The sequence below is a fragment of the Somniosus microcephalus genome, chromosome 7 (assembly GCF_052327205.1).
Source record: "Somniosus microcephalus isolate GS21.2 chromosome 7, FLI_Smic_1.0, whole genome shotgun sequence".
In the NCBI taxonomy this organism is placed as follows: domain Eukaryota; kingdom Metazoa; phylum Chordata; class Chondrichthyes; order Squaliformes; family Somniosidae; genus Somniosus; species Somniosus microcephalus.
Genome location: NC_140993.1, coordinates 263,884,167 through 264,136,451, shown reverse-complemented (window position 1 = coordinate 264,136,451; position 252,285 = coordinate 263,884,167). Strand labels below are relative to the sequence as shown.

At 47.0% G+C, this 252,285-nt stretch overlaps 3 protein-coding genes across 6 annotated transcripts; 1 reads left to right on the top strand and 2 right to left on the bottom strand.

The window, feature by feature from the left end:
• Positions 1 to 24,393: 24,393 nt before the first annotated feature.
• LOC147115289 (interleukin-17C-like) lies at positions 24,394 to 30,630 on the bottom strand. Its single transcript, XM_085993705.1, has 3 exons — positions 30,567 to 30,630; positions 30,110 to 30,354; positions 24,394 to 27,482 (listed from the first exon to the last, which is right to left on the bottom strand). The coding sequence occupies exons 1-3, from the start codon at positions 30,582 to 30,584 to the stop codon at positions 27,248 to 27,250; spliced, it is 498 nt and encodes a 165-aa protein (XP_085849831.1). The 5' UTR covers positions 30,585 to 30,630; the 3' UTR covers positions 24,394 to 27,247.
• A 56,277-nt stretch (positions 30,631 to 86,907) lies between these two features.
• ano10a (anoctamin 10a) lies at positions 86,908 to 214,903 on the top strand. Of its 4 annotated transcripts, none has more exons than XM_085993701.1 (13): positions 86,911 to 87,146; positions 95,478 to 95,630; positions 97,372 to 97,554; positions 101,232 to 101,363; positions 108,357 to 108,476; positions 116,730 to 117,299; positions 123,390 to 123,445; positions 126,511 to 126,585; positions 132,183 to 132,365; positions 151,602 to 151,793; positions 167,983 to 168,111; positions 190,730 to 190,846; positions 214,305 to 214,903. In XM_085993701.1, the coding sequence occupies exons 2-13, from the start codon at positions 95,492 to 95,494 to the stop codon at positions 214,380 to 214,382; spliced, it is 1,974 nt and encodes a 657-aa protein (XP_085849827.1). In that variant the 5' UTR covers positions 86,911 to 87,146; positions 95,478 to 95,491; the 3' UTR covers positions 214,383 to 214,903. The 4 variants fall into 4 exon arrangements, with proteins under 4 accessions (XP_085849828.1, XP_085849830.1, XP_085849827.1 ...); XM_085993700.1 differs by having other exon boundaries at positions 95,299 to 95,630; XM_085993702.1 differs by lacking the exon at positions 108,357 to 108,476 and having other exon boundaries at positions 86,908 to 87,146; positions 95,299 to 95,630.
• Positions 214,904 to 223,817: 8,914 nt separating this feature from the next.
• Positions 223,818 to 251,185, bottom strand: snrka (SNF related kinase a). Its single transcript, XM_085993699.1, has 5 exons — positions 250,443 to 251,185; positions 237,847 to 237,988; positions 236,200 to 236,412; positions 233,940 to 234,074; positions 223,818 to 226,912 (listed from the first exon to the last, which is right to left on the bottom strand). The coding sequence occupies exons 1-5, from the start codon at positions 251,029 to 251,031 to the stop codon at positions 225,715 to 225,717; spliced, it is 2,277 nt and encodes a 758-aa protein (XP_085849825.1). The 5' UTR covers positions 251,032 to 251,185; the 3' UTR covers positions 223,818 to 225,714.
• Positions 251,186 to 252,285: the final 1,100 nt, after the last annotated feature.

Here is a 252,285-nt window from a genome sequence, read left to right as displayed (position 1 = left end):
AAATAGATCGAAAGGCAGGGCTGCGAGAGAACAAAAGAAGTGAAGAGACATTAAGAGGTATTGTTGAATGTTTGGCTTTGTTCTCTTTTCTTCTGTACTTTCTCCAGAACTTTCCTTTTGAATAAAGAACAAAGTGGCGACGAGGATGGGATGAATCTGCGTTGTGGGAACTTTCTTGTTTTCGACTACAAAACACTCGGAACAGAGATTGCAGCATTAAATTAACGTTTCGGGTGCAGTGAGTAAACAAATTAAAATTTGAAACGTGAGATGGATATGATGTTCGGAAACATCGGTGAGTTTGATGAAAATGTTGAGCCATGGAGCGCTTATACGGAACGTTTTGACTGTTTTGTTTTGGCGAATGCGGTGGCAAACGATAAGATCGTGCCTATCTTTTTGAGTATAATGGGAGCAAAGACCTTCAATTTACTGCGCAGCCTTGTACAGCCAGTTAAGGCAGGAACTAAAACATATGAAGAACTAGTGGAAATTCTTGGAGCACATTTTTCACCGAAACCTCTGGTTATTGTTGCGAGATTTAGATTTCACAAACGGAATCAAGAGGAGGGGGAAACAGTGACTATGTTTATTGCTGCTTTGAGAAGGTTGTCAGAACACTGCGAGTTCAAGGAGCTGCTGAATGACGCCATTCGAGACAGACTTGTGTGTGGTCTGCGAAGTGCAGCCACACAGAAGCGCCTTCTTACTGAGGACAACCCTACTCTTGAAAAGGCCATTGAAGTTAGTGTCTCCATGGAAAAGGAGGCTCACCAGTTTAGTTCAACAGGGAGAGTTCACAAGGTGTCATCTGAGCCTAAAGGTGCGTGGAACGGCACATGTTACCGTTGTGGAAAAACGGGCCATCACGCTAATGACTGCTGGTGTACAGAGCTGAAATGCCGAAACTGTGGCAAAAAGGGACACATTGAACGGGCCTGTAGAGGTAAAAAAAGAACAGACAGAGCTGGGAAGCATGAAAACAAAATGTCTGTATTTGGACAAGAGAAGAAAAAGAGTGTTCATTCAGTGCAGCATGATGGAACAAGCAAAACAGAGGGGAGCGACACCTCTGAGGAGGAAGAGGTGCACTTATTGACGGTTGCAGGTGATCTAAATGGCTACTGGGTGTCACCACTGGTGGAGGGACAATCAGTGCGGATGGAGGTGGACACAGGCGCGGCTGTGTCCCTTGTTTCAGACACTGTCTACAACAAAATGCTAAAGCACCTTACCCTTCAGCCAACAAACATTGTGCTAAAGACGTATACCGGCGAACCTGTGGCCATGAGAGGCGCCATTGAGGTGACAGTTAAATTGAACGGACAGACTGCGAAACTGCCACTATATGTGGTAAAGGGAAACTACCCATCTCTACTGGGACGTGCGTGGCTAGAGAAAATCATGTTGGACTGGCCTGCAGTCTGCATGATGTCAAAAGGGGAGTCAGGTCTGACTGCAGTGTTAAACAAACATGCAGAACTCTTCAATGGTGAACTTGGGAGCATGAAAAAGATCAGCGTGAGACTGGACATTAAACCTGACAGCAAGCCGAAGTTTCACAAAGCCCGACCTGTACCCTATGCAATTAGGCCAAAAGTTGAGGCTAACTTGGAGGCCTTACTCGAGAATGGAGTCCTGGAGCCTGTAAGCGTGAGCAAATGGGCCACACCCATTGTTCCTGTGCTGAAAAAGGATGGATCTATTCAAATCTGCGGGGATTTTAAAGTGACTATTAACCTGGTGCTGTCTGTGGAACAGTACCCTCTTCCCCTCATTGGTGATCTCTTTACGGGCCTGGGCGGAGGGCAAAAGTTCAGCAAAATCGACTTATGCCAGGCTTATCTACAAATGCATGTCGATGACAAATCAAAGGAGCTGCTGACAATTGTGACACACAAGGGGCTATACGGGTACTGCCGCCTTCCGTTTGGAATTACGTCGGCCCCTGCTCTATTCCAAAGGGCAATGGATCAGATTTTGAGTGGACTGCCAGGAGTCCAGTGCTACCTGGACGACATCCTTGTCACTGGGACAAATGAGGAGGATCATCTTCTGAACTTGGATGCGACACTACAGCGACTGAAAATGTACGGACTCAGAGTTCGTAAGGACAAATGTGAATTCTTTCAGTCTTCAGTTGAGTACCTGGGGCATGTGATTGACGCTACCGGCCTGCACAAGGCGCCGTCAAAGGTCAAGGCGATCATGGAGGCCCCAGCACCCCAGAATGTGAGCCAGTTACGTTCATTTCTGGGGCTACTAAACTACTGTGGAACGTTTATTCCAGAATTAGCAACATTGCTGAAGCCGCTACATCAGTTGCTATGTCAAGGCAAAACATGGAAATGGACTGAACTGTGCAACGAAGCTTTTGCCCAAGCAAAGAAAGCATTGCTGAAGTCGGAGGTCCTGACACACTTTGACCCAAAGCTACCCATGCAGCTAGCATGTGATGCATCACCATATGGTGTGGGAGCAGTCATATCCCACATCATGCCTTCTGGTGAAGAGAAACCTATCGCCTTCGCATCACGCACCTTGAACAAGGCCGAGAGTAACTATGCACAGATTGAGCACGAGGCCTTGGGAATCGTTTTTGGAATTCGAAAATTTCATCAGTACCTGTTTGGGAGACGGTTCACACTCCTGACAGACCATCGTCCATTGACTTCAATCTTCGGGCCCCACACCGGAATTCCGTCTCTTGCTGCAAGCAGGATGCAAAGGTGGGCTTTACTGTTGTCGGGACACGCATACGACATCAAATATCGCAAATCAGACTTGCACAGCAACACCGCGAGGCTGCCCTTGCCTGTTCCTCCCCCGGAGCCTCGTCAGATAGACATCTTCTACTTCAGACAAGTGGAGGGAGCACCTGTCACTGCAGCTCAGGTGCGAAGGCACACCCGCAACGATCCAGTCCTGTCTGAGGTAATGGACGATGTCATTCGAAGGAGAACTACAGGAGATTCTCCTAGTTTGAAACCTTACGTTTCAAAAAGAAATGAGCTCTCCGTCCAGGCAGGTTATTTTCTCTGGGGACGCCGTGTCATCATTCCGCCACCTCTGAGGGAACCTGTACTGCAACAACTTCATACAGGCCACAGTGGGATGGTTCGGATGAAGGAAATGGCAAGAAGCTATTTCTGGTGGCCAAGTCTCGATGGAAATATTGAGGAGAAAGCCAAAACATGTTCCCCGTGTCAAAGGGTCCGTAATGTTCCACAGCTGGCAACCCTACACCCCTGGGATTGGCCTGCAGAAGTGTGGCAGCGAGTACATGTGGACTTCGCCGGTCCTTTCGAAGAGAAGATGTTTATGGTGGTTGTAGACGCTCGTAGCAAGTGGCCGGAGGTCGCTGTGATGAGGTCTACCACGGCAGAGAAAACAATTGAGAAACTTGGTGAGATGTTCAGCCGTTATGGCTCACCGGAACAACTCGTAAGTGACAACGGTCCACAATTTGTGTCACAGGAGTTTGCAACCTTCCTGCAAGTGAATGGTGTCCAACACATCAGGTCTGCGCCCTACCATCCCTCTACTAACGGCCTGGCAGAAAGGTTCGTGCAAACTTTGAAGCACGCCTTGAAGGCATCGCAAGGTCATGGCTCAATCCACCAACGTCTGAACAGCTTCCTGTTGTCCTACAGGAACGCGCCACATGCCACAACCAAAACTTCCCCCGCTTCACTCATGATGAAGAGGCAGTTGCGGACAAGTTTTGACTTACTCAAACCTCCAAGGGCAGAGCAGGTTGTCCAACGTCAACAACAAGCTCAAATTGAAAGAAGAGAGAAAAGAGCCAAGGAGAGACAGTTTCATCCTGGAGAGCACGTCCTAGCTCGAAACTACAACACTGGACTGAAATGGGTTCCTGCTACGGTGATCGCGCAGACGGGCCCTGTGTCTTACACGGTTGAGACTGCTGAGGACACCGTCTGGAGAAGACACACTGATCAACTGTTGCTAGGAGCAGAGACAGCCACAGAGGCTCCAACGGCTGGTTGGCCTGTACTGTTTCCGGATGGTACCGCAAACCAGCATCCTTTGCCACAGTGCTCTTCTCCAACACAGGAAGTCAAAGAGACTGTTCCACCTGTGCAAACTCCTGACTTTCGACTGATACAGGCACCTTCTCCATCCAGGCTGTCAATGCCTACTGCTGTGGAAGCCAGCGATGACCGCCGGTATCCTGTCAGAGAGCGGCGGCCTCCAAGACGCTTGGATCTGTAGGCTTAGCGACTTACCCACAAGACTGGGGCAGAATAAACCCCAGGGTAAAGTCAGGGTTTGAGGCAGTCTACCTCTACCCTAGGTTAGTTGAGTGCATTGAAAGTAACTTACCTGTTGAGGAATAATGTGGACATTTCATTTAAGAAGGGAGGAATATGTTATGTATTATGTGTTCTCCTCCCACCTGCGGTAGCGCTGTCACAGCAGATGAATGGTTGGGTTTGTTCTCTTTTCTCCTGTACTTTCTCCGGAACTTTCCTTTTGAATAAAGAAGCAGCATGTTTGCAATCTCGGGGTTCTGAGCACTAATTGTGTTTAGGTATAACGGCACAGGTACAGACACAACAGTACCATCGTTCCCCCCCCCCCCCCCCCCCTTCAGTGTTTATTCCGAGTACCTTTCAAACTTTTTGATTCATTGGACAATGCCGGTTTGTGACCTCGGGTGGAGGAAATGGTGCGAATATAAAGACGGCAATAGGCACCGTGACGTCATCGATCACTTGGCTCGCCGCGTTGTCGATAGTTTGTGATGTCATTGATCACTTGGCTCGCCAAAGACTTGAGCACAAATATCTAGGCTGTCACTCCAGTGCAGAACTGAGGGAGTGCTGCACTGTCGGAGGTGCCGTTAAACCAAGACCCCTTCTGCCCTCTCAGCTGGATAGAACAGAGAAAAATAGGAGCAGGAATAGGCCATTCGGCCCTTCGAGCCTGTTCCACCATTCAATATAATCATGACCGATTCTCTATCTCAATACCATATTCCCGCTCTCTCCCCATACCCCTTGTGCCTAGAAATCTATCTACTTCTTAAATATATTCAGTGAATTGGCCTCAACTGCCTTCTGTGGTAGAGAATTCCACAGGTTCACCACCCTCTGAGTGAAGAAATTTCTCCTCATCTCAGTCCTAAATATCCTACCCCGTATCCTGAGACTGTGACCCCTCGTTCTAGAGCCCTCCCCAGCCAGGGGAAACATCCTCCCTGCATCCAGTTTGTCTAGCCCTGTCAGAATATTATACGTTTCCCCAAGATCCCCTCTCATTCTTCTAAACTCTAGTGAATACAGGTCTAGTCGACCCAATCTCTCCTCATACGACAGTCCTGCCATCCCAGGAATCTGGATGTAAAAGACCCCACGGCACTATTTCAAAGAAGTGCAGAGGACTTCTCCCTGGCGTCCTGGCCAATATTTATCCCTCAATCAACATCACTAAAACTGGTCAATATCTCATTGCTGTTTGTGGGAGCTTGCTGTGTGCAAATTGGCTGCCACGTTTCCCACCTTACAACAGTGACTACACTTCAAAAGTACTTCATTGGCTGTAAAGTGCTTTGGGACGTCCTGAGGCTGTGAAAGGCGCTATATAGATGCAAGTTCTTTCTTTCCTCTGATGAAGGTTCCACACCTGAAACACAAACTCGTCTGATCTCTCCACAGATACTGACTGGCCTGCTGAGTATTTTCCAGCAATTTATATTTGTTTCATATTTACAGCATCTGCATATTTACTTTTAAATGAGAATGTATGTCTCTTTCATCTTGCTGGCAGGTTGCCACGGTGAAATTATTGGATGCCTGGCTAGTTTCCACAAGGAAATGAATGCAATCTCTGGCCTGGCCAAACACTACATCTGTCAGCTGTGAGATGCAGATGGGCATTGCGGGTTGGGAGATTTGACAGATATGTCCTGCTGTTCATAGAATCATACAGCACAGAAGGAGGCCATTTGGCCCATCGTGCCTGTGCCAGCTCTTTGAAAGAGCGATCCAATTAGTCCCACTCCCCCTGCTCTTTCCCCAAAACGCTGCAAATTTTCTCCCTTCAAGTATTTATCCAAATCCCTTTTGAAAGTTACTATTGAATCTGCTTCCACCAATTCAATTTTATTTGTCATATATGCAGCAGACGTGTGTACTGCACAATGAAATGTTGATTTTTACGAGTCCTCCCAACATTGGAATAAATATGGCATAACAATGATAAAAATACTAATAGAAATACAGTAATAATAAATAAAACAACAGTAATAAATAATAATAAATTATACGTTCATGAGTCTTATAGCCTGGGGGTAGAAGCTGTTTCGAAACCTGCTGGTACGAGACCGTATGCTTCGGTATCTCTTACCGGACGGGAGCAGGGCGAAGAAGTTGTGGCTGGGGTGGCTCGCGTCTTTACTGATTCTCAGGGCCTTCCCCCGGCACCTCTCGGGGTAGATATCCTGCACAGCAGGTAGTTTAATTCCTATAGTATGTTGTGCAGCTTTCACCACCATCTGTAGAGCCTTGCGGTCTGTGGCGGTGCAGTTGCCATACCAGGTGGTGATGCAGCCGGACAGGATACTCTCGATGGTGCACCGGTAGAAGTTGGTGAGAATCTGGGGGGCCATTCCAAATTTCTTCAGTCTCCTGAGGAAGAACAGGCATTGGCATGCTTTCTTCGTTACGACGTCGATGTGATGTGACCACGTTAAGTCCTCCGTAATGAATACACCCAGGAATTTGAAGCTGCTGACCCTCTCCACCTCAGCCCCTTCGATGTAGATTGGGGTGTGTCCCTTTCAGGCAGCGCGTTCCAGGTCATAACAACTCGCTGAGTAAAAAAAAAGTTTCCTCATTTCGCCTCTGGTTGTTTTGCCAATCACCTTAAATCTGTGTCCTCTGGTTACCGACCCTTCTGCCAGTTTCTCCTTTTACTCTATTGAAACCCTTTGACGTAAGAAAACTACTAAGCACTTGGTTTGCGTATAAAACAAGGCTTTAATCAACTGTTTCACAACCATGCGTTTCAAGTTACATCACTAGTTCCTGGTTACAAAAACGTCCTGAGCAAGCTGGGCCCACGCCCGAGTATTTATACTCCTTGGCCGGCGCCACCAGCTGGCCACCCAGTGTTATCACATGAGTCATTTCTACATGAGTGGTAAGATTCATGACACCCTTCATGATTTTGAACACCTCTGTCAAATATCCTCTTAACCTCTGCTCTAAGGAGAACAATCCAAGCTTCTTCAGTCTCCCCACATAACTGAAGTCCTCATCTCTGGTACCATTCAAGTAAATCTCCTCTGCACACTCTCCAAGGCCTTGACATCATAGAAACATAGAAGATAGGAGCAGAAGTAGGCCATTCGGACCCTCGAGCCCGCTCTGCCATTCAATGCGATCATGGCTGATCATCCAAATTCAGTTCCTGTCCCTGCTTTCTCCCCATACCCCTTGATCCCTTTAGCCTTAAGAAATATATCCAACTCCTTCTTGAATATATTTAATTAATTGGCCTCTACTGCCTTCTGTGCTAGAGAATTCTACAGGTTCACCACTCTCTGGGTGAAGAAATTCCTCCTCATCTCAGTCCTAAATGGCTTACCCCTTATCCTTAGACTGTGACCCCTGGTTCTGGACTCCCCGACCATCGGGAACATCCTTCCTGCATCTAGTCTGTCTAGTCCTGTTAGAATTTTATAAGTTTCAATGAGATCCCCTCTCATTCTTCTAAACTCCAGTGAGTATAAGCCCAATCGACCCAAAATCTCCTCATACGTCATTCTTGCCATCCCAGGTATCAGCCTGGTGAATCTTCGCTGCACTCCTTCCATGGCAAGAACATCCTTCCTCAGATAAGGTGACCAAAACTGCACACAATACTCATCCTTCCTATTATGCACAGAACTGAACACTACTCCAACTGAGGCCTAACCAGTGTTTTATAAAGATTTACCCATTTGTTGTTTCCAAAGAAAAAGTGGTAAAAATTTCAAGGCAGCAATCACCTTGATTGATATCCCTGTCTTCAAAGTTCTTTCAAGGTCTGGCTCCAGGAGACTTCAAAGTCCCGTTGTGGCTTCCCTGGTGATTTGTAGTCTCTGTCAACTGTGGCTCAGTTGGTAGCACACTCGCCTCAGAGTCAGAAGGTTGTGGGTACTTGTCCCCCACTCGAGAGACTTGAGCACAAAAATCTAGGCTGACGCTCCAGTGCAGTGCTGAGGGAGTGCTGCGCTGTCGGAGGTGCCGTCTTTTGGATGAGGCGTTAAACCGAGGCCCCGTCTGCTCTCTCAGGTGGACATAAAAGATCCCATGGAACTATTTCGAAGAAGAGCAGGGGAGTTCTAGAAACATAGAAGATAGGAGCAGGAGTAGGCCATTCGGCCCCTCGAGCCTGTTCTGCCATTTAATGAGATCATGGCTGATCATCCAAATTCAGTACCCTGTCCCTGCCTTCTCCCCATATCCTTTGATCCCTTTAGCCTTAAGAAATATATCTAACTCCTTCTTGAATATATTTGATAAGTTGGCCTCAACTGCCTTGTGTGGTAGAGAATTCCACAGGTTCACCTCTCTCTGGGTGAAGAAATTCCTCCTCATCTCTGTCCTAAATGGCTTACCCCTTATCCTTAGGCTGTGACCCCTGGTTCTGGACTCCCCCGCCATCGGGAACGTCCTTCCTGCATCTAGTCTGTGTCCTGGGCCAATATTTATCCCTCAATCAACATCACTAAAGCAGATTATCTGGTCATTATCACATTGCTGTTTGTGGGATCTTGCTGTGTGTAATTGGCGACTGCCACGTTTCCTACATTACAACAGTGACTCCACTTCAAAATGTCCTGTCTTAGTTACCAAGATAGGCTCAAAGACCTGGGACTCTACATTTTAGAGAAGTGTAGACTTTGGCGGGGTGATCTAATCGAAGTTTATAAGATGATGAAGGGAATAGATTGTGTTCCAGTTGACGGTCTGTTCCAATTAAATAAATTAGGGAGGACCAGGGGTCACAGTTTTAAGTTGTATGAGATCAGATCGAGGTTAGATGTCAGGAGGTGGTTCTTTTCCCAGAGAACAGCGGACCTCTGGAACAGGCTGCCGTCTCGCGCGGTGGACGCCGATTCACGGAATTCCTTCAAGCGAGAGCTGGACCTGCTTCTGGCTGGGGCGGAGATCACCTCTTACAGAAGGTAGGTACAGCAAGGAATTCAGGGCCAGTGATCGCCTGGACTAGTTTCGATCGCCAAGATGGGTTGAAGAGGAATTTCCCAGATTTCTTCCCCCTACCCCCCCACTACAAATTGAGCTGGGTTTTTTAAAATCTTTTTTCGCCTCTCCCAGGAGATCGCACAGTTTTTGGGTGGGGTGGAGTGTATATATTGTGATGCACAAGGTATGACAATTGTGTGGGAAAAGAGAGGGACCAGAGGGTCTATTCCTGTCCATCATTGTTCGCGTGTCTTCAGCACTGAGGTTGCAAATAGGACCCAGTCTTGCACGTATTCTCAGCATCCTGCAGACCTGCAGAGAGAGCTCGCAGTGTGACATGGACGGATGGTATTAGTGAGGCTCTGGTACCATTACCATGCCCTTAAATTAGGAGATTTGGTGCAGCTTTAACAAGATATGAATTACTTCAGTAGTGAAACCAAAGAAAGCAGCACAAAATATCAACATTTGCGTACAATTCACTGGAATTCATGTTATACAGAGAAAGCACACACCATGGTGATGCACTAGGTGCCAGATGGTGGCGCTGTCGAGTTATTTTCATTACAGTAACGTGTATGTGTGTGTAACGGGCCCTGCATTTTCTCTCTATATAATGGCCCGGATTTTGCTGTAATAATAATGGTAAGGTTATCTGCACTCACCGTTATTACAGGGTAAATCTGACAGCAACTTCCGGCGTCTGCGCAGGCACAGTTAAATGCGGAAATCCAGAAGTTGCTGCCAGCGATACCCCGCTCCTCCACAGGGTGCGCTGTTGCAGTCCTCGCAGATAGACTCGGCATTGAAATCACTAACGGTGTGAACTTGGGGTACTGGCCCGCTAGGCTCGCGCTAAAAATGGCTGGAAAAGGTAGGGCTGTTGCAATTTTTAAAATTTGTTTCTGGGATGTGGGCATTACTGGCGAAGCCAGCATTTATTGCCCATCCCTAATTGCCCCTTGAGAAGGTGGTGGTAAGCCGCCGCCTTGAACCGCTGCAGTCCGTGTGGTGAAGGTACTCCCACAGTGCTGTTAGGGAGGGAGTTCCAGCATTTTGACACCGCGACGATGAAGGATCAGCGATATACTTCCAAGTCAGGATGGTGTGTGACTTGGAGGGGAACTTGGAGGCGGTGGTGTTCCCATGTGCCTGCTGCCTTTGTCCTTCTAGGTGGAAGAGGTCGTGGGTTTGGGAGGTGCTGTTGAAGAAGCCTTGACGAGTTGCTGCAGTGCATCTTGTAGATGGTACACACTGTACGCTGGTGGTGGAGGGAGTGAATGTTTAAGGTGGTGGATGGGGTGCCAATCAAGCGGGCTGCTTTGTCCTGGATGGTGTCGAGCCTCTTGAGAGTTGTTGGAGCTGCACTCATCCAGGCAAGTGGAGAGTATTCCATCACACTCCTGACTGCCTTGTAGATGGTGGAAAGGCTTCGGGGAGTCGGGAGGTGAACTGTCAGTGAGGTGAATGACGAGAGCTGCTCCTTCACCGCTGAGAGCAAAATCCGGGCTAATATCAATGCTTGTGAACTGTACAGGAGCATATCGAAAGAAATAATCGCTCCAGTAAACCTTCCCACACTAGGCATGCTGTGTCTTTTGCACAAATTGAGTGCTCTTCTGATAAGACAACAGATTCATGTGCCTGAATGCCTGTACTGAAGAGATTGTGATCTATATTTGTGATATAGTGTGTTCTTGCCTCTGAGTGGTAAAAGTTCAGTTATGGGGAGAGGGACAGATATAAATTATTAGCATATCTCACCACCTTTCTAACTATGCAAAAATCTCGTCTGCCAAAATTGCTCACTATTCCAGAATCATTCTGAAAGTCAAAGATAAACCCCGGCTTCTATTCTCTACTGCTAACCGTCTTCTTAAACCACTCTCCCGTCACCTCCGACAACAAGTATGAGGAGCTCATGGACTTCTTTCAGCTACCTCTGCCACTTCCCTTCCTTCCCCTAGCCCACTGGGCCAAACTTCCTCTCAGGTTCCCCCCTGCCCTAGCCCTGAAATCATATCTTTCTCCAGTTTTTTTCCGATCTCCCCTCATGACCTCTCCGCGCTCATCTTGTCCATTAGACCCACCTCCTGCTCCCTCGACCCTATTCCCAACAAACTGCTGACCACCCAACTTCCTTTTCTGTCTCCCATGTTAGCTGATATTGTTAACGGTTCTCTCTCCTCAGGTACTGTCCCCCTGTCCCTCAAATCTGTCGTCATCACACCTCTCCTCAAAAAACCAACCCTTGACCCCTCCGTCCTTGCAAACTACGGCCCCATCTCCAACCTCCCTTTCCTCTCCAAAGTCCTTGAGCGTGTTGTCGCCTCCCAAATCCGTGCCCATCTTTCCCGCAATTCCGTGTTTGAATCCCTCCAATCAGGTTTCCACCCCTGCCACAGTCCCGAAACAGCTCTCATCATAGTCACAAATGACATCCTTTGTGACTGTGACAAAGGTAAACTATCCCTCCTCGTCCTTCTTGACATGTCTGCAGCCTTTGACACGGTTGACCACTCCATCCTTCTCTAACGCCTCTCCACCATCGTCCAGCTGGGTGGTACTGCACTCGCCTGGTTCCATTCTTTTCTATCTAATCGTAGCCAGAGAATCATCTGCAACGGCTTCTCTTCCCGCTCCCGCATCGTTACCTCTGGTGTCCCCCAAGGATCTATCCCTGGCCCCCTCCTATTTCTCATCTACATGTTACCCCTTGGCGACATCATCCGAAAACACAACGTCAGTTTCCACATGTACACTGACGACACCCAGCTCCACCTCACCACCTCTTCTCTCGACCCCTCCACGGTGTCTAAATTGTCAGACTGCTTGTCCAACATCCAGTTCTGGATGAGCAAAAATGTTCTCCAATTAAATATTGGGAAGACCGAAGCCATTGTTTTCGGTCCCTGCCACAAACTCCGTTCCCTAACCACTGACTCCATCCCTCTCCCTAACATCTGTCTGAGGCTGAACCACACTGTTCGCAACCTTGGTGTCATATTTGACCCTGAAATGAGCTTCCGACCACATATCAGCAGCATAACAAAGACCGCCTATTTCCACCTTCGTAACATCGCCCGTCTCCGCCCTTACCTCAGCTCATCCGCTGCTGAAACCCTCATCCATGCCTTTGTTACCTCTAGACTTGACTATTCCAACGCACTCCTGGCTGGTCTCCCACATTCCACCCTACGTAAACTTGTGGTCATCCAAAACTCGGCTGCCCGTGTCCTAACTCGCACCAAGTCTCGTTTGCCCATCACCCCCTGTGCTCGCTGATCTACATTGGCTCCCGGTTAAGCAACGCCTCGATTTCAAAATTCTCATCCTTGTTTTCAAATCCCTCCATGGCCTCGCCCCTTCCTATCTCTGTAACCTCCTCCAGCCCTACAACCCTCCGAGGTATCTGCGCTCCTCTAATTCTGCCCTCTTGAGCATCCCTGATTATAATCACTCAATCTTTGGTGGCCGTGCCTTCTGTTGCCGAGGCCCTAAGCTCTGGAATTCCCTGCCTAAACCTCCTTTAAGACGCTCCTTAAAACCTACCTCTTTGACCAAGCTTTTGGTCACCTGCCCTAATTTATCCTTATGTGGATCGGTGTCAAATTTGTCGTCTTAAAATACTCCGGTGCAGCGCCTTGGGACGTTTTACTACGTTAAAGGTGCTATATAAATACAAGTTGTTGTTATGCAGGGAGTCAGTGAACAGATACTAGCTTTCACTGACTGCCTGCTGCTGCATAGTGGAAGCCATGACATCTGTACTGTCCGATTTATATTTGCCAGGTTGTGTAAAACTACAGTGGGCTGAATGAAATTGGGAAGTGTACCAGACCTACAGATAGTGTCCTGTTTGTGTCTCTGGACTAGTAATCCAGAGAAGGTGAGCTCATGTCCTACTATGGCAGTTTTGGAGATCATAGAATCCATAGAATAGAAATTTACAGCACAGAAGGAGGTCATTCGGCCCATCTTGTCCGTGCCAGCCAACAAAGAGCGATCCACCCTATTCCCACTTTCCGACACTAGGCTACAGCACTTCCAAGCGCATATCTAAGGACTTTTTAAATGTGATGAGGGTTTCTGCCTCTACCACCCTTTCAGGCAGTGAGTTCCAGACCCTCACCAGGTGAGGGGCGATGGTTCCTCTGGGGAGTGCAGCTAGAGCCAAGGCCATGGCACCATTGGTGGCTCAGCTGCACAGGACGGGAGGAGAAAGAGTGGCAGAGCAATAGTCATAGGGGATTCGATAGGGGAGCAGACAGGTGTTTCTGCGGCCGCAGACGTGACTCCAGGGTGGTATGTTGCCTCCCTGGTGCCGGGGTCAAGGATGTCACTGAGCGGCTGCAGGATATTCTCACAGATCTCACAGAAACCCCACAGTGCAGATAGAGGCCATTTCGGCCCATCGAGCCTGCACCGACACATATCCCACCCAATCCCCGTAACGCCTACACCAACACATATCCCACCCTATCCCCGTAACCCCACGTATTTAATCCCCCTAACACTAAGGGTCAATTTATCATAGCCAATCAACCTAACCTGCACATCTTTGGACATCTGAGGGGGGAGGGTGAACAGCCAAAGGTTGTGGTCCATATCGGTACAAACAACATAGGTAGAAAGAGGGATGGGATCCTGCAGGCAGGTTTTAGGGAGCTAGGAAAGAGATTAAAAAGCAGGACCTCAAAGGTAGTAATCTCTGGATTACTCCTGGTGCCACATGCTACTGAGTACAGAAATAGGAGGATAGAGCAGATGAATGCATGGCTGGAGAGATGGTGCAGGAGGGAGGGCTTTAGATTCCTGACGCATTGGGACTGTTTCTGGGGGAGGTGGGACCTGTACAAGCCGGACGGGTTGCACCTCAACAGGACCGGGACCAATATCCTCGCGGGGGGTGAGGGGTTGCTAGTGCTGTTGGCGGGGGGGGGGTTAAACTAGCTTGGCAGGGGGATGGGAACCTGAGCATAGATTCAGAAGGGAGAGAAGCAAAGCTGGAAATGGAAGGCAGAAAATTAGTAAGTGAGTTTGGAAGGCAGAGGAAACAAAGGCTAGAAAATAGACAAGGGAGTTTGGCAGTGCTTAATAATGGTATATACTTCAATGCAAGGAGCCTAGGGAATAAAGCAGATAAGCTGAGGGCACAGATAGACATGTGGGAGTACGATATTATAGTTGTTACTGAGACATGGCTGAAAGAAGGGCAGGAACAGCAGCTCAACATTCCTGGTTACAGGGTTTACAGACGAGATAGAGGGGGATAAAAAAGGAGGGGGGGTCGCAATACTGATTAAAGAATCAATTACAGCTGTGAGGAGGGATGATATCTTCGAAGGATCATCAAATGGGGCCATATAGGTTGAACTGAAAAACAAAAAAGGGGCAATGACACTGTTTGGGCGTCTATAGTACACTCCTAGCAGTCAGAGGGAGATAGAAGAGCAAATATGTAGGCAAATTTCTGAGAAGTGCAAAAATAGGGCAGTAATCGTAGGGGATTTCAACTTCCCTAATATTAACTGGGATAAAATTAGTGTGAAAGGTATAGAGGGAGCAGAATTCTTAAAATGCATTCAGGATAATTTTTTTAGCCAGTATGTAGCAAGCCCAACAAGAGAGGGGGCGGTTCTGGGCCTAGTTTTAGGGAATGAAGCTGGGCAGGTGGAAAGAGGATCAGTGGGAGAGCATTTTGGTGGTAGTGATCATAATTCAGTTAGATTTAGGGTAGTTATGGAAAAGGACAAGGATAGACCAGGAATAAAAGTTCTTAATTGGGGAAAAGCTAATTTTACTAAGCTGAGATGTAATTTAGCCAAAGTAGACTGGAAACAGAAACTTGAAGGTAAATCAGTGTCAGGGCAGTGGGAGGCATTCAAGGAGGAGATAGTGAGGGTTCAGAGCAAGTATGTTCCCTTAAAGAAAAAGGGTGGGACTAACAAATCTAGAGCTCGCTGGATGTCAAGGGGCATACAGGGTAGGATAAAGAAAAAAAAGGGAAGCTTATGACAGATACCGAGAGCTAAATACTGCAGAAACCCTAGAGGAGTATAGAAAGTGCAGGGGTGAAATTAAAAAGGAAATTAGAAAAGCAAAGAGAGGACATGAAAAAATATTGGCAAGTAAAATCAAGGAAATCCCAAAGATGTTTCATAAATACATTAAGAGCAAGAGGATAACTAAAGTAAGAGTAGGGCCGATTCGGGACCATAAAGGTAACCTGTGTGTGGAGGCGGAAGACATGGATATGGTTCTTAATGAATACTTTGCGTCTGTTTTCACAAAAGAGAGGGACGATGCAGACATTGCATTCAGGAGAAGTGTGAAATATTAGATGAAATAAACATAGTGAAAGAGGAAGTATTAAGGGATTTAGCAGCTTTGAAAGTGGATAAATCCCCAGGCCCGGATGAAATGTATCCCAGACTGTTAAGAGAAGCAAAAGAGGAAATAGCAGAGGCTCTGACCATCATTTTCCAATCCTCTCTGGCTACAGGTGTGGTGCTGGAGGACTGCTAACGTGGTACCGTTGTTTAAAAATGGGAGAAAGGGATAGACCGAGTAATTACAGGCCAGTCAGCCTAACCTTGGTGGTGGGAAAATTATTGGGAAAAATTCTGAGGGACAGGATAAATCTTCATTTAGAAAGACACGGATTAATCACGGACAGTCAGCATGGATTTGTTAAGAGAAGGTCGTGTCTAACTAATTTGATTACATTTTTTGAGGAGGTAACAAGGTGGGTCGATGAGGGTAGTGCGTTTGATGTAGTCTATATGGATTTTAGCAAGGCTTTTGATAAGGTCCCACATGGCAGACTGGTCATGAAAGTAAAAGCCCATGGGATCCAAGGCAAAGTGTCAAGTTGGATCCACAATTGGCTCAGAGGCAGGAAACAAAGGGTAATGGTCGAAGGGTGTTTTTGTGACTGGAAGGCTGTTTCCAGTGGGGTTCCGCAGGGCTCAGAACTGGGTCCTTTGCTTTTTGTGGTATATATCAATGATTTGGACTTGAATGTAGAAAGTATGATTAAGAAGTTTGCAGATGATACAAAAATTGGCCGTGTGGTTGATAATGAAGAAGAAAGCCGTAAACTGCAGGAAGATATCAGTGGACTGGTCAGGTGGGCAGAACAGTGGCAAATGGAATTCAATCCGGAGAAGTGTGAGGTAATACATTTGGAGAGGGCTAACAAGGCAAGGGAATACACAATAAATGGTAGGACACTGAGAAGTGCAGAGGATCAGAGGGACCTTGGAGTGCATGTCCACAGATCCCTGAAGGTAGCAGGACAGGTAGATAAGGTGGTTAAGAAGACATACGAGATACTTGCCTTTATTAGCCGAGGCATAGAATATAAGAGCAGGGAGTTTATGCTTGAACTGTATAAAACACTAGTTAGGCCACAGCTAGAATACTGCGTGCAATTCTGGTCACCACATTACAGGAAGGATGTGATTGCACTCGAGAGGGTGCAGAGGAGATTTACGAGGATGTTGCCTGGGCTGGGGAATTTTAGCTATGAGGAAAGATTGGGGTTGTTTTCTTTGGAACAGAGGAGGCTGAGGGGAGACCTAACTGAGGTGTATAAAATAATGAGGGGCCTAGATAGAGTGGATAGGAAGCACCTATTTCCCTTAGCAGAGGGGTCGATAACCAGGGGGCATAGATTTAAAGTAATTGGTAGGAAGGTTTAGAGGGGATTTGAGGAGAAATGTTTTCACCCAGAGGGTGGTGGGGGTCTGGAACTCACTGCCTGAAAGGGTGGTGGAGGCAGGAACCCTCGTCACATTTAAAAAGTACTTGGATATGCACTTGAAGTGCCGGAACCTACAGGGCTACGGACCAAGAGCTGGAAAGTGGGATTAGGGTGGAGAGCTCTTTCTCGGCCGGCACGGACAAGATGGGCCGAATGGCCGCCTCCTGTGCTGTAAATTTCTATGATTCTATACCATCAGAAGAGCAGAAACCTACTTGTGATGAATCAGAAATCTCAGTGATGGTGAGACAATATCCAATATCCAAAATCCAAATTTGCTTACTGTATCACCGAATTAAATTAGGTTTCAGCCAGATGAATTACTCAGCACTTATAGTGGATATCCGGGCAGCAGTCATCCATTATTTACCCCCTAAGGGATATCTGAAAGATGAACCGGAAGCCAACACTGCCAGTTACTAACTCCTAATCACTGTCTCGACGCTAACGGGATATCGGGATAGCTATTTTAAAATATCTGTCGTACCAAGTGTCCATTCTGATTCCGCTACTGGGAATAATCTCAGGATCACAATTCTATTTTATAATGTATCGGCACTGCAAGTCGGACTGACAGTCGGAAGAACGTACGACAATATGGGACGGATATTAATCCATCAGGGTCACTTCCACTCAACATACAAGAGCTGAATTCTACCTAATTTATTCAATCTCATGAGGAAATTCATCAATCATATGTAAAACTCCACAAAAATAAAGTTCTATGAAATTTCTCCTGAAGGTACTGTAAAATAGTCTATCAAACCTCACCTCTCCATCCCCAAGTGTCTAAAATCAACATTTTCTGGCGAGGTGGGAGGGGTTGGGGCGGAGGCATGGCCCCCAGTCCCCCCAGAAAATAAATGTTGTGTCTTCAACACACTTGTATCCCCATTCTCCTTCAAGCTTCCCTGTGCTTGTGTCTTTTCCTTCAATGAAAGTGAAGGAATTTTGGATATACCTAGTGACGTAAGAAAATTACTAAGCACTTGATTTGAGTATAAAACAAGGCTTTAATCAACTGTTTCACAACCATGAGATTCTAGTTACATCACTAGTTCCTGGTTACAAAAACGTCCTGGGCAAGCCAGGCCCACGCCCGAGTATTTATACTCCTTGGACGGCGCCACCAGCTGGCTGCCCAGTGTTATTTCATGAGTCATTTCTTCATGAATGATAAGATTCATGACACCGAGAGCTAAAGTTTCAAGCTCGTGTCCCACTGCACTTTCAGGCTCATTATTTGTTTTCACAAGTCGCAGGCTTCTATTCAGGGCTGGTTTCGAGTTGCCATTAGCTTTTACAGCCGTGTCAGCTTTAATGAAGGTGTTGGTCAGCTTTTGCCTCTGAGTCAGGAGGTTGTGGGTTCAAGTCCCCACTCCAGAGACTTGAGCACAAAAAATCTAGGCTGACACTGAAGTGCAGTGCTGAGGGAGTGCTGCACTGTCGGAGGTGCCGTCTTTCGGATGAGACATTAAGCCGAGGCCTCGTCTGCTCTCTCAGGTGGATGTAAAAGATCCCATGGCACTATTTCGAAGAAGAGCAGGGGGAGTTATCCCTGGTGTTCTAGCCAATATTTATCCCTCAATCAACATAGCAAAAAAAAACAGATTATCTGGTCATTATTACATTGCTGTTTGTGGGATCTTGCTGTGTGCAATTGGCTGCCACGTTTTCTACATTACAACAGTGACTACATTTCAAAAGTACTTTATTGTTTGTAAAGTGCCGGCACTTTGAAAGAGCTATCAATTAGTCCCACTCCACTGCTTTTTCCCCTGAAAGTTATTGAATCTGCTTCCACCACCCTTTCGGGCTGTGCATTGCAGATCATAACAAAAAAAAAAAATTTCCCCACTGGCTCTTTTGCCAATTATCTTAAATCTGTGTCCTCTGGTTACCGAGCCTCCTGCCAGTGGCAACAGTTTCTCCCCATCTACTCTATCAAAACCCCTCAATCATTTTGAACACCTCCATTACAATCTCACGCATCAACTAGTGTACCACTGAGCCAGGCACACAGCAGGAAGGTTCCCAGCTCACGATGAGCCAGTTACTTTCAGCTGGGACACTAATTATTGGCTTCAAGGGCTAGGAAGAGGGAAAAAAATCAGCCTACCAATTCTCAGAGAAGGCCACGAGTGGGGAAGCGTCAGGGTGACTGGCACTGGTGGAACTGTACTCTAGCATGAGTCAGCACCTTCACAGATTTAAAATCACTGGCAAAAGATGTAGATGGGAGATGAGAATTTTATTGACTCAGAGCGTTGTCGGGATCTGGGACACTCTACCTGAAAAGGTGATGGAAGCGGATTCCATCAATAATTTTAAAAAGGAGTTGGACAGATACTTGAGGAGGAGGAACTTACAGGGTTACGGACAAAAACTAGGGGTGTGAGACTAAGCACGACTGCTCTTTCAAAAAGCTGGCACAGGCACGACAGGCCGAATGGCCTCCTTCTGTGCTGTAAGTTTCTATGGTTCTATGATTCATGGAACTGTGTCTCGCACGAGTCAGCATCTTCAGGGCTGCCGAGTGGAACTATATTTCTGGCACGAGTGGGCACCTTCATGAGAGGAAGGGAGAATATTGGGGAAAAATTCACAAATGGATCCAGTCCAATGCTCCTTCTCTGACCGAATGAACTCTTCAGGTAAGAGCGCGCATCCTCTCATTCACTCCCCAGTATCGCTACACCTAGGGAGGGGAGGAGTGTTGAGAGTGTGGGTGGGTGAGTGGCTTGCATCCGAAGCTACATAATATTGCTGTTCCCTGCCTATTAACACAGTTATCTGGTGCTGACACCTACTTCTGAATTTCCAGAGAAAGGCCCACAGTCTCCATCTGGCACCAACCCACCCAGCACTGGTCACAGGGATTGCTCCTGTATCCTCTCATTCCACAGCCTCCACAAACCCCATTCTTTAAGAACATTTCTTTACAGCAATGCTTGAAATATACTATGAAATATCAAAAAGAAATTCTACCTATTTCTACCCGACACACAGGTGTCAGCTGTGGCTCAGTGGGTAGCACTCTCTCGCCTCTGAATCAGAAGATTGTGGGTTCAAGTCCCACTCCAGATACTTGAGCCCAGAATCTAGGCTGACACACCAGTGCTGAGGGAGCACTGCACTGTCAGAGGTGCCGTCTCTTGGGTGAGACATTAATAAGAACATAAGAAGTAGGAGCAGGAGTAGGCCATACGGCCCCTCAGGCCTGCTCCGCCATTCAATAGGATCATGGCTGATCCGAACCTAGACTCACGTCCACTTCCCTGCCCGCTCCCTGTAACTCCTAATTCCCTTATCAGCTAGGAAACTGTCTATCTCCGTTTTAAATTTATTTAATGTCGCAGCTTCCACAGCTCTCTGAGGTAGCAAATTCCATAGATTTACTACCCTCTGAGTGAAGAAGTTTCTCCTCATCTCAGTTTTGAAACGGCAGCCCCTTATTCTAAGATTATGCCCCCTAGTTCTAGTCTCACCCATCAGTGGAAACATCCTCCCCGCATCCAGCCGATCAAGCCCCCTCACACTCTTTTGTATGTTTCGATAAGATCGCCTCTCATTCTTCTGAATTCCAATGAGTAGAGGCCCAACCTACTCAACCTTTCCTCATAAGTCAACCCCCTCATCTCCAGAATCAACCGAGTGAACCTTCTCTGAACTGCCTCGAGAGCAAGTATATCTTTTCTTAAATATGGAAACCAAAACTGTACGCAATATTCCAGGTGTGGCCTCACCAGTACTCTGTATAACTGAAGCAAGACTTCCCTGCTTTTATACTCCATCCCCCTTGCAATAAAAGCCAAGATTCCATTGGCCTTCCTGATCACCTGCTGTACCTGCATACTAACCACCTGTGTTTCATGTACCAGGACCCCCAGATCCCTTTGTACTGTAGCACTTTGCAGTTTCTCTCTGCAGTTAATCTGGGACCCTGTCTGCTCTCTCAGGTGGATGTAAAAGATCCCATGGCACTATTCGAAGAAGAGCAGGGGGAGTTATCCCCAGTGTCCTGGCCAATATTCATCCCTCAAACCAATACCTAAAAACAAGATTACCTGGACATTATCACATTGCTGTTTATGGGCTCTTGCTGTACGCAAATTGGCTGCCGCGTTGCCTACATTACAACAGTGACTACACTTCAAAAGTGGCTGTAAAGCGCTTTGGGATGTCCTGAGGTCATGAAAGGCGCTATAGAAATGCGACTTCTTTCTTTCTATTTGTGTTTTCAGAATTATTTCATTCTGCTCATTTTAAAATTCTGTAGGTAATTAACGTGGTGGGAAAAGCAGGCTTTTTTTTGGCCACATTGTCAGCATCAGTTGTTTGACTCATTTATCTTAGGTCACTGCTAGGGTTTTTCCATAAATGCTGTGGCGTACCTTTGATGCAATGTTTCTGGTAATGGGTAGCAAGATACTGAAGACAGCAAACACTAGGTACAGGTAATCCAAGGTTTTTTATAGTAACGACAATACATTTAGTTTTATTACACAGATTTATTAAAGTCCTTTAACATTATTGTGCAAATTCACTAAAAAAGTCTAATTTATAGTAATCCCTTGCAAGAGAACATTCAGATTCAGGAAAAGCACATTTCAGAGGTCCAGGAACATTCATCAGTGCAATGCTATTTTATCACAGATCCTTTTTTTACACGATATACCATAATCTTTACAGAACATTTATTAACTCCTTCTGTTATCAGATAAACAGAACAAGTTATCTGGAAGGTGGATCACAGCAATATCTTATTCCTCCACTGAAAACCGGGTGACAATTTGTACACGAGAGACTCAGGCTGCCAACTGCAGGATACATTTTAGTACATAGATAACTATATAAGAGACCGCTCTATAACTAGCCCCTTTCTGTAACACTCTTCGTGGGAGTGGCGGGGGGGGGTGGGTGGGGTTGGTAACTTTGGGCGATATGGGATTGGTCACCCGATATACATCTCTCCCGACTGAAGTCAATGGGAATGGAAATCGGGAGAGAAGTATAATAAGCTGCCGAATCAATATCGCCCAATTTACATTTCACCCAAAATCAAAATTACCCCCCAGTCTGTGTTTCCCAGAAGCAGGTTCCAGATCTGTACGTTCTAGTGTCCCACAAGCAACAAATTTTATATTCTTCGAAAAAGATTCTTACTTATTGTGAATACTTGGAATTTTCTTGAAGTATCGAATTTCATAGACTCTTACAGCACAGAGGGAGGCCATTCAGCCCATCGTGCCTGTGCCGGCTCTTTGAAAGAGCTCTCCAATTAAACATATTGCTGACCAATATTTCTAAAACATCTTTTAAGTCTGGCATTTCAAGCAACTGCCTCGATGTCTTTTCCGTGAACGTGATAAGTTGGTGACACATTTTTGACACCTACATAGGTCAGAAGTACAGCGTTTGGAAAAAAATCAAATGCTTTTAGCCTTTTTACGCAGCACATAGAAACATAGAAGATAGGAGCAGGAGTAGGCCATTCGGCCCCTCGAGCCCACTCCGCCATTCAATGCGATCATGGCTGATCATCCAAATTCAGTACCCGGTCCCTGCTTTCTCCCCATATCCCTTGATCCCTTTAGCCTCAAGAAATATAGCCAACTCCTTCTTGAAATTATTGAAGAATTGACTATTTCAAAAATATCAGTAATGATTGTGACGACAAACCCACGTAGCACTTTGCAGTATTGTGGTTAGTTCCTTAAAAGGGCCTGGCTTTTCCACTCCGGTCTGCTGTTTTTTTGGCGCAATTCCCCCGATATCGGCGTAACCGGCGCAAAAGATTGCGGAATTTTAAGCGCAAATTGCGTTCTGCGCAGCTCGAGTTGCTGCGATCTTTTGCGCTAGTTTTAAATACATTGCACTAGAAGCGGGCCCCACCCATAAACCATGGCGAGTTTCCATTAATTGCAGTCGTTTGCAGGCCTTTGAGGAGGCTCCAAAAATTAAGCTGGATCTTTTTGGGCACAAACATTTTGAATGAAATTTAAAAAATGTTTCCAAGGAACTGACTACTGTACCCCAACCTAACTAAAAATAGTTTTGTATATTTAAAGAAAATCATTTTCAGTCATTTAAAATCGGATTACTCTCAGGTGGTGGATTGACACTATGATTTATAATGCTTATTTTTTGTGATAAACCCATTTTCAGTTGTATTAATTCAAACTTTACCAAGTAACCACTCCTAAATATATCAAGGAATATTTTTTAAAGCAGAATTTAATTTTAAAAACTACAACGCTGCTCAATTGGGCTGGTTCAGGGCAGATTTTGCGTTCGGTGATATGCAAATGTCGAACAAGGTGATGTGTAGTTTGACGGTGCTGTTAATCTTGGGTGAGGCAATACATTTGAGATCTGTTTTTTGTGTCTTCGGGTGTCAGCCTTTTCCCACAGACATAACATTTTTGTGGATGCTTTGCCTTAGCCTCTAGTGCAAGTGCGAACACCACTAAAGTATTTAAAAACAAAATTAATCCAAGGTGTGCACGGGCAAGAAACTTGGGATGGGGGGGGGAGAAAAAAATCACTTTTCAAAACAGGCGCAATTTGCAGAATTGCCAATTGTGCCCAAAGCGGAAACTCTACCCCAATGTGTTTATTTTTGGACATATTTTTATATTTGCCAATTTTGCGTCCACAGGGCAGCCACAGTGCACTGACCAATGCCTTACCTTGTCAGAATAGGGCAGGTGGGACAAAGCAAGAGGCAGCCCTGGGACTTCAGCTTATAAACATTGAGTTGGGAAACAAGGGGGTCGATTTTCATTGACCCGTGAAATCGGGATTGGAGGCGTGCGGGGGGTTAAAGTCCCGAATTCGGGGGTCCCGACACCATCCCGCCCCCAACCCACCTCCATGTAAGTTTCAAAGGAGGCGGGTACCCGCGCCGCACTGGGACCCGCCTACCCGAGGTGGGAAGGGATTAGTGCCAATTAACTGCCTGTTAACAGGTAGTTAACAGGCAGTTTTTAACCTAATCCCTATTGATGTTGAAGTGTGGGATTCCCGATGGCTCCAAACCACGCCAAGTTAGAGGAGTCGGGCCGTCGGGTTGAAGGGCTTGGAGGGGCCGCGATGTCGGTGTTCAGGTGAGTGATGTGTGCATGAGTGCAAAGGTAAGTGTGTTTGGTGTGTCTAAAGTGTGTAAAGAAGTTTAAATTACCTGTACTTACCTTTACAGCCTTCCTTCCTCTAGGTTTCGGGAGTCCATCATCTAACCAGCACAGAAAGCAGAATGGCTGCGATCTGTCAAAAGTGACAGCCTGCAGCTTTCTGTGCTGGTGAGATTTCTAACTGAGTCTGTGTAGAAGGACTCAGGTTAGAAGTAAGACTGTCAGTGTTTGACAGCTTCAAACAGCTGTGAAACACTGATATTTCATCTGTCAAAACGTCTTGACAGATGAAATTTCAGTCTGTGACGTCACCTGTTGCTGGGTGGCCCTTAATTGGCCTGCTGAGCCCGCTGGGCGAGCTCAACAACGTCAATCAAGTTAAAATCGCGCGGCTTGGCCGCATCTCGATGGAGGCAGGACTACAACCCTGAAAGTTGTAGTCCCGCCTCCAACCCGACTTCTGAATGAAAATCACCCCCAAGAACTCCATTGTTTTTTGACACTGGGGTCCAACACCCCCCCTCCCCCTATTCTAATATTTTGATGCATCTGCCTATTTATAGACTAGAAATGTTTTAATTGGTTTATACAGCAAAATGCATTTAGTATTAAACCTTCACAGAAGGCAACTGTCCGTAACAATTCAATAAAACCGACGAACCAAAAAAAAATAAAGAAGACCTTGCTCGGTTGTCGAGCATTTCACTAAATCTAAACAAAGTACTCCAACACAACAGCAACAACTTGTATTTATATAGCATCCTTAACCTAGTAAAACATCCCAAGGTGCTTCACAGGAGCGTTATCAAAACAAAAAATTGACACATGTACTTTGTTTGTGGTACATTGCACTTACACAAAGTCCCTTCACAACCATAACAATTGTTATCACGGTTGAATGTGAAGGTTACGCTCACACTCCTCGTACACCTGGTCTTCAAAGGATACAAAACAGGAGTGAGTAATGCTGCAGCAGCTCAGCTCTTTTTGTTAAGAAAAAAAAATCAACTGTTTAAAGCCTTGCCAGGAAATGCACAAAAGAGCCAACAGTGCTGCCCAGGAAAGCACTATTTACATTAAACTTCTTTACCTTGAGAGTGGTGAGAATGTGGAACTCACTACCACAGGGAGTGGTTGAGGCAGATAGCAGTGATGTTTTTTAAGGAGAAGCTAGATAAACACATAGAAACATAGAAGATAGGAGCAGGAGTAGGCCATTCGGCCCTTCGAGCCTGCTCCACCATTCAATGAGATCATGGCTGATCATCCAAATTCAGTACCCTGTCCCTGCCTTCTCCCCATATCCCTTGATCCCTTTAGCCTCAAGAAATATATCTAACTCTTTCTTGAATATATTTAATGAACTGGCCTCAAGGGAGAAAGGAATAGAAGGTTATGCAAATCAGGTAAGGTAGGGTGGGAGGAGGCTCGTGTGGAGCATAAACACCGGCATGGATCAATTGGGCCGAATGGCCTGTTTCTGTGCTGTAAATTCTATGTAACACTCCACAAGGATGATAGTTACCCAAATTACAAATGGGAAAGACAAACAAGGTGATGTGTAGTCTGACGGTGCTGTTAATCTCGGGTGAAGCAATACATTTGAGATTTGTTTTTTTTGTGTCTCCAGGTATCTGCCTCTGTAATGGTGCAGGGCGCGATCAGCCTTCTCCCACAGACAAATCATTTTTTGTAGATGCTTTACCTCTGGCGCAAGTGCGAACACCGCTAAAGTATGGAAAGTGTTTAAAAACAAAATTGATCCAAGGTATGCACAGGCAGGAAAGTTGCCAAGGAAAAAGTGCCTCAATCTACAGAAAAAAAAATCAGATCTGTGCGTTCAAGGTAATTGACAAAAGAAGCAGAGGCTACATGAGGGGGAACAAAAACTTACACAAGTTGTTGTGATCTGGAATGCACTGCCTGAAAGGGCAGTGAAAGCAGATTCAATAGTAACTTTCAAAAGGGAATTGGATATATACATGAAAAGGAAAAAAAAATTGCAAGGCTATGGGGAAAGAGCAGGGGGAGTGGGACTAATTGGAGAGCTCTTTCAACGAGCCGGCACAGGCACAATGGGCCGAATGTGTTGTACAATTCTATGATTCTATGAAAAGTAACTTGGCTTTTCTTCGCGCTTGTTTTCCACTTTAAAAGCAGGCAGAGAAAACAAAGAAAAAGACGAAATTTTCTAGGTTTCCCACTTCCCTGCTACCCACTAAATATGTTGAAATTTTATCTCTTACTTTGTTTTACTGGTTTATTCAGCCGTGGCTCAGTGGGCAGCACTCTCGCCGCTGAGTCAGGAGGTCGTGGGTTCAAGTCCCACGCCAGAGACTTGAGCACAAAAATCTAGGCCGACACTCCCGGTGCAGTACTGAGGGAGTGCCGCTCTGTCGGAGGTGCCGCCTTTCAGATGAGACGTTAAACCGAGGCCCCCCATCTGCTCTCTCAGGTGGACGTAAAAGATCCCACGGCACTATTTCAAAGAAGAGCAGGGGAGTTCTCCCCGGTGTCCTGGCCAATATTTATCCCTCAGTCAACATCACTGCAAAAAAAATTATCTGGTCATTATCACATTGCTGTTTGTGGGAGCTTGCTGTGCGCAAATTGGCTGCCGCATTTCCTGTATTACAATAGTGACTACACGTGGGACGTCCTGAGGTTATGAAAGGCTCTATATAAATGCAAGTCTTTCATTTTTTTTCTTCTTTGCTTCCGTTCGGCCCATCGTGCCTGTGCCGGCTCTTTGAAAGAGCTCTCCAATTAGTCCCATTCCGCCTGCTCTTTCCCCATAGCCCTGCAAAGTTTTCCCTTCAAATGTTTATCCAGTTCCCTTTTTGAATGTTACTATTCCCTTGAAGATATTTCGCAAAATCACTTGTAGTACTTTCCTTTTGTATTAAAACAAAAATAGGAAAAGTGCACTGGTTGTCCAAAAACATACATCTTTGTGAAACTACAGCTACTGAACACGAGCTTTGTACGTCCTTCCCCATTCCCCCAGGGGAACCCAACTCAATAGCAGAAAATAATAATACAGTTCAGGATATCTTGCTACAATACAATTATTCTGGCAAATACAGATACAATCACAGTAAGACACATCTCCTGTGCACATTGATTAGTTAATCCAACTTTGGGGCGATGCATGTACAAGCAATAGCAATTTCAATCCATTTAGTTTCGTACTGAAACTTATGTTCTCCACAGGATGTGCGATAATACACCTGCATGGTTGTTGTCACAGGTACTGAAGTGTAATCCAACGAGTGCTTCATCTTACTAAAATTGATGCATCCACGACACAGACAGACAGCTTCTGGAATTGATTCAGGGATGCGTTTATGGTCCTTATTAATGCTAAAACATTGGAAAATAGAATTTGTTAAACTTGTAATTGATTTGAATTTGTGCTCACGAGTCACACCACATGACTACAATGTTCAAGAAGGCAGCTCACCACCACCTTCTCGGGCATTAAGGGATGGGCAATAAAATGCTGGCCTTGTGAGCGACACCCAGATCTTGTGAATGTATAATTTAAAAAAAATCATACACATCTATAACCTCCTCCACAGACACACCTGTGCAATACGTCCCACACGTAAAGTAGTTAAATCTAAATAAGGCTTGGTAGGGTCAGTCGTGGCTCAGTTGGCAGCACACTCGCCTCTGAGTCAGGAGGTTGTGCTCAAGTCCCACTCCAGGGACTTGAGCACAAAAATTCTTGTCTGACACTCCAGTGCAGTACTGAGGGAGTGCTGCACTGTCAGAGGTGCTCTCAGCTGGACATAAAAGATCCCGTGGCACTATCTTGTAGAAAAGCAGAGGAGTTCTCCCTGGTGTCCTGGCTAATATTTACCCCTCAACCAACACCTATTATCTGGTCATTATCACATTGCTGCTTTTTGTAGGAGCTTGCTGTGCGAAAAATTGGCTGCCATGTTTCCTACATTACAATAGTGACTACACTTCAAAAGTACTTAATTGGCTGTAAAGCGCTTTGGGACGTCCGATGGTCATGAAAGGTGCTACAGAAATGCAAATCTTTCTTTTCTTTGGTCAGGCCCCATCTGTAGTACTGCATTCAGTTCTGGGCACCGAACCTCCGGAAGGATATATTGGCCTTGGAGTGGGTACAGCGCAGATTCACCAGAATGATACCGGGGCTTAAAGGGTTAAATTATGTGGACAGGTTGCACAGACTGTTTGTATTGCTAGAGTTTAGGAGAAGTGATTTAATTGAGGTGTTTTTAAACGGTGAACTTATTCGATACAGAGAAACTATCTCCTCTGGTGGGGGTGACCAGAAAAAGAGGCATAAACTTAAAATTAGAGCTCGGCCATTAAGGGGTGATGTCAGGTAGGTAAGGGTATTAAGGGTTATGGAACCAAGCGGGTAGAGGGAGTTGAGGTATAGATCAGCCATGAGCTAATTGAATGGCAGCACAGGCTCAAGGGGCTAAATGGTCTACTCCTGTTCCTATATTTTATGAATTAAAGCGCACTGTCTATTAATTTAAATGCACTGGAAATCATTCAGGCTGCAAATTGATCACACTGACTTCCATGTCTAAATTTCTGATACGTGCTTCCATCGTGTGAGGCTTCATGGCTGGAGTGCTAATATACAAAAAAAGCCCGAAGGCGGGTTACAGCGGCGCCATCAGAAAAAAAATGACGCAAAGCCAAAGCTTGATCAAAGAGGTGGGTTGAAGCTCTAGAATCCCCCCACCCCCTGACCCAACCCCTCTACCTCTCTCTCCTCCTTTATAATGCTCCATAAAACCTACCTCTTTGCCCAAGCGTTTAGGCACCTGTCCAAGTATCTCCTTATGTGGTGCGGTGTCAAATTTTGTCAGATAATTGCTCCTGTGAAGCACCTTGGGACGTTTTACTATGTTAAAGGCGCTATGTAAATGCAAGTTGTTGTTTAAGGAGTAGAGGGTGGTGCAAAAGCAGCTGGGTTTAGGAAGGGAATTCCAGAGTATGAAGCCTAGGTTGCCAATAGTGGGGCAAAGTGTGGAGGGGTTGGGGGGTGGGTGGTGGCACAAGGTCAGAGTCCGAGATTTCAAAGGGTGATTTAGAGCTGGAGGAGGTTACAGAATTAGGGAGAGGAGAGACAATGAAGGGATTTAAACATGAGGAAGCGAAATAAAAATTTTGAGGCCTTGGTTGTCTAGGAGCTGATGTATGTCAGAAAGGGCAGGGGTGATGGATGAGTGGGATTTGGTGCAGGATAGGATACAGGCAGCAGAGTTTTGAAGAAGCTGAATTTTACGGAGGGTGCTGGATGGGAAACCGGCCAGGACATATTTGCGAATGGAGGTGACAAAGGCCTGGATGAGGCGTTTCAGCAGAATGGCTTACTCCTGCTCCTATCTTCTATGTTTCTATGTAAAAGGGCAGAGGCGGAGACACGTGATATTATGGAGGTGGAAGTAGGTGGTCTGTGTGATGGAGAGGATATGAGGTCGGAAGCTCAGCTCAGGGTTCAATGGTGGGGAACGGAATCAACGGCAAGGGTACGGAGTCTGAGGCGGGGTCTGCCACTGATGGCTTTGATCTTCACAATGTTTAACTGGAGGAAATTGCGGCTCATCCAAGGCTAGATGACTGACAACACAGAGGCAGTGGAGGGGTCGAGTGAGATGGTGGAGAGTAGAGCTGGGTGTCATCAGCGTACCTGTGGAAGCTGACCACATATCGACAGATGATGAAACTCACCCCGTATATGTACTTAACGCGCCTGAACCAGATGCCAGCCCACGCATTACCGTATTTTTGTGAATTCAATTTCACAACATGTCATGCACAGATATTAATTCATGACCTCTGGTCTAGTCTAATACACTGCACACACATTATCTGCTTATGTTAAGATCTGGGGACTTCTTGTTACAGTAGCTTTTGGGGAGGTGCATGGGAATACCACATGGAAAAACGACAACACTGGATTGCCGTGTAGCCAGCAGATTTCATCTTACCTGTATGTCCAAGGTGAGATTGACCTGTCCTCAATGTGTGAACTTGCCAGCAGTTTAGGAGACCATGCTGGACATCTGTGATGTCTGTATTGGTCGTGTCTCCCCAACTCTTTTAAAACACTCGAAGGGTATGTAATTCTGATCCTTTTCTTTAGCATCTGAAGTGGAATTTCATCTCTACAATCGGAAGGTAATTCGGCATATTCATTTGCATTAACAGTTGCAAGGAAAGCAGTTAACGCAATCTGGAAAAGAGATCAACTTTATGCGTATTAATATTGTATAATGTTTTTCCTACATTAGAACAGTGACTACAATTCAAAAAGTACTTCATTGGCTGTGAACCGCTTTGGGACATCCTGAGATCGTGAAAGGTGCTATAGAAATTCTTCTTTCCTTCTTCTTTCTTCTCATCAGATGAGCTGACAAGAGTTAAAGGTAATTGAAATGTACTTACCAATGCTTGTGAGCACATTTTCCTATTCCTTCCAGACGCTGCTATGTTTCCAGCCTGCTTTCTATCAATCTCCTTCTATTTCTTTCCTGCCAGTTTGCTCTTCTATTTATTTTGTCAATCCTGAAGGAGGAGTTATTAAGAACAAAATACTTCCTATACACAAATGACTGAGTCTCTTAGGCAAATTTTTATCAGAACCTGCAAAAACATGTCTTTGAATAAATCTCAAAGATAGGCAGGCATTCCTGTCCATTCAAGCATTACACCTACTCAGGACTGCACTGCTGCCTAGTAATATATCCTACCTAGAGCAGATGCAACCAACTGCATGAACATAACAGGGAAATAACCCAATCCCACGGGTTTAATAAGGATTCAACTCAAACCCATGGATATAACACGGAGACACCCCATCCAAGATACAACAGGGAGACACCCCATCCAAGATACAACAGGGAGACACCCCGATCCCAGATGCAACAGGGAGACACCCCGATCGCAGCTACAACAGGGAGACTCCCCGATCCCAAATACAACAGGGAGACACCCCGATCCCAGGTACAACAGGGAGACACCCCGATCCCAGGTACAACAGGGAGACACCCCGATCCCAGGTACAACAGGGAGACACCCCGATCCCAGATCCAACAGGGAGACGCCCCGATCCCAGATCCAACAGGGAGACGCCCCGATCCCAGATCCAACAGAGAGACGCCCCGATCCCAGATCCAACAGGGAGACGCCCCGATCCCAGATCCAACAGGGAGACGCCCCGATCCCAGATCCAACAGGGAGACGCCCCGATCCCAGATCCAACAGGGAGACGCCCCGATCCCAGATCCAACAGGGAGACGCCCCGATCCCAGATCCAACAGGGAGACGCCCCGATCCCAGGTACAACAGGGAGACACCCCGATCCCAGGTACAACAGGGAGACACCCCGATCCCAGGTACAACAGGGAGACACCCCGATCCCAGATCCAACAGGGAGACGCCCCGATCCCAGATCCAACAGGGAGACGCCCCGATCCCAGATCCAACAGGGAGACGCCCCGATCCCAGATCCAACAGGGAGACGCCCCGATCCCAGATCCAACAGGGAGACGCCCCGATCCCAGATCCAACAGGGAGACGCCCCGATCCCAGATCCAACAGGGAGACGCCCCGATCCCAGGTACAACAGGGAGACACCCCGATCCCAGGTACAACAGGGAGACACCCCGATCCCAGGTACAACAGGGAGACACCCCGATCCCAGGTACAACAGGGAGACACCCCGATCCCAGGTACAACAGGGAGACGCCCCGATCCCAGGTACAACAGGGAGACGCCCCGATCCCAGGTACAACAGGGAGACGCCCCGATCCCAGGTACAACAGGGAGACGCCCCGATCCCAGGTACAACAGGGAGACGCCCCGATCCCAGATCCAACAGGGAGACGCCCCGATCCCAGATCCAACAGGGAGACGCCCCGATCCCAGATCCAACAGGGAGACGCCCCGATCCCAGATCCAACAGGGAGACGCCCCGATCCCAGATCCAACAGGGAGACGCCCCGATCCCAGATCCAACAGGGAGACGCCCCGATCCCAGATCCAACAGGGAGACGCCCCGATCCCAGATCCAACAGGGAGACGCCCCGATCCCAGATCCAACAGGGAGACGCCCCGATCCCAGATCCAACAGGGAGACGCCCCGATCCCAGGTACAACAGGGAGACGCCCCGATCCCAGGTACAACAGGGAGACGCCCCGATCCCAGGTACAACAGGGAGACGCCCCGATCCCAGGTACAACAGGGAGACACCCCGATCCCAGGTACAACAGGGAGACACTATGATCCCAGATACAACAGGGAGACACCCCGATCGCAGATACAACAGGGAGACACCCCAATCCCAGATCCAACAGGGAGACACCCCGATCCTAGGTACAACAGGGAGACACCCCGATCCCAGGTACAACAGGGAGACATCCCGATCCCAGATACAACAGGGAGACACCCCGATCCCAGATACAACAGGGAGACACCCCGATCCCAGATACAACAGGGAGACACCCCGATCCCAGATACAACAGGGAGACACCCCGATCCCAGATACAACAGGGAGACACCCCGATCCCAGATACAACAGGGAGACACCCCGATCCCAGATACAACAGGAAACACCCCAATCCCAGATCCAACAGGGAGACACCCCAATCCCAGATCCAACAGGGAGACACCCCAATCCCAGATCCAACAGGGAAATACCCCGATCCTCGGTACAACAGAGAGACACCCCGATCCCAGGTACAACAGGGAGACACCCCGATCCCAGATACAACAGGGAGACACCCCGATCCCAGATCCAACAGGGAGACGCCCCGATCCCAGATCCAACAGGGAGACGCCCCGATCCCAGATCCAACAGGGAGACGCCCCGATCCCAGATCCAACAGGGAGACGCCCCGATCCCAGGTACAACAGGGAGACACCCCGATCCCAGGTACAACAGGGAGACACCCCGATCCCAGATACAACAGGGAGACACCCAGATACAACAGGGAGACACCCCAATCCCAGATACAACAGGGAGACACCCCGATCCCAGATACAACAGGGAGACACCCCGATCCCAGATACAACAGGGAGACACCCCAATCCCAGATACAACAGGGAGATACCCCGATCCCAGATACAACAGGGAGACACTCTGATCCCAGATACAACAGGGAGACACCCCGATCCCAGATACAACAGGGAGACACCCCGATCCCAGATACAACAGGGAGACACCCCGATCCCAGATACAACAGGGAGACACCCCGATCCCAGATACAACAGGAAACACCCCAATCCCAGATCCAACAGGGAGACACCCCAATCCCAGATCCAACAGGGAGACACCCCAATCCCAGATCCAACAGGGAAACACCCCGATCCTCGGTACAACAGGGAGACACCCCGATCCCAGGTACAACAGGGAGACACCCCAATCCCAGATACAACAGGGAGACACCCCGATCCCAGATCCAACAGGGAGACACCCCGATCCCAGATCCAACAGGGAGACGCCCCGATCCCAGATCCAACAGGGAGACGCCCCGATCCCAGATCCAACAGGGAGACGCCCCGATCCCAGATCCCAGGTACAACAGGGAGACACCCCGATCCCAGGTACAACAGGGAGACACCCCGATCCCAGATACAACAGGGAGACACCCAGATACAACAGGGAGACACCCCAATCCCAGATACAACAGGGAGACACCCCGATCCCAGATACAACAGGGAGACACCCCGATCCCAGATACAACAGGGAGACACCCCAATCCCAGATACAACAGGGAGATACCCCGATCCCAGATACAACAGGGAGACACTCTGATCCCAGATACAACAGGGAGACACCCCGATCCCAGATACAACAGGGAGACACCCCGATCCCAGATACAACAGGGAGACACCCCGATCCCAGATACAACAGGGAGACACCCCGATCCCAGATACAACAGGAAACACCCCAATCCCAGATCCAACAGGGAGACACCCCAATCCCAGATCCAACAGGGAGACACCCCAATCCCAGATCCAACAGGGAAACACCCCGATCCTCGGTACAACAGGGAGACACCCCGATCCCAGGTACAACAGGGAGACACCCCAATCCCAGATACAACAGGGAGACACCCCGATCCCAGATCCAACAGGGAGACACCCCGATCCCAGATCCAACAGGGAGACGCCCCGATCCCAGATCCAACAGGGAGACGCCCCGATCCCAGATCCAACAGGGAGACGCCCCGATCCCAGATCCAACAGGGAGACACCCCGATCCCAGGTACAACAGGGAGACACCCCGATCCCAGGTACAACAGGGAGACACCCCGATCCCAGATACAACAGGGAGACACCCAGATACAACAGGGAGACACCCCAATCCCAGATACAACAGGGAGACACCCCGATCCCAGATACAACAGGGAGACACCCCGATCCCAGATACAACAGGGAGACACCCCAATCCCAGATACAACAGGGAGATACCCCGATCCCAGATACAACAGGGAGACACTCTGATCCCAGATACAACAGGGAGACACCCCGATCGCAGATACAACAGGGAGACACCCCAATCCCAGATACAACAGGGAGACACCCCGATCCCAGATACAACAGGGAGACACCCCGATCCTCGGTACAACAGGGAGACACCCCGATCCCAGGTACAACAGGGAGACACCCCGATCCCAGGTACAACAGGGAGACACCCCGATCCCAGATACAACCGGGAGACACCCCGATCCCAGATCCAACAGGGAGACACCCCGATCCCAGATACAACAGGGAGACACCCCGATCCCAGATACAACAGGAAACACCCCAATCCCAGATCCAACAGGGAGACACCCCAATCCCAGATCCAACAGGGAAACACCCCGATCCTCGGTACAACAGGGAGACACCCCGATCCCAGGTACAACAGGGAGACATCCCAATCCCAGATACAACAGGGAGACACCCCAATCCCAGATCCAACAGGGAGACGCCCCGATCCCAGATCCAACAGGGAGACGCCCCGATCCCAGATCCAACAGGGAGACGCCCCGATCCCAGATCCAACAGGGAGACGCCCCGATCCCAGATCCAACAGGGAGACGCCCCGATCCCAGATCCAACAGGGAGACGCCCCGATCCCAGATCCAACAGGGAGACGCCCCGATCCCAGATCCAACAGGGAGACGCCCCGATCCCAGATCCAACAGGGAGACGCCCCGATCCCAGGTACAACAGGGAGACGCCCCGATCCCAGGTACAACAGGGAGACACCCCGATCCCAGATACAACAGGGAGACACCCCGATCCCAGATACAACACGGAGACACCCCGATCGCAGATACAACAGGAAACACCCCAATCCCAGATCCAACAGGGAGACACCCCAATCCCAGATCCAACAGGGAGACACCCCAATCCCAGATCCAACAGGGAGACACCCCAATCCCAGATCCAACAGGGAAACACCCCGATCCTCGGTACAACAGGGAGACACCCCGATCCCAGGTACAACAGGGAGACATCCCAATCCCAGATACAACAGGGAGACACCCCAATCCCAGATCCAACAGGGAGACACCCCAATCCCAGATCCAACAGGGAGACACCCCGATCCCAGATCCAACAGGGAGACGCCCCGATCCCAGATCCAACAGGGAGACGCCCCGATCCCAGATCCAACAGGGAGACGCCCCGATCCCAGGTACAACAGGGAGACACCCCGATCCCAGGTACAACAGGGAGACACCCCGATCCCAGATACAACAGGGAGACACCCAGATACAACAGGGAGACACCCAGATACAACAGGGAGACACCCCAATCCCAGATACAACAGGGAGACACCCCGATCCCAGATACAACAGGGAGACACCCCGATCCCAGATACAACAGGGAGACACCCAGATACAACAGGGAGACACCCCGATTCCAGATACAACAGGGAGACACCCCAATCCCAGATACAACAGGGAGATACCCCGATCCCAGATACAACAGGGAGACACTCTGATCCCAGATACAACAGGGAGACACCCCGATCCCAGATACAACAGGGAGACACCCCGATCCCAGGTACAACAGGGAGACACCCCGATCCCAGGTACAACAGGGAGACACCCCGATCCCAGATCCAACAGGGAGACACCCCGATCCCAGATCCAACAGGGAGACACCCCGATCCCAGATCCAACAGGGAGACGCCCCGATCCCAGATCCAACAGGGAGACGCCCCGATCCCAGATCCAACAGGGAGACGCCCCGATCCCAGATCCAACAGGGAGACGCCCCGATCCCAGATCCAACAGCGAGATGCCCCGATCCCAGGTACAACAGGGAGACACCCCGATCCCAGGTACAACAGGGAGACACCCCGATCCCAGGTACAACAGGGAGACACCCCGATCCCAGGTACAACAGGGAGACGCCCCGATCCCAGGTACAACAGGGAGACACCCCGATCCCAGATACAACAGGGAGACACCCAGATACAACAGGGAGACACCCCGATTCCAGATACAACAGGGAGACACCCCAATCGCAGATACAACAGGGAGATACCCCGATCCCAGATACAACAAGGAGACACTCTGATCCCAGATACAACAGGGAGACACTCTGATCCCAGATACAACAGGGAGACACCCCGATCGCAGATACAACAGGGAGACACCCCAATCCCAGATCCAACAGGGAGACACCCCGATCCTAGGTACAACAGGGAGACACCCCGATCCTAGGTACAACAGGGAGACACCCCAATCCCAGGTACAACAGGGAGACATCCCAATCCCAGATACAACAGGGAGACACCCCGATCCCAGATACAACAGGGAGACACCCCGATCCCAGATACAACAGGGAGACACCCCGATCCCAGATACAACAGGGAGACACCCCGATCCCAGATAGAACAGGGAGACACCCCGATCCCAGATAGAACAGAGAGACACCCCGATCCCAGATACAACAGGAAGACACCCCGATCCCAGATACAACAGGGAGACACCCCGATCCCAGATACAACAGGAAACACCCCAATCCCAGATCCAACAGGGAGACACCCCAATCCCAGATCCAACAGGGAGACACCCCAATCCCAGATCCAACAGGGAAACACCCCGATCCTCGGTACAACAGGGAGACACCCCGATCCCAGGTACAACAGGGAGACATCCCAATCCCAGATACAACAGGGAGACACCCCAATCCCAGATACAACAGGGAGACACCCCAATCCCAGATCCAACAGGGAGACACCCCGATCCCAGATCCAACAGGGAGATGCCCCGATCCCAGATCCAACAGGGAGACGCCCCGATCCCAGATCCAACAGGGAGACGCCCCGATCCCAGGTACAACAGGGAGACACCCGGATCCCAGGTACAACAGGGAGACACCCCGATCCCAGATACAACAGGGAGACACCCAGATACAACAGGGAGACACCCCAATCCCAGATACAACAGGGAGACACCCCGATCCCAGATACAACAGGGAGACACCCCGATCCCAGATACAACAGGGAGACACCCAGATACAACAGGGAGACACCCCGATTCCAGATACAACAGGGAGACACCCCAATCCCAGATACAACAGGGAGATACCCCGATCCCAGATACAACAGGGAGACACTCTGATCCCAGATACAACAGGGAGACACCCCGATCGCAGATACAACAGGGAGACACCCCTATCCCAGATACAACAGGGAGACACCCCGATCCCAGATACAACAGGGAGACACCCCGATCCTCGGTACAACAGGGAGACACCCCGATCCCAGGTACAACAGGGAGACACCCCGATCCCAGGTACAACAGGGAGACACCCCGATCCCAGATACAACCGGGAGACACCCCGATCCCAGATACAACAGGGAGACACCCCGATCCCAGATACAACAGGGAGACACCCCGATCCCAGATACAACAGGGAGACACCCCGATCCCAGATACAACAGGGAGACACCCCGATCCCAGATACAACAGGAAACACCCCAATCCCAGATCCAACAGGGAGACACCCCAATCCCAGATCCAACAGGGAAACACCCCGATCCCAGATCCAACAGGGAGACACCCCAATCCCAGATCCAACAGGGAGACACCCCAATCCCAGATCCAACAGGGAAACACCCCGATCCTCGGTACAACAGGGAGACACCCGGATCCCAGGTACAACAGGGAGACACCCCGATCCCAGATACAACAGGGAGACACCCAGATACAACAGGGAGACACCCCAATCCCAGATACAACAGGGAGACACCCCGATCCCAGATACAACAGGGAGACACCCCGATCCCAGATACAACAGGGAGACACCCAGATACAACAGGGAGACACCCCGATTCCAGATACAACAGGGAGACACCCCAATCCCAGATACAACAGGGAGATACCCCGATCCCAGATACAACAGGGAGACACTCTGATCCCAGATACAACAGGGAGACACCCCGATCGCAGATACAACAGGGAGACACCCCAATCCCAGATACAACAGGGAGACACCCCGATCCCAGATACAACAGGGAGACACCCCGATCCTCGGTACAACAGGGAGACACCCCGATCCCAGGTACAACAGGGAGACACCCCGATCCCAGGTACAACAGGGAGACACCCCGATCCCAGATACAACCGGGAGACACCCCGATCCCAGATACAACAGGGAGACACCCCGATCCCAGATACAACAGGGAGACACCCCGATCCCAGATACAACAGGGAGACACCCCGATCCCAGATACAACAGGGAGACACCCCGATCCCAGATACAACAGGAAACACCCCAATCCCAGATCCAACAGGGAGACACCCCAATCCCAGATCCAACAGGGAAACACCCCGATCCCAGATCCAACAGGGAGACACCCCAATCCCAGATCCAACAGGGAGACACCCCAATCCCAGATCCAACAGGGAAACACCCCGATCCTCGGTACAACAGGGAGACACCCCGATCCCAGATACAACAGGAAACACCCCAATCCCAGATCCAACAGGGAGACACCCCAATCCCAGATCCAACAGGGAGACACCCCGATCCCAGATCCAACAGGGAGACGCCCCGATCCCAGATCCAACAGGGAGACGCCCCGATCCCAGATCCAACAGGGAGACGCCCCGATCCCAGGTACAACAGGGAGACACCCCGATCCCAGGTACAACAGGGAGACACCCCGATCCCAGATACAACAGGGAGACACCCAGATACAACAGGGAGACACCCAGATACAACAGGGAGACACCCCAATCCCAGATACAACAGGGAGACACCCCGATCCCAGATACAACAGGGAGACACCCCGATCCCAGATACAACAGGGAGACACCCAGATACAACAGGGAGACACCCCGATTCCAGATACAACAGGGAGACACCCCAATCCCAGATACAACAGGGAGATACCCCGATCCCAGATACAACAGGGAGACACTCTGATCCCAGATACAACAGGGAGACACCCCGATCCCAGATACAACAGGGAGACACCCCGATCCCAGGTACAACAGGGAGACACCCCGATCCCAGGTACAACAGGGAGACACCCCGATCCCAGATCCAACAGGGAGACACCCCGATCCCAGATCCAACAGGGAGACACCCCGATCCCAGATCCAACAGGGAGACGCCCCGATCCCAGATCCAACAGGGAGACGCCCCGATCCCAGATCCAACAGGGAGACGCCCCGATCCCAGATCCAACAGGGAGACGCCCCGATCCCAGATCCAACAGCGAGATGCCCCGATCCCAGGTACAACAGGGAGACACCCCGATCCCAGGTACAACAGGGAGACACCCCGATCCCAGGTACAACAGGGAGACACCCCGATCCCAGGTACAACAGGGAGACGCCCCGATCCCAGGTACAACAGGGAGACACCCCGATCCCAGATACAACAGGGAGACACCCAGATACAACAGGGAGACACCCCGATTCCAGATACAACAGGGAGACACCCCAATCGCAGATACAACAGGGAGATACCCCGATCCCAGATACAACAAGGAGACACTCTGATCCCAGATACAACAGGGAGACACTCTGATCCCAGATACAACAGGGAGACACCCCGATCGCAGATACAACAGGGAGACACCCCAATCCCAGATCCAACAGGGAGACACCCCGATCCTAGGTACAACAGGGAGACACCCCGATCCTAGGTACAACAGGGAGACACCCCAATCCCAGGTACAACAGGGAGACATCCCAATCCCAGATACAACAGGGAGACACCCCGATCCCAGATACAACAGGGAGACACCCCGATCACAGATACAACAGGGAGACACCCCGATCCCAGATACAACAGGGAGACACCCCGATCCCAGATAGAACAGGGAGACACCCCGATCCCAGATAGAACAGAGAGACACCCCGATCCCAGATACAACAGGAAGACACCCCGATCCCAGATACAACAGGGAGACACCCCGATCCCAGATACAACAGGAAACACCCCAATCCCAGATCCAACAGGGAGACACCCCAATCCCAGATCCAACAGGGAGACACCCCAATCCCAGATCCAACAGGGAAACACCCCGATCCTCGGTACAACAGGGAGACACCCCGATCCCAGGTACAACAGGGAGACATCCCAATCCCAGATACAACAGGGAGACACCCCAATCCCAGATACAACAGGGAGACACCCCAATCCCAGATCCAACAGGGAGACACCCCGATCCCAGATCCAACAGGGAGATGCCCCGATCCCAGATCCAACAGGGAGACGCCCCGATCCCAGATCCAACAGGGAGACGCCCCGATCCCAGGTACAACAGGGAGACACCCGGATCCCAGGTACAACAGGGAGACACCCCGATCCCAGATACAACAGGGAGACACCCAGATACAACAGGGAGACACCCCAATCCCAGATACAACAGGGAGACACCCCGATCCCAGATACAACAGGGAGACACCCCGATCCCAGATACAACAGGGAGACACCCAGATACAACAGGGAGACACCCCGATTCCAGATACAACAGGGAGACACCCCAATCCCAGATACAACAGGGAGATACCCCGATCCCAGATACAACAGGGAGACACTCTGATCCCAGATACAACAGGGAGACACCCCGATCGCAGATACAACAGGGAGACACCCCAATCCCAGATACAACAGGGAGACACCCCGATCCCAGATACAACAGGGAGACACCCCGATCCTCGGTACAACAGGGAGACACCCCGATCCCAGGTACAACAGGGAGACACCCCGATCCCAGGTACAACAGGGAGACACCCCGATCCCAGATACAACCGGGAGACACCCCGATCCCAGATACAACAGGGAGACACCCCGATCCCAGATACAACAGGGAGACACCCCGATCCCAGATACAACAGGGAGACACCCCGATCCCAGATACAACAGGGAGACACCCCGATCCCAGATACAACAGGAAACACCCCAATCCCAGATCCAACAGGGAGACACCCCAATCCCAGATCCAACAGGGAAACACCCCGATCCTCGGTACAACAGGGAGACACCCCGATCCCAGGTACAACAGGGAGACATCCCAATCGCAGATACAACAGGGAGACACCCCAATCCCAGATCCAACAGGGAGACGCCCCGATCCCAGATCCAACAGGGAGACGCCCCGATCCCAGATCCAACAGGGAGACGCCCCGATCCCAGATCCAACAGAGAGACGCCCCGATCCCAGATCCAACAGGGAGACGCCCCGATCCCAGATCCAACAGGGAGACGCCCCGATCCCAGATCCAACAGGGAGACGCCCCGATCCCAGGTACAACAGGGAGACGCCCCGATCCCAGGTACAACAGGGAGACGCCCCGATCCCAGGTACAACAGGGAGACGCCCCGATCCCAGGTACAACAGGGAGACGCCCCGATCCCAGGGACAACAGGGAGACGCCCCGATCCCAGATACAACAGGGAGACACCCCGATCCCAGATACAACAGGGAGACACCCCGATTCCAGATACAACAGGGAGACACCCCAATCCCAGATACAACAGGGAGCTACCCCGATCCCAGATACAACAGGGAGACACTCTGATCCCAGATACAACAGGGAGACACCCCGATCGCAGATACAACAGGAAACACCCCAATCCCAGATCCAACAGGGAGACACCCCAATCCCAGATCCAACAGGGAGACACCCCAATCCCAGATCCAACAGGGAGACACCCCAATCCCAGATCCAACAGGGAAACACCCCGATCCTCGGTACAACAGGGAGACACCCCGATCCCAGGTACAACAGGGAGACATCCCAATCCCAGATACAACAGGGAGACACCCCAATCCCAGATACAACAGGGAGACACCCCAATCCCAGATCCAACAGGAAGACGCCCCGATCCCAGATCCAACAGGGAGACGCCCCGATCCCAGATCCAACAGGGAGACGCCCCGATCCCAGATCCAACAGGGAGACGCCCCGATCCCAGGTACAACAGGGAGACACCCCGATCCCAGATACAACAGGGAGACACCCAGATACAACAGGGAGACACCCAGATACAACAGGGAGACACCCCAATCCCAGATACAACAGGGAGACACCCCGATCCCAGATACAACAGGGAGACACCCCAATCCCAGATCCAACAGGGAAACACCCCGATCCTCGGTACAACAGGGAGACACCCCGATCCCAGGTACAACAGGGAGACATCCCAATCCCAGATACAACAGGGAGACACCCCAATCCCAGATACAACAGGGAGACACCCCAATCCCAGATCCAACAGGAAGACGCCCCGATCCCAGATCCAACAGGGAGACGCCCCGATCCCAGATCCAACAGGGAGACGCCCCGATCCCAGATCCAACAGGGAGACGCCCCGATCCCAGATCCAACAGGGAGACGCCCCGATCCCAGGTACAACAGGGAGACACCCCGATCCCAGGTACAACAGGGAGACACCCCGATCCCAGATACAACAGGGAGACACCCAGATACAACAGGGAGACACCCCGATTCCAGATACAACAGGGAGACACCCCGATCCCAGATACAACAGGGAGACACCCCAATCCCAGATACAACAGGGAGATACCCCGATCCCAGATACAACAGGGAGACACTCTGATTCCAGATACAACAGGGAGACTCCCCGATCGCAGATACAACAGGGAGACACCCCAATCCCAGATCCAACAGGGAGACACCCCGATCCTAGGTACAACAGGGAGACACCCCGATCCTAGGTACAACAGGGAGACACCCCGATCCCAGGTACAACAGGGAGACATCCCGATCCCAGATACAACAGGGAGACACCCCGATCCCAGATACATCAGGGAGACACCCCGATCCCAGATACAACAGGGAGACACCCCGATCCCAGATACAACAGGGAGACACCCCGATCCCAGATACAACAGGGAGACACCCCGATCCCAGATACAACAGGAAACACCCCAATCCCAGATCCAACAGGGAGACACCCCAATCCCAGATCCAACAGGGAGACACCCCGATCCCAGATCCAACAGGGAGACGCCCCGATCCCAGATCCAACAGGGAGACGCCCCGATCCCAGATCCAACAGGGAGACGCCCCGATCCCAGATCCAACAGGGAGACGCCCCGATCCCAGATCCAACAGGGAGACACCCCGATCCCAGGTACAACAGGGAGACGCCCCGATCCCAGGTACAACAGGGAGACGCCCCGATCCCAGATCCAACAGGGAGACGCCCCGATCCCAGATCCAACAGGGAGACGCCCCGATCCCAGATCCAACAGGGAGACGCCCCGATCCCAGATCCAACAGGGAGACGCCCCGATCCCAGATCCAACAGGGAGACGCCCCGATCCCAGATCCAACAGGGAGACGCCCCGATCCCAGGTACAACAGGGAGACGCCCCGATCCCAGGTACAACAGGGAGACACCCCGATCCCAGATACAACAGGGAGACACCCCAATCCCAGATACAACAGGGAGATACCCCGATCCCAGATACAACAGGGAGACACTCTGATTCCAGATACAACAGGGAGACTCCCCGATCGCAGATACAACAGGGAGACACCCCAATCCCAGATCCAACAGGGAGACACCCCGATCCTAGGTACAACAGGGAGACACCCCGATCCTAGGTACAACAGGGAGACACCCCGATCCCAGGTACAACAGGGAGACATCCCGATCCCAGATACAACAGGGAGACACCCCGATCCCAGATACATCAGGGAGACACCCCGATCCCAGATACAACAGGGAGACACCCCGATCCCAGATACAACAGGGAGACACCCCGATCCCAGATACAACAGGGAGACACCCCGATCCCAGATACAACAGGAAACACCCCAATCCCAGATCCAACAGGGAGACACCCCAATCCCAGATCCAACAGGGAGACACCCCGATCCCAGATCCAACAGGGAGACGCCCCGATCCCAGATCCAACAGGGAGACGCCCCGATCCCAGATCCAACAGGGAGACGCCCCGATCCCAGATCCAACAGGGAGACGCCCCGATCCCAGATCCAACAGGGAGATGCCCCGATCCCAGGTACAACAGGGAGACACCCCGATCCCAGGTACAACAGGGAGACACCCCGATCCCAGATCCAACAGGGAGACACCCCGATCCCAGATCCAACAGGGAGACGCCCCGATCCCAGATCCAACAGGGAGACGCCCCGATCCCAGATCCTACAGGGAGACGCCCCGATCCCAGATCCAACAGGGAGACGCCCCGATCCCAGGTACAACAGGGAGACACCCCGATCCCAGATACAACAGGGAGACACCCCGATCCCAGATACAACAGGGAGACACCCAGATACAACAGGGAGACACCCCAATCCCAGATACAACAGGGAGACACCCCGATCCCAGATACAACAGGGAGACACCCCGATCCCAGATACAACAGGGAGACACCCCAATCCCAGATACAACAGGGAGATACCCCGATCCCAGATACAACAGGGAGACACTCTGATCCCAGATACAACAGGGAGACACCCCGATCGCAGATACAACAGGGAGACACCCCAATCCCAGATACAACAGGGAGACACCCCGATCCCAGATACAACAGGGAGACACCCCGATCCTCGGTACAACAGGGAGACACCCCGATCCCAGGTACAACAGGGAGACACCCCGATCCCAGGTACAACAGGGAGACACCCCGATCCCAGATACAACCGGGAGACACCCCGATCCCAGATCCAACAGGGAGACACCCCGATCCCAGATACAACAGGGAGACACCCCGATCCCAGATACAACAGGGAGACACCCCGATCCCAGATACAACAGGGAGACACCCCGATCCCAGATACAACAGGGAGACACCCCGATCCCAGATACAACAGGAAACACCCCAATCCCAGATCCAACAGGGAGACACCCCAATCCCAGATCCAACAGGGAAACACCCCGATCCTCGGTACAACAGGGAGACACCCCGATCCCAGGTACAACAGGGAGACATCCCAATCCCAGATACAACAGGGAGACACCCCAATCCCAGATCCAACAGGGAGACGCCCCGATCCCAGATCCAACAGGGAGACGCCCCGATCCCAGATCCAACAGGGAGACGCCCCGATCCCAGATCCAACAGGGAGACGCCCCGATCCCAGATCCAACAGGGAGACGCCCCGATCCCAGATCCAACAGGGAGACGCCCCGATCCCAGATCCAACAGGGAGACGCCCCGATCCCAGATCCAACAGGGAGACGCCCCGATCCCAGATCCAACAGGGAGACGCCCCGATCCCAGGTACAACAGGGAGACGCCCCGATCCCAGGTACAACAGGGAGACACCCCGATCCCAGATACAACAGGGAGACACCCCTATCCCAGATACAACACGGAGACACCCCGATCGCAGATACAACAGGAAACACCCCAATCCCAGATCCAACAGGGAGACACCCCAATCCCAGATCCAACAGGGAGACACCCCAATCCCAGATCCAACAGGGAGACACCCCAATCCCAGATCCAACAGGGAAACACCCCGATCCTCGGTACAACAGGGAGACACCCCGATCCCAGGTACAACAGGGAGACATCCCGATCCCAGATACAACAGGGAGACACCCCAATCCCAGATCCAACAGGGAGACACCCCAATCCCAGATCCAACAGGGAGACACCCCGATCCCAGATCCAACAGGGAGACGCCCCGATCCCAGATCCAACAGGGAGACGCCCCGATCCCAGATCCAACAGGGAGACGCCCCGATCCCAGGTACAACAGGGAGACACCCCGATCCCAGGTACAACAGGGAGACACCCCGATCCCAGATACAACAGGGAGACACCCAGATACAACAGGGAGACACCCAGATACAACAGGGAGACACCCAGATACAACAGGGAGACACCCCGATCCCAGATACAACAGGGAGACACCCCGATCCCAGATACAACAGGGAGACACCCCGATCCCAGATACAACAGGGAGACACCCAGATACAACAGGGAGACACCCCGATTCCAGATACAACAGGGAGACACCCCAATCCCAGATACAACAGGGAGATACCCCGATCCCAGATACAACAGGGAGACACTCTGATCCCAGATACAACAGGGAGACACCCCGATCCCAGATACAACAGGGAGACACCCCGATCCCAGGTACAACAGGGAGACACCCCGATCCCAGGTACAACAGGGAGACACCCCGATCCCAGATCCAACAGGGAGACACCCCGATCCCAGATCCAACAGGGAGACGCCCCGATCCCAGATCCAACAGGGAGATGCCCCGATCCCAGATCCAACAGGGAGACACCCCGATCCCAGGTACAACAGGGAGACACCCCGATCCCAGGTACAACAGGGAGACACCCCGATCCCAGATCCAACAGGGAGACGCCCCGATCCCAGATCCAACAGGGAGACGCCCCGATCCCAGATCCAACAGCGAGATGCCCCGATCCCAGGTACAACAGGGAGACACCCCGATCCCAGGTACAACAGGGAGACACCCCGATCCCAGGTACAACAGGGAGACACCCCGATCCCAGGTACAACAGGGAGACGCCCCGATCCCAGGTACAACAGGGAGACACCCCGATCCCAGATACAACAGGGAGACACCCAGATACAACAGGGAGACACCCCGATTCCAGATACAACAGGGAGACACCCCAATCGCAGATACAACAGGGAGATACCCCGATCCCAGATACAACAAGGAGACACTCTGATCCCAGATACAACAGGGAGACACTCTGATCCCAGATACAACAGGGAGACACCCCGATCGCAGATACAACAGGGAGACACCCCAATCCCAGATCCAACAGGGAGACACCCCGATCCTAGGTACAACAGGGAGACACCCCGATCCTAGGTACAACAGGGAGACACCCCAATCCCAGGTACAACAGGGAGACATCCCAATCCCAGATACAACAGGGAGACACCCCGATCCCAGATACAACAGGGAGACACCCCGATCCCAGATACAACAGGGAGACACCCCGATCCCAGATACAACAGGGAGACACCCCGATCCCAGATAGAACAGGGAGACACCCCGATCCCAGATAGAACAGAGAGACACCCCGATCCCAGATACAACAGGAAGACACCCCGATCCCAGATACAACAGGGAGACACCCCGATCCCAGATACAACAGGAAACACCCCAATCCCAGATCCAACAGGGAGACACCCCAATCCCAGATCCAACAGGGAGACACCCCAATCCCAGATCCAACAGGGAAACACCCCGATCCTCGGTACAACAGGGAGACACCCCGATCCCAGGTACAACAGGGAGACATCCCAATCCCAGATACAACAGGGAGACACCCCAATCCCAGATACAACAGGGAGACACCCCAATCCCAGATCCAACAGGGAGACACCCCGATCCCAGATCCAACAGGGAGATGCCCCGATCCCAGATCCAACAGGGAGACGCCCCGATCCCAGATCCAACAGGGAGACGCCCCGATCCCAGGTACAACAGGGAGACACCCGGATCCCAGGTACAACAGGGAGACACCCCGATCCCAGATACAACAGGGAGACACCCAGATACAACAGGGAGACACCCCAATCCCAGATACAACAGGGAGACACCCCGATCCCAGATACAACAGGGAGACACCCCGATCCCAGATACAACAGGGAGACACCCAGATACAACAGGGAGACACCCCGATTCCAGATACAACAGGGAGACACCCCAATCCCAGATACAACAGGGAGATACCCCGATCCCAGATACAACAGGGAGACACTCTGATCCCAGATACAACAGGGAGACACCCCGATCGCAGATACAACAGGGAGACACCCCAATCCCAGATACAACAGGGAGACACCCCGATCCCAGATACAACAGGGAGACACCCCGATCCTCGGTACAACAGGGAGACACCCCGATCCCAGGTACAACAGGGAGACACCCCGATCCCAGGTACAACAGGGAGACACCCCGATCCCAGATACAACCGGGAGACACCCCGATCCCAGATACAACAGGGAGACACCCCGATCCCAGATACAACAGGGAGACACCCCGATCCCAGATACAACAGGGAGACACCCCGATCCCAGATACAACAGGGAGACACCCCGATCCCAGATACAACAGGAAACACCCCAATCCCAGATCCAACAGGGAGACACCCCAATCCCAGATCCAACAGGGAAACACCCCGATCCTCGGTACAACAGGGAGACACCCCGATCCCAGGTACAACAGGGAGACATCCCAATCGCAGATACAACAGGGAGACACCCCAATCCCAGATCCAACAGGGAGACGCCCCGATCCCAGATCCAACAGGGAGACGCCCCGATCCCAGATCCAACAGGGAGACGCCCCGATCCCAGATCCAACAGAGAGACGCCCCGATCCCAGATCCAACAGGGAGACGCCCCGATCCCAGATCCAACAGGGAGACGCCCCGATCCCAGATCCAACAGGGAGACGCCCCGATCCCAGGTACAACAGGGAGACGCCCCGATCCCAGGTACAACAGGGAGACGCCCCGATCCCAGGTACAACAGGGAGACGCCCCGATCCCAGGTACAACAGGGAGACGCCCCGATCCCAGGGACAACAGGGAGACGCCCCGATCCCAGATACAACAGGGAGACACCCCGATCCCAGATACAACAGGGAGACACCCCAATCCCAGATCCAACAGGGAGACACCCCAATCCCAGATCCAACAGGGAGACACCCCAATCCCAGATCCAACAGGGAGACACCCCAATCCCAGATCCAACAGGGAAACACCCCGATCCTCGGTACAACAGGGAGACACCCCGATCCCAGGTACAACAGGGAGACATCCCAATCCCAGATACAACAGGGAGACACCCCAATCCCAGATACAACAGGGAGACACCCCAATCCCAGATCCAACAGGAAGACGCCCCGATCCCAGATCCAACAGGGAGACGCCCCGATCCCAGATCCAACAGGGAGACGCCCCGATCCCAGATCCAACAGGGAGACGCCCCGATCCCAGGTACAACAGGGAGACACCCCGATCCCAGATACAACAGGGAGACACCCAGATACAACAGGGAGACACCCAGATACAACAGGGAGACACCCCAATCCCAGATACAACAGGGAGACACCCCGATCCCAGATACAACAGGGAGACACCCCAATCCCAGATCCAACAGGGAAACACCCCGATCCTCGGTACAACAGGGAGACACCCCGATCCCAGGTACAACAGGGAGACATCCCAATCCCAGATACAACAGGGAGACACCCCAATCCCAGATACAACAGGGAGACACCCCAATCCCAGATCCAACAGGAAGACGCCCCGATCCCAGATCCAACAGGGAGACGCCCCGATCCCAGATCCAACAGGGAGACGCCCCGATCCCAGATCCAACAGGGAGACGCCCCGATCCCAGATCCAACAGGGAGACGCCCCGATCCCAGGTACAACAGGGAGACACCCCGATCCCAGGTACAACAGGGAGACACCCCGATCCCAGATACAACAGGGAGACACCCAGATACAACAGGGAGACACCCCGATTCCAGATACAACAGGGAGACACCCCAATCCCAGATACAACAGGGAGATACCCCGATCCCAGATACAACAGGGAGACACTCTGATCCCAGATACAACAGGGAGACACCCCGATCCCAGATACAACAGGGAGACACCCCGATCCCAGGTACAACAGGGAGACACCCCGATCCCAGGTACAACAGGGAGACACCCCGATCCCAGATCCAACAGGGAGACACCCCGATCCCAGATCCAACAGGGAGACGCCCCGATCCCAGATCCAACAGGGAGACGCCCCGATCCCAGATCCAACAGGGAGACGCCCCGATCCCAGATCCAACAGGGAGACGCCCCGATCCCGGATCCAACAGGGAGACGCCCCGATCCCAGGTACAACAGGGAGACGCCCCGATCCCAGGTACAACAGGGAGACACCCCGATCCCAGGTACAACAGGGAGACACCCCGATCCCAGGTACAACAGGGAGACACCCCGATCCCAGGTACAACAGGGAGACGCCCCGATCCCAGGTACAACAGGGAGACGCCCCGATCCCAGATCCAACAGGGAGACGCCCCGATCCCAGATCCAACAGGGAGACGCCCCGATCCCAGATCCAACAGGGAGACGCCCCGATCCCAGATCCAACAGGGAGACGCCCCGATCGCAGATCCAACAGGGAGACGCCCCGATCCCAGATCCAACAGGGAGACGCCCCGATCCCAGGTACAACAGGGAGACGCCCCGATCCCAGGTACAACAGGGAGACACCCCGATCCCAGATACAACAGGGAGACACCCCAATCCCAGATACAACAGGGAGATACCCCGATCCCAGATACAACAGGGAGACACTCTGATTCCAGATACAACAGGGAGACTCCCCGATCGCAGATACAACAGGGAGACACCCCAATCCCAGATCCAACAGGGAGACACCCCGATCCTAGGTACAACAGGGAGACACCCCGATCCTAGGTACAACAGGGAGACACCCCGATCCCAGGTACAACAGGGAGACATCCCGATCCCAGATACAACAGGGAGACACCCCGATCCCAGATACATCAGGGAGACACCCCGATCCCAGATACAACAGGGAGACACCCCGATCCCAGATACAACAGGGAGACACCCCGATCCCAGATACAACAGGGAGACACCCCGATCCCAGATACAACAGGAAACACCCCAATCCCAGATCCAACAGGGAGACACCCCAATCCCAGATCCAACAGGGAGACACCCCGATCCCAGATCCAACAGGGAGACGCCCCGATCCCAGATCCAACAGGGAGACGCCCCGATCCCAGATCCAACAGGGAGACGCCCCGATCCCAGATCCAACAGGGAGACGCCCCGATCCCAGATCCAACAGGGAGAAGCCCCGATCCCAGGTACAACAGGGAGACACCCCGATCCCAGGTACAACAGGGAGACACCCCGATCCCAGATCCAACAGGGAGACACCCCGATCCCAGATCCAACAGGGAGACGCCCCGATCCCAGATCCAACAGGGAGACGCCCCGATCCCAGATCCTACAGGGAGACGCCCCGATCCCAGATCCAACAGGGAGACGCCCCGATCCCAGGTACAACAGGGAGACACCCCGATCCCAGATACAACAGGGAGACACCCAGATACAACAGGGAGACACCCAGATACAACAGGGAGACACCCCAATCCCAGATACAACAGGGAGACACCCCGATCCCAGATACAACAGGGAGACACCCCGATCCCAGATACAACAGGGAGACACCCAGATACAACAGGGAGACACCCCGATTCCAGATACAACAGGGAGACACCCCAATCCCAGATACAACAGGGAGATACCCCGATCCCAGATACAACAGGGAGACACTCTGATCCCAGATACAACAGGGAGACACCCCGATCGCAGATACAACAGGGAGACACCCCAATCCCAGATACAACAGGGAGACACCCCGATCCCAGATACAACAGGGAGACACCCCGATCCTCTTTACAACAGGGAGACACCCCGATCCCAGGTAAAGCAGGGAGACACCCCGATCCCAGATACAACCGGGAGACACCCCGATCCCAGATACAACAGGGAGACACCCCGATCCCAGATACAACAGGGAGACACCCCGATCCCAGATACAACAGGGAGACACCCCGATCCCAGATACAACAGGGAGACACCCCGATCCCAGATACAACAGGAAACACCCCGATCCCAGATACAACAGGGAGACACCCCGATCCCAGATACAACAGGGAGACACCCCAATCCCAGATCCAACAGGGAGACACCCCAATCCCAGATCCAACAGGGAAACACCCCGATCCTCGGTACAACAGGGAGACACCCCGATCCCAGGTACAACAGGGAGACATCCCAATCCCAGATACAACAGGGAGACACCCCAATCCCAGATACAACAGGGAGACGCCCCGATCCCAGATCCAACAGGGAGACGCCCCGATCCCAGATCCAACAGGGAGATGCCCCGATCCCAGATCCAACAGGGAGACGCCCCGATCCCTGATCCAACAGGGAGACGCCCCGATCCCAGATCCAACAGGGAGACGCCCCGATCCCAGATCCAACAGGGAGACGCCCCGATCCCAGATCCAACAGGGAGACGCCCCGATCCCAGATCCAACAGGGAGACGCCCCGATCCCAGATCCAACAGGGAGACGCCCCGATCCCAGATCCAACAGGGAGACGCCCCGATCCCAGATCCAACAGGGAGACGCCCCGATCCCAGGTACAACAGGGAGACGCCCCGATCCCAGGTACAACAGGGAGACACCCCGATCCCAGATACAACAGGGAGAGACCCCGATCCCAGATACAACAGGGAGACACCCCGATCCCAGATACAACAGGAAACACCCCAATCCCAGATCCAACAGGGAGACACCCCAATCCCAGATCCAACAGGGAGACACCCCAATCCCAGATCCAACAGGGAAACACCCCGATCCTCGGTACAACAGGGAGACACCCCGATCCCAGGCACAACAGGGAGACATCCCAATCCCAGATCCAACAGGGAGACACCCCAATCCCAGATCCAACAGGGAGACACCCCGATCCCAGATCCAACAGGGAGAGACCCCGATCCCAGATCCAACAGGGAGACGCCCCGATCCCAGATCCAACAGGGAGACGCCCCGATCCCAGATCCAACAGGGAGACGCCCCGATCCCAGATCCAACAGGGAGACGCCCCGATCCCAGGTACAACAGGGAGACACCCCGATCCCAGCTACAACAGGGAGACACCCCGATCCCAGATACAACAGGGAGACACCCAGATACAACAGGGAGACACCCCGATTCCAGATACAACAGGGAGACACCCCAATCCCAGATACAACAGGGAGATACCCCGATCCCAGATACAACAGGGAGACACTCTGATCCCAGATACAACAGGGAGACACCCCGATCGCAGATACAACAGGGAGACACCCCAATCCCAGATACAACAGGGAGACACCCCGATCCTCGGTACAACAGGGAGACACCCCGATCCCAGGTACAACAGGGAGACACCCCGATCCCAGATACAACAGGGAGACACCCCGATCCCAGATACAACAGGGAGACACCCCGATCCCAGATACAACAGGGAGACACCCCGATCCCAGATACAACAGGGAGACACCCCGATCCCAGATACAACAGGGAGACACCCCGATCCCAGATACAACAGGGAGACACCCCGATCCCAGATACAACAGGAAACACCCCAATCCCAGATCCAACAGGGAGACACCCCAATCCCAGATCCAACAGGGAGACACCCCAATCCCAGATCCAACAGGGAAACACCCCGATCCTCGGTACAACAGGGAGACACCCCGATCCCAGGTACAACAGGGAGACATCCCAATCCCAGATACAACATGGAGACACCCCAATCCCAGATACAACAGGGAGACACCCCGATCGCAGATCCAACAGGGAGACACCCCAATCCCAGATACAACAGGGAGACACCCCAATCCCAGATACAACAGGGAGACATCCCAATCCCAGATACAACAGGGAGACACCCCAATCCCAGATACAACAGGGAGACGCTCTGATCCTAGGTACAACAGGGAGACACCCCAATCCCAGATACAACAGGGAGACACCCCGATCCCAGATACAACAGGGAGACACCCCGATCGCAGATACAACAGGGAGACACCCCGATCCCAGGTACAACAGGGAGACACCCCGATCCCAGACACAACAGGGAGACACCCCGATCCCAGACACAACAGGGAGACACCCCGATCCCAGATACAACAGGGAGACACCCCGATCCCAGATACAACTGGGAGACACCCCGATCCTAGGTACAACAGGGAGACACCCAGATACAACAGGGAGACACCCCAATCCCAGATCCAACAGGGAGACACCCCGATCCTAGGTACAATATGGAGACACCCCGATCCCAGGTACAACAGGGAGACATCCCAATCCCAAATACAACAGGGAGACACCCCAATCCCAGATATAACAGGAAGATACCCCAATCCCAGACACAACAGGGAGACACCCCGATCCCAGACACAACAGGGAGACACCCCGATCCCAGATACAACAGGGAGACACCCCGATCCCAGATACAACTCGGAGACACCCCGATCCTAGGTACAACAGGGAGACACCCAGATACAACAGGGAGACACCCCAATCCCAGATCCAACAGGGAGACACCCCGATCCTAGGTACAATATGGAGACACCCCGATCCCAGGTACAACAGGGAGACATCCCAATCCCAAATACAACAGGGAGACACCCCAATCCCAGATATAACAGGAAGATACCCCAATCCCATAGGAACAGGAGTAGGCTATTCAGCCCCTCGAGCCTGTTCCATCATTCAACGAGATCATGGCTGATCTGTATCTTAACTCCATCCACCTGCCTTGGCTCCATATCGTATTATTCCATTGGCTCGCAAAAATCTATCAATCTCAGATTTAACATTATTAATTGAGCTAGCTTTTCATGGGAGAGTTCCACACTTGTACCACCCTTTGCATGAGAAAGTGTTTCCTAACTTCTCCACCGAATGGCCTGGCTCTGATTTTAAGGTTATGTCCCCTTGTCCTGGACTCCCCCACCAGCGGAAAAAGTTTCTATCTACCCTATCAAACCCTTTCAAAATCCTAAAAACCTCAATCAAATCACTCCTTAACCTACTATATTCCAGGAAATACAAGTCTAGTTTATGTAATCTCTCCTCATAATCTAATCCTTGGAGCCCTGGCAGCATTCTGGTGAATCTGCACTGAACTCCTTCCAAGGCCAATATATCATTTCTAAGGTACGGTTCCCAGAACTGTACACAGTACTCCAGATGCAGTCTAACCAGGGATTTGTATAGCTGTAGCAAAACTTTCTCCCCTTTATTTTCTAGCCCTCTAGTTATAAAGGCTATCATTCCGTTAGATTTTTTGATTATTTTTTGTATCTGACCACTACATATTCGTACGATAGCAAAATACTGCAGATGCTGGAAATCCGAAATAACAACAGAAAATGCTGGAAAAACTCAGCAGGTCAGGCAACATCCGTGGAGAGAAATTTGAGTTGACGTTTCGGGTCGAAACCCTTCTTCAAAACTGGAAAGAAAAGAAAATAGATCGAAGGCAAGACTGCGATCGAACAAAAGATTTTCCTCTGCAACTGTCTCCGGTTCCGACTTATTCCACGTGGATTCCAACTCAACTTCCACCCTTCGTGTTTCGGATCCACCCAGGATTACAAATATCTCCAAGATATTCATCGTTCCTCGAACTACTGCTCTCGCCGCATCCTGAGATCCACGCTCAACGCCATGCGTCGCCACATGAACACTCTCGACCTCGTTCTTCAGCAACACCGGCGCACTCTATCTCAAAGCTGTCTGGGTCCACAGTTCCATTTCATCCTTCGACTCATCCGACACTTCAACAAAAAACTTTTTCTCTTCCTTTCCGATGTCAAGGATCGCAAGCTTCATCAACTCTTGGACACCAACGCCCCTCCGGAACCTTCTTCCCCTTCACTTTCCTCTGACCCCCCTTCTCCCAATCTCACCTCCTGCCGTGTTTTCACCATCCCCTCTGACCTTCCACTCTCTGACCCCGAACGATCAGTCCTCAGCAAAGGCCTGAGCTTCATCCCCTTACGCCCCCACCTCAATGAATTTCGAGCTCGGCATGATGCTGAACTCTTTTTCTGCCGCCTTCGGCTCCGTGCCCACTTCTCTGGCCAGGAGTCTTCCCCCCGCACGACTGACCCTTTCTCCCGCTTGCAGAATTCCCGTTCTACCTGGACCCCTCCCCCTGGCCTCTTACCCTCTCTAGATCTTTTCATCGCTAACTGCCGCCGTGACATCGGCCGTCTCCATTTCTCTGCTCCCCTCACTCACTCCAACCTACCTCCCTCTGAACTTGCAGCACTCCATTCTCTTAGATCCAACCCTGACACTGTCATTAAACCCGCTGACAAGGGTGGTGCTGTTGTTGTTTGGCGTACAGACCTCTACCTAGCGGAAGCTGAACGCCAACTCTCCGACACCTCCTCCTACCTCCACCTGGACTATGACCCCACTACTGAACATCAAACCACCATTTCCAAGACTGTCACTGACCTCATCTTCTCTGGAGATCTTCCCCCCCCCCCGCTGCCACCAACTTCATAGTTCCCCAACCCCGCACAGCCCACTTCTACCTCCTTCCCAAGATCCACAAACAGGATTGCCATGGTAGACCCATCGTTTCAGCCTGTTCTTGCCCCATGGAACTTATTTCTTCCTATCTCAACTCTATCTTTTCTCCCCTTGTCCAGTCTCTTCCCACCTACATCCGCGACTCTTCAGACGCCCTCCGCCACTTTAACAGTTTCCAGTTTCCTGGCCCCAACCACTTCCTTTTCACCATGGACGTACAATCCCTCTACACCTCCATCCCCCACCAGGATGGCCTGAGGGCGCTCCACTTCTTCCTTGAACAGAGGCCCGTCCAGTCCCCATCCACCACCACCCTCCTCCGCCTGGCTGAACTTGTTCTCACGTTGAACAACTTCTCCTTTAACTCCACTCATTTCCTCCAAATCAAAGGTGTTGCTATGGGTACCCGCATGGGTCGTAGCTATGCCTGCCTTTTCGTGGGCTATGTGGAACAATCTTTGTTCCAGTCCTACTCAGGTCCCCTCCCTCACCTCTTTTTCCGATACATTGATGACTGTATCGGTGCCGTTTCCTGCTCTCGCCCCGAACTAGACAATTTCGTTCACTTTGCCTCCAATTTCCACCCTTCCCTCACCTTCACATGGTCCATCTCTGACTCTTCCCTTCCCTTCCTCGACTTCTCCGTCTCCATCTCTGGGGATAGGTTATTGACCAATATTCACTACAAGCCCACTGACTCCCACAGCTACCTGGACTACACTTCCTCCCACCCCGCCTCCTGTGAGGACTCTATTCCATTCTCCCAGTTTCTCCGTCTCCGCCGTATCGGCTCCGACGATGCCACCTTCCACACCAGTGCTTCCGACATGTCTTCCTTTTTCCGCAACCGAGGATTCCCCTCTACCGTGGTCGACACGGCCCTCGACCGTGTCTGTTCTATCTCCCGCACTTCTGCCCTCACCCCTGCCCCTCCCTCCCGGAACCACGATAGGGTTCCCCTTGTCCTCACCTTTCACCCCACCAGCCTCCACATTCAACGGATCATCCTCTGCCATTTCCACTACCTCCAAAGTGATCCCACCACCAAACACATCTTCCCCTCCCCTCCCCTCCCCTTTTAGCATTCCGTAGGGACCGCTCCCTCCGAGACACCCTAGTCCACTCCTCTATCACCCCAAACAGCCCTTCCCCGTCGCCTGGCACCTTCCCGTGCAAGCGCAGGAGATGTAACACCTGCCCCTATACCTCCCCCCTTCCCACTGTCCAGGGGCCCAAACACCCCTTCCTGGTGAAACAGCGATTTACTTGTACTTCTTGCAATCTAGTATACTGTATTCGCTGCTCACGATGCGGTCTCCTCTACATTGGGGAGACCAAACGCAGATTGGGTGACCGCTTTCCGGAACACCTCCGTTCAGTCCGTAAGGGTGACCCCGAAGCTTCCGGTCGCCTGTCATTTTAATTCACCGCTCCATTCCCACTCGGACCTCACCGTCCTTGGCCTCTTGTATTGTTCCACGGAAGCTCAACGTAAACTTGAGGAACAGCAACTCATCTTCTGATTAGGCACTTTGCATCCTTCCGGACTCAATATCGAGTTCAACAATTTCAGATCATAACCTCGGCCCCTATTTTTTACTTATAATTTTTCCACCCCTTTGTTTTGGGTCCTCCTTTCCCCCCCCCCCCCCCTCTCCTTTCCTTTTGTTTCTCTCTCACCTGGCAGCTGTCTCTTACCTGCCAGTACACTTCACACCTAATCTCAGCTGCCTTTTGTCTCCACGGGCCTATTACCATCTCGTCTGGCTTCGAATACCTTTTATTGTCTCTATTTCTTCTTTTGTTCGATCGCAGTCTTGCCTTCGATCTATTTTGTTTTCTTTCCAGTTTTGAAGAAGGGTTTCGACCCGAAACGTCAACTCAAATTTCTCTCCACGGATGTTGCCTGACCTGCTGAGTTTTTCTAGCATTTTCTGTCACTACATATTCGTGATGTGTGTACATGGACCCCTAAATCTCTTTCGACCTCCACTGTCCCTAGCTTTTCACCATTTAAATAGTACTCGGATTTATCCTTTTTTGGTCCAAAATGGATGACCTCACCCTTATTTGCGTTGAAATCCATCTGCCACAGTTTTGCCCACTCACTTTATCAATGTCTTTGTAATTTTATGCTCCCGTCTACACTGCTTACTATACCGCCAATCTTTGTGTCATCGACAAACTTGGATATATGGCTCTCTATTGTGTTATCAAAGTCATTAATAAATATAGTGAATAGTTGAGGCCCCAGCACAGCTCCTTGTGGGACACCAGTAATCACTTCCTTCCAATTCGAGTACATATCCATTATCCCTACTCTCTGTCTTCTACCACCTAACCAATCGCCTAACCAGGTCAATAATTTGCCTTCAATTCCATGAGCTTTAACTTAGCTAACAGTCTCTTATGTTGAACCTTATCGAATGCCTTCTGGAAGTCCATATAAACTACATCCATAGACATTCCCCTATCTGCTACTTTAGTTACTTCCTCAAAAAATTCAGTTCGGTTCGTTAGACATGAGCTACCCTTTACAAATCCATATTGGTTCTCGCTAATCAGCTCAAATTTCGCTAAGTGATCAGCCACTCTGTCCTTAATTATAGATTCCAATAACTTCCCCACAACAGGTGTTAGACTAACAGGTCTATAATTTCATGGTTTCTTTCTCTCACCTTTCTTAAATAATTTGCAATTTTCCAATTTAAAGGTAACATTCCTGAATTGAGAACGTTTTGGAAGATTATGGTGAAAGCATCTGCAATTTCTTCACCTACTTCCTTTAAAACCCAGAGGTGGAAACCAGCAGGTTCCTGGGATTTGTCAGTCTTTAGTGCCATTATTTTTTCTAATACTATTTCTGGCTTACATTAACTATCGTGAATTCCAGTCCTTGATTCATTATTAGTTTCCCTGGAATGTCAGATATATTATCCTCTTCCTCTACTGTCAAGAGTTGTTGGATCCGTGATTCAGAGGATATGCTGTTATTAAATAATCACACGGATGCTGTACATCAACAATAAACAGGTCTTTCCTGGAGGAGGGTAGTCTCAAGACTGGGGGTACAGAGGCATGCGCAAAGCTTATATACCAGTGTGGTCATTGCCGGTGTTGTATCCGTGTGTTAATGAAGACCCGGAAAGCAGGAGTTGATTTAACAAGTGTTTACTGAACAAAGTCTGGAGGTGAACTAAACTATACAAGACGCTATACAGGCTTATATACCCGAGTGGTCACTACCAGTACTACAGTACACAGGGGCCTCAAAAAAACATAGTTCCTCTTAAAGGTACGTGCACCACAATTCCTCCCCTTTTAGATAAATAGTACATAATATTTTAAGTAATCATTAATTAACATTTTTACAAGAACAATAATCTACACATTTGCTGAAGTTAATCAATTACAAATTCAGTCTCTCTGGAGGCGTCCTGACTCAGTCCAGATAACGCCTCGGTGGTGTAGTAGGTTTCGGTGGTGTAGTAGGTTCTTTTGGCAAGGTCGATTCGGCTTGAACGCCAGTGTCGGGTTCATCTGGTTCCAGTATCACCGGATCGGAGGTAGATACTATGGGTATCTCTGCTTCATCATTAGGCGTATAGAGTTGTGGTGTAGGTTGTCCCTTTTCGGATGACTCTATGATCTGGTCAGCATGGCGCCTTATTATGCTTTCTCCAATGTCCACGGTATACATCAGCGGTCCTAGTCGTGTGCAAATAGTTCCAGGCTGCCATTTCTCGGTACAGTAGTCCCGGGCCAAAACTTGTTGACCTATCTGGAAGGTTCTAGTTGGCCTTTCATTCATGCCTTGAAATTGTCGGTTCTCTACGTCCCTTCTGATGTTTGGCTTGATCAAATCCAGCCGGCATCTTAGTCTTCTATTGAAAAACATCATGGCGGGGGTTTGGTTTGTAACCACATGTGTTGCATTCCTGTACGCAAACAATAAGTTATCTACCTTATGTTGTAGATTTATGTCTTCATTACCCATGGCCTTTATGGCCTTCTTGAAGGTCTGGACAAACCTTTCAGCTAATCCATTGGTGGCGGGATGGTATGGGGCGGACGTGTCGTGCTTAACTCCATTGTTTTTTTAAGAACTTCCTGAATTCTTCGGATACAAATTGCGGTCCATTATCAGAACAAATCTGTTCAGGCAGCCCATTCCTGGCGAATATGGTCCTTAATACTGTGATGGTTTTTTCCGCGGTGGTGGAGGACATCTTTATTACCTCTGGCCACTTTGAATGTGCATCAACCGCGATTAAGAACATTGAGTCCATAAATGGACCAGCAATGTCGATATGTACCCTTTGCCAGGGAGATGAGGGCCACTCCCATGGATGTAGAGGGGCTTGTGGTGGGGCGTTTTGGACCTTCTGGCATCCTAGACAGCTCTTGGTCATTTCTTCGATGTCTCCATCGATACCTGGCCACCACACAAATGCTCTGGCTAAGTTCTTCATTTTCACTCCACCCAGATGCCCCTCGTGAAGCTCCTTTAGCACTTTATCCTGGAGTTTGGGTGGAATCACCACTCTGGATCCACACATCAAGGTTCCTCGGCACACTGACAGCTGTTCTCTTCTTTGCGAGAATGCTGGTAACAATGGTTCGCCATGTGCTGGCCATCCCTTCACCGTTAAATCGTAGACTCGTGAGAGAGTTGGGTCATTTCTCGTTTCATTTTCAATGGTAGAATTTGTCACTGGTAGACATTCAACTATGGTCGAGTGGAACATCTCCACTGGGTCCACTGTAGGTGCCTCTTCTACCGTTGGCAACGGTAGGCGCGATAAACCATCAGCATTCCCATGCTGTTTTGTTCCTTTGTATTCTATGTCATATTGGTGTGCCCCTAGGAAAAGGGACCACCTCTGTAGCCTTTGCGCTGTCATAATGGGAACGCCCTTTTTAGGGTTGAATATGGAGACGAGGGTTGATGGTCAGTCAACAAGGTAAATTTTTGTCCGTGTAGGTAATGGTTGAATTCCTTCACCCCCCACACCAGGCTGAGTGCCTCCCTGTCGATCTGGGCATAGTTACGCTCAGCTGAGTTCAATGAGCGTGACGCAAAAGTTATTGGCCGCTCCGAGCCATCAGGGAATTTATGCGATAATACCGCTCCCACGCCGTAAGGGGATGCATCGCACGCCAGTCTGATTGGCAGTGATGGGTTGTAATGAGCCAACACTTCTTTGGACATGATCAAGCCTTTGCATTTATGGAAGGCACGTTTACAGTCTTCGCTCCATTTCCAAATTACTCCTGTTTGTAGCAGTGCGTTAAGAGGGTGCAGAACCGTTGACAAGTTCGGCAAAAATTTATGATAGTAATTTATTAATCCCAGGAACGACCTTAATTGTGAGACATTTTCAGGCGCTGGGGCTTTTACGACCGCTTCAATTTTTTCAGGTGATTTATGCAACCCTTCTTCGTTAATGACATGGCCACAATATGATATTTGTTTCTGGAAAAATTCGCACTTGGGGCGATTTGCTCGTAGGCCCCGTTCTCTCAGCCTCGTGAGCACCTACTCCAAATTGGCAAGGTGCTCGTTGTCATTTTCTCCTGTTACAAGGATGTCATCTAGGTAACATTGAGTCCCTGGAATCCCTTGCAGTACTTGCTCCATAGCTCTTTGCCAGATAGCTGGAGCTGATGCTACTCCGAAAACTAGCCGATTGTACTGGTATAGGCCTTTGTGTGTGTTTATCGTGAGATACTTTTTAGAGGTCTCCTCAACCTCCATCTGTAGATATGCCTGTGCCAAGTCAATTTTGGTGAAACGTTTCCCTCCGGATAGTGAGGCGAAAATATCTTCTATCCTCGGAAGAGGACACTGTACCGTATGAAGAACCGGGTTTACAGTCACCTTGAAGTCCCCACAGATGCGAATTTTTCTCTGTTCTTCAGATTTATCATTATTCAACGTTTTCTTCATGACCGGGACGATGGGTGTTGCCCACTCGCTCCAATCTACCTTGGATAACACGCCTGCTTTTTCCAAATTCTCCAGCTCTGCCTCGACTGCTGGACGAATTGCGTACGGCACCGGCCTTGCCTTAAAAAACTTGGGAATTGCCGCATCTTCTACTTTTATTGAGGCGGTGGCACCTTTCAGGGTTCCTAGTTCCTGTTGAAACACTTCTTTGGCGTTAGCCAAGATTTCTTTTAATCGTCCAGGGATGATGTCATCATTTTTTTTCTTACTGGTCACCGTCAGTGCCTGAATGGAGTGCCAGTCCAAACGTATCTTTCTGATCCATTCACGTCCCAACAATGGTGGACCACCATCTTGCAGAACGTATAAATACAACTTCTGTATTTCCTTGCCGTTGTATACAACAGGCACCCTTATTTTCCCTCTGGGGTATACTTTCTGCCCCGTATATGTCTTCAAGATAATGGATGTGTCTTTCAAAGGTATATGCGGAAATAGCCGCTCGTAATCCCGTCGACTTATGACAGTCACAGCTGATCCTGTATCTAGCTCCATTTTAACTGGGGACCCCGCTATTGTGAGGGTAACCCAAATGGTCTGGCAATCTTCTTTGGCAATTACATTATGTAAATTGAGACGGCTTAGTCTCTTGTTTCCGGAGTCGTTATCGCTCTTCTGGTCTTTGGAGCTACTGTCCGTCATCATTTGTACCTTCCTGTACTTTTCCTTATTGACCTTTTTACTGTCAGCGGATTTTTTTCCGGATCGGCATACACGTGCAACGTGTCCCATCTTTCCGCATTGCCTGCATGCTTTGTCCTTGAACCAGCAGTCCCTCTGGTCATGGGTGGATCTGCCGCAGCGATAACATCTCTCGAAATCCCGTGTCATTTCATGGGTGCCGAAGTCCTGTGGCTTTTGCTGTATCTCTGCAGCTCCTCTTGCTGCTGCTTCGTATGATACAGCCACACTGAAAGCCTTGTCCAGTGTCAAATCTTTCTCAGAAAGTAGTCTTTTCTGTGTTCCTTCGCTTAGGAGACCACAGACGAATTTGTCTCATAGAGAATCTGCCAGTCCTGCCCCGAATTGGCAGTGCTTAGACAGCTTCCGTAATTCGGTGAGGTAATCAGCGTTACTTTCATTCTTGTGCTGATTCCTCCTGAAGAATTTGAATCATTCCGCTATCAGCAGCGGTGTTGGGTTTAAGTGCTCCTGCAGGGTATCAACAATCTCCTTAAAATTCTTGTCCATCGGTTTGGCTGGAGTGATCAAGTTTCATAACAGCCCGTATGTCCTTGCGCCCATCAGATTTAGAAGTACCGATGCCTTTTTATCATCCGCTACTTCATTCGCCTTGCAATATACCTCCACTCTTTCCACATATGTGGTCCAATCCTCTATATCACTATCGAAAGCAGTAATATTGCCAGTCTTAGGCATCCTGAAAATCAAAAATGGCGCCTCCCGCGCTTTCTCTTCTTCCCTGTCGAGTCAAGATGGCGCCTCCCGCGCTTGCTGCCGCTGCTGCCAATGCTGTTCTCCGCGGTTTTTAATTACATATATATTTTTAAACAGTTTCTCCGTCACTCCGTCAGACTCTCTGGGACTTTCCCCTCCCTTTGCTTGGTCCGAACGCCGACCTGCTTTGCAGCGCCGGCCGTGTCCTGAGTGCTCCACCCTCTGTCTCTGTTTGCTTCTGCCTTACGACTCGCTGACCGGCCCCGCTGCAGAGCTACCTGATCGAGCCGCAGCCCGCCGCCCAGGAAGGATTAGTGCAGTACCTGCCACCAGCCCGTTTAGCTGGTGAAACCACAGTTTTGTTATTTTTTTGTTTTTTTTTCTTCGACCTTAGTCTGAGGAATCGATCTCCTTGAGGTGCTGCCGAATTGCAGGTAAGTTCGTTTCTAACTCGTCGCCACTGTTGTATCCGTGTGTTAATGAAGACCCGGAAAGCAGGAGTTGATTTAACAAGTGTTTACTGAACAAAGTCTGGAGGTGAACTAAACTATACAAGACGCTATACAGGCTTATATACCCGAGTGGTCACTACGGGTACTACAGTACACAGGGGCCTCAAAAAAACATAGTTCCTCTTAAAGGTACATACACCACAGCCGGTACTACAGTATACAGGAGCTGTAAAAGTAGTTCTGACTTAAAGGCACATACACTACAATTCCTCCCCTTTTAGATTAGTAGTACCCCTAATATTCAAATAACAATTAACATTTCAACATGTACATTAAACAACAAAAGTCCATTTATAGATTCAGTCTTTGGGGCGGCTTCCTGACCCTTTCGGGATAGCGCCTTTCCGGAGGTTCTTGTTCTTGGTGCAGAGGCGATTCTGACCCCTTTTCATCGGGTACTTCATCGGGTTCCACTGCTACTGGGTCTGAAGTAGATGCTACCGGTATGTCGGGTTCATCCCCAGGTACTCGAGACATGGGGTTGACACGTTCCTGTGACGCTAAGATCTGATCGACGTGGCGTCTCTCAATGTTCTCCCCGACATCCACTGTGTACATTAATGGCCCCTGCCTTGTACATATCATTCCGGGTTGCCATTTCTCTGTTCAATAGTCACGGGCCAAGACTGGTTGCCCTACATTGAAGCTCCTTGTCGGCTTCTCATTGATGTGCTGGAATTGTTTGTCCTCAACATTTCTTCGCACATTTGGTCTGAGCAAGTCCAGACGAGATCTCAACCTTCGGTTAAAGAACATCATGGCCGGGGTCTGGTTGGTAACTGCATGTGTCGCGTTTCGGTAGGCTAATAAGAAATTGTCCATCTTATGCTGTAGTGGAATTTCATCGTCGCACATGGCCTTTATCGCCTTCTTAAAGGTTTGTACGAACCTCTCAGCCAATCCATTTGTGGCTGGATGATACGGGGCGGATGTGTAATACCTTACCCCATTCCTTCTCATAAATTTTTGGAACTCGTCGGACACAAACTGTGGTCCATTATCAGAGCAAATCTGCTCTGGCAACCCGTTTCTGGCAAATATGGTCCATAGGACTGCAATCGTTTTCTCTGTAGTGGTTGAAGACATTTTTATCACCTCAGGCCACTTTGAATGAGCATCCACTGCTATTAAGAACATTGAGTCCATGAATGGACCAGCGAAATCAATATGCACCCGTTGCCATGGAGAGGAGGGCCACTCCCATGGGTGTAGAGGGGCATGTGGTGGTGCATTTTGGACCTTCTGGCATCCTAAGCAGCTCTTAGTTACGTCTTCGATTTGTTGATCGATTCCCGGCCACCACACATAAGCCCTAACAAGGCTTTTCATTTTCACTCCCCTCAGATGACCTTCATGTAGCTCATTTAACACTCTCTCCCTTAACTTGGGTGGAATCACCACTCTGGATCCACACATCACTGTCCCCTGGCATAGTGACAGCTGTTCTCTTCTGGATGAGAATGCTGGCAACAGTGAGTCGCCATGTGTTGGCCATCCCCTCACCGTCAATTCATATACCCGCGACAGCGTCGGATCATTGCGGGTCTCCTTCTCTATATCCGCGTTTGTTACTGGCAATCGTTCAATTATTGACGAATAAAATATCTCAATAGGGTCCACTGCTGGTGCTTCCTCCACAGTAGGCAGTGGCAGGCGCGATAGCCCATCAGCGTTCCCATGCTGTTTCGTGCCTTTATATTCTATTTCATATTGATTCGCCCCTAGAAGCAGGGACCATCTTTGTAACCGCTGTGCAGTCATCACTGGAACGCCCTTCTTAGGATTAAAGATGGAGACAAGTGGTTGGTGGTCAGTCAGCAAGGTGAACTTCTGCCCATGCAGATAGTGGTTGAATTTTTTTACTCCCCATACTAGGCTGAGGGCCTCCCTGTCAATCTGGGCGTAGTTGCGCTTGGCTGAGGTTAGTGACTGAGACGCAAAGGCTACTGGCCTCTCCAACCCGTCTGGGAATTTGTGCGACAGCACCGCTCCAATACCATAGGGTGATGCATCACATGCCAAACGAATTGGTAGTGCTGGGTTGAAATGGGCCAACACCTCTTTTGATGTGATCAATTCTTTACACTTCTGGAAAGCTCGTCTACGTTCGTCATCCCACTTCCATGGTGCCCCTGTTTGCAGTAGGGTGTTCAGTGGGTGTAATACCGTAGACAAATTTGGTAAGAACTTGTGGTAGTAGTTTACCAGCCCGAGGAACAACCTCAGTTGTGACACATTTTCCGGTGCTGGAGCCTTGACTACTGCCTCAATCTTGTCAGGGGACTTATGTAACCCCTCTTCATCGATGACGTGGCCACAATACGAGATCTGTTTCTGGAAAAACTCGCACTTGTGGCGATTAGCTCGTAGCCCATACTCCTTTAATCTGGTGAGCACCTTCTCCAAGTTGGCGAGGTGATCACCGTCATTTTCGCCCGTGACCAAGATGTCGTCCAAATAGCACTGGGTCCCTGGAATCCCTTGCAGGACTTGATCCATTGCCCTTTGCCAAATAGCCGGAGCTGATGCTACTCCAAACACCAGCCGGTTGTATTGATAGAGACCTTTATGAGTGTTGATCGTAAGGTATTGTTTCGAAGCTTCTTCTACCTCCATTTGCAAGTACGCCTGGGCTAGATCAATTTTGGTGAAGCGTTTACCTCCAGATAGCGAGGCGAAAATATCCTCAATTCGTGGAAGCGGATATTGTACCGTGTGAAGGACTGGGTTCACTGTCACCTTAAAATCCCCACAGATGCGGACCTTCTTTGGTTCCCCAGGCGTATTACTCAACGGCCTCTTCATTACAGGAATGATGGGTGTAGCCCACTCGCTCCAGTCCACTTTGGACAGTACTCCTGAACGTTCCAACCCTTCCAGCTCTGCTTCAACAGCTGGTCTGATCGCATAAGGCACTGGTCTGTCCTTCAGAAACTTTGGGCAAGCATTTTCCTCTATTTTAATCGTTGCTGTTATTCCTTTTAGTGTTCCTAGTCCCTCCTGGAACACTTCTTTTGCGTCAGTTAGCATTTTTGACAGTCGTCCAGGTGTGACGTCGTCATCCTTTTTGGCCTCAACCTTCAGTGCCTGTATGGAATGCCAATCTAATTGTATCTTCCGGATCCATTCACGTCCTAGCAGTGGTGGTCCTCCATCTGGCAATACATATATATCCATTTTAGGTATTTCCTGGCCTTTATATGTCACTTTCACCCTTATTTTTCCTTTGGGGTAGACTTTTTGCCCCGTATACGTCTTCAAGACAATCTCTGTAGCTTTCAAGGGTATGTGTGAAAATAGCCGCTTGTAGTCTCTTTGATTTATGACTGTTAGAGCTGACCCTGTGTCCAATTCCATTTTCACTTGGACTCTGTCTATCTTGAGTGTAACCCAGATAGTCTGGTGATCCTCCATTTCAGTTACCTTATGTAGTTTCAGACAACCCAGCTCCTTGCTTCCGGAGTCTGTGTCACTTTTCTGTTCGTCTGAACCACTGTCCATCACCTGGTGTACCTTTTTGTACTTCTCCTGTGGAGATTTCTTACTGTTGGTTTTCTTCCCAGACCTGCAGACTCTTGCTATGTGTCCTGCTTTCCCACACTGTCTGCACACTTGGTCCTTGAACCAACAATCTTTCTGGTCATGTGTTGTTCTGCCGCAGCGATAGCACTTCCCTGTTCCATAGGACATTTCATTGGTGCCATATTCTTGCGGTCTCCGTTGTATTCACACAAAAGATTATCATGCAAAATTAAGGCTCATGGGATTGGGGGCAAAGTATTAACGTGGATAGAGAACTGGCTGGCGGATAGAAAACAGAGAGTTGGAATAAACGGCTCGTTTTCGGAGTGGCAGGCAGTGACCAGCGGGGTGCCGCAAGGATCTGTCCTGGGACCCCAGCTGTTCACAATATATATAAATGATCTGGATCAGGGAATTGGATGCAATATTTCCAAATTCGCTGACGACACTAAACTAGGAGGAGGGGTGGGCTCTGATGAGGATGTCAGGAGGCTACAGTGTGATTTGGACAGGTTGGGGGAATGGGCGGATACGTGGCAGATGCACTATAATGTGGATAAATGCGAGGTTATCCACTTTGGGGGTAAAAACAAGAGGGTAGATTATTATCTAAATGGCAATAGATTGGGAGATGGGGAAGTGCAGAGGGACCTGGGTGTTCTTGTGCACCAGTCACTGAAGGAGAGCATGCAGGTGCAACAGGCGATTAAGAAGGCAAATGGTATGTTGGCCTTCATATCAAGGGGGTTCGAGTATAGGAATAGGGATACCTTACTACAGCTGTACAAGGTGCTGGTGAGACCGCATCTGGAGTATTGTGTACAGTTTTGGTCGCCCCATCTGCGGAAGGATGTTCTTGCCATGGAAAGAGTGCAACGGCGATTCACCAGGCTGATACCTGGAATGGCGGGAATGACCTACGAAGAGAGATTAAATAGTTTGGGCTTGTACTCACTGGAGTTTAGAAGATTGAGAGGGGATCTCATCGAAACATATAAAATTATGGCAGGCCTGGACAGGCTGAATTCAGAGAGAATGTTTCCAATGGCCGGGGAGCACAGAACCAGGGGCCACAGTCTAAAAATAGCGGGCAAATCATTTAAAACAGAGATGAGGAAGAATTTCTTCACTCAAAGAGTGGTGAGCCTGTGGAATTCCCTGCCACAGAGGGCTGTGAAGGCTAATTCAATAAATATTTTCAAGAGAGAATTGGATATATTTCTGAAGGCTAAGGGGATTAAGGGTTACGGAGAAAAGGCGGGGACGGGGTACTGAACTGGTAAGATCAGCTATGATCTCAGACGAAGATCAGCCATGATCTCATTGAATGGCGGAGCAGGCTCGAAGGGCCGAATGGCCTACTCCTGTTCCTATCTCTATGTTTCTATGTTTCTATGTATCTCTGCAGTGCCCCTCGCAGCTGCTTCGTGTGATACTGCCATACTGAAAGCTTTGTCCAGCGTAAGATCCTTTTCCGACAGAAGCCGTTTCTGGGTTCCTTCACTCTGTAGCCCACACACAAACTTGTCCCTTAACGTATCTGCTAGTCCCGCTCCAAACTGGCAGTGTTTCGATAGCTTGCGCAGTTCCGTTAGGTACTCAGCATTGCTTTCGTCTTTGTGTTGGTTCCTTTTATGGAACTTAAATCGTTCTGCTATCAGCAGCGGTGTGGGGTTTAAGTGGTCCTGTAGGATTTCTACTATGCTTTCAAAATTCTTGTTTACCGGCTTCTCTGGGGTTATTAGATTTCGCAGTAACCCATAAGTTTTTGCACCCATGGAATTTAACAGAACCAGTGCTTTATTAGCATCTGGCACTTCATTCGCCCTGCAGTACACCTCAATACGTTCCACATATGTCGCCCAATCTTCGACTTCATTGTCGAACGTAGAGATACTGCCACTCTTTGGCATCCTTGGGTGTGAGTTAACTGTCAAAAATGGCGCCTCCCGCGCTTCCCCTTCTTCTCCGCTGGCACAAAATGGCGTCTCCCGCGCTTTCCTTCCTTCCCGCGCTCGCCCTTCTTCTCCGCTGCGGCTTCTAAAAATGGCGTCTCCCGCGCTCTTCCTTCTCTGCGGCTCAATGGCGTCTCCCGCGCTCCCCTTTCTTCGCCCCGCGGACCCTGTTCAGCCCGTGAGCCCTGGCTGTGCTCTGCGCGTTCTTTTTATATTTTTCGACGCCGCTCAGTCTGGAACCCGGCTGTTTCTTTACCCTCTCTCCGGTTTGTTTTTTTCTCGACGCCGCTCGGTGTTCAACCCCCGGCTGCGCCCTGCGCTCTTCACCCTCTGTCTTACCCCGTCGACGCTGCTCGGCTTTCTCTCCGCAGTCGGTCGGCTCCAGCCGCCGCTGCTCGGGAAGGGTCTGCGCTGGACCTGTCGTCGGTCTCTTGCTGCTCGTCGTGGCTGGGGAACCAAGCCCGGCTCTCCACAGCCTCCCCTGCAAAGTTCAATCTCTGCCTGATGGCTGGGCGGTTGCTCGTGGTCGACGCCCGTGTTCCTGGCCTCGACTTTTTTTTTGTGTTGCAGGTAGATTCGAATCAACACTCGTCGCCACTGTTGGATCCATGATTCAGAGGATATGCTGTTATTAAATAATCACACGGATGCTGTACATCAACAATAAACAGGTCTTTACTGGAGGAAGGTTGTCTCAAGACTTGGGGTACAGAGGCATGCGCAAAGCTTATATACCGGTGTGGTCACTGCCGGTACTACAGTATACAGGAGCTGTAAAAGTAGTTCTGACTTAAAGGCACATACACTACAAGACTGACAAAAAGTAATTATTCAGCAAGTCTGCCATTTCCTTATTTTCATTTGCAATATTACCCCCAGCTGTTTTTAAAGGGATCACATTACCCTTGACTACCCTTTTTCTTCTAATATAATTGTAAAAACGTTTTCTGTTAACCTTAACTCCTCGCAAGATTTTTTTCATATTCCCTTGTTACAGTTTTTACTATCTTTTTTGTCTTCCTTTGCTTTTCTTTACATCTCTCCCAGTCCCATGGATTTACACTAATCTTTGCACTTTTATATGCTCTTTCCTTTAGTTTTATTTTATCTCTCACCTCTTTTTGTCGACCATGTCTGTTTTATTTGGTAATTAGAGCTCTTTCCCCCTTAGAACATAAGAACATAAGAAATAAGAGCAGGAGTAGACCATTTGGCCCTTCGAGCCTGCTCCGCCATTCAACAAGATCATGGCTGATCTTCGACCTCAACTCCACCTTCCCGCACTATCCCCACATCCCTTAATTCCCTTCGTTCCCAAAAATTTATCGACCTCTGCACAAGGATGTGTGCTGAGCCCCCTCCTCTATTCCCTCTTCACCCACGACTGTGTGGCTGTTCATGGTTCCAACACCATCATCAAGTTTGCGGATGATACCACGGTAGTAGGCCAGATCACCAACAACGATGAGTCAGCCTACAGGGAGGAGGTCCAGCATCTCGTGAAGTGGTGCGCCAATAACAACCTGGCCCTTAACATCAAGAAAACCAAAGAAATCATTGTGGACTTCAGGAAGTCTAAAGGCGGAAGTCACACCCCCATCCACATCAATGGGGCTATGGTGGAAAGGGTGGACAGCTTTAAGTTCCTCGGAGTCCACATCACAGAAGACCTCTCCTGGTCCCTCAATACCTCCTCTCTGGTGAAGAAGGCCCAGCAGCGCCTATATTTCCTAAGGAGGCTGAAGGGATGTAACCTGTCACCCCTGATCCTCTCTAACTTTTACCGCTGCACAATAGAGAGCATCCTGACAAACTGTATCACAGTATGGTATGGCAGCTGTAGCTACTATGACCGGAAAGCCCTGCAGCGGGTAGTCAAAACTGCCCAACGCATTACCGGCACCCGGCTACCGACCATAGAGCACATATACCAGAAACGCTGTTTACGGAGGTCACGGTCCATCATCAAAGACCCTACCCACCCCAGCCACAGTCTGTTCGCCCTCCTGCCATCTGGGAGACGCTACAGATGCATTCACACCCATACGACCAGATTTAGGAACAGCTTCTTTCCCAGGGCCGTCATCCTACTGAACTCCACAAATAAACTCTAAAGCCTGCACATCTGCCAATGCACTTTATTATGGTTATGTTTATTATTATGTCCGTGTATAATTGAGACACGGACTGCAGGAGTTGATTATAACAAGTCTTTACTGAATGGAGACAACCTGGAAACTGAAACTACAGAAGCCTGCTGTATGTGCTCTATGGTCGGTAGCCGGGTGCCGGTAATACAGGGGTGGTCACTGCCGGTACTGCAGTCTGAGACCAGTTATTCCCTTAAAGGTACATACACAACAATTCCTCCCCTTTTAGATAAACAGTACATAACATTCATTTAACAACTAAATAATAACTAATTACAATTACAATTACGGTTGCTAGATACATTGGTTGAAGTTAAGCAATTATAAGTTCAGTCTTTGAGGAGGCTTCCTGATTCTGTCTGGATAACGCCTCTTTGGGATATCAGGTTCTTCTGGCAAGGTTGAGTCGGGATCAATGTCGTTGTTTGGTTCGTCTGCTTCCAATATCACCGATTCTGCGGTAGATGCAATTGGTACTTCGGTTTCATCGTCAGGTGTATCAGATCATGGTGTGGAGTTGACGTTTTCCAGTGACTCTAGAATCTGGTCAGCATGGCGTCTTACAATGCTCTCCCCAATGTCCACGGTATACATTAGAGGTCCTTGCCGTGTACAGATCGTTCCTGGCTGCCATTTCTCTGTGCGGTAGTCCCGGGCCAAAACTGGTTGACCTATCTTAAAACTCCTGGTCGGCCTTTCATTCATATTCTGAAACTGCCTGTTCTCCACATCTCTTCTGACGTTTGGCGTAACCAAATCCAAGCAGCATCGTAGTCTTCGATTGAAGAACATCATGGCTGGAGTTTGGTTGGTAACCGCATGTGTCTCATTCCGGTAGGCAAACAAGAAGTTATCCACCTTGTGTTGTAGGGATACATCTTCATTACACATTGCCTTGATAACCTTCTTGAATGTTTGAACAAACCTCTCGGCCAATCCATTAGTGGCTGGATGATATGGGGCGGATGTGTAATGCTTAACACCATTGTTCTTTAAGAACCTCCGGAACTCTTCAGACACAAACTGTGGTCCATTGTCAGAGCAAATCTGTTCAGGCAGCCCATTCCTGGCGAATATGGTTCGTAAGACTGTGATAGTTTTTTCTGTGGTGGTTGAGGACATTTTTATTACCTCTGGCCACTTTGAATGTGCATCCACCGCAATTAAAAACATCGAGTCCATAAAGGGACCAGCAAAATCAATGTGCACCCTTTGCCATGGAGATGAGGGCCACTCCCATGGATGTAGAGGGGCTTGTGGTGGGGCGTTTTGGACCTTCTGGCATCCTGTACAGCTCTTGGTCATCTCTTCGATTTCTCTATCGATTCCCGGCCACCACACAAATGCTCTGGCTAAGTTCTTCATTTTTACCCCTCCCAGATGACCCCCATGAAGCTCATTGAGCACTCTATCCTTCAATTTGGGTGGAATTACTACTCTGGATCCACACATCAAGGTTCCTCTGCACACTGACAGCTGTTCTCTTCTCGGCGAGAATGCTGGCAGCAGTGGTTCGCCATGTGCTGGCCATCCCTTCACCGTTAAATCATAGACCCAGGAGAGTGTCGGGTCATTTCGTGTTTCCTTTTCTATGTTTGCCTTCGTCACAGGGAGACATTCGACTATAGTCGAGTGGAATAACTCCACTGGATCCACTGCCAGTTCTTCTTCCACCGTCGGCAATGGTAGGCGCGACAATCCATCAGCATTCCCATGCTGTTTAGTTCCTTTGTACTCGATGTCATATTGGTGAGCCCCTAGGAAAAGGGACCACCTCTGTAGCCGTTGTGCCGTCATTATCGGTATGCCCTTCTGAGGGTTGAAAATGGAGACGAGAGGTTGATGATCAGTTAGTAGAGTAAATTTCTGACCGTGCAGGTAGTGATTGAACTTCTTCACCCCCCACACTAGGCTGAGGGCCTCTGTCAATCTGGGCGTAGTTACGCTCAGCTGAAGTTAACGAGCGTGACGCAAAAGCTATCGGCCTCTCTGAACCATCAAGGAATTTATGTGACAGTACCGCCCCAATGCCGTAGGGAGACGCATCACACGCCAATCTTATCGGTAGTGATGGGTTGTAGTGAGCCAATACTTCTCTTGAAGTGATTAGGTCCTTACTCTTCTGAAGGCCCGCTTGCATTCATCGCTCCATTTCCATGCTACTCCCGTTCGTAGTAGGGCGTTCAGTGGATGCAGAATTGTGGACAAATTCGGCAAAAACTTATGGTAGTAATTCACCAATCCGAGGAATGACCTCAGTTGCGACACATTTTCAGGCGCTGGAGCCTTAACTACCGCTTCAATTTTGTCAGGGGACTTATGCAACCCCTCTTCATCAATCACGTGGCCACAATATGATATCTGTTTCTTAAAAAACTTGCACTTGGGGCGATTGGCTCGTAGCCCATGTTCACGTAGTCTAGTAAGCACCTGCTCTAGGTTGGCAAGGTGTTCACTGTCATCTTCACCTGTCACTAGGATGTCGTCCAAGTAACACTGAGTCCCCGGAATCCCTTGCAGGACTTGTTCCATCGCTCTTTGCCATATCGCCGGAGCTGATGCTACTCCAAATACCAGTCGATTATACTGGTAAAGACCTTTGTGAGTGTTTATCGTGAGATACTTCCTAGAGGATTCTTCAACCTCCATCTGCAAATATGCTTGTGCTAGGTCAATTTTTGTAAAACGCTTCCCTCCAGATAGTGAGGCGAAGATATCTTCTATCCTTGGAAGAGGATATTGTACTGTGTGAAGGACTGGTTTCACCGTCACCTTGAAGTCCCCACAGATGCGAACCTTCCTTGGCTCCTCAGACTTATTGTTTAACGTTTTTTTCATGACAGGAACGATGGGTGTTGCCCACTCGCTCCAGTCTACCTTAGATAACACGCCTGCATTCTCCAGATTCTCCAGCTCTGCCTCGACGGCTGGGCGAATTGCATATGGTACCGGTCTTGCTTTGAAAAACTTGGGAATTGCATTCTCCTCTATTTTTATCGAGGCGGTTACGTCTTTAAGAGTGCCCAGTTCTTGTTGAAATACCTCTTTGGCGTCAGCTAAGATTGTTGACAATCGTCCAGGAGTGACGTCGTCATCCTTTTTACCAGCCACCGTCAGTGCCTGAATGGAGTGCCAGTCTAAACTTATCTTTCTGATCCATTCACGTCCCAATAACGGTGGTCTACCATCTTGCAGAATGTAGAGATACAATTTCCGTATTTTCTTGCCATTGTATTCGACAGGCACCCTTATTTTTCCTCTGGGGTATACTTTTTGCCCCGTATACGTCCTCAAGACAATGGATGTCTCTCTCAAGGGTATGTGTGAGAATAGCCGCTCGTAGTCTCGTCGATTCATGACGGTTAGAGCTGATCCTGTATCCCATTCCATTTTGACTTGGGACCCTGCTATCGTGAGGGTGACCCAAATGGTTCGGTGATCCTCTTTTGCGATTACGTTGTGAAGTTTGAGACAGCTTAGTCTCTTGTTCCCGGATTCACTATCGCTCATCTGGTCTTCGGAACTACTGTCCGTCATCTTTTGTACTTTCCTGTAATGTTCCTTAGTAGCCTTTTTGTTGTCGTTGGTCTTCTTCCCAGACCTGCAAACTCGTGCAATGTGTCCCATCTTTCCGCATTGCCTGCATATTTTGTCCTTGGACCAGCAGTCCTTCTGGTCATGGTTTGTTCTGCTGCAGCGATAACATTTTGCAAATCCCCGTGTCATTTCGTGGGTGCCGTATTCCTGTGGCTTTTGTTGTATTTCCGCAGCTCCCCTTGCTGCTGCTTCGTACGACACTGCCACGCTGAAAGCCTTATCTAGCGTCAGCTCTTTCTCTGAGAGTAACCTCTTCTGTGTTCCTTCACTCAGGAGTCCACAGACAAATTTGTCCCGTAAGGTATCTGCCAGTCCTGCTCCGAACTGGCAGTGCTTTGATAGCTTGCGTAGTTCCGTAAGGTAATCAGCATTGCTCTCATTTTTATGCTGATTTCTCCTGTGGAATTTAAATCTTTCTGCTACCAGCAGCGGTGTAGGATTTAGGTGTTCCTGTAGGATAGCAACAATTTCGTTAAAACTCTTCGCCTTCGGTTTGGCTGGAGTAATCAAGTCCCACAATAGGCCGTATGTTCTTGCGCCCATTAAATTTAGCAATACCGATGCCTTTTTCTCATCGGCTATTTCGTTTGCCTCGCAATATACCTCGACTCTTTCCACATGCGTGGTCCAGTCTTCTATTGCATTATCGAAGGCAGTGATATCGCCAGTCTTTGGCATCTTGAAAATCTAAGATGGCGCCTCCCGTGCTTTTCCTTCTTCCCCGCCGAGTTAAGATGGCGCCTCCCGCGCTTTCCCGCTGCTGCCGCTGCTGCCAACGCTGTTGCTGGCGATTATATTTATTTTACTATGCTGTAATGGCGACGCCCTATGGTCTTCGCGCCTCCCCGATTGCTGCTGCCAACGCCGCTCTCCGCGGTATTTTTATTTTTCTATCGCGCTTCAATATTTGCTCCGCTAATTGAAGAACCGTTCCCGTCGTGGAGCGGACCCTCTGGGACACTTCCCTCCCTCTTCTTAGGTCCGAACGCTGCCCGGCTTCGAAACACCGGCCGCGCCCTGTGTGCTCCACCCTCTCTCTCTTTGCTTCTCGACTCGCTGCCCGGCCCCGTTGCAGAGCCACCCGATCGAGCTCTAGCCCGCCGCAGCCCAGGAAGGATCAGTGCACTACCTGCCACCAGCCCGATTAGCTGGGAAACCACAGACTGGAGAACCAAGCCTGGCTCTCGACAGTCTCTCCTGCAATTTTTCAATTCGATGATTTGGAGGGCGGTTGCCCACGGTCGACGCCCGTTTCTCGAGTTTCTTTGGATTATTCTTTTTTTCTTTCTTCTGGCTCCGACCTTCAATAACGTCGTCTGAGGTGCTGCCGAGTTGCAGGTAAGTTTGTTTCTTACTCGTCGCCAGTATTATGTCCGTGTATAATTGAGACACGGACTGCAGGAGTTGATTATAACAAGTCTTTACTGAATGGAGACAACCTGGAAACTGAAACTACAGAAGCCTGCTAGGGCCTTTTATACAGGGGTGGTCACTGCCGGTACTGCAGTCTGAGACCAGTTATTCCCTTAAAGCTACATACACAACATTTATGTTAATGTATTACAAGCCAAATGTATGTTGAATGTTTAAATGTCTTAATCTAAATGTACACTCTCGGGAGCCGCAAGCCTACATTTCGTTGTACTGCACTTGTGCACTAACAATGACAATAAAGTTGATTATGATTATGATTATGAATATGCTCAATGACTGAGCATCCACAGCTCTCTGGGGTAGAGAATTCCAAAGATTCACAAGGGTCCTGTATTAAGCTAAATTCTTTTTTGAACACCTCCCACTATTCATCTGTAGTTTTACCCGATAACAGTTTTGACCAGTTTGCTGTCTTCATCCCATTAAAGTTAACCTTACCAAAATCTAGAATCTTAATAACTGTGTTAAGTTTTTCCTTTTCAAACCTAACATTGAATTCAATCATATTATGATCACTGTTTGATAAATGTCCCCTTACTGTTAGATTCTTAACTAAGTCTGGCTCATTACTCATTACTAAATCTAATATGGCCTGCCCTCTTGTTGGTTCTAGAACATACTGCTCCAGAAAACTATCTTGAATGCACTCAAGAAATTCACTACCTTTCTGACTTGAGCTACTCTGCTCTTTACAATCTATATGAAAATTAACATCTCACATTAAAACAACTTTGCTTTTGCTACAAGCCTCTCTAATCCTTGAATTAATACACGCTGGCACTTCATTGCTGTTATCAGGAGGTCTGTAGACAACTCCCATTACAGTTGCAAGTCCTCTGTTTTCCTCAGTTCTAACCATAGAGTCTCTGCTGATTATTTTCCCTCACCTGTATCTTCCCCTACTAATGTTTTAATCAATAAGGCTACCCCACCTCCTCTCCACAGATATAAGAAGATATCCCAGCCCATCAGAGATACCAGCGAGACACCCTGAATCCGCAGAGATGCTCCAGCTCTGCAGATATACCGGAGGGGGGGCCATTCATTTTACACAAAAGATTGATATTTTAAAATATTGCCAATCCGTTTCCCCTAAAAGCCCATTGAGACCATCACTTCTAATTGCATGGGGAAGCTGTGTGATTTGTATTTCGCCTTGAACAATATTCTAGATTTTCAATATTCACACACTGATGGGCTTCACCTTTCTCCTGCCACTGAACTTTTTCATCTCTCAAGGATTTCCATTCATCTGGTCCAATTTTTATAGCTAGATTCTTTGCTTGGATCCTCCAGCCAGGCATGTAACCCAGGCACCAAGCTAGGTTGTGTCCATCACTTGGAAGCAGAGTAACTTCAAGCAAGTAGGGCAGACCTATAATTTGCCTCTAATAAAAAGAGAAAATGCTGGAGAAACTCAGCAGGTCAGGCAGCACCTGTGAAGAGAGAAACAGAGTTAACATTTCAGGTCGATGACCTTTCGTCAGAACTTGCCTCTGACTTAGGGGGAAGAATATGGAAATTAAGACTGCAACATGAAAATGTAAAAGATTATAATTTTTTTTTGTCAGCCAATGCTGAGAGCTGGATTTCTGGAAGCAGTTTCATGATATAAAGATATGGGCCCAGTAATTCCTCTCCCAACGCGTGAGTACGGACGCGTGTGCTCGGAGGAATTGCCGGTTTTCAGCATGCACAGCGCATGCGGGGAAAACCGACATTTCCTCTCCTCTCCTCTGACCCAAGGGGTTAAGAGGCTGAACGCGTGCGGGCAGGAGTCTGCGCGTTCGACTTGGATTTCCTTTGTGGGGAAGTTATTGGAATCTATAATTAAGGACAGAGTGGCTGATCACTTAGTGATTTCCTTTATTTTTAGAGAGTTGCGCATGTGTAAAGGCCTCCGGTTTTTACGCATTGAAAAACCACACGTAAGTACTTAGTTTTACAGGTAAGTGGTCTATTAATACAATTTATAAAAAAAATTTCCACAGGTTTATTATTTTTAAAGAATTTACAGTAAGGTAAGTTTAGTTTTAGCCCTGATTTTTTATATAATTTTTTTCAAATTTTAAAATTATTGTTTAAAATAGTTTTTTACAGTTATTTATGGTTCATTTAAGTAGTGCAATGTTTTTTTTAAATTTTCTTTCAAGTTTAAGTAGTGTTTTGGGGCCAGGAGTTTTCATGAGTTTGACAGCCCTTACTATCAAACTCATGAATGAACTTTTGCAACCTCCCATTGGTTGCCCTGTGCTCACGTGATCCCAGCCAGCTCATCGCACTAAGTATGCCGCTGGGTCACGCACGCACAGCGCGACAGGACCTCAGGCGGGCCAGTGAGAGGAAATGCAATGCGGGCCAGGATTGAAATGTCAGCGCGCTGGGTAAGTGCACATCAGGGGCTTGCACGCGCGGCAAGCTCCTGATCCTAATTTCAGGGCCATGGTTGTTTGACCAGAAAGAACCTGAAGCTGTTGGGCGAATGAGCAGACAATTATACAGCTTTGTAAGCATCAGAGTCCCAATGACTGAAGGGGTGATCAGATTATTCATATCAGTCAGCTGGGGGCTGGTTGGGGTGAGGGGCGGAGAAAGACTCAACACAGCAAACATCCACAGTCCTGAGTACCAGGAGGTACAGCAGAGTGTAATAGTCCATGGGATGGCACTAGAGTTCTCAGGAAACTTCTTCACATCAAACATCAATGTTAAACTATGCAAGAGAGCCCCAGGTGGGCAGAGGAAACGCTTCAAGGACACCCTGAAAGCCTCCTTGAAAAAGTGCAACATCCCCACCGACACCTGGGAATCCCTGGCCCAAGACCGTACAAAGTGGAGGAGAAGCATCCGGGAAGGCGCCAAACACCTCGAGTCTCTTCGCCGGGAGCAAGCGGAAGCCAAGCGCAAGGAGCGCACGTCAACCCAAGCACCCCACCCACCTGCCCCTTCAACCACCGTCTGCCCCACCTGTGACAGAGACTGTAGGTCCCGCATTGGACTCATCAGTCTCCTGAGAACTCGTTTTTAATGGGGAAGCAAGTCATCTTCGGTTCCGAGGGACTGCCTAAGAAGAAGCAGAAGAAGATTAGTAGGAATAGACTGGATGTTGGGCGGGTTTTCTTTTTCATGAGAGTAGCGAGCCTCTGGAATGTGTTGCCAGCTGGTGTGATGGGTGCTGACTCTCTGCCTACAAGAAGGAGCTGGACCGGTTCCTGACTGGGGAACAGATCGCATCATGTAGGTCAGTGTCTTCATAGATAACACTTGGTCCCTGTGATCTCTTTCGATCGCCTGATTTCCAGAGTATTTTTTCCCCTTTTTGGCCCTGGGTTTTTTCCTCTGTTTTTCTGCCTCTCCCAGGAGATTACATGGCTGCGGGGGTGCGGGGAGGGGAGAAGTGTTTAGTCATGATGGTCTGACCATCATGGTGTGGGGCAGGCTTGATGGTCCTGCTGATCTTTACCTGCCCGACAATTTCATGTGTTCGTACGTGTCAAGACTATCTACAAAGCCGCTTCTTCTCCTCCTTGCTCCCTGCCCTGAACCTCTCCTGCGCACTCCATTCCTACATATTGGCCCATATTTTCCGATGCCTACAGGCGTGTACGCGCTGTGTACACATCCGTAGGGACATCAGACATGCCGGTTTCAGGCATGCGAAGCGAATCCTCTTGACAGATCGGACGCCTACCCTGGAGAAGGGACTCTGCGGATGGAGAGTTCCGCTTTCTGCAGAACCTCCACCCACTGAAAACACTTAAAAATCCTACGCCTGGTAAAAGCAGGCGTAAGGCAGTAACTTAAAAATACTTTTAAAAAAGGTAAGTTTATTTTTAGTCCCGTAAAAAACTTTAATTGTTTTTTCAAAAAATTATATTTTTGTTTAAAATATTTAATTTAATGTAATTTTAACTCATTTTAAAAACGTGATTTAAAAAAATGTGTTTAATGTTTTGTTGTGTTTTTGGGGTGATCTCCATTCATATATTTGACAGGTCTATCTGTCAAAAGTATGAAGGGGGATTCCCTTCTCCTACTTGCGAACCCCATGCGCCCCTGGGAATCCTGGGCCCTGCGGATTTCGACTGTGGAGAGTATTGCATCTTGACCGAACAGTAATGAATAAATGGGTGGACATTACAGCACATTGTCTGCAAGGCAGAACCCGAAAGTGAAAGACAAAGTAAAACCGAGCCCCCCAGCACCCCCTTCAGGTAACACCCGGGAACTGGGACAAACTTCATTGAAGCAAAACTCAAAACACAACACTCCTTTCCCCCAGATAAAACCCCTTAGTCCTCCAGGCGTCTGGGATGGAATCTAACCCGACTTGAGCGCCGCTGGACAGGCATAGTCGGGGTGCCACTGCTAGCCGCAGGAAAACCTTCCTTCGTGGCTGATGACTCCGTGACACCTTCTGTCGATGTGGCTTCCGTCATTGTTGCAGGAAGCAGGCCGTTACTGCCTGGCAGAGGTGGCGGAGACAATGACCTAGCGTGTGACGTCTCTGTTACTCTCACCGGAGTACGGCCCCGTAGCTGGTCTACATGGCGTCTGTGCAGCTGGCCATCAGGTGTACGGACGCTGTACGACAGGGGACCCGTGGCCTGCTCCACCACGGCAGGCATCCATTTGTCTCCTCCTGCATAGCAATGGGCAAACACAGTCTCTGATGGCTCGAACTGCCTGGCGGTGCCCTGGTGCTTCTTAGCCAGCTCTTCTTGCTTTGTGTGCATCTCATCCCTGTAGTCCGGGTGTAGCCGGTCCAGTGCAGTTGCCAGCCGGCGACCCATCAGCATCTCGGCAGGACTCTTCCCCGTTGCTGAGTTTGGTGTGGTATGCTGTGATAACAGGAACCTGGCCAATCTGGTTTGCCAGTCCCCCACCGATATCCTCACCAGTGCCTCTTTTGTGGTTTGCACCATCCTCTCTGCCTGCCCGTTAGAGGAGGGGTGATAGGGCGCTGTGGTCACGTGGCGGATCCAATTTCTGCCTGCAAAAGCCTTGAACTCCGCTGACGTGAAGGCTGCTCCATTGTCCAAAACCAGCACGTCGGGGACTCCATGTGTGGCAAACAGCAAACGCAACGCATTGATCACTGCACTGGATATCATGGAGCTCATGATAGCCACCTCCAGCCATTTCGAATGAGAATCCACCACTATCAAAAAGACCTTCCCCTGAAATGGCCCTGCAAAGTCAATGTGGAGTCTTGACCATTTACGAGTGGTCCACTCCCAGGGGTGAAGGGGAGCCTTGGATGGGCTATGGCGAGTCAGCTGACATGTCTCACAGCTCTTTACCACCTCCTCCACATCTCAGTCCAACCCCGGCCACCAGACGTAGCTTCTCAATCAAATCAGCATAATCCACCTCACTAGGTTTACGAGGAGCCACCAATGAACGCAGGACGGAGTAAGTAGCAGCTCCACATACACTTAGCAACACTGAGCGCTTCTTCTCTTCTTTGTCAATATTATTGGCCTCAAAGAAACACCCCAGTCTTTCTGCGTATTCCTCCCATGAACTGTCCTTATCCCCAGAGAACTCTTCAATACGTCCCAAGGTCGTCATAGTTTTAATGTGCACTGTCCCTTTAAGATCCACGGACTTTTTTCTTTTTTTTTAAAATTATTTTTCTCCTCCGGCCAGAGTTATGGTAGCTACACTCACGGTAGTTGCCTGGCCCGCACAATACTCTGTCCACCGTCTACGTCGCAGCTAGCCAACTATCAAAATGCCGTTGATGTTGCTAGCTGAGTGGCCCGCTCGTCGCAATTTCCAATATCACGGCTGTAGGTTCGCATGTCTATCTCCGTCCTTCTAGAGAGTTCAACAGCCGCCTCGTCGCCAGTATTGCAATTTGACCGAACAGTAATGAATAGAGGAGACGGAATGTACCTTTTACTATTTACTGAGTAAATGGGTGGACATTACAGCACATTGTCTGCATGGCAGAACCCTAAACTGAAAGTGAAAGACAAAGTAAAACCGAGCCCCCCAGCACCCCCTTCAGGTAACACCCGGGAACTGGGACAAACTTAATTGAAGCAAAACTCAAAACACAACAGAGAGGCCCAGGAGCAGAAGTGTCCGGACCTCGGGAGCCCTCGGGTAAGGGCGTAAATTTTTTTCCGGAAGCATCTGCACGCAGGAAGCCTCCTATCGGAAATTACGGGCCATCGCCTTTTTTGTCAGTTTCTCCATCCTCGCTTTCTCCAACCTCATTTCAACCTTGAGCTCCACCATGTTCTCTCTTGATTCCCCTTCCACTCAACTCCTGCTCATTCAACGTCCTTTCCTGGTCCCCGTGCGAGCTGACATCATCAGTCGTTTCCTTCCCTCATGCTTCACCCTCTTCAAAATCACCATCATCGTCCCCTCCTTTAAAAAAAAAACACTCTGACCCATCTGTTCTCTCTAATTATTGCCCCACATCCAACTTTCCTTTCCTCTCCAAGGCCTTTGACTGCACTGTTGTCTCCCAGCCCCCCATCTCAATAGAAACTCTGCATGAACCTGTCCAATCAGGCTTCCACCCCTCTCACAGCACCAAATCAGTCTTTGCAAATGTCTCTTGTGCAACTGTAATCGTGTTGCTTTGAAGAAATGGCACAATATTTTAATCAGAAGACCATGGTTTTAATAACATAGTTTAGAAATATATTTTTATGCCCCCTTTGCTTTCCTGGACCTATCTACCTAACATCACTAAAACAGATTATCACATTGCTGTTTTGTGGGAGCTTGCTGTGTGCAAATTGGCCGCCTCATTTCCTACATTTACAACAGCGACTACACTTCAAAAGTACTTCATTGGCTGTAAAGAACTTTGAGATGTCCTGAGGTCGCGAAAGGCGCTATATAAATGCAAGTCTTTAAATCTACCAGAAAGTATCAGATTCTTGAGTACTGAAAACAGGAATGATGGCAGAAAAACCTATTGCTGGGATGTGTGGAATAATGCCCCTAAGAATTAGCCCTCACTTTGGTTGTTACTGTGACTTCCCATAATTGTTTATGAGTCTCAGCGGTTTGGACTATATTGAATTGGCAAACCTCATGCATGGAACTTTGATGAGCCAATGCTCCAGATGCAGATATAAATGGAGATGCTGTGATGTGGTGCTAACAGAAATGTTGATGCAGACCCATGCATTAGCACCGGCAGAGCCAATGTATTCGCAGCAGGGTGAGCTGATGCATTAGCACAAGTGTAGCCTATGCATTAGCACCGGCGAAGTCCCTGCATTAGCACCAGCGGGAGCCCGTTCATTAGGACCAGCGGGAGCCCGTTCATTAGGACCAGCGGGAGCCCGTTCATTAGGACCAGCGGGAGCCCGTTCATTAGGACCAGCGGGAGCCCATTCATTAGGACCAGCGGGAGCCCATTCATTAGCACCAGTGGGAGCCCGTTCATTAGGACCAGCGGGAGCCCATTCATTAGCACCAGCGGGAGCCCATTCATTAGCACCAGCGGGAGCCCATTCATTAGCACCAGTGGGAGCCCATTCATTAGCACCAGTGGAGCCCATTCATTAGCACCAGTGGGAGCCCATTCATTAGCACCAGTGGGAGCCCATTCATTAGCACCAGTGGGAGTCCATTCATTAGCACCAGTGGGAGCCCATTCATTAGCACCAGTGGGAGCCCATTCATTAGCACCAGTGGAGCCCATTCATTAGCACCAGTGGGGCCCATTCATTAGCATCAGTGGGAGCCCATTCATTAGCACCAGTGGAGTCCATTCATTAGCACCAGTGGGAGCCCATTCATTAGCACCAGTGGGAGCCCATTCATTAGCATCAGTGGGAGCCCATTCATTAGGACCAGTGGAGCCCATTCATTAGCACCAGTGGGGCCCATTCATTAGCACCAGTGGGAGCCCATTCATTAGCACCAGTGGAGTCCATTCATTAGCACCAGTGGGAGCCCATTCATTAGCACCAGTGGAGCCCATTCATTAGTACCAGTGGAGCCCATTCATTCGCACCAGTGGGAGCCCATTCATTAGCACCAGTGGAGCCCATTCATTAGGACCAGTGGAGCCCATTCAATAGCACCAGCGGGAGCCCATTCATTAGCACCAGTGGAGCCCATTCATTAGCACCAGTGGGAGCCCATTCATTAGCACCAGTGGAGCCCATTCATTAGCAACAGTGGAGCCCATTCATTAGGACCAGTGGAGCCCATTCAATAGCACCAGCGGGAGCCCATTCATTAACACCAGTGGAGCCCATTCATTAACACCAGTGGAGCCCATTCATTAGCACCAGTGGGAGCCCATTCATTAGCACCAGTGGAGCCCATTCATTAGCACCAGTGGAGCCCATTCATTAGGACCAGTGGAGTCCATTCAATAGCACCAGCGGGAGCCCATTCATTAACACCAGTGGAGCCCATTCATTAACACCAGTGGAGCCCATTCATTAGCACCAGTGGGAGCCCATTCATTAGCACCAGTGGGAGCCCATTCATTAGCACCAGTGGGAGCCCATTCATTAGCACCAGTGGGAGCCCATTCATTAGCACCAGTGGACCCCATTCATTAGCACCAGTGGAGCCCATTCATTCGCACCAGTGGAGCCCATTCATTAGCACCAGTGGGAGCCCATTCATTAGCACCAGTGGAGCCCATTCATTAGCACCAGTGGAGCCCATTCATTCGCACCAGTGGAGCCCATTCATTAGCACCAGCGGGAGCCCATTCATTAGCACCAGCGGGAGCCCATTCATTAGCACCAGTGGAGCCCATTCATTAGCACCAGCGGGAGCCCATTCATTAGCACCAGTGGGAGTCCATTCATTAGCACCAGCGGGAGCCCATTCATTAGCACCAGTGGGAGCCCATTCATTAGGACCAGTGGGAGCCCATTCATTAGGACCAGTGGGAGCCCATTCATTAGCACCAGTGGGAGCCCATTCATTAGCACCAGTGGAGCCCATTCATTCGCACCAGTGGAGCCCATTCATTCGCACCAGTGGAGCCCATTCATTAGCACCAGTGGGAGCCCATTCATTAGCACCAGTGGAGCTCATTCATTAGCACCAGTGGAGCCCATTCATTCGCACCAGTGGAGCCCATTCATTAGCACCAGTGGAGCCCATTCATTAGCACCAGTGGAGCCCATTCATTCGCACCAGTGGGAGCCCATTCATTCGCACCAGTGGGAGCCCATTCATTAGCACCAGTGGGAGCCCATTCATTAGCACCAGTGGAGCCCATTCATTAGCACCAGTGGGAGCCCATTCATTAGCACCAGTGGAGCCCATTCATTAGCACCAGTGGGAGCCCATTCATTAGCACCAGTGGGAGCCCATTCATTAGCACCAGTGGAGCTCATTCATTAGCACCAGTGGAGCCCATTCATTAGCACCAGTGGAGCCCATTCATTAGCACCAGTGGAGCCCATTCATTCGCACCAGTGGGAGCCCATTCATTCGCACCAGTGGGAGCCCATTCATTCGCACCAGTGGGAGCCCATTCATTAGCACCAGTGGAGCCCATTCATTAGCACCAGTGGGAGCCCATTCATTAGCGCCAGTGTTGAGGCAGAAGGTGACACGTGGTTCTCAGTCTGTTGCCTGGGGGGAGGAGGCGCGCGCTGCGGGGCTAGTGACGTACGAAGGGGCGTGGCGGGCGATGAGTGACGGGCGGCCGGCTGGGCGGGCCCGGATCGGAAGGTCCCGCCTATCTCCACCCTTTGCCCGGTCTGAGTGCTGGAGCTGAGCTCAGGACTGAGCCTGTGGTGATCCGGTGAGTAAAGAGCAGCCTAGCTGGAGTCCGCCCTCCCAGCGGTGGAGAGTGTGGCCTAGGAGGCCGCTCAGCACCGGCCTGCCCTGGGGCTGGGGAGCTGACCGGCCTGAGCCTGCACCTTCCACTGGGATGGCCACAAGGGATGTGGGCAAATGCAGCGGGCAGTCTGGCCAAGGCCCGCAAACAGCAAGGGGATGCAGGGCCCGATCCTATGAGGTTGATTGAAGAATGAAATGTTGGCCAAAGGCACTGGTGGGCAACACCCTGTTCTCTTTCAGAAAATGCTGTGGGATCTTGCTGTTCACTTTAACAGGCAGGGGGGTGGGCCGGTGGGCCTCTGTCCAAGTGAAAGGTGGCATCTCCAAGGAATGTAGAGCTCCCTCACTGCTTGAATGTTGCTGCGTCCCCAGTCCGAGCCCATCTTTCCCGCAACACCCTGATCAGGTTTCTGCTCCCGCCACATCACTGAAACAGACCAAATCAAAGTCACAAATGACAGACATCCTCTGACTGCTCTAACCCTAAACCCACGCATTTCTCTTCCATCTCCTCTCCAACCTCGCCTTGTTCACAAGAGCCACTGCCTGCTCTGTTGACTCCATTCCCACTAAATTGTTGACCATTCAACTTCTCTTCCTGGCCCCCATCATAGTTGACATTGTAAATGGTTCCCTCCCTCCCCTCAGAAACGAAGAACATAAGAAGTAGAAGCAGGAGTAGGCCATTTGGCCCTTTGAGCCTGCTCTGCCATTCTGTAAGATCATGGCTAATCTTCTACCTCATCTCCACTTTCCTGCACTATCCCCATATCCCTTGATTCCCTTAATATTCAAAAATCTATCGATCTCTGACTTGAATATACTCAACGACTGAACCTCCACAGCCCTCTGGGGTAGAGAATTACAAAGATTCAACAACCTCTGAGTGAAAAATGTTCTTATCTCAGTTCTAAATGGCTGACCCCTTATTCTGAGACTGTGATCCCTGGTTCTAGACTCCCCAGCCAGGGGAAACATCCTCCCTGTATCTACCCTGTCAAGACTTGTAAGAATTTTGTATGTGTCAATGAGATCACCTCTCATTCTTCTAAACTCGAGAGAATATAGGCCTAGTCTACTCAATCTCTCCTCATAGGACAATCCCCCCCCCCTCCCAGGAACCAGTCTGGTGAACCTTTGTTGCACTCCCTCTATGGAACGTATATCCTTCCTTGGGTAAGGAGACCAAAACTGTACACAATACTCCAGGTGTGGTCTCACCAGGACCCTATATAATTGCAGTAAGATGTCTTTACTCTTATACGCAAATCCTCTTGTAATAAAGGCCAAGATACCATTTGCTTTCCTAATTGCTTGCTGTACCTGCATGTTAACTTTGTGATTTGTGTACAAGGACACCCAGGTTCTTTTTAACACCAACATTTCCCAATCTCTCACCATTTAAAAATACTCTGCTTTTCTATTTTTCCTACCAAAGTGGATAACTTCACATTTCTCCATATTGTCCATTTGCTGTGCTCTTGCCCACTCATTTAGCCTGTTTATATCCCCTTGAAGCTTCCTTGCATCCTCCTCGCAACTTCCATTCCCACCCAGCTTTGTATCATCAGCAGACTTGGATATATTACATTTGGTCCCCTCATCCAAATCATTGATGTGGATTGTGAATAGCTGAGGCCCAAGCACTGATCCTTGCGGAAACCACTAGTTACAGCCTGCCAACCCGGAAATGACCTGTTTATTCCTACTATCTGTTTTCTGTCCGTTAACCAATCCTCAATCCATGCTAGTATATTACCCCCAATCTCATGAGCCCTAATTTTGTTTAATGACCTTGTGTGGCACCTTATCAAATGCCTTCTGAAAATCCAAATACACCACATCCACTGGTTTCCCCCTTATCTATTCTGCTAGATACAACCTCAAAAAACTTTGTCAAACACGATTTCCCTTTCATAAATCCGTGTTGACTCTGCCCAATCCTATTATTATTTTCTAAGTGCCCGGTTATGACGTCCTTAATAATAGATTCTAGCATTTTCCCTACTACTGATGTCAGGCTAACTGGTCTGTAGTTCCCCTTTTTTTCTCTCTCCCTCCTTTATTAAATCGGGGTTACATTTGCAACTTCAAATGCGCGGGAACCATTCTAGAATCTATGGAATTTTGGGAAATGGCAACCAGTGTATCCACTATCTCTATAGCCACCTTTTTCAAAACTCTAGGATGTAGGCCATCAGGTCCAGGGGATTTATCGGCTTTCAGTCCCATTCATTTCTCCAGTACTTTTTTTTTTTTACTAATACTAATTTCTTTTAGTTCCTCATTCTCGCTAGAGCCTTGGCTCTCCACTATTTCCAGGAAGATTTTAGTGTCTTCTTCCCTAATAGTATTTGTTTAATTTCTCTGCCATTTCCATATTCCCCATTATAACTTCTCCTGTCTCAGACTGTAAGGGATCCATATTTACTTTTGCTGATCTTTTCTGTTTTAAATACCTATAGAAGCTTTTACAGTCTATTTTTATGTCTCTCGCTATGACTGTCCCCCTCTCTTTCAAGCTGGCATCATCGCCCGCCTTCACGCCTGCCTCATCCATGTGTTGCTGAAACCCTCACCTGTGCCTTTTTCACCTCCAGACTCTACTGTCCCACTACCCTACAGGGCTGGCCTCTCATCGTCCACCCTCTGTAAACTTAAGCTTAATCAAAACTCTACTGCCTGTATCCTATCCTGTACCAAGTCCTAGTCGCCCAACACCCCGTCCTCCATGATGTACATTGATTCCCAGTCCCCCACGCCTCCAATTTAAAATTCTTATCCTTGTGCTTAAATCTGTTTGTGCCTTTGCCTCTCACTGTATCTGAAATCTCCTCCAGCTCTACAAACTCTCCATTCCTCTGACTCTGGCTTCTTGTGCAGACCCCCTCCCTTTGCCCCACCATTGGCAGCCGTGCCTTCAGCTGCCTAGGCCCCAAGCTCTTGAATTCCCTCCCTGAACCCCTATTGTTTCTCCACCTCCCTCTTCTTTTGACCCTCCTTAAAACCCACCTCTTCAAGCTTTTGGTCAGCCCCCCCACACACACTTTCTTTGGCTCAGCATCCATTTTTTCCTTGTGCCTCTATGAAGTGCATTGGAAGACTGTTTCTATGCTGTACAAATGCAAGTTGTTATTGTTGCTCACTTGCCTGGGGAACTTGTGTGCTTGCCATCTTAAGCTATGGGTTAATTGGTGTACGTGGCAGTGGGTGCCCTGAATGGCCATAGAAACATAGAAGATAGGAGCAGGAGTAGGCCATTCGGCCCCTCGAGCCTGCTCCGCCATTCAATGCGATCATGGCTGATCATCCAAATTCAGTACCCTGTCCCTGCTTTCTCCCCATATCCCTTGATCCCTTTAGCCTTAAGAAATATATCCAACTCCTTCTTGAATATATTTAATGAATTGGCCTCTACTGCCTTCTGTGGTAGAGAATTCCACAGGTTCACCACTCTCTGGGTGAAGAAATTCCTCCTCATCTCTGTCCTAAATGGCTTACCCCTTATCCTTAGACTGTGACCCCTGGTTCTGGACTCCCCCGCCATTGGGAACATCCTTCCTGCATCTAGTCTGTCTAGTCCTTTTAGAATTTTATAAGTTTCAATGAAACCCCCTCTCATTCTTCTAAACTCCAGCGAGTACAAGCCCAATCGACCCAATCTCTCCTCATACGTCATTCCTGCCATCCCAGGTATCAGCCTGGTGAATCTTCGCTGCACTCCCTCCATGGCAAGAACATCCTTCCTCAGATAAGGCGACCAAAACTGCACACAATACTCAAGGTGTGGTCTCACCAAAGCTCAAGAAGGAACCTCAAAAGGTATCAAATAGGAAGATACAAGGAGCATCAGTCCTGATTTTGATTCATATTAACCTAGAGGTTCGAGTAATTCCAACTTTTGTTTGGACATGGTGTTTCAGAAGGAACAAAGCATGCTGAGGGAAAATAATTTACATATTTATTTAGTGATTTGGTTCACGCTGAAACATCCAATATAAAACTGTTTCCACTGGTCAGTAACCAGAGGACACAGATTTAAGGTGATTGGCAAAAGAACCAGAGGCGTCAGGAGGAAACTTCTTTTACACAGCGAATTGTTATGATCTGGAATGCAGTGCCTGAAAGGAAGCCGATTCAATAGTACCATTCAAAAGGGAATTGGATAATTACTTGAAGGGAAAAATATTGCAGAGCTATGGGGAAGAGCAGGGGAGTGAGATTAATTGGATAGCTCTACCAAAGAGTCAGCACAGACACAATGGGCCGAATGGCCTCCTTCTGTGCTGTATCATTCTATGAAACCTGCCTCTTACTAAAATTAAAAGACCAAACCCTGTTTAACTACCAACAGGAATGTATTAGTAGTTGTTAGTTACTGAGAACTCTTCGTACAATACTGCTTTAAAATTAATTACATTTTAAGATTATATCACTGTTGATTGCAACAATTTAGTGCAAGATAGTGCAATTTGGTGTCAAAAACAGGAAGGCAGATTATTATCTGAATGGCAATAGATTGGGAGAAGGGGAAGTGCAACGAGACCTGGGTGTCCTTGTGCACCAGTCGCTGAAGGTAAGCATGCAGGTGCAGCAGGCGGTTAAGAAGGCAAGTGGTATGTTGGCCTTCGTAGCGAGAGGGTTCGAGTACAAGAACAAGGATGTCTTGCTGCAGTTGTACAGGGCCTTGGTGAGACCGCGCCTTGAGTATTGTGTGCAGTTTTGGTCGCCTTCTCTGAGGAAGGATGTTCTTGCCATGGAGGGAGTGCAGCGAAGATTCACCAGACTGATACCTGGGATGGCAGGAATGACGTATGAGGAGAGATTAGGTCGATTGGGCTTATACTCGCTGGAGTTTAGAAGAATGAGAGGGGATCTCATTGAAACTTATAAAATTCTAACAGGACTAGACAGACTAGATGCAGGAAGGATGTTCCCGATGGCGGGGGAGTCCAGAACCAGGGGTCACAGTCTAAAGATAAGGGGTAAGCCATTTAGGACAGAGATGAGGAGGAATTTCTTCACCCAGAGAGTGGTGAACCTGTGGAATTCTCTACCACAGAAGGCAGTTGAGGCCAATTCATTAAATATATTCAAAAAGGAGTTAGATATATTTCTTAAGGCTAAAGGGCTATGGGGAGAAAGCAGGGACAGGCTTCTGAATTTGGATGATCAGCCATGATCTCATTGAATGGCGGAGCAGGCTCGAGGGGCCGAATGGCCGACTCCTGCTCCTATCTTCTATGTTTCTATAACCACACTCTTACACTAGCTGGGGTCAATTTGACAAAACAAATTCATTTCATAATGAAAGTACCAAACTACGCGCTGTAGAAGAGTTTTGGAAATAGTATAAGTGGAGATCACATTTCAAGACTTTTACCTGTTTGGTTGGGAAGTGATTTTGGGGTTAATTTATATTTTGATGCTTCTGTGAATTTAAGTGAAGAGTTAACTCAGATTTAGGTCCATTAGCTGGCGTACCAGATTAAATGGAAACCATACTTCACAGAATTCTGTTTCTTGCATACCAGATTAGTTTGAGGTAATGATAATCATCCGCCACCTCCTTGAGATAGTTGACCTGTCCGTTGTGTGGGTCCAGCATTTTCTGGTTCAGTTTGATTTTCAGAATTATAATTTTCAAGTCACTTTTTTCAATTAATGTTTTATTGATGTGCAGGTAATAACAGCTATTGACACACACGTTAATTTCAAAGTTCTGGAAACAAATGATCTAATTGAAATTATTATTTTTTGTTCGGCTTTTTAAAGGCTACTGAACCATGGTGGGTAGCTAGAGTTAAGGTACAGATCAGCCATGATCTGATTGAATGGCGGAACAGGTTGAACGGGCTACTCCTTGTTTCTGTGATCCACCTGTAATGTTAAAATGTTTGCCATTCCTTGAGCACAGCAGGAGGCCTGGCTAAATTGTGGGGATTCCTTGTTTAAATTGGTGATTTTGATTGGCAATTCGATAAGCCAGTCCTTGTCACAGAGGGCCGAGGTTAACTTTTTGTCTCTCTGTCTCCCTGTGTGGGGGAAAAATAGCAAACCAGCAGCCGGTTTGAGTTTGCAACAGTCAGAGAGAGAGTTAAAGAGGCCTCACTTTCTAACTTAGCACCAACCAGTTCAGTGATATTAACTGGTAAGGTGAGGTAGGCCTGCGTTGAAAGGATAGTTTGCTGGTTTAAAGTTAGCCTCATCTCACTAGTGTTCTCATCAGTCTTTCTTCTGAAAGATAGGAAAACTATTTGTGGGGCACATGTGAGATCGCAGAATCCAGTACGCACAATGAGGAGTCCTAATGTTACTGCCCCAGGCACACTAGATATTGGGCAGTAAAAGCATATTCCTGATTTTAGGGATGACAGAAGTGACTGGTGATGCTGAACCTGAGAGACTATATCTAGGACAGGTCTGAAATCTGTAGCAGAGGGTAATAATTAACCTATTAATTAATGTGTCTCAGTAAATAACGTGGCTCAGTGGGTAGCACTCTCACTTCTGAGTCAGAAGGTCGTGGGTCCAAGTCCCACATCAGAGACAAAATCTAGGCTAACACTCAGAGTGCAGTACTGAGGGAGTGCTACACTGTCAGAGGTGCCATCTTTCGGATGAGACATTAAACTGAGGCCCCTGTCTGGCCCCTCAGGTGGACGTAAAAGATCCCATGGGAAGAAGAGCCAGGGAGCTGTATTGTAGCATCGCTCAGTGGCTTTAGAAGATTGGTTTTGACAGCTGGTGTTATGGTTCATGGACAGGAGCCCTCCTTATGTTGTACTGTTTTGGTATGCTTCTACAGTGTGTGCAGGATATAGATAAGAAAGATAGCTGGTAGAGTTATCTTTCTTTGTATGAAAGATACGCATACTCCATACACTACAGTCCCATGAATCCATCTCGCAGGCCCTGAGAAGGGAAGAGGTTAATGTGAAGTAGCTAGCTATTTTCAATTTAGCTTTAAACCAGATTAAAATACTTTCCTTTTTGAACTCTGGTTTTTATGATTTTTAAGTTACTGGTTGCCTTGGTTTTGGCTCAGAGTTGGTAACATCCTCTGTGCATTCACTCTGTCCGGGGGGCCTTAATCTTGGGGAGCCTCCATTGTTGCTTTGTACTTTTGGGTTCAGAGCTAAACAGGCAGGAAAAAGGCAGCAGGCACATGGGAACACCATTACCTTCACGTTCTCCTCCAGGTCACACACCATCCTGACTTGGAAATATATCGGCTGTTTCTTTATGGTCACTGGGTCAAAATCCTGGAACTCCCTCCCTAACAGCACTGTGGGAGTACCCTCACCACACGGACTGCAGCGGTTCAAGAAGGCAGCTCACCACCACCTTCTCAAGGGCAATTAGGGATGGGCAATAAATGCTGGCCTTGCCAGCGACGCCCACATCCCATGAATGAATTTAAAAAAGATAGAATCAAAACTAGAGAATTGTGTTCACTTCGGAGCACCACACTTTAGGAAGGATGTCAAGGCCTTAGAGAGGGTGCGGAGGAGATTTACCAGAATGGTACCATGGATGAGGACTTCAGTTGTGTGGAGAGACTGGAGAAGCTGGGGTTGTTCTCCTTTAGAGCAGAGAAGGTTAAGAGGAGATTTGATAGAGGTGTTCAAAATCATGAAGGGTTTTGATCGAGTAAATAAGGAGAAACTGTTTCCAGTGGTGGAAGGGTCGGTAACCAGAGGACACGGATGATGGTGATTGGTAAAAGAACCAGAGACGACACGAGGAAACATTTTTTTATGCAGCGAGTTGATATGTTTTGGAACGCACTGCCTGAAAGGGTGGTGGAAGCAAATTCAATACTAACAGTCAAAAGAGAATTGAATAAATACTTGAAAAGGAAAACAAATTACCAGGCTATGGGGAAAGAGCAGCGCAGTGGGATTAATTGGATAGCTGTACCAAAGAGCCGGCACAGGGACAATGGGCTGAATGGCCTCCTTCTGTGCTGTATCATTCTATGATTCTAAACTGCCTTAAGGGTGTCTCCCCACCTGCAGTGCAGTGAATAATGGAGGATGATTTGAATGCAAAAAATGATGACCATTCCATGCCGACTTACTTTTTCTCTCCCCCTTTCCCTCTCTCATCAGCCACTTTGAGGTGTTTCGTCTGGTTGCCACCCAAAAAAAATGTCCGAGTGGAGAGCAGCTAAATTAAGATAACAATCCGAGCTGGAGTTCAAACCTCTACCTCTGGGGAATCGGCTGCTGTTAGAACAGCTGTAACTGCTGTTTTTAACCATTCTACGGCCATTATTTACCTGTTGCAGAAAGTGCTACGAGGATGAAAAGAATCGGCTCTGTTTCTGAGGACACTGAAATTACTTTCACGCCACTAGTGATACTCGAGCTGGCCAAAGATACCAGCGGAGATGCAATAGAATGGCTCGTTCAAAGAATCAAAGACAGGAAGCACTTGGGCGGTGAGTATGATGCACATGCATATCCATTATACTGTCTGAATTAATGAATTAATTTACTTAGTTATTACTGAGTGTATATACATTTTGATGGTACATAACTGAAGGGAATTTTAGGTCTGGAATGTGCTCAGTTTGTTTCATAGATTTTTTTAAACAAAATCCAGGAGCTCAACTAAAATTTGAGACGATTGCAAAAATCCCGAGTTCACCAGTCACGATTTGAAGAGTGAAAATGCTGGAAACACTCAGCAGATCAGTTAGTATCTGTGGAGAGAAGAGAGTTGTCAAATTTTGTTTGGTACTCGCTCCTGTGAAGTGCCCTGGGACGTTTTACTACGTTAAAGGCGCTATATAAATGCATGTTGTTACGATTTTGGATGTGTCTGTGGGCCCTTATTTAGAATTTGAAGAAACTAAAGATGAACAGCATTTTAAAAAAAAAAACCCAAGAACAGAACAAAGGGAAGGTGGAGGGAAATCCACACACACCACATTTTAAAGTGGGAATGGAAGGACAGGCAGTGGCTGACGATGGGGTAAATGATGGTGGTCTGGGGTTATCTGAGGGGGAGGCAAAAAGGGCTGTGGACAGGTTGGGGGAGGAGACTGATTAATGGAAACGGTGTGGGGGGCAGTGCATTACAGTCTGAAAGGGGCCTGTGGCAGTTCTGGTCCTGTTCTTCTGCCAGCCCTTCCCCACAAGGCTGCGGAGCCCAGCTCGGCTCCCCCCAATACTGCCAAACTACAGGAAACTCTCGTTTAAACGGCACCCAAATATCCAGAATTCTCTAATAACCGGCAAAATTCTCACTCCGAAAACTACAGTATGCAGTCATTTAATAAGTTTTGTTTTACTGTTAAGTAATTAAAGAGTTATGGATTACCCTCAACTGGCAGTACTGTACTTAATCAAGCATCTTCCACCATCCATTTAACACACCATTCTGTAGGTGAGTACCCAATTATACTGCACATTACTTGATTTTTTTATTTTTGTTTGTTAAAAATAGCCTCGGTAGAGACACCTCTCCGTTATCCAGAATTTTTAATCAACCGGCACCATCCCGGTCCCATCAGTGCCGGATACCAAAGAGTTTCCTGTATTCTCCATTTCCCCCCCCCCCCCCCCCCAGTGCTCTGAAACCCAGTGCTGGAGCTGCAGATCCCTCCTGGGAGCCCCTTCTCCGTGCTCACAACTGCCCAGACCATATTTCCAGTGCTTCTCGATACCAGGACATTACCCAATGCTCCCAGACCCGGAGATCATACTTCCCAGATCCCAGGACCTGCCCCAGTGTTCCCTGAACCTCCCCCTCCAGTGTTCCCGGAACTCTGGGACCTCTCAATAATTCTACACTCTTGCGAGCCCCGCCCCAGTTTTGCCAGATCCCAGGGCCACCCCCATTGTTGATGAGCAAGAGTCCTCCTTCTTGCAAAAATCTCAGACTAACCACGAGTACCACTACGGGAGATCTGGAAGTATTATATAATTCATTGTGTGTTTCCTGGTGTCATGCGCCAGTCTCTATAATTAATATGCTGTAATGAGCTATGAGCAATGCCAGTATTGCGTTTGTGTATGTTCTGTACCTGCTCTTCTACATTAAAATCAAATACAATATAATTAGTATGTTGTAGTTCTCATAACCCCCAATAAAGTGGCACTGGTGTAATCAAAGATGGTTGGCTGCCCATCTTACAGCCTCTAATATATTAACGGATTCACCCATTTATTTTAAAGGAGCCCACTTGAGTATTCGACCTTTGGAAGGCCAGGTTGAAAACTCCCAAGTATATCTTGTCGGAGCATCTTGGAGAAGGTTACTGCTGGGAGCGGAATCCTTGGGTTTCGTTAAGGAGTATCAGGATGGATCAATGAGAGCATTTACTTACCAGAACAAGGAAGACTACAAAGATTTTTCAGGTAAGTTTATCATGAACTATTTCATTAGCAGCAAATTATTTGGAATGTTGCAGAGCACTCCGTCCACAGCATGTTCTGCAGCAAGACAGTTAATATCCAGCCAGTGTCGATGGCCTCTAGCAGTTACTGAATTCTAGTGGCTACACTCTGTTTTAGTGAATTGATGACATAGCAAGCGGTTAAATTCATTTTAAATTCAGATGTTAATTATTGGTACAGGTTAATAAAATGTAATGCTTATAGTTGTGTTTCAGGGAGAAATTTCTGCCACAGTTTGGGAGTTAATGTAGAATAGTTGTCTTGCACGTGAGCATAAAGTGGTGGACTGGGAGATTGGTACTGAAGAGAGCGAGCACTGACCATGGCTGCTCTTACGATGCTATGGCAGCTTTCCAGCTGTTTAAAGTGGTCTGGGCATCAGCCACAGCATGGCAAGTACAGTCAGCAAGTATAGGAGTCAGCTCCACTTTATCCAAAGCTAGACTTCCATTCAACATTTTGTTTTGCGGCTGAAAAGTAGAAGCATCATTTCATACATGGTCACTGTGTAGAGTGCATATTGTCGTCCAATTGGACTCCATTTGTAACCGCAGGACTAGAAGAGAACATCTGAGACCCTAGTATAAGTCTAGATAGTAGTACCTTCCTTCATGTCTATATCTTTACAATGGGTTTTGCTGTTCTAAACTCATCACTGATTGCACAGTCTGCCTATTGGATTCCCACAAATCTCTGAATACTTTCTGGAAAGAAAATTCCTTTGCCAATTATTTTTTTTCCTCAGTAACTGAATTTTCAAATGTCCAAAATAAGGGATTGAGCAAACAAAAATGTCAAAAAATTAGATATTTCAAAATAGACAATTAAAGTTATCCATTAAATTGCCTTTTGTGTCTTTTAATGCCTTCATTAAAGTTTAACTTAAAGGCCTCAACCTCGCCTCGCCCAAAAGCCAAAAACCTGAGTCCTTCTCCACAGACTCAGTTAGAAATCTCACCGGCACAGAAAGCTGAAGGCTGTCACTTTTGACAGTTCGCAGCCATTCTGCTTTCTGTGCCGGTGAGATGAGGGATTCCCGGGACCTGAAGGAAGGAAGGCTGAAAAGGTAAGAAAACTTCTTTAATCACTTTAGACACACCAAACACACTTACCTTTGCACTCATGCACACACACCACTCACCTGAATACCGACATTTCGACCCCCTCCAAGTCCTTCAACCCGACGGCCTGCCTCCTCTAACTTGGTGTGGTTTGGAGCCGCCGGGAATCCCACACTTCAGCCTTCAAAATAGGGATTAGGCTAAAAACTGCCTGTTAACTACCTGTTAACAGGCAGTTAATTGGCACTAATCCCTTCCCACCTCGGGTAGGCAGGTCCCAGTGCGGGGCGGGTACCCGCCTCCTTTAAAACTGGCATGGAGGCGGGTTTGGGTGCGGGATGGGGTCGGGACCCCTGATTTCGGGATTTTAACCCCCCACACGCCTCCAATTCCGACTCCACGGCCCAATGAAAATCCTGCCCGCTGTATCTCTCCGCTAAATGCATTATATACATATATTTTAAGATGATCAAATTTGCAATCTAGCTCCAAATAATTTTGAAAAAATGAGGAGAAACATTTAGAAGCTAAAGAAAAATATTGCATTGTTATATCAGTATTGCTGACTGGACAGTATTGATGTATCCTGAGGCATGAGGCACTGTGCACGTACGTAGACTGCGCAATCGAGATTCATCTCAAAGTCACTGCTCAGGGCAAAAACATCAAGTCAAATCCTCTTGACAGATGAAATTTCAGTCTGTGACATCACCTGTTGCTGGGTGGCCCTTAATTGGCCTGCTGAGCCCGCTGGGCGGGCTCAACAAGGTCAATCAAGTTAAAATCGAGTGGATTGGCCGCATCTCGATGGAGGCGGGACTACAACCCCGAAAGTTGTTGTCCCGCCTCCAACCCAACTCCTGAATGAAAATCCAGCCCAGTGTCTTTCCTCATTGTAACTGAGTTCATTTATTTTTTTCAAGTTGAATTTCGAAGCACACGCTCTGATTATTTCACCTGGGTATCAATCACCTGGACGGTTAGAACAGTCGGATTATTGCTTGTTTCATGTTGATGGTTAGAAAATGTTGATAGTAATTGAATGATTATGCTATCTTATAGCTGTCAGAGACAGTTATATACACAGGCGTATACATATTCGGTGCTTGCAGTGATCCCTCAGAAAGTTGCAAATCAGTGCAGCATATGTGGAATTTCTTCCCCCTCCCCCCCCCCCCCCCCCCCCCACCCAGCCTCCCCAGTGCTGCCGGGTTCATACCCTACCCCACCCCTAACTGCCGACAGGCATTCGGAATTCCACTAGTGAGCCAAACTTTACATTCAGCCCCCAGTTGTGCCAAACCCCAGGTTTCTCCTTCACAGTGACTCTCTGTATCAGCCAATTCTCCATCCTGCCCCCCCCCCCCCCCCCCCATGCTGCTAAACACCAGTAGCCCCACTGTAATATTGTCAAACTTCAGGACCCCCAAGCCAGTTCTGCCTATCCCCAGGAACATCCCCAGGGCTATTGAAGCCAGGGACCATTTCCCAAGAGCGACTAAACTTAATTTCACCCTAGTATTTCTAAATACCAGCTACGTGCTTCCAATTGGTACATCTTTTATACCATCTTGATTTGCAATCTCAGCTTTAAAAATAGTCAGAGATATAAATGAATTATTCAAGCAGAAGAAGCTATGTAAAATATATAAAGGCCACTCATTTACAGTTTTCTCCGAATGAAGGAGTGAGTTGAAAATTCAATCCCCAAAACACCAGTAAAAATCCTAGAATACCATTTAATAAAAGTCTATTTCCTGTTTGGATACTGCTTCACGCCCACAGCTACCTCACTCAGATGACCACAGTTCACGAGTGAACCTTAACCGTAACCACATTTGTTATCACAGGCAAACCCAATCCTGTCTTCATCCGATGCCCACACATGCACTTCCAGAAGATTGTTGGAACGGTATATGAACCTGGGTCCATGATCCCATCCCTAACCTGGGGTGCTGAAGATATTTGTAGTGCCCCAGCTGAGATTGGCTAACTCGATACAGACTGGGGTCTATATGTTCACTTATGAACTATCTTGCTTTGGCTCAACTATTCCAAAGCTGTCCTGGCTGGCCTACCATCTTGCACCCTCCGTAAACTTGAGCTCATCCAAAACTCTGCTGCCCCGTGTCCTAACCAGTCCCGTTCACCCATCACCCCTGTGCTCGCTGATCTACATTGGCTCCCGGTCCAGCAATGCCTCGATTTTTAAAATTCGCATCCTTGTTTTCAGATCCCTCCATGACCTCTCCCCCATCCTATCTCTGTAGCCTCCTCCAGCCCTTTGCGATCTCTGCGTTCCTCCAATTCTGGCCTCTTGTGCATCCCTGGTTTTCATCGCCCCGCCATTAGCAGCCGTGCCTTCAGCTGCCCAGGCGCTGGAATTCCCTCCCTAAACTGCTCTGACTCCACTTCTTCATCTTCCTTTTCAGATGCTTCTTAAAACCTACCTCCACCTGTCCTAATATCTCCTAGAGTGGCTCGGTATCAAATGTTGTTTGTTATCGCTCCTGCGAAGCGCCTTGGGACGTTTGACTGCGTTAAAGGTGCTGTATAAATGAGAGTTGTTGTTTTCAGATGACGACGATTTTCTGACCATGGCAGAACGGCAGTACGTTATCAAGCGTGAATTAGAAAATCTGAGGGCGATAAATGAGACCTCGGTCCCTGGTCATCCGCAAGTGAAGCTGTATCCTGGGAAATCGATCAGTAAGTTCCTCAAATTTACGAAGCTTCTGATTACTCTTGATCAGGAAAATGGAAAAGTAATAGTAAGGTGACAAAACGACGTGCTGCTGTAAGGCATGATCGTTTTGGGGGGGGGTCACACGAAAATGGCTGAATCCTGGAATGCAGTCTCCAAGACACTGGTGAGAATCTCCTGAAACCCATATAACAATGACACTTATTCAGTCATTCTAAACCAGTGACTCTGATCAGAATGTTGTTTTCAGGTAGAATAAAGCGAATACGCAATAAAAACAGAAAATGCTGAAAACACTCAGCAGGTAAGGCAGCAGCTGTTGAGAGAGAAACAGAGTTAACGTTTCCGGTCAATGACCTTTCGTCAGAACTGGAAAAAGTTAGAGAGGTCACAGGTTTTTAAGCAAGTGCAGGGGCGGGGAATGGGAGGAGGGGAGGAAAGAACAAAAGGGAAGGTCTGTGATAGGGTGGAAGGCAGGAGAGATTAAAAGACAAAAGGGATGATGGTGCAAGGCAATAGGAGATGGTAATGGGACAACTTAAGAAACAAAAGATGACTCGAGATGAGATGTAAATGGCAATGGCAGAATCATCAACGGCTGCCATGTGAGAGGGAAAAAAGAAAAAAATATATAGGGGCTGAGGTTCTGGTCTGAAATTGTTGAACTCGATGTTGAGTCCAGAAGGCTGTAAAGTGCCTAATCGAAAGATGAGGTGCTGTTCATAAGAACATAAGAAATAGGAGCAGGAGTAGGCCATTTGGCCCTTCGAGCCTGCTCCACCATTCATAGCTGATCTTCTACCTCATCTCCACTTTCCTGCACTATCCCCACGCCCCTTGATTCCCTTAATATTCAAAAATCTATCGATCTCTGTCTTGAATATACTCAAGATAATAAAAAGATATGCTGAAAAGCTGAGATGAGGCAGATGGAATGGGAGGAGACTCGTGTGTAAACCCCAGCACAAACTAGTTGGGCTGAATGGCCTGTTTCTGCGCTGCATATTTTATATAATTCTATGTAATTGAATGGTGGAACAGGTTTGAGGGGCTGAATGGCCTACGAGTGTTCCTATGTTTTTTAATTTGCTAGGTGTTACTGACTGCCCATTTTTTGGGAACTTTGCTGTTGATTCCTGCTTGCTATTAGCTAATTGATATATGTTCCCTACCGGTTCAGTTCTGATTTGTGGTCGTATTCTAAATCTAAAATTTGAAACTGTTAGGTGGAGCGTTGCACAAAAATTTGCTTGTCAAAAACGTAATGCCCGAGGTGTTACAGACACAGGCATGCACAATATGCAAGACTATTATTTATTTAGCTCTGGTTTAAGATCGCTATGCTTGGAGAAGCAGCGTAGATACCGCAATACGGGGTTGCTGGATCTAGGCAACTACAAAGTGTGGCACTAGGTTTAGCTGAATTGTTTTGGCTTTTGCAACTTGGAGGACTGCTGTGCATCTTCATGGTGGAGTCTGCTCATGGTTTGATGCATGCAGTAGTGCTTTGCATTTTGGAGGAAGCCAGAATGTCATGTTATGTCTGGCCAAATAATTTGGTTGCTGTGACTGAGGCTCAGTCCATCTTGTTCACACAAACTGGTTATTTATCCCACTCGCTGGAATTCCCTCCCTAAATTCTGCTGCGCCTCCACTTATTATCCTCTTCTAAGACCCTCTTTAAAAATCCACATCTTTTACCAAGCTTTTGGTCACCCTTCCTAATCTCTCCTCCTTTGGCTCAACATCCATTTACTTCATGCCCCCGTGAAACGCCTTGTGACTTTTCTATATTAATATGCTATATAACTGCTCGTCGCAGTGCAGTGCAAGCCTGTCGTTGTGTAGTATTGAAATATGTAGTAGTTGTAGACGAACCTGTAGTAATATAACAACAGTGCTAGTTTTTTACCGTTTAGCCAAAGAGTGTGTTATTTAAGAATGACTTGTCTGAATGGCTGATCTTCTACCTCATCTCCACTTTCCTACACAATCCCCATATCCCTTGATCCCTTAATATTCAAAAATCTATCGATCTTTGTCTTGAATATACTCAACAACTGAGCCTCCACAGCCCTCTGGGGTAGAGAATTCCAAAGATTCACCACCCTGTGAGTGAAGAAATTTCTCCTCATCTCAGTCCTAAATGGCCGACCCCTTATTCTGAGACTGTGGCCCCTGGTTCTAGACTCCCCAGCCAGGGGAAACATCCTCCCTGCATCTACCCTGTCGAGCCTTTTGTATGTTTCAGTAAGATCACCTCTCATTCTTCTAAACTCTAGAGAATATAGGCCTAGTCTACTCAGTCTCTCCTCATAGGACAATCCCCCCATCCCAGGAATCAGTCTGGTGAACCTTTGTTGCTCTCCCTCTATGGCAAGTATATCCTTCCTTGGGTAAGGTTTCTCGAGCTTGCGCTGAGCTCATTGGAACAGTGTAAGAGGCTGAGGACAGAGAGATCAGAGTGGGAGTGGAGCGGAGAGTTAAAGTGACAGGTGACCGGAAGCTCGGGGTCGTGCTTATGGACTGAACGGAGGTGTTCCGCAAAGCGGTCACCCAATCTGCGTTTGGTCTCCCCAATGTAGAGGAGACCGCATCGTGAGCAGCGAATACAGTATACTAGATTGTGAGAAGTACAAGTAAATCGCTGTTTCACCTGGAAGGAGTGTTTGGGGCCCTGGACAGTGGGAAGGGAGGAGGTAAAAGGTGTTGCATCTCCTGCGCATGCACGGTAAGGTGATGTGGGAAAGGGAAGGGATGTTGGGGATGATAGAGGAGTGGATCAGGGTGTCACGGAGGGAGCGATCCCTTCGGAATGCTGAAAGGGGGGGGAGGGGGGAGGGGAAGATGTGTTTGGTGATGGGATCATGCTGGAAGTGGCAGAAATGGCGGAGGTTGATTCGTTGAATGTGGAAGCTGGTGGGGTGAAAGATGTGGACAAGGGGAACCCTATCGTGGTTCTGGGAGGGAGAAGGGGTGAGAGCAGAAGTGCGGGAAATGGAACGGACATGGTCGCGGGAAATCCTCGGTTGAGGAAAATGGAAGATCTATCGGAAGCACTAGTATGGAAGGTGGCATTGTCAGAACAGATGCGGCGGAGATGGAGAAACTGGGAGAATGGAATAGAGTCCTTACAGGAAGCTAGGTGGGAGGAAGTGTAGTCCAGGTAGCTGTGGGAGTCAGTGGGCTTACAGTGTCAACTTTGTCAATAGCCTAACCCCAGAAATGGAGATGGAGAAGTTGAGGAAGGGAAGGGAAGAGTCGGGAATGGACCATGTGAAGGTGAGGGAAGGGTGGAAATTGGAAGCAAAGTGAATGAAGTTTTCTAGTTCAGGGCAAGAGCAGAAAATGGCACCAATACAGTCATCAAAAGAGGTGAGGGAGGGGACCTGAGTAGGACTGCAAAGAATGTTCCACATACTCCACAAAAAGGCAGGCATAGCTAGGGCCCATGCGGGTTCCCACTGCAACACCTTGTTAAGGTGCTGTAAAATTCTAACATTCTAGGATTAGTAACTTAACAACAGAGTTTTGCTTGGTTTGGATAATAAGAAGTTGGTCTTCTGTTCAACGGGTACAAGTTCATTTTTCCAATTGAAAAGGTCTTTGAAATAGTGCCATGGGATCTTTTACGTCCAGGGAGAGAGGGAGACGCAGTTTGTCTCATCCGAAAGACGGCACCTCCGACAGTGCATCACTCCCTCAGCACTGCACTGGAGTGTCAGCCTAGATTTTTGTGCTTCTGCTTGGGGGGGGTGGGTGGCAATTGAACAAGTTATTGACAGTAAATTCAAAGGGGAATCCTATTCAGTCATGGAGGCATTTGATAAGGTGCCACATAAAAGGTTATTACACAAGATTAGGGCTCATGGGGTTGAGGGTAATATTGAAGCATGGATAGAGGATTGGTTAACGGCCAGAAAACAGAGTAGGGAGAAACGGATTTTTTCAGGTTGGCAGGCTGTAACGAGTGGGGTGCCGCAAGGATCAGTGTTGGGGCCTCAGCTATTTACAATCTATATTAATGATCTAGATGAAGGGACTGAGTGTAATGTATCCAAGTTTGCTGATGAAACAAAGCTAGGTGGGACAGTAAGCTATGAGAACACAGAGCCTGCAAAGGGATATAGAGAGACTAAGTGAGTGGGCAGTAAGGTGGCAGATGGAGTATAATGTGGGGAAATGTGAGGTTATTCACTTTGGTAGGAAGAATAGAAAAACAATATTTTTAAAATGGTGAGAAACTTTCAAATGTTGGTGTTCAGAGAGACTTGGGTGTCCTCGTGCAAGAAACACAGAAAGCTAGCATGCAGGTACAGCAAGCAATAAGGAAGGCAAATGGCATGTTGGTCTTTATTGTGAGGGGGTTGGAGTACAAGAGTAAGGAAGTCTTGCTACAATTGTACAGGGCCTTGGTGAGACCACACCTGGAGTACTGTGCACAGTTTTGGTCTCCTTATCTAAGGAAGGATATACTTGCCTTGGAGGCGGTGCAACGAAGGTTCACTGGATTGATTCCTGGGATGAGAGGGCTGTCCTATGATGAGAGATTGTGTAGAATGGGCCTATACTCTCTGGAGTTTAGAAGAATGAGAGGTGATCTCATTGAAACATACAAGATTCTGAAGGGGATTGACAGGGTAGATGCTGAGAGGTTGTTTCCCCTGGCTGGAGTGTCTAGAACTAGGGGGCACAGTCTCAGGATAAAGGGACGGCCATTTAAGACTGAGATGAGGAGGAATTTCTTCACTCAGGGAGTTGTGAATCTTTGGAATTCTCTGCCCCAGAGGGCTGTGAATACTGAGTCACTGAGTATATTCAAGGCTGAGATCGATAGATTTTTGGACTCTAGGGGAATCAAGGGATATGGAGATCGGGCGGGAAAGTGGAGTTGAGGTCGACGATCTTATTGAATGGCGGAGCAGACTCGAGTGGCCGTATGGTCAACTTCTGCTCTTATTTGTTATGTTCTTAGTGTTTCTATGGCCCAGCGCTCAAAGGTAAAAGCTCTGAGACACTCGGATAGCAAAGGTTTCATCTCTTAGCCATGCTGCCCAGAGAGGTTCCAGGTTTGATCCCCAAGTCTGCAACGTTAGGTGATCTCAGCTGGAGCAGTGGGGCAAGGTTTCCCCATTGGGTTACTGGAGAATAAGTGCTGGAGGATGTATCTGGTCTAGGCCCACTTGCACATGAGATAATGCCAGCAACAGACAGGTGGAATTAACCTGGTGGATGTTTCCTGACCTTTTCAATTGGAAAAATGAACTTGTACCCATTGAACAGAAGACCAACTTCTTCTTATCCAAACCGAGCAAAACTCTGTTGCTAAGTTACTAATCCTAGAGCGTTAGAATTTTACAGCACCATTCGGTCCATCGTTCTAGTTCTCTGAAAGTGCTATGATTTTGATGGTAAGAATGTGACACAGCACTGAAAGTGTGTTCTGATCAGAGCATCAGACAAGTTTGATCTTGGCTTCCTTTGATGTACTCTGCTGTTCTGGCTGTATAGTTCAGGGTTTCTATTGACCTTGCTGTTTTCTGCCCTGCTCTCCAAAAGAGCCAGTGCAGACTCGATGGGCTGAATGGCCTCCTCCTGTGCTCTATGATTCTATGAATATGTCCTAACAAGCTTTTGCATTAAAAAGAAGTCAGATCAGCCATGATCTCATTGAATGGCGGAGCAGGCTCGAGGGGCTGAATGGCCGACTCCTGTTCCTAAGCTAACCTCTCCCTTTGCTCTTTGTGTTCTTAAATTTATGTCCTCTAGTTACTAACTCACCAACCAATGGAAATGGTTTTTCCCCAATTTTACCTTTATTAAAATACCTTGTAATTTTGGACCCCTCTATCAAATCGCCTCCGTTCTAGTGAAAAGAATCCCAGTTTGTGTAATCTCCCTTCTTGGCTTAAGAACGTAAGAATTCAGAGCAGGAGTATGTCATATGGCCTCTCGAGTCTGCTCCGCCATTCAATCAGATCATGGTTGATCTTTTACCTCAACACCACCTTCCCGCACGATCCCCATATCCCTTGATTCCCTTTAATGTCCAAAGATCTATCGCTCTCTCTCTCTCACTCTTGAATATACTCAATGACTGAGCATCCATAGCCCTCTGGGTTAGAGAATTCCAAAGATTCATAAACTTCTGAGTGAAGAAATTTGTCTTAAAGAGGGTACTCTGAGGATTTACCAGTGAGTGATGGCTCCTAAGGTGGTTGAAGGTACCAGGTAGCGTTGGTTCCTGCACAGCTGCAGGATGGCACCCCAACAAAGCGTTACATCGTGCAACTAGACCCAGTATTTTGTGTCAAAGGCTTTTGCTGCTTGTTGTTAGACTTGTGAACAACTCCGTGCAAAATTGGTGATTTTGTTCCAGGTCCTGTATGACCTCTAATTTTAGCAAGTCCTTCAACCGCAAGGTTTTACAGGAAACTTTGTGATCTCCGGCACCGACGGGACCGAGCTGTTGCTGTCCCATCAAAACTGCCGGACAAACCAGCGCTAATGTTAAAACATACGGAAGCTTTTGAGCTCCGTATCTAGCAACAAACCCTGTTGCTTACAGCTTCTAAACAGTGGGCCGTACCTTGCAAGCGTCTCCAGCTAAGCAACAGCTTTAGCTAGACCTTGCAGAGCCTGACTAGTGGAAAAAAAAGCAACGAAAAGAAAAAAAACTTACTGAACCGACTCCTGAATTTTGCCGGTAGCTCGAGCATTCCGGACAGTTAACCTCCGGATAAACCAAAGTTTCCTGTATACACTCCCTTGTATGTAGAACTGCACGGAGCAGGGATCTTTTGTAAGTAACTTCATTTGTTCCCCTTGGGGTTATGACTATGGTAAGACAGAACTGTTAGTTTTTCGCTGCAGTCAACCTTGAACGTTCCTTATCAATGTTTTGTGTATTTGCCCCATTTTTCACACGTTGAGGCTTTTGGGTGACAACCTGTGAAAGAAATAATCACATATTAAGAACAATGTGTGTTTTCATCTAGTTCGCCGTTTGCAAACCAGTGGACTTCTAATTCAGCTCTATCCACTACATGACACGGCAGAACTGAAAGAGCTCAGCTTCCTCTGGTATAGGCGGATAAAGTTTGCCTTTCAGCCTCTCGGTAAGTCAATAAATGAGGTAAGCCGTCAAACCCTTATTTGCATCTGTCATAACGCCATCCAGTACAATCAGCGTTGCAGCCAGATGCATGTTAAGTGTGTGCGTGGTATTTGTTCCCTGGGGCAGTGAATCAGCCATCACACCTTTGTGCTGGAGCAGCTGATTTTCTGCCCTTGGGCATCTGGCCAGGAATTACTGTGCCTCTGTTCACTGATGTTCTTTTTCACTGCTGGGATTGATTTTATACAAATCACTTGTATGTGACTTTGCTCCACTCACTGCAGTTTCTGGAGAATTCCCCCTTTTTTATCAGGAGATGTTGCTGTACTTTCGGTCATGAGTTATGTTTGCTGTAGTTAGAATAATAGAATGATGGAGCACAGAAGGAGGACATTCGGCCCATCGTGTCTGTGCCGGCTCTTTGAAAGAGCTGTGCAATTAATCCCACTTCCCCCCTGCTCTTTCCCCATCGCCCTGCAAATTTTTCCCCATCAAGTATTTATCCAATTCCCCTTTGGAAAGTTACTATTGAATCTGCTTCCACCGCCCTTTCAGGCAGCGCGTTCCAGATCACAACAGCTCGCTGCGTTCCTCTTCCCAGTACCTGGAATGATTGCCCAGAGCCCATTTCCCAGCTGCTGAGCATAAACTGAGGGGCCTCCTCACTGGCCATTCTAAAACAAAAGGAATAATTTTGCAGCGACTCTGTTTTAAATAGACTCTGTTTGCAGTTTGCTGAGTAAATGGACTTTGTTTGCTGTAAAATAGACTGTTTGCTGTGAGTCCTGCCACAAGTCCCGTCCGTCTACAACTCATTTACTGACGCAGTGATGTCAGTACTGACCTCCCCCTTCATTTGGGACTGGGCTGCAACTGGAGTGTCTTGGGGGGGTCGATTTTCCTAAAGCTGTCGGGAAGGAGGCGGGACTACAACTTTCGGGGTTTTAGTCCCGCCTACGTCGACGTTCGGCCAATCCACGCGATTTTCCCTTGATTGACCTTGTTAAGCCCGACCAGCGGGCTCAGCAGGCCAATTAAGGGCCACCCGGCAACAGGTGACGTCACAGACTGAAATTTCATCTGTCAAGAGGTCTTGGCAGATGAAATATCAGTGTTTCACAGCTGTTTGAAGCTGTCAAACACTGACAGTCTGACTTCTAACCTGAGTCCTTCTCCACAGACTCAGTTAGAACTGTCACCGGCAATGAAAGCTGAAGGCTGTCACTTTTGACAGCTCGCAGCCATTTTGCTTTCAGTGCCGGCTGAGTGATGCGCTCCCGACGCCTACAGGAAGAAAGGCTGTTAAGGTAAGTACAGGTAATTTAAACTTCTTTATACACTTTAGACACACCAAACACACTTACCTTTGCACTCATGCACCCATCACTCACCTGAACACCAACATCGCGACCCCTCCAAGTCCATCAACCCGACGGCCCGATGACTCTAACCTGGCGTGGTTTGGAGCCATCGGGAATCCCACACGACACCCCTCAAAATAGGGATTAGGCTAAAAACTGCCTGTTAACTACCTGAAACTTACGTGGAGGCGGGTTTTGGGCGGGATGGTGTCAGGACCCCCGAATTCGGGATTTCCCCCCCCCCCCCCCCCCCACCCTACACGCCTGAAACCCCGCCTGACGGCTCCAGGAAAATCTACCCCTTGGTCTCGTCATCAGAAATTCCCGCTTGCAGCACAGAGTACATCGTCCGAACAAAGCAGCACTGTCCAGTAGGAGATGCAGCCGGCACCGCATTAGGGCGGTAGTGTTTAAATGAAGTGGGGGATTGGAGGGGAAGAGTTTCTCTGGACTAGAGGGGGTTGAATGGGAAGAGTACACAGTGAAGTGGAAGGGGAGAGGGAAAGTGCCTCTGTGGAGTGGAGGGCTTGGAGGGGGAGATTGCCTCTGAAGGGGGGAGGGGGGGTTACACCCTCTGAAAGGTTTGCTCAGATAGCTTTTGGGGAGGTGATTTCCATTTGATCTGTTCTCAGTTACCGCGACCATGGCATTTTATTCCTCCTCATCGACCACTGCAGTGTACAAAACCAGTCAATCACCCCATTCTCCTTCATAGTTCATCTCCGAGAGACTGCCCGTGCATGTTTCCTTTCCTGCCTGTTCGCTTACAATCGGCTCAACTCCATTAATGGCTTCTCCTCCCTCAGAATTACCTCTGGTCATTTATCGCATTCACAGCCTCGGGACGTCCCAAAGCGCTTTACAGCCAATGAAGTACTTTTTGAAGTGTAGTCACTGTTGTAATGTAGGAAAAGAAATAGTTTGCCCTTCAAATCTGAAATAATGAGTATTTTAAATACTAGTTATGTGTCTATACAAATTATTGCTAGATTGACAGTAAATATCATTAAAGGTATTTTGCTTTTTAAAGGTGAACAGTAATGGAGAATATTACAGTATATCAAGTTCGGGTGATGCATCGAAACATAGAAACATAGAAGATAGGAGTAGGCCATTCAGCCCCTCGAGCCTGCTCCGCCATTCAATGAGATCATGGCTGATCATCCAATTTCAGTACCCTGTCCCTGCCTTCTCCCCATATCCCTTGATCCTTTGAGCCTTAAGAAATATATCCAACTCCTTGAAATATATTTAATGAATTGGCCTCCACTGCCTTCTGTAGTAGAGAATTCCACAGGTTCACCACTCTCTGGATGAAGAAATTCCTCCTCATCTCTGTCCTAAATGGCTTACTCCTTATCCTTAGACTGTGACCCCTGGTTCTGGACTCCCTGGCCATCGGGAACATCCTTCCTGCATCTAGTCTGTCCAGTCCTGTTAGAATTTTATAAGTTTCAATGAGATCCCCTCTCATTCTTCTAAACTCCAGCGACCCAATCTCTCCTCATACGTCATTCCTGCCATCCCAGGTATCAGTCTGGTGAATCTTTGCTGCACTCCCTCCATGGCAAGAACATCCTTCCTCAGATAAGGCGACCAAAACTGCACACAATACTCAAGGTGTGGTCTCACCAAGGCCCTGTACAACTGCAGCAAGACATCCTTGTTCTTGTACTCAAACCCTCTCGCTATGAAGGCCAACATACCATTTGCCTTCTTAACCACCTGCTGCACCTGCATACTTCCCTTCAGTGACTGGTGCACAAGGATACCCAGGTCTCGTTGCACTTCCCCTTCTCCCAATCTATTGCCGTTCAGATAATAATCTGCCTTCCTGTTTTTGACACCAAAGTGGATAACCTCGCATTTATCCACAATATACTGCATCTGCCATGCTTCTGCCCAATCACCCAACCTGTCCAAATCATACTGGAGTTTCTCAGCATCCTCCTCACAGCACACACGCCCACCCAGCTTTGTGTCGTCTGCAAACTTGGAGATATTACATCTAGTTCCCTCGTCTAGATCATTTATATATATATATTGTGATGTAATCCAAATATCTGTTCTAACCATATCCATTCTATGTGTTTTTCTATGTGTAATAGCCTTCCTGTGCAGCTTTTACCCCCTGTGTAATCAAGTTTAAACAAAACACAATCACATTGCTGATATTTAAAGTTTTAAGACACTGGACAAAATACGGTGGCATCTGACGTGCATTAAAATGATTTACAGAAGTAATTATTTTTGAGGGAGAGATTCCCTCCTTGATGGAATTTAGGAAGAGAATGGGAATGCAATCCACCTTTAAAATGTTCTATTTGTGCTGTCAGTCTGTAAAAGCGAAACGTATATCCTGGAAATTGTTTTCACAGAATTTTCACGTGCATAAAGTTGGCCATGAACGGACTCCTCTACGCGTGCAATAGCAAACCAACTCTCTTTGCAACTTTTACAATGAGGACTGATTATTTATGTTCACAAGTGACTGCTTGTATAAAGGGGGGGGGGATCGGGCCTGCCAGGCATGAGTTTGTTGAGACACGAGTGTGTCCTGGCCCCTGTTGCTTCAACAAACAAGCTGCTTCATGTCTTTTTTACAAAACTCAGCCAAAGTCTTGGTCTACTGAGTTGTATACTCCTAATATGGGTTGACAAGTGCCAATGGAATATTTGCCGTCGGCCGTGACTCAGTGTCTGAAGGTTGTGGGTTGTGTCTGCGTCAGAAGGTTGTGGGTTCAAGTCCCACTGCAGAGACTCGAGCATAAAGATCTAGGCTGACGCTCCAGTGCAGTGCTGAGGGAGTGCTGCACTGTCGGAGGTGCCAACTTTCGGATGAGGCGTAAAACCGAGGCCCAGTCTGCCTTTTTAAGGGTGGACGTAAAAGATCCCATGGCACTAATTTGAAGAAAAGCAGGGGAATTATCCCTGGTGTCCTGGCCCATATTTATCCCTCAATCAACAGCACTTTATAAAAAATAAAAAATAAAAAAAATTGTCTGGTAATTATCACGTTGCTGTTTGTGGGACCTTGCTGTGCGCATACTGGCTGTCATGTTTCCTACATTACAACAGTGACTACACCTCAAAAGTACTTTGTTGGCTGTAAAGCGCTTTGAGATGTCCTGAGGTTGAGAAAAGGCGCTGTATAAATGCAAGTCTTTTAATTTTTTTCCATATTTGCTATGTATGTCAGGGAGGCCAGTTTTCAGTGGTGTAAGAAATGTGAACAGTTCCTCTGTTACTTCACTTGAGATGCTTCTCATTTAAACCGTGTCAGATTGGTTTAAGACCTCTCCATATGGAGCCTGTGGGAATGCTACAGAGCATTCAAACCAGTCTGGAAATACAAATCAAATCAAATCAACTTTTATTGTCATTGTTAGTGCACAAGTGCAGTACAACGAGATGTAGGCTTGCGGCTCCCGAGAGTGTACATTTAGATTAAGACATTTAAACGTTCAACATACATTTGGCTTGTAATACATTAACATAAACATAACCATAATAAAGTGCATTGGCAGATGTGCCGGCTTTGGAGTTTATTTGTGGAGTTCAGTAGGATGACAGCCCTGGGAAAGAAGCTGTTCCTAAATCTGGTCGTACGGGTGCGAATGCATCTGTAGCGTCTCCCAGATGGCAGGAGGGCGAACAGACTGTGGCTGGGGTGGGTAGGGTCTTTGATGATGGTCCGTGACCTCTGTAAACAGCGTTTCTGGTATATGTGTTCTATGGTCGGTAGCCGGGTGCCGGTAATGCGTTGGGCAGTTTTGACTACCCGCTGCAGGGCTTTCCGGGCATAGTAGTAAGTGAAAAGAAAAATACTGAAAATCTGAAACAAAAAAGCTGTGTGAGGAGGATGCAAAGAGGCTGCAAAGGGATATAGACCGGTTAAGTAATTGGGCAAGAAGGTGGCAGATGGAGTATAATGTGGGGAAATGTGAAGTCATTGACTTGAAAGGAAGAATAGAAAAGGAAAATATTTTTTAAGTGGTGAGAGACTAATAATGTTGTCATTCAGAGGGATTTGGGCGCTCTTGTACACAAATCACAGAAAGTTAACATGCAGGTACAGCAAGCAATTAGGAAGGCAAATGGTATGTTGGCCTTTATTGCAAGGGGGTTGGCGTATAAGAGTAAGGAAGTCTTTCTGCAATTATATAGGGCTTTGGTGAGTCCACACCTGGAGTACTTTGTACAGTTTTGGTTTCCTTACATAGGGAAGGATATACTTGCCTTGGAGACGGTGCAACAAAGGTTCACTAGATTGATTCCTGGGATGAGAGGGCTGTCTTATGAGGAGAGATTGAGTAGAATAGGCCTTTATTCTCTGGAATTTAGAAGAATGAGAGGTGATCGCATTGAAATGTATAAAATTCTTATAGGGCTTGACAGGGTAGATGCTGCAAGGCTGTTTCCCCTGACTGGAGAGTCTAGAACCAGGGGTCATAGTCTCCGGATAAGGGGTCGGCCATTTAGGAATGAGATGAGGAGAGATTTCTTCACTGAGATGTTTAAATTTTTTAAAATCTCTACCAGAGGGCAGTGGATCCTCAGTCATTGAGTATATTCAGGACTGTGATCGATCGATTTTTGGACACTAAGATGATCTGGGGCTAGGGTGGGAAAGTGAAGTTGAGGTCGAAGATCAGCCATGATCTTATCGAATGGTGGAGCGGGCTCGAGGGGCAGAATGGCCTACCCCTGCTCCTATTTCTTATGTTCTTAAAAAACAGAAAGATGATGTAAAAAGCACAGCAGGTGAATCAGCTGATTAAACCGCATGCTGCTTTTTAAAAAATAAAACTCTATCTGCCAAATTTAATCAGCTTACAACCAGGTTCTATGGCCAGTCTAGGGTACCTGATGGGAGCGAGAAGGGGCATGTTCGGGAGAGGCTGCTGGTGGCCTGCACAAGTCCTCGATTACCCCCAAAGTGCAGGAAGTTCTTTAATGAAAGGTGTGCAGGAAGTTCTTTAATGAAAGGTGGGCGGGTGGAGAGAACAAACAGTTGGTGACAGCACTGAAAAGTTATTTAATGCCTTTTAACATCGTAAAACATCCCAAGATGCTTCACAGAGGCTTAATTAAAATAAAAAGACATTTTTTTGAACTGAGGCATACACAACCTGGCTTCCCCTCGGGCCCTTTCTCTTCCCATTATTTGGAGCGGTAGGCCGATGAGCGTGATGCACCCGCCCACCTTTCCTTAAAGAACTCAGAGTCTGTTTCTGGCTCAGTATTGGAAGCTCAGTTGGGGAGAGCGGCCGTGTGCTTGGATGGAGCTTGAGGAGCCATATTCTCAGTGGGGTGACAGTGGCCAGTGGGTGAAGGGTTGGTAGGCACGGAGACCCACAGCAAGCAAGTGGGTGAGGTGTCCACAGAGCCAAGAGGCCCAATGGTGGCAGGTGGCATTTTGCTGTTGGTTTCCCAGCACAGCCAGGGGTTGGATGTAAGTTCATTACACTGCTGGTGTTTATGCTCCACACAAGCCTCCCCCTACCCTACTTTGTTTATCTCTATCAGCATAACCTTATGTTTGTTTCTTCCTCACTTATCTAGCTTCCCCTTAAATGCATCTATGCTATTTGCCTCAACCACTCCCTGTGGTAGCGAGTTCCAGATTCTAACCACTCTCTGGGTGAAGAAGTTCCTCCTGAATTCCCTACTGGATTTATTGGTGAATAACTTGTATTTATGGCCCTAGTTTTGGTCTCCCCCCCCCCCCCCCCCCCCCCCCACCCCCCCACGTCTACCCTATCAAACCCCTTTCATAACCTTAATGACCTCTATCAGGTCACCTCTCAGTCACAGAAAAGAGCCCCAGCCTGTTCAGTCTTTCCTGATGGCTATAACCTACACATTAAATGCCCTTTTACGGCATTTGCCTACCTTTGGTCACAGTTGATGTAATCTCACTTATTCTACAGGAAACTTTTTTTTATCCGGGACCGGCGTGGTGCCGGTTGATCAAAAAGTCTGGATTACAGTGAGGTATAGTTACCAAGGTACGAGAGCCCCGTACACGGCCACAGGTGCAGGAGTCCCGGTTACACGGCCACAGGTGCAGGAGCCCCGGTTACACGGCCACAGATCCAGGAGTCCCTGTTGCATGGCCACAGATCCAGGAGCCCCGGTTACACTGCACTTGTGCAGGAGTCCCGGTTACATGGCCACAGATCCAGGAACCCCGGTTACACGGCCACTAATATATAGTAAAACTTACCTGAACCTACTCCTGAATTTTGCCGGTTAAGAGAGATTTCCGGATATTTAGATGCCGGTTAAGAGAGTTTCCTGTACATTGCAAGGCATACAGTCTGGTTATATAACAGCAAATCCTTCAACTAATAGTGAGCAACACCACGGGAGATCTGCTAGTGTATATAAAATAATCTACAAATCGTGCTATTGTGCACACCACCTATCCGTTGCACTTCCTGTCCCTTATACTTAACCGTAAGCAAAACTATATGCAAATTTCTGTGATACGCATCACAGAAGAATGGAAAAAGTTGGGTAATTTGATTCCCAAAATACCAGTTAAAGATTGGAGAATATCATGCAATAAGAGCGCAGTTTGACTTAGTCATTGTAAATCAGTTTACCCTTTAATGCATTCTGATTTACATGGCACATCATCCTTGTTAGAAAACAAGTGACTGGCCACGAGCAATACCACAAGAGATCTGCTAGTAAATATTTAGGAAATTGTGCATGTGTGTTAGTGGCCATTGTGTCTGCGGGAGCATCCACAGTACTGGGGCTGAACCTCAGATATTTTGTTCACCAATTTATATAAGTCTTGACTTCTATCAGTACGTTTCAAAATTGTGAATCGTCTGTTTTTAATGGTTAGTCATTCTATTTTTTTTCTCTCTCTCTCGTAGATGAAATCCAGAAATACTTTGGACAGAATATTGCACTCTATTTTGCCTTTTTAGAGTACTTCACCTTTGCTTTGTTTCCCATGGCTATAATTGGAGTGCCTTACTATCTCTTTGCATGGGAAGATTACGACAAGTACATCGTGTTTGCCACTTTCAACCTCCTGTGGTCAACCATTGTCCTGGAAGTCTGGAAGCGTTGCTGCGCCAAACTTTCCTATAAATGGGGGACGCTGATAATGAAGAGAGAGTTTGAAGAACCCCGGCCTGGTTTTCACGGGAAGTTGGGACTGAATCCAGCAACGGGCAGAAAGGAGCCCACATACCCTACCTACTTGAGGCAGTTGCGCATCTACCTGGTTTCCTTACCCTTTGTATGCATGAGCCTCTACACCTGCCTTTTTGTTATGATGATCTACTTTCAAATGGAGGAACAGGCCATCGCCTATAATGAAGAGGATCAGTCAATCTTCAGCGGTGCTTTGCTATTTTTCCCCAGTGTCATTTACAGTGTAGTTATTGAAATCATGAATCGCATCTACAGATATGCTGCCGAATATTTAACTTCATGGGGTACGTACACATCGGTCTCAATGGTGAGGTCACTTGAGTTCCAGTCAAGATTGAGTTAATTTTTTTTAAATGTGCAATCAAAGAATAACTGAACTAGTGAGTTCTATTTAAGGTGATTGGCAAAAGAACCAGAGGCGAGATGAGGAGACTTTTTTTTAACCCAGCGAGTTGTTACGATCTGGAATGCACTGCCTGAACGTGCAGAGGAATCAGATTCAATAGTAACTTACAAAAGGGAATGGGATAAGTACTTGAAAAGGAAAAATTTGCAGTGTTATGTGGAAAGGGCAGGGGGTTAGTGGGACTAATTGGGGAGCTCTTTCAAAGAGCCAGGACAGGCTCAATGGGCCGAATGGCCTCCTCCTGTGCTGTATCATTCTATGATTGTGACTTCTGATTTGGTGGTGAGAACATTTTTGGAGGGAGATTCACTTTTGTTTGCCAAGTTTCCAATTTAAGTTTGCACGCCCACCTTTCACACTTTTGGACTGGGGAGAGAAGTGTATGTAAAAACATTGGAGAAACATAAGTTGTTTGCCGACTCGGCAATCACCAAGACTCTGGGCTTCTGGTCAGCTTAATCACCAAGACTCTGAGCTGGTCAGCTTGCTGTGGCATCAGTTGTAGAATAACGAAAACTTAGCAAGCGTGGAAACATTTTCCAAAGAGTTAACCTAATCATAGAAATTACAGCACAAAAGGAGGTGATGAATCATTCCATTGTACCTGCGCCAGCTTTCAGCTTGGGCTCAAATCCTATTTCCCTGCCCTTACCCTTTATATTCTTCATTTTCAAATACTTACCCAATTCCCTTTTTAAATGATTACAGTCTCTGCCTCAATAGCTGCTTCCAGTAGAGCATTCGGTGTTTTAATAACCCTATGTGTGAAAACATTTCTTCTAAATTTCCCCTTCATTCTAGTGATAATCTTCAGTCTCACCAGTTAATGGAAACAATCTTTTAACCTTTCAAAACTTTTCATAATTTTTAAAACCTCTATTAGATTCCCATTAACCTTTTTTTTCTTCATACAGGAAACTTTGTGCTATCCGGCACCGACGGGACCGAGCTGTTGCCGTCCCATCAAAACTGCCGGACAAACCAGCGCTAATGTTGAAACATACGGAGCTCCGTATCTGGCAACAAGCCCTGTTGTGCTTCTAAACAGTCGGCCGTACCTTGCAAGCGTCTCTGTAGCTTAGCAACAGCTTCAGTGAGACCTTGCAGAGCCTGACTGGTGGAAAAAAAAAAGCAGCGAAAAGAAAAAAAACCTAACGAAACGGCTCCTGATTTTTGCCAGTGGCTCGAGCATTCCGGACAGTTAACCTCCGGATAAACCAAAGTTTCCTGTAACTACATTGATCATCCCTTGATTCACTAGAATGATGCTTTCCTGTATCCGTTAATTGTTTTACTATCCTTCCTAGGACTGCATCCACTACTCCAGCTGTGGTCTAACCAATGTTTTACACAAAAGCAACATTTCTGCCTTGACTTTATATTCAGTGCCACAAGTATAAAACCAACACCATTTGCCTTTTTATGGCTGTTTTTAGCTGTACTGCAGCACTTAGAGATTTTTGTGTCTGCTCCATGACTCCATTATGAATTTTGCCCTTTAGGTATATTTCTCTCTGTTGTTTTTCCCAAAATGTACTACTTCACATTTTTAATGTCCCACTCCACTAATCTACATACAGGCTAAACTGTTTGGTCAGATTTATTGACTGGTTAAATTATACATAGAAGCAGCAACTTAGAGCAAGATACTAAATCAGCATGCTACAAAAATTATACAATAGACTATTCCACAAGAAGTGAGAAGGAGGAATTAAAGGAAATTAGTATTAGTTGAAAAAATAGTGCTGGAGAAATTAATGGGACTGAAAACCGATAAATCCCCAGGGCCTGATAATCTGCATCCCAGAGTACTAAAAGAGGTAGCCATGGAAATAGTGGATGCATTGGTTGTCATCTTCCAAAATTCTATAGATTATGGAACACTTCCTGCAAATTGGAGGGTGGCAAATGTAACCCCACTATTTAAAAAAGGAGGCAGAGAGAAAACAGGGAACTAGGTTAGCCTAACATCAGTAGTAGGGAAAATGCTAGAGTCTATTATAAAGGATGTGATAACAGGACACTTAGAAAATATCAACGGGATTAGACAAAGTCAACATGGATTTATGAAGGGGAAATCGTGTTTGACAAACCTACTGGAGTTTTTTGAGGATGTAACTGGTAGAATAGATAAGGGAGAACCAGTTGATGTGGTGTATTTGGATTTTCCGAAGGCCTTTGATAAAGTCCCACATAAGAGGTTAGTGTGCAAAATTAAAGCACATGGGATTGGGGGTAATATATTGGCATGGATTGAAAATTGGTTAACAGACAGGAAACTGAGAGTAGGAATAAATGGGTCTTTTTCGGGGTGGCAGGCGGTGACTAGTGGGGTACCGCAGGGATCGGTGCTTGGGCCTCAGCTATTCACAATACTTATCAATGATTTGGATGAGGGAACCAAATGTAATATTTCCAAGTTTGCTGACGACCCAAAACTAGGTGGGATTGTGAGTTGTGAGGAGGATGCAAAGAGGCTTCAAGGCGATTTAAACAAGTTGAGTGAGTGGGCAAATACATGGCAGATGCAGTATAACGTGGTTATCCACTTCGGTAGGAAAAACAGGAAGGTAGAGTATTATTTAAATGGTGATAGATTGGGAATGCTGATGTACAAAGGAACCTGGGTGTCCTTGTACACCAGTCACTGAAAGCAAACATGCAGGTGCAGCAAGCAGTTAGGAAGGCAAATGGTATGTTGGCCTTCATTGCAAGAGGATTTGAGTACAGGAGCAAGGATGTCTTACTACAGTTATACAGGGCCTTGGTGAGACCACACCTGGAGTACTGTGTGCAGTTTTGGTCTCCTTACCTCAGAAAGGATATACTTGCCAAAGAGGGAGTGCAGCGAAGGTTCACCAGACTGATTCCTGGGATGGCAGGACTGTCATATGAGGAGAGATTGGGTCGACTAGGCCTCTATTCACTAGAGTTTAGAAGAATGAGAGGGGATCTCATTGAAACGTATAAAATTCTGACCGGGCTAGACAGACTGGATGCAGGGAGAATGTTTCCCCTGGCTGGGGGGTTTAAAACGAGGGGTCACAGTCTCAGGATACGGGGTAGGACATTTAGGACTGAGATGAGGAGAAATTTCTTCACTCGGAGGGTGGTGAACCTGTGGAATTCTCTACCACAGAAGGCTGTGGAGGCCAAGTTACTGAATATATTTAAGAAGGAGATAGATAGATTTCTAGACACAAATGGCATCAAGGGGTATGGGGAGAGAGCGGAAATATGGTATTTCTTTAAATTCGCTTATGGGATGTTACCGTCGCTGATGAGGTCAGCATTTATTACCCATCCCTAATTGCCCCTTGAGAAGATGGTGCTGAGCCGCCTTCTTGAACCGCTGCAGTCCGTGTGGTGAAGGTACTCCCACAGTGCTGTTTGGTAGGGTGTTCCAGGATTTTGACCCAGTGACGATGAAGGATCGGCGATATACTTCTAAGTCAGGATGGTGTGTGACTTGGAGGGGAACTTGGAGGTGGTGGTGTTCCCATGCGCCTGCTGTCCTTGTCCTTCTAGGTGGAAGAGGTTGCAGGTTTGGGAGGTGCTGCCGAAGAAGCCTAGGTGACTTGCTGCAGTGCATCTTGTAGATGGTACTCACTGCAGCCACGGTACGCCGGTGGTTGAGGGAGTGAATGTTTAATGTGGTGGATGTGGTGCCAATCAATCAATTGAGATAGAGGATCAGCCATGATCATATTGAATGGCGGAGCAGGCTTGAAGGGCCGAATGGCCTACCCCTGCTCCTTTTCTTCTATGTTTCTATGAGGCAAAGAAATTGAGGATGGTGGTGACTTTGATGGCCACTGGCAAAGCGTGTCCACCAGGCAGGAGCTCCTCTTCCAGGAGGCTGCAAATGTCTGCGACCACCTGATGCGATATGCTGAGCCTCCTGAGGCACTGGTGTCCCAACATGTCCAGGAAGTTGATCCTCTGCCTATATACCTTGTGTTGGAGGTATCGCCTCCTGCGAGCTGCACCCCTATGCTCATCACTTCTCTCCTGTGGAGTGGCAGGTCGATGGGGCGAAGGCTGCTGCTGCTCCTGCTGGTGCTTCTCCTACTGCTGTTGCTGCTCCTCCTCTGAGGTCCGAGGTAAAGCCGCATAAGCGGCACCCATGCTGAACTGATGCCTGACAGATGGAAAGTGTAGCTCAGATTCACAAAAGTCCAAGGTAGCAGAATGACCTCCAAAGTAGTGGACATCAGCTGCAAGGTAGTGAAAGCACCCTCTCCAAAAGCCTTTCACTTAGGCAAGGAAGCAGGTGTGAGGTCCGAGTACCTATGGGACTGTTCGCCTGTCGTTTAGTCTTGCCTTGCTTTCACTGGCGAGTTCCAGGAAGTCTGGGAAACCTGTGCACTCAAAAGTTGAAGCTCAAATCTGCAGTTAAAACAGCTCCTAATTGCTTTTTAACATCTTTCAATTGCCCAGCCTGCGCCTCGTGGGGGTTTCTCGCACGCAGCCGAAAGCGCTGCAGTTAAACGCGGAAGTCAGTGGGTCCGAGCCGGCTTCCAGACCCACTGCCAGTTTCATCCCTTTTGGGATGGCTGTTGGTGTAGGGACCGGGTGTTAGGGTTTGGATGATCAGCCATGATCTCGTTGAATGGCGGAGCAGGCTCGAAGGGCCGAATGGCCTACTCCTGCTCCTATCTTCTATGTTTCTATGTAACCATCACCCGCTCCCAAACTCACTCATGTTTTTAGGTAACAATTTCCCCCTTCGAGTACAAAAGCTAGGAGGTTATGCTAAACCGATATAAAACACTAGTTCGGCCCCAGCTGGAGTATTGTGTCCAAGTCTGGGCACCGCACTTTAGGAAGGACGTGAAGGCTTTGGAGTGGGTGCAGAAGAGATTTACTAGAATGGTTCCAGGGCTGAGGGGTTACAGTTACGTGGATAGACTGGAGAAGCTGGGGTTGTTCTCCTTAGAGCAGAGAAGGCTAAGAGGAGATTTGATAGAGGCGTTTCAAATTATGAACGGTTTAGATAGAGTAAATAAAGAGAAACCATTTCCAATGGCTGAAGGGTCAATAATGAGAGGGCACAGATTTAAGGTGATTGGCAAAAGAACATGAGGAAAAACTTTTTTACGCAACAAGTAGTTAGGATTTGGAATGCACTGCCTGATAGGGTGGTGGATACAGATTCAATAGTAGCCTTCAAAAGGGAATTGGATAAATACTTGAAGAGAAAAAAATTGCAGGGATATGGGGAAAGAGTGGGGGAGTGGGACTAACTGGACTGATCTTCGAAAGAGCCGGCACAGACTCAAAGGGCCGAATGGCCTCCTTCTGTGCTGTACTATTCTATGATTAATAAACCCTTTTCTTGCAATGTGTTTCTTGCTGTTTGAGCAACAGGGCGTTCAGATGAAACAATAGATCTGTCCCTTGCCTTTAAGGTGCAATGTTGTATTTGGATAATGCAAATTGCAGTTCAGTCATGGAGTTGACTAAAGAACCGAAGCTTGACAACAAGAGGTGTTATTTATGTCTTTCGTGTTACAACTATATATTTAAAGTCAACAAATTGACAGAGCTCGTCAGGTCGTGTGCCTTCTGGAGTGAGGTATTACTATCTGGATGCATGCCACCTCTTCCATACATTTGATCTAATGACTTAGACTTCTTGATCTTTAAAATTGTCCATTCCACTCCGTCAATTTGCATACGTTAACATTTTAAATAAAATGCTCCAGCTCCAGGGGGTAGAAAGATATGCCGAAAGGCTGAGATGAGGCCGATAGAATGGGGGCGGGAGACTCGGAGTATAAACACTAGCACAGGCTGGTTGGGCCGAATGGCCTGTTTTTGTGCTGTATATTTTATTTAATTCTGTGCAATTTTTTCTTCAGTAAAAAATATATTTCAACAATTTTCTATTCTTGGTTTTCTCTTTTTTAAACAATGCCCCTTATTTGTCTTATCAATTGATTGTTGTACATATTTTGTGCTGCAGAAAACCACAGGCTTGAGTCGTCGTATCAGAATCATTTAGTTCTGAAAGTGTTGGTGGTAAGTTTGTTCTTCTATAAATGTGAAATAATATTTTTAATGTTGAGCTGTAGAAAGTTTAATAAAACTGTGCTACATTTAATCAAATGTCACCCACAGTGTACGAAAGACCCAGGGCTCCCAAGGGTTAGATTATGAGGAGAGATTACATGAACTTGTATTCCCTGGAATACCGAAGGTTAAGGGGTGATTTAGAAACATAGAAAAATATAAGCAGAAGTAGGCCATTCGGCCCTTCGAGCCTGCTCCGCCATTCAATATGATCATGGCTGAGCCTCGATCTCAATACCATATTCCTGCTCTCTCCCCATACCCCTTGATGCCTTTTGTGTCTAGAAATCTATCTATCTCCTTCTTAAATATATTCAGTGACTTGGCCTCCACAGCCTTCTGTGGTAGAGAATTCCACAGGTTCACCACCCTCTGAGTGAAGAAATTTCTCCTCACCTCAGTCCTAAATGTCCTACCCCATATCCTGAGACTGTGACCCCTCGTTCTAGACCCCCCCAGCCAGGGGAAACATCCTCCCTGCATCCAGTCTGTCGAGCCCGGTCAGAATTTTATACGTTTCAATGAGATCCCCTATTTGATTTGAGGCTTTTAGGATTTTGAAAGTAATTGATAGGGTAGATAGAGGGAAATTATTTCCGCTGGTGGGGGAGCCTAGGACAAGGGGACGTAACTTTAATATCAGAGCCATACCATTCAGGAGAGACGTTAGGAAACACTTCTTCATGCAAAGGGCGGTAGAAGTGTCGAACTCTCTCCCACAACAAACAGTTGATGCTGGGGGTCAATTAATTTTAAATCGGTGATCGATAGATTTTTGCTAGTTAAGGGTATAAAAAGATATGGAGCCAAGCTAGGTGGATAGAGTTAAGATACAGATCAGCCATGATCTAATTGAATGGTGGGGGCGTGGGGCGGAATAGATAACCAGGGTTCCTGCTCCCAAATCTATTTGGCACGCTTTGCTTTATAGTGATCATGCCTCAACATTGAGTGAGGGCAGAATTGGTCTCGGATGGGATGACGGCTCCCACAGTCAAACAGCCTGCAGACGTTTGCTGGACTCGCAAGTGAAGAATGGTAACATTATTTGAGTACTGAGGGGTTGTCAGCCATTGATGCATAGAGGAGGGGGGAAAAGTGAAATAAATTGGGGAAAAGGACATGGCTATGGGGAGGTACTAGTAAAACCCGGAGGAGAGGGGAGAAGAGGGAGGTGAGTGTAAATGGGGAAGATAGTTGTCCTGTTTTACTAATGACAGCCAGGCACCACCTCATGGGGGAATCAGCCACCTGGTTAAAGACCATTGCATAGCACAGAAACAGGCCATTCAGCCCAACCAGTCTATGCCGGTGTTTATGCTCCACTCGAGCCTCCTCCTGTCTTTCCTCATCTAACCCTGTCAGCATAACCCTCTATTCCCTTCTCCCTCATCTGCTTATCTAATCGCCCTTTAAATGCATCTATACTATTCGCCTCAACCACTCCCTGTGGCAGCGAGTTCCACATTCTCACCACTCTCTGGGTAAAGAAGTTTCTTCTGAATTCCCTATTGGATTTCTTGGTGACTATCTTATATTGATGGCCTCTAGTTATGCTCTTCCCCACAAGTGGAAACATTCTCTCTGTATCCACTCTATCAAAACCTTTCATAATTTTAAAGACCTCTATTAGGTCACCCCTCTTTTTTCAAGAGAAAAGAGACCCAGCCTGTTCACCCTTTCCTGATAAGTATACCCTCGCATTTCTGGTATCATCCTTGTAAATCTTCTCTGCACCCTCTCCAGTGCCTCTATATCCTTTTTATAATATGGCGACCAGAACTGTACGCAGTTAAGTGTGGTTTAACCAGGGTTCGATACAAGTTTAGCATAACTTCCCTACTTTTCAATTCTATCCCTCTAGAAATAAACCCTACTGTTGGTTTGCTTTTTTTAATGGTCTTGTTAACCTGTGTCGATACTTTTAGTGATTTGTGTATTTGTACTCCGAGATCCCTTTGTTCCTCTACCCCATTTAGATTCTTATTTTCCAAGTAATATGTGACCTCCCTATTTTTCTTACCAAAATGTAATACCTCACATTTATCTGTGTTGAACTTCATTTGCCAATTATATGCCTATTCTGCAAGTTTATTCATGTCGTCTTGTAATTTGTTGCAGTCCTCCTCGGTATTGGCTTTCCCCCCCAATTTGGTGTCGTTCGCAAATTTAGAAATTGTGTTTTTTGATTCCAAGGTCTAAGTCGTTAATATAAATTGTGAACAGCAGTGGTCCCAGCACTGATCCTTGTGGAACACCACTTCCCACCTTCTGCCACTCTGAATAGCTACTCTTTACCCCTACTCTCTGCTTTCTGTTCTTGAAGCCAGCTAGCTATCCAACGACCTTGGAATAAGATACCTGCCCACCTTTGCTGCATAAATGGGTGACTTGGCAAGTCTTGTAGTGGGAGAGCAAAGGAAAATAAGAAATAGGAGCAAGAGTAGGCCATTCGGCCCTTCGAGCCAGCTCCGCCATTCAATAAGATCGTGGCCGATCTTTTACCTCAACTCCACCATCCCGCACTATCCCCTAATCCCTTGATTCCCTTAGTATCTGAAACTCAATCGCTCTCTGTCTTGAATATACTCAACGACTGAGCCTCCACAGCCTCCGGGGGTAGAGAATTCCAAAGATTCACAATCTTTTGAGTGAAGAAATTTCTCCTCACCTCATGGCTGACCCCTTATTCTGAGACTGTGACTCCTGGTTCTAGACTCTCCAGCCAGGGGAAACATCCTCCCCGCTTCTACCCTGTCAAGCTCTGTAAGAATTTTATATGTTTCAATGAGAGAATCTGAAAATATTAAATGTTGTTTATAATTGTGTTAGAAATTTCATGACTGAAGCTAACTCGTGTTAACCTAAAAACTACTGAAGTAAATACCAACAAAACAACACCAGTGACCTGAAGAGCTTTTTTAAGGACACTAACATTGCATGTTGGGATTTTGTTATCCATTTAAAATCTTGTCTTAACAATTTCCTTACACATATATGTTTCTGTTTTCCAGTTCAATTTCATCAACTGTTTTGCATCCCTCTTCTACATCGCATTTGTTCTTCAGGATATGAAACTTCTGCGACAGGTAAAAGATTTTGAAATTTAAGTGCCTTGACTAATTTGTCTGTTGACTGTCACTGATAGAGGGGGAAGAAGTATTTTGTAAAGCCCCCTTAATTTTGCAGCATTTTGCTAAAAGCTGCTAAAAATATCAAACAAGATGTTCCAATTAAACAGAATGGAACCATGGTACATTAAACAAGGCGATACAGCAGTCACTATGGTAACCGTGGGGGGTACTCTGCCAATGGGACATTCAACGTAGCCACAGGAAATGGAGCAACAACTTTTAAACGCAATGGGGGGAGAAATTCGGTATTGCCCCGTTTGGGGCGCGATTATCGGCCGGGCGCAAAGTTTAGCGCCTGGTGCTAATTATCGCCTCCGACTGCAAACTTGGCTTCTATCGCCCTTGGAGGTGATTGGAGCGCTAAATCAGGCGCTACACACCTCCCTTAAGGCGCTAACGCAGAGGAGCGAGGCGCTACCTCAGAGCACTGGCGAAGCTCGTGATGTCAGTCAGCAATGGAACACAGACACACTGGTGCCGGCCAGTTCTTAAAAGGGAGGGTCGATCTTGCTCTCCATCCACACCCTGCTCATTGCAGTCTTGAATCTGAGCCTGGAGAGACCTGTACATCAAATCTGCTGGAAAGAACAATGGCGAGGCCCAAGGAAAGAGCTCAGAGTGCAGCCCCCATAGTCTCTTCTAAATCGATGCAAGGAAGGTCAAATCAAAATCAATCTGCAAAGTGCTGCTCAGTATCCAAAACTCCTCCACAAAGCGATGAATCGCTCCAGAAGTGTGTCTCTCTCTCAGAATGTGTGGTGCAAAAATGTCGCTGACAAAAAAAGGAAAGGAAGCAGTCGCCTTTATATAGCGCTCCCCTAGTCCCTTCCCAACTGCAAAATGTTCCCCTCAACCTGTCGTTGCTAGCAGTAGGCGAAAAGGCAGGGGGCGCCACTCAATATCTGGTCCGGGGCGTTGCACGCTCGACTGACGTCACAATTTGCCGGTGCAGGAGATCGTGGCGGTAGTGTTTAGCGCCGCCGCAAAATGTCTGGTCAATTTCGTGAGCGGTGCAAACATTGCCGAGCCCGGGTGCTAGTTGCTTTGCGCCCCATTAGCGTCCTCTTGGGGCACTAACGGGAGGCGCAAAGCAACCAAATTGTTCCCCCAGACTGTTTCATTCAACGTGAAATTCACCAGGACACGAGCATTTGTTTATGCTTTGTATTCGCTCTTTAAGGTACTACGGCCTAGAAATTTGTCGCGGGTGGTATCGGAACGGGCAGTCTCGGATCGGCTGCCCATTATACGCAGTGGCTGATATTCAGTTTCATTGACTGCAGTAGAACTGAATATCAGCCACTGTGTATAACGGGCGGCCGATCCGATACCGCCCACTTTTCGCCACCGCCCAGGATGAATTTCTAGCCCGACATGTCCATTATCCAAATGGGTAAATGACTGTCCTAGGGTACTTAGTGCATCTCCCCCAGTAGGTTTTTCTCCTCGGCCCCTTTCTGTTCCTTATCTATATGATGTCCACTGGTAGAATTGTCCACAAATATGATCTCGGCTTCCTTTATGTGTGCCATTGATGTCCAACTCCACCGTTACACTACAGCCCTTGATCCACAAATGTCACCTTGTTGTTTGACTGGATGTCTGACATCCAGTCCTGGATGAGCAGCGCTTTTATGAGCGCACCACTGATGAGAGCAGGAATTAATCTGAAACTTTGTGCTCAGATGCCAACTTGTATTCTCACCCAGATGCTCTCTCTCTGAACTCAACTGTGAACAACTTCAGTGTCCTGGCCAACATTTATCCCTCAATCAACATCACTTTTATAAAAAAAAACAGAATTTCTTTGTCATTATCACATTGCTGTTTGTGGGAGCTTGCTGTGTGCAAATTGGCTGCCGCGTTTCCTACATTACAACAGTGACAATGCTTCAAAAGTACTTCATTTGCTGTAAAGCGCTTTGGGACGTCCTGAGGTTGTGAAAGGTGCAAGTCTTTTTCCTGTGTTCAAGCATGAGCTAAACTTCAAACCTTTCATGCAGCTCCTTGTCCCAGGTTGCGCCCTTCAACTCTTCTGACTCCGATCTAGCATCGTGCCTGAGCTTTAAGCCACCAGACATTTCACTCCAATTCTTTCCCTAAACCCCCTCTGCTCTCTGTCGCTCTCCCTGCCTTTAAAAAAAAAAAATCCCCATAAAAGATACCTCTTTGACCATTCTTTCATTCACTTCCCCCTAACCTTTCTCCCACTTCCTGCTCTCCACATAAAATGTCCTGAAGCATTTAATTATATGAAAAGTGCTGTATAATATTCCGCCCCTGCCACAGTACCGAAACGGCTCTCATCAAAGTCACAAATGACATCCTTTGTGGCTGTGACAAAGGTAAACTATCCCTCCTCGTCCTTCTTGACTTGTCTGCAGCCTTTGACACGGTTGACCACTCCATCCTTCTCCAACGCCTCTCCACCGTCGTCCAGCTGGGTGGGACTGCACTCGCCTGGTTCCATTCTTATCTATCTAATCGTAACCAATGAATCACCTGCAACGGCTCCTCTTTCCGCTCCCGCAGCATTACCTCTGGTGTCCAAGGATCTATCCTTGGCCCCGCCTATTTCTCATCTACATGTTGCCCCTTGGCGACATCATCCGAAAACTCAGCGGCAGTTTCCACATGTACCCTGATGACACCCAGCTCTACCTCACCACCTCTTCTCTTGACCCCTCCATGGTGTCTAAATTGTCAGACTGCTTGTCCAACATACAGTTCTAGATGAGCAAAAATTTTCTCCAATTAAATATTGGGAAGACCGAAGCCATTGTTTTCGGTCCCTGCCACAAACTCCATTCCCTAGCCACTGACTCCATCCCTCTCCCTAATATCTGTCTGAGGCTGAACCACACTGTTCGCAACCTTGGTGTCATATTTGACCCTGAAATGAGCTTCTGACCACATATCCGCAGCATAACAAAGACCGCCTACTTCCACCTCCGTAACATCGCCTGTCTCCACCCTTGCCTCAGCTCATCCGCTGCTGAAACTCTCACCCATGTCTTTGTTATCTCTAAACTTGACTATTCCAGCACACACCTGGCTGGTCTCCCACATTCCACCCTACGTAAACTTGAGGTCATCCAAAACTTGGCTGCCTGTGTCCTAACTCACACCAAGTCCCGTTCGCCCATCACCCCTGTGCTCGCTGACCTACATTGGCTCCCGGTTAAGCAGCACCTCGATTTCAAAATTCTCATCCTTGTTTTCAAATCACTCCATAGCCTCAGCCCTCCCTATCTCTGTAATCTCCTTCAGCCCCACAACCCCCCCCGAGATATCTGCGCTCCTCTAATTCTGCCCTCTTGAGCATCCCTGATTATAATCACTCAACCATTGGTGGCCGTGCCTTCTGTTGCCGAGGCCCTAAGCTCTGGAATTCCCTGCCTAAACCTCTCCGCCTCGCTACCTCTCTTTCCTCCTTTAAGACGCTCCTTAAAACCTACCTCTTTGACCAAGCTTTTGGTCACCTGTCCTAATATATCCTTATGTGGATCGGCGTCAAATTTTTTTTGTCTTAAAATGCTCCTGTGCAGCGCCTTGGAACGTTTTACTACGTTAAAGGTGCTATATAAAATCAAGTTGTTGTTGTTATAATGGTATGTTGTTCCTGCTGCAGCCCTTAATGTTTGCACTGGCTGGTAACTGTTTGAAATTCGCTATCATTAACAGTAGTAAATCTAATCTCTAACTCAGATAATAATGACATGAGAGCAAGCAATTCAATGTTTGAAATGATAATGATAAAGTTAGATCTCCCTTGAAGGCGCAGCAAGTTTATCCAGTTTGTAAGTCAGCCTTACAGAGCGGAAAGCTCTTGGGTTTAACTCTTGGTCTGGACTAATTTAGCTGATCCTACCTGGATGACTTCAATGCCTCTGCATTCATAGTCATAGAGTTATACAGCACAGAAAGAGGCCCTTCGGCCCATCGTGTCCGCGCCGGCCGTCAAGCCCTGTCTATTCTAATCCCATTTTCCAGCACTTGGTCCGTAGCCTTGTATGCTATGGTATTTCAAGTGCTCATCTAAATGCTTCTTGAATGTTGTGAGGGTTCCTGCCTCTACCACCCTTTCAGGCAGTGAGTTCCAGATTCCAACCACCCTCTGGGTGAAAAAGTTTTTCCTCAAATCCCCTCTAAACCTCCTGCCCCTTACCTTGAAACTATGCCCCCTGGTTATTGACCCCTCTACTAAGGGGAAAAGTTCCTTTCTATCTACCCTATCTATGCCCCTCATAATTTTGTACACCTCAATCAGGTCCCCCCTCAGCCTTCTCTGCTCTAAGGAAAACAACCCCAGCCTGTCCAGTCTCTCTTCATAGCTGAAGCGCTCCAGCCCAGGTAACATCCTGGTGAATCTCCTCTGCACTCTCTCCAATGCAATCACATCCTTCCTATAGTGCGGTGACCAGAACTGCACACAGTATTCCAGCTGTGGCCTAACTAGCGTTTTGTACAGCTCCATCATAACCTCCCTGCTCTTATATTCTATGCCTCGGCTAAAGAAAATAGGCTAACGTTTCAGCTTCTGACTGCTGAAGTGTGCTTGAAGTCTGGTACAGTTTTAAAGGGAATGCAGGAACGGAGAGAGACCTGAAGGTTCACATACACAAATCATTGACGATGGCAGGACAAGTTAAGAAAGCATGTGTGATCCTGGGCTTTATAAATAGAGGCACAGAGTGCAAAAGCAAGGAAGTTAAGCTGAACCTTTTTTTATAAATCACTGGTTAAGCCCCAGCTGGAGGATTGTGTCCAATTCTGGGCGCCACACTTTAGGAAGGATGACGAGGCCTTGGAGAGGGTGCAGAGGAGATTCACTAGAATGGTACCAGGGATGAGGGACTTCAGTTATCTGGAGAGACTGGAGAAGCTGAGATTGTTCTCCTTGGGGCAGAGAAGGTTATGGGGAGATTTAATAGAGGTGTTCAAAATTATGAAACGTTTTGTTATAGTAAATGGAGAGAAACTGTTTCCACTGGCAGGAGGGACGGTAACTGGAGGACACAGATTTAAGATAATTGTTCAAAAAGAAACCAGGGGGAGATGAGAATTTTTTTTACACAGCGAGTTGTTGTGATCTGGAATGCGCTGCCTGAAAGGGCGGTGGAAGCAGATTCAATAATAACTTTCAAAAAGGGAATTGGATAAATACTTGAGAGAGCAATATTTGCTGCACTATGGGAAAAGAGTAGGGGGGGGGGGACTAATTGGATAGCTCTTTCAAAGAGCCGGCACAGGCACGATGGGCCAAATGGCCTCCTCTGTGCTGTGTGACTCTGTGATGAAGATGGTGTGGGGCGTTGTTGTGAAGTCCTCCATGCAGAAGTAGTTTTCAGCCATTCACTGCTGAAGCTCATATGAATATTGGCCACTTGGGCAAGGTACACAAGGTTGCCGAGTGTCTTTTGAACTGACTCCTTCAGGGGTTGAAGGGAGAAAGCTTGATGAGAAGAAATAAAAATCTTAAACTTCTGCATTTAAAAAAGAAAAGAAATAATGCGTAACATGCCCGATTTTGTTTTGTGCTCTTGTGCTAGAATCTGGCTGCCTTACTCATCACCTCACAAATACTCAACCAGTTTGTGGAATCCTTGCTTCCTTACTGGCTTCAAAAATGTCGCAACAAGAAGATCAAGCAGAAGCTTAATATATCAACTACAGAAAAAGGACTTCCATTAACTGATCAAATCAAGCTGGAAGGAGAAATGGACATGTATTTGGTGAGTTTCGATTACAGTAGTAAGGTTGACCAGAGTGAAATGAACCAGGCTGCAATGCCACTACATCAGAACCCTTCGAACCTTTAAAAAAATGTCTTCAGCCCCGGACTGATCCGGGACTCGTAAGATTGAATTCCGATTTTTGTCTTGGGGCGAGCTTAACGAGGCTGGGTTTTGTACACCCGAGCATGGTGCAATCCCTCAAACGTTATATTGTTGGTTATTGATCGCGTCCACTCGGTAGCACTGTGTTGAAGCCGTTCGGTTCAGTTTTAGATACCTGTATCAAGCATGTAGGAAGCTGCAAGCTCCAACTTCTTGGAAACCCTTTGGCAAACAGGGCTGTAAATGACTTCAGGAGGAGATAGGTCAGCGGGATGGGCAGACAAGTGCAGATACACTTCAAAGCAAAGGAGTGTGAGGAAAACGAGTGCTCAATGCAAAGATGCTGAAAGACCAGAGATCCGGGGTGAAAAAGTGAGTGCGCTGGTAGATAAAGCCTTAAAATAAAAAGGCCAATAGCTTTTTGGGTTTTATAAATGGGGTTAGACTATCTAAGAGCAAAGCAGCAATGATAATAAATTTATATAAAGGCATAGTTAAAGTACTGAGTGTAGTTTTGGGAGCCCCATTATAGGAAGTGTACAGCATAATTTCACCCTGATGCCAGGGATGGGAAATTACCGTTCTGAGGAGAGACTTGAGATAATGGAACTATTTCTACTGCTGAGCAAGGAAGGCTAAGAGGAGGTTTAATGGAAAGTGTTGAAATTATCAAGGGTTTTGATGGGGTGAGTAGGGAGGGACTGTTTTCTCTGGTGATGAGGGGGGTCATTGACAAGGCTTCGTCAATTAAAAATTGGAACTAAGTGAGGAAAGCGGTTCGGAGAAATTTCTGTACACTAGGTGCTGGAGCAAGGAATGCTTTGCCACAGGAAGTAGTTGAGGCAGAGACCATTGCACCTTTTTAAGGGAAAATTGGATAAATACTTGAATAGAACAGTAAGATCATGTCTCCCATTCTGCCAGCGCATTTCACACCTAATCTAGAGCCGTCTTTTGTCTCCACTAGTCCTATCACCATCTCGTCTCGTTTTGAATACCTCTTAATATCTCTTCACTTCTCTTTTGTTCCCAACTTCTTCAGTTCTGACTTGAATTTTTACTTTTGAGCCAACCAAATAAATGAAAGCGTGATGACAAAAACGTGACAGGGAGTGTGCGCTAGATGCAAGGTTTTACGAGCAGACTTCCCGTGATCTTACTTCATGGTGAGTCTTGGAATCCAAGATCACTGGAAGAGGAGCCCTGGAATCCGGGAGCGTTGGGAAGAGAAGTCCCCTGGCCTGGGATGGTCTTGGGATCAGAATTTTGTTTTGCATAGGCAAGTTTTCTTGATAAATTTGTACATTTTTTATGTTACAAAGCACATTTCTAGCAGTAAGTCATCAGGTTAGTAGAGAAACCAAGACAGTATTTTGGATTGGCTTACCTTTCTTTATGCTGTTTGATAAGGTAGATAGAGAGGAGCTATTCCTTCTGGTAAGGGGAGTCCAGAATAACAGGGGTATAAACTTAAAATTAGAGCCAGGTCGTTCAGGGGTGATGTCAGGAGCACTTCACACAAAGTGTAGTGGAAATCTGCAACTCGCTTTCCCCCAAAAAGCTGTCGAGTCTGGGGGTCGATTGAAAATTTCAAAACTGAGATTGATAGATTTTTGTTCGGCAAAGGATATTAAGGGTTACGGAACCAAAGCAGGCAGATGGAGTTGAGATATAGATCAACCATGATCTAATTTCATAAACTTATCTATAAACTATGTTAAAACAACATATGTGACTCGCTACCACAGGAAGTGGTTGAGGCAAATAGCTTAGATGCCTTCAAAAGGAAACTAGATGAGTACATGAGAGAAAAGGAAATAGAAAGGTAAGCTGAAAGGCTGAGATGGCCCAACTCGGAAGGAGGCATTGCTGGATCCGGTGCTGGGGAATGAGGTGGGCCAGGTCGACCAAGTGTCTGTGGGAGACCATTTGGGTACGAGTGATCATTATATCATAAGATTTAGATTAGCAATGGAGAGGAGCAAGGAATTATCTAGAGTGGAACTTCTAAACTGGAATAGAGTTAACTTCAATGGGATGTGAAAGGATCTAGCCAGGGTAAAATGGAACCAAAGACTGACGGGAAAAACTGTGACGGAACAATGGGTGATTTTTAAGGAGATGTTCCCAGTACAGGCTAGGTACATTCCAACAAGGGGGAAGGGTAAGGGAACCAAAGCAAGGGCTCCTTGGATGACGAGGGAGATAGAGAAGATGATGAAACAAAAAAAGAGGGTGTATGATGCATGTCAGGTGAATTCTTCAAGGGAGAGCCAGACCAAATACAGTAAGTTGAGAGGGGATGAGAAGATGAAAATAAGATTGGCAGAGAGAGAATATGAGAGTAGAATGGCGGTTAACATAAAAGGGAACCCAAAAATCTTCTACCAGCATGTAAACAGTAAGCAGGTAGCAAGAGGCGGGGTAGGGCCTATTAGGGACAAAGAAGGTGATATATGCTTAGAGGCGCAGGGCAAGGCTAGAATAGTCAATGAGTACTTTGTATCGGTGTTTACTAAGGAGGTGGATGCTGACAAAATATCGAAGCAAAAGGTAGAAGCAATGGAAGGGGTGAAAATTGATAGACAGGATGTATTAGAAAGACTGGGTATGCTTAGAGTGGATAAGTCGCCTGGTCCAGATGGCTTGCATCCCAGATTGCGAAGGGAATTGGGGGAGGAGATAGCTGAAGGGCTTGCCATAATTTTCCAATCTTCCCCAGATGTGGGGGAGGTGCCTGAGGATTGGAAAGTGGCAAATGTGACACCATTGTTCAAGAAAGGGTGCAAGGACAATCATAGTAACTACAGGCCGGTCAGTTTAACATCAATGGTGGGTAAAGTTTTAGAAACAATAATCAAGGAAAAAATTAACGGGCACTTGAAGAGGTTTAAGCTAATTAAGGAGAGCCAACACTGATTTGTAAAAGGCAGATCGTGTTTGACTAATCTAATTGAATTTTTTGATGAACAGGGAGGATCGATGAAGGGAATACAATGGATGTTGTCTACATGGATTTTAGGAAGGCATTTGACAAAGTACCACATAGAAGGCTGGTTAACAAAATTGAGGCTCATGGAATAGGTGGGTCAGTGGCAGCTTGGATAAGGAATTGGCTTACGGACAGAAAACAGCGAGTTGTGGTAAATGGCTGTTTTTCAGACTGGAGGATGGTAGATAGTGGTGTTCCCCAAGGGTCAGTGCTGGGGCCACTGCTTTTTTTGGAATACAGAGTAGAATTTCTAAATTTGCCGATGACACCTGTTAGATCAGGTAATTTCAGTGGACCACACTGATCTGAGGTCAACACACTAAAATTAAAGTTTGCGAGTCCGGTGGTAAGTTTTAAATAGTCGATTTATTGCATCACTTGATTTACACTGTTTGACTTCCTTCATCCGACTAACATCATATTCAAAATGGCTGGTTTTTATACAGCAGCAGATGTACCCACCCCCTTTATTACCATTGGCTCAGCAGCATGCATGCAGAGCTATGGTTGGTTCAACTACATCACACTGATTGGATCTCTGATACATCAATCATTCCTTTGTTCTCTAGTTAAGCAGAATCATCACTTTCAGTTTTAAGCTAAGATCAGCACTTTCACAGTTTAAGCTAAATCAGCATTTTCATTGTTCTCAGTTTTTAAGTCAGCCGATGTGACGTTACCAGCTGTGATTGGATCTGATACATCACACCATCCTTTGGCATGTGGTCAGCTTAAGCATAATCTGATTTCTTTAAATCATTAGATTTTAATCATATTAAAATCTATGTTATTAATAAAATATATATATATATATATTCCCTAACAACACCAAACTTGGGGGTGAGGATGATACCAATCGACTGCAACAGGGTATAGAAAGGCTAGCAGAATGGGCAGACAAGTGGCAGATGGAATTTAATACAGAGAAGTGTGAGGTGATGCATTTTGTCAGAAGGAACAGGGAGAGGCAATATACACTTAATGGCACAGTTTTAAAGAGTGTGGAGGGACCTGGGAGTTGATGTGCATAGGTACCTGAAGGTGGCTGGACATATTGAGAGCGTGATTAGCAAAGCATATGGGATCTTGGGTTTCATAAATAGGTATTGAGTATAAAAGGTTCAGCATAACTTCTCTACTTTTGTAAAGAGCAGATTAGGCCACAACTGGAGTATTGCGTCCAGTTCTAGTCACCACACTTTAGGAAGGATGTGAAGGCCCTTGAGAGGGTGCAGAGGAGATTTACCCGAATGGTTCTGAGGATGGGGGATCTTAGCTACAGGGACAGGTTGGAAAAGCTGGATTTGTTTTCATTAGAGCAAAGGAGGTTGAGGGGTGATTTGATAGAGGTGTACAAGATTATGACGGCTTTGGATAGGCTAGACGGGGAAAGGCTGTACCCAGTAGTTGATGGTGCAAGGACTAGGGGACACAGATTTAAGGTTCTGGGCAAGAGATACAGGGGGGGATGTGAGGGAAAACTTTTTTAAGCAGCGAGTGGTGAGGACCTGAAATTCGCTGCCGACGAAAGCGGTGGAAGTGGACACACTAAGGCCTAGAAATTCGGTGGGCTGCGCCACCAGTTAGCACCCAGAGAGGGCACTTAGTGGCTTTAGCGCCACTGGCCACGCCCCCCCCTTGAAATTTAGTGGGGCGCTAATGGCGGCGTTAGCCTGTAGCGCTGCGCCGCCACCGATGATGTCATCGGTGTGCGCAGCGCCCCGCTACCACCCCGATCGCGATATTGGATCGCGCCCCCCGCTGTAACGCCGGTCGCAATCTGCGACCGGTTCAGGGGGGCCGACCTGCGGCAGTAGTGGCGCTAATTAAAGGGGAGGTGCGGGGCGGCCATTTTTTTTGCTGGCCACCTGCCAGCACCACCTCGCGCTGGCCTCCCGAGGCCCGCCCCCCACCCCCCGGGCAGTGCCGGCTGTGTCCCAAGAGCCCGGCACCTCTCCTCGGTGCCGGGCTCTTTTGCCGGCACTCGCGATCCCCGATCGCGCTGGTGCAGGCCCCTCCCCTTTAAGAAGGGGAGGAAGGCCTGCAGTGCCGCAGCGTGTGGCGCTGCGGCACGTTGCGCTGCGATATTCAGTTTCAGCGCCCCAAGAGGGACGTGGGGCACCTTGAGCAGCGCCACGCTTCCGTTTGGGGTGCTGAAACTGAATATCGGGCTGGCGCAAGCGGCTCCGCCCGGAGCGGTAATTCTGGCGCCCAGTTTGGGGCGCCACCGAATTTCTAGGCCTAAATGTTTTCAAGGGGAGACTGGATAGGCATTTGAGGGAAATAAACTTGCAGGGCTCCGGGGAACAGAGCGGGGTAATTGGACTGACTGGATTGCTCTACAGAGAGCCGGCACGGACTCGATGGGCCGAATGGCCTCCTACTGTGCCTTTATGACTGAGGCAGATGGAATGGGAGGAGACTTGTGTATAAACACCAGCGCTGACTAGTTGGGCTGAATGGCCTGTTTCTGCACTGTATATCTATCTATCTATCTTCTATATATATAAATCGGTCGATCTGTCATTCTGTCTGTCATTCTGTCTGTCATTCTGTCTGTGTCTGGCAGGCTATGCGCTCGAATGTTACAGGGCGTACCTACGCGCGCGTTACCTCCAAAGAAAGCTTACGCTTCCGAGACGGTTTTAAGCGTATTTACGTTTCGGCCGGGCTAAAATCGCGCCCGCGGTATCCCAAAAACCTTCAACATTCCGCTCATTAGCATCTCATTATCCGCTCATTAGCGACAGAGTGACCTCGAGGTCGACCAATCGTACGGCGGCTTGCTGCCGCGTGCGGCCGGGCCCTCCTACGGTCGAGTGACGGGACGATTGACCAATCCTACGCTTTGGTGACCTGACAGCGTGTGTGGGCGGGCCTTATCGTTCTGAACCGAGGTGAGTCGCCGCCATCTTGCTTCCATTCTTTTTCCTGCTTTCTGCGTCTTTCTTTTCAAATATACATTTCCACCAAAATAAAATTGAATTTATTAAATTGTTTTTAAAAAAATCACTCATTTGTTAATATTTTCTCTAACCTGAACATTCTTTTTCCTACCTTTCCCCGTTTTTTTCTTAGGCCTCAAAGCCTGCGCCTTTCTTGCCCAGCCAGGCCCGAGCTAGGTGATTGCGCTTCTGCTAAGCTCCTCACGCCGCCCCCCCCCCGCCCCCGGTGTCATGTTACCCAGGGCAACGGCGTCAGCCACGAGGGTCAGGGTGCGCGCGCAGCAGGAGCAGGTGAGACGCGGCGTCTCTGTTCCGCGCTCGGGGTGGGGGGGGGGGGTGCAGGGCTCGGTCGCCGGCCGTCTCTCAGAGCCGCAATCGGCCTCGGCCGGGAGGGGGGGGGGGCGGGGCTCGGCCGCCGGCCGTCTCTCAGAGCCGCACTCGGGCTCGGTCGGGGGGGGGGGGGCGGGGCTTGGCCGCCGGCCGTCTCTCAGAGCCGCAATCGGGCTCGGCCGGGGGGGGGGGGGGGGGGCTCGGAAAGCGGGGCTCTCGGCCGGGGGGGGCGGGGCTCGGAGAGCGGGGCTCTCGGCCTGGGCCGACCCACCCCCCTTCCCGCCCCGCCTTCCCCCCCCCCCCCGCCGCCCCCCTCTTTCCCCCCCCCTTCCCTTCCCCCCCCTTCCCTTCCCCCCCTTCCCTTCCCCCCCTTCCCTTCCCCCCCTTCCCTTCCCCCCCTTCCCTTCCCCCCCTCCCTTCCCCCCTCCCTTCCCCCCCCTCCCTTCCCCCCTTCCCTTCCCCCCCTTCCCTTCCCCCCCTTCCCTTCCCCCCCTTCCCTTCCCCCCCTTCCCTTCCCCCCCTTCCCTTCCCCCCCTTCCCTTCCCCCCCTCCCTTCCCCCCCTCCCTTCCCCCCCTCCCTTCCCCCCCTCCCTTCCCCCCCTCCCTTCCCCCCCTCCCTTCCCCCCCTCCCTTCCCCCCCTCCCTTCCCCCCCCTCCCTTCCCCCCCCTCCCTTCCCCCCCTCCCTTCCCCCCCCTCCCTTCCCCCCCCCTCCCTTCCCCCCCCCTCCCTTCCCCCCCCCTCCCTTCCCCCCCCCTCCCTTCCCCCCCCCTCCCTTCCCCCCCCTCCCTTCCCCCCCCCTCCCTTCCCCCCCCCTCCCTTCCCCCCCCTCCCTTCCCCCCCCCCTCCCTTCCCCCCCCCCCTCCCTTCCCCCCCCCTCCCTTCCCCCCCCCCTCCCTTCCCCCCCCCCTCCCTTCCCCCCCCCTCCCTTCCCCCCCCCTCCCCTTTCCCCCCCTCCCTCCCTTCCCCCCACCCGCTCTCTCTCTACCCCCCAGTCGCGCTCTCTCTCTCTCTTCCAACAACAACATGCCCTCGAAAAAGCCTCGGCACCGCCGGGCACTTCAGCTAGTTTTATATAATTCTATGTAATTGTATGGCGGAATAGGTTTGATGGGCTGAAGGGCCTACGAGTGTTCCTATATGTTCCCTACCTGCTCAGTTCTGATTTGTGGCCGTATTCTAAATCTAAAATTTGAAACTGTTGGGTGGAGCGTTGCACAAAAATATGCTTGTCAAAAACGTAATGCCCGAGGTGTTACAGACACAAGCATGCACAATATGCAAGACTATTATTTAGCTCTGGTTTAAGATCGCGACGCTTGGAGAAGCAGTGTAGATATCGCTATACGGGGTTGCTGGATCTAGGCAACTACAAAGTGTGGCACTAGGTTTAGCTGAATTGTTTTGGCTTTTGCAACTTGGAGGACTGCTGTGCATCTTCATGGTGGAGTCTGCTCATGGCTTGATGCATGCAGTAGTGTTTTGCATTATGGAGGAAGCCAAATTATGTCTGGCCAAATAATTTGGTTGCTGTGACTGAGGCTCAGTCCATCTTGCTCACACAAACTGGTTATTTATCCCACTTCTTATGTTCTTATGTTCTTGCTGGAATTCCCTCCCTAAATTCTGCCTTACTATCCTCTTCTAAGACCCTCTTTAAAAACCCAGACCTTTGACCAAGCTTTTGGTCACCCTTCCTAATCTCTCCTCCTTTGGCTCAACATCCATTTACTTCATGCCCCCGTGAAACGTCTTGCGACTTTTTTCTATGTTAAAAGTGATATATAACTGCTCGTCGCAGTGCAGGCCTGTCGTTGTGTAGTATTGAAATATGTAGTGTGTGGTAAACCACTGTTGTTAGTATTGTTGTTCACCACTGTTGTTAGTACTGTTGTTCACTGTTAGTACTGTTGTTCACTCTTGCATATTGTTGTACTTGTCTGTGCATGCCTCAGCTGACTCCGCCCCTGGCTCCACCCTCATGGCTGGGTATAAAGGTCGCTGCTCAGAAGCCTCCGGCCCTTTTGGATACCAGGCAACCACAAGAGGCATGCTCTGTTCTTTGGTAATAAAAGCCTGTTTATTACTTTCTCAATCTCCAGTCTTTTGTAGCAATTGATAGTGCATCAATTTTATTACCAAAGTTAAATGTTGGCTGCGGATGCTGATCAACCGATGGCGCAAAATGCTGAGCAGCAGGTGCTGCTGCGAGCCCTCAGACCAACATGCCTGGACCTAGACCCCCAAGAAGCGGGTTCGTCGACTAAATTCGCACAATGGCTGCGTTGCTTTGAGGCGTATCTGGAAGCCTCGACCGTGACTCTTGATGAAAATAAACTGAAAATCCTGGCCTCGAAGGTGAGCCACCAAGTCTATACTTTAATCCAAGATGCGACGACCTACGCGGCGGCTATCGACCTACTGAAAGGGCAGTATGCACGCCCGGTTAACACGGTCTATGCCAGGCACCTTTTAAGATCTCGCAGACAGCAGCCCGGGGAATCGGTGGAAGCCTTCCTACGGGCACTGCGGGTACTCGGACGTGGCTGCGACTGCAAGGAAGTATCGGCCGCGGCACATGTGGAGGGACTGATACGAGACGCTTTCGTTGCGGGTCTAAGGTCCGACTACTCCCGGCAGAGGCTGCTGGAGAAGGGTGAAATAGACCTGACAAAGGCAGTGTCCCTCGCGCTCTCGCTCGACGCGGCCCACAGAAATATGGACGCTTTCTCCCCTCATCGCCCCGCGCCGTGGACGCCGCAATCTTGGGCCATGGGACCGCCACCTCCGACTGCTGCAGCGATGTCCAAGGCACAAAAATGCTATTTTTGTGGCCAAGCTAAACACCCTAGAGCACGCTGCCCCGCGAAGAATGCTACCTGCTCCGGCTGCGGGAAGAAAGGTCACTACGTTAGCGCCTGCAAAGGGAAGACCGCTAACGCCAGCAGCGCTGCGTGCGAACCGTGGGCGCAGCCATCTTGTCTGCCATCTTGGGCTCCCCCAGCCGCGTGGGGATCGGGACCGTGGGCGCCGCCATTTTGTCCGCCATCTTGGACGCCTCCGACTTCGGTTACGGGGGACCCGGACTCCACCACCGCCTCATCGGACGACCGCATCGACACGCTTGAACATACGCTGGCTTCCGTGACGCTGGATCAATCTCTCCCGCATCAACTGTCCTGGTCCATGATGGACATTACGGTAAACGGCCGCGCCACTACCTGCCTTTTTGACAGCGGGAGCACGGAGAGTTTTATACACCCCGACACGGTGCGCAGTTACTCTCTCCCGGTCCTGCCGACGCGTCATCGCATCTCTATGGCTTCCAAAGCCCAGTCAGCGGACGTCGGTGGCTACTGTATGGTGACTTTTTCAGTGCAGGGTACTGAATACAAAAATTTTAAACTTCTGGTCCTGCCCCATCTCTGCGCTGCCGTCCTACTGGGGTTGGATTTTCAGTGCCACCTTAAGAGTGTCACTTTAGCGTATGGTGGACCCCTCCCCCCTCTCACAGTCTGCAGCCAGCAGTTTTTAAATCGCCCGCCGCGCGCCATTTGCAGCCTCTCCACCCTTAAAGTCTCCCCCCCCTCCTTGTTCGCTAACCTCACCCGCGACTGTAAGCCCATCGCTACCAAAAGTAGGCGTTACAGTGCCGGGGATAGGGGTTTCATTAAATCTGAGGTAGCGAGACTCCTGAAGGAAGGGATTATCGAGAGCAGCAATAGCCCATGGCGAGCACAAGTGGTGGTGGTGAAGGCTGGCGGCAAACAGCGCCTAGTTATTGACTACAGCCAGACGATCAACCGCTACACCCAGCTGGATGCATATCCACTCCCCCGCATATCTGACATGGTCAATCAGATAGCACAATACCGGGTGTTCTCGACGATTGATCTGAAGTCGGCATACCACCAGCTCCCCATCAGGGCTGAGGACCGCCAGTACACAGCTTTTGAAGCTGACGGTCGGCTCTATCACTTTCTCAGAGTTCCCTTCGGCGTCACCAACGGAGTTTCTGTCTTCCAACGGGAGATGGACCGGATGGTTGACCAGAACGCGCTCCAGGCCACTTTCCCATATCTAGACAACGTCACCATCTGCGGCCACGACCAGCAGGACCACGACGTTAATCTAGAGAAATTCCTCCGGACGGCCCAGCCGCTGAATCTCTCTCATAACAAAGACAAATGTATGTTTCGTACTACGCGCCTCGCTATTCTTGGCTGCGTAGTGGAGAACGGAGTCATCGGCCCAGACCCCAATAGAATGCGCCCCCTTATGGAGCTCCCCCTCCCCCACTGCCAGAAAGCACTGAAGAGATGCCTGGGGTTTTTCTCTTACTATGCTCAGTGGGTACCCAACTATGCGGATAAAGCCCGACCCCTCATCAAGTCCGCCTCCTTCCCCCTGACAGCAGAGGCCTGTGCAGCCTTCACTCTCATAAAAGGAGACATTGCGAAGGCCACAATGCACGCTGTGGATGAGTCCCTCCCTTTTCAAGTGGAGAGCGACGCATCCGACTTTGCCCTAGCTGCAACCCTTAACCAGGCGGGGAGACCCGTGGCCTTTTTCTCAAGGACCCTCCAGGGCCCCGAGATTCGACACTCCTCTGTCGAAAAGGAGGCCCAGGCCATTGTGGAAGCCGTGCGACATTGGCGGCATTACCTGGCCGGAAAACGATTTACCCTGCTCACTGACCAGCGTTCAGTGGCTTTTATGTTTCATAATAAGCAGCGGGGCAAAATCAAGAATGACAAGATCTTAAGGTGGAGAATCGAACTCTCCACCTACAATTACGATATCTTGTACCGGCCCGGGAAACTCAATGAGCCCCCAGATGCCCTATCACGTGGTACGTGCGCCAACGCGCAGGTTGATAGACTACAGACCCTCCACAATGACCTCTGCCACCCGGGGGTCACCGCAATGTGTACTTCCTCAATATAATTGATGAGTACTCCCGTTTCCCGTTTGCCATCCCTTGCTCGTACATGACCAGTACCACGGTCATTAAATGTCTGAATGACCTCTTCGCCTTGTTCGGTTTCCCTAGCTATATCCATAGCGACAGGGGCTCATCTTTTATGAGCGACGAACTTCGGCAGTACCTGCTCGCGAGAGGCATTGCTACAAGCAGGACCACCAGCTACAACCCCCGGGGTAACGGCCAGGTGGAAAGGGAGAATGCGACAGTCTGGAAGGCAGTCCTTTTAAACTTAAAATCTAAGGGCCTTCCGACCTCCCGCTGGCAGGAGGTCCTCCCTGCGGCGCTCCATTCCATTCGGTCGCTGCTCTGTACACCCACCAATGCCACTCCTCACGAGAGAATGTTCTCCTTCCCCAGGAAGTCCACGTCGGGGATTTCGCTACCAACATGGCTGACTTCTCCAGGTCCCGTCCTACTGCGGAAGCACGTGAGGACCCATAAGGCAGACCCCCTGGTCGAGAGGGTGAGCCTCCTCCACGCCAACCTGCAGTATGCTTACGTGGTGTACCCGGACGGGCGGGAGGACACAGTCTCCATTCGAGACCTCGCACCTGCAGGTGCTCCTGAAACACCCTCTTCGCCACCCACCGCTACTCCTGCCTACCCCCAGGACACAGTCCCCGCACCTTCGGGTGCCTCTGAGAGACCACCATCGCTACCTCCCATTACCCATGCTCTGACCCCTGTAGACGGCATGCAGCAGCCCCAGGGTCCGCCACCTGCTACACCTCCTCTGAACGAGACACCGGGTTCACCGTTGGATGCTGCACCATCACCGCCGCTGCTGCGATGCTCAGGACGGCTTACAAGGCCTCCTGATAGACCTCAGTACACGAATTTTTAGTGCACTTCACCCTGCCGGACTCAATTCTAAACAAGGGGTGAATGTGGTAAACCACTGTTGTTAGTATTGTTGTTCACCACTGTTGTTAGTACTGTTGTTCACTGTTAGTACTGTTGTTCACTCTTGCATATTGTTGTACTTGTCTGTGCATGCCTCAGCTGACTCCGCCCCTGGCTCCACCCTCATGGCTGGGTATAAAGGTCACTGCTCAGAAGCCTCCGGCCCTTTTGGATACCAGGCAACCACAAGAGGCATGCTCTGTTCTTTGGTAATAAAAGCCTGTTTATTACTTTCTCAATCTCCAGTCTTTTGTAGCAATTGATAGTGCATCATAGTGTTTGTAGAAGAACCTGTAGTAATATAACAACAGTGCTAGTTTTTACCGTTTAGCCAAAGAGTGTGTTATTTAAGAATGACTTGTAGCTAACCATGCTATAAGAACATAAGAAATAGGAGCTGGAGTCGGCCCTTTGAGCCTGCTCCGCCATTCAATAAGATCATGGCTGATCTTCCACTTCAGCTCCACCTTCCCACACTATCCCTCTATCCCTTAATATTCAAAAATCTTTCGATCTCTGTCTTGAATCTACTCAACGACTGAGCCTCCACAGCCCTCTAGGGTAGAGAATTCCAAAGATTCACCACCCTCTGAGTGAAGAAATTTCTCCTCATCTCAGTCCTAAATGGCCAGCCCCTTATTCTGAGACTGTGACCCCTGGTTCTAGACTCCCCAGCCAGGGGAAACCTCCTCCCTGCAACTATCCTGTCAAGCCCTGTAAGAATTTTGTATGTTTCAAAGAGATCACCTCTCATTCTTCTAAACTGTAGAGAATATAGGCCTAGTCTACTCAATCTGTCCTCCTAGGACAATCACCCCATCCCAGAAACCAGTCTGGTGAACCTTCGTTGCACTCCCTCTAAGGCAAGTATATATTCTTACTTGGGTAAGGAGACCAAAACAGGTGTGGTCTCATCAGGGCCCTATAGAATTGCAGTAAGACGTCTTTACTCTTATACTCAAATCCTCTTTGTAATAAAGGCCAACATACAGGAAACTTTCTGGTATCCGGCACTGACGGGACCGAGCTGGTGCCGCACCATCAAAACTGCCGTAGAAACCAGCGCTAATGTTAAAACATACGGAGCTTTTCAGCTCCGTGTGAATCAACAAACCCTGTTGCTTAGCAACAGCTTCAAAACAGTCGGCTGCAGCTTAAAAGCATCTCTGTAGCTAAGCAACAGCTTAAGCTAGACCTTGCAGAGCCTGACTGGAATAAAAAAGCAACGAGAAGTAAAAAAAACTTATAAGAAACGGCTCCTGAATTTTGCTGGTAGATAGAGCTTTCCGGACATTTAACCTCCGGTTAAACGAAAGTTTCCTGTACTATTTGCTTTCCTAATTGCTTTCTGTACCTGCATGTTAACTTTGTGATTCGTGTACAAGGACACCCAGGTCCCTGTATAGGATACATGAAAGCCCAGAAATTCCGAGCCCTACGGGTGTGTACGTGCTGTGTACTCACCCGTAGGGACATCGGAAATGCCGGTTTCAGGCATGCGCTGGAAACCGGCATTTCCGATCTGTCAAGTTCCGCTTTTTGGAGACCCTCCGCCCGCAGAAAACACTTAAAATTCTTGCACCTGGTAAAAGCAGGATAAGAGTTGAAAAAAGTTTTTGCACTGATTTATCATTTAAAAATACTTTAAAAAAAGGTAAGTTTATTTTTTAGCCCCGTTAAAAACTTAAATTTAAATTTTCGAAAATTTAAATTTTTGTTTAAAATAGTTAATTTATGTAATTTCAAGTCATTTAAAAGATGTGATTTTAAAAAAATTATTTGAAGTTTTACTATGTTTTGGGGATGATCTCCATTCAGGTCTTCCTGTCAAGTGTATGAAGGGAGATTCCCTTCTCTGATTGGCTCCCCATGGCCCAGGTGATCCCAGGGACGCTGGGAACTACCTGCGCCTCTGGGATACGTGGGCCATGCGCACCGGCAGTTTGGAGAGGCCCAGCAGTGGAACTCTGCGCCTCCCGGGACCCCTCAGGTCAGGGCGCAGATTTTTTCAGATCGCAGCCCTCCGCCCGCGGGAGGCTTGCGATCAGAATATCTGGGTCAATTGCTTCAGGCTCCAAGCTTATACCTGTTTCCACCTGAACGATTGTGATCTGGAACAATCCAGTTCCATTAGTAACTTGAACCACATTGTTGTTAAATGGAACCATAGACATCATAACCAGTAGTGCCATATTACTGGCATTTAGCGTGATATGTTATTCATACTACCTTGGCTCTCTACCGCCTTGGATGCAAATCTTCTCTGGCCCAGGTCCATATCAGTTGCCGGAGCATGTCTGTGGTCAAATTGGAGTCAGTCTTAAATATTTTGTAATACTCTTCCAGTTAGAACAGCTAGAAAAACCATCACGTGAATCTACAAAGCAACCTCAAGATGAATTTATGACAGTGAAACTATTGGAAATCGAGCATCTTGCAGTTATGTTTTTGTCTCGGGTTTCCATTATTCATAGCTTATTCTTTGTTGCAGCTTTATATTTGTTCTATTGCAGAATTTTCTATTCCTGATTGAAGAGAGAGGTTATTTACATGCACAAATATATAGTGTATATAATATGTATGTCTCTCATTCCCTCTCTTTCCCCCCCACCCAACCCCCGGGATGTTTTACTACATTAACGGCGCTATATAAATACAAGCCGTTGTTGTTTCTCATTCCCTCTCTCGACCCCCTCAGTTTCTCATTCCCTCTCTTTCCCCCCTCTGTTTCTCATTTGCTCTCCCCCCCCCCCCCCCCTCTCTGTTTCTCATTCCCTAGTTTCCCCCTCTCGTTTCTCACTCACTCGTCTCTCTCGGTCCCCCTCGCGGTCCCTCTCTCGCTCGCTCTCCCTTTTTCCCCCCCCTCTCTCGCTCGCTCTCCCTTCCCCCTCTCTCGCTCGCTCTCCCTTCCCCCCTCTCTCTCGCTCGCTCTCCCTTCCCCCCTCGCGCGCGCGCTCTCCCTTTCCCCCTCGCGCGCGCTCGCTCTCCCTTTCCCCCGCGCGCGCGCTCTCCCTTTCCCCCGCGCGCGCGCTCTCCCTTTCCCCCTCGCGCGCGCGCTCTCCCTTTCCCCCTCGCGCGCGCGCGCGCTCTCCCTTTCCCCCTCGCGCGAGCGCGCTCTCCCTTTCCCCCTCGCGCGCTCTCCCTTTCCCCCTCGCGCGCGCGCGCTCTCCCTTTCAACCTCGCGCGCGCTCGCGCGCTCTCCCTTTCCCCCTCTCTCGCGCGCGCTCTCCCTCTCTCGTATCTCCCGCTCGCTCCCCCCCCCCCCTCTCGTTTCCCTCTGGGCTCTCTGTCTCTCAGCTTTCCCCCCCCCCTCTGTCTTTTAACCTTCTCTCAGATAGTTATCGGTATCAGTTTTGTCTCATAGCTCTGAGTCGCCACCATTCCAGGTAACCGCTGTAGAGTAGATAATATTGCTGCCCTTTGGCTACAGTACGAGTGTGTGCTGCAGGCTTGTAGATGCACAAAGCCACATTTCTACTTTGCTACAATGCTTGTTGCTCAGCCCTAGTCTTGGAAGAGCACCTATTCCCCAGCTTTAACTTCAGCTGCCCAGCCTGATCTCTCAGCGAGATTACCAATTGGTGTCAAATTGGGTGGAGGTTTGTGCTGTTGTCCATTGCTCAGTGGGAACTGCATTTGAGACTGACGACTGTACTCCGTTTACATAGGACTCTGGCAGCCAGCAGACAGAGACTAGTTTACCTGTTGTGACCTAAGTAACAATAAGCACGTACATTCAATATGTTGGCTTCTATTTCTGGCAGGCACCCCGGGCCTCTTTCATTTGTTGGTAGTAGCTTTTAAGTGAAGTTCAGTGGGTAGAAGCAAAGTCTGATTAAATCAACAGGATTCATTATTATTTGCAATAGGAAATATTTGACAGTTCTAGTGAGCTCCAGAATAAATATTATCACAGTATTAAGCAATTAACTAAGCAGATAGAATGGGGGGGAAACGAAGCACACTTAATCTTGTCGAAGGTCATGCAAGCACATCTCGTAATGAGATATAGCTTCCGAAAAGCACTCAAACATTTAATCTGGAAGTATCATTCTCCCTTTAGCGCTGTTTGTATAAAGTATTCAAAGCCACAAGATGACTACAAGTCTTATCTGCAAGCTGTAAGGTGCCTACAAATCTTACTTCTATACTTTGTTGAAATACGTTGGTTCTATAATTTGTGGGTTATAGGTGGTGACGGAATGCGATTGCTTATGGTCAAAGCTAATTCATATGCCTTTTGTGTTCCAATTTAAATTTCACCAACCTCGGTCATCAGAAAGGGGTAGTAGATTGTTTTCACTGTGTCGTCTGTTAAACCTGGGGCAGCCAAGCTTTAAATTTCATGGGCCACATGTAGAGTTTAAACCCAGATTCCCATTAATTTGCATATATCTCAGTTCCCGATGCCGAGACCTGTTTGAATTCCTGAAACTCAAAAAATTCAAACCGGACAAGCCAGCAAATAATATAAGTGCAACTAGGACTGAGTCATCTGCGCTTCAGAGGCCAGGTTGCCAGATTTTGGTACTCATGGGCTGCACTTTCTATCTTTTCCACACGATTTGAGCTTTGAAAAGTGTAGATGAGCAGTGAGACCTTGGTGTCCATATACACAAATCCTTAAAGGTGGCAGGACAAGTTGATAAGGTGGTTAAAAAAACATATGGGTTACTTGGGTTTTTCAACAGAGGCCTAGATTATAAAAGCTCGGACTTTATAAATCGCTGGTTAGGCCTCAGTTGGAGTATTGTGGACAATTCTGGGCACCACACTTCAGGAAAGATGCAATGGCCTTAGAAAGGGTACAGAGGCTTCAGTTATGAGGAGAGGTTGGAAAAGTTAGGATTGTTCTCCTTGGAACGGGGAAGGTTAAGAGATGACTTAATAGAGGTTTTCAAGATGATTAGAGGTTTTTATAGACTAGATAGAGAAAAATTATTCCCTCCGGCGAGTGGGTCAATCGCCAGAGATTCGAGATTTAAAATAATTGGCAAAGATCTAATGGGGAGACGAGCAACGCTCTCTATAAACTGCACAGTTGTGCAGTTCTCTGCTGGTCCCAAGGTTTCAAGTTAAATGTGTGGGATATTGGAGGACAGGGAAAAATAAGGCCGTTCTGGAGAAACTACTTTGAAAAGTTCAACTGTGAATGGGCAATGCAGCCGCGCACCCAGAAAAAAGCTACGGGGAACATTGGCGATGAGAATTTTTTTCACTGAGCGTTGTCGGGATCCGGAACGCTTTACCTGTAAAGGTGTGGAAGTTGATTCCATAAATAATTTTAAAAGGGTGTCGGACAAGTACTTGGGGAGGTGGAGGAACTTAGAGTTACGGACAAAAACTGGGGGTGTGGATCGAAGTACAGTTGCTCTTTCAAAGAGCCAGAACAGGCCGAATGGCCTCCTTCTGTGCTGTAAGATTCTCTGAAACCCTATCTGCTTTCGTCCTCCAAGCTGTTGCTTCATTGCTCAATAATCCCATGTCATTCCCCATGCCCAGCACTGCTGCGTTCTTCCTCGGGTCTTATCTTCAAGATATTATCTTTGAAGTGTCAGCTGTGGCTCAGTGGATAGCACACTCGCCTCGGAGTCAGAAGGTTGTGGGTTCATAGTCCCGCTCCAGAGACTTGAGCACAAAATCTAGGCTGACACTCCCACTGCAGTACTGAAATGCCAAGAGCTGACCATAAAGAAGAATACCCTCAGTCAACTAGTCCTGGGACTCAATAAAGTAACTAATAACAATACTAACAATAACCAGTCCCAGGACAGTGACAGGGTAACACAAAGAATTCGACCCAACACAATCGTCGCTAAGCAAAAGGAAAAATATCTGTCATATTGGGCAGAAACAACAAAAACCCAAAGCAAACTCAATTGCTACTTGGCCCTAAACAGACAATACAACATAGCTGATTACCTGACCATGGTAAAGGATAACAAACTGAGAAGAACCTTGACAAGGTACAGACTTAGCGAACATAGCCTAGCGATCGAAAAAGGCAGACCAGGCTGCCAAGAGAAGACAGGATATGCTCTCACTGCAGTCAGGGAGTAGTTGAGACAGAGATGCACTTCCTCACAGCCTGTGGAAAATATCAGGGCATCAGAGAGAATTTCTACCAAAGATTCTCACAAATATGCCCTGAATTCAGAAATCTGACTGACAACCAAAAACTCCCATTCCTACTGGGGGAGGAGAGAAGCTGTGTAACACTGGCGGCACACTATGTTACAGCTTGCCATGAACAGAGGGACAACCAGTAAACTAAGACAAGAGTATATATAAACAAGGCGAATGTATATTTATAAACTCAGGGATATACCTGTTTATACACTGTATGAATGGAACCGCGTTTATGTGTTCAACCATAAATGTATTTTGATGCTTTGGCAACATAAGATGTACCTTATCATGCCAATAAAGCGATTTGTATTGTATTGTATTGTATTGAGTGCTGCACTGTCTGAGGTACCGTCTATTGGATGAGACGTTAAACCGAGGCCCCGTCTGCTCTCTCAGGTGGACGTAAAAGATCCCACGGCACTATTTCAAAGAAGAGCAGGGGAGTTCTCCCCGGTGTCCTGGCCAATATTTATCCCTCAATCAACATCACTAAAAACAGATTATCTGGTAATTTTATCCCCTTGCTGTTTGTGGGACCTTGCTGTGCGCAAATTGGCCGACGCTTTTCCTACATTACAAAGTGATTGTAAAGCACTTTGAGATGTCCTGAGGTCATCTGAAAGACGGCACCTCCGACAGTGCAGCGGAATCCCTCAGTACTGCACTCCGTGTCAGTCTAGATTATGTGAACAAGTCTTTGGAGTGGGACTGGAACCCACAGCTTTCTGACTCGGAGGCGAGTGTGCGTCCCACTGAGCCATGGCTGGCAGTTCTTGCTTTGCTGTGTTTTGTTTTAAAATTGAGAGTTTTTACATTTGTTTCCCCCCCCCCCCCCTCTCTCTCATAGGGAACCTTTGATGATTACTTGGAATTATTTCAGCAGTTTGGCTATGTCAGTCTTTTCTCGTGTGTCTACCCACTGGCAGCTATATTGGCAGTTTTGAACAACGTCACGGAAGTCTTCTCCGATGCCCTGAAAATGTGTCGTGTCTTCAAGCGGCCGTTCTCCGAGCCTGCAGCTGACATGGGAGTCTGGCTGGTAAGCAGAGTTCTTGCCTGTTCTGTTTTCATTTCAAATTGTGAGTACCTTGCTACCTAAAATGAGAAATAGTTTAATCATCATTACTGTCCGATAACGATCTCATTTTTCTTTTTGTTCAATCTCCACACAAAGTGGGATATTGCCTGTTTTCTACCATAAGGAAATCTCATTAACTTTTGAAGAGCATTTCCCTGCATTACAGCTTGGGTGATTTTTCCCCGTAAATCTGTCTTCTGTCACAGACTCGCTTCATATTTTTGGTTTCTTTTCATGCCTTGTTATCAGTGTTCTCTTTGATATCCGAGAAAGCTTTTCTCCAGTATGTTCTAAAATGGTGGTTCTGTGTTTCTGTTGCAGTATTTTGACTCGGGCCTTTTCATAGAATGATCCAATATTTCCAGCACAGAAACAGGCCACTCGGCCCATCAACTCTGTGCTGGTGTTCTTCTTCAAATGAGCCACCCTATATAATCCCACTCTCCTGCTTGCTCCTCATATCCTTTAATAGTCATCTTTTTCAAGCAACAGTTCCCTTTTAAAATAATTTATGGATTCTGCTGCTGTTACGGTAATGTATTTAACAACTTGCAACAGCGATAGATTGGTCAGTGAGAGGGTTCACATTTAAGATAATCACAAAAAGAAAACCTTTTAAGACGCTCCTTAAAACTTGCCTCTTTGACCAAGTGTCAACTGTGGCTCCGTTGGTAGCACATTCGCTTCCGAGTCAGAAGGTTGTGAGGGAGTGCTGCACTGTTGGAGGTGCCGTCTTTCGGATGAGACGTTAAACCGAGGCCCCGTCTGCGCTCTCGGGACGTAAAAGATCCCACGGCACTATTTTGAAGAAGAGCAGGGGAGTTCTCCCCGGTGTTCCTGCCCAATATTTATCTCTCAACCAACATCACTAAAAACAGATTAGCTGGTCATTGTCACCTTGCTGTGCCTGGGATCTTGCTGTGCGCAAATTGGCTGCCGCGTTTCCCACATTACAACAGTGACTCCACTTCAAAAGTACTTCATCGGCTGTAAAGCGCTTTGAGGCGTCCGGTGGCCGTGAGAGGCGCTATAGAAATGCAAGTCTTTCTTTTTCTTTTCAAGCTTTTGGTCATCTGTCCTAAAATCTCCTTAGGCGGCTGTCAAATTTTGTTTCATAACACTCCGGGAAGCGCCAAGGGACGTTTCACCGCATTAAAGGCAATAGATAAATGACGTTGTTAGAAAAAATTCTTTACATTATATGTGGTCAGAATGTGGACTTCTCTGCCACTAGCTCTTGAATTGATTTGCTATCACAAGCCCAGCGAATACCAGCTAACTTACCACAGACCAGGGATTGAAATTGGGACTTTCCTGATCTGTATGGCTCAGTATATAAGCAGATGAGATTTTGAGAACTGGACAAGTATAATGTTGTGATGTTACACGCAACTGTTTAAGATGGAGATGGGCGAACTTTGAATTAAAGTATTATGGAAGCTAATCCTTGCAGCAACAATTAAGTTACGCTTGTGAGCACTAATCACCTATATGAGGATGTGCCTTGATGGTGCAGTACCAGAGTTTTTCTTTTTGTTGTGCCTGTGTAAACTAATTGCGTAGTTTAGATTAGAATTAATGGCCCGGATTTTGCGGTCAGCGGCGAAGGGACGACACTCGCCGTTCATCTCGGTGACCACTGCGCACAAAGCTTCTGCGGGCTTTTGAGCGGAGACTTGGTCTGATCCAGCACGGCGCCCTCTACAGGGGATCTGTGGCGTCTGAGCAGGGAAAGTAACAGTGAGGCTCTTCACCCAATCAGATTGAAGAATCCTCACCGAGATGTGTCGGGCTCGATTTTAATAGCCCTGAGGAGGCGGGTCTGTTGGGAAAATCGGGAAAAATGGCTTCAGACACCTGACCCGTCTCCAACCGGTGGGACAGGTAGTTAAGGTAGTTAACAGCCTGTTAACTGCCTTGCTATTCCTATTTTCATAGTGGTTTCCCATTTTCCTGCTTCTGGCTCCTGTTTCCCAACTAGTCAGAAACAGGCCAGGTTCAAGGAGACGAGTTGCTGGAGGACATGGTTTGTATGCATTGGTGGAGCGCTTTAAAAGCGCCCCTGAAACATTGCTGACATTCAAATGCAACAACCTTGCCATTGTAGGTATGGGATAAGATTTTGCGCATCTACTGACCTTCTGACTGTTCAAGCTGACACCCATCTGCAGTGTGACCTGAATGGAAATATTTCAGGCCACTTCGACTGTGCACTTGCAAGATTGTTACCTCAAATGAAATCTATAGCAAGGCGATGGGAAACATTTATGCCCTCTCATCCTGGTCCTCATAATCGGGGGGAGTAGCAGCCGCATGGCTCACCACAGATCTTCCTGGGAAGAGGAGGAGGATGAGGGGAGCCTTGCATGCCCTGTTGTAACCAATGCAACATCCCTCCAGTTCACTGCTGCCCGTCAACCAGGGTATGCGCACTGCCATGCCACACTACCATAAGCTTACTCTTCGAACATAGGTGGCCAGCATATGGCTCTGTAATTGCGGGCAACACTTGTCCAACATCATACTTCATCTCTGCTATACCCTCTTATTTCCTATCACTTTTACCATCAGCAATACAAATGCAAGTCGCCCTGAGCCCTCAATGTGCTTTTGCCATTTTCCAGAACACACAGGCCACACAATCAACTGTTTGACATAATTTATCTTTAACACATGACAAAATATACCAGCAACAGTCAGAAAAAAAAGAAACATCACCCAAGTGAGTCCCCTTGTGACTATAGGTGCTTAATCTTTCTCTTGCGCGTGCTTCTACGTGGTGCTTCCCCTGTGGCTTCAGCAGAAGTAGAGGTACCTTGCTGGCTAGGATGCTGTGCCTGCTTAGACGCCTTTGGCGGACATCCTCTGGGTTTGGGAGCCTGGGAGGGCTCTTCAACAGTCTGCTCTTCTTGCAGCTGTGCAGGGGCTGAAACGGCCATCTCAGTTGTTTCTGCAAAGTGGGACTCTGACCGAGGGCTCCGTAGTGGCATGGCCGTGTGAGTGCTGAGAGAGGAGCCCACACTTCGTTCTGTCCTGCCAATAACATCCTTCTGTCCTGCCATGGGTCAGTCGCACCTCAGTGCTGGCAAGTGCCATGAGGACCCATAACTGCACTAGCAGTCCTCTTCAAAAGGACTTCCATGAAGCTCTGGTCTCTCTGCTCAATAGCTGCCCATCGCTCCTCCAGAGATGTCATTCAATTCTGAACAGTCACCATGTTTTCCTGACTCTGGCGACTTATTTCCTTCATGGCCGTAGCCATCCTTTCCACGGAGGTTGCCATCCTACCCATGGTGGTGCGTTCATGTACCATTGCCTCCATCACGGCAGTGCTGTTAGAGATGGACTCCTCCATTATCTCCACACTCGCACTAACCCTGGAGGCAAACCCTTCCAGAGACACCTGCACTTGTTCCGGTATTTCACGAACAAGCGGTGTTTCAGCCACAGTGATGGAGTGAGTGTGATTAATCCCTACCATAGAAGCTTTGAGCGAGACGAAGATGGGGTAAGGTGCCAAGAGGAAGGTAGCTCCCTGGGCGTCGTTAGTTGTTGTCACTGCATGACAGTGAGAGCGAGTCTAAGGGGTGCATAGGCAGGATGCTGAAGTGATTCAGTGCAGAGACAGAGGGATAGGAAAGGGTGCAAGGGGAGTAAGGTGGGATGTGAAGGAGGAGGCTTACAACGCAGAGTGCTGGTGATGAGAAGAGAAGGAAAGCAGAGTGAAGGCAAGTGAGATGAGATACTCACTTTTGATGTTTTCAAGATCATTAAACCTCTTGTGGCACTGGATCCATGAGCGTGCATAAATGAACCTTGTGCTCACCTCCTGAGCAATGCGCAGCCAGGCTGCCTTGGTCTGCTGAGGAGGCTTCCTCCGGCCATCAGGAGGGAAGAGAATCTGCCTGCGCCCTCTGACAGCATCCACAAGAACTTGGAGGGACTCATCATTAAACCGAGGAGCTGCCTTGCCTCTGGAAGAAGTCATAGCTGTGAAAAGAAGTGCAGGAAACCACAGTGGAAAGGCTCAGGCTGGAAGGCAGCTTTAAAAGCAGCTGCTATTCTGATGTCATCAGAGGCAGCCAGCCGACCCGATCCCACTCATTGGACCGGCCAGCGCGCCTCCATGAAATTAACAAGGTACTTTAATAAAAATCGCAACTCTGCAGCTTTTCCGCCGGAAGCGGCTCTCGAACCCACGCAACCCGACTCAACCGTCCTCAGGAATTAAAATCGAGCCCGTAGAGTCTAAACCAAGAAGGGAAATTAGGGATAGCATAAGATCCAAGGAGAGGACATATAAATTGGCCAGAAAAAGCAGTAAACCTGAGGATTGGGAGCAGTTTAGGATCCAGCAAAGGACGACAAGGATTAATTAAGAGGGGGAAAATAGAGTATGAGAGTAAGCTTTCAGGGAACATAAAAACTGACTGTAAAAGCTTTTATAGATATGTGAAGAGAAAAAGATTGGTGAAGTCAAGCGTAGGTCCCTTGCAGTCAGAATCAGGGGAATTTATAATGGGGAACAAAGAAATGGCAGACCAATTAAATACATACTTTGGTTCTGTCTTCACAAAGGAGGACACAAATAACCTCCCAGAGATGTCGGGGAACATAGGGTCTAATGAGAAGGAGGAACTGAAAGAAATCAGTATTTGTAAGGAAATGGTGTTAGGGAAATTGACGGCATTGAAGGCCGATAAATCCCCAGGGCCTGATAATCTACATCCTAGGGTACTTAAGGAAGTGGCCCTAGAAATAGTAGATGCATTGCTGGTCATCTTCCAAAATTCGATGGACTCTGGAACAGTACCCATGGATTGGAGGGTAGCTAATGTTACCCCACTATTCAAAAAAGGTGGTAGAGAGAAAACGGGGAATTATAAGCCTGACATCGGTAGTGGGGAAAATGCTAGAGTCCATTATAAAAGATGTAATAGCAGAGCACTTGGAAAACAGTGACAGGATCGGACAAAGTCAACATGGATTTACAAAAGGTAAATCGTGCTTGACTAATCTACTGGAATTTTCTGAGGGTGTAACTGGTAAAATAGATAAGGGAGAACCAGTGGATGTGGTGTATTTGGACTTTCAGAAGGCTTTCGATAAGGTCCCGCATAAGAGATTAGCGTGTAAAGTTAAGGCATATGGGATTGGGGGAAAGGTATTGACTTGGATAGAGAACTGGTTGGCAGACAGAAAGCAAAGAGTTGGAATAAACGGGTCTTTTTCCGAGTGGCAGGCAGTGACTAGTGGGGTGCCGCAGGGATCAGTCCTAGGACCCCAGCTATTCACAATATATATTAATGACCTAGACAAGGGAACTAGATGTAATATCTCCAGATTTGCAGATGACACAAAGCTGGGTGGGCGTGTGTGCTGTGAGGAGGATGCAGAGAAACTCCAGTATGATTTGGACAGGTTGGGTGATTGGGCAGAAGCATGGCAGATGCAATATAACGTGGATAAATGCGAGGTTATGCACTTTGGTGGCAAAAACAGGAAGGCAGATTATTATCTGAATGGCAATAGATTGGGAGAAGGGGAAGTGCAACGAGACCTGGGTGTCCTTGTGCACCAGTTGCTGATCGTAAGCATGCAGGTGCAGCAGGCATTTAAGAAGGCAAATGGCATGTTGGCCTTCGTAGCGAGAGGGTTCGAGTACAGGAACAAGGATGTCTTGCTGCAGTTGTACAGGGCCTTGGTGGGACCACATCTTAAGTATTGTGTGCAGTTTTGGTCGCCTTATCTGAGGAAGGACGTTCTTGCCATGGAGGGAGTGCAGTGAAGATTCACCAGGCTGATACCTCGGATGGCAGGAATGACGTATGAGGAGAGATTGGGTCGATTGGGCTTATACTCGCTGGAGTTTAGAAGAATGAGGGGGGATCTCATTGAAACTTATAAAATTCTAACAGGACTAGACAGACTAGATGCAGGAAGGATGTTCCCGATGGTCGGGGAGTCCAGAACCAGGGGTCACAGCCTAAGGATAAGGGGTAAGCCATTTAGGACAGAGATGAGGAGGAATTTCTTCACCCAAGAATGGTGAACCTGTGGAATTCTCTACCACAGAAGGCAGTCGAGGCCAATTCATTAAATATATTCAAGAAGGAGTTAGATATATTTCTTAAGGCTAAAGGGTTCAAGCGATATGGAGAGAAGGCAGGGACCGGGTACTGAATTTGGATGATCAGCCATGATCTCATTGAATGGCGGAGCAGGCTCGAGGGGCCGAATGGTCGTCTACTGTTCCAATTTTCTGTGTTTCTATGTATAAAGCAGGAAGTATAAATTAGATTTAAATCATGTACAGAAAGTGGAATAATGATTGGGGAAGACAGATGGGATTAAGGCAGAGAGATGAGAGGCAAACAGAAAAAGTAAAAAAAAAAAAAATCTCCAACACTAATTAACTTCTGGAGTGAGACTCCACGCTTGTAAAATTAAATTTTCGGGGCCAGAGAGGTGGTCTGACAGTAATTATCAATTATCATGCTATTAAAAATTCACTTACTCCTGAATGCACCAGCCCCAACTTTTTATGGCGTCTTTATTGGGGAGCTAGTGGGCAAGTAACCCAAGTTCACACCATTGCATGTCTTTCAATGCCAAGACTATCGGTGAGGACTGCAACAACACACCCTGTGGAGGAGCGGAGTATGTCTGACAGCAACTTCCGGATTTCCCTGTTTAAATGCGCATGTGCGGATGCCAGAAGTAGCTGCCGATCCGTTCCATCATAATGGTGAGCGCTGTTTGCCTCACCGTTATTTCTTTTGCAAAATTTGGGTGATGTGCCTCAATTATTCCGAGACTCGAAGTTAGCAGAACAAAAGTAAGGCTTTTATTAACTCAGAACATAACACGTAAAATAGAGAGATGTCTACCTTCAGGAGGCTGCTGCCCGACTGAAGTTAGATTACAAAGGAGCCAGGTATGGGCGGAGCCCTGCACACAACCAGTTCCAGCACATTCCAATACATAATACATGAGGACTGGGGGAAGGGAAAAGACACAGAAGGCAGGCAGTTACAAGACACAGAAAACAGGCAGTGATGAATGGAATATATTTGATCACATTCACCCCTTCTATAGATTTAGTCTGTTCGGGGGTTTGATAGTCCTCTGCGACCGACGTGGCTGTTGTGGTGCCGCGGGTGTCGGCTGGGTGTCCCCGGTAGCCTCCTGGGTCTCTGCCGGGGGTGCCGCCGGGGTTGTTGAAGGGGTAGTTGGTGGGGGTGCCGTTGGTCGATGTTCTTCCGGGGGTGATGAAAGAATAGTGGGTGGGTAAGGGTTGCTGTGATCGTCGTCGCTGCTATTGCCGTGGTTGTTGTCGATGCCGGCTGGGGCGACGTCTTTTATGGACACGGTGTCCTCCCTTCCGTCGGCGTGCCGGACATATGCATATTGGGGGTTGGCGTGGAGTAGGTGTACTGGCTCCACGAGAGGGTCCGTCTTGTGGCCCCTCACATGCCTTCGCACGAGTACCGGACCTGGGGTGGAGAGCCATGACGGCATGGATACGCCTGAGGTGGATTTCCGGGGAAAGACAAACATTCGTTCATGAGGCGTGGCATTAGTGGCCGTACACAATAGCGACCGTATCGAATGGAGCACATCCGAGAGGACTTCCTGCCAGCGGGAGATAGGGAGGCCCTTGATCCTTAGAGCTAGAGTGACTGCTTTCCACACTGTCCCGTTCTCTCGCTCCACCTGGCCGTTACCCCGGGGGTTGTAGCTGGTGGTACGGCTCGTGGCGATCCCCTTGGACAGCATGTACTGGCGTAGCTCTTCACTCATGAAGGACGCCCCCCTATCCGTGTGGATATAGCTCGGCATACCGAACAGGCAGAACAGGCTGTTGAGGCATTTAATGACCGTGGCGCTGGTCATGTCTGGGCAGGGGAAGGCGAATGGGAAACGGGAGTATTCGTCCACAATGTTCAGGAAGTAAACATTGCGGTCGACGGACGGGAGGGGGCCCTTGAAATCTAAGCTGAGCCGCTCGAAGGGCCGTGTAGCTTTGATTAAGTGGGCTCTATCTGGGCGGTAGAACCGAGGCTTGCACTCAGCGCAAGTGCGGCAGTTCCTGGTCAGAGACCGAACTTCCTCAATCGAGTAGGGTAAGTTACGGGACTTTATGAAGTGGAACAGCCGCGTGACCCCTGAGTGGCAGAGGTCGTTGTGGAGGGTCTGTAGCCGATCCTCGGTGGCGCTGGCACACATCCCTCGTGAGAGGGCGTCAGGGGATTCGTTAAGGGCCCCTGGCCGGTAAATGATGTCGTACTCGAAAGTGGAGAGCTCGATCCGCCACCTAAGAATCTTATCATTTTTAATCTTCCCCCTCTGTTTATTGTTGAACATAAACGCTACCGATCGCTGGTCGGTAAGTAGGGTGAAGCGTTTGCCGGCTAGGTAGTGGCGCCAGTGGCGCACTGCCTCCACGATGGCTTGGGCCTCCTTTTCCACGGAGGAGTGTCTGATCTCGGGGCCTTGGAGGGTCCTCGAGAAGAAAGCTATGGGCCGCCCCGCCTGGTTGAGGGTGGCCGCCAAGGCGAAGTCGGACGCATCACTTTCCACTTGAAATGGAGTGTTCTCGTCCACTGCCTGTAGCGTGGCCCGCTCAATATCCTGCTTAATGCTTTTGAAGGCGGCGTGGGCCTCAGCAGAGAGCGGAAAAGAGGATGCTTTCAAGAGGGGGCGGGCTTTGTCGGAGTAGTTGGGGACCCATTGGGAATAGTAAGAAAATAACCCCAGGCACCTTTTCAGGGCTTTGGGAGTGTTGGGCAGGGGCAGCTCCCGTAGGGGGCGCAATCGGTCGGGGTCTGGTCCGATTTCCCCATTCTCCACCACGCTGCCCAGTATGCAGAGGCGCGTGGTGTTGAAAACGCACTTGTCCTCGTTATAGGTGAGGTTGAGTTTTTGTGCGGTTTTCAGGAGCCTCTCGAGGTTCGAGTCGTGATCCTGCTGGTTGTGACCGCAGATGGTGATGTTGTCGAGGTAGGGGAAGGTTGCCTGCAAGTGGTGGTCATCGACCATGCGATCCATCTCCCTCTGAAAGACCGAGACCCCGTTCGTCACCCCAAAGGGGACTCTGAGGAATTGGTAGAGGCGTCCGTTCGCCTCGAAGGCGGTGTACGGGCGGTCCTCTGGTCTGATAGGGAGCTGGTGGTACGCTGACTTGAGGTCGATGGTGGAGAACACCCGGTATTGGGCGATTTGGTTCACCATTTCTGATATGCGGGGTAGCGGGTAGGCGTCTAGTAGGGTGTACCTGTTGATCGTTTGACTATAGTCGATCACCATCCGTTTCTTCTCGCTACCCCTTACCACTACCACTTGGGCGCGCCACGGGCTGTTACTGTGTTCAATAATGCGCTCTTTCAGGAGCCTGTCTACCTCGGTCGCGATAAACCGCCTGTCCTCCCAGCTGTACCTCCTGCTTTTGGTCGCTATTGGCCGGCAGTTAGGGGTAAGGTTCGCGAATAGCGAAGGCGGCTTTACCTTCAGGGTAGCCAGACCGCACACTGTGAGGGGCGGCTGGGACCCACCGTACTTGAGCGTGATGCTTTGGTGGTTGCACTGGAAATCCAAACCCAAGATCACGCTCGCACATAGATTCTTCATGATTAATACTTTAAAATTATCATACACAGTTCCGTTAATGCACAATTGTACCGTGCAGTAACCCAGAATGGTCGATGTCTGGGTTTTATCGGCCATAGAGATGGTACCCTGAGCAGGGACCACCTTTAGGGAGTGTTGTTCCAGTTCAGGGTGGATAAAACTCTCCGTGCTTCCACTGTCAATTAAGCATTTAACCCGGCACCCATTTACCTCGATGTCCACCATTGATTTGGATAGCGGATGCGGCCTGGTCTGGTCCACTGTGACCGATGCCACTGTAGGGCCCTGATCGAGACAAGATGGCGTCCAAGATGGCCGCTCCCACGGCGCACACGCGGCGGTGGCGGGTTTTCCGGCGGTTGGTTTTCCGGCGGGGTTCCCTCTGCACACCTTCCCAAAGTGCCCCTTCTTACCGCACTTAAAGCAGGTGGTGCCTTTCGCCGGGCACAGGTTTCTGGTGTGCTTTGGCTGCCCGCAGAAGTAGCAGTTGGGTCCTTGACGCGTCGCGGCTGTCGTAGGGCTTCTGGGGGGAGAGCTGGGCCCCGCCGGTGTCGGGCTGCCGGGCGGGGAAGATGCCTTCCAAGATGGCGGCGCCCTCGGCGCACACGTGGCGGCGCGGGCTGAAGAGTAGGCGTCTGAGTTTCTCTGGGCCATCTCCAGGGACCGCGCGGTGTCCGCAGCCTGTTTCAGGTCCAACTCCGTTTTTTCCAGCAGTCTTTGCCGGATGTGAGTGGAGCTGAGGCCTGTGATAAAGGCATCGCGAACAAGCTCGTCGGTGTACACTGCGGCTTTTACATCTCGGCACTTACAGTCCTTGCCAAGCTTTTTCAGGATGCTTAGGAACTCCTCCACCGATTCCCCAGGTCGCTGTGCGCGAGTAGCGAGTAGATGCCTAGCATACACCTCATTCGTAGGCTGCTGGTAATGCGCCTTTAAGGTGTTGCAGGCGGCCAGGTACGTATCGGCGTCTTGGATGAGGGGGTAAACCCGGTGGCTTACCCAATTCCGTAGCATTCCGAGTCTCATCTTCGCAGTGTCCGTAGCGTCTTTGACGGCTGCGGAATTGTCCAGGAAGAATTCCATACAGTCAAACCAGTGTCCGAAGCGTGCTGATGCGTCCGGAGCATGTTGATCCAAATCCAAACGTTCGGGTTTCAGGAGTTGATCCATAGTGTTGAAAATTGAGTTAATAAAATTGATGTGCCTCAATTATTCCGAGACTCGAAGTTAGCAGAACAAAAGTAAGGCTTTTATTAACTCAGAACATAACACGTAAAATAGAGAGATGTCTACCTTCAGGAGGCTGCTGCCCGACTGAAGTTAGATTACAAAGGAGCCAGGTATGGGCGGAGCCCTGCACACAACCAGTTCCAGCACATTCCAATACATAATACATGAGGACTGGGGGAAGGGAAAAGACACAGAAAGCAGGCAGTTACAAGACACAGAAAACAGGCAGTGATGAATGGAATATATTTCATCACACTGGGCAAATGTATTAAAATATCGGGTTAAAATCAGACCTGTGTACAATTGGATTTACTTGATTGGACAGCAATTAACTCCGGAAGAAAGCGCAGTGTGATGACTTTCATTTTATTTAGTGCCTTTAACGTAGGAAAATGTCCCAAGGTGCTTCACAAGAGCGTAATCGGACAAAATTGACACCAAATAAAGTTTGGTCAAATGAGGTAGATTTTAAGGAGGAGAGGGAGATCAAGTAACCGGAATGAGGAATTGCAATGATAAAAGTAGTGTGTGCCAGGATCCAAGTTTTAAGCACAGCATTACCTGCACATTTCCAACTTAAATGCAGTTGCCATTTTCGTAGACCCAAATCCAATCCTATTTACGCAGAGGGATTTATAAGAGCCACAGTTACCATGTAGCCTTCAATTTGGGATCTAAGTTTGGACAGTTCTCCGCAGCAACAAGCAATCAGTAATGAGCACAAACCTGAAAAATTAATTTAAATCGAGCCTCCGGCAACAAGCTTTTTTTGAAAACAATAATGTGTTTTTTTTTAAAACACCCCTGTGCCTGCAGATCTACACTGGCTCCCGGACCGATAATTCTCTCAATTTTAAAATTCTTATCCTTGTTTTCAAATCCCTCCATGACCTCTACCCTCTCCCTATCTTTGTAACCTCCTACAACCCTCCGAGATCTCTGCGTGCCTCCAATTCTGGCCTCTTGCGCATCCCCGATTTTAATCGCTCCGCCATTGGCGGCCGTGCCTTCAGCTGTCCAGGCCCTCGGCTCTGGAATTCCCTCCCTAAACCCTTCCGCCTCTCTACCTCGCTCTCCTCCTTTAAGACGCTCCTTAGAACCTACCTCTTTGACCAAGCTTTTGGTCACCTGTCCTGATAGCTCCTTCTGTGGCTCAGTGTGAAAAACGTTTTTATTGATATCGCTGTAGTTACGCACCTTGGGATGTTTTGCTACATTAAATGTGCCATATAAATGTAAGTTGTTGTATGTTCCTGTGCAATTCATAAAGATTTATATTATACAGAGAATGTCCAGGGTCTATTTATACAAATGATGCAGCATAACTCGATAGCGCCACCAGCAGGAACTTACTATTTTGTAAACTTGGACCCTGCATACAAGATACTAATAAATCCTGCATTTTTAGCTTAGAATGGTTATAATCTAGAGGCTTCGAGCTGTGACCCTTTGTTATGTGCCACATGCATGTATTTTAAAAAGTTCTTTTAAGAGTTGTATGTAGTAATTTGGCTTTCAAAGTAGTTATGTGCGGTGAGGAAACCTTTCTTCTCTTGTCCTAATAATGATAGACGACCAGTTTTTGCAAGAGCACGGTTAATGTAAATAACTAAATTCTTGTTCAAAATCCTAGTGATGGAACAAGCTATCATTAAAATTTAAATTTGTTAACGAACTGAGTTGGTCCTGTTGGTATGTGTTACTTGTTAGATTATTCAAATTTGAGGGTTATAAGCCTTTGTCGAGCCTTGAGTTTAAACTTTAAAATGAGACACTCCACCACCTTCGAGCTGCGTTCAATGGACATAAACCGATCATACATTATTGATCTGGGAGACAAACGCTAGTAATTTCATTAATCTGGACCACTTCTATCTTGAATGCTCCCAGGGGCAGGTGATGGGGAGACACACGGTTGGCAGGTGATGGGGAGACACACGGTTGGCAGGTGATGGGGAGACACGTGGTTGGCAGGTGATGGGGAGACACGCGGTTGGCAGGTGATGGGGAGACACACGGTTGGCAGGTGATGGGGAGACACACGGTTGGCAGGTGATGGGGAGTGACACACGGTTGGCAGGTGATGGGGAGACACGCGGTTGGCAGGTGATGGGGAGAGACACGGTTGGCAGGTGATGGGGAGACACGCGGTTGGCAGGTGATGGGGAGAGACACGGTTGGCATGTGATGGGGAGAGACACGGTTGGCAGGTGATGGGGAGACACACGGTTGGCAGGTGATGGGGAGACACGCGGTTGGCAGGTGATGGGGAGACACGCGGTTGGCAGGTGATGGGGAGAGACGCGGTTGGCAGGTGATGGGGAGAGACGCGGTTGGCAGGTGATGGGGAGAGACGCGGTTGGCAGGTGATGGGGAGAGACACACGGTTGGCAGGTGATGGGGAGAGACACGGTTGGCAGGTGATGGGGAGAGACACGGTTGGCAGGTGATGGGGAGAGACACGGTTGGCAGGTGATGGGGAGACACACGGTTGGCAGGTGATGGGGAGACACGCGGTTGGCAGGTGATGGGGAGAGACACGGTTGGCAGGTGATGGGGAGAGACACGGTTGGCAGGTGATGGGGAGAGACACGGTTGGCAGGTGATGGGGAGAGACACGGTTGGCAGGTGATGGGGAGAGACACGGTTGGCAGGTGATGGGGAGTGACACACGGTTGGCATGTGATGGGGAGAGACACGGTTGGCAGGTGATGGGGAGACACACGGTTGGCAGGTGATGGGGAGACACGCGGTTGGCAGGTGATGGGGAGAGACACGGTTGGCATGTGATGGGGAGAGACACGGTTGGCAGGTGATGGGGAGACACACGGTTGGCAGGTGATGGGGAGACACGCGGTTGGCAGGTGATGGGGAGACACGGTTGGCAGGTGATGGGGAGACACGGTTGGCAGGTGATGGGGAGAGACGCGGTTGGCAGGTGATGGGGAGAGACACACGGTTGGCAGGTGATGGGGAGAGACACGGTTGGCAGGTGATGGGGAGAGACACGGTTGGCAGGTGATGGGGAGAGACACGGTTGGCAGGTGATGGGGAGTGACACACGGTTGGCATGTGATGGGGAGAGACACGGTTGGCAGGTGATGGGGAGACACACGGTTGGCAGGTGATGGGGAGACACGCGGTTGGCAGGTGATGGGGAGAGACACGGTTGGCATGTGATGGGGAGAGACACGGTTGGCAGGTGATGGGGAGACACACGGTTGGCAGGTGATGGGGAGACACGCGGTTGGCAGGTGATGGGGAGACACGCGGTTGGCAGGTGATGGGGAGAGACGCGGTTGGCAGGTGATGGGGAGACACGCGGTTGGCAGGTGATGGGGAGACACACGGTTGGCAGGTGATGGGGAGACACGCGGTTGGCAGGTGATGGGGAGAGACACGGTTGGCAGGTGATGGGGAGAGACACGGTTGGCAGGTGATGGGGAGAGACACGGTTGGCAGGTGATGGGGAGAGACACGGTTGGCAGGTGATGGGGAGAGACACGGTTGGCAGGTGATGGGGAGACACACGGTTGGCAGGTGATGGGGAGACACGCGGTTGGCAGGTGATGGGGAGAGACACGGTTGGCAGGTGATGGGGAGAGACACGGTTGGCAGGTGATGGGGAGAGACACGGTTGGCAGGTGATGGGGAGAGACACGGTTGGCAGGTGATGGGGAGAGACACGGTTGGCAGGTGATGGGGAGTGACACACGGTTGGCAGGTGATGGGGAGAGACACGGTTGGCAGGTGATGGGGAGAGACACGGTTGGCAGGTGATGGGGAGACACACGGTTGGCAGGTGATGGGGAGACACGGTTGGCAGGTGATGGGGAGACACACGGTTGGCAGGTGATGGGGAGACCTGCAGTTGGCAGGTGATGGGGAGACACGGTTGGCAGGTGATGGGGAGAGACACACGGTTGGCAGGTGATGGGGAGAGACACACGGTTGGCAGGTGATGGGGAGAGACACACGGTTGGCAGGTGATGGGGAGAGACACACGGTTGGCAGGTGATGGGGAGAGACACACGGTTGGCAGGTGATGGGGAGAGACGCACGGTTGGCAGGTGATGGGGAGTGACACACGGTTGGCAGGTGATGGGGAGAGACACACGGTTGGCAGGTGATGGGGAGAGACACGGTTGGCAGGTGATGGGGAGAGACACGGTTGGCAGGTGATGGGGAGAGACACACGGTTGGCAGGTGATGGGGAGACACAAGGTTGGCAGGTGATGGGGAGAGACACGGTTGGCAGGTGATGGGGAGAGACACGGTTGGCAGGTGATGGGGAGACACACGGTTGGCAGGTGATGGGGAGACACAAGGTTGGCAGGTGATGGGGAGAGACACGGTTGGCAGGTGATGGGGAGAGACACGGTTGGCAGGTGATGGGGAGAGACACGGTTGGCAGGTGATGGGGGGAGACACGGTTGGCAGGTGATGGGGAGACACACGGTTGGCAGGTGATGGGGAGACCCGCGGTTGGCAGGTGATGGGGAGACACGGAGTTGGCAGGTGATGGGGAGACACGGTTGGCAGGTGATGGGGAGAGACACACAGTTGGCAGGTGATGGGGAGAGACACACGGTTGGCAGGTGATGGGGAGAGACACACGGTTGGCAGGTGATGGGGAGAGACGCACGGTTGGCAGGTGATGGGGAGTGACACACGGTTGGCAGGTGATGGGGAGAGACGCACGGTTGGCAGGTGATGGGGAGTGACACACGGTTGGCAGGTGATGGGGAGAGACACACGGTTGGCAGGTGATGGGGAGAGACACGGTTGGCAGGTGATGGGGAGAGACACGGTTGGCAGGTGATGGGGAGACACACGGTTGGCAGGTGATGGGGAGACACACGGTTGGCAGGTGATGGGGAGATACGGTTGGCAGGTGATGGGGAGATACGGTTGGCATGTAGCGGGTGGATATAAAGTTGGTGTAAGATTAGACGAGTTCTGCAGGTTTGGTTGATCAGTTGTTTTGGGGGTGGAGAATTTTCACAAACTTCTGTTTGGATTTTAACTTATAAGAAAGGTTTGTGATTTATTAGATCCTTTTGAGTGCTTGATTATCTTTAAGTATTATTTATTATACTGAAAGTCTGTGTGTGGGATTAATTTTTGGACAAAACATTCTAATCCTTACAGAATCTTCAATATTTTAAATATTTTGTTAACTGATTTTAGTCCATGTGATCTCAAAGTAACTTGAATGCATTTGTTTTTCTGATTTGCTGTTAACGAGCTTTCATTGAGCAAAACCCTATGTACTTTTGTTTTTATATAGTTGGCCTTCGAAACTATGGGAGTTATCTCCGTGATGACCAACTGTGCATTGATTGGGATATCGCCCCAAGTGAAGGGGCTTTTTCATGGAAACAGTATACAGCTTGTCCTGTTAGTTGTGGGTGTAGAGGTAAGTTAAACATTTGCATCTAGTGGACTTCAATGGGATTGAATATCCATTATGTATTAGCTGCGGAATCTCTTCCCCCTCCTCACATGTTTAATCTTGTAACATACTTGTGTAAGAATTAGTTGGCCTTTGCATTGAACAGTTGGTTTTATTTGATATGCGTCAACTTGTCAGCAAGGTACAATGCATTCTGTTTATATATAGTCATATATATTGTCTGTACCTGATCTGTTTCATTTGCATAGCTGATGAAACTTAATTATGTTTCAGATGATAAGAGTTCCAGGTTTATGTAGAGCAAATTGAATAATTTATGTGATTTTTTTTTTTGATTAGTTATTTTGGAGTGGGGGAAAATCAGTTGCAAATTAAGCATACACTTGTTTGTTATGCCTCAGAATAGCCTTTTTGCCACAGACCTACTAGATAGACTGTGACTGGATTTTACTTACCAAATACACTGTCAGAGGAAGAGGGCAAAATACCAGCCTAAAATAAGTCAAGGGGAGAAACTTAGTGGAATTAATGTAAGTTTTTTTTAAAATGGTAATGGAGAAAATAATGGGACCTAATGTCGACAACTTTCCAGGACCTGATGGTTGCCACCCAAGGGTATTACAAGAAACAGGTGGGGAAATTGCAGATGTGCTATTCATAATTTTCCAAAGCTCTCTAGATTTGGAAATTGTGCTTTTGGATTGGAAAATTGCAAATGTCACTCCATTATTTAAGACAAGAGGGAGGCAGAACCAGGAAACTACAGACCTATCGGTTTAACAACCGTTGTGGGGAAGTTACTGGAATCTATCATCAAGGACAGAGTGACTGAGCACTTGGACAAGTATGAGCTGATCAGAGAGTAAGGTAGATCATGTCTGACTAATCTAAATTTTTTGAGGATGCCACTAACAAAGTGAACAGGACAGGGTGTTGTTTATATAGATTTCCAGAAGGCATTTGATAAGGTTCCGCGCAAGAGATTATTAGGAAAAGTGAGCGTGCATAGAATTGGAGGTATCCTTATGACATGGGTTGTTGGTACAGGAAACTTTTGTTTAACCGGAGGTTAAATGTCCGGAAAGCTCTATCTACCGGCAAAATTCGGCAAAATTCAGGATCTTGTGGATAGCACATTCAGTGAGTTGGTCACACCGCAGGTAAAGGCTAGCTCAGACAGTAAATGGGTGACCAAAAGGCAGGGTAAAGGCAGGAAGGTAGTGCAGGAGTCACCTGCGGTCATCTCCCTCCAAAACAGGTTTACCGTTTTGGGTACTGTTGGGGGAGATGACTTATCAGGGGAAGGCACCAGCAGCCAGGTTCAGGGCACCATGACTGGCTCTGCTGCACAGAAGGGCGGGAAAAAGAGGGATAGGGCTATAGTGATAGGGGATTCAATTGTAAGGGGGATAGATAGGAGTTTCTGTGGCCGAGACCGAGACTCCAAGATGGTATGTTGCCTCCCTGGTGCAAGGGTCAAGGATGTCTCGGAGCGGGTGCAGAGCATTCTGAAGGGGGAGGGGGATCAGCCAGTTGTCGTGGTACATGTAGGTACCAACGATGTAGGTAAAAAGAGGGAGGAGGTCCTACAAGCTGAATTTAGGGAGTTAGGAGCTAAATTGAAAAGTAGGACCTCAAAGGTAGTAATCTCTGGATTGCTACCAGTGCCACGAGCTAATAAGTTTAGAGAGAGTAAGATAGATAAGCTAAATACGTGGCTTGAGCAGTGGTGCAAGGGAGAGGGATTTAAATTCTTGAGGCATTGGAACCAGTTCTTGGGGAGGAGTGACCTGTACCAAGGGGACGGTCTACACCTGAACTGTGAGGGAGCCGATGTCCTCGGGATAATATTTTCTAGGGCGGTTCGGGAGGATTTAAACTAATTTGGCAGGGGGATGGGAACCTAGGTAGTGGAAAAGAGGGAAGTCATATGAAATCAGAAATAGATGGTAGAAAGGTGAGAAGCAATAAGCAAAGGAGAGAAACACAAAGGGCCAAACTAATTCATAATGAGAGTGTGAAAAAAGCAAGCCTGAAGGCTTTGTATCTTAATGCTAGAAGCATTAGGAACAAGGTGGATGAATTAGTTGTGGAAATAGAGGTAAACAAGTATGATTTGATTGGGATTACAGAAACGTGGCTGCAGGATGGGCAAGGCTGGGAACTTAACATCCAGGGATATACAATATTTAGGAAGGATCGGCAAAAAGGTAGGGGAGGTGGGGTAGCATTGCTGGTAAAGGAGGGGATTAATGCAATGGAAAGGAAGGATATTAACTCGGATGAAACGGAATCTGTATGGGTAGAAATGAGAAATAGCAAGGGGAGGAAAACGTTAGTGGGTGTGATATATAGGCCTCCAAATAGTAATATGGAGGTGAGGGAAGGCATAAAAAGGGAAATTAGAGAAGCGTGCGATAAGAGCACAGCTGTCATCATGGGTGACTTTAATTTACATATTGATTGGACTACCCAAATTAGTAAAAATTCTGAGGAGGAGGAATTCCTGGAATGTTTTCGGGACGGTTATCTGGACCAATATGTCGAGGAGCCGACTCGAGATCAGGCCATTTTAGACTGGGTATTGTGCAATGAGAAGGGACTTATCAGCAATCTTCTTGTACGAGGCCCCTTGGGTCAGAGCGATCATAATATGATCGAGCTCTCAGTCGAGATGGAGAGTGAGGAAATTGAATCAGAGACTAAGGTCCAGAACTTAAATAAAGGGAATTACGAGGGTATGAGACGGGAATTGGGTAAGATTGATTGGGTGGTGTTTCTGGGGGGATTGACAGTGGATAGACAATGGCAAGCATTCAAAGATAGAATGGAAGAATTCCAGAACATGTTTATACCGGTTTGGCATAAAAATAAACCTAAAAAGGTGACTCAACCGTGGATAACGAGGGAAATTAGGGACAGCATAAAATCAAAAAAAAGGGCATATCAACTGGCAAAAAAAAGCACCAGACCGGAAGATTGGGGGCAGTACAGGATACAGCAAAAGAGGACAAAGGGATTAATCAGGAAGGGGAAAATAGAATACGAAAGTAAACTTGCAGCAAACATAAAGACAGACTGCAAAAGCTTTTATCGGTATATCAGGAGGAAAAGACTGGTAAAATCCCAAGTCGGTCCCTTGCAGTCCGATTCGGGAGAATATATAATGGAGAATAAGGAAATGGCAGACCAATTAAACTCATACTTTGGTTCTGTATTCACAAAGGAGGACACAAATAACCTCCCAGGAATATCGGCAAACATAGGGACTAATGAGAGGGAGGAGCTGACAGAAATTAATATCTCTAGGGATATGGTGTTTGGTAAGTTGAGGGGACTGAAGGCCGACAAATCCCCGGGGCCTGATAAACTACATCCTAGGGTACTTAAGGAGGTGGCCCTGGAGATAGCAGATGCTCTAAGGATCATCTTCCGGAACTCCATTGACTCGGGAACAGTACCCGTGGATTGGAGGGTAGCTAATGTTACCCCAATATTTAAAAAGGGGGGTAGAGAGAAAGCAGGGAATTATAGACCAGTAAGCCTTACATCGGTTGTGGGCAGAATGCTAGAGTCCATTATTAAGGATAAAATAGCGGAGCACTTGACAAATGGGGAAAGGATCGGACAGAGTCAACATGGATTTACAAAGGGTAAATCGTGTTTGACTAATCTGCTGGAATTTTTTGAGGAAGTAACTGGTAAAATAGATGGGGGAGAGCCTGTGGATGTGGTGTACCTTGACTTCCAGAAAGCCTTCGATAAGGTTCCACACAAAAGATTATCATGCAAAATTAAGGCTCATGGGATTGGGGGCAAAGTATTAACGTGGATAGAGAACTGGCTGGCGGATAGAAAACAGAGAGTTGGAATAAACGGCTCGTTTTCGGGCAGGCAGTGACCAGCGGGGTGCCGCAAGGATCTGTCCTGGGACCCCAGCTGTTCACAATATATATAAATGATCTGGATCAGGGAATTGGATGCAATATTTCCAAATTCGCTGACGACACTAAACTAGGAGGAGGGGTGGGCTCTGATGAGGATGTCAGGAGGCTACAGTGCGATTTGGACAGGTTGGGGGAATGGGCGGATACGTGGCAGATGCACTATAATGTGGATAAATGCGAGGTTATCCACTTTGGGGGTAAAAACAGGAGGGTAGATTATTATCTAAATGACAATAGATTGGGAGATGGGGAAGTGCAGAGGGACCTGGGTGTTCTTGTGCACCAGTCACTGAAGGAGAGCATGCAGGTGCAACAGGCGATTAAGAAGGCAAATGGTATGTTGGCCTTCATATCAAGGGGGTTCGAGTATAGGAATAGGGATACCTTACTACAGCTGTACAAGGTGCAGGTGAGACCGCATCTGGAGTATTGTGTACAGTTTTGGTCGCCCCATCTGCGGAAGGATGTTCTTGCCATGGAAAGAGTGCAACGGCGATTCACCAGGCTGATACCTGGAATGGCGGGAATGACCTACGAAGAGAGATTAAATAGTTTGGGCTTGTACTCACTGGAGTTTAGAAGATTGAGAGGGGATCTCATCGAAACATATAAAATTATGGCAGGCCTGGATAGGCTGAATTCAGAGAGAATGTTTCCAATGGCCGGGGAGCACAGAACCAGGGGCCACAGTCTAAAAATAGCGGGCAAATCATTTAAAACAGAGATGAGGAAGAATTTCTTCACTCAAAGAGTGGTGAGCCTGTGGAATTCCCTGCCACAGAGGGCTGCGAAGGCTAATTCAATAAATATTTTCAAGAGAGAATTGGATATATTTCTGAAGGCTAAGGGGATTAAGGGTTACGGAGAAAAGGCGGGGACGGGGTACTGAACTGGTAAGATCAGCTATGATCTCAGACGAAGATCAGCCATGATCTCATTGAATGGCGGAGCAGGCTCGAAGGGCCGAATGGCCTACTCCTGTTCCTATCTCTATGTTTCCTATAAGTTTTTTTTACTTCTCGTTGCTTTTTTTTTCCAGTCAGGCTCTGCAAGGTCTAGCTGAAGTTGTTGTTTAGCTACAGAGACGCTTTTAAGCTGCGGCCGACTGTTTTGAAGCTGTTAAGCAACAGGGTTTGTTGATTCACACGGCGCTCAAAAGCTCCGTATGTTTTAACATTAGCGCTGGTTTGTACGGCAGTTTTGATGGTACAGCACCAGCTCGGTCCCATCAGTGCCGATACCAGAAAGTTTCCTGTAGTTGGTTGGCAGGAGACAGAGAGTCGGGATAAAGGCAACGTACTCTGATTGGCGGAATGTGACAAGTGGTGTTCCCCATGGATCTGTACTGGGGCCTCTGCTTTTCACCATATATATCAGTGAATGAATCGGGAGTTGTATATCCAAGTTTGCAGGTGACACTAAATTGGGAAGCACTAAGTTTTGCAGATGGGAACAGCAAGTTACAAAGGGGCATAGACAGATTAAGTGAGTCTGCAAAACTGTGGCAGATGAAGTTCAATGTGGAGGTCATCCACTTGGATCCAAGAAGGACAAATCGGAACATTTTCTTAATGGTGAGAAATTAAGAACTGTGGAGGAGCAAAGAGATTTACAAATATTTTGTGTCTGTCCGTGTACACAAATCACTAAAAGCTAGCGCACAGGTATGAAAAGTAATCGAAAAGGCTAATGGAATGTTGGTCTTTATCTTAAGGGGGTTGGAATACAAAGTGGCGGAAGTTCTGCTTCAAAACAGAAAACGCTGGAGTACTCAGCAGGTCAGGCAGCATCCGCGGTGAGAGAAACAGAGTTAACGTTTCAGGTCGATGACCTTTCGTCAGAACTGGAAAAAAGCAGGAAATGGAACAGATTTTGAAGCAAGTTTAGGGGCTGGGAAATGGGGGAGGGGAAGAAAGAACAAAAGGGAAGGTCTGTGATAGGATAGAAGGCAGGAGAAGTAAAGAGACATTAAGAGACACTCAAGGCGAGAGGAGATGGTAATAGGACAGGTTAAGAAACAAAGGATGGCTCTAGATGAAGTGTAAATTGCGCTGGCAGAATGAAAGACAGCTGGCCTGTGGGAGAGAAGAACAGAAGGCACAAACAAAAAGTGTGGATAAAAAAAATATATATGATGGGGGCCGGGGTTATGATCTGAATTTGTTGAACTCGATGTTGAGTCCAGAAGGCTGTAAAGTGCCTAATCAAAAGACGAGGTGCTGTTCCTCGAGCTTACGCTGAGCTTCCGTGGAACAATGCAAGAGGCCGAGGGCGGAGAGGTCAGAGTGGGAATGGAGTGGTGAATTAAAGTGACAGGCGACCGGAAGCTCGGGGTCCCCCTTACAGACTGAACGGAGGTGTTCCGCAAAGCGGTCACCCAATCTGCGTTTGGTCTCCCCAATGTAGAGGAGACCACATCGTGAGCAGCGAATACAGTATACTAAATTGCGAGAAGTACAAGTAAATCGCTGTTTCACCTGGAAGGGGTGTTTGGGGCCCTGGACAGTGGGAAGGGGGGGAGGTATGAGGGCATGTGTTGCATCCCCTGCGCTTGCATGGGAAGGTGCCGGGTGAAGTGGAAGGGGTGTTGGGGGCGATAGAGTGGACTAGGGTGTCGCGGAGGGAGCGGTCCCTATGGAATGCTGAAAGGGGAGGTGAGGGGAAGATGCGTTTGGTGGTGGGCTCACGCTGGAGGTGGTGGAAATGGCGGAGGATGATCCGTTGAATGTGGAGGCTGGTGGAGTGAAAGGTGTGGACTAGGGGATCTCTATCGTGGTTCCGGGAGGGAGGCGCAGAAGTGCGGGAGATAGAACGGACACAGTTAAGGGCCGTGTCAACCACTGCAGAGGGGAATCCTCGGTTGAAGAAAAAGGAAGACATGTCGGAAGCATTGGTATGGAAGGTGGCATTGTCAGATCAGATGCGGTGGAGACTGAGAAAATGGAATAGAGCCCTTACAGGAGACGGGGTGGGAGGAAGTGTTGTCCAAGTAGCTGTGGGAGTCAGTGGGCTTGTAGTGGATGTTTGTCAATAACCTATCCCCAGAGATGGAGACGGAGAAGTCGAGGAAGGGAAGAGTCGGAGATGGACCATGTGAAGGTGAGGGAAGGGTGAAAATTGGAAGCAAAGTGAATGAAATTAACTAGTTCAGGGTGAGAGCAGGAAATGGCACCGATAGTCATCAATGTACCGGAAAAAGAGTGAGGGAGGGGACCCGAGTAGGACTGGAACAAAGAGTGTTCCACATATCCCACGAAAAGGCAGGCATAGCTAGGACCCATGCGGGTTCCCATAGCAACACCTTTGATTGGGAGGCAGTGAGTGGAGACAAAGGAGAAGTTGTTCAACGTGAGAACAAGTTCAGCCAGGCGGAGGAGGGTGGTGGTGGATGGGGACTGGTTGGGCCTCTGTTCAAGGAAGAAGCGGAGCGCCCTTTTATTTCAAGGGGGTTGGAGTATAAAAGCAGGGAAGTCCTGCTACAACTGTACAGGGTATTGGTGAGACCACACCTTGAGTACTGTGTACAGTTTTGGTCTCCTTATTTAAGGAAGGATATACTTGCATTGGAGGCAGTTCAGAGACGATTCACACGGTTAATTCCAGAGATGAGGGGGTTGACTTATGAGGAAAGATTGAGCAGGCTGGGCCTACACTCATTAGAATTTAGAAGAATGAGAAGTGATCTTATTGAAACATATAAGATACTGAGGGAGCTCGACAAGGTAGATGCAGAGAGGATGTTTCCCCTTGTGGGGAAATCTAGAACTCGGGGGCATAGTTTCAGAATAAAGAGTCGCCCTTTTAGAACTGAGATGAGGAGGAATTTCTTAGAGGGTCGTAAATCTGTGGAATTCTCTGCCCCAGAGAGCCGTGGAGGCTGGGTTATTAAATACATTTAAGGTGGAGATGGACAGTTTTTTGCAAGATAAGGGAGTGAAGGGTTATGGGGAGCGGGCAGGGAAGTGGCTTTGAGTCCAAGATCAGCCATGATCTTATTGAATGGCGGAGCAGGCTCGAGGGGCCAAGTGGCCTATTCCTGCTCCTATTTCTTGTGTTCTTATGTTCATTTCTGAGCACTGCACCTCAGAAAGGATATTGATGTTCTCACTTGAGGGGAGACCAGAACTTGGGGCCATAAATATAAGATAGTCAGATAAATAAATCGAATAGGGAATTCAGGAGAACTTCTTTACCCAGAAAGTGGTTAGAATGTGGAACTCGCTGCCACGTGGAGTGGTTGAAGCGAATCGCATAGGTGCATTTAAGGGGAAGCTGGATAAAAACAGAAAGGCACAGTATTATTTAAATGGTGATAGATTGGGAAATGTTGATGTGCAGAGGGACCTGGGTGTCCTTGTACATCAGTCACTGAAAGCAAACATGCAGATGCAGCAAGCAGTTAGGAAGGCAAATGGCATGTTGGCCTTCATTGCAAGAGGATTTGAGTACAGGAGCAAGGATGTCTTACTACAGTTATACAGGGCCTTGGTGAGACCACACCTGGAGTACTGTGTGTAGTTTTGATCTCCTTACCTAAGAAAGGATATACTTGCCATAGAGGGAGTGCAGCGAAGGTTCACCAGACTGATTCCTGGGATGGCAGGACTGTCGTATGAGGAGAGATTGGGTCGACTAGGCCTGTATTCACTAGAGTTTAGAAGAATGAGAGGGGATCTCATTGAAACGTATAAAATTCTGACAGGGCTAGACAGACTGGATGCAGGGAGGATGTTTCCCTTGGCTGGGGGCACTAGAATGAGAGGTCGCAGTCTCTGGATACGAGGTAGGACATTTAGGACTGAGATGAGGAGAAACTTTTTCACTCGGAGGGTGGTGAACCTGTGGAATTCTCTACCACAGAAGGCTGTGGAAGCCAAGTCACTGAATGGCCCTGAAATTAGGATCGGGAGCTTGCCGCGCGTGCAAGCCCCCGATGTTCACTTACCCGGCGCGCTGACATTTTAATTCTGACCCGCATTGCATTTCCTCTCACTGGCCCGCTTGAGGTCCTGCCGCGCTGTGCGTGCGTGACCCAGCGGTGTACTTAGTGCGATGAGCCGGCTGGAATCACGTGAGCACAGGGCAACCAATGGGAGGTTGCAAAAGTTCATTCATAAGTTTGACAGTAAGAGCTGTCAAACTCATGAAAACTCCTGGCCCCAAAACACTACTTAAACCTGAAAGAAAATTGCACTACTTAAATGAACCATAAAGAACTCTGAAAAACTATTTTAAACAATAATTTTAAAATTTGAAAAAAAAAATTATATAAAAAATCGGGGCTAAAACTAAACTTACCTTACTGTAAATTCTTTAAAAATAACAAACCTGTGGGGAAAATTTTTTCTCAATTGTATTAATAGACCACTTACCTGTAAAACTAAGTACTTACGTGTGGTTTTTCAATGCGTAAATACCGGAGGCCTTTACACATGCGCAACTCTCTAAAAATAGAGGAAATCCAAGTCGCACGCGCTGCCCGATACCCCGCACGCGTTCAGCCTCTTAACCCCTTGGGTCAGAGGACAGGAAATGCCGGTTTTCAGCGCATGCGCTGTGCATGCTGAAAACCGGCAATTCTTCCGGGCACACGCGTGAGTACCCCGTCCTTACTCACGCGTTGGGCCCGGAATTACTGGGCCAGTATATTTAAGAAGGAGATGGATGGATTTCTAGACACAAAAGGCATCAAGGGGTATGGGGAGAGAACGGGAATATGGTATTGAGAGAGGGGATCAGCCATGATCATATTGAATGGCGGAGCTGACTCGAAGGGCCGAATAGCCTATTCCTGCTCCTATTTTTCTATGTTTCTATGTTCTACATGAGGGAGAAAGGAATAGAAGGATATGCTGATAGGGTTGGATGAAGATGGGTGGGAGGAGGCTCGTGTGGAGCATAAACCCCAGCATGGACATGTTGGGCTGAATGGCTTGTTTCTGTGCTGCAAATGCTATGTAATATTGACCTTGGAGAGGAGGTACAGTGCAAATTCACCAGAATGATACCAGGACTTAAAAGGGTTAAATTATGAAGACAGGTTGCATAAACTTGGGTTATAATCCCTTTAGAAGGTTTAAGAGTGATCTAATTTAGGTATTTACAATAACAGAATTCGATAGATTAGATACAGAGAAGCTAGTTTCTCTGGTGGGAAAATCCAGAACAAGGGGGCATAATCTTAAAACTAGAGCCAGGCTGTTCAGGGCTAAAATCAGGAAGCACTTTTTCACACAAAGGGTAGTGGAAATCTGGAACTCTCCTCCAAAAGGCTGTGGATGTTGGGGGTCAATTTAAACTTTTGAGACTGAGATCGATAGATTTTTATTAGGTAAGGGTATCGAGGGATATGTATCAAAGGCGGATAACTGAACGGTGGAACAGGCTCGAGGGGCTGAATGGCCTCCTCCTGTTCCCTCCCTGGACACACTCAGGCCAAACGAAAATGTTCACGACCTCGGATGAGACATTAAACAGGTGGACATAAAAGATCACTTGGCACTATTCAAAAAAAATAGATGGGGAGTTCGCTCCGGTGTTTTGGCCAATAGTTATCCCTCAACCAACACCACTGACACAGATTATATGTTCATTAACCTCTTTAATGTTTGTGGGACCTTGCTGTGCACAAATTGTCTGCCACATTTCCCTCCATTACAACAGTGACTACACTTCAAAAGTACTTAATTGGCTGTAAAGCGCTTTGGGACGTCCCGAGGTCTAAGGTCTGAAGGTTAAATAGGCCTGAAGCTGTAGTGGGTTGAGACTTTAGTACCATTAAGCATACTGGGACCCCACCACGATCTGATGATATAGAAACATAGAAGATAGGAGCAGGAGTAGGCCATTTGGCCCCTCGAGCCTGCTCCGCCATTTAATGAGATCATGGCTGATCATCCAAACTCAGTACCCTGTCCCTGCCTTCTCCCCATATCCCTTGATCCCTTTAGCCTTAAGAAATATATCTAACTCCTTCTTGAATATATTTAATGAATTGGCCTCAACTGCCTTCTGTGGTAGAGAATTCCACAGATTCACCACTCTCTGGGTGAAGAAATTCCTCCTCATCTCTGTCCTAAATGGCTTACCCCTTATCCTTAGACTGTGACCCCTGGTACTAGGTTTGAAAAAAAAACACAACTTAGTCAGATGCAATCAATTCCCCCCAGCCATATTAATTTTTGTTATTGTTTACTCAGTAGCAAGTTAACTCCAGCAGAGGGTGTAGTGAGATCACAACAATAAAACATTAATGGGCCAGAGTTTGCTGTGTCTGCTGTTAGTTAGTTAGACTTGCCCTTGCACATGTCGGTTTTTACATTTTTTGCGTGGCAAGTTGCTAAAAGTACGAGCTGATAATGTTGCAGTGAGGGAAACCGGGTATCTGGGACCTGAGTGAACAAGGCAAGCAACAGGGTATCTCCTTAACCAATCCGATTGAGGAACTGTGAAAGAAACAGCGCAAGGACTGAGAATTGAAATTAAGAGTGGGTGAATTCAATGTCACGGTACAGAAAGAGAAATAAAGAGAAGGAAAGAAAGATAGGATAGAGAGAGAAAGGAAAAGTTTTTAAAAAAAAAAACTTAAACTTAAAATTTTACATTTTAAAAATCTCCAACGACAATTAAAACCTGAAGGAATGAGACTCCAGACTTGTAATAGTTAATTTTCAGTGCCAGAGAGGTTGACTGGCAGTAATAAACACTTCTCACGTCATTAAAAGGGTAATTAGAGTGGAATGGACAAGAATTCACTTTCTGTGGCGAGATTAGCACGTATCTACTGCGCAAATACAGCAACTTTGCTCCATTCAAAGCATTTCAATGGTGAGGCAGACAGCGAAATGCTGTTTTTTCAAAGCTAACGGGGCAACTCTGACAGCAACTTTTGGATATTTGAGTTTAACCGTGCATCTGCCTCTCGCCTAAAGTTGCTGTACCATTTACACATAAATAACAGAGAGCGCCATTAGCCTCTCTGTTATTTTGACAGGAAAATCTGAGCCAATGTTTTATAAGCTCATCTAGTTAATGAACTAACTTTTTTTTCCATGTCAAAACCTGACAGACTTTTATTAAGCATACATTTTGGAGTAGATTTGAGAAAATACCATTTTACATACAGTACATTAGTGGGCCATAAATATTGATCAATTTTTAGTAAGAACAGAAGAAATAGGAGCAGGAGTAGGCCCTTTGAGCCTGCTCTGCCATTCAATGAGATCATGGCTGATCTACCTCATCTCCACTTTCCTGCATTATCCCCATATCCCTTAATGTTCAAAAATCTATCGATCTCTGTCTTGAATATACTTAACGACTGAACCTCCACAGCCCTCTGGGGTAGAGAATTCCAAAGATTCACCACCCTCTGAGTGAAGAAATTTCTCCTCATCTCAGTCCTAAATGGCCGACCCCTGGTTCTAGACTCCCCAGCCAGGGGAAACATCCTCCCAGCATCTATCCTGTCAAGCCCTGTTAGAATTGTGTATGTTTCAATGAGATCACCTCTCATTCTTCTAAACTCCAGAGAATATAGGCCTAGTCTACTCAATCTCTCCTCATAGGACAATCCCCCCATCCCAGGAACCAGTCTGGTGAACCTTCGTTGCTCTCACTATAGCAAGTATATCCTTCCTTAGGTAAGGAGACTAAAACTGTACACACTACTCCAGGTGTGGTCTCACCAGGGCCCTATATAATTGCAGTAAGAACGTTTTTACTCTTCTACTCAAATCCTCTTGTAATAAAGGCTAACATACCATTTGCTTTCCTAATTGCTTGCTGTACCTGCATGTTAACTTTGTGATTTGTGTACAAGGACACCCAGGTCCCTCTGAACACCAACATTTCCCAATCTCTCACCATTTTAAAAAATACTCTGCTTTTCTATTTTTCCTACCAAAGTGGATAACTTCACATTTCTCCATCTTATATTCAATTTGCCATGTTCTTGCCCACTCACTTAGCCTGTCTATATCCCCTTGAAGCCTCCTTGCATCCTCCTTACAACTTACATTCCCACCCAGCTTTGTATCATCAACAAACTTAGATATATTACATTTGGTCCCTTCATCCAAATCATTGATGTAGATTGTGAATAGCTGAGGCCCAAGCACTGAACCCTGCAGTACCCCACTAGTTACAGCCTGCCAACCCAAAAATGACCCATTTATTCCTACTCTCTGTTTTCTGTCCGTTAACCAATCCTCAATCCATGCTGGTATATTACCCCCAATCCCATGAGCCCTAATTTTGTTTAATAACCTCTTGTGTGGCACCTCATCGAATGCCTTCTGAAAATCCAAATACACCACATCCACTGGTTCCCCCTTATCTATTCTGCTAGATACAACCTAAAAAAACTCCAACAGATTTGTCAAACACGATTTCCCTTTCATAAATCCGTGTTGACTCTGCCCAATCCTATTATTATTTTCTAAGTGCCCTGTTACCGCGTCCTTAATAGATTCTAGCATTTTCCCTACTACTGATGTCAGGCTAGCTGGTCTGTAGTTCCCTGTTTTCTCTCTCCCTCCTTTCTTAAATAGTGGGGTTACATTTGCTACCTTCCAATCTGCGGGAACCATTCTAGAATCTATGGAATTTTGGAAAATGACAACCAATGCATCCACTATCTCTTTAGCTAACCCTTTCAAAGCCCTAGGATGTAGGCCATCAGGTCTAGGGGATTTATCAGCTTTCAATCCCATTAATTTCTCCAGTACAGTACTACTTTTTTTACTAATACTAATATCTTTCAGATTCTCAATTCTCGCTAGACCCTTGGTTGTCCACTATTTCCAGGAAGTATTTTGCGTCTTCTTCCGTGAAGACAGATACAAAGTACAGGAGACTTTGGTTTATCCAGAGGTTGTATGTCCGGAAACCTCGATCTACCGGCAGAAATCAGGAGCTGTTTTGTTAGGTTTTTTTTTCTTCTCGTGGCTTTGTTTTCAACAGTCGGGCTCTGGAAAGTCTCTGAAGCTGTTGCTAAGCTACAGAGACGCTTCCAAGGTACGGGCCGACTGTTTGAAGCTGTTGCTAAGCAACAGTGTTTGTTGTCAGATACGGAGATGAAAACCTCCGTATGCTTCAACATTAACTTTGTATGTCCGGCAGTTTTGATAGATTGGCAACAGCTCGGTCCCGTCGGTGCCGGACATAACAAAGTTTCCTGTATTTGTTTAATTTCTCTGCCATTTCCTTATTCCCCATTATAATTTCTCCTGTCTTAGCCTGTAAGGGACCCACATTTACTTTCATAGAATCATAGAAAGTTACAGCACGGAAGGAGTCCATTTCGGCCCACCGTGTCCGCACCGGCCAACGAGCTATCCAGCCAAATCCCACTTCCCAGCTCTAGGTCCATAGCCCTGCAGGTTACAGCATCCCAAGTGCACATCCAAGTACTTTTTAAATGTGTTTAGGGTTTTTGCCTCTACCACCCTTCCAGGCAGTGAGTTCCAGACCCCCACAACCCTCTGGGTGAAGAAATTTCCCCTCAAATCCCCTCTAAACCTTCCACCAATTACTTTAAATGTGTACCCCCTAGTTTTTGACCCCTCTGCTAAGGGAAATAGGTCCTTTCTATCCATTTTATCTGGGCCCCTCATAATTTTATACACCTCAATAAGGTCTCCCCTCAGCCTCCTCTGTTCCAAGGAAAACAAACCCAGCCCATCCATTTCGCTAATTTTTTCCTTTTTACAGACCTATAGAAGCTTTTACAGTCTATTTTTATGTCTCTCGCTAGTTTACTCTCATTCTATTTTCCCTTTCTTTATCAATTTCTTGGTCCTCCTTTGCTGAATTCTAAAATCCTCCCAATCCTCAGGCTTACTATTTTTGGCAGCATTATAAGCCTCTTCCCTTGATCTAATACTATCTTTAACTTCTCTTGTTAGCCACAGTTGATCACTTTTCCTGTGGGGTTTTTGTGCCTTAAAGGAATGTATATTTGTTGTAAATTATGTATTAATTCTTTAAATGCTAGCCATTGCTCGTCCACCGTCATACCTTTTAATATAGTTTCCCAATCTACCTTGGCCAACTCGCCCCTCATACCTACGTAGTTTGCTTTGTTTAGATTTAAGACCCTAGTTTCGGATTTAACTAAGTCACTTTCAAACTCAATCTAAAATTCTATCATATTACGGTCACTCTTCCCTAAAGGCCCCTTTACTACAAAGTTATTAATTAACCCTTTCTCGTTGCACAATACTAAATCTAAAATAGTCCGTTCCTCCTCAACATACTAATCTAGAAAACTATCTTGCATACATTCCATGAATTCGTCCTCCACACTATTACTGCAAATTTGGTTTGCCCAGTCTATATGTAGATTAAAGTCCCCCATGATCACTGTATTACCCTTGTTACATGCGCCTCTAATTTCCTGATTTATACTCTGCCCTACATTACAACTACTGTTTGGGGCCCTATAAACAACTCCCACCAATGTTTTCTGCCCCTTGTTGTTTCTTAGCTCCACCCAAATTGATTCTACTTCTTGATTTTTGGAGCTAAGATCCTTTCTCTCTACTGTCTTTATCCCATCCTTTATTATCAGGGCTACCCCTCCTCCTTTTCCATTTTGCCTATCTCTTCTAAAAGTTATGTATCCTGGAATATTTAGTTCCCAACCTTGGCTACTTTGCAACCCTATCTCTGTTATGGCTATTAGATCAAACCTGTTCATTTCTATCTGCGCTATTAATTCATCTATTTTGTTGCGAATGCTTCGCACATTCAGATATAGTGCCTTTAGCTTTGACTTATTTCTCTCTTTCCCTGATGTCACCTTAGTCACTGATGCCTTTGTTACTCTCTCTGTCCCTTCCTGACCCACTCTGCTTATTTTTACCCAAAACTCTACTCTGCTCTAGAGCCTTGACATTTCTCTCGCTGCTTTTAAATTTACTCTTTTCTGAATCCTCCCGCCCCCCTTCATTAGTTTAAAGCCCTGTCTACTGCCCTAGTTATTCGGTTCACCAGGACACTGGCCCCCAGCCCGGTTAAAGTGGAGCCCATCCCAACTAAACATCTCCCTCTTTCCCCAGTGCTGGTGCCAGTGCCCCATGAACCAAAACCCCTTCCTCCCACACCACTCTTTGAGCCACTCATTTAAACCGCTAATCTGCTTGTCCCTATGCCAATTTCCGCGTGGCTCAGGTAACAATCCAGAGATTATTACCTTTTGCGGTTCTGCTTTTTAATTTGGATCCTCGCTCCTCAAACTCCCTCAGCGGAACCTCATTCTTAGTTGGTTCCTACATGGCTCACGACAACTGGATCCTCCCCCCTCCCACTCCATGTTCTTCTCCAGCCGCGAGGAGATGTCTTTAACCCTGGCAGTACAACCTTCGGAACTCTCGGTCGCAGTTAAGAGAACAGTATCAATCCTCCTGACTATACTGTCCCTTACCACAACTACATTCCCTTTCACTCCCCCCACTTGAATGGCCTCCTGCACCATGGTGCCATGGTCAGCCTGCTCATCCCTCATCCACACAGGCAGCAAGAACCTCATACCTGTTGGACAAGGGCAAAGGCTGAGGCTCCTCCAGCACTGCACCTGGGGTCCCCTTACCTGCCTGAGTTGCAGTCACACCCTCCTGTCCCTGACCACTAACCAGACCACTACCTAACCTAAGGGGTGTGACTACCTCCTGGATCAAAGTGTCCATCCCTGATGCCCCGCAGTGTCTGCACCTCAGACTCCAGCTCAACAACTCTGAGCTGAAGTTCCTCAAGATGCAGGCACTTACTGCAAACGTGGTTGTCCGGGATCACAATGCTCTCCACAAACTCCCACATGCTGCAGTTACGGCACACCACCTGCACTGCAGTCCCTATATGACCTTGATTTATTTAATTAAATTTGTGATTAGGTAACTTAGTTTACAGTGTAGTTTCCTGACTAGTTACTTGGTCTAGTTTAAGTTATGGGTACTGCAATTAAATATCTACCTGTAACACAAAGCACTACAAGTAGTGTAGGCAAAAAGCAGCAACTCCTTCCCCCTCTTCTCCAAATTCCCAACCAAAGCACTCTGTTCAAGTCCACCCTGTTTAATCCCGCTCTGTGTTCGTGTAATCAAAACTGTTTTCCGCTTGTCGTAAATGATGAGAATGGTAGATTATGCAATTAGTACTTTTCCCCTCGATTGATCTCTCTGCCTACCTGCCACCAATGCTCCCTGTGAGCTGCGCTTTGTTCTGCGCGGCCTGTGTCTTTTAATGTGCGGTCCCTTTAAATTTCTGTGCATGCGCAATGTAAAAGCTGGTTAGCGGCCTGCGCGGGACCTTGCAGATGACCACGCGTGCAGCTTAGCGGAAACATTGCCTGGCACACACACTACCTGCCTGGTGGTCCCTCTATCTCTCTACCTGTGTATTTGTCTCTTCCACCTATGTAGATCTATCTCTGTCGATCCATCTGACTATCCATATCAATCTGTATCTATTGATCTGTCTATCGATCCATCTGTGTCTATCATCTCTCTACCTATTAATCTATCTTTATGGGTCTGTCTCTATCCTTTTCCATTTTGTCTCTGAGTCTGAAGAACATGGGTTCAAGCCTCACTCCAGTACTTGAGCACACAATCTCGGCCGATGCTTCACTGCAGACCTGAGGACGTGCTGCACTGTTGGAAGTGCTGCCTTTCAGATGAGACGCCCCCTTTGCCTGTTCAGGTGAATATAAAAGATCCCATGTCACCACTTCAAGAAATGAAAGCGTTCTCCTGGTATCCTGGCTTTCATCCCTGAACAAAATCCACTGAAACAGATGAATTGGTCATTTGCTGTTGGGGTTTATTCGCCTGCGTCATTTTCATAGGAGCGAGCCTCGGGACAAATCTTCATGCTTTAGTCTTTTGGTCTTAGCATGAGCATAATGATTACTTGCCACATAATTGCAGGCTGCACCTAACAGCAAGGGCAGCCTGATTCCCTAATGGACTCGCGCAATGTTCTTTGCTCAGCTATTGAATGGTTAGAACCCTAAGAAGTCTAAATTCCATGTAAATACAATTGCAATAAAAATTAAATTGCAAAGGCCCCGCATGCAAATGTAGAAACATAGAAACATAGAAGATAGGAACAGGAGTAGGCCATTCGGCCCCTCGAGCCTGCTCCGCCATTCGATGAGATCATGGCTGATCATCCAAACTCAGTACCCCGTACCTGCCTTCTCCCCATATCCCTTGATACCTTTAGCTCTAAGAAATATATCTAACTCCTTCTTGAATATATTTAAAGACTTGGCCTCAACCGCCTTCTGTGGTAGAGAATTCCACAGGTTCACCACTCTCTGGGTGAAGAAATTCCTCCTCATTTCTGTCCTAAATGGCTTACCCCTTATCCTTAGACCCCTGGTTCTGGACTCTCCGACCATCGGGAACATTCTACCTGCATCTAGTTTGTCCAGACCTGTCAGAATTTTATAAGTTTCGATGAGATCCCCTCTCATTCTTCTAAACTCCAGTGAGTATAAGCCCAATCGATCCAATCTCTCCTCATACATAATTTCTGCCATCCCAGGGATCAGCCTTGTGAATCTTCGCTGAACTCCTTCCATGGCAAGAACATCACAGAATCTACAGTGCAGATAGAGGCCATTTCGGCCCATCGAGCCTGCACCGACACATATCCCACCCTATCCCCGTAACCCCACGTATTTAATCCCCTAACACTAAGGGTCAATTTATCATAGCCAAATCAACCTAACCTCCACATCTTTGGACTGTGGGAGGAAACCGGAGCACCCGGAGGAAACCCACGCAGACACAGGGAGAATGTGCAAACTCCACACAGACAGTCGCCCGAGGCCAGATTTGAACCCGGGTCCCTGGCGCTGTGAGGCAACAGTGCTAACCACTATGCCACTGTGCCTTCCTCAGATAAGGTGACCAAAACTGCACACAGCTCTCTGATGCACTATCAATTGCTACAAAAGACTGGAGATTGAGAAAGTAATAAACAGGCTTTTATTACCAAAGAACAGAGCATGCCTCTTGTGGTTGCCTGGTATCCAAAAGGGCCGGAGGCTTCTGAGCAGCGACCTTTATACCCAGCCATGAGGGTGGAGCCAGGGGCGGAGTCAGCTGAGGCATGCACAGACAAGTACAACAATATGCAAGAGTGAACAACAGTACTAACAGTGAACAACAGTACTAACAACAGTGGTGAACAACAATACTAACAACAGTGGTTTACCACACTCTCCAAGTGACCACTCGTGCCTCAGCAAATGCAGTTGAACACCACTGGAAATAAACAACATTTCTACATCCTTTTTTTTCCTTTGATGTGTCAGGAATTTGGAGACACAAATGCCAATTTTATGAATAATGACAAGACTGACCTTTTCATATAAAAAAAAAAATTTTGCTGGTTTTTTTTTCATTCCTGCAGAAAGTAAATGTGTTAGTCAGGAACCATTAAAGTTAGCACTGTTGATAGATTGTGTTCATGTAGCGAGGAGAACAGATCTATCATCATAATTGACATACTTTTGGAATCCTTCAGGGTGCTGAAGGTATTGTGAAGGTCTTGTTTATTCAGCGAGCACAGAACGATCTTTCTGATCTGAGAAAACAGAACCTCCCGATTATGAGAGCCTTTAGATATGAGGAGATCTAATAGAGCTCAAAGTTATGAGAGGGTTTGATAAAGTAAATGGGGGGGGGGGGGGGTGGAGGAACTATTTCCGTTGATCAGTCAGTCAGGTACTAGATGGGATAAATTTAAGATTGATAGGTTAGGAGAATCTTTTTAATACATTTTTAGGCCACGGAATGCCCTACTGGGAGGAGCAGTGAAAGCAGAATCGATATTAGTCTGTTAAAAGGGAAGTGGATAAATATTTGTAAAATAAAAATTAAAACCGTCTTGAGGAAATGGGAAGGGACTAGGTGGAATAGGAGGAAGTCATTCAGCCCTTCAACCTTATTCCGCCCTTCAATCAGATCATAATAATAATAATTCAACTTTATTGTCATTGTACAATGCACAAGTACATGAACAACGAAATGTGATCTTGCAAGCTCCCATGAGTCCAGTACAAATAACATTAACATTAAACGTAAATAGCACCGTCCTGGGAGAAGCAAAGCCGCTGCGTCAGTGCGCGCCGCCATTCCATTTCCACCATTCCTCCTGTCCGACAATCTTCAGCCCAACGCCCGGGCCTGCTCACCAGCCACCCTCCCGGGGCTCCTTCCGTGACCTTCTCACCAACCGCCCCTCCTCGGGGCTCCTTCCGTGACCTTCTGCACCTGGTCTTCCCTGATGGTCACCCCTCCAGGCACTAACCAGGCCTGGCTCTGCTTAGCTTCCAAGCCTTGCCAGTGACCCTGTCCCTAGTCCCAGGAACAGGGCTGATCTGTACCTCAACTCCATGTACCGCCTTTTCTCCATATCCATTGACATCCTAACCCAACAAAAAATTATCGATCTCAGCCTTGAACATTTCAATTGACCCCCAGCATCCACAACCTTTTGGGGGGGGGGGGGGGTAGTTCCAGATTTCCACTACCCTTTGTGTGGGGGGCAAAAAGTGCCTCCTGATTTTTACGCCTGAATGACCCAGCTCTAATTATAAGATTATACCCCCTTGTTCTGTACCTCTCCCCCCCCCCCCCCCTCCCAACTAGAGGAAATAGTTTCTCTACATCTACCTTAGTGACTACCTTTATCATTTAAAAGATCTTGATTAGATCGCCCCACAGCCCAGGTAGCTCTTTCAGAGACCCAGTATAGATGCAGTTGGCTGGCCTGTGTGGTGTAATATTCTATGAAATGTTGTGGAGGGGATTGTGAAGATACTGTGAATACATTTTACAGGTGCTTACCCTGATCGACTTGTGGTCTGAGGTTTATAATAAATTAAAGGCTGCTACTTGTTTCAGTCTAGAGAAAAGACTTTGGGCTGGATTTTGCCGGCACTCAGAGGGTGGGTTTTGGAGGCGGGTCAAAGGTTAAAGTCGTTTTGATTGACGGCGGGTTGCGATCCCACCGCCATCCTGTCTCCAAACAATTTTCCTAAGTGTCGGGTCCCTGATTTGCGCATGGACCCGACACCTAGCGGCGGGAAGAGGATTAGAGACCTATTAACAGGTAGTTGCTAGTAGTTGACAGGCTATTTTTGAATTTTGCCGCTTCTGGCTCGGGTTTCCCGATGTCCGGACACCACGTTAGGTAAGTGTGGCGTGTTGAGTCTGCTGTAATGTTTCTGGATTGATGACCGCTGCAGAAGTGGTGTGAAGGATCCAATGTTGCACTGGTGAGTCTCAGAGGTAAGAAAATGTTGGGTGCTGCATTTTTAATACATTTACACATTTCTTTAGGTTACAAGTTTTGAAATCCATGTCCAGTGCCACCTCTTTGAGAGAACCTCTCTCTCCAGTGACAGATCGCTTCTGTTACCTCACCTGCAGCCACCATCTATACCAGCCTATGGAGGGAGTCATTGGAGAGCCTGGGTGCAAGAGGGCACCTTTGTGCAGTGATTGTCAGTGTTTGCAGCACCTCTTAGGCTGTCAAATACTGAGAAATCAACTGTCAAAATAAAATTGTGCGTGGTCCCTTTAAGGAAACCGGCAGATGACGCGTCATCAAATGACATCATCTGACCCACTTCCTCTTAATTGGCCGGCAAGCCCGCAGGGTGGGCTTAACAAGGTCAATCAACGTAAAATCACGCTTGTTGGCTGGATGCAGTTGGGGGGTGGGACTGGAAGCCGGAAACCACCTGACCTGCACCCAACCCACCTCCATTGATAAAATCGCAGCCTTAGAATGTGCTGTTGGAAAGTTCCTGATGTGAATGGACAGCATTTCTGTGTAAAACTTTTGGTGTTTAATTGTAAAGGTACCCGGAAGCAATCCACTGAGGTAGTAAAGGATTTAATTTCAGAGTGAGCTCCAGTGTATTGAGATTTGGGGATATTTAGCTCAAGAAATATCCTACATGAAAGCATGGAGAGGAGAGAAGGAAGTTTCTTACAGTTTAGGGTCCCATTTACATAGAATTTACAGCACTGAAACAGGCCATTCGGCCCACAGGTCTATGCCGCTGTTCATGTTCCAGCGAGCCTCCTCCCACCCCTCTTCATCTCACCCCATCGACATACCCTTCTATTCCTTTTTCCCTTGTGCATTTATCTCGCTTCCCCTTAAAGGCAACAATGCTATTCGTCTCAACCACTCCCTGTGGTAGCGAGTTCCACATTCTCACCACTCTCTGGGTGAAGGGGTTTCTCCTGAATTCCCTATTGGATTTATTAGTGACTATCTTATATTTTTGACCCCTAGCTTTGGACTCCCCCCACAAGTGGAAACACATCTACCCTACCAAACCCCATACATAATTTTAAAAACCTCTATCGGGTCACGTTAGGAAAATATAAGTGGTTAACTGAACATGTTGGGAGTATTGAAGCCTCAGGTGTTGGTGTCCCACCCTCCAGATGGCCAGATATATCTCTGAAGGAATAATTATTGTATGTATAAAGTATTTCCTCCATGTTGGACATTATGGGATATGTTGTAGTATGCAATATATGTACATTCTTTTGTAAAACTTAAAATAATTTTGAGTATTTCCATTAATTATAATGTTGTGATGTTGGATAATCTTATGTTCTCTGTTTTATGTTTTGCAGCATATCCTGTTGGCACTGAAATTTATCTTGGCATTTGCCATCTCTGATATACCAAGTGATATTCGTAATAAAGTAGCCAGGCTGGAATTCGAGTCTATAGAAGCCCTCAAACAAAAGGTAAAGAGGGGGCTTGCTTAAGATAGCTAATAAATTAGAAATTTAAGATGTGAAAAATAAGTCAACCTCGTGAATTTCTCAAATGTGGATGTGTGAGACATTTATGGGGAATTTCTGCCCTTTTCTGCAATCTCTTTCCATTGTACCAGTGGCTAACCAGTTATTCAGATAAAACACGAATGCTGAACTATGTGATTGCGATTTAACTGAATGACTGATCTAGTTAGCCATAGTATAGTTGAAAAAGTTTGCATTTATTAAAATATTAAGATAGCATTTTGACTGTCCAAATACATCCAATGAGTCTTTAATTTTTGTGTTCTCATTTTAATGAGTTCATTTGGTTAGCAAGCTACTCTTATACACAGCACGGTGGCATAGTGGTTAGCACTGTTGCCTCACAACGCCAGGGACCTGGGTTCGAATCCGGCCTCGGGCGACTGTCTGTGTGGAGTTTGCACATTCTCCCCGTGTTTGCGTGGGTTTCCTCCGGGTGCTCCGGTTTCCTCCCACAGTCCAAAGATGTGCGGGTTAGGTTGATTGGCTATGATAAAAATTGACCCTTAGTGTTAGGGGGGATTAAATACGTGGGGTTATGGGGATAGGGTGGGATATGTGTTGGTGTAGGGGTTACGGGGATCAGGTGGGATATGTGTCGGTGCAGGCTCGATGGGCCGAAATGGCCTCTATCTGCACTGTGAGGTTTCTGTGATTCTGTGAATATTTAAAAAGCTGCTAATTTTTTTTTTAATTATAAAGAAAGACTTGCATTTATATAGCGCTTTTCATAACCTCAGGACGTCCCAAAGCGCTTTACAGCAGATTAAGTACTTTTGAAGTGTAGTCACTGTTGTAATGTAGGAAACACGACAGCCAATTTGCACACAGCAAGCTCCCACAAACAGCAATGAGATATACAATCAGATAATCTGAATTAAGTGTTGGTTGAGGGATAAATATTGGCCAGGACACTGAGGATAGCTCCCCTGCTCCTCTTCCAGTGGTACCGTGGGATCTTTTACGTCCACCTGAGAGGGCTGACAGGACCTCAGTTTAACGTCCCATCCAAAAGACGTTATGATTGAAAGCCAATGTAACCTGCAATTTGGAAGGGACAGTACAGGCCACTGTGCATGTAGATGTTGGTTGTGATCGGTTGTTACATGGAAGAAAATTGAGGATGTAATTCTTTGTACAACCCAGTACTTGGAAAAGGTTTATGCAACCAGGTTAAATTTCACAAATAACTCCTGCCGCTGACGTCAACACTTAGCACCTGAGGTCAGACTTTGAACAGAGTTCAACCACTCCGTGGTAGCGAGTTCCACATTCTCACCGCTCTCTGGGTAAAGAAGTTTCTCCTCAATTCCCTATTGGATTTATTAGTGACTATCTTATATTTATGGCCCCTAGTTCTGGTCTCCCCCACAAGTGGAAACATCTTCTCTACGTCTACCCTATCGAACCCCTTCATAATCTTAAAGACCTCGATCAGGTCACCCCTCAGCCTTCTCCTTTCTAGAGAAAAGAGCCCCAGACTTATTTGCCAGTGGGTGTGTAATATAGATTCTTGGCTATCTGCTTTCAGCACTGAACGCTAGAGAGGAACATTCTGGAAGTGATTAATGTCTAAATATCTTTGGTAGTTTTCAGTTCGTATTTTTGCATAGCCACTAATAAAAAGGGAACACTGACTGGAAAAGGGGACACTGACTGGTTCCCATCAGTGAGGGGCCAGGCTGACACTCCACTGAATCTATTTTAGTTATTGGTGTTCTACATTCACTCATTTTCTTTCAAAGATGGCAGAAGCGGGTCATCCATTTAGTGATCTCAGCACAAGGTCAGAGCTGCAAGCACCACCTGTGGTTGAAATGATGTTTATTATCTCACTCAGCCATTCTGCTAATTCTGTTACACAGAAGTGATTGCGCTAAAAATGGAGGAGGGAAAATCCATCGTATCCTTTTAATGTTGCAGCTGCAAGTCATTTTGTATGAAAGCTGATCTTTCCTTTGGTAACATTCCATTTTCAACGCCAAATGATTCAATGCCCCTCATCTTTCTTGATCAGTATGCATGAAGATAAATGACCTTCAATACTAGAATCTGATGGCGAGCCAGCCTTTTGGAAATATCAAACATTTTATCATTTAGCATTCGCCCTTACTACAAATCGAAAATGTTCACTAAGATGAATGGCTGGTGAGAAACAGCCCTTGGAGGGGAAGTGATTTAAAAAGTTATATTTTGCTTTACACTCAGTCTTTTTCTTTTGAAGGCTGGCAGAAGTAGGCCATCCATTTAACAACATACCAACACTTGGTTAGGAACAGGGGGAGGCCATTCAGCCCCTTGAGGCTGTTCAGCTATGCAATTAGATCATGCGCAGATCTGTATCTCAACTCCATCTAACCACCTTTGCTCCATACTCCTTGATACCCTTACTGTACAAAAATATATCCATCTCAGTCTTGACATTTTCAATTAACCTCCAGCATCCACAGCCTTCAGTGGGAGAAAGTTCCAGATTTCCACCACCCTTTGTGTGGAAAAAGTGCTTCCTGATTTCAATTCTGAACGGCCTGGCTCAAATTATAAGATTGTGCCCCTTTGTTCTGGACTCCTTCCACCAGAGGAAATAGTTTCTCCGTATCTACCCTATTGAATCATTTTATCACTGGTTACTTCGGAATTTAGCTTCCCATTTTGCTTTGCAAGGTTATAAATGCAAGCTCTCCAAAATCAAAGCCCTTATCTGAATTATAAACAGAAAATGCTGGAAACGCTCAGCAGGCCAGGGCAGCATCTGTGGAGAGAGAAACAGTCAACGTTTCAGGTCAGTTCTGACGAAAGATCATCGACCTGAAACATTAACTCTGTTGTTCTCTCCACAGATGCTGCTTGACCTGCTGAGTGTTTCCAGCATTTTCTGTTTATATTTCAGATTTCCAGCATCCGCAGTATTTTGCCTCCTTATTTGAATGCTGTGGCAGCATATTTCAAAATTATCAGCAGTTGTATTAGTCGTAGTGCTGATGAGCCAGCCCAACAAGAATAAATTACCACCCAAGGTCACGTTCACCACATGGAAAACTGCCAGGGATCGGACTCTTGGCTAGACTGTCGCGAATTGGATAAATGAGGCTGTATCGAGCTTTTCAGCATTTTAAAACCTGACACTTGCTATTGGCACCAGTAAGTCAGGAATCCAATGTGTCCAGACCACCAGGGTGAGCCTCCCTGAATGGTGTATTAAGGGAGCCCAGGTACCACCACTGGAGCAAGCCAGGAATCGGATTGCATTCTCTACCATTACCACCCTAACAAAGGGGAAGATTGTCAGACTTGGGAATGAAGGCAACTGTCCAGATAGATCCCACATTCAAAGGAGGCATTTTCTTGGTTGTAGTCAGAAAGACGAGTTCAGGCTTGCAGTAACCCAGAGCAGTACATTCACAAGCTGCTGACAAATTACTTTCACATAATGGTGTACAAAATGATTCCAGTGTCATTATACAAAGAGTCAGTCATCGATATAGTGTGGCCAATCTCAGCATTAGTTTATCGCTCAGGCTGTTAAGAAATTGGAGTTTCTATGTTGAAACTCCCTTGATACACCATTCACGGAGGCTCAACTCCTCTAAGAAAGTCTAAATTGCAGTATTTATTAGAGCCATCTTTAACTCTTTCTTGCAAGCATTTGTCCACTGTCTTACAAAGACAGTTCAATGGGGCATAGCTCCTCGCCAGAGGGTACAACAGGTAGTTCGGGTCTTGGGGGGAACGTACAGCTCAGTCAGCCATGGTTCAGTGGGCAGCACCCTCGCCTCTGAGTCAGGAGATTGTGGGTTCAAGTCCCACTCCAGAGACTTGAGCACAAAAATCTAGGCTGACACTCCCAGTGCAGTGCTGAGGGAGTGCTGCACTGTCGGAGGTGCCGTCTTTCGGATGAGGCGTTAAACTGAAGCCCCGTCTGCTCTCTCAGGTGGATGTAAAAGATCCCATTCGCAGAAGAGCAGGGGAGTTATCCCCCGGTGTCCTGGCCAATATTTATCCCTCAATCAACATCACTAAAACAAATTATCTGGTCATTATCACATTGCTGTTTGTGGGAGCTTGCTGTGCACAAATTGGCTGCCATGTTTCCTACATTACAGCAGTGACTACACTTCAAAAGTAGTAAAGTGCGGTCATAAAAGGCGCTTTATAAATGCAAGTCTTTTTTAAAGGCTTGCCTTCCCCACTCCCTTGGCAGAAAACCTTTCAACTAAAGCATGTAATGGATGAGCTTTGGGTTGTCATTTTACAGTCATAAGCTGTTAAAATATTTTGGGAACAGGATTAAAAGGAATGGTGACAAACATAGACTGAAAGGACCAAATACACCATTTCAAAATGGCTCCTTGTCTGAAGCATTTTTAATACTTTCAACATGATGAGATGCCATTTAAATGCAAGTATTAATTAGGTATAAGCAAAGCCCTGGCCACTGGCATAATAGAAGTACTTACTAATTGGTTTCTCTTGGGTAAAGATTCTGCGATAACTTGTTTAAAGGGTATTTGTAAATGGACAGGATCAGGCTTTTTAATTTAAGTCCAGCGGCAGGGCGTATAGGGATTAAAAATAGCACCAACCTGCAGATCTCCTGTGACCTTTATAGTAAGTCGGAGGTACGCTGTTTTATTTCAACTGGAGAAGTCTAGTGTGACGCACACAAAATGTATTATTACATATTCCTAGCAGATCTCCTGTGGCCTTGTAAATGGAAATTGGGGAATATAGTTATTTTATAATGGCAGGAGCATTATACCTTTACAGATGCAGAATATTATATAATGCCGTAATGCTGCCATGGTGTTGCTCAGTGAGTCAGAGAATAGGCTGCTTTATAACAATAGGGGTGTTATCTGTAATGTGTGACCGCAAAAGTGTTGCAGGAAGTACATGTGACTCCAGTCCCACACCGTGTTTGACACTTAACTACCCTCAGGCTAACTAGGGATGGGCAATAAATGCCGGCCTTGCCAGCGACACTCACGTTCCAAGAATTCATTTAAAAAAACTTGCAGGAAGTACATGCTATACGAAAGACATTTAATTTAGATAGTTGATCTCTCTGGCGTTACTAACAAACTAAATGAGAAAAAAAATGTTTCTTTCTATAACTGTCCTTACTTGACACGGGTTTTATGTTTGCCCTGATGGTTTATGCAGAGTTTTTTTTTGTTAAACAGGCTCGATTTATTTTAATACAAAAGCAAAATACTGCGGATGCAGGAAATCTGAAATAAAATCAGAAATTTATTTTAAAGTAGTTGGGATATTGTAAATAAGTTGTATATTTTTAAAGCTTTTCGTTGGCATACATTTTGAAAATGGCATCTTGCCTTTTTTAAACAGCGGAGCCAGGAAATGGGGCTAGCTGGGCCACCGTATTCTTTTAAAAAGCCAGTCAGACAGCAGCATTCCATGGGGCCAAAGAGAAGCGATTTCATTGAATGATACAGCACAGAAGGGAGCCATTCAGCCCATCCTGCCTGTGCTAGCTCTGTGAAAGAGCCATCCAGTTAGTCCCACTTCCCCCCTGCTCTCTCCCCATAGCCCTGCAAATGTTTCCTTTTCAAGTATTTATCCCATTCCCTTTTGAAAGTTACTACTGAATCTGCTTCCATCACCCTTTCAGGCAGCGCATCCCACATCTGATAAATGAATAGTGGAGCTGGGTGGTAGGTAGTGAGGCTGAACCAAACCACTGCAGGCAAGGAGAGGGAGAGGTGTGGAGTGGGCAGTAAGGTCACCATAAGTGGGAAGCAGAAAAGGCGGATGGAACTGCCATAATCTGGGAACAAGTGGTGGGTTTGCTATGGAGGCTGCAGGGACACATTTCTAAATGTTGGCCGATGAGGCCCCGGGGAGTGTGCTAACAGTGCAATATATATTGCAGCTTCAAAATTTTAAAATAAAATAATTTAAGTTGTTGCTTTCTTATCTGCCCAGTTTAGAGATTTTTAGCCAGGGATTACAACAATGGCAGAAGTCTGAAACTACATCGTGACAGCAAATGTTGACGTATTGTTTTGCTATTATAAAATTGTGACGTAAAAATTGTGGCACAGGACAGGAAGTGTATGCCATATGCAAGATTTTTAATATATAGAGAGATAAATCTATCTTGTATTAAAATCTCGGGTATGGTGCTCACTTCATGTCCACAAAACATTGTCCCATGTCACAATTTTGAGTCATGCTGTTTGTGTCATTAAAAATCCCTATGTAAACATTTATAATGGGGGAAACCCCTATCTGAAGATGTAAACCTTTCCCACCCTGTCACAGTGCAGTTGCAGCTTTCCTACCACTGGTGCTGCAGTGCCTCCATCTCTCCAGCTGCTGAGCCTGTCCTAGAGATGTCTGAAAAGCTCCTCTTCATATGCTCCAGTTCCTGCTTGTTCTCCTAAACTTGCCCTGGAGCCAATATTTACCCCCACTGAAAACAGATTATCTGGTCATTATCCAGAGACTTGAGCAAAAAAATCGAGGCTGACACTCCCAGTGCAGTACTGAGGGAGCGCTGCACTGTCGGAGGTGCTGTCTTTCAAATGAGATGTTAAACCGAGGCCCCTGTCTGCCCCCTCGGGTGGGCGTAAAAGATTCCATGGCACTGTTCGAAGAAAAGCTAGGGAGTTCTCCCCTGGTGTACTGGCCAATATTTATCCCTCAATCAAAATCACTAAAAATAGATCTGGTTATTATCAAATTGCTGTTTGTGGGAGCTTGCTGTGTGCAAAATTGGTTGCCACGTTTCCTACATTACAACAGCGACTACACCTCAAAAGTACTTCATTGGCTGTAAAGCGCTTTGGGACGTCCTGAGGTCGTGAAAGGCGCTGTATAAATGCAAGTCTTTTTTACAAGTTTCCTGTACAGTTGTGAATTAAACTTGATCACATTTACCATCTGCATTCTATATCCCAGCCCCACTGATTTGAATTTTCTCAAGCCCCATTGGCTTTGCTAGCCCAAGCCCATTCTGGCCTTGGGGCTCTCGTTTAAACGGCACCTAAATATCCAGAATTCTCTATTAACCGGCAAAATTCAGGAGTAGGTTTAGGTAAGTTTTACTGTATATTAGTGGCCGTGTAACCGGGTCTCCTGCACCTGTGGCCGTGTAACCGGGGCTCCTGCACCTGTGGCCGTGTAACCGGGGCTCCTGCACCTGTGGCCGTGTAACCGGGGCTCCTGCACCTGTGGCCGTGTAACCGGGGCTCCTGCACCTGTGGCCGTGTAACCGGGGCTCCTGCACCTGTGGCCGTGTAACCGGGGCTCCTGCACCTGTGGCCGTGTAACCGGGGCTCCTGCACCTGTGGCCGTGTAACCGGGGCTCCTGCACCTGTAGGTATACCTCTCCATTATCCAGAGTTTTTAATCAACCGGCACCATCCCGGTCCCGTAGGTGCCAGATACCAAAGAGTTTCCTGTAATGTCCTTTAGGGAATGAAAGTTGCCGTCCTTACCCGGCTGGGTCTATATGTGACTCCAGTCCCCCACCAATGCGGTTGATTCTTAACTGCCCTCTGAAGTGGCCTCGCAAGTCACTCAGTTGTATCAAACCACTACAAAGAATCACCACACGGACTACAACGGTTCAAGAAGGCTGCCCACCACTACCCCCTCGAGGGCAACAAGGGATGGGCAATAAATGTCGGTCTTGCCAGCGATGCCCACATCCCAAGAATGAATTTAAAAAAAAAAAAAATATATATATATATATATGCACTCGACACAAATAATGTCGGGTCAATTTGGCTGTCAAGATACAAATGGAGCTACATCTGCTGGAGAGGTTTCCCTTTTGGAGCGGCCCACTAGCTTCATCTCCAAACACTCCATCTTCCTTCCCCCCAAACACACCTCTCGCGAGCACCCAAGATGTGCCCGGACTGCATGGGTGGCTGATCAAAACATAGTAAAAAGGCGACGCGAGTGTGTTTCCCGTCCAATCCGGACGTATACAAACCAACCCTTTAACGTGTTATTGCAGCATTTGGAGAAGGTTGTTCTATATCTTTTTAACACAATTAAGCAGCAGATCAATCTATTTTAACCAAATATATTCAATGACATCAGTCTGATTAGTCACAGTGACGCATGCAGTTCTACCATTCCCGCAGGGGTACAAAGTCATTGCCTGAGCTTGGTTATATCGACTTTTTTTTGATGAGAAATTCATTCTTCATTTGGCAGGGAGATCAGCAGTGACTGAGCTTGCACTAGCGGGACACAATTTTCAAACTGTAAAGATACAATTTATTCACAGCACCTCAATTGCCTTTTTAATCTAGGCTTGTTAATAGAACTGCATAAGCTACGGAGGCAAGCATGAAACCTGCGTCAGTCATACAGGATGTAACTTAAAATAGGCAAGCAGTGTGTTTCTTCACTCCCAAGAGGCTGTGTGTAAACTCTGCGAGGTGAATTTTTTCACTGTTGCTGCCGGGTGTGAACGGATCGGCCTCCTGTTTTACGCCCCGCCCGATACTGGTTTTCATTGACTTAGACGGGTAGGGTGTAAAGCAGGCGCCCGATCCATCACCGCCCGTTTTACACCCGACAGTAAAAGTGAAAATTCGCCCTTGATTGTTAAATTTTCAGTCTAAAGTCACTCTCTTAGATGGTTTAAATTTTTTTTTTAATTCTCTATTTGTTTCTGTACCGGGTGAGACATGCACACACAGTGCTGGGGAGTAATAAGAGCCTGACCATTTTCTTCACTCTAAATGGTCTGTCTTTCTGTCGATTAGAAACATTTATAGTATTACCCCCCCCCCCCCCCCCAAAAAAAATTATTTGCTTGAGGCAAGAGTCCCAAAACTTTTCACAGGAACAGGAGGCCATTCAGCCGGTTCTGCCGTTCAATTAGATCATGGCTGATCTGTATCTTAATTCCATCTATCTGCCTTGCTTCCGCAACCCTTAAGAACATAAGAATTAGGAGCAGGTGTAGGCCATACAGCCCTTCAAGCCTGCTCCTCCATTTAATAAGGACATGGCTGATTTTCGACCTCAACTCCACTTTCCCGCCCGATCCCCATATCGCTTGATTTCCCTAGAGTCCAAAAATCGATCTATCTCGGCCTTGAATATACTCAACGATTCAGCATCCACAACCCTTTGGGGTAGAGAATTCTCTGAGTGAAGAAATTCCTCCTCATCTCAGTCTTAAATGGCTGACCCCTTATCCTGAGACTATGCCCCCTAGTTCTCGACTCTCCAGCCAGGGGAAACAACCTCTCAGCATCTACCCTGTCATGCCCCTCAGAATTTTGCATGTTTCAATGGGATCACCTCTCTTCTAAACTCCAGATTCTCGGCTCAATCTACTCAATCTCTCCTCATAGGACAACCCTCCCATCCCAATAATCAGTCTAGTGAACCTTTGTTGCAGTGCCTCTAAGGCAAGTATATCCTTCCTCAGATAAGGAGACCAAAACTGTGCACAGTACTCCAGGTGTGGGCGCACCAAAGCCATGTACAATTGTAGCAAGACTTGCATAGAAACATAGAAGATAGCAGGAGTAGGCCATTCGGCCCCTCGAGCCTGTTCCGCCATTTAATGAGATCATGGCTGATCATCCAAATGCAGTACCCTGTCCCTGCTTTCTCCCCATATCCCTTGATCTCTTTAGCCTTAAGAAATATATCTAACTCGTTCTTGAATATATTTAATAAGTTGGCCTCAACTGCCTTCTGTAGTAGAGAATTGCACAGGTTCACCACTCTCTGGGTGAAGAAATTCCTCCTCCATCTCACTCCTAAATGGCTTACCCCTTATCCTTAGACTGTGACCCCTGGTTCTGGACTCCCCCGCCATCGGGAACATCCTTCCTGCACCTAGTCTGTCTATTCCTGTTAGAATTTTATAAGTTTCAATGAGATCCCCTCTCATTCTTCTAAACTCCAGCGAGTATAAGCCCAATCGACCCAATCTCTCTTCATACGTCATTCCTGCCATCCCAGGTATCAGTCTGGTGAATCTTCACTGCACTCCCTCCATGGCAAGAACATCCTTCCTCAGATAAGGCGACCAAAACTGCACTCAATACTCAAGGTGTGGTCTCACCAAGGCCCTGTACAACTGCAGCAAGACATCCTTGCTCCTGTACTCGAATCCTCTCGCTATGAAGGCCAACATACCATTTGCCTTCTTAACCGCCTGCTGCACCTGCATGCTTACCTTCAGCGACTGGTGCACAAGGACACCCAAGTCTCGTTGCACTTCCCCTTTTCCCAATCTATTGCCGTTCAGATAATAATCTGCCTTCCTGTTTTTGCCACCAAAGTGGATAACCTCGCATTTATCCACATTATACTGCATCTGCCCAATCACCCAACCTGTCCAAATCATACTGGAGCTTCTCTGCATCCTCCTCACAGCACACACGCCCACCCAGCTCTGTGTCGTCTGTAAACTTGGAGATATTACATCTAGTTCCCTCGTCTAGATCATCATTAATATATATTGTGAATAGCTGGGGTCCTAGCACCGATCCCTGCGGTACCCCACTAGTCACTGCCTGCCACTCGGAAAAAGACCGTTTATTCCAACTCTTTGCTTCCTGTCTGCCAACCAGTTCTCTATCCAAGACAGTACCTTACCCCCAATCCCATGTGCTTTAACTTTGCATGCCAATCTCTTCTGCGGGACCTTATCGAAAGCCTTCTGAAAGTCCAAATGCACCACATCCACTGGTTCTCCCTTATCTATTCTACCAGTTACATCCTCAAAAAATTCCAGTAGATTAGTCAAGCATGATTTACCTTTTGTAAATCCATGTTGACTTTGTCTGATCCTGTCACTGTTTTCCAAGTGCTCTGCTATTGCATCTTTTATAATGGACTCTAGCATTTTCCCCACTACTGATGTCCGGCTTACCGGTCTATAATTCCCCGTTTTCTCTCTACCACCTTTTCTAAATAGTGGGGTTACATTAGCTACCCTCCAATCCATGGGAACTGTTTCAGAGTCTATTGAATTTTGGAAGATGACCAGCAATGTATCTACTATTTCTAGGGCCACTTCCTTAAGTACCCTAGGATGTAGATTATCAGGCCCTGGGGATTTATCGGCCTTCAATCCCATCAATTTCCCTAACACCATTTCCCTACAAATACTGATTTCATTCAATTCCTCCCTCTCATTAGACCCTATGTTCCCCGACAGCTCTGGAAGTATAATGTGGGAAAATGTGCGGTTATTCACTTTCGTAGGAAGAATAGAAAATATTTTTTGAAATGGTGAGAAACTGTTAAACTTTGGTGTTCAGAGAGATTTAGGTGTCCTAGCACTTACTCTTATACTCCAACCCCCTTGCAATAAAGGCCAACATGCCATTTGCCTTCCTAATTGCTTCCTGTACCTGCATACTAATTCTGTGTTTCCTGTGCGAGGACCTAAATCTCTCTGAACACCAGAGTTTAACAGTTTCTCACCATTTCAAAAAATATTTTCTATTCTTCCTACCAAAGTGAATAACCGCACATTTTCCCACGTTATACTTCAGCTGCCACCTTTTTGCCCACTCAGTTAACCTGTCGATATCCCTTTGCAGGCTCTCTGTGTCCTCCTCACAGCTTACTTTCCCACCTAGCTTTGTATCATCAGCAAATTTGCATATATTACACTCCGTCGGTTCATCTAAGCCATAGGATTACATAGGATATATGGTGCAGAAACAGGCCATTCGGCCCAGCCAGTCCATGCCGGCGTTTATGCTCCACTCGAGCCTCCTCCTGTCTTTCCTCATCTAACTCTATCAGCATAACCCTCTATTTCCTTCTCCCTCATATGCTTATCTAGCCTCCCCTTAAATGCATCTATACTATTTGCCTCAACCACTCCCTGTGGTAGCGAGTTCCACATTCTCACCACTCTCTGGGTAAAGAAGTTTCTGTTGAATTCCCTATTGGATTTCTTGGTGACTATCTTATATTGATGGCCTCTAGTTATGCTCTTCCCCACAAGTGGAAACATTCTCTCTCTCTCCACTCTATCAAAACCTTTCATAATTTTAAAGACCTCTATTAGGTCACCCCTCAGCCTTTTTTCAAGATAAAAGAGACCCAGCCTGTTCATCCTTTCCTGATATGTATACCCTCGCATTTCTGGTATCATCCTTGTAAATCTTCTCTGCACCCTCTCCAGTGCCTCTATATCCTTTTTATAATATGGCGACCAGAACTGTACACAGTAATCCAAGTGTGGTCTAACCAAGGTTCGATACAGGTTTAGCATAACTTCCCTACTTTTCAATTCTATCGTTCTAGAAATAAACCCTAGTGCTTGGTTTGCTTTTTTATGGCCTTGCTAACCTGTGTCACAACCTTTAGTGATTTGTGTATTTGTACTCCGAGATCCCTTTGTTCCTCTACCCCACCTAGAGTCGCACCCTCCAAGTGATAAGTGACCTCCCTATTCTTCCTACCACAATGTAATACCTCACATTTATCTGTGTTGAACTTCATTTGCCAATTATATGCCCATTCTGCAAGTTTATTAATGTCCTCCTGTAATTTGTTGCAGTCCTCCTCGGTATTGACTATCCCCCCAATTTGGTGTCATTCGCAAATTTAGAAATTGTGTTTTTGATTCCAAAGTCTAAATTGTAATATAAATTGTGAACAGCAGTGGTCCCAGCACTGATCCTTGTGGAACACCACGACCCACTTTCTGCCACTGTGAATAGTTACCTTTTATCCCCACTCTGCTTTCTGTCTTGAAGCCAGCTAGCTATCCATTCTGCTACTTGTCCCCTGACTCTGCATTCTCTGACCTTGTTCATCAGTCCATTATGGGGTACCTTATCGAAGGCCTTTTGAAAATCTAGATAAATTACCTCTACTGCATTACCCTTGTCTACTCTCGCTGTTGCCTCTTCAAAAAATTCAATGAGGTTGATCAAGCAAGACTTTTCCTTTTGAAATCCATGCTGACTATTCATTACCATGTTTTTGGTTTCTAGATGTTCTTCTACTTTCTCCTTTAGTACGGATTCCATGATTTTTTCCCCTACCACCGATGTTAAGCTGACTGGTCTATAATTCCCTGGACATGCTGGAATATGGGATTAGATTAGACAGGGCTTGATGGCCGGCGCGGACACGATGGGCCGAAGGGCCTCTATCCGTGCTGTATGACTCTATGACTCTATGTTCTATCCCCCTGCTTAAATATAGGTATTGCGTTGGCTATCCCCCACTCCTCTGGCACTACAACTTTTTCTAACGAATTATTAAATTTGTGTAGTAATGCCTTTGCTATCTCTTCTCTAGGTTCTTTTAAAATGCGGGGATGCAATCCATCCGAAGCAGGGGTTTTATCCTCTGAGTTTGATTAGTTTATTTACTATACCCCTTTTTTTTATTATTTTAAATGCACTAACCTCATCATTCAATGTCATGTCCACCTGTTCTATCTCCCTGGTAAATACTGAAGCAAAATAATTATATAATATTTCTGCCATCTCTCTATCGTTAGCTGTGGTATTATCCTGTCTATCCCTTAATGGCCTTATTCCCATCCCAACCTTCCTTTTTTTATTGATGTGCCTGTAAAATATTTTACTATTTTGTTTTATTTTCCTTGATAATTTAATTTTATAGTTCCTCTTTGCCTTCCTAATTGTTTTTTTGACTTCTCTCCTAATCTCTTCATATTCTCCCTTATCATGCACTCCCCTGCTGTCTATGTACTTAATTTATGCTTCTTTCCTTACCCTCAATTGTTCCCTTATAGCTTTATTCATCCATGGAGTCTCATTAGTGTTTAGTTCTTTCCTTTTAGCGGAATATATTGTTCCTGCACTCTGTTGAACACTGTTTTAAATGTTTCCCATTGCTGTTCTATGTCGTTGTTTGCCTATATTGTTGTCCATTTTATTTTCCCAAGTTCTGTTCTCAGCCCCTCAAAATCAGCTTTCCTCCAACCTATTACCCTGGTTTTCGTCATACTTATGTCCTTCTCAATTATCATCTTAAAGCACATCATATTATGGTCACTATTGCCTACATGTTTCCCTGCTTTTATTTCTCTTATCTGCTCTGGTTCATTCCCCATTCTTAGATCCAATAGCGAATCCTCCCTTGGGCTTTTTACATATTGGGTTAGAAAGGAGTCCTGTCCCCATTGTAGGAACTCCATTCCCTTATCCCCTTTACCTACCTCTTCTGTCCAGTTAATATCGGGGTAGTTGAAATCCCCAATGATTGTGCTATTTTTTACTAATTTCCCTAATTTATCTGCATATTTCTTCCTCCACCTCCCTTCCACGATTAGGTGGTCTGCAGACTACACCTATTGGTGTGATTGATCCTTTATTATCTTTTATCTCTATCCATATGGATTCTATTTTTGTCTTGCTGATAGCTGTGTCACTTTTTTCCATTGCCATTGTTATCCCTAATAAGTACAACTACTCCACCGCTCCTTTTCCCCCCTCTATCTTTTCTAAATATGTTATACCCTGTGACGTAAGAAAACTACTAGGCACTTGGTCTAAGTGTTAAACAAAGCTTTAATCAACTGTTTTACAACATGGAGGTCTAGTTGTGTCCTTCACTAGTTCCTGTTAAGAATGTCCTGCGCAAGCTGGGCCCGTGCCCGAGTATTTATACTCTCCCTGGACAGCGCCACCCGTAGGCCGCTCAGTATTATTTCATAAGTCTTTCTTTCATGAATGACTGATTCATGTCACCCTGCAATGTTTAATTCCCAGTCCTGATTTTTCTGTAGCCATGTCTCAGCAATCCCTACTATGTCTGGTTCCTCACAACGCATGATTGCCTCCAGCTCCGCTGTTTTATTACGGACACTGTGCATTGCTGCACAGACAGTTTAACTCATTTTTAATAGGATTCCCTCTCACTTTATGTTTAACCATCTTTTTAGACTCCTGTTCTATAACTCTATTTATTCTCTTGCCATGACTGTCCTCCCTTACTTTATTCTTTCCTATGCTCTCTCTTCCTGTTTTGTTTATAATTAGGCTGGTTACGCTTCTTGTAAATCCCTCTCCCCATCTTACTAGTTTAAAGCTTTTGCCACCTCCCTATTTACCCTTTCCGCTAGGACACAGGTCATTAATACAGATTGTAAATAGCTGAGGCCCAAGCACTGATCCTTGTTGCACCCCACTAGTTACAGCCTGCCAACCGGAAAATATCCCGTTTATCCGTACTCTCTTTTCAGTCCATTAACCAATTTTCTATCCATGCTAATATATTACCCCCAGCTCCATGAGCCCTTACCTTGCATAGCAATATTTTATGTGGCACCTTATCGAATGCCTTTTGGAAATCCAAATATACTACATCCACTGGTTCCCCTTTCTCTACCCTGCTAGTTACATCCTCAAAAAACTCTAATACGTTCGTTAAACACGATTTCCCTTTCATAAAACCATGTGGACTCTGTCTAATCATATTATGATTTTCTAAGTGCCCTGTTACCCCTTCCTTAATAATGGATCCCAGCATTTTCCTGACGACTGATGTCAGGCTAACTGGTCTGTAGTTCCCTGTTTTCTCTCTTCCCTCCTTTCTTGAATAGCGGGGTTACATTTGCGACCTTCCAATCCACTGGGATCGTTCTAGAATCTAGGGAATTTTGGAAGATCACAACCAATGCATCCACTGTCTCTGCAGCCATCTCTTTTAGAACCCTAATATGTAGGCCATCAGGTCCAGGGGATTTGTCAGCTTTTAGCCCTATTAGTTTCTCAAGTACTTTTTCTCTACTGATCTTAATTACTTTAAGTTCCTCACTTTCATTAGCCCCTTGGTTCCCCACTATTTTTGGTATGTTTTTTGTGCCTTTTACTGTGAGGCCAGATATAAAATATTTGTTTAAAGTCTCTGACATTTCCTTATTCCCCATTATAATTTCTCCTCTCTCGGCCTCTAAGGGACCAACGTTTACTTTTGCTACTCTCTTCCTTTTTACGTACTTGTGGAAGCTCTTGCAATCTGTTTTTATATTTCCTGCTAGTTTACTCTCATTCTATTTTCCCCCTTTTTATCAATTTTTTTGTCAGCCTTTGCTGGTTTCTAAAGCTCTCTAAAGCCTCAGGCTTACTACTATTCTTAACATTATAAGTCTTTTTTTTTATCTAATACTATCCTTAACTTCTTTAGTTAGCCACGGTTGGATCACTTTTCCTGTGGAGCTTTTATTTCTCAATGGAATGTATATTTGTTGAGCATTTTGGAATATTTCTTTAAATGTCTGCCACTGCTTATCTACCGTCATACTTTTTAATCAAATTTCCCAATCTACCTTCGCCAACTCGCCTCTCATACCAATGTAATTGGCTTTATTTAAATTTAGGACTCTTGTTTCAGATTTAAGTATTTCACTCTCAACTCAATGTGAAATTCTATCCTATGATCACTCTTACCCAGAGGATCCTTTACTATGAGATTACTAATTAACCCTGTCTCATTACACAATACAAGATCTAAAATAGCCTGTTCTCTGGTTGGTTCCTTTATGTATTGTTCTAGGAAACTGTCTCAAATGCATTCCATAAATTCATCCTCCAGACTACCTTTGCCAATTTGATTGCCCAGTCAAGATTAAAGTTCGCCACATTACCTTTGTTACAAGCTCCTATTATTTGTTGATTAATACGCTGTCCAATGGTATAGCTACTGTTTGGGGGCCTATAAACTACTTCCACCAGTGATTTCTGCCCATTGTTATTTCTTATCTCCACCCATACTGATTCTACTTCCTAATCTTCCGAGCCAAGATCCTTTCTCACTACTGTCCTTATGTCATCCTTTATTATCAGGGCTACCCCCCTCCTTTTTCATTTTGCCTGCCTTTTCGAAACATCAAGTACCCTGTAATATTTAGTTCCCAACCTTGATCACCTTGCAATCATGTCTCTGTAATGGCTATTCGATCAAAGCCATTTATTTCTATTTGTGCCACTAATTCGTCTATCTTGTTATGAATGCTTCGTGCATTCAAATAAAGAGCCTTTAATTTTAATTTTTTACCATTTATTCCCTGCTTTCACCTTATTTGTTGATGCTCTATTACTGTTAAACTCTCTGTCCCTCCCAGTCACACTCTGCTTATTTTTACCCAAATCGCTACACTGCTCCATTGCCTTGACTTTTCTCCTTAGATTTTTAAATTTCCCCTCACCTGACCCCTCCCTCCCTCCCCTCTTTAGTTTAAAGCCCTATCTACAGCCTTAGTTATTTGATTCGCCAGGATATTGGCCCCAGCCCGGTTTAAGTGGAGCCCATCCGATGGAACATCTCCCTCTCTCCCCAGTACTGGTGCCAGTGCCCCATGAATCGAAACCCCTTCCTCCCACACCACTCTTCGAGCCACGCATTTAAACCTCTAATCTGCTTGTCCCTATGCCAATTTGCGTGTGGTTCAGGTAACAATCCAGAGATTATTACCTTTGATGCTCTGCGTTTTAATTTGGACCCTAGCTCCTGAAACTCCCTCAGCAGAACCTCATCCCTAGTTGTTGGTTCCTACGTGGACCACGACAACTGGATCCTCCCCCTCCCACTTCAAATTCTTCTCCAGCCACGAGGAGATATCCTTATAAACCCTAGCACCGGGTAGGCAACACAACCTTCGGAATTCCTAGTCATGGCTACAAAGAACAGTATCTATCCTCCTGACTATACTGTCCCCTACCACTACAACATTCCTTTTCACTCCCCCCACTTTAATGGCCTCCTGTATTACGGTGCCGTGGTTAGTTTGCTCATCCACCCTGCAGACTTTGACCTCATCCACACAGGCAGCAAGAACCTCATACCTGTTGGACAAGGGCAAAGGCTGAGGCTCCTCCAGCACTGCACCTGGGGCCCCCTTACCTGCCTGAGTCACAGTCATGCCCTCCTGTCCCTGACCACTAACCAGACCTGTACCACTACCTAACCTAAGGGGTGTGACTGCCTCCTGGATCAAAGTGTCCAGGTAACTCTTCCCCCTCCCTGATGCCCCACAATGTCTGCACCTCAGACTCCAGCTCAACAACTCTGAGCTGAAGTTCCTCGAGATGCAGACACTTACTGCTGACACGAGTGTCCGGGATCGCAATGCTCTCCACAAACTCCCACATGCTGCAGCTGTGGCACACCGCCTGCACTGCCATCCCTTTATAACCTTGTTTTATTTATTTAATTAATTAAAGTTTATGCATTTAATTAACTTGGCGCTTAGTTAAGGGGCGAGAGTTCCAGATTTCTACTACCCTTAAACACCTCAATTAGATCACCCCTTAATCTTCTATACTCAATGGAATACAAGCCTAGTCTAGGCAACCTGTCCTAATTTAACCCTGGTATCATTCTGGTGAATCTGCAAGGCCAGTATATCCTTTCTGAGGTTCGGTGCCCAGAACTGAACACAGTACTCCAGGTGGGGTCTGACCAGAGCTTTATCCAACTGTAGCATAACTTCCTTCCCATTGCATTCCAGGGTTAAGTAAGAACTGGATAAGCGCCTGAGAACAACAAAATGGTCGACATTGTATTCATGCAGCTGTGCTGGATTTAAATCCAAATTGTGTGGGTGTAAATAGAAGCACCTCCGAGCCCTGTGGCATTGACTAAAACCCTATGATGGGGAAAATTGATTTCACAAGGTTAAGATGCTAGATAATTGTAAGATGGCGTGAGCAGTGATGAAATAGTTCTAACTGCAACATTACCACGTGATTTTGGTATTTCATTCATGTGTGACAGTCATACCTGTAGCAAGACATCCAAAATCTATCCCAAAAACCTCATTGAAAAGATTGGTCCCTGTACCTTGACTTCTCAATATGATTGGATTGCAAAAGGTTTGAAATGCTATAAGGATTGTGAGGTTTGGATGCATCAGTTAATTATGACTTTGATCTAGCTGCAACAGGCTCAAAGGCAAAACACGGCATTGGGAGACGACGCTTACCTAATTCCTAGAAAGGCAGCTACTCGCCTTCAAAAATAATGTTTGCCTATTGCTTGTTCAGTAGAAAGCCATTCAAAGGAATTTGACTGAGTTTGTCTGTTTAACCTGTCCTCGTGCTGGTTCAAATCTGCTTTGTTATTTGGACTGACTTTAACAACTAGTTGCTGTTTGCTGCTGCTGTGGGCGATTCTCTCTCTCTCTCTCTCTCTCTCTCTCTCTGGATTAGCCTGTTTGGTAGGTCTGTCAGTTATGGAAGTATCTGGCGTGACTGATGTAAATCTTCTTCTGAAGTGATGTGGGCGCATAGTGGAAATCCAGGAACTTGGAGAAGGTTACTTGTCTCTGCTTGAGCATGTTATCCCAGATTAAAGAAAGAACCTGTATTTCTATAGCGCCTGTCACGACCTCAGGGCGCCCCAAAGCGCTTTACAGCCAATGAAGTACTTCTGTGGCGTAGTCACTGTTGTAATGTAGGAAACGCGGCAGCCAATTTGCACACAGCAAGCTCCCACAAACAGCAAAGACCAGATAATCTGTTTTAGGTGTTGTTTGAGGGACAAATGTTGGCCAGGATACTGGGGAGAACTCCCCAGCTCCTCTTCCAATAGTGGCGTGGGATCTTTTACGTCCACCCGAGTTTAACGTTTGATCAAGAGACGGCACCTCCGACAGTGCAGCACTCCCTCAGTACTACACTGGGAGTGTCAGCGTGGATTGTTGTGCTCCAGCCTCTGGAGTGGGTCTTGAACCCACAGCTATCTGACTGCAAAGCGAGAGTGCTACCCACTGAGGGTGTCGTTTCAGTTCATATGAAATCCTGCCTGTGGGAACTGGTTTTTGATGTTGGGTACAAGGAAAAGCATCTGACAAAGCCCAAATCTTTTATGTCTTTTTGGAAAAAATACTACATATCGTACTGTAGAGATAATGCAGTATTTCTGGGAACTATTGTGTTCTGGGACAAGATGTTGTTGATTATCTTAAAGATGCATAAACCAGTAGTCAACATGAATTAATGCAGCATTAAAACCTGCTTCACAATTCATCTGTAATTCTTTGATGAGGTAACTAAATGATCAGCCAGGCAATATCCCCTAAATATAACACACTCAGATTTTGAAGGCATTTGATAAAATTCCATGCAAAAAACATTCTAAGAATATCAATAAAGTAGATAGTTTGAAATCTAGTTTAGCAATGTGAAGAAAAAAGATGATAAATAGAAATAGCACTGTTTTAGGAGCATGGTTTGCCAACAGTTGGAGTTAGGTTAACTGGCCTATAATTTCCTGGTTTATCCCTGTCCGTCTTTTGAAGAGAGCAGTGATATTTTTCACCCTCCAGTCCTCTAGCATAACTTTCCTTTCCACAGAATGTTGGGAGATATACCAAGTGTGCCTGTCCATGTCCTAACTCGCACCAAGTCCCATTCATCCATCGCCCCTGTGCTCGCTGACAGACATTGGCTCTCGGTTAAGCAATGTCCTGATTTTTAAAATTCTCGTCTTTGTTTTCAATTCCCTCCATGGCTGCGCCCCTCCCTATCTCTGTAATCTCCAGCCCTACAACCCTCCGCGATCTCTGCACTCCTCTAATTCTGGCCTCTTGAGCATCCCCCACTTCCATCGCTCCACCATTGACGGCCATGCCTTCAGCTGCCAAGGCCCTAAGCTCTAGAATTCCCTCCCTAAACCTCTCCACCTCTTTCTCCTCCTTTTAAGATGCTCCGTAAAATCTACCTCTTGGACCAAACTTCTGGTCACCTGTCCTAATATCTCCTTATGTGGCTCGGTGTCACATTCTGTTTGATAATCGCTCCTGTGAAGCGCCTTGGGATGTTTTACTATGTTAAAGGCGCTATATAAATACACGTCGTTGCTGTGTGTACATTGTGGCCTTCCGTGAGACGTGTGCTAATTCTCACCTCGTGCCTGTGTACCTTGTGATGAAATATGCCATTCATCAGGCACTGTATTCCCTGTGTTTAGTTTAGTTTCAGTTTCATTTCCTTACCTGTATTGTATTGTGTGTAGGGCTCCGCCCATACCTGGCCCCTACTTAAGCAAGCCCCAGCGTGTCTCACAGCAGTACAGCAGATCTCTGGATGAGAGATACTTCTCCAATGTGTATTACTTTCTGAGTTAATAAAAGCCTTGCTTTGCTCCGTTAACGTCGAGTCTCGGATTCATTGAGGCACATCATACCTCTTCTGTTCGAAGTTGCTTTGGTGTGAAGGAAGGCCGGAGAGATCAGCAGCACTCCCTACGGGTGGAGTATTGTGGCAATAAGTGGCTCGAAGAGTTCTAGACTATTCCAGCACAGAAATCGACCAATTCAGTTCATTCTCTGTTCTGGTGTTTTTCTCGCCCAGTCTAATCCCACTTCCTGGCTCACTCCCCATACCCTTAACGTTCCACTTTTTCACACCGCTATCCAATTCCCTTTAAAAGAATTGATAGACTCTTGTTTCAAGAGTGGTTTGTGGCAGAGAATTCTGCATTCTAACCACCCTGACCAGTCGGGACAAATGGCCTGTTTCTGTGCTGCACATTCTACATTTCTATATTTCACAGGATCATAAAATCGTACAGCACAAGGAGGAGGCCATTCAGCCCATCGAGTCTGTGCCGGCTCTTTCGAAGAGCAATCTAGTTCGTCCCGCTCTTTCCCTATATCCCTGCAATTTTTTCTCCTTCAAACATTTATCCAATTACCTTTTGAAGGCTATTATTGAATCTGTATCCACCGCCCTATCAGACGGAGCATTCCAAATCCTAACCACTCGTTGCGTTTATAAAAAAAAAAAAGTTTTCCCTCATGTCGCCTCTGGTTCTTTTGCCAATGACCTTCAATCTGTGCCCTCTGGTTATCGACCCTCCAGCCCTTGGAAACAGTTCATCTTTATTTACTCTATCTACACCCTTCATGATTTTAAACACCTCTATCAAATCTCCTCCTGGCCTTCTCTGCTCCAAAGAGAACAACCTCAGCTTCTAATCTCCCCTTTAATTTTTTTTGTGATTTTTCTTAAATTTCTGCCCCCTCGTTACCATCTTGCTGACCACTGGAAACAATCTATCGCTATTTTACTTTATCGTAACCCTTCATAATCTTGAAGCCCTCTATCAGCTCACCCCTTAACCTTCTCCGCCTTTAATACAAAACTTCCTGAGGCTTCTTTGATAACTGTAACCCCAGTCAATCTACAATGTAGCTTTTTTTATTGCTTTTACTATCCACATACAAGTGTGGCCTAAGTAAGGTCTTGTACAAGTTCAACATTATCTCTTTACTTGTTTATTCTTTGCCTGTAGGTACAAAACCAAGAATTCCATTTTTTATTTTTTTTACACAACCTTCTCTACTTGTGTTCCCACCTGTGTATCCGCACACCAAGGTCCCTCTGATTTAGGCCCCAAACCTGAGGAAGGATATATATATACGCAGATTGGGTGACTGCTTTGCGGAACACCTCCGTTCAGTCCGTAAGGGTGACCCCGAGCTTCCGGTCGCCTGTCACTTTAATTCACCGCTCCATTCCCACTCGGACCTCACCGTCCTCGGCCTCTTGCATTGTTCCACGGAAGCTCAACGTAAACTCGAGGAACAGCACCTCATCTTCCGATTAGGCACTCTGCAGCCTTCCGGACTCAATATCGAGTTCAACAATTTCAGATCATAACCTCGGCCCCTATTTCATTTTTTCTTGTAATTTTTCCACTCCTTTTCCCCCCTCCCCCTTTTGTTTCGCTCTCACACCTGGCAGCTATCCCTTGCCCTGCCAGTACACTTTACACCCAATCTCAGCCCATTACCATCTCGTCTAGCTTCTAACACTTTTCATTGTCTCTTTTTTTACTTCTTTTGTTTCTTTTATTGTCCGATCGCAGCCCTGCCTCCGATCCATCTTTTCTTTCCAGTTTTGAAGAAGGGTTCGACCCGAAACGTCAACTCAAATTTTTGTCCACGGATGTTGCCTGACCTGCTGAGTTTTTCCAGCATTTTCTGTTGTTATTTCGGATTTCCAACATCCGCAGTATTTTGCTATCGTACGAAGGATATATTGGCCTTGGTGAAGGAGGTACAATGCAGATTGATCAGACTAATGCAAGGTTAAATTACAAGGATAGGTTGCATAAACTTGGTCTGTATGCCATCTCCGACATCTTTCCATCTTTCGGCTTTTCTGAGCGAGATTGCCACAAGGAGAGCGGTTTTGTGCCGTGAGTCTCTGTCTGTCAGGAACTGCATGGAGAACTCCCAGACTTGCGGGTAGTGGAAAGAAAAGATTTTCATCCTTTCAGTCGGAACAACTGTGTATCAGTCCGCTGCATTACCCAGTTCCCTCCAAGGATGCATTTAACTATTGGTATTGAACACAACGCTGTAGTTATTTTATTATTAAGGCAGTAAGCGCAAAGTTTTCTAGACTTTTTTTGGTAAACGTCTGTTTGTTTGTTCCTACAGCAAATGAAGGAAGCAGACGAGTCACTGGCAAAGGAACAGCAACATGATGAAATGAAAAGAAAGAAAAAAATAAATTGAAGTTTGTGAAAAACGACACATTACTGGCCTTAAATGGATTAAGCCTTATACCAAGATTAATGATCGACAAGTAGTGGGTGTGAAAATATGCATAGCATGAAAACGCTCCTTAGCATGGTGCTAAGTATACTGTTTCTTTTGTAAACTTATTACCCACTAACACAGCTTGCATGATGCATTATTATCGCATGGTTTATGCACATAAAACGAGGATGATAAATCGACAATTATTGCTGCAGAACAAAGCGTATACCACAATGTACGTGGATGGATGAGGACGTATAACTAGAGGAAGGTTTGTTCTAGTAGGTGAACATTGGAACTGCAACTTCCAGATGAGCAACATTTCAAGCCGATAGAGATGTTCTCAGTCACTGGCATTGTTCAGCGGCTTAGGACGTGAGTGTATAAAACTTTCTACTGCTCTTTGTCTTGGATTATGTAAAAGGCAGAGCACTTGGGTTAAAAAAAAAAAAAAAATCCCTTGTATAAATCACAATAAATGAGATTGCACTTCTTGACCTGAAGGCGCCTCTCTTTGCAAATGGCTCCCACGTCCAACTGGTTCTGCTGAAGTCATTGTAAATCAGTGACTGTGTTACTTTTACACCCAATTTCCATTAACCAGCTTCATCCTACGCCGATAGTAGCCCTTGGGGTTCATGAATATTCTGTAACTGTTTCCACTTGTGGGGGGAGTCCAAAACTAGGGGGACCATAACTATAAGATAGTCACTAATAAATCCGATAGGGAATTCAGGAGAAACTTCTTTACCCAGAGAGAGGTGAGAATGTGGAACTTGCTACCACAAGGAGTGGTTGAGGCAAATAGCACAGATGCCTTTAAGGGGAAGCTGGATAAACACATGAGGGAGAAAGGAATGGAAGGATATGTGGATAGGGTGAGATGGAGGGGTGGGAGGAGGCTGGTGTGGAGCATTAACACCGACAGACCAGTTGGGCTGAATGGCCTGTTTCTGTGTTGTAAATTCTGTGTAATTGTGGGTAGGGGCCCCATGGATTCTGGGAAAATCTGCCATCAGCAATAAATGCAGAGCTCCCTTGTGTTCCTGTTGGTTGCGCACAGGTGATTAGATGAACTGATTTGCTCGCTGACTGACTGTGGTGACTGATGGTCCCCAATGACACCTGGAAGGAACCCTTAAGGAATGCAGTGATCTTAACCTCTGGCAGTGCTCTGACCTGCCATCGAGTATGGCTTGGAGGTTAGCATGCAGAATACAGCGCAAACTCGGTCACAGCCTCCCTAAGTAGACACAATGGCTGAAAATCCCTGCGATCTCTGCCACTGATCCTGCCAGAGTACCCTGGGTGGGGTGAGGGGGAGGTTCCTTGATTTAAATACCAATGACTGGCACCTGTACCAGTAAGGGCACATCTTGGGTGTGTCCGAAGCGAGGATATTGGTGCTGGGCGCCCACCCAACGACCTCTTAATAGCTCCCCGAAACTCTAATGGTTTAGCCTGAAACGCCAAGGTTGCAGGCCACGGCCCAGCCTCATACACTCGCTCTGGCCGAAGTTACAGCAGGCGTGCACTGGAAGGGCCAAGGATTTTTGGCCAAACGGTTCCTTGGACAAGTCCAGGTAAACGTGCCTCTTGTCGATGGATTGGGAGTTGGAGGGTTACTTTAAATGCAGTAAGTATGCATTCTCCTTTAATGAAGCAAACTTCAAGTGATCTGGGAGTGACCGTGGACTCAACACTTGTCATTGCAGAGAGGTAATCAACAAAACAGTGCTGCATTATATTGCTGGCCTTGATGCTGAAGCTATATAATGCTCTGGTTAGACTTCACCTTGAACTTTATAACATAGATACACCAATCTATAATGTATTAAAAAGTGTTGCGTATATACTTGCTGTAACTGACACACCCTATTCCTGCAAAACTTTTTCTGTCACTTTTCGCATCAATTTCTTTTATTATGTTTTTCTATTGATTTTACTAATCTAGAATCGTTGAATTTTACAGCACAGCAAGGTTGGTTATACAACCCACTGTGCCTGCCCTGGATCTCAAAGAGCTGTTCACTTAGTCCCATTCCCATGTCTGTTCCCTATATCAATCATAGAATTGTTACAGTACAGAAGGAGGCCATTCGGCCCGTCGAGCCTATGCCGGCTCTCTGCAAGAGCAATTCAGCTAGTCCCACTTCCCCGCCCTGTCTCCGTAGCCCAGCAATTTTTTTTCCTTCAGGCACTTAGCTAATTCCCTTTTGAAAGCCACGATTGAATCTGCCTCCACCACTCTTTCAGGCAGTGCATTCCAGATCATAACCACTCGCTGTGTAAAAAAGTTTTTCCTCATGTCGCCTTTGGTTCTTCTGTCAATCACCTTAAATCTGTGTCCTCTGGTTCTCGACCCTTCCGCCAATGGGAACAGTTTCTCTCTATTTACTCTGTCTAGACCACTCATGATTTGAACATCTCTATCAAATCTCCACTCCATCTTCTCTGCTCTAAGGAGATCAACCCCAGCTTCTCCTGTCTATCCACGTAACTGAAGTCCCTCATCCCTGGAACCATTCTTGTAAATCTTTTCTGCACCCTCTCTAAGGCAGTCATATCCTTCTTAAAGTGCGGTGCTCAGAACTGGACACAATACCCCAGTTATGGCTGAACCAGTGTTTTATAAAGGTTCATCATAACTTCCTTGCTTTTGAACTCTATACCTCAATTTATAAAGCCCATGATCCCATAAGCTTTTTTAACCACTTTCTCAACCTGCCCCGCCATCTTCAACGATTTGTGCACATATACCCCCAGGTCTCTCTGTTCATGCACCCCCTTTAGAATTGTACCCTTTAGTTTATTTTGCCTCTTTTCATTCTACCAAAATGTATCACTTTGCATTTTTCTGCGTTAAATTTCATCTGTCACGTGTCCGCCCACTCCACCAGCCTGTCTGTGTCCTCCTCACTGTTCACTATACTTCCAACTTTTGTGTCATCTGCAAATTTTGAAAGTGCCCTATACACCCAAGTCCAAATCATTAATATATATCAAGAAAAGCAGTGGTCCTAGTACTGACCCCTGGGGCACACCACTGTATACCTTCCTCCAGTCTGAAAAACAACCGTTCACCACTACTGATTCCTGTCACTTAGCCAATTTTGTATCTCTGCTGCCACTGTCCTTTTTTATTCCATGGGCTTCAACTTTGCTGGCAAGCCTATTATGTGGCATTTTATCAAACACCTTTTGGAAGTCCATGTACACCACATCAACAGCATTGCCCACATCAACCCTTTCTGTTACCTCATCAAAAAATGCAATCAAGTTGGTTAAACACAATTTGCCTTTAACAAGTCTGCTGGCTTTCCTTAATTAATCCACACTTGTCCAAGTGACTGTTAATTTTGTCCTGGATTATCGTTTCTAAAAGCTTCCCCACTACCGAGGTTAAGCTGACTGGCCTGTAGTTTTGGGGTTTATCTTTACACCCTTTTTTGAACAAGGGTATAACATTTGCAGTTTTCCAATTCTCTGATACCTTCCCCATATTCAAGGAGGATTGGAAGATTATGGTCAGTACCTCCACAATTTCCACCTTTACTTCCCCCAGCATCCTAGGATGCATCCCATCTGGTCCTGGTGATTTAGCTACTTTAAGTGTAGCCAGCCTTTCTAGTATCTCCTCCATCAATTTTTATCCCATCCCATATCTCAACTACCTCCTCTTTCACTATGACTTTGCATCTGTCTTTACCAAGGAAGAAGATGCTGCCAAAGTACTCATTTAGTACCTCAGCTATGTCCTCTCTCCATGCATAGGTCTCCTTTTCAATCCCTAGTTGGCCCCACCCCTCCTCTTACTACCCATTTACTATTTGTAAGCCAAGAGAAGACTTTTGGATTCCCTCTTATGTTAGCTGCCAGTCTATTCTCATAATCCCTCTTTTTTCCTTTTTCACTTCCCCTCTGAATTTTCTGTATTCAGCCTGGTTCTCACTTGTATTCTCAACCTGACATCCGTCATACACCTGTTTCTCCTTTATCTTTCTCTCATCATCCAGGGAGCTCTGGCTTTGGTTGCCCTACCTTTCCCCCTCGTGGGAATGTATCTTGGCTGTACCCGAACCATCTCTTTAAAGGCAGCCCATTGATCGATTACAGTTTTGCCTGCCAATCTTTGATTCCAGTTTACTTGGGCCAGGTCTGTTCTCAACCCACTGAAATTGGCCCTCCTCCAATTAAGTATTTTGACTCTAGATTGCTCTTTGTCCTTTTCCATAGCTAACCTAAACCTTATGATACTGTGATCACTGTTCCCTAACTGAAACTTGCTCCACCTGACCCACCTCATTCCTCAGAACCAGATTCAGCAATGCCTCCTTCCTTGTTGGGCTGGAAATGTACTGATCAAGGAAGTTCTCCTGAACACACTTCAGAAATTCTCTGCCCTTTACACTATTACTATCCGAGTCTATATTAGGATAATTGAAGTCCCCCATTATCAATACTCGAGTTCCTGCACACCTCTCTAATTTCCCTGCAAATTTGCTCCTCTATATCCTTCCCACCAGTAGGTGGCCTATAGAATACACCGAGTAGTGTAATGGCACCTCTATTGTTTTTAACTCTAACTAAATAGATTCTGTCCTTGACCCCTCCAGGACACCCTCTCTCTTCAGCACTGTAATATTCTCTTTAATCAATACTGCCACCCCACCTCCCTTTCTTTCCTTCCTTATCTTTCCTGAACACCTTGTAGCCAAGAATATTTAGTACCCAATCCTGCCCTTTTTTGAGCCAGGTCTCTTATCGCCACATCATATTCCCATGTGGCTATTTACACCTGCAGCTTACCAACCTTACTTACCACGCTTTGTGCGTTTACATACATGCACTGTAAACCTATCTTAAGCCTTCTTGTATTTTCTCTTAGTCTGACCCCACCTAATACTGTAAGATGCCTTACTGTCGTGCCATCTGTATCTCCCACTCTTGTGCACCATGTTTCTGCTTTCTAATGCTACATCCTGGTGCCCATCCCCCTGCCAAAATTAGTTTAAACCCCAACAGCACCAGCAACCTCCCCACACACCCCCCACCCCCCACCTTGTGGATGTTGGTCCTGGCTCTGTTGAGGTGCAACCTGTCCATCCTGTACAGATCCTACCTCCCCCAGAACTGGTCCCAATGTCCCAGGAATCTAAAGACCTCGCTCCTGCACCATCTCACCAGCCATGCATTTATCTGCTCTATCCTATTTCTGTACTCCCTAGCTCATGGCACTGGGAGTAATCCAGAGATTACTACCTTTGAGGTCCTGCTTTTTAATCTCTTTCCTAGTTCCCTAAAATCTGCCTGCAGGACCTCATTCCTTTTTCTACCAATGCCGTTGATACCGATATGGATCACGTCCACCCTCCCCCCTCAGTGTTCTGCAGCCGCTCAGTGACATCCTTGACCCTGACACCAGGGAGGCAACGTACCATCCTGGAATCACGTCTGCAGCCGCAGAAATGCTGTCTGTTCCACTAACTATTGAATCCCCTTTCACTGTTGCTTTCCCGATCGTCCTCCTCTCGCGCGTGCGCACCCCACCCCCTTCCCGGGCAGCTGAGCCACCTGTGGTGGCGTAGCTTTAGCATTACTTTTTAAACTTATGTCCCTATATACAAAACCTAGGTTCCCCGCTGTGAGCCATGGTTCAGTGGGCAACACTTGCCTCCGTCTCTGAAGGTTGTGGGTTCAAGTCCCACTCCAGACTTTAGCACAAAAATCTAGGCGGACAGTACTGAGGGAATGCTGCACTGTTGGAGGTGCCATCTTTCAGATGAGACGTTAAACCGAGGCCCCGTCTGCTCTCAGGTGGATGTGAAAGATCCCACTGCATGACTTCGACGAGTGGTTAGCACTGTTGCCTCACAGCGCCAGGGACCCGGGTTCAAATCCGGCCTCGGGTGACTGTGCAAACTCCACACAGACATTCTCCCCATGTTTGCGTGGGTTTTCTCCGGGTGCTCCGGTTTCCTCCCACGGTCCAAAGATGTGCGGGTTAGGTTGATTGGCCATGATAAAAAAATTGGCCCTTAGTGTTAGGGGGGATTAAATACGTGGGGTTACGGGGATAGGGCTTGTGTGGGATGGCTGTCGGTGTAGGGACCGGGTGCTAGGGTTTGGATGATCAGCCATGATCTCATTGAATGGCGGAGAAGGGCCGAATGGCCTACTCCTGCTCCTATCTTCTATGTTTCTATTCCGTGTCCTGTTCAATCAACATAACAAAAACAGCTTATGTGGTCATTATCACATTACTGTTTGTGGAGCTTGCTGTGTGCAATTGGCTACCATGTTTCCTACATTACAACACTGCCTACACTTCATTGGTTGTAAAGCACTTCGAGATGTCTTGAGGTCATGAAAGGTGCTATATAAATGCAAGTCTTTTTATCACCTTGTGTTCTCATTTTGTGTATGTAAACCTCCTCTGCTTTTACCATCTACTGTATACTTCCTCTCCTCGTTCCTTTCTCACCTTGAATTGTGCGGAGTCTTTTTGCCACCTCATAACTTGGCGCTACATCTTCCACATGGACCAAAGAAAGCCCTTCCATTGCATGCTCACGGGCTTTGAAACAGGAATAACTTAATTGTATTAGAGCTATTTCATCTCTCTTCCACGAGAGCAGTATCCTTTACCTCTTCTCATTCCCAGCCCTGATGAACTGTTCTTATGCCAGTTAGCATCAATCAGAACCCCGAGGTGATGTGAATGAATAACGTGCCTTCCAATCGGTCCCTTTGAACTCCTCTCAAGCTACGCAGTCTGAATATGGCACCTACCATCTCCCACTCGAGCTGTGCAGTCGTATCACACCCGGTCATAGATGTATTGCAATTCTTTCAGAAATGTCAAGAACAGACCGACACTCCGGGACCAACCCTTATGAGTGCGATAGCAAAATACTGCGGATGTTGGAAATCCTAAATAACAACAGAAAATGCTGGAAAAACTCAGGTCAGGCAACATCCGTGGAGAGAAATTTGAGTTGACGTTTCGGGTCGAACCCTTCTTCAAAACTGGAAAGAAAAGAAAATAGATCGAAGGCAGGGCTGCGATCGGACAAAAGATGTAGAAGGGACAATAAAAAAGGTGTTCGAAGCCAAACAAGATGGTAATAGGCTGAGATTAGGTGTGAAGTGTACTGGCAGGGCAAGAGATTAGCTGCGAGGTGGGAGAGCAAAACAAAAGGAAAGGGGGGGGGGGGGATAGCTGCGAGGTGGGAGAGCGAAACAAAAGGAAAGGGGGGGGGAAAAGGAGTGGAAAAATTACAGGTAAAAAAATTAATGGGGGCCGAGGTTATGATCTGAAATTGTTGAACTCGATATTGAGTCCGGAAGGCTGCAAAGTGCCTAATCGGATGAGGTGCTGTTCCTCGAGTTTACGTTGAGCTTCCGTGGAACAATACAAGAGGCCAAGGACGGTGAGGTCCGAGTGGGAATGGAGCGGTGAATTAAAGTGACAGGCGACCGGAAGCTCGGGGTCCCCCTTACGGACTGAACGGAGGTGTTCCACAAAGCGGTCACCCAATCTGCGTTTGGTCTCCCCAATGTAAAGAAGACCGCATCGTGAGCAGCGAATACAGTATACTAGATTGCAAGAAGTACAAGTGAATCGCTGTTTCACCTGGAATGGGTGTTTGGGGCCCTGGACAGTGGGAAGGGGGGAGGTAAAAGGGCAGGTGTTGCATCTCCTGCGCTTGCACGGGAAGGTGCCAGGCGAAGGGGAAGGGCTGTTTGGGGTGATAGAGGAGTGGACTAGGGTGTCTCGGAGGGAGCGGTCCCTACGGATTGCTGAAAGGGGAGGGGAGGGGAAGATAAGATACGTTTGGTGGTGGGATCATTTTGGAGGTAGCGGAAATGCCGGAGGATGATCCGTTGAATGTGGAGGCTGGTGGGGTGAAAGGCGAGGACAAGGGGAACCCTATCGTGGTTCCGGGAGGGAGGGGCAGGGGTGAGGGCAGAAGTGCGGGAGATAGAACTGACACGGTCGAGGGCAGTGTCAACCACGGTAGAGGGGAATCCTCGGTTGTGGAAAAAGGACATGTCTGAAGCACTGGTGTGGAAGGTGGCATTGTCGGAGCAGATGCCATCCAACTTGCACGGATCTAGACCTTTAACATGGTAAAACATCCCACGGTGCTGCACAGGAGTATTATCAAAAAAAAATTGACACCAAGCCATAAGGAGCTATTAGGACAGGTGACCAAAAATCTGGTCAAAGAGGTAGGTTTTACGGAGAGGTTTAGGAAGGGAATTACAGAGCTTGGAGCCTAGGCAGCTGAAGGCACAGTCACCAATGTTGGAGCAATTAAAATCAGGGATGGGCAAGAGGCCAGAATTGGAGGAGCACAGAGATCTTGAAGGGTTGTAGGAGGATACAGAGATAGGGAGGGGGTGAGGCCATGGAGGGATTTGAAACAAGGATGAAAATTTTAAAATCGGGTTATTGGTGGACAGGGAGCCAGTGTAGGTCAGCAGGCACAGGAGTGATGGGTGAACAGGACTTGGAACGAGTTAGGATACAGGCAGTAGAGTTTTGGGTGAGCTCAAGTTTAGAGAGTGTGCACATCATATAAGGGTGACCTTGCCTCAAAGTCAGTCTTAGCTGGATCCCGGAGCTGGAGCACACAATCTAATCATCTATCACATTAGCATCCAGTTTCTTCATGCAGCCCTCTGAGGAATGAAGTTGAAAGCCTTATGAAAGTAGTGGGTGGCCCCAAGTATTGATTTTTCTGGTTGAGGATCCAGTTAAAGCCACAGCCCACGCACTTGGCAGAACAGAAACCTTTATGAACAAGTGTTCCCCTACTGTGTCACCTAGCTAATGATGGGGCAGCAGTATTCAAGACAAATTCCCCCAAACAGGAGAGGGGTTGGGTCGTGTTTAGCAACAGTACCAGGCACCCATAATGGAATGTAATTTGAGGAGGGAATAAAACTCCCGGTATGACAGTTGCACAGACACTAAAATGCTGATGTTGCTTCTAAAGCTCTTGATTTGGCCACATTAATGTCCGTGTTCTCAACATGGAAATATGAGGCATTGGGGTCAATGCACTAGTGCCACAGGGGTGCAGCGCAGTCCAATCCAATTGGTTGTTTCAGCCCTGTGCATCGGTTCCAGAATCCCCCTATGGTATTCTGCTGGTGTCACAAATACCACAGCAGCAATGGCGGGGGGAACCGGTGACTTCCGTACCACGCGGTGGAGTGGTAGTGAGGTGGGCGTGAGCTACCGCTAAAAAACCCACAGGCAAAGAAGATCAGCTTTGTTGGTTTTTTTTTTGCCAAAGCAGCACATGTCCATGTGCAAATGTCAACCCTAAGATTAGACTGACTCTCTTCATATCCCAAATAAAAGTTTACATGCTCTTGTGGTTTGAAAGACACAACCGATTAGAAGTCAGCCACAATATTTTATTCAGACGTGAATATACCAATTTGAAGACAGGTTGGGCATTGGATGCCACATTTTCAGACTATGACATTATTTGGTCCAATAACATTCATAAGTAGTGGTTACTCTTTCCGTTCTCTGCACCAAGCGATGCATCACAACACACAACACATGCACAATCATTTACTTGGGACAACTCCATACAGAATACAGACAAAGTTTAACATTGGGCGTTTCCACCTACATTAATCTAATACGATTCAACAACTGTACATCGTCACTGCTGTTATCCTCAGTACCATGTATACACAAATATTTACAGTTCTTGTACAAATACACAGGGTAGGAGTTCTAAAAAGGTGCCATCACAAGGCTGTACATCATAAAATATAAACAAAACTATTTACAATAATTCAAAAACTTAGCTGCAACTACACAATTGCTGTGAATTCCCTTCACTATTTATATTTCTCCACAATTAAAATCAGGTTATTAAAAATTGGAATGCCAATATACTTTTAAGTGTAAATTACTAACACACCCCATTTCCCTCGCAGTGTTTGGTTTGGAACATACTTCCATCACCGAGTAATTGACTTTTCTCCAGAGCCCCACAGATCTATATTTCAGGGAAGCAGAAGCAGCGTTCTCCAAGGTTAGGGAGGGCAACTCTTAGAATAAATCCAAAACCCACTACCGATTGAAACACAGCTGATTTACCGATGGATTAGGAAGGGTTTACAAAGCTACGCCCCACTGGTTTTAACAGAAAACATTCCATGGACTATTTCTATAAATGACTGAAGTTCTGATTACAGATCAATCATCTATTCAGATACAGTCAGCACTGACCATCCCTCCTACTCATCGTCACAAATGTGCGAATGGGGCCTTGAAATGCAAATCTGCAGGTGTCTGTGTGGATCATCCCCTTCAACAGGAAGGGGGTGGGAGGCATTTCAAACCTTACACTGCAGGACATAAGCAGCAAGTACTTCACATTTAAATCACAGCTACACTGACAGTGTCCTTCCAACAAATCACATCTTATTGTGCCTGCAAGAGACAACACAACTTTGCTTTATATATTTCCAGTCACTACACCATATGGCTTACCCCGTAGAACTGACAGAACAATTAGATGCAGACATGTACATAGACTAAGAGACAGGCTAGCCCGAGTGCAGTGCTTTCTCCCTGAAGGAGCAGCATGGTGTCACAGGCACTAATAACCAGCAGAATTATTTCCAACTATCTCCGTCCATTTATAGCACCTGAAAATTTCTGCTCAATTTTGTCTTATCCTGAGTTTAAGTCAACATGGACGAACTTGCACTGATGTGAGCTCACTGCAATCTTAAAACATGTTAAGACTCTCTAGTGTAGCTGTTAAGCAGACACCATTTCATTAGCCTTGGAATATTGAACTGTTTTCACAGGAGCTGCAATATTTGTGTTATTGCTTTGATTCTATTCTGTCAGGTGCACTGGAGTACGCCATTTGACCTTGCATTCTTTGATCAGATGTTTAAAACAATATGGATTTGCTGTATTCTCCCTTAAGTGCTACATGTAGAGCTACAAAGTGCTCCATTGACTTAAACTGCATTTAGCTCCATTAACAACATACAACAGGTTGATGTTAAACTCCTACGTTAATACAGATATTAAAATTCTGGCCTGCTCACGTTTTTCTTGTTGGGAAATTAAAGCAGTAGCAAGCAGCATGCACAAAGACCATGCGTTGTCAAGATATCGAGCAAACAAATTCAAACATAACAATAAATAACTCTCAAAGCCCATTTAAAAGCTCAAGACTGAAAAAGGATTTCACTGTGCCAAGAAATTCACAAACTGTAACCAGCAAGAACGACGGTTAGATCAGGCTGAAACGATTTAAATAACTTGACAGCAGCTGGTCTGACTGGAGGTACACAGCAGCCCGTCCTTGGGGCTCCGCTGAATATTCACAGAAATCGTTTTCTCACAGAGAGGTAGCTGTAGAACATTGTTCTTCAAGTTCATGTTGTTCTCTTTTGACATTTCAAGTTCATTCAGCAGGTCAGCCATTTGGTCAGAATAGGACTTGCTGCTGCCAGAGGGAGAGGTTCGCTCTACAATATTGCTCGAAGTGATGCACATTTTCCAGGCTGATTTCTCATGTATTCGGAATCCGGAAGTTGTGCCGTTTGGCTCAATGATGTATCTGCTACCATTGCCACCGTGCAGTTGCGACCCCAGGCAAAGGCTCATGAGCTTCAGGCTCTCCACCAAATCCTCCGCAGCTCTGGACGACTGGGAGGAATGTCCCTGGGCTGCACAGCTGCGGGTTGTTGTTCCCGTGTTGTTGGTGCTCCCGTTGGAGTCATTGGAAGGGCTGCTCCCACCTTTGTTGCCATCACTTGGGCTGCTCTTATCAAGGCCAGCATTCCCATCACTCGGTTTGCCCTGCCCACTTCCATCTCCTCCACTTCCCGGAGGCCCCTCGCTACTGTCACGGCGGTGCAAAGAGTAAGTGAAGCCACCATCTTTGTCTAGAAGCCTGCGGCTTTCCGAATCGTCATCACTGGTTTCCGAGCTGCTGCAACTTGAGCCTCGTCCTTGACTTTTCCTTTTATGGTACCGTTTGTGCACAGTGCTCGGAGAAGCTATATTCATCTTTAGTCGACTGAGTTTAGGGGGCAGGTTTTCATCCATGTCAAAGTCATCATCCGACTCCCCTTCCTCAAAGATCTGATTGAGGACAGGAGCACTCTTCCTGGTAGTAAGCCGGTTTGTTATGGAAGGTTTACGTCGCAAAACCACTTGAGTGGGGAGAGGAATTGCTTTTTTGTCGTCGTCATCGTCCTCCTCATCCTCCTCCACTCTGAGCAGACAAGTCCTATTGCTTGCACCAGACTTTCCACCTGTCCCAATTGTCGACGGCTCTTCTTTCTTTGCAGGCTCACCAGATTTCATTCGGTGCCCATTAATAATGGACTCTGCAGTGCGGGCTGGTGAACAGACGCCAGGAATAGACACAGGATGGATGATGGGTGAGGTGGTGATGTCTTCAATATCCTTGGCCACATCAATTTTTGTAGGCCAGGATTGCCTAGATTTGAAAACAAAAAAAGAGAAAAGGGGAAAAAAAAGCTTGAGTCACCCAGGTTTTCATTTCCTACAATCTTTTACAGTACTGAACTTAAATTTCAATTTACATTTCAGCTATTTAATAATACAGAATTGATTATGTTTAACATTAGACATCCATCAACATCACAGTTAGTTTATGCTGGGCTAAGAAATAATCCTTTGCAAAAAGTGATAAAAACAACACAAGTATATACTATGCTAAAGGAATAGTACTTATACAATTCCTGAATTGCAAAGGAGAATCAATTCAATTAGTGCAGATGTACATCTACTGTAACAAAGCCGAGATAGTGACTTCCTTCAACTTCTCTTTCCAAAGAGTTAACCAAATCTTTCATACTCCAACAGGTCAAAATCCAGGCACTGTAGAATGGTGTCAAAAACTCCTTACTTCTCCAGCCTGAGCATGCAAAACGTTTGTCACTTGGCATAATAACCAGTCCCTTTGGGTGGTGGCACAGGGTGTGACTAACTTACCCAATCATGAGAAAATTATTCAAGTCTTAACTTGATCTGTTGTGCTGATAATACCCGACAGATGAAGCTGGGCAAGCAGTGTGACTGGAATTGATGCCTTAATTATGGTGCTGTTGCTTCAACTGGGTGACCAGTACACAGGTCACTGTGCGTGCTGGTACAAGGGAATAGATTCTTGAATTGGTGTTTTCACAAATGATGAGTAGTGGAGAGAGTTATAGGCCAAATCAGAAGGCTCAGCGAGATGTGGTGGGTGTGTCACTGAACAATCTTTAATGAGATACGTACCAAACCCACCAGAAAAAATGTCGGAATGCATCTGTGAGAAACAAGACCGTCTTTCAGCCCAAGAAAATACATGACTTGGCCCACTGTCTTGTACTGGAGAAACTGAGGCCATGATACCAATAATTTGAATGAACAAAGAATCTCATTAACATTTGCAAACCTTACAGAACTATTAGGAACTTCTGAAACAAACGCCACCTCATACATCAAGCAGGTGTCAGAAAACCCTTACTTATGTGACAAGTAAGCTGATTAGAAGCTGGACAGGCAAATGTTCAAGTCATTTAGTCTAAACCTGTAGAATTGGCCAATATAGATTACCTACCTGGTAGGGTCTTCATTCATCACTGTAGGAGCATAGCTTAGCTGTACAGTTTCAAGGGAAATTACATTGCAATTTGACATTGCTTCATACAATGGCCTGCGATAGTTTGTTTTGGAGATATATAGATGCAAATTGTAGGGACTTTTTAAAAATAAATAAAACCTGAGTTAGGGTACTGTATGTAGTATTGGGCCCCACACGACAGGAAGGATATTGAGGCTTTAGCGAGGGTACAGCACAGAGTCACCAGGGTGCTGCCTGGTAGGAGCCAATACCCCACCCTCTGGTTCGAACTGAAATCTTAAGGTTTTATATAGGCTTAACATTAACTATAGACTTTTATATTCTATACCTCATGATAAAACCCAAAATTTCAGCAGCTTTTTTTTTTAAAAACTGACCGGAGATGCTGCCTTTAATGTCCTGTAAACATGTACCCACAAATCCCTCTGCTCTTCCACAGTACACTCAATTTATTTTAAAGTAGTATTCCAGATTTACCTTTTCCATTCCGTAATCTATCTTACTCCAACAAGACCACCATAATTTGCATTTATTAGTTTATATCTCTGTGATCATGGAATATAAAATGTGACTGTGAAAACGGCCTGATATAGTCTGTCCTCCAGAGGATAGGTTCAACTCTGGCCAGCAGATTGAGGCTTCGGCTTAATGCAAGTCTCTGGCATCAAGGCCTTAGCACTGTGTGTTGCCAGTGTTTCTTTGGCACCCGTGTGTGTTTACCCATGGAATTGCCGAATCTAGATTTGTTGCTTTACTGGCTCATCTATCTTGTTCTGCATAATACAAGAGACACAGTACAGTTGTCCCATACCTTGCTTTTTGTGCACCAAAGTGACATTTGGCCTGTTCAAGCATCACGTTTAGGTGTTCCCAAGGACCAGCCTCAGTTTCAGAGACCTGCCAGGACGACTCTGTGGAAAGCACAGGGCCTGTGCAGCACATAGGCTAGCACATCTCTTGCTGCCAGCTGCGAGAAGGTACATCCTTCTGCTGTGACAGAGTACAACCCTCCCCATAAGGAACACGTGGCTGAAGCGCCTGTGGGACACAAGCCAACCTGAACGCCTGATGTCCAACGTCCAGGCCCGTTCTTCCCGCCTCACTCCGTGCAGCGACACACCTGTCCTGTTCAATCCACCCGCCCCAAAGCAAACCAGCAACAGTGACCCGCCCCAAAGACCAGCAACAGTGACCCGCCCCAAAGACCAGCAACAGTGACCCGCCCCAAAGACCAGCAACAGTGACCCACCCCAAAGACCAGCAACAGTGACCCACCCCAAAGACCAGCAACAGTGACCCATCCCAAAGACCAGCAACAGTGACCCACCCCAAAGCAAACCAGCAACAGTGACCCGCCCCAAAGACCAGCAACAGTGACCCACCCCAAAGACCAGCAACAGTGACCCACCCCAAAGACCAGCAACAGTGACCCACCCCAAAGACCAGCAACAGTGACCCACCCCAAAGACCAGCAACAGTGACCCACCCCAAAGACCAGCAACAGTGACCCACCCCAAAGACCAGCCAGTGACCCACCCCAAAGACCAGCAACAGTGACCCATCCCAAAGACCAGCAACAGTGACCCACCCCAAAGACCAGCAACAGTGACCCACCCCAAAGACCAGCAACAGTGACCCATCCCAAAGACCAGCAACAGTGACCCATCCCAAAGACCAGCAACAGTGACCCACCCCAAAGACCAGCAACAGTGACCCACCCCAAAGACCAGCAACAGTGACCCATCCCAAAGACCAGCAACAGTGACCCACCCCAAAGACCAGCAACAGTGACCCATCCCAAAGACCAGCAACAGTGACCCACCCCAAAGACCAGCAACAGTGACCCACCCCAAAGACCAGCAACAGTGACCCACCCCAAAGACCAGCAACAGTGACCCACCCCAAAGACCAGCAACAGTGACCCACCCCAAAGACCAGCAACAGTGACCCACCCCAAAGACCAGCAACAGTGACCCACCCCAAAGACCAGCAACAGTGACCCACCCCAAAGACCAGCAACAGTGACCCATCCCAAAGACCAGCAACAGTGACCCACCCCAAAGACCAGCAAGAACACCGATCCCCTACCAAGAGGGAAAATAGTCAGAACCTCCTTGCATCTAAATCCAGAGACCGAACACAAAACCTTTTTAAGAAAAGAAAGAAGTTTTATCTTTATAGTGCCTTTCACATCCTCAGGCACCCCAAAGCCCTTCACGGTCACAGAACGAGGCCGTTCTGCTCAGTTTCTATGCTGGCTCTTTGCTTGAACAATCCAAAATTATGAATTTTTGCACAAGGTCCCACTGACAGCAAATGAGGTAGCTGACCAGTTAATTTGTTTTGGTGGTGGTGGTTGAGGGATAGATGTTGGCCAGGATACTGGAAGAACATCCCTGGCTCCACTTCAAATAGTGCCCTGGCCTATTTTACTTGCCCACAAATAAGGCAGACGGGGTCACAGTTTAATATCTCATCTGAAAGATGGCACCTCCGACAGCACAGCACTCCCTCAGTGCTGCACTGACATGCCAACCTAAATTATGTGCTCAAGTCCTGCGGAGGGGCTTGAACTCTCAATCTATTGACTTAGGAGGCGAGAAAGCCATCCCCGAGCCAAACAAGCACTTAACCAGACATTGCACCCAGTCCACAAGCAACCATGCCAAGAAATCTTAATGTATCGTCGTATTCCTCCCTCAAGGCCAGAAAAAGCAGCAAACCTGAGGATTGGGAGCAGATTAAGATTCAGCAAAGGAGGACAAAGGGATTAATTAAGAGGGGGAAAATAGAATATGAGAGTAAGCTTGCAGGGAACATAAAAACTGACTGTAAAAGCTTCTATAGATGTGTGAAGAGAAAAAGATTGGTGAAGTCAAGCGTAGGTCCCTTGCAGTCAGAATCAGAGGAATTTATAACGGGGAACAAAGAAATGGCAGACCAATTAAATACATACTTTGGTTCTGTCTTCACAAAGGAGGACACAAATAACCTCCCAGAGATGTCGGGGAACATAGGGTCTAATGAGAGGGAGGAATTGAATGAAATCAGTATTTGTAGAGAAATGGTGTTAGGGAAATTGACGGGATTGAAGGCCGATAAATCCCCAGGGCTTGATAATCTACATCCTAGGGTACTTAAGGAAGTGGCCCTAGAAATAGTAGATGCATTGCTGGTCATCTTCCAAAATTCGATAGACTCTGGAACAGTTCCCATGGATTGGAGGGTAACTAATGTAACCCCACTATTCAAAAAAGGTGGGAGAGAGAAAACAGGGAATTATAGACCGGTAAGCCTGACATCGGTAGTGGGGAAAATGCTAGAGTCCATTATAAAAGATGTAATAGCAGAGCACTTGGAAAACAGTGACAGGATCGGACAAAGTCAACATGGATTTACAAAAGGTAAATCATGCTTGACTAATCTATTGGAATTTTTTGAGGATGTAACTGGTAGAATAGAGAAGGGAGAACCAGTGGATGTGGTGTATTTGGACTTTCAGAAGGCTTTCGATAAGGTCCCGCATAAGAGATTGGTGTGCAAAGTTAAAGCACATGGGATTGGGGGTAAGGTACTGACTTGGGTAGAGAACTGGTTGGCAGACAGGAAGCAAAGAGTTGGAATAAACAGGTCTTTTTCCGAGTGGCAGGCAGTGACTAGTGGGGTACCGCAGGGATCGATGCTAGGACCCCAGCTATTCACAATATATATTAATGATCTAGACGAGGGAACTAGATGTAATATCTCCAAGTTTGCAGACGACACAAAGCTGGGTGGGCGTGTGTGCTGTGAGGAGGATGCCGAGAAACTCCAGTATGATTTGGACAGGTTGGTTGATTATACTGCATCTGCCATGCATCTGCCCAATGTGGTTAAATGCGAGGTTATCCACTTTGGTGGCAAAAACAGGAAGACAGATTATCTGAACGGCAATAGATTGGGAAAAGGGGAAGTGCAACGAGACCTGGGTGTCCTTGTGCACCAGTCGCTGAAGGTAAGCATGCAGGTGCAGCAGGCGGTTAAGAAAGCAAATGGTATGTTGGCCTTCATAGCGAGGATTTGAGTACAGGAGCAAGGATGTCTTGCTGCAGTTGTACAGGGCCTTGGTGAGACCACACCTTGAGTATTGAGTGCAGTTTTGGTCACCTTATCTGAGGAAGGATGTTCTTGCCATGGAGGGAGTGCAGTGAAGATTCAGCAAACTGATACCTGGGATGGCAGGAATGACGTATGAAGAGAGATTGGGTCGATTAAGCTTATACTCGCTGGAGTTTAGAAGAATGAGAGGGGATCTCATTGAAACTTATAAAATTCTAACAGGACTAGACAGACTAGATGCAGGAAGGATGTTCCCGATGGCAGGGGAGTCCAGAACCAGAGGTCACAGTCTAAGGATAAGGGGTAAGCCATTTAGGACTGAGATGAGGAGGAATTTCTTCACCCAGAGAGTGGTGAACCTGTGGAATTCTCTACCACAGAAGGCAGTTGAGGCCAATTCATTAAATATATTCAAGAAGGAGTTAGATATATTTCTTAAGGCTAAAGGGATATGGGGAGAAAGCAGGGACAGGGTACTGAATTTGGATGATCAGCCATGATCTCATTAAATGGCAGAGCAGGCTCGAGGGGCCGAATGGCCTACTGCTGCTCCTATCTTCTATGTTTCTAGTACTCTGTATTTAAAATGCACATCTCTATCTCTATCTAGCTTTAAAACAACACTTAGTTAATGCAAGGGGTCTAGATTTATACCCTAGTCATTTCTGCAAATCATTGAATCTCAAGATTCAAGAGCTCATATACCTTTACTTGCAGGGAAGTGGGTTGGCAGAGCAGTTCGCTCAAGATTCTAGAAGCAGGGAGATAAGCACTCACGGAGAAAAGGATTCCTCAGGTGAAAACTGACTACTCAAACTTTCCTTCCCCATGAATCCAGTGACCCTACAGTAGAAAAGTATCTTTAGTTCTTACAAAGAAACTCCTTACTCTAAACTAAGCCTGGAAATAGGAATAGGCTGTTCCAAACACCTCTGTGCAACATCCAGATGTCCTAAAATTAAATGCATCAGATATGGGAATATAGACCACTGCGGTCTATCTTGCCAGTCCTTTGGAATGACTGCTTTCGGACAGGCTCCCAAGCAGATACGTATCTTGTGGGCAGCCACAGGAGGCAGTTTCACCAAGACTGCCAACTCCCTCAAAGGGGATTAATTGTACACACACTGGAGCAGTGCGAGGGTGTTCAATCTAACATTGTCCATGTGGCTAAATCCAAACAAAAAAAAATACAGAGAATACTTTGCTCATCACAAACACATAAATAGCTGCAGTGAGTGAGTGAGTGAGTGATTTCAGCATATCAGCTGCTTGCAGCATTGTTGACAAACTAGGTACAGGAAACTTTGTGATATCCGGCACCGAGCTGTTGCCGTCCCATCAAAACTGCCGGACAAACCAGCGCTAATGTTGAAACATACGGAGCTTTGAGCTCCGTATCTGGCAACAAACCCTGTGCTTCTGAACAGTCGGCCGTACCTTGCAAGCGTCTCTGTAGCTTAGCAACAGCTTCAGCGAGACCTTGCAGAGCCTGACTGGTGAAAAAAAAGCAACAAAAAGAAAAAAAACACCTAACGAAACGGCTCCTGATTTTTGCCGGTGGATCGAGCATTCCGGACAGTTAACCTCCGGATAAACCAAAGTTTCCTGTACAACATTGTCTCCTGCAACCCAGTGAGAATGGCAGGTCCGGCAATCACAAGCAGTGCACATTTATGTTGGAGTCAAAATAAAAGAAATTTGTTTGAAGGTGCGCATCACCTCTGCTACAATGCCCATAATAACCATCATTCTACAGTCTGTCTGTCCTTACCTGAACTGAGCTTTAATATGGCTTGGACTGGCAGATCGGTTCTTGACTTCTTTCTCCTGTTTTTCCTTCAAGATCCTCTCAGCCAGCAAAAAGTAAGTGGCAGTGATGTGATTGTACTTATTACTTTCCAGCGCCCTTAAAAAGATAAGCAAGCAGCAAAAAGCTCCCATCAGCAGCCAATTAGAAAACTATATATTTGTAATAAACATTTTGTGCACACCCTTTGAGACAAATAAATGTGAAACAGATTGCAAAAGGCTGCTACTTGTTTGGAATTCCCTGTAACAAGTAATAATTACTGTACATTAATTCCATAGATGACACACTTGCTTACTTATAAATTTTATATCCTATTTGCGTATGAACTGGCACCAGCTCCCAGTAATCCATCATGTAAAGTGCAATTTTGCTCAAAATTTAATAGTATCACTGTATCTTGAATTCACAGACTCCTTTATACCCTACAAACTACAGCCAGAATTATAGCAAGTTAGGCATTAAAGTAAAGCTATACATGAACAAAACCGTCCCACCACCAGCAATACGCTTTTAAATGTGCCAGAGAAATGCCATAAAGAGACAAGAGTTTTTATCGTACGTTTGTGTCAAGTTTACCAGAGAACGAGCGTTCTTTATACAGGTAGACTACCTTTTATCCGAACTTCCGAAAACCGAAACCCTCTAAAAACCGAAGGTTTTTTCGTTCAGCGTAAGTCGCGCGCACGACATGACCAGAGTGGCGCACGACCCCGACCCCCGCTGCCGACCCACCGCCGACCCCCGACAAATTTCCCAGTCTTATAAAATACCTTCCGAAATCCGAAATTTTCCGAAAACTGAAACACGGCTGGTCCCGAGGTTTTCGGATAAAGGATAGTCTACCTGTACTAGCGAATCTCCCATGGTGTTGCTTACACCAAGTCAGATGATGTGCTGTTTTTCAGGACAGGACTGTTATTCCATGTAATGCAGAATGTCTTAATCCGCTCAGGTGGAGGTATGTCTCTAAGGCCTCAAAGTGCAATTGTTGTTAATTAAACAGGCTCCAAGGTTAATCAGAGTTTAATTGTTGTCCCACAAGGCAACTGTGCCGATTGGAAAAGCTGAAAAGTTTCAGGCTTCAGGTCAGAAGTGCCCGGCGTTAAGTGATGGGGTTCCTTTCTCTTTTCTGAAGATTGCTCTTCATCTGTAACAAAATGTGACGTCTACAGTGTGATGGGAGAAAATGTGGACTAAATGTAATGTTTTTATACAGCATTGTGCGTCTGTCCACAGGTTTAATATTCTAGACATGACATTTTGTTACAAATGCAAAATAATCTTAAAAGGCGGCTTCAGCTTGAACCCAACAAGCACATTCCAAATTGCAAAGATTCCCAACCAAATAATTAAGCTCAGTGATCTCAGCCAGTGTATGCTTCAAAATGAAGACTTTCACCTTCCCTGTAGCAGCATAATGTTATAGCACATTACATAGTTACTGTTATAAAACTTTTAGGTTCCCTCACTTACCTTTGAACCGTGCAAGAGATCTGCTAAACACATACATATTTTTTCATTTATTTATTTTACTTGCAACCATTGCATTTGAAATGAAAACCAATTCTTATTTCTGGGGAAAGTGGGAGAGCCAAGAGACACCTCTACCAACTAATTTGCCCTCATCTCAGTCACGAATAAGCTGACTTACTAATTAAATCAGTGTTGCAGAAATGTGTAGTGTACAGACAGACAATCAGTAAAGGATATTCGATGGAGGCTAACAACTTTTCAATTGCAGATTTGAAAGTTGATCACAATTTTAGAAAGTCAGTGAAGTTTCCCTTCTCCACCCAACATTATATTTTTAGGACTCTCTAATCCCCACTTCTTCTATTTCCTCACCTCTATTCAGCGGTGAATGCCAGCAATTAACGAATTAACGTCCTGCTGTTAAAATGGTTACAGTGGTACAATTTCTAACATGCCCTCCCACAATTTCACATGTCCCTATAAGAATATTCGACACACTGCATTTAAGTACATTTTGGCTGCGACTGACATCTCAATACCTTTTAATCAAAGTCTAATTAAACAGGTAGTTTTCAAGAATAAAATATGCAACTCATAAACTGGAGCTGTGTGATGCAAGTGTTAAATACATCAATGCCAAAAATTAGACAGTACAAGTATTGTAAACGTGTCCACAATACCCTCCAGAAAACAAAGCCAGTATTGATACAGACTTGCTTCTTGTGCACCTGGCTTTCTCTACACTTACTCAATAATGGTTTCTCGGTCTGCTATGTCACCAAGCACCATGCGCTGGATAATGCCATTGTGCTCTTCCTCCGAGAGATTCTTGTAAGAGACAAGGGGTATATTGCACTTGGTTGCAGGCGAGGGGTCAATTCCTAGTAGCCAGGGGTGGTTCTCAATCGCTTCCAGCGAAGCTCTTCGCTTCGGATCTCTCTGCAGCATCCGATTAATAAGACTGTTGGAAAATCATATTAAAAAATGTCTGTTTTTAAGTTGTGTGTTCTGAAACAGTTGCGAATCATTGCCTTTTATGACTCAACTGAGGGAATGGGAATACCCAAACCTTTAGCAGCACTGTAGTTGGGCTTGAAAAATAGAACTAGATGCGAGGAGTGCTCAGAAAAATCCCCTTTATGGAATTAATACAAAAAAAGTCCAAACTCACAGTAAAATTAAACTTGAGGGGGGAGCAGGACAAGGAAAGAGCACTGTGAGTAAAAGGACCCAGTTTGATGAATCTAGCACTTTATTAAAAATGGTAAACTTGATGCGCCATCGTTATGCAGGAATATCACGGAACAGAAAATACTAATTTTAGGACCGATTAAAAATGGAATTTTCCAACTAAACTCAAGATTCTGATGAGGACAGATCACACAAAAAAGATAAAAGTGTTATTGCAAATCATTTCTGGGGATAGAGGAAACAGCTTTTTAAAATACATTAACAATGGAAGACACGCCTCAAGCTTTGCTGAAGTGCGATGACAAGGCAGTGTTGGGACTTCCCCATTGCCCGCACCATTCGAATGTAGGAAACCGATTAAAAACTGGTGAAATAGGACACATTGGGGCAATCTTAGATATTACTCATGCTTCCAAAAGATCTTGCATGCTTCAATTTAGCGATTGTTTAAATATGAACAGCGAAATGACAAATGTATTGATTTCAAAATGAAAATAATTTACATTTAAACATACACCAATTTCAGTTTAAACCTTGAAGATTCTGCTTAGCGCTGCATGTGACCCATTTCTTTAAATTATAGCCTTGACGTCTTATTTAAAAAGTCTGGTTTTCCTCTCCGTTTTCCCCTCTCCTAATGTGGATGGCTGGCTGTTTATGCGGAGGTCCCAACCTTACACTCACCACTGACAAATAAACATTGAACTTGAACAGAAACATTTTATTTCAAGTTTCTCTTGCTAGTGTTTGGGCATCAGGCAAAAAGGGGGCAACAGCAGTGGTCTGCGTATACAGAATGTAGTCATCTCCCACATCTTCACTCGACATCTTCAAATTAGCCTCTAGCCCAGGTTCCGATCAAGACCTGTGACACGTCTGCCCCACTTGGGAATTAGAAACTTACAGATTACTATATAAAATGGATCGATTTGTCCAAACTTGTACATGAATCCAAGGTCCTATATATAAATGGGGCATAAAGATAGCATGAGTCACATCCAGTTGACATCAGGCAGTCTTATTTTCCCTTAAATTACCATCTTGGAACCTTTATGCAGCTTATACATACTTAATGTGTTGTAAAGTACAGCTGTTAATACAAAACCTTATTTTTGAATACATTTACATTACCTAGAAGTATTAAAGATTGAACAGAAATGCCAGTATGAAACGCAGAACTGACAGTAATGCTGTTTCCACTTACTTCTTGCATTCTTTGGAGACACGGGACGGCACTGTATATTTGCAGTCCATGATCATGGTAAGAGTCTCGCTGTCGTTTGCCTCTTGAAATGGAGGTTGGCCACATACCAACATGAAAAGTATAACACCCAGGCTCCAGATATCTGCAAAAAAAAGGCGGGGGAAAAAACACCTTCAAACAAGTCTGCAAGATGTAAAACTGTAAACCTACATTAGGAAACAGGGCCAAGTGCCTACAGATGTTTTGGTTCTTTTGCCAGAGTTCAAGAATTCTACACTTTAATTTGTGTAATATTTGCCTGAATACACATTTCCATGTTACTCCATTACCATTGCAAACATCTTGAACTTGCTCCAACAGTAATCTCCACCGTTCTCAATTAAGAACAGAAATTCTCAATAATGTCTTTGACAGATGTGTGTTCAAAGTTAAGGACAGAGACAAATTAGTTTAGAAAAACTGCTTCCCCTACCACCAGTAGCGATAGATCTGTAATCATCAATACTTCACAATAGTTCAAGTTACACTCTCCAGATAGAAATCAAGTTTGAAAGAATAAAATCTGTACCACAATTGTATTGCCACAAATTTTTCCACCATTCGAGTGGACACAGTATAAGAATTTGGACCACCGTGTCAGTGCCAGCTTTTTTCTCCCTCAGGCTTTGATTTCAAGGTCCAAGCTATCGAATTCCCTCAAGTGGATTAGATTTGCAATTCACTGAAGTAATTGGTAACATTCACACATAACCGTTATTCCCCCTGTAACTTCCAGATCAAAGGGAGTGAGGGGACTGCATAAAGGCAAAGCAGCAACTGTATAAAGGAACATGCAGTTCACCCTTCCCTCACTTCCATGAACAAGAGACCATCAAAAGCTACCAGCCTGCAGTATAATGTTTAGCCTATTTTGAAGAATGGCTGGCTGAGACCCATCAGCAACTGCCCAACGCTCTAAAGCCATTTGGTTGCATCCAGAATTTGCAAATCTCAGAAAATCAGGCAATGTGTAAAACTAGGGCCAATCCGATCCAGTCAGTTTCCCACTGGGCAGATTATGTTAAAATTACCCCCTCTGTTCTGCATGCTAAAATAATTTGACACTTATATGGACTGAGGGAGCTAGCCTCCACAAATAGCTCGATCACCCTCAACGGTCCTTTCCTACATGATGACCAAAATTGAAGGTGGCCTCTTGGCCCGCGTAGAAATGATAGAATCATAGACATTTACTGCACAGGAGGGCGGTATTTGGCCCATTGTGTCCGTGCCGGCCAAAAAAGAGCTCTCCAGCCTAATCCCACTTTCCAGCTCTTGGTCCGTAGCCCTGCAGGTTACGGCACTTCAAGTGCCTAGCCAGGTACTTTTCAAATACGACGAGGGTTCCTGCCTCCACTACCCTTTCAGGCAGTGAGTTCCAGACCCCCACCATCCTCTGGGTGAAGAAAGTTTTCCTCAACTCCCCTCTAATCTCTCTACTAATTACTTTAAATCGATGGCTCCTGGTTATTGACCCTTCTGCTAAGGGAAATAGGTCCTTCCTATCCACTCTAATTGAGGTGTATAAAATTATGAGGGGCCTAGATAAACAATTGTTCCAAAGAAAACAACCCCAGTCTATCCAATCTTTCCTCATAGCTAAAAATTCTCCAGTCCTAGCAACATCCTCACAAATCTCCTCTGTACCCTCTAGTGCAGTCACATCTTTCCCCTAATGTGGTGGCCAGAACTGTACACAGTACTCACGCTGTGGCCTAACTAGTGCCTTATACAGTTCAAGCATAAACTCCCTGGTCTTATATTCTATGCCCCGGCTAATAAAAGAAAGTATTGTGTATGTCTCCTTAACCGCCTTATATCTACCTGTCCTGCTACCGTCAGGGATCTGTGGACATGCACGCCAAGGTCCCTCTGTTCCTCTACACTTCAGTATCCGACCATTTATTGTGTATTCCCTTGCCTTGTTGACCCTCCCCAAATGAATTACCTCGCACTTCTCCAGATTGAATTCCATTTGCCACTTTTCTGCCCACCTGACCAGTCCATCTATATCTTCCTGCAATCTACAGCTTTCTTCTTCACGATCAACCACACCGCCAATTTTTGTATTGCAGGAAACTCTCGATTTACCGGTACCCAAACAACCGGAAATCTCGGTTAACCGGCAGAATTCAGGAGTAGGTTCAGTTAAGTTTTTCTTCATTAGTGGCCGTTTCTTGATTCTTGGCTGTGTAATCGGGGGTTGCTGCACTTGTTGCTAAGCAACAGGGACGCTTGGTCTGTGGCCGGGTTCTTGCAGCTGTTGCTAAGCAACAGGGAAGCCTGGTTTTTGTTGCTGTGTACGGAGCTCTCGTACCTTTTAACTAGAACTCTGTAATCCGGACTTTTGGATAAACCGGCACCACGCCAGTCCCGTCGGTGCCGGATTTAAAAAAAAAAAGTTTCCTGTATCTGTAAAATTCTTAATCATGTCCCCTACATTGAAGTCTAAATCATTGATATACACCACGAAACGCAAGGGACCTAGTACAGAGCCCATTGGGACCTTGTCAAAAGCCGTGCTAAAATCCATGCAGACTACATTAAACGCACTACCCTTATCAACACTCCTCAAAAAATTCAATCACGTTAGTGAGACAGGACCTTCCCGTAACAAATCCATGCTGACTGTCCTTGATTAATCTGTACCTTTCTAAATGATGATTAATACTGTCCCTCAGAATTTTTTCCAATAATTTGCCCACCACCGAGGCTAGGCTGACTGGCCTGTAATTATTTGGTCCATCCCTTTCTTCCTTTTTAAACAATACAACGTTAGCAGTCCTCCAGCACCACACCTGTAGCCAGGGGGGATTGGAAAATGATGGTCAGAGCCTCCGCTATTTCCTCCCTTGCTTCTCTTAACAGCCTGGGATACATTTCATCCGAGCCTGGCGATTTATCTGCTTTCAAAGTTGCTAAACCCCTTAATATTTCCTATCACTATGTTTATCTCATCTAGTATTTCACACTCCGCCTTAACTACAATGTCTGCGCTGTCCCTTTCTTTTGTGAAGGCAGACCAAAGTATTCATTAAGAACCATGCCCACATCTTCCGCCGCCACACACAGCTTACCTTTTTGGTCTTCAATAGGCCCTACTCTTTCTTCAGTTATCCTCTTGCTCTTTATATATTTATAAAACATTTTTAGGTTTTCTTTGATTTTACTTGCCAATATTTTTTCATGACTTCTCTTTGCTTTCCTAATTTCCTTTTTAATTTCACCCCTGCACTTTCTATACTCCTCTAGGCTTTCTGCAGTATTGAGCCCTCGGTATCTGACACAAGTTTTCCTTTCTTGACATCCAGGGGGCTCTAGATTTGTTAGTCCCATCCTGTTTCTTTGTGGGAACATATTTGCTCTGAACCCTCACTAGCTCCTCCTTGAATGCCTCCCACTGCTCTGACACGGATTTACCTTCAAACGGCTATTTCTAGTTCACTTTTGCTAAATCACATCTCAGCTTATTAAAATTGGCCTTTCCCCAATTGAGAACTTTTACTCCTGGTCTATCTTTGCCCTTTTCCATAACTACACTAAATCTAACTGAATTATGATCACTACCACCAAAATACTCTCTCACTGATACCTCTTCCATCTGCCCAGCTTCATTCCTTAAAACCAAGTCGAGAACCGACCCCTCTCTTGGGTTTGCTACGTACTGGCTAAAAAAGTTCTCGAATGCATTTTAAGAATTCTGCATCCTCTGTATCTTTTAAATTGATTCTCTCCCAGTTAATATTAGGGCAGTTGAAATCCCCTATCACTGCCCTATTGTTTTTGCACTTCTCAGAAATGTGCCTACATATTTGCTCTTCTATCTCCCTCTGACTGTTTGGGGGTCTATAGTACATTCCCAGCAATGTGATTGCCCCTTTTTTTGTTCTTCAGTTCAACCCATATGACCTCCTTTGATGATCCTTCTAAGATATCCTCCCTCCTCACAGCTGTAATTGATTCTTTAATCAATATTGTGACCCCCCCCCTCCTTTTTTATCCCCCTATCTCGTCTGAAAACCCTGTAACCAGGAATGTTGAGCTGCCATTCCTGCCCTTCTTTCAGCCAGGTTTCAGTAATAGCTATAATATCATACTTTCACATGTCGATCTGTGCTCTCAGCTCATCTGTCTTATTCACTAGGCTCCTTGCATTGAAGTATATACCATTATTAAGCACTGCCAAACTTCTTTGTCTATTTTCTAGCCTTTGTTTCCTCTGCCTTCCAAACTCACTTACTAATTTTCTGTCTTCCATTTCCAGCTTTGCTGCTCTGCCTTCTGAATCTATTATCACATTGCTGTTTGTGGGATCTTTCTGCGTGAGAATTGGCTGCCACATTTCCTACATTACAACAGTGACTACACTTCAAAAGGTACTTCATTGGCTGGAAAGTGTTTTGGGACATCCGGAGGTTGTGAAAGGCGCTGTAGAAATGTACGTGTTTCTTTTCTTTCATTATATAAAAAAAGGATAGTGAGGTTTAGAATGCAGCATAAATTTATGGATGAGATTTATTAAGTTTGGATTCAAGTTTAGATCGTGAGCATAACTGCAAGAGGTTAATCCCATTTTTTTAAATATTTAGGATTAAAAACTGAAAATGCTGGAAGTACACATGCCTGTTAACCTATTCTCCCCCCCCCCCTCTTTACAGATGCTAATATTTCTGGTGTAGCCCCTTTGTTATAAATGGAAACTGGGAAATAAATGAATCCTTTTCATAGAATCTTATAATCATAGAAATTTACAGCACAGTACAGAAGGAAGCTATTCGACCCATCGTGTCTGCCAGAATGAATTACAGGACTGAACAAAGTAAAGAGGGAGGGATAAAAAGAGATCAGACTAGAATTAGTTATGTTAACTATTATCACAATGGAGCAGTTAATGAGTTTAACAGCCTGAATAGTGGGAAGGCAGAAGATGGATTAAAATAAGTCCATAATGGAAAGGAATGAAGTGGAAATCTTTAATCTCACATTTCCAGAATTGTTTTGCATGCTAAGACATGCTATTAGATAAGTGTTCATGCACCATTAGGCTGTTAACCAAATCTGGCTCATTTCTCATTGCTGTACTTAAATCTAATAGGTCATGCCCCCTTGTTGGTTCTAGGACATATTGTTGCAGAAAACTATCCTGGACACACACAAGAAATTCACTACCTTTCTGACAGGTGCTAGTCTGCTTATCCCAATCTATATGAAAGTTAAAATCCCCCATTAAAACCACTCTGCCTTTGCTACATCCTGTCTAATATCTGCATTTATACAATCTAGCACTTCACAGCTGCTACCAGGGGGCCTATACACAACTCCCACTAGTCTTCAATCCTTTCCTATTTCTTAATTCTACCCATAAGGTCTCCACTGCCTCCTTACCTCTCGTTACATCCACTCATCAATTAAGCGATTTCATCCTTAATCACTACTCCTCCCCTGTACCATTTTCCATTATCTTTCCTGTAGACCTTATAACCTGGTATATTTAGTTCCCAGTCCTGACCACCTTGCAGCCATGTCTCAGTAATGGCTACCATGTCCTACCCTCCAAGCTGACTTTGTGCCTGCAGTTCATTGTTTATTCCTTATGCTCCGTGCAATTGTATAAAGAACGCTTATATGGACCACACACCCTAACCGGTCCTTCAGCTCTAATGTTTTACTCGCTTGTTTCTGATTTCTCTCTCCTGGTTTAATCACTTTACATCTTTTAGTTTTCCCTCTACCTGTAGTGTCTAAAGCACAATTTCTGACTGTTACTCTACTCTCTTCCCTTTCGTTTGTTTTTGAAATATTATTTATACTACATTTTCCACCTGAGTCTTTAATACTCAAAAAGGTACCCCTACAGTGAAAGAGCACTAGATGCAAAACAGTATACTTGTCACAATGCTGCGTAATTTTTATTCCCTCCGTCACAGAAAGACACAGATCATTCACTTGAGTGTGCTAGAGAGTGTCCTACCCATGAGTCACTTGGTATTGCCAGCAGATCTTTTCCAGGTCGGAATTGAATCAAATATTATTTCAATCTTTCTCTTGTCCAAATAACGATTAGATTTCAAGGAAAAGGAGGAATCCACACACCAAATTGTCTTGGACTCAAAAATAATCGATAATGTAGAGCAGTTATAAAGGCAATGTTACCTGCATAAAGGGTAATCAACCTTCTGTTGATACAACTTCCTCAATATGTATTAAAAACAGCTAAAATGTGATTCACATAGGGGTTTCATTCTTCCCACATGCTACAAATTCAAAAATCCACCTGGTAAAAGGCATGTACTTCCTCCTGGAGCCATTGGTTAGAAGGTCAAAACCACTTTGTGGGAAGCATCTTGCAATCCACTTTGAGGAATGGCATTGTAACTGCTACACAACATTGGAATTTTGCACTCCTTAAAAAGTCAAAACAAAAAGATTTGAGACAATTTAATCAAATCCAAGGGCTTGCATGAGATTCAGACATCCCATCACTGTCTTTCTAGGCTGTAATGCTTTACGCTCCCTTGACATCCAACATGGATTTTCTCTCTCTACCCGTTCTAATACAAGTACACCTTTTTGGGGGCAGAATGACAAATTATACACAGTATTTAAACTAATGGGAAAGAAAAATCAGTGCTTTTTCTAGAAGCCCTTTATGTTGGGCTTCAGTGGGTTGGAAGGCGAGTGCTATACACAGTGAGCTTTTACCGCTAGGACCTTCGCTCAATTCCAGTCCAGACTGATGGGATGAAAATCTCCTCAGTCAGTAGTTTGCAAGGGCCCAATGAGTTTTGCAGTTTGAATTCAATTCCTAGTATTAACTGAAACTAATTGGCAATCTGACTCAAGAGAAGCACAGGATAGCTAATGTAAGGCATGATCTTCTAAAGGTAAAGGGCTCAGACACATTGTTGGCACCTAATTGTGCTATATTTGACCTGGGAGTGCTTAATGCTGACAATTAAGCTTAAAAAGTAAGCCACTAATACCTTTGATATTAAAAATTGAGCACCGTATACAAAAATCAGAACAAATTAATTGCTCTACATAAAGGTTTTGAACAATATTTTCAAAATGTAGGATAACCGGTTATGTTGGCTGCATTCAGCATTCTTTCCTTCACAGGTATGTAGTCAGAAACACCCATGGCATCCTAACAAGTTAGAACAGTCATACAGCACAGAAAAACTGACTCACACTTACTGCAGCTAACCCACCTGTTGTACATTCCTGCCACACCTCTAACAATACCTCAAGAAATATATTTTGCAACAGCGAAATGGAAATTACACACTGTGGAACTCCTATGTTCTGAAGGAGGAGGCTCTTGCACATATGCAAGTGAATTTACTCATTCAGACAATTGAAAGATTTTGAAATTGACTCATTCATACTGTCTCACATATTGAGCACTAACATCTTCTTTGAATAAGCAAGTGCTTTTAAAAAACAATGTTATCAAATCCCCACCCCCATCTTTTATCTCCCCTTCTGATTGATGCCTGTGGTGCCATACTCCAGCAGGTGCCTTCTCAATGATTGTGAGTAGGCTGTTTGACCACGGAGGACAACATAGCAGAGCTAAATTGCGTTCTAAACTGAAGTCTACACATGCACTACCAGCAAGGGTTACCGAATAGCAATCAGAAGGAATTTCCCCCCTCTGACTTTTAGTGCCCAGAGGTACTGGCGGAGGTCAGCTAATTTAGCAGACTGGTGTTTGAACCTGGGACTTTCCGATGTGTATGGCTCAACTAGTCACTGGAAAAACCCAGCCAACCATGTAACAAATGAGCGTGTCTCCATTCCTAGTTCTTACGGCAGCCGTATGCACAGATCCATCAAGAAGTAAAAAGCAGAAATATTACAGATGCTGGTAATTAAACAAAAACAGAACAAAGATGTAAACACATCTTCGTGTGGCTAATTGGGAATCCAGATGTAGCTAATTATATGTCTGATTAAGTAAATAAAACCATGAGTAACAGACACCATCGCTGGGCATGGGATCTCAATACTCATTCGCACGGCGTATACATGTGCACTTTAACTTTCTCGTGCATGCGTTTGTAAAATGGCAATACAAAAATCAGAGTGCACGAGTGTTTTGTGATCATTGAGAGTTCTTTACTTCCTTGGTTACCGAATGGTGGTAGATGTGTGTTAAATAAGTATACAAGTGAAGTACATTTACCTGTATTGTGAGTGTGAGTGTATGTGAGGCGTTTTCTATTAAAAATTAGTGCACATGGCTAAATGGCTGTCACCGTAGCCACCCCACCTATGGCTAGTCAGCAACTTCTATTGGCCAACACCCTTTTAGAGACATGAAATCCTCCTTTCAGAAATTACTGTACAGCAAGTAATTTCCTTGCACCTTTGTAAATGAACAGTTGCACATTGATTAAGCTTGATCTTAAAAAGGTTGCAAAGAACACCGAAGGTAAGAAGATGTATTCAACAACAAAAAACTGGTGGATCTCCCCGAGGCCCACGCAGCCTATTTCTCCTGTTATTTTGCCTGCAGTCAATGCTAGGTAGGAGGAATCAAGCAGGAAGCTGGACTGGGACAGAGCTAATGTGGCATCTGGTAAATGGGCAAAGTGTAGGGCAGTCTCCTTCCCCCTTCCAGCTGATACCAGATAGCTACAGCAGAGTACTGCATTCAATATTTTTAAATTCTGAAAAGAATTATAAGAGACAAGGAAGATCCAGCACCCTGCCCAAATGCTATATCAGCATCCCACACCAAGTTTAAGGTGGCACATGGCCAGTGAGATGCAAGAGCTCCCACAACTACTGCAAGGAAAGAAATGCCAAGATCCCATTCCCATACCAGATGGTTTTTCCACTGACCCATCAGATCAGCAGGGAAGGAAGTGGGGGGCAGAAGGTGGTGAAGTATAGGTCATAAAATTATTTTAGGCATTCAGATTGTGAGAAGGCAACACAGATGTAACCAAATAATTAATAAAATAGATGGATGGATCTAAGCTAGACTACCCGATCAAGAGCAGTCTGACTCAAGTGCAGGCTATTTGGCTAGAGGCGACCTGGTTTATTTACTAAGCAGACACACCTACAGAACTCTGAATAAGGATATTCCTGGATAGTTTTTAAGCAGTCTTTGAGTTTTGAAATAATCTAATCTTTCAGGATCAAATACAAAGTTGCTGACCAAAGCTTGAAGTCCACTAGGTCATTTGATAATGACAGCCACAGCTATCTCCCAGACTGGGCACTTTAGTCTCCAAAGGAATACATTTCCCACTCAAAAACCCATGGAAATCACCATGACATGGAGTATTTGATCATATAATTCCTAGAACTTTTATTCCCAATTAGATATGTATCTAGCTCCTTTTTGAAGAAATTGACAAATTAATTGCTTTTGCTAGGAGTCTGTTCTACACATCCACTGCAGGATTTTTCCCTCCTAACTTCTACATGTACTTGCAGGATCATTAATTTTAAACCTTGTTTCTAGTTTGTGCTCAGTCTCCATCAAATAGCCTGCTTATATCTACAATGTCGAAGTCTCTGCATTTTAAAGACTTGGATCATGATCCCACCTCATATTCTTTTCTCTAATGAAAAAGGTTTAGCTCCGTGCCTCTCTCAAGGCTCAGCAATCATCATTGTTCTTCCATACCAAAGAACTCACTTACCTTACTCTACACTTACAGGATTCACTAACATCTATTACACGGTACAGATCAGTGGAATTTCAAAATTAGGTTTTACATTCCCGATCTGGACAATCTGTGAACTGGACAAATTGTCCAAAGTGTTTTTTTTAACGAGTGAAAGAGAGTAACGAGACCTAGCAGAAAAAAGGGCCCTCTGGTTAGCACAAGAAACAGCCACTTGAGTTAAACAGATGCAATATTCAGAGAGTGACCTACATGCAAAAATGTGGTTCTAGAAGTGTGGTGACATTTATATGCCTGATTGCGATACAAAATGACCAAGGACATAGAGCGGTAACCAGACTTGATGCTATTACAAGAGCCCAGGGAAAACTTCCCCTTTCTGTTTTTGTTATTAGCCACACAGAGGATAATTGGAACTCTGCAGAAATATGACCAATGGTCTAATTATGGCATCTTTGCGCTTCCAAAGTGTGCCTATTGCTGGATCACCAATTAAGAAGAAAATCCTGGTATTCTTCTGAAAGGAGATATGTGCTGGCTCAACATTCCAGCCAAGCACACCTCCCGAGTTCCTGAACGACTCCAGGAGAATCCTGGCAAGCAAAGATAAGCCCCGGCTTCTTCATTCCACTACCATAGGAACAGGAGGAGGCCATTCCGCTCCCCGAGTCTGTCCTGCCATTCAATCTGCACCTCGACTCCATTTACCCACTTTTGATCCATATCCCTTGACACCTTTACCTATTAAAAATGTGAGTCTCCAAAACTTCAATTGACTCAACATCCATGGCCTTTTGGAGGGGCAGAGTTCCAGATTTCACTACCATTTGTGTTCCTGATTTCACTCCTGAATGGCTTCACTCTAATTTTAAGATTATGCCCCCTTGTTTTGGATTCCTTTAGCAGAGGAAGTCGTTTTTCTATATCTACAATATCGAATCCCTTAGTCATTTTAAATACCTCGATTAAACCACGCCCCCCCCCCCCCCCCCGCAACCTTCTAAATTCAAGGGAATACAAGCCAAGTTTATGAAAACTGTCCACATAATTTAACTCTTTAAGCTCTGGTATCATTCTGGTGAACTTACACTGTACCCCTCCAAGGCCAATATATCCTTCCAGAGGTGGAAATTGAACACAGTACTCCAGATAGGGTCTGACCAAGGCTCGATACAACTGAAGCAGAACTTCCTCTCTTTTGTATCTCAAACCTTGAAATAAGCCATTAGCCTTTTTGATTACTTTTTGTACCTGTGCACTAGTTTTTAGTGATGTGTGTACCTGGACAGACTCAATGTCCATGACAGATACAAAATATTTATAAAGTTAAAGTAGGAAAGGCGCCAATGTGGTCCCTATATTTAAGAAGGGCAGTAATTCAGAACCAGGACACCACAGGCCCATTAGTTTAACTTCAGTTATACGTAGGTTGCTTGAAGGTATTAAGAGATATGTTGTATCATCTTGTAAAAAGAGCAAAAATTATTAGGGAATCCCAGCAAAGGAGGTCCTGTTTCACCAACCAGATCAAATGTTTCAAAGCAGTTACAAAGTTCGTAGATGCTGAAAGTCCAGTGAACAATATGCATCTTGATTTTCAAAAAGGTTTTGATAAAGTGCCACATAGGAGGCTGCTAAATAAGATTCCATCTTGTTTGCTGGGCAGATCTTAGGCTGGATAGCAAAATGATTGCATTGACATAGATAGAGGGTAGTTATTAATGGTGGTAGCTTTGCACGGGGAGCTGAGAACTAGTGGGGTCCCACAGAAATCCTCGCTAGGTCCGTTGCTTTTCATTTTTAGTAATAATCTGGATGCAGGGATTGGGAGAAGTACTGATAACACAAGGATACGCATGGTAGTTAGTACCTTAGACATTTTAAACAGTCTGCAGGCGGATCTAGACACTTGGGGAATGGGCCCAGTGTGTGACAGATGTCTTTCAATGTAAGCAAGTGCCATATGGTGCATTGGTCTGGGGTAATACCATGGTATGTATATGCCATACAATGTTGCCTACTCAACACTAAATAGGTGAAAGATTTGAAATACTGTAGGTCTATAACGGTGTCGCTAGACCATTATGGTGTATAGCTAGGACAATTAAATATAAAACTAGAGTTAGAGTTCTTGCCTTGTACAAGGCCTTAGTTCAGCTAGATCTAGAATACTGTGCCCTCTCAGAAGAGAGCCAACTGATTAATACCTGTTTTAAGGGCTTTATCAGGATAGACTTAGGGGATTGGGGCTCCTTACTCAGGAAAAGTGCTAGACCTTGAGGGGTAGAATTGAGATTTTTAAAATAATGAAGGGATAAGATCCTGTCTATGTGGACAGATTATTTGAGCTAGATGGGCAGGGGAGGACTAGGCGAAGTCAGTACAAGTTACAAAAGCATAGAATTAGACAAGCGTGGATTTGCTGCAGGCTTTCAAAAGGAAGCGGGGCAAGTTCCTGCGAGTGGAAGGAACTTGCAAGTTATAGTAGGTAGGTGGTTTAAGTGGGACGAGTGAAGTCAGTCATCAAACTGCAGCTTGCTTCATGGGGGTCAAAGGTATTCCCCAGAGGTTATCCTTCATAAATTAGGCCACTTTTTTTTTTTTTCCTTAGAAGAATGAGTGACTGCAGGAGTAGGTAGCTGTGCGCTCTCTCGTGTCTGGATGCGACAGGCTTGATGGACCAATTGATTTTTTTTGCCCTGTCCTCCTTTTCTGTATGTTTGTATATAACCAGGAGCATCACTTCAATGTAGTATCAATTCAAAATTAAACAAACTATGAGCAACTTAACAGTTACCGACAGCTAAAGCACTTCGCAATGTTATCTAAACATGAAAAAGTGATCCCATTTATAGTCAAAAAAGCAATTTGATCATTTATCTCAAAACTCCACTTTTAAAATGAACCTACCTACTGCAGGCGCATCATACTCATCTCCGAGCAGAATCTCTGGTGCAGAATATGCAAGTGACCCACAGCTTGTTGTTAACTTCTTTCCAGGTTGAAACTTGTTGCTAAACCCAAAATCTGTAAGTTTTACAATTCCTTGTTGTTCAAAGAAAACCACATTTTCTGGCTTCAGGTCTCTGTGAACAACATGCAGCTTATGGCAATAAGATATTGCGTGCACTATCTGTGCAAAGTATTTCTTTGCTAGATCTTCACTAAGACCGTCTTCATGTTTCATGATGTAATCAAACATATCACCTCCATCTCCCAATTCCAGAATAAGATACAGTTTTGTTTGAGTGTCAATCACTTCATATAGACGGACAATGTTGGGATGTTGCACCAGTTTCATGCATCGTACTTCCTGAAACAAATGCCCTGTAGCTACAGAGTCCAGTTTTGTTTTATCGATGACTTTCACCGCTACTTTTTCTCCAGTGAAAACGTGGCGTGCAAGTTTCACAACAGCAAAATGACCCCTGCCCAATGTTTTATCCAAATCATACAGCCCCGCAATTTTTCCATCATATCCACGTTTAAAACCCGCCATGCTGTTTTCAAAACTGGAAGCAGAACAAAAGACGTTTATATCCAGTAGCAGATAAAATGTGCCAAGCTGCAATTATTTCAAAAAGTCCATCACAGACAAAGAATCCATTTTCCTTGCTGCTTAACATGAACCCTGCAATACAAAAGAGGAAAACATTAACTTCACTTATGCGTTTGATTACAAAAAAGGACACAGTGCTAAGGTCTATGCGCTCGCCATCACAATGTCTACATGGAAACAATATTTTCAATTCACATATTTAAAGAACTAAAATAGAATGTGATGGCAGTACTCTACGTGAATTACCTCATTGTAATTCCAGCCAAAGAGTACATTCGATGCCATCCTGTTTCCCAAATACTTATCATATATCTGGTAACAGTAGAATTTAAGGAATTTCACAATTTACAGCAAAGGTAATGCCTTTTGAAAGGCAGTTAACCTGATCAAAGTTTCATTTTGAACCCCGCTAACAGTGCAAACTAGGCTACGACAATAAACATCATTAAATATCTCTTCTGCGTTGGGGCGTGAAGGCAAAGCTAATGATTACATGAAATTTTGCCAAACATCATGGGGCAATTGCAGGTAAAAATTTAAGACAGACACAGAAGTCCTCCTACAAATGCTGTAACTGTAGGAAAGAAGGTTAAACCATTACTAATCCACATTTCTCAGGCATGAATAATGCACGATACAGTAACAATTAACAACCAGTTTAAGCATTACTGAGTGGCCTGGAGCATAACTGGTAAAGGGAAAGGCTGCTGCTAGAGAACTGTAGGCACTTCTAACCCAAAATTACTTTCAACACTAAATGTGAAGTGTTAATTCATACACAGTAATAAAATCATGGTTTAAAATTATTCCAATGATACAGCAACTTGGAGTAGAACAGGAGAACTTAAATCCAATGATGATACAGAATTTCAAGTAAATCAATTGATATCCCCTTTCACTCAGACTTCGATACAAATGCACAGAAGACTTTTAAAATCATGCTCGTCAAAAAGGGATTGGCGAAGTGACAATTCAAACATCCAAAGGTCTACCCGCCTTATGCTGTCCCACACCAAGTTCACCCCTCCCGCCCCCAAATCACTCTCCACTGTTGAGCTCCATTGGTTTCCTGTCCAATGAATTGAAGTCAGAATTCTTGTCTTACAAGTCACTCTATGGTCTCACCTCACCCTACCTCTACAACCTCCTCTAACCCTATGCCCCAAATTGTGTCCTGTGGTCTTCCAACTCTGA

Coding starts and splice junctions, on each gene's coding strand:
- LOC147115289 (XM_085993705.1), bottom strand. Junction 27,483..30,109: donor ATCTCACCTTGGACATACAG/GTAAGATGAAAT, acceptor CCAATGTTTTAG/CATTAATAAGGACCATAAAC.
- ano10a (XM_085993701.1), top strand. CDS start 95,492: ATGAAAAGAATCGGCTCTGTTTCTGAGGACACTGAAATTACTTTCACG. Junction 117,300..123,389: donor CGAATATTTAACTTCATGGG/GTACGTACACAT, acceptor TTTGTGCTGCAG/AAAACCACAGGCTTGAGTCG. Junction 168,112..190,729: donor TGTTAGTTGTGGGTGTAGAG/GTAAGTTAAACA, acceptor TATGTTTTGCAG/CATATCCTGTTGGCACTGAA.
- snrka (XM_085993699.1), bottom strand. CDS start 251,031: ATGGCGGGTTTTAAACGTGGATATGATGGAAAAATTGCGGGGCTGTAT. Junction 237,989..250,442: donor GTATGATGCGCCTGCAGTAG/GTAGGTTCATTT, acceptor TTTTTTTTGCAG/ATATCTGGAGCCTGGGTGTT. Junction 226,913..233,939: donor CATATTAAAGCTCAGTTCAG/GTAAGGACAGAC, acceptor TTTCAAATCTAG/GCAATCCTGGCCTACAAAAA.